This window comes from Rana temporaria, chromosome 5 (genome assembly GCF_905171775.1).
Source record: "Rana temporaria chromosome 5, aRanTem1.1, whole genome shotgun sequence".
In the NCBI taxonomy this organism is placed as follows: Eukaryota; Metazoa; Chordata; class Amphibia; order Anura; family Ranidae; genus Rana; species Rana temporaria.
Window position 1 is genome coordinate 425597428 of NC_053493.1, and position 216247 is coordinate 425813674.

The 216247-nt window shown below is 46.9% G+C and overlaps 1 protein-coding gene and 3 long non-coding RNA genes across 10 annotated transcripts; 3 read left to right on the plus strand and 1 right to left on the minus strand.

The window, feature by feature from the left end:
- Positions 1 to 1600: 1600 nt before the first annotated feature.
- On the minus strand, positions 1601 to 5240 carry LOC120941735. The gene is made up of 3 exons (XR_005749583.1): positions 5017 to 5240; positions 3735 to 3797; positions 1601 to 2046 (listed from the first exon to the last, which is right to left on the minus strand). It is a non-coding gene; the product is annotated as an uncharacterized LOC120941735 (long non-coding RNA).
- Positions 5241 to 49971: 44731 nt separating this feature from the next.
- LOC120941737 lies at positions 49972 to 56346 on the plus strand. Its single transcript, XR_005749585.1, has 2 exons — positions 49972 to 50478; positions 55018 to 56346. It is a non-coding gene; the product is annotated as an uncharacterized LOC120941737 (long non-coding RNA).
- A 2944-nt stretch (positions 56347 to 59290) lies between these two features.
- On the plus strand, positions 59291 to 198094 carry LOC120941731 (zonadhesin-like). 7 transcript variants are annotated; one of them, XM_040355356.1, is made up of 12 exons: positions 59291 to 59482; positions 60848 to 60949; positions 74954 to 75016; positions 98286 to 98414; positions 115515 to 115574; positions 117553 to 117669; positions 131158 to 131217; positions 132858 to 132974; positions 137616 to 137675; positions 139136 to 139252; positions 153915 to 153977; positions 197932 to 198094. In XM_040355356.1, the coding sequence occupies exons 1-12, from the start codon at positions 59387 to 59389 to the stop codon at positions 197944 to 197946; spliced, it is 999 nt and encodes a 332-aa protein (XP_040211290.1). In that variant the 5' UTR covers positions 59291 to 59386; the 3' UTR covers positions 197947 to 198094. The 7 variants fall into 7 exon arrangements, with proteins under 7 accessions (XP_040211290.1, XP_040211289.1, XP_040211291.1 ...); XM_040355355.1 differs by having other exon boundaries at positions 59298 to 59482; positions 60845 to 60949; XM_040355357.1 differs by lacking the exon at positions 197932 to 198094 and adding an exon at positions 156164 to 156316 and having other exon boundaries at positions 59298 to 59482; positions 60845 to 60949.
- LOC120941734 lies at positions 185315 to 195769 on the plus strand. The gene is made up of 3 exons (XR_005749582.1): positions 185315 to 185501; positions 192808 to 192880; positions 195756 to 195769. It is a non-coding gene; the product is annotated as an uncharacterized LOC120941734 (long non-coding RNA).
- Positions 198095 to 216247: the final 18153 nt, after the last annotated feature.

Here is a 216247-nt window from a genome sequence, read left to right on the forward strand (position 1 = left end):
CATCTGTACATAGCAACCAATCAGCTTCTAGCTTTCACTTTCACTATTGTGGCGAGTGTGTCTATGGCAGTGTTTCTCAATTCCAGTCCTCAGGCCCCCCCAACAGGTCAGGTTTTCAGGATTTCCCTCAGATGAAAAGGCTGTGGTGATTGCTAAGGCAGTGAAACTGATGAAATCACCTGTGCAAAATAATGGAAATCCTGAAAACCTGACCTGTTGGGGGGGCCTGAGGACTGGAATTGTGAAACACTGGTCTATGGGAATGTTTGACTATTCTTTTTTTTCCTGCTGGTAATTTTTGGTAAATACAGGATTTGGACATCATGGACGGTTTGGAGGGCGTGTCCTACGACAACTGCATATTCCCGGCATCCTGTGACTTCCTGTTGTGGATCTGGGACAGGAAGTGAAGAGAAATCTCCTGCCAGGGGTCACAGGTTGTACAGGAAGTAGTAGGTAGGGATGTATAAAGGGGTCAGTCTACTAGACAATGAGGGGGAGGGGCAGAATTTCCTGATGTCCCCACCCCAATTACCTGATCATTATCAGTGATGTGATTGGATGGAGGCCCAACAAATGAACCTGATACCGGACAGCGCTGTGGAGAGAGAAGAGATGATCGGTATTAGTAAAGTGACGGACGTGTCAGAAGATGGCGGCAGACGACCCCACAGACATGACGGGTCTATTTATAGAAAATGTGTACAGATATTCCTCCAGCAAAATCTCGTGTACATTCGTTCTGGGCAAGTTAACCACTTGTTGTGAGAATGGGGCAAATCAGGAAACTTCCCAGCCCCTCTGGTGGCCAGGGCACCCATCAATGTCTGTGAATGGAGCCGTCCTCAGACACGGTGTACAGAGCCCATCTGACAGGAGCTGTACCTTGGGATCACTGAGGTTGGTCATGAAGAGACTCTGCTACCTCCTCCGGCTTCCTTCACCACCATTGACAGGAAGGAAGATGTCATACACAGTACAGTGATAGGGGAATACATGATGATCCGGTCCCTCCAGATGGGTAAGAGATTGGGGCGTTCAGATAAATGTCTAGACAAGCAAAGTTCTGTCTGAACCAACCAATGTTCACACCAAAGACCAAGCTCATCCCTCGCAATCATCATCACCAGTCTATGGGATCTTCATCATCATCACCACTCTATGGGATCTTCATCATCATCACCAATCTATGGGATATTCATCATCATCACCAGTCTATGGGATCATCATCATCATCACCAGTCTATGGGATCATCATCATCATCACCAGTCTATGGGATCATCATCATCACCAGTCTATGGGATCATCATCACCAGTCTATGGGATCATCATCATCACCAGTCTATGGGATCATCATCACCAGTCTATGGGATCATCATCATCACCAGTCTATGGGATCATCATCACCAGTCTATGGGATCATCATCATCACCAGTCTATAGGATCTTCATCATCATCACCAGTCTATGGGATCTTCATCATCATCATCATCATCATCATCACCAGTCTATGGGATCCTCATTATCATCACCAGTCTATGGATTCATCATCACCATCACCAGTCTATGGGATCATCATCATCACCAGTCTATGGGATCATCATCATCATCACCAGTCCGGAGATTATTATTTCCAGCACTTCTGTGGCTCATCTACTAGTAATACGTTGTTATCAGTGCTGACTATTCATAATCTATTAGTCCTCATTCCATCCTCAGGTGAGGGGCGGCGCCCGCTGATTTATATCATTTATATTCATAAGAACATTCGTCCCAAAGAGAAAACTCCTGAAGAACATTCGATGTTTCCCGATCCTCACCCCCGCTGGATCCCTCGTACAGAAGGAATGTACATGGAGTAGTGCTGGATGAATAGTTATGGAGATTCTTTTATAAATAGACCCCAAAGTGTCACCTCCATTCTCTTACCCTGCAAGGCTCCCTTCTCGGCCATCGGCAGCACAGGAGTTGTGCGGTGGTCTTCTTTATGGTCCTCTTGCTGGGTCTTGTTGGAGTTGTCAGATCTCCGGAATCCATCGACTTCTTCTACAGAATAAAACACAGATTTATCATTCGGTGATGACAAGGACCAGGCAGGACCGGCTTTTCTTCTACAATGGGAATCGCCATACCGATCCCTCCATCCCCTCCCCCCTCCACAGATATATCATTATCTTATATCCAATGATGTTCCTGTCACCTGGTGGCACGGTGATCACCGCACACACATGGGAGGGTCTGATGACAGGACGGGAGGGGCTCGGGGTCATTGGGAGTAATGACCGATACGCCAAGACCCTGCCTCCAGTATGGCTCCTGTACCCGCCTCCAGGGGGCGCAATGGACACATTGAGGGGAGTTTACTAAGACTGGAGCAGCAAAAATCTGGAGCAGCTGTGCATGGCAACCAATCAGCTTCTAGCTTTCACTTTCACTATTGTGGGGAACCAGATGTAATTTGGACAGGAATCGCACCGCATTCCCCCGCAGTGCGATTTGAGCCCATTCCTTTCGTATGGGTCTCGAACCGCAGCGTACCCGCAGGAAAGGTGCAGACACTTTCATTTTTTTTTCGCACTGGAATCGGATCGCTTGGGTGTGTGATCCGATTCAACCAATAGCACTGCGTTTTCCCATGCCATTTTTTGGGGGTGTCGTTAACTGAACACCCGCTAGGTTCGCATGAATGGAATGCGATTGTGATGCGGTGCGGCAAAGGCACAGGAACTGATGCGAATCCCGCACTGCACATGCCCCTCCCCCCGTCGGGTTGGAATAGATTGGTCGGTGCACTTATCTCATCCATGACGGGCGCCTCCCCGACTCTCCTCCACGGGCATCACCTTATTTCATAGTGGGCATCACGAGTAGCTTCTCCTTCCCCTGCTTGGTGGCTTCCATCTCCTCCCTCCTTCTCAACAGTCAATCAGAACGCTTCTCCTTTCGGCCAATCGGGAAACGGGTCTCAGCCCCGCGCTTCCTGATTGGCAGATAGGCGATTCAGTGTAAGAATAGGGAATATTCATTCGCTATTCCTGCACACATGGGTGGACTCTGAGCGCATTCTCAGTGCCCCTGAGGCCTCGTACACACGACAGAGTTTCTCGGCAGAATTCGGCGAGAAACTCGGTCAGAGCCGGATTCTGCCGAGAAACTCTGTCGTGTGTACACTTTCGGCCCGATGGAGCCGCCGAGGAACTCGTCGAGAAAATAGAGAACATGTTCTCTATTTTCTCGTTGTTCTATGGGAGCTCTCGGCCCGCCGAGCTCCTCGGCGGCTTCAGGGCTGAACTGGCCGAGGAACTCGATGTGTTTGGCACGTCGAGTTCCTCGGTCGTGTGTACGAGGCCTGAGCCCACCCTATTTAGAAGCCTATTAGAGCCTCCGGGTCTAATCAGGTGCTTCCTATAAAACCCCCCTCCCACCCATTGGGATCCATGAATCCAGCATCCTGAAAGGGGCCGGACGCATGGATATGGGGGGTGGGGACGATGGATAGGGAAGGCATGCCCCTTACACCCTTAATGGATGGGCAGCCGCTGCAACTTTAGATCTAAAAAGTGCCCCTTATATATTGGATATAAAGTCACCCAGACACCGCTCCTGAGGAAGTCATATTCTGGGGGAATGTGTTGGGGGAGGGGCATTTTTACTAGACAATGAAATATCACTCTGAGGGGAGAGAATTTCCTGATGTCCCCCCCCCCAGGAATAACACATAGAATCCCGATTACCTGATCATCGTCGGTGATGTGATTGGATGGAGGCCCGACAAATGGACCGGATCCCGGACAGCGCTGTGGAGAGAGAAGAGATGATCGGTATTAGTAAAGTGACGGACGTGTCAGAAGATGGCGGCAGACGACCCCACAGACATGACGGGTCTATTTATAGAAAATGTGTAAAGATCTTTGTCTACAACTATGGCGGCCAGGTCACCCATCAATGTCTGTGAATGGAGCCGTCCTCAGAAACGGTGTACAGAGCCCATCTGACAGGAGCTGTACCTTGGGATCACTGAGGTTGGTCATAGAGAGACTCTGCTACCTCCTCCGGCTTCCTTCACCAGCATTGACAGGAAGGAAGATGTCATACACAGTACAGTGATAGGGGAATACATGACGCTCCAGTCCCACCAGACGGGTAAGAGATTGTGGCGTTCAGATGAATGTCTGGGCAACAAAGTTCTGTCTGAACCAACCAATGTTCACACCAAAGACCAAGCTCATCCCTCGCAACCGTCATCACCAGTCTATAGGATCTTCATCATCATCACCAGTCTATGGGATCATTATCATCACCAGTCTATGGGATCTTCATCATCATCACCATCATCACCAGTCTATGGGATCTTCATCATCATCACCAGTCTATGGGATCATCATCACCAGTCTATAGGATCTTCATCATCATCATCATCACCAGTCTATGGGATCATCATCATCATCATCACCAGTCTATGGGATCACCATCATCATCATCACCAGTCTATGGGATCATCATCACAATCACCAGTCTATGGGATCATCATCACCAGTCTATGGGATCATCATCATCATCATCAGTCTATGGGATCTTCATCATCATCATCACCATCACCAGTCTATGGGATCATCATCATCCTCACCAGTCTATGGGATCATCATCATCATCACCAGTCTATGGGATCTTCATCATCACCAGTCTATGGGATCATCATCATCATCACCAGTCTATGGGGAATTATTATTTCCAGCACTCCTGTGGCTCATCTACTAGTATTACGTTGTTATCAGTGACTATTCATAATCTATTAGTCCCGATTCCATCCTCAGGTGAGGGGCGGCGCCCGCTGATTTATATAATTTATATTCATAAGAACATTCGTCCCAAAGAGAAAACACCTGAAGAACATTCGATGTTTCCCCATCCTCACCCCCGCTGGATCCCTCGTACAGAAGGAATGTACATGGAGTAGTGCTGCAGTTTTTTTGAGCACCAGCCGCCACTGCATACAGCCCCCCCCTGGGAACTCACCTCTCCTCCTCCATCCTGCTGCTTCTTTCCAGGCTTTGCCTTCTAATCACCATCAGATGGGGTCACCAGCAGCACACAGACGAGACCCCCCAAAATCAGCAGAGACCTCATAACTGATCCTCACCCCGATCCTCACTACAGCAACAAGACAGAAAGACGTACAATGTGTGACCCTCACCCTCCGTATACCTCACAGCAGTTCTTATATACACCACCTTTACCCTCCCCCCCTTCCCTCTTCCTGGGACTTTCCGGCTACGGGATCCAAACCTACAGATGAGTCAGAATCCTTCCCTGTTCTACTGTTACATCGTCTTTTGTGTTTTACCGATGATATATGATTATTTCCTGGAAATGTGTCGTAGCTTCCTCCTAGGTAGGTGCTAGGAATTACATAAGTTAGATAGACAGTGCCTTGAAAAAGTATTCATACCCCTTGAAATTTCCCACATTTTCTCATGTTACACCCAAAAACTTAAATGTATTTTATTGGGATTTTATGTGATGGACCAACACATAGGGGCTGATTTACTATGCTCTGTGCGCTGCGCTGGTTCATGCGTTAATTAGTACTCCGGGTGAAGCCTTTATTAGGCGCATGAACCAGCGTAGCAGCCGGCGCATTGAAAGTAATATGTAAAGCCGCGCCGATCTCCCTATAGAAGTCTATGGGAGAAATCAAAAGTGTTCATTTTAAAGGCTAATCTGCAAGTTTTGTCGTAAAAAGTGTTTGGGGACCTCAGTCCTGCCCCAGGGAACATGTATCAATGTTTTTTTTTATTTTTTAAAACGGCCGTTTTTTCGGGAGCAGTGAAATTAATAATTCTTAAAGTGAAACAATAAAAGTGAAATATTCCTTTAAATTTCGTACCTAGGGGGGGTGTAATGTCAGCATGTGAAATAGCGCATTTTTCCCGCACTTAGAACTGCCCCTGCACAAAGTGACATTCAGAAGGAAAAAAAGCCATTTAAAATTCACACGCGGCTATAATGAATTGTCGGCTCTGACAATTCTGACAGGATTAATTCATAAAACAAAAAAAAATGTTTAGGGGTTCCCCCAAATTAAATTACCAGGCCCTTCAGGTCTGATATGTATATCAAGGGGAACCCCGCCGTAAAAAAAAAAAAGACGTGCGGTTCCCGGCAAATTTAAAAAAAAAAATGGCGTGGAGTCCCCCTAAAAATCCACACCAGACCCTTATCCGAGCACGTTAACCTGGCCGGCCGCAGAAAAGAGGGGGGGACAGAGTGTGGCCCCCCCCTCTCCTGAACCGTACCAGGCCACATGCCCTCAACATGGGGAGGATGTCCCCATGTTGATGGGGACAAGGGCCTCATCCCCACAACTAGGGTTGTCCCGATACCGATACTAGTATCGGTATCGGGACCGATTCCGAGTTTTTTCGGCGGTACTCAGACGCCGATACCCCGCCCCGATACATAAATAGAATACTTGCCGCCGACCGCCGCCGCCGCCCGCCGCCGAACGCCGCCAGCCGCCACGAAACGCCGTAATCCGACGCCATTCGCCGCATCCCCGCTGCCGCCGACTCTGTAATACGGGCGGGAACATTACAGCTTTGAATAGCTGTAATGATTCGCACCACGCATAGACACTCCCCCTCGCTCGGGTGAACTGTCCAATCCCGAGCGAGGGGGAGTGTCTATACGCAGCGCGGCGCCAATCATAACAGAGATTCAAAGTTGTAATGTTCCCGCCCGTATTACAGAGTCGGCGGCAGCGGGGATGCAGGTAAGCGTGACATGGCTGGATGGGGGGAGACGCTGGATGGGGGGAGACGCTAGATGGGGGGAGACGCTGGCTGGATGGGGGGACGCTGGCTGGATGGGGGGAGACGCTGGATGGGGGGAGACGCTGGCTGGATGGGGGGACGCTGGCTGGATGGGGGGTGACGCTGGCTGCATGGGGGGTGACGCTGGCTGGATGGGGGGTGACGCTGGCTGGATGGGGGGTGACGCTGGCTGCATGGGGGGTGACGCTGGCTGCATGGGGGGTGACGCTGGCTGCATGGGGGGTGACGCTGGCTGCATGGGGGGTGACGCTGGCTGCATGGGGGGTGACAATGGCTGCATGGGGGGTGACAATGGCTGGGGGAATACATTGCTGGATGGGGGGTGACAATGGCTGGATGGGGGGTGACGCTGGCTGGATGGGGGGTGACGCTGGCTGCATGGGGGGTGACGCTGGCTGGATGGGGGGTGACGCTGGCTGGATGGGGGGTGACGCTGGCTGCATGGGGGGTGACGCTGGCTGCATGGGGGGTGAAAATGGCTGGGGGAATACATTGCTGGATGGGGGGTGACAATGGCTGGATGGGGGGTGACAATGGCTGCATGGGGGGTGACAATGGCTGGGGGAATACATTGCTGGATGGGGGGTGACAATGGCTGGATGGGGGGATACATTGCTGCATGGGGGGAGACAATGGCTGGTTGGGGGGAGACGATGGCTGGATGGGGGGTGACGCTGGCTGGATGGGGGGTGACGCTGGCTGGATGGGGGGTGACGCTGGCTGGATGGGGGGTGACGCTGGCTGGATGGGGGGTGACAATGGCTGCATGGGGGGTGACAATGGCTGGATGGGGGGATACATGGCTGCATCTGTGGGGGGACATCGCTGCATTTGGGGACACATTTTAAAAAAAGTATCGGTATTCGGTATCGGCGACTACTTGAAAAAAAGTATCGGTACTTGTACTCGGTCCTAAAAAAGTGGTATCGGGACAACCCTACCCACAACCCTTGCCCGGTGGTTGTGGGGGTCTGCGGGCGGGGGGCTTATCAGAATCTGGAAGACCCCTTTAACAAAGGGGACCCCTAGATCCTGGCCCCCCCCTATGTGAATTGGTAATGGGGTACATTGTACCTCTACCATTTCACCCCAAAAAAATGTCAAAAGTGTTGAAAATGACAGTAGCCGGTTTCTGACAAATCTTTTATTAAAATCTTCTTTTCTTCTTCCATTCGGGTTTCTTCCGCTGCTTCTTTCTTGGGTCTTCTCGTCCACATCTTGCCCGAGTCCGACGTGTTCTTCTATCTTCTCCGTCCGTCCTTCAGCCTTCTCGTCCACATCTTGCCCGCTGTCTTCTCCCATCTTCTTCTCCGTCCATCCTTCAGCCTTGTCGTCTGCCCGGAGTCTTCTCCTATCTTCTTCTCCTTCCGTCGGCCTCCTCGTCCGCATCTTGTGTCTTCTCCTGTCTTCTTCTCGGTCCGCCAGCCTTCTCGTCCACATCTTTTTCTTCCCCGGACCCAGCGCTTGAATTTGAATTGGCCGCCGTGTTCCGCTCCTGGGACCCGCCCCCCTCTGACACCACAAGTAAACTCCTTAGAAGGTCATGTGCGTCAGAGGGGGGCGGGGTCACAGAGCGTCACACGGCGGGGGAATTCAATTTCAATCGCACCGTCCGGAGAAGAAGCCGCCGCAGCTTCCAATTGAAGTTCCCGCCGTGTCACACTCATGTGACCCCGCCCCCCTCTGACGCACATATGCCACACGCGGACTTGCTGATGAGTTAACCTGTGGCGTCAGAGGGGGGCGGGTCCCAGGAGCGGGAACACGGCGGGATCTACAATTTCAAGCGCAGCGCCCAGAAGATGAAGAAGATGCAGGCCGAGAAGGTCGACGGACAGAGAAGAAGATAGGAGAAGACGGCAAGACGGCAAGATGTGGATGAGGAGACCCAAGAAAGAAGCAGAGGAAGAAACCCGAATGAAAGAAGAAGAAGGACCCGCGGAAAGAAGATTTTATTAAAGGAATTGTCAAAAACCGGCTACTGTCATTTTTCACACTTTTGTCACTTTTTTTTTGTAAAATGGTAGGGGTACAATGTACCCCATTACCATTTCACACAGGGGGAAGCAGGATCTGGGGGTCCCCTTTGTTAAAGGGGTCTTCCAGATTCCGATAAGCCCCCCGCCCGCAGACCCCCACAACCACCGGGCAAGGGTTGTGGGGATGAGGCCCTTGTCCCCATCAATATGGGGACATCCTCCCCATGTTGAGGGCATGTGGCCTGGTACGGTTCAGGAGAGGGGGGGGCCGCACTCTGTCCCCCCCTCTTTTCTGCGGCCGGCCAGGTTAACATGCTCGGATAACGGGTCTGGTGTGGATTTTTAGGGGGACTCCACGCCATTTTTGTTTTTAAATTTGGGGTGGAGTTCCCCTTAAAATCCACACCAGACCTGAAGGGCTGGTATGGATATTTGGGGGGACCCCACGCCATTTTTTTTTTTTTTTTTTACGGCGGGGTTCCCCTTAATATCCATTCCAGACCTGAAGGGCCTGGTAATTTAATTTGGGGGGACCCCCATACATTTTTTTTTTTTTTGTTTTTTAGTTTTAATGAGCAACGCCTGTATTCTTTATAGCCATGAGTACTTTAAACTTACTTTTTTTTCACTTCAGAAATGACATCTTGTACAGGGACAGTTCTAAGCACGGGAAACATGCGTGTACCCCCTCCCCCCCTGTATGAAATTTAAAGGAATATTTCACTTTTATTATTTCACTTTAACCACTTCCATACCGCGCCTATTCTGGCACTTCTCTCCTTCATGTAAAAATTATATTTTGTTCCTGGGAAATTACTCAGGACCCCCAAACATTATATATATTTTTTTAGCAGACACCCTAGGGAATAAAGTGGCGGACATTTTTTATTTGATTTCCAACGGCATTTGCGCAATAATTATTCTAACGCCTTTTTTTTGGCCCAAAAAAAAAACACGGTTCATGAATTAAAAAAAAAAAAAACAGTAAAGTTAGCCCAATTTTTATGGATAATGTTAAAGATGATGTTACACCGAGTAAATAGATACCTAACTTGTCACGCTTTAATATTGTACACACTCATGGAATGGCGCCAAACTTCGGGACATAAAAATATCCATAGGCGATGCTTGATTTTTTTTTTACAGGTGACCAGTTCAGAGTTACAGAGGAGGTCTAGGGCTAGAATTATTGCTCTCGCTCTAACGCACGCGTCAATACCTCACATGTGTGGTTTGAATGGTGTTTACATATGTGGGCGGGACTTACATGCATATTTGCTTCTGAGTGCGAGCTTCTAGGGACAGGGCCGTTTATTTTTTTGTGTTTTTTAGCTCATATTTTTCTTCTTTCACTTTTTTGTGACTTTTTTTGATTTCGGATCACTTTTCTTCCTATTACAAGGAATGTAAATATCCTTTGTAATAGGACTAGTGTGTGACAGGTCCTCTTTATGGAGAGAGGCGGGGTCAATAAGGCTGGAAAGCATGGTATTGGAAATACAAAAAAGATCTCATGCTTTCAGCTGCAATCATGTTCGTTCAGCACAGTGGTGTAGTGTATAGCACTTTGACCTAGCAGCAAAAGGGTCGCTGGTTCGAATCCCGCCCGTGACACCATCTGCATGGAGTTTGCATGTTCTCCCTGTGCCTGCGTGGGTTTCCTCCCACAATATAAAAACATGCTGTACATCGGATCCGGTCTAAATAAGCCCTAATATGCAGTAGTATATTTTGGTTGTGTGCTGCCCTAGGCCTGACTACATTTCTGCACCTCCTAATAGAAAAATGACCCACCCCTTCCTGTCAAAGCCACACCCTGTTTTTGTATGACCCGCCCAGGAATTTTCAGGGCACACACACACACTAGTTCTGGGGGGGGGGGGAGTTACTGGACTCCCTTAATCCCTGGACTCCCTTAATTTGCAAAGTTTTTCTCTCACTTCCTGTTTGGCTATGGGGCAGGAAGTGAAGGCAAATCTCCCCAATTGGACACAGATAATATAAAATAAACTGACAGGGTCTATAACCCTCTCTCACTCTATCCAAAATTAAAGAAAATAAAAAGTGTTGATTATAGTTCTAGTTTAAGCACAAATTTCAGAGAGTTTTATTGAGAGCCCTAAGAAAATATAACCATGCCAATAGGCCAGGATACAGCGTTGCTAATATGTAGGAATGTGTGTGTTAGGACCACCCACAAACACCACCCAATGTTAACTAAAAAATTAGTAATTTGCAAATAAGTATTATCTGCTCATTTTTTGGGGGGATGTCTGCACCCCTGATAGTGACAACATTTGTGAGGTGTCTTCACCCTTTCTAATTCAAATTCATTCACTTCCTGTCACATAGCCAAACAGGAAGTGAGGGTAAAACCTTACTAATATCTTTTCTTGGGGACACAGAGATCAATCTAAATAGTTTCCCATTATGTAAATTGCACTCTAGCATTTTGCGGTGTACACCCCAAATTATTAGGGATCTTGGACTTTGGGGTCCATTGACTAAAGGCAAATCCACTTTGCACTACAAGTGCAAAGCAAGGAAGAAAACAAAACAACTTTGCTTCTACAGGATTGGATGTTAAAACCATCAGTGCTTCCTCTCTGATTTTCAGCAACTACGCTTGTACTGCAGAGTGGCTTTGCCTTTACTAAACCCCAAACTAAATAATCATTTGGGGCAGGGATCCCCAAACTACGGCCCTCCAGCTGTTGTAGAACTACACATCCCATGAGGCCTTGTAATGCACTGACATTCACAGACATGACTAGGCATGATGGGAATTGTAGTTCCTGAACAACTGGAAGGCCGTAGTTTGAAGACCCATGATTTGGGGTGTACACAGCAGTGCTGGAGTGCAATTTGCTTAATGGGGACACTAGTTAGATTGACCTGTGTCCCCAAGAAATGACACTGGTAGGGTTTTAACCTCACTTCCTGTTCAGCTGTGTGACAGGAAGTGAAGCCAATTTTAAGAAAAGGGACACAAAGCTCAACCAAAAAAAAAAAACACAAGCAGGGGTTCTAACACTCACTTGGCTTCCCTCAAACACCCACAATTAGAATAGGATTGCCTTGCGCTAGATTTAAGCACAGTGCTGTAAATCAGCACGTCAAGCCTGTCCACCAATAGCAACCCCCCCCCCCCCAACAGGCCATGTTTGCAGGTTTTCCTTCATCTTGCACATGTGCTTTAAAAGACAGTCTGGACAGCTATTCTTGATAAGAGAAATCCACAAAACATGTCCTGTCGGGGGTACTTGAGGGCTGAGGACCACTGCAGAAAAAAGAAAATACTTACCACTTTGTCTTTAATTTCCTCGAGATTAAACATGGCAAACATTTCATGATTACACACCAGGAAAGAAGCTTAGACAAAAATCACACATAATTTGTTAGGCCCAAACCTATTTCAGCTGCAGCTGTCAAAATATGTAGCATGAAAAAGTAAGGCCCCTTTCAGACTGGGGCGGGAGCTGCGGTGGCGGTATAACGGCGCTAAAAATAGCGGCGCTATACCGCCGGAATTGCCGCGGGTATCAGCCGCTAGCGGTGCGGTATTAACCCCCGCTAGCGGCTGATAAAGAGTTAATACCGCCCGCAATGCGCCTCTATAGAGGCGCATTGCGGGCGGTATTGCCGCGGTTTCCCATTGTTTTCAATGGGAAGGAGCGGTGAAGGAGCGGTATACATGCCGCTCTTCTCACCGCTCCAAAGATGCTGCTGACAGGAGATTTTTTTGTCTCCCGCCAGCGCATCGCCTCAGTGTGAAAGCCCTCGGGCTTTCACATTGAGTCTGCAGTGAAGGAGTTTTTCAGGCGCGATAGCAGCGCTATTTTTAGCGCTGTACCGCCTGAAAAACTCCTCAATGTGAAAGGGGCCTAACAAAAAACAAAACTTTAAAGTAATTTTTATTGGTCAACAAAACAAGGAAAGCAAAAAAAGACAAACAAACACACAAACAAAAATACATTTCAAAAATCAAAATAAACATAGGTTTAACGTCGCAACATCTTCACAAATTTTTTTCAAAATAAGGCCGCAGAGACAAATACATCAAAGTGAACATCATTTAAAAATAAACAAAAACCATTGGCAAAATAAAATTAAACATGCAAAAAAACACATTTCTGTTTAGCAACAGCATGCCTGCCTGCCCCTATGTGGGCAGCTGAGGACTGACCGATCCACGCTTTTTATAACATGTGCTAGTAATGAAGCAATTGAAATCACATGAACAAATTTCAGTCTCTAGTTTGGGTGACCTGGTATTAACCCAACCAAGCTTCTATGAGCATCCAAGTGATTTTCACCTTTTAAAAAGAAAGGAAATTTTTTTCTAAGTGTCTGAGCAGACTCATTTCATCACACATGTAGGAACAAAGCTGCAATGGCATGAGACTTGCGTAAGTCCCGCCCACATATGTAAACACCGTTCAAACCACACATGTGAGGTATTGACGAGTGCGTTAGAGCGAGAGTAATACTTTTAGCACTAGACTTTCTCTGTAGCTATAAACTGGTAACCTGAAAAAAAAAAAGGTCGCCTATGGGGATTTTAAAGTACTGAATTTTGACCCCATTTCATGAGTTTTTTCAATAGTAAAGCGTGACATGTAAGGTATCTATTTACTCGGTGTAACATCATCTTTCATATTATCACCAAAAATTGGGCTAACTTTACTGTTTTGTTATTTTTTAATTCATGGACCGTGTTTTTTTTTGGGCCAAAAATTATTGCGCAGTCGTGCGTTGTGGCTCCCAAACAAAATTGGCAACCTTTTTTTTTCCCACAAAGAGAGCTTTATTTTGGTGGTATTTGATCACCTCTGCGGTTTTTTCTTTTTTAGAGCTATAACCAAAAATAGAGCGACAATTTAAAAAAATTTTTTTTTTGACTTTTTGCTATAATAAATATCCCCAAAAATATATATTCTAAAAAATAAAAAATCCCTCAGTTTAGGCCGATACATATTCTACATCTTTTTGGTTCCAAAAAATCGCAAATAGCATTTATTAATTGGTTTTGGCAAAAGTTATAGCGTCTACAAAATATGGCATTTTTGTTAATTTTTATTTTTAACTAGTTATTGCGGCGATCAGCGATTTTTTTATCGGTACTGCGACATTATGGCGGACACATCGGACACTTTTCTGGAACCATTGGCATTTTTCTAGCGATCAGTGCTATCAAATTGCATTGCTTACTATAAAAATGCCACTGGCAGGGAAGGGGTTAACACTAGGTGCGAGGGAGGGGTTAAATATGTTCCCTGGGTGTGTTCTAACTGAAGGGGGGGTGGGACTGACATGGGGAAATGACAGATCGCTGTGCATGAAGGAGAGCTCCAGACCAAACCGGTGCTGAGAGCTCCTGGAGATCCCAGAGGCTATGGAGGCTTCAAGCCCAGGGGATGGCTCAAATCCCCAGTCAATGTCTCAGGTTTTGCCGGTGGAGAGTGGGCCTGGAGGCCCACATAAGATCTCAGTATTGTTGGAAGGACTAAAGCCAAGTAGAGTTGAAGTAATCTATCTGCATTCCCAGGAGAAAGTCTGTTGGCTTGCAGCACAGCCGGGGGAAGATGTCAGCAAGAGAGACCTCAGGATTCAAGCCATGTATTGCCTTATGGAGAAAGTGGTGGTGTATCTGGAGGCTGTATCTGCTGAGCTGGCCCGACTGAGGAGTGCTAGAGACTCTGTTAATAAGAACCGCAGGAAAGGCTTTCGGCCGAACATCCAAACCCTGAGGGATGTTTCAGTTGAGTACACTGCCCTACTAAATGGACTTGTCAAGTCTGCAGGTACTGTCACTCCTGAGATAATTGACTTCAATCAGCGGATTGTGGTTGCCCATGGAAACGGCAGTCAGGCCGTTAGACGGGGTTCCCGGGCCGGGACCTCCGTTGCGTCTCGGCCGCTAGGTGGCGCTGTTCCCGCGAGTGCCGCGAGTGAGTCTAACCAGGAAGTGTTTGTGATGGACGGAGGTGCTGCTGCTGCTGCTGCGTGTATGGAGGTCGGAGGTGCCGCGATGGAGGACGAGAGAGCTGAGGGAGCCGAGATGGAGGTCATGGCGGGAGGTGAGAGACCCGATCCGGCGGTGGTTACAGTGGTGGAGGTCCCGCATGGACTGTCTGGTGCAGCGGCTGCTGTGTCCCCAAAAACGGAACTTACACAGCCAGGTGCTGTCCCCCCAGTGGAGTTGCTCCCTGTGTCCCCCTCCCCTGTTGTTCCCCTAGTGGAGTTGCCCCCTGTGTCCCCACCCTCCCCAGCCTTGATGTGTTCGGCTGCGGCAGTGACCCCTCTGCCCAGTGAGTGGGGTGAGTGCGAGCAGGGTGTATCACCAAGCTCAAGTCTTGCCATCAATTATATCAGGCAGATAGAGGGTGAGCCGTGTAAAGTGGTTCAGGGTGTGGATGTTGTCATCATGGACAATTTGTCATCTGATGTTCCAGTGGTCCCCTCTGGGGTTAACCAACAAAATGGACAAGTTCAATCTCAGGGGGTTGGTGTTGGGGCACCTTTGGTGGCTGGGGGTAGTACTGGTATGTCCAGTGTTCCTGCGGCTCCCGTGGGTGACCAGAGCAATATGGACAATGTCATGATAAATGCTGATAATGTTTTGGTGGATAATGGTGCCCCTCATGTTGTTCTCCCTGTTGTGCCCCCTGCTGTCTCTCCCGTTCCTGCTGCCCTCCCTGCCCCCCCTGTTCCTTTTGTTTCCCCTACCCCACCTCCCCCCCCAGATTAGTGGGTCTCAAGAGGCCCAAGTGGTGTCGGCTTTAAGAACTGGTATGTCATTTGCAGATGTTGCTGGGGATAGGGTGCAGCTTGGGCGATTTTATGCCCAGCATGGCACTATGGCTTTCACGGGCACTGTGCCGGCTGCTGCCCGTGCTGCGGCGGTAGAGAGGAGGCGCCGCAATGTGGTGCAGCTGCGTTGGCAGGGTGGTTTATGTATTTCAGATCGTGCTTCGGGGAGGAGTGCGGTGGTGGATATGGTGCTTGCCCTGGGTTTCAGGGTGGCAGATATATTTGCCGTTATTCACCCCGCGGGCTCCCCGGAGTATGATATCAGTTTTTGTACAGCAACTCTGATGGAGAGCTTCCTTACTAAATTGGAAGTAGTTAAAAATCGTCCTGCCTGGAAGCCTTTTAAGGCAACCCCCTTGTCCCGCCAGGATGACGTTAAAAAAGTTACAGTCATGGTCCGCAATGAATCCGTGCCCGCGGAAGACATTACAACATGGCTGGGGAGGTTTGGGCAGGTTATGGCCCCCCAAAGAAGGAGTTGGGTTCTAAGGGGATTTGGACGGGGGCATGGTTTGTCCCTGTCAAACTCCGAAGAATCGGGTCAACTGTCACCCATGTCCCAGCCTCTGGGTACATTGGGAGTGATAGGCTGGTGGCTTTCTATCTGGGGCAACCGAAGCTATGCTTCAAATGTGGCAGCCCTTTGCACTTTAGTGCGGAGTGTGCTGCCACACGTTGCTCTAGGTGTGATGAGGTGGGGCACAGGGTGGAGGGGTGTACCCGGATTCGATGCAATTTGTGCGGAGTCTTGGGGCACCCCTTCAGTCGTTGCTCTGCGGCTTTTAGGTCACCCGAGGAAAAGATCGATTCTCCTGTAGGCCCAGTGCTGTTAGTTCCATCTCAACCAGCTGCTGGTCAGAGTGACTCTCCTGTAGGCCCAGTGCTGACAGTTCTACCTCAACCAGCTGCTGGTCAGTTGCGGTCAGAGGAGTCCAGTTCTGGGATACCAGGGGAGGGGCAGCTTGTTAAAGAGGTACCTCAGGGGGTTTTCAAGGTACCTACACCCCAAGTTTTGAGTTCTGTTGAGCCTGTTAAGCATCATAAAAAGGTAAAGCGTGTGCCTGTGGTGGTGCTCCATCCTTTGGATGGTGGTTCACAGCTCATTCCTACTTGGACTCCATCCCCTGCCCCATCTCCTGTTCCATCCTCTGCCCCATCCTCCATTTCATCCCCTGGTCCATCTCCTGCACCTTCAGAGTATGAGGATGAGGATTTTTCCTTTGATGGTGGTCGCAATCTTTTTTCTGAGTCAAATTCGGATGTGTACAACAATACAACAATAGATTCCGATTCCTCTGATTCCTCTGATCTCTCTGATGCTCCTGGGGAATCTCGGGGGGAAAAGAGGAGGAGGGATAAGAGTCGAGAGGTTGAGTGGGAATCTGTCAAGGGGAAGGGCAAGAAAAAACAGACTTCAGTGTCTGGTGCTGGTTGTGGTCCTGGTCCCCCTCCTCCTAACCCAGTGTCCATGCACAATAAATTTCTTGTGTTGGACACTGCAGTTGCGGGTCCCTCAGATGGAGACCCCAACATGGAGGTTGAGTAAAGTTTGGTGTATTAAGGGTAAATAACATTTATATATATATATATATATATATATATATATATATATATATATATATATATATATATATATATATATATATATATATATATATATATATATAAAGAAAGGAAAAAGAGAAAAAGAAAAAAAGAAAAAAAAAATGTATGAAGTAATTAAAAGTGTTGATGTTTCTAGAGTATTTGGTAATATTGGGTAATTGTTAATATTGTGATTTTAATGAGTTGGAGTTTTTTGTTGTGAAGACTTTGTTTTCTTTTATAGAGTAAGTAAGTTTGTGGGGTGTTGATGTATTAATGTTGTAATGACATAATTATGTTACTCCGTTTGTAGCCAATTGGGGCTTGGCTTTTAATGTCGTGTCTTTAAATAAAAAAATCTCCAGACCAAACCGCGGTAATTCCGTTGGTGTGAGGACCTGCTGCTGGAGCTCCTGGAGATCCAGGAAGCAATGGAGGCTTCAAGCCCAGGGGATGGCTCCTATCCCCAGGCCGTGGTTAAGTCTTTGCCGGTGGAGAGTGGGCCTGGAGGCCCGCACAAGATTTCAGTGTTGTTGGATGACCTAAAGCCGAGCAAGATTGAAGTAATGTACCTGCAGACCCAAGAGAAATTTTGTTGGCTTGCAAACATGTCGGGGGAAGATGCAAATGAAAGGGATCTTAGGATCCAGGCTGTGTATGGCTTAATGGAGAAGGTGGTGATCTATCTGGAGGCAGTGCATGCTGACCTGGCCCGGCTGAGGAGCACCAGAGACTCAGTCAACAAAAACCGGAGGAAAGGATTTCGGTCAAGTATCCAAATCCTAAGGGGTATTACTGTTGAGTACACCACCTTACTGAATGGACTTGGCAAGTCTGCTGGTGTTGCAACTCCTGAGATGGTTGAGTTTAACAGGCGGATCATGGTTGCCCATGACAACGGCAGCCAGGCCGTCAGACGGGGCTCCCAGGCCGGGACCTCCGTCATGTCTCAGCCGCTAGGTGGCACTGTTCCCGTTCGCGGGAGTCCCGCGAGTGCCGCGAGTATTCCCAACCAGGAAGTGTCTGCAGCGTGTGTGATGGACGGAGGTGCTGCTGCTGCTACAGCGTGTATGGAGGACGGAGGTGCCGTGATGGAGGATGAGGGAGCCGCGATGGAGGTCACAGCGGGAGGTGAGAGACCCGATCCGGCGGTGGTTGCAGTTGTGGAGGTTCCACATGAACTGTCTGGTGTAGTGGCTGCGGTGACAGCAAGATCCCCAGAAATGGAACTTACACAGCCAGGTGCTGTCCCCCCAGTGAAGTTGCCCCCTGTGTCCCCCCCCCTGTGTCCCCCCCCTGTGTGTCCCCACCCCGTGAGTCCCAGCTTTGACATGTTCAGCTGCGGCGATGACCCCCCAGCTTGGTGAGTGGGGTGAGTATGAGCAGGGTGTATCACCAGGCTCAAGTCTTGCCGTCAATTACATCAGACAGCTGGAGGGTGAGCCGCCTAAAGTGGACCAGGGTGTTGGTGGTGTGTCCATGGACAGTTTGACATCTCATGTTGCAGCGGTCCCCTCCGGGGTTAACCAACAAAATGGACTGGATCAATCCCAGGGGGGTTCAGTGGGCAGTGCGGGGGCGCCTTTGGTGGCCTGGGGTACTCCTGGCTCTGGTGCACCTGATATGCCTGCTGCTCCCGGGGGTGACCAGGGTATGGACAATAATGTATTAGGTGGTGATGTAAATAGTGTAAATAATGTTTTGATGAATGAAGGTACCCCACCTGTTATACTCCCTGTTGTGCCCCCAGTTGTCTCTCCCGTTCCTGCTGCCCTCCCTGCCCCCCCTGTCCCCTTTGCTTCCCCTACCCCCCCTCCCCGCCAGATTAGTGGGTCTCAAGAGGCCCAAGTTGTGTCTGCCTTGAAAACAGGCATGTCTTTTGCAGATGTCGCTGGTGACAGAGTGCAGCTTAGGCGGTTTTATGCCCAGCATGGTACCATGGCCTTTACGGGCACGGTGCCAGCTGCCACTCGCGCTGCGGCTGTAGAGAGAAAACGCAGCAATGTGGTGCAGCTGCGCTGGCAGGGTGGTCTATGTGTCCAAGATCGTGCTCCGGGGAGGGATGCGGTGGTGGATATGGTGCTGGCCCTGGGTTTTGGGGTGGCAGACATTTTTGCCATTATTCACCCCGCGGGCTCCCCGGAGTATGACATAAGTTTTTCAACTGCCACCCTGATGGAGAGCTTCCTCTCTAAGTTGGAGGTAGTGAAAAATCGTCCGGCCTGGAAGCCTTTTAAGGCAACCCCCTTGTCCCGTCAGGATGACGTTAAGAAAATAACGGTTATGGTCCGCAATGAGTCTGTGCCAGCGGAGGATATAACAACATGGTTGGGGAGGTATGGGCAGGTCATGGCCCCCCCAAAAAAGGAGTTGGATTCCAAGGGGATCTGGACGGGGGCATGGTTTGTCCCTGTCAAACTCAGGAGGGTAGGTTCAACTGTTACCCATGTTCCAGCCTCCGGATACATTGGGCGGGATAGACTGGTGGCTTTTTATTTGGGGCAACCGAAGCTGTGCTTCAAATGTGGTAGCCCTTTGCACTTTAGTGCGGAGTGTACTGCCACACGTTGCTCTAAATGTAATGAGGTTGGGCATAGGGCGGAGGGGTGCACCCGGATTCAATGTAATCTGTGCGGGGTCATGGGGCACCCCTTCAGCCGTTGCCCTGCAGCTTTTAGGGCACCTGAGGAGGGGGTCACTTCTCCTGTGGGCCCAGTGCCCTCAGTGGGGGTGACAGTCCCACCGCTGCCGGCTGCTGGCCAAAGTGCTCAACACCAGGGGTTTGTGGTTGGTTCTGGGGTCCCGGGACCATCCACAAGTTGTGGGCCGGCTTCAGGAACCAGGGACCCCAAGAGTTCTGCTCCTAGGTTGAGGAGAGAAAGAAACAAAAATCCTCCCTTGGGGTTAGAGGCACTAGGTCCTGGGGTGCCAGGGGAGAAACAGCCTGTCACAGAGGTACCTCAGGAGGTATTCAAGGTACCTGCACCCCAAGTTATAAGTTCTGTTGAGCCTGTTAAACAAATTCAGGGTGGTATGGATCTAAGTGGGCAAGTAAAGAAACCCAAAATGGTACGTGTACCTGTGGTGGTGCTCCACCCATTAGATGGTGGTTCGCGGCCCATTCCTACCTGGACCCCATCCCCTGCCCCATCCCCTGCCCCATCCCCTGCCCCATCCCCTGCCCCATCCTCTGCCCCATCCCTTGCCTCCTCACAATGTGGGGATGAAGAGTTCTATCTGGATGAGGAATTCTGTATGGATGGTATGGATGAAGGGGTATCTCTGGGTGCTTGTCCCATTTCAGATTCAGACTCGGATCTCTGTGCTGGTCTGGGACCTGGTCCCCCTCCTTCTAACCCTGTGTCCTTGCACAATACATTTTTAGTGCTGGACACAGTGGTTGTGGGTCCTTCAGATGAAGACCCCAACATGGAGGTAAATGCTGAATAAATTTAATATACTAAAGTAATCATTTTGTTGTAAGCCTGTTTTGATGTATTAAGTTTAAGTTGTAAGTACTGTTTATTGTTTGGTAAAGTATAACCTATGTATTGTCTTTCTGTATATAATGTCGTAGTCTCTAAAATAAAAAACCTCCAGACCAAAAAGCTTCCAGCTCCTCCCACTTTGGTCATTCCACTTCCTGCTGGAGTAGAGAGAAGACCTGTCTTCCAGAGCTCCTGTGTTCCAGAGGATCCAGCCACCTAGGACCAGCCTCCAGCCCCAGCCCCCAGCCCCTGGTCCCGGAAGAGGGGAGGGATGGCCTCCCTCAGCCCAGGTGAAGGACCAGCATCCGGCCTTCGGAGTAACCAGCAGCACCTGCCCTCCTCCAGCCAGACGAAGATCAGCAGGGATGACCGCCTCTTCCTGGGCACCCAGGAGGGTCTCTCGGACTGGACCGCCATTCTACCAGGTGAGACTGAGGCCAAAGCCAGGAAGAGGTGTGATAAGATCAAGTCCCTGCTGGTTAAGATAGCCCAGGCCTGCGTGGAAAAAATGTCAGCTCTCGCAGGCCTGAGGGACAAGAGGGACAGGTGCTCTAGCAGTAAGAGGTCGGAGTACAGGGAGGCCATTAACACCCTCCGGCTGCAGGTGAAAGAGATTTGGGACTACCTTGGGGGATTTTGTGAACGTGGGGCTGGAGAAGTTGCTTTCCTTGAGGAGCTCAGGAAGACCCTCCAGCAGGCCAGCCAGGAAGGAACTCAGGCGGCAAGGAGGAGCAGCGGGCGGTCGGGGTCCCAAACCTCCAAGCAGCCGGGGAAGTCAGGAGAGCCTGGGTGTAGTGGGGGGGTGGAAGCTCTGGTGGTGCAGGGCCCAGTAAGGCCATAAAACCTGGGGAGGGCTCCCGAGAGCCGATCCCTCGGTCCGTGAAAAAAGGGGCTGGGGGGTTGGCTATGACAGGGGAGCCCAGTGATCCAGGAGGCCGCAGGGCCCAGGCGCCGCCGAAGGTACCCCCCCGGTGTCTTCGGGTCAGCATGCCCAGGCTCCCTCAGGATGGTCACGCTGCCACAGCTGGGGCCCACCATGTTCCGGCCTCCATGACCCCTCAGCGTGCAGTAGAGCGGGATGATCTGGCAGTGAAAGTGTCAGGGACTGCTCCTGCAGCTGCTATGTCACCGAGAGAGGGGCAGGTGCATGGTGGAGGTATAATAACAAAGTCAGCTTCAGGCAAACAGCTGGTGTGTAGTGTGACCAAGATGGCGCCGGCTGCTGGGGGAGGAGCAGCTGAGGCCACATTCCCCAGTGGGAACCAATCCCTTTTCAGGGAAGGGGGATGTGGCCAGCTCCCATCCAGTGCTCGGCACCCGGAAGTGACCGCCCGCGAACCATTAATGTCGCAAGTATTCGTTCTGCAGGAGCTCGTTTTATGGCCTTTGATTTTCTCAGCCGTGTTGAAGCTGACATTTTGTTTTTGCAGGAGACCTAGCTGACATCTGTGGCAGAGATGCATCTAGCAAAGAGGGAGTGGAGATGTGGGCCCTCCCTCTGGTCTCTTGCGGCCGAGCCCTGCAGTGGTGTTGCGGTCCTTTTTAAGACTGGTTCGGTGGCTTGCCGGCGAGTGATTGAAGTGGAGATTGGTAGATGTCTGGTGGTGGACGCTGTCGTGAGGGGGCGGTTCCTCCGGCTCATTAATTTTTATGGGCCTCAAACCAAGAGGGAGAGGAAGAGCCTCCTTACGGCGGTTAAGCCTTATCTTTTTACATCCCAGCAGGTGATCTTTGGTGGTGACTTCAATATGATCACTAGGCCCAAAGACCGGGCAGGTGCCGCCAACCCTCTGGGATATGATAGTACTTTTTTGAATAGCGTAGTGAGGGAGGCCGGGTTGGTGGATGTGCACGTTCATCACCTCCCCAACCTCACTGGTTTCACATTTTCCCGAGGTAGTTCTAAGAGTAGATTAGATTTTTTTAAAGGGGGGACTCTGCTTGCTCGGCTCCAGAGCTGCAGTCGGTGGAGTTCTCTGATCACTGTATGGTATCTGTGGCCCTGAATGTCGCCGACGCTCCTCAGAAAGGGAGGGGTTTGTGGCGCCTGAATGGGTCGCTACTGGAGGATCCTGAGGTTAGGGAAGCCTATGAGGTTTTCTTCCTGGACCAGACCTCGCTCCTTGAGGGCAACTGCTCCCGCCTTGAGTGGTGGGAAGTAGTTAAAAAGAGGTCTGGCGACTTTTTCCGGGAAATCTCTGGGTACAGGGCAGCTTCCAGGTACCAGGCCTACCAGAGACTACGCAGGCAGCTTGACCGCCTGGTGTCCTCTGGGGGCTCTCGGGAACAGATATCCGGTCTGAAGGCGCAGATGAAGGAGTGTCAGTATGACCGTCTCGCCTCCCTGGTTTTTGAGAGGGATTATGGGAAGTTTATCTCTCCTGATCCCTACAGGAGCTGTGGTGAGGCGGCGAGTTCGAAGGTCGTACATGGCCTGAAGGATGCCTCGGGATCTCTGGTCCGGTCCAGATCGGGGATCCTGGGTGTCGTCAGAGACCACTTTTCGGACCTCCTGAAGAAGCGTCCTCTAGACATGGAGAAAGTCAGGGTATTCCTTGATGAGACCCCGCTGGAAGTGGGGTCTGACCTTCCTGACTCTCTGACAGAAGAGATCTCGGTAGCTGAAGTCGAGCAGGCTATCAGCTCTTTAGCTGTCCCAGCAGGGGCTGTCCCCGACGGGAATGTGGAGGGACATTGGAGACCATGGACCATTTTCTGGTCCAATGTCCCTTCAACATGGAGGTTCTTACGGGGGTAGGGGGTGCCATTGGCTACCCCCGCCTTCCGGCCCTGACCTATGCTGAGCGGGTGTATGGTGACTTCGGGGTCCGCAGGGGTTTTCAGTTATCGTCACTTTATTTAGTCAGCGTAGTTGTGCTTTACTACACTTGGCACGCTCGGTGTTTGGTGTCCACTAGGGACAAAATCCTGTCTGTGCATGACGTGGTGGGCGATATCTTTCGGGAGTTGGTGAAGGTGCGGGATCTGGAAAGGAGCAGGGTCGGGCCTGAGAGGTGTGCCCATTTATGGAGGGGGTTCCTCTTCCAGCCCCCTTAGGCCATGACCCTGCCCCTCTCCATGGGTAGGGGCAACTTTCCTTTCATACCCCCCTTAGATTTTGTTTATAGTTTATTTTTGAAATAAGGCTACAGACATGTCTGATTATCATGTTCTCGCTCATACGTGGGTTGTAGGTATTTGTTGTTATGGTGGTGGGGTGTGTTGTGGGTTGGCGATGATCTGGACAGTAGTGTTTTTTATGGACTTTAATATTTCCCTACTGTACCAGTGAGCCGTTTTTAAGTTGGTTTTGTTATTTTTGTTGGCAATGATCTGGACAAGCTTTTATGATGGACTATAAAGACTTTTTCTTGTACCAGTGAGCCTGTTGTAAATACCCGTTCTAATGTTATTTTTCTTTCTTTGCAGTTATTTTCTTGGAGGGTGGAGGTCGGTGGTAATAGTTTGTGGTGGTATTGTGATTGTCGTTTGTTTTATGTTATTTTGTTTATATGTTAAATTTTGTCGTAGTTTTTAAAATAAAAATCTCCAGACCAAATAAAAAAAAAAATGTGGGTTCCCCTCCAGGTGCATACCAGGCTCTTAGACTTGGTCTGGAACATAAGAGGTTAAACCCGCGCCGAAAACCAGCGTGGGGTCCCCCCCCAAGATCCAGACCAAGCCCTTATCCCAGGCACGCAGTCTGACCGGACAGGAATGGGGGCGGGGACGAGCGAGCGCCCCCCCCCTCCTGAGCCGTACCAGACCGCATGCCCTCAACATGGGGGAGTGTGTGCTGTGGGGGAGGGGGGCACTGCCCCCCCACCCCAAAGCACTCTTGTCCCCATGTCGATAGGGACAAGAGCCTCTTCCAGACAACCCTGGCCGTTGGTTGTCGGGGTATGTGGGCGGGGGGCTTATCAGAATCTGAGAGGCCCCTTTAATAAGATGGCCCTCAGATTCCGGCCCCCACCCTATGTGAATGAGTATGGGGTACATTGTACCCCTACCCATTCACATGGGGGGAAAAAAATTTAAATAAATAAAACACCACACACACATTAATTTATTAGTCAGCTGGGGGTCTTCTGCCGGGGCCCCCCACCACCACCCCATTAGGCCCCGGGCTTCGCCGTCTTCCGCCGGGACCCCCTTCGCCATGAGGCTCCTTGCCTATGTGGGAGGGCTCCGGGCTTCGTAGTTTTCTGCCGGGGGGTGCTGCTGTAGCCCCCCCGGGGTGTTTTCTGCCGGAGCCCCCTTCGCCATGAGGCTCCTTGCCTATGTGGGAGGGCTCCGGGCTTCTACGGTGTTTTCCGCCGGGGGGCGACACCCGCGGGCTTCTGCGGTGCCTTCCGCTTCTGCCTGTCTCCTCCGCGGAGCACAGGGCTTTCTTCCGCCGGAGGGCGCCACCCTCCGGGCTTCTGCGGTGCCTTCCGCTTCTGCCTGTCTCCTCCGCGGAGCACAGGGCTTTCTTCCGCCGGAGGGCGCCACCCTCCGGGCTTCTGCGGTGCCTTCCGCTTCTGCCTGTCTCCTCCGGGAGCTCAGGGCTTGTCTCTGCTGTCTTCTCCCTTCTCTTCCATTCGATATTGACACGACGAGGTTCCGCGCTGGAATGCCGTGTGAGCGATGGGCATTGACTTATATAGGGCAATGCCACCATGTGACCTCAACCCATGTGACATCACATTCCCATCATGCCCAGGGAATATGATGTCACATGGGTTGAGGTCACATGGTGGCATTGCCCTATATAAGTCGATGCCCGCCGCTCACACGGCATGTCAGCGCGGAACCTCGTCGTGTCAACATCCAATGGGAGAGAAGGGAGAAGACAGCGGAAAGAAAGCGCTGAGCTCCCGGAGGAGACAGGCAGAAGAGGGAACAGAGAAGAAAGAAGCGGAAAGAAAGCCCTGGCTCCGCAGGGGAGCCAAGCAGAAGAGGGAGCAGAGAAAAGACCAGGGAGTTGGCGCACCCCCGGCAGAAGACGAACAAGACCGGAACCCTGGCGGAAGGCACCGGAAAGACCGGGGGATAGGCGCCATCCCCTGGCAGAACTCGCCGAAGTCCGGATGCCCCCCCCTAATGTAAAAGAGCTTAAATGGGGTGGGGGCCCCCGGCGGAAGGCTCCGGAGAGGACCGAGGGATGGCGCCCTCCCCCGGCAGAAATCACCGAAGCCCAGGGTCCCGGCGGAAGATCGGGAAAGAAGAAACCCCCCCTTGTGAAAGAGCTAAAGAAGAAAGGGGGGGATCCGGAGCTGATTAATAAATAATTTTATTCTGTGTGGTGTTTTTTTTTTACTCTAAATTTTCCCCCCAGGTGAATGGGTAGAGGTACGATGTACCCCATACTCATTCACATAGGGTGGGGGGCCGGCATCTGGGGGCCCCCTTATTAAAGGGGGCTCGCAGATTCCGATTAGCCCCCGCCCGCATACCCCGACAACCAATGGCAAGGGTTGTCGGGAAGAGGCTCTTGTCCCTATCGACATGGGGACAAGAGTGCTGTGGGGTGGGGGGGCAGTGCCCCCCTCCCCCACAGCACACACTCCCCCATGTTGAGGGCATGCGGTCTGGTACGGCTCAGGAGGGGGGGGCGCTCGCTCGTCCCCACCCCCATTCCTGTCCGGGCCAGACTGCGTGCCTGGGATGAGGGCTTGGTTTGGATCTGAGGGGGAACCATCGGCGCGGGTTTAACCCCTCACGTTCCAGACCAAGCCTAAGAGCCTAATGTACCCCTGGAGGGGGACCCGCGCCGGTTTCAAGTTTGAAATTTGGTGCGGAGTTCCCCTTCATGGTCAGCGCAGGCTGAAAACAGGTCGGAGATTCCCGTGCGCCGCGTCACGCAGCGCAATCACGGGTACACCGCTTGGTATTTACCAAGATTTTCTCGGCGTACTGATAAGGCGCACGGGAATCCCTGAAATTTCCCTGTACGCATGCCCAGTATGCAAATGAACCTCCCGAGGTTCAAGCGCACTGTGCAAGCGTACGGGGATCTGTTTTCAAAAAACACTTTCCCTTTCAATTCGGCCCGCCAAACACTTTCAAACACATGTCACTTCACTTCCCCTGCATCCCCCCACCTCCCCCCTAATAAACTCCCGCCCGAACCCCCGATATTTACATTTCAATGTGCCGTGCACCAGGTTATAGTGGAGCACAATGCACCCTCTCCTGGGCGCACGGAGCACATTAGTAACTAGGGAAATACACTGCACTAGCAGCGTATTTCTTTAGTAAATGGCAAAACGGCTGCTACTCCTGCTTTTACTCCATGAGTCATGGAGTAAAGGCTTGGTAAATCAGCCCCTTTGTGTTGGTCCATCAATAAAATACATTTACGTTTTTGGTTGTAACATGAGAACATGTGGGGAATTTCAAGGGGTATGAATACTTTTTCAAGGCACTGTCTAACTTATGCAATTCCTAGCACCTACCTAGGAGGAAGCTACAATACATTTCCAGGAAATAATTAAATATCATCATTAAAAGACAAAAAAAGATGTGACAGTAGAATAGGGAATGTTTCTGACTCACCTGTAGGTTTGGATCCCACGGCCGGAAAGTCCCAGAAAGGAGGGGGAGGGTAAAGGTGGTGTATATAAGAACTGCTCTCAGCACTGTGAGGTATACGGAGGGTGGGGGTCACACATATTGTACGTCTTTCTGTCTTGTTGCTGTAGTGAGGATCGGGGTGAGGATCAGTTATGAGGACTCTGCTGATCTTGGGGGGTCTCGTGGTCTGTGTGCTGCTGGTGACCCCATCTGATGGTGATGAGAAGGCAAAGCCTGGAAAGAAGCAGCAGGATGGAGGAAAGGTGAGTCCCTGGGGGGGGGGGGTTGTATTCAGTGCCGGCTGGTTCTCCATTTTTTTGGGGGGCGCAAACAAAAGCCCAACCAACCCCCCCCACCAACTAGGGTGCCCAAGTGTCCCGGATTGCCCGGGACTGTCCCGCAATTGACATGTCTGTCCCTGGTCCCGGACTCCTTCATTCCGGGACAATACAGTGTCCCGGAATGAAGTAGAGGACACAGCCACCCCCTACTAACTAATAACTACATTTCCGGGACTGGTTGCTAGAGGCCGGCGCTGCCTGGTGTCTTGCAACCAGTGACAATTTACTCTCAGACAGTGAGACCGGGAGCGAGGCCTGCGCCTAGTGCAGCACTGCTGTCCCCACCCACCTCGGCACCTCCTCCTTCTCCGGGACCCAGCGGCAAGCAGCAGGGACTGGTGTGATCTTCATTCTCCAGATAGTGACGCCGCTCCTTTCCTGTAATGCACGGGGCTCATGCAGAGGGAGTGACAGAAGCACTGCATCTGGTGGCAGGCTATGGGTGGCAAGCGGCACTGCATCTGATTGCAAGTGGCACATTCAGCTGACAAGTAACCCATCAACCCCCGAGACTACATTTCCCCCATCCCCCCCTCATCTTTTTTTGGGGAAGGTGAGGGGGATGGGGTGTCCCTCAATGGCAGTTTGGAAATGTGGTCACCGTACCGCCAACGTCACTCGCAGACAATGGGACCTGCAGACAGACAGAGGGATTGGATGGGACAGAGACAGATACATAGATAGATTATTAGATAGATAGATAGATAGATAGATAGATAGATAGATAGATAGATAGATAGATAGATAGATAGATAGATAGATAGATAGAGAGAGAGAGGGGGGGACAGACAGATAGAGACAGACAGAGATAAGAGATCTGTAAATCATGACTGTAGGTCGCAGTGCTGGGAGCCCCTCAGTCACACATACAGGAGATGTGTATTGAAGGCTCCAGCAGATTTTTGGGTGAAGCACGGCACCCTCCCCCACCTTGTGCCCATCAAATGCCTCCAATTGTGCCCATCAAATGCAGCCACTTGTGCCCATCAAATGCAGCCACTGAAGATACTGCACTTAAAGGACCTTTACCACATTCACCTGACAAACAACCCTGCCGCCAAATTCCCCATCAACCCCCGAGACCACATTTCCCCCCTGCCCTCATCTTTTTTTGGGGAAGGTGAGAGAGGGGTGTGTCCCTGAATGGCAGTTTGGAAATGTGGTCACCCTACCCCCTGGCAGGAGATGTCCCTTCACTTCCTGTCCCAGATCCACAACAGGAAGTCACAGGACGCCCTCCAAACCGTTCAGTGATGTCCAAATTCCTGTATTTACCAAAAATTACCAGCAGGAAAAAAAGAATAGTCAAACATTCCCATAGACACACTCCCCACAATAGTGAAAGTGAAAGCTAGAAGCTGATTGGTTGCTATGTACAGATGCTCCAGATTTTGGCTTCCCTAGTTTTAGTAAATTTCCCTCAATGTGTCCATTGCGCCCCCTGGAGGCGGGTACAGGAGCCATACTAGAGGCGGGGTCTTGGCATACTGGTCATTACTCCCAATGACCCCTCCCGTCCTGTCATCAGACCCGCCCATGTGTGTGCGGTGATCACCGTGCCGCCCGGTGACAGGAACATCATTGGATATAAGATAATGATATATCTGTGGAGGGGGGAGGGGATGGAGGGATCGGTATGGTGATTCCCATTGTAGAAGAAAAGCCGGTCCTGCCCGATCCTTGTCATCACCGAATGATAAATCTGTGTTTTATTCTGTAGAAGAAGTCGATGGATTCCGGAGATCTGACAACTCCAACAAGACCCAGCAAGAGGACCATAAAGAAGACCACCGCACAACTCCCGTGCTGCCGAGTTACAAGAAAGAAGCCTTGCAAGGTAGGAGAATGGAGGTGACACGTTGGGGTCTATTTATAAAAGAATCTCCATAACTATTCATCCAGCACTACTCCATGTACATTCCTTCTGTACGAGGGATCCAGTAGGGGTGAGGATCGGGAAGCATTGAATGTTCTTCAGGTGTTTTCTCTTTGGGACGAATGTTCTTGAAAATAAATGATATAAATCAGCGGGCGCCGCCCCTCACCTGAGGATGGAATGAGGACTACGGGGCCATACACACTATCAATTTTCCTGCTGGTTTTCTCTTCAGGTTTACCAAAACCATGTAGTACAAGGACCTGCCTGATTGCATTCAAATTGAAACGCTTAAGGTTTGACCTCATATTAGATGGTTTTGGTAAACCTGAAGAGAAAACCATCAGGAAAACTGATAGTGTGTATGGGGCTTAATAGATTATGAAATGGATATAAAAGTATGACCCGTGACACCCAAAGACTTTTGAAGGATGGGGGGTACTCCTGTGCCAGCGTCACTAATGACTCTTGGGTCACTCTGTGCCCCTTTTGGGCATAGGGTGACTGAGAAATATTAATTATAAATTACATGAGATGGGACATTACTGATGAATGAATGAAAAAAAAAATGAATGAAAAAACTTAAAATAATAATTCATGTATTTCAGGAGATCTGGACATATTACAGATGATTTCATGCTGACCCCCAACCGGTCAATAAGAGTGTCTCCTTCAATGCTTAAAGCGGGAGTTCACCCATTTAAAAAAAAAAAAAAATCTCCCCTTAGCTTCCTGCTCGTTCGGTCTAGGGGAATCGGCTATTTATATTAAAATATGAGCTGTACTTACCCGTTTTCGAGCTGCATCTTCTTCCGTCGCTTCCGGGTATGGGTCTTCGGGAGCGGGCGTTCCTTCTTGATTGACATTCTTCCGAGAGGCTTCCGACGGTCGCATCCATCGCGTCACTCGTAGCCGAAAGAAGCCGAACGTCGGTGCGGCTCTATACTGCGCCTGCGCACCGACGTTCGGCTTCTTTCGGAAAATCGTGACGCGATGGATGCGACCGTCGGAAGCCTCTCGGAAACCTGTCAATCAAGAAGGAACGCCCATTCCCGAAGCCCATACCCGGAAGCGACGGAGAGGATGCGTCTCGTAAACGGGTAAGTACTGCACATATTTTTAAATAAATAGCCGATTCCCCTAGTAATAACGAGCAGGAATCTAAGGGGGAAAAGTGCCCTCTAAGGGTGAACCCCCGCTTTAACCTAGGCTGTTGAGATGCTAACTAAGTACATCTGCTCCTAAGACCTTTCATTGTGTGAAGATGCTATTGATGATAGATATGTGTTGTACAGGAACAGATGCAGTGCAGCTGCAATTTGATTTGTGAACCAGGACTGACTCTAATATAATTATCTCCTTCAGATCAGCAGGAACCTTGCCCTAAACTGGTGTAGATTTCTGAAGCAGAATAGTCCTATCTAAATCTCTCCCTCAGATCAACAGCAGCCTTTCCCTACCCTAGCTAAAGCAGAGTGACGAGATGTGCTGTGTGCCTCTAGCTTATATAGAGGCTGGGTCACATGCTGGGTCACATGCTGCACTGGCCAATCACAGCCATGCCATTAGTAGGCATGGCTGTGATGGCTTCTAGGTAAAACAAGTAAAACAAATGGTGATTGGCTGCCCTGCAGCGCACCATTACATTGCCGAACACCGGACCCGAACCCGAACTTTCAGCAAAATGTCCGGGTTCGGGTATAAAAAAAAAAAAAAGTCCGTACCGAACCCGAATTTTACAGTTCGGGTTCGCTCAACCCTAGTGATGATGATGATGATCCCATAGACTGGTGATAATGATGATGATCCCATAGACTGGTGATGATGATGATGATCCCATAGACTGGTGATGGTGATGATCCCATAGACTGGTGATGATGATGATCCCATAGACTGGTGATGATGATGATCCCATAGACTGGTGATGGTGATGATGATCCCATAGACTGGTGATGATGATGATCCCATAGACTGGTGACGATGATGATGATCCCATAGACTGGTGATGATGATGAAGATCCCATAGACTGGTGATGATGATGATGATGATGATGAAGATCCCATAGACTGGTGATGGTGATGAAGATCCCATAGACTGGTGATGATGATGATCCCATAGATTGGGGATGATGGTTGCGAGGGATGAGCTCGGTCTTTGGTGTGAACATTGGTTGGATCAGACAGAACTTTGCTTGTCTAGACATTCATCTGAACGCCCAATCTCTTACCCGTCTGGAGGGACCGGATCATCATGTATCCCCCATCACTGTACTGTGTATGACATCTTCCTTCCTGTCATGATTAAGCACTAGCTGAGTGCGAAACGCGTCGGCTATCTACCTGTTCCTTTGTTGCACCTTGTGAAGTGATGTACTTGCTGTGTTTTTTTGAATAAAAGACAACCGTTTGGTCATTGGAGTTGCGGCTATCCATCCTCTTTCTTCGTATCTTATGCATGGTCAGTGCATCGCCAGCACCCACGGTATCCTGAGTCAGTCCATCTCTACATAGTGACCCACCTGGAGAGGTGATCCCTTCTCTTCCTGTCAATGGTGGTGAAGGAAGCCGGAGGAGGTAGCAAAGTCTCTCCATGACCAACCTCAGTGATCCAAAGGTACAGCTCCTGTCAGATGGGCTCTGTACACCGTGTCTGAGGACGGCTCCATTCACAGACATTGATGGGTGACCTGGCCACCAGAGGGGCTGAGAAATTACCTGATTTGCGCCATTTTCACAACAAGTGATTAACTCGCCCAGAAGGAATGTACATGAAGTTTCTCGGGAGGAATATCTGTACACATTTTCTATAAATAGACCCGTCATGTCTGTGGGGTCGTCTGCCGCCATCTTCTGACACGTCCGTCACTTTACTAATACCGATTATCTCTTCTCTCTCCACAGCGCTGTCCGGTATCGGGTTCATTTGTCGGGCCTCCATCCAATCACATCACCGATAATGATCAGGTAATCGGGGTTCTATGTGTTATTTTCAGGGGGGGGGGGACATCAGGAAATTCTGCCCCCTCCCCCTCATTGTCTAGTAGACTGACCCTTTTATACATCCCTACCTACTACTTCCTGTACAACACTGTTGTTTTTTCAGGAGCAGTGATTTTAATGAATAATACTGTAAAAAACTAAAAATATCTTTAACTATAGTGCCTGGGGAGTCTCTTAAGTCTGCCTGTAAAGTGGCACATCTCTACCATGTATAGAACCTGCTGCAGCAAAACTCACATTTCTAAAGAAAAATTAAATTACATTTAAATTGACTCGTGGTTGCAAGAAAATACAAAAAAAAAAAAAAAAAACGGCGTGGGGGTCCCCCTCCCCAGCCCATACCAGGCCCTTTTGGTATGGTGTGGATTTTAAGGGGAACCCCATGCCAAAATAAAAAAAATGGCATGGGGCCCCCCTAAAATCCATTCCAAACCCTTATCCGAGCATGTAGGTCAGGAAAGGGAGGGAATAAGCGCCCCCCGAACCATACAAAGTTTGCTTTCACGCTAAAACTGCGCTAAAGCGCCTGTCATTTTTCCTGTGCTTTAGCAGCGCTTTTTGGGCACTAGTGGGCAGATTTTTTTAGGTCCCGTGACTCAGCTTGTAGCTTCAGCTTGTTCAGTTTAGCTTTAAAAATGAAAGTTAGAAGTTGATTGGTTGTTCCAGATTTTGGCTGCTCCACTTTTGGTAAATTTCCCTCAATGTGTCCACTACGCCCCCTGGAGGCGGGAACATGAGTCACACTGGAGGCGGGGTCTTGGCATACTGGTCATTACTCCCAATGACCCCGAGCCCTCCCGTCCTGTCATCAGACCCTCCCATGAGTGTGCGATGATCTCTGGACAGATCATTGGATATAAGATAACGATCGTCTATCTGTTTCCCTGTAGGGGGGAGGGGGATGAAGGTTTTGCTCTGTAATAAAATGCAGTTTCGTTTTAGAAGTGTTGATTCCCATTGTAGAAGAAAAGACGGTCCTGCCCGGTCCTTGTCATCACCGAATGATAAATTCGTGTTTTATTCTGTAGAAGAAGTCGATGGATTCCGGAGATCTGACAACTCCAACAAGACCCAGCAAGATCCCCATAGAGGAGAACCCCGCACCACTCCTGTGCTGCGACTGGCCAATAATGGACTCTTGCAAGGTAAGAGAATGGAGGGGACACTTTGGGGTCTATTTATAAAAGAATCTCCATAACTATTGGTCCAGCACTACTCCATGTACATTCCTTCTGTACGAGGGATCCAGCGGGGGTGAGGATGGGGAAAGATCGAATGTTCTTCAGGTGTTTTCTCTTTGGGACGAATGTTTTTCTGAATATAAATTACATAAATCAGCGGGCGCCGCCCCTCACCTGAGGATGGAATGAGGACTAATAGATTATGAAATGTACCGTATTTATCGGCGTATAACGCGCACCGGCGTATAACGCGCACCCTAATTTTAGGAGGGAAGTTTTAGGAAAAAAACTTTCAACAGCCCCTTTTATATTCCAAAGCCCCCTGCACATTACATACAGATCCCAGCACATTACACATAGATCACATCCCAGCACATTACATATAGATCACATCCCAGCACATTACATATAGATCACATCCCAGCACATTACATATAGATCACATCCCAGCACTTAGATCACATCCCAGCACATTACATATAGCCCCCAATCCTGTGGGAAAAAAAGATTTTTTGTTGTTTTGTACTTACAGTTTTGATGTCTTGCGCGGCGTCCATCTGCGGCCTCGTCGGGTCCGGCGTCCTTCTGCGGCCTCGTCGGGTGTCCTCTTCGGCGGGTCCGGCGTCCGTCTTCGGCGGGTCGGGCGTCCATCTTCGGCGGGTCCGGTGTCCATCTTCGGCGGGTCCGGCGTCCATCTTCGGCGGGTCCGGCGTCCATCTTCGGCGGCATCCTCCCGCTCGTTTCCCGCCACGACTTTGAATACTGCGCCCGCATATAGCGAGCGCAGTACACTCGTGAATCTTCAGGCAGGCTCGGGCGCCTCTCGCACTGACGTCCTGTACGCTAAGGACGTCAGGACGTCAGTACGAGAGGCGCCGAGACTGGCCGAAGATTCACGTGTACTGCGCTCGCTATATGCGGGCGCAGTATTCAAACTCATGGCGGGAAAGCGGGTATCGGCGTATACTGCGCACCCACGATTTTGCCCTGATTTTCAGGGCAAAATAGTGCGCGGTATACGCCGATAAATACGGTATATAAAAGTATTATACATGAAATAAAAGAGAATTCAGAGAAGAAACACTTTGTGATGATCCAGAAGCAGCAGAAAGAGTGAGAACTCTGGAGCTCCTCCCACTTTTATTCCATAAAGTATTTTTGTGGGTGGAGGAATCTTTTTAATCAGCCGGTTGGCCGAACAAAAAACACGACTCGTCTTTGGCCATCTTTATTGGATTACAAATAGATGAGCCACAAGATAATAATCCCATAGACTGGTGATGATGAGGATCCCATAGACTGGTGATGATGATGATGTTCCCATAGACTGGTGATGATGATGAAGATCCCATAGACTGGTGATAATGATGAAGATCCCATAGACTGGTGATAATGATGAAGATCCCATAGACTGGTGATGGTGATAATGATCCTATAGACTGGTGATGATGATGATCCCATAGACTGGTGATGATGATGATGATCCCATAGACTGGTGATGGTGATGATGATGATCCCATAGACTGGTGATGATGAGGATCCCATAGACTGGTGATGATGATGATCCCATAGACTGGTGATGGTGATGATGATGATCCCATAGACTGGTGATGGTGATGATGATCCCATAGACTGGTGATGATAATCCCATAGACTGGTGATGATGATGATGATCCCATAGACTGGTGATTAGGGATGAGCCGAACACCCACCCGTTCGGTTCGCATCAGAACCTTCTAACGGACCAAACATTCGCGCAAACTTTAGAACCCCATTGAAGTCTATGGGACTCGAATGTTCGAAATCAAAAGTGCTCATTTTAAAGGTTAATATACAAGTTATTGTCCTAAAATGGGTTTGGGGACCCGGGTCCTGCCCCAGGGGACATGTATCAATTGAAAAAAAGTTTTAAAAACTGTCTTTTTCGGGAGCAGCGATTTTAACCACTTCAATACCGGGCTTTAAAACCCACCTCCATACCGCGCCTATTCTGGCACTTCTCTCCTACATGTACAAATCATCATTCTTTTGCTAGAAAATTACTCAGAACCCCCAAACTTTATATATGTTTTTTTAGCAGACACCCTAGGGAATAAAATGGCGGTCATTGCAACTTGTTATCTTGCACGGTATTTGCGCAATAATTTTTCAAACGCCTTTTTTTTGTAAAAAAAATGGTTTCATGAATTAAAAAATAACAAAACAGTAAAGTTAGCCCAATTTTTTTGTAAAATATGAAAGATGATGTTACGCCGAGTAAATAGATACCTAACATGTCACGCTTTAAAATTACGCACACTCATGGAATGGCGCCAAACTTCGTTACTTAAAAATCTCCATAGGCGACACTTTAAATTTTTTACAGGTTACCAGTTCAGAGTTACAGAGGAGGTCTAGTGCTAGAATTTTTGCACACGCTCTAACGCACGCGGCGACACCTCACATGTGTGGTTTGAACGACGTTTACATACGTGGGCAGGACTTACGTGTGCGTTCGCTTCTGAGCGCAAGCTACCGGGGACAGGGGCGCTTTAATTTTTTTTATTTATTTATTTTTTATTTTACTTATTTATTTTTTACACTTTTTTTTGTATTTTCATTTTTTTCGATCGCTTTTATTCCTCTTACAAGGAATGTAAACATCCCTTGTAATAGGAATAGTGTGTAACAGATCCTCTTTATGGAGAGAGGCGGGGTCAATAAGACCTTCCCCTCCCCCCACATCTCTCCTCCAGGCCTGAAAGCATGAGAGTGTGAAAAAAAATTCACAGATCTCATTCTTACTAGCCGCAATTGTGGTTTGTTTACTTACGGGTACCCGGGCGCGACGTCATCACATCGTGCCCTGGCCTCGGACGGTCATAGAGATGACTGGTGACCATCTGGTCACCAGTCATCTCTAAGCCTCCCTTCCGGCGCACGGCGATCATCTCTCCGGGTCCCCGATGGCACGGGAGAGCCCGGAGAAGCACCGGATGGCGGCGGGAGGGGGGATGTCCCCTCCCGCTGCCTATAAGAACGATCAAGCAGTGTAACCGCCGCTATGATCGTTCTTATGGTGCGCAGGATCGCCGCCGGAACAAAATGATATCTGAATGATGCCTCTAGGTGCCCCCATCATTCAGATATCACCGCACAAAGTACAGGACGTCATATGACGTCCACCCGGGATAAGAGATCCCCTTTTTGGACGTCATATGACGGCGTGCGGTTTTGAAGTGTTTAACCACTTAAGGACCGGACCAATATGCTGCTAAATGACCCAAGGGGTTTTTACAATTCGGCACTGCGTCGCTTTAACAGACAATTGCGCGGTCGTGCGACGTGGCTCCCAAACAAAATTGGCGTCCTTTTTTCCCCACAAATAGAGCTTTCTTTTGGTGGTATTTGATCACCTCTGCGGCTTTTATTTTTTGCGCTATAAACAAAAATAGAGCGACAATTTTGAAAAAATTCAATATTTTTTACTTTTTGCTATTATAAATATCCCCCAAAAATATATAAAAAAATATTTTTTTTCCTCAGTTTAGGCCGGTACGTATTCTTCTACATATTTTTGGTAAAAAAAATGCAATAAGCGTTTATCAATTGGTTTGCGCAAAATTTATAGCGTTTACAAAATAGGGGATAGTTTTATTGCATTTTTATAATTTTTTTTTTTTACTACTAATGGCGGTGATCAGCGATTTTTTTCATGACTGCGACATTATGGCGGACACTTCGGACAATTTTGACACATTTTTGGGACCATTGTCATTTTCACAGCAAAAAATGCATTTAAATTGCGAAAATGACAGTTGCAGTTTGGGAGTTAACCACAGGGGGCGCTGTAGGAGTTAGGGTTCACCTAGTGTGTGTTTACAACTGTAGGGGGGTGTGGCTGTAGGTCTGACGTCATCGATCGAGTCTCCCTATATAAGGGATGACACGATCGATGCAGCCGCCACAGTGAAGAACGAGGAAGCCGTGTTTACACACGGCTCTCCCTGTTCTTCAGCTTTGGGGACCGATCGCCGCACTGCAGCGGCGATCGGGTCCGCGGGACCCGCAGTCCCTGTCCCGGAGCATCGGACCGGGTTGCGGGAGCGTCCCGCGGGCGCGCGCCCGCGACCCACGGCTGGGTACTAGTACAGGACGAAAATGCATTTAAATTGCGAAAATGACAGTTGCAGTTTGGGAGTTAACCACAGGGGGCGCTGTAGGAGTTAGGGTTCACCTAGTGTGTGTTTACAACTGTAGGGGGGTGTGGCTGTAGGTCTGACGTCATCGATCGAGTCTCCCTATATAAGGGATGACACGATCGATGCAGCCGCCACAGTGAAGAACGAGGAAGCCGTGTTTACACACGGCTCTCCCTGTTCTTCAGCTTTGGGGACCGATCGCCGCACTGCAGCGGCGATCGGGTCCGCGGGACCCGCAGTCCCTGTCCCGGAGCATCGGACCGGGTTGCGGGAGCGTCCCGCGGGCGCGCGCCCGCGACCCACGGCTGGGTACTAGTACAGGACGTACCTGTACGTACATGTGCCCAGCCGTGCCATTCTGCCGACGTATATGTGCAGGAGGCGGTCCTTAAGTGGTTAATAATGCTTAAAGTGAAAAAATAAAAGTGAAATATTCCTTTAAATTTCATACCTGGGGGGTGTCTATAGTATGCCTGTAAAGTGGTGCATGTTTCCCGTGTTTAGAACTGTCCCTGCGCAAAATGTCATTTCTGAAGGAAAAAAAGTCATTAAAAACTGCTTGCGGCTTTAAAGCGGGGGTTCACCCTAAAAAACAACTTTGTACCTTGCGTACATTTCGTTTCAGACTCCCTGCGTGGAAAGGCGTTCCTATGCAGAGGGGAACATGATTGACGGCCGGCTATGGCGCGTCACGCGTTCCTGAAAATAGCCGGAGTAGGACTCGGCTCTTCACGGCGCTATACGGCGCCGTGAAGAGCCGAGTCCTACTCCGGCTATTTTCGGGAAGCGTGACGCGCCATAGCCGGCCGTCAATCATGTTCCCCTCTTCATAGGAACGCCCATTCCCCGCGGGGAGTCTGAAACTAAACTAATGGATTAAACTGTGAGTACAGCGCAAAAAAATAAAAAATAAAGGCATACTGTAGCTGACGCTAGTATGCTGGATGGCATTAATGAACCCCCGCTTTACTGTAATGTAATGTTTGGTCCCTGCAATATGGATGAAAATCACTGAGAAAAAAGGCATTTGGGTCCCTTCCCCTCCCCCCAGGTCATTACCAGCCCCTTTGGGTCTTGTATGGATATTAAGGTGAACCCCGCACCCAAATTAAAAAGAGGAAAAGCGTGGGGCCCCCAGGCCCTATATACACTGAACAGCAGTATACAGGCGGTGCAAACAAGACAGGGGGGCAGATTCAGATAGAGATACGACGGCGTATCTCTGAGATCCGACGGTCGTATCTATGCGCCTGATTCATAGAATCAGGTTACGCATAGATCTCCCTAAGATCCGACAGGTGCAAGTGACTTACACCGTCGGATCTTAGGCTGCAATCTCCCGACGGCCGCTAGGTGGCGCTTCCATTTGTATACGCAACGAATATGCAAATGAGGAGATCCGCCGATTCAGAAACGAACGCCCGCCCGTCGTTTTTTTTTTTACGTCGTTTGCGTTCGGCTTTTTCCAGGCAGATAGTTACCCCTGCTATATGCGGCGTATCCTATCCTATGTTAAGTATGGCCGTCGTTCCCGCGCCAAGTTTTGAATTTTTACGTTGTTTGCGTAAGTCGGTCACGAATACGGATGGACGTAGTTTACGTTCACGACGAAACCAATGACGTCCTAGGGACGTCATTTGGAGCAATGCACGGCGGGAAAATTCGCGGACGGCGCATGCGCAGTTAAATCGGCGCGGGGACGCGCCTGATTTAAATACTACACTCCCCCTAGCCGCGGGAATTTGAATTCCGCCGGGGGATTTATGATCCGCCGGCGCAAGTTTCGAGGTAAGTGCTTTCTGAATACTGCACTAGCCTCTCAAACTTGCGCCGGCGGATCGTAAATCAGAGTTTATCCAGTTCCCGACCCCCGCATGTACATATACGTCCACAATATGGCACGTACAGGCACATGGGCGTACACGTACGTCCTCGCCTATTAGCGGGTGGGGGGTCCGATCGGGACCCCCCCCGCTACATGCGGAGGTCGTGTCCGCTCGGGGAGCGATCCGGGACCACGGCGCAGCTATTTGTTTATAGCCGCTCCGTCGCGATCGCTCCCCGGAGCTGAAGAACGGGGAGAGCCGTGTGTAAACACTATGGCGGCGCATCGATCGCGTCATTCCCTTTATAGGGAAGACACGATCGATGACGTCATTCCTACAGCCACACCCCCAAACAGTTGTAAACACATACTAGGTGCACCCTAACTCCTACAGCGCCCCCTGTGGTTAACTCCCAAACTGCAACTGTCATTTTCACAATAAAGAATGCAATTTAAATGCATTTTTTGCTGTGAAAATGACAATGGTCCCAAAAATGTGTCAAAATTGTCCGAAGTGTCCGCCATAATGTCGCAGTCACGAAAAAAATTGCTGATCGCCGCCATTAGTAGTAAAAAAAAAAAAAAATAATAAAAATGCAATAAAACTATCCCCTATTTTGTAAACACTATAAATTTTGCGCAAACCAATCGATAAACGCTTATTGCGATTTTTTTTACTAAAAATAGGTAGAAGAATACGTATCGGCCTAAACTGAGGAAAAAAATATTTTTTATATGTTTTTGGGGGATATTTATTACAGCGAAAAGTAAAAAATATTGCTTTTTTTTCAAAATTGTCGCTCTATTTTTGTTTATAGCGCAAAAACTAAAAACCGCAGATGTGATCAAATACCACCAAAAGAAAGCTCTATTTGTGGGGAAAAAAGGACGCCAATTTTGTTTGGGAGCCACGTCGCACGACCGCGCAATTGTCTGTTAAAGCGACGCAGTCCCGAACTGTAAAAACACCTTGGGTCTTTAGGCTGCATATTGGTCCGGGGCTTAAGTGGTTATTCAAAAAAGATAGGGCTAGATTCACAAAGACTTACGACGGCGTATCAGTAGATACGCCGTCGTAGGTCCGAATGCGGCGCCGTCGTATCTATAAGCGTATGCCCAAACTGAGATACGCTTATCTGTTGCTAAGATACGACCGGCGTAAGTCTTCTAGATTGTAAGCTCTAATGAGCCGGGCCCTCTGATTCCTCCTGTATTGTCTAGTGACTGTACTGTCTTCCCCGATGTTGTAAAGTGCTGCACAAACTGTTGGCGCTATATAAATCCTGTATAATAATAATAATCTCCTCCCTCTCCTCAGACCTGTCCGGATTTGGATACATTTTTGGGACCTTCATTCAATGACATCAGCCGATGATCAGGTAATCGGGGTTCTATGTGTTATTCCGGGGGGGGGGGACACCCCCACATGTGTGCAGATGAGACGCATGTCTCCGCCTGGGTCCAGAAGCCCCGCGGCACATCTGCGCATGCATGGAAGGCAGAAGGAGCAGAAGTAATAAATATTTAAGAAAACATTTTTTTTTAAATATAATTGTGGGAGGGGGAGGAGCCAGGTGCAAATAACTTCTCCTATTGGGTGAAGGTCCGCTGTAGGTAACCTTCTTCTTTCTTTTCCATCAAGGAGTTGAATCCGTGACTCCGCCCTCCCCAGGCCGCTACCATCCTCTGATTGGCTCTTCATAGATCTGCAAAGCTCTTCAGGGGCCGACCTCCGGAAATGACGAGTCGGCGCTTTTCTTTTCTCACATAATAAAATTTGTATCTGATGAACACAGATCGGCATTCATTGTGTCTTTTCTCTCTCCCCGGAGATCAGAATGTTATTGGAAATAAAATGTGAAATGTTTGCATGCTGATTATACAAAGAAAAGGAAATAATAGCACAAGGGACAGAATGGAGTGAAGGTGATCACATATCATCACATGAAGAATACATAAATCCACAGGGGGGGGGGGGGGAGATCTCCCGCTATTGTGCAGGTTGTACATCATCCACAGAGATATGAGGGAACTCTCTGGGCCAACGTCTCAAGCATTGGCACGGCTGCCACGAATAATTCCCTGTAATTTGCTCCCTCTAGTGGCCATGAGGCGGTATTTTCCTGATTAGCATATTTTAAGGAAAATACCGCAATATGGCCACTAGATGGAGCTGATGATCACAGTAGACTTTGATTTTAGGTAAATAACCGAGATGTCAGCTTTTTTTTTTAGGCCGATAAAATTCTTAGGAGATAAAAATGTTTGTAAGGTGAGATAAATCTTTTGTTAAAATATCACATTCGGTATCAGGAGTCAAATAATTTGCCATGCAATCATCTCAGCGTTCGCACAGCCGTCATAAGCAATTCCTATAGTGTGTCTAATATGTGTATAGCTTATGATTGTCAGCTCCATCTAGTGGTCATAATGTGGTAGTTTCCTGACTGGGGTGTTTCAGGAAGATATCGCAACATGGTCACTAGATGGAGCTGCTGATCATAGGAAATAAACATATCAGGTACATTATAGATAGACCCCGTAGTCTGTATGTGGCCCTTATGTACCACCAAGGGAAAAGGAACGGTCTGGATGCTGCCTCTTTATATGACGCACCTCCATTCCTAATTACATATAGAACAACAAGCTTAGCCTGTGGGACTTTAAATGAGGTCATAACAAGTAAATCTCAGGATTTATTAAAAATCATCATAAATGAGCATAAAAACAACACGAAGCATAAAGCTTACAACCATAAACATGTTCGGTACAATGCTGGAAACACAAAACTTGCATATACACCTGTAAGACCAACGCGTTTCGTTAGCTCTGCTCGCTTCCTCAGGAGTTGATGCATGATGTGCAAGGTATCTATAAAATAAATATCAGTAAGATAAAGCATTCAATGATGGTTATGGTTAGAGGAGAAGCAGGGGGCCTGTATAGGGGACCCCCCCATACTTACATTGTGGTCGATTGGTCCCAAGGACTGATCTCCAATGATAATGAATAGGGTTGAGCCGGACATACCCACGTTCGGTTCGCACCAGAACGTTCGAACAGACCGCGGGTTCGCGCGAACATTTAGAACCCCATTGAAGTCTATGGGACTCGAACGTTCGAATTCAAAAACGCTCATTTTAAAGACCAATATTCAATTTAATGTTGGAAAACGTCTTTCAGAACCCGGGTCTTGCCCCAGGGAACATGTATCAATGGAAAACGGCCGTTTTTTTCCGGAGCAGCGATTTTAACCACTTAAGCCCCGGACCAATATGCAGCCTAAAGACCCAAGGTGTTTTTACAGTTCGGGACTGCGTCGCTTTAACAGACAATTGCGCGGTCATGCGACGTGGCCCCCAAACAAAATTGGCGTCCTTTTTTCCCCCACAAATAGAGCTTTCTTTTGGTGGTATTTGATCACCTCTGCGGTTTTTATTTTTTGCGCTATAAACAAAAATAAAGCGACAATTTTGAAAAAAATGCAATATTTTTTACTTTTTGTTATAATAAATATCCCCCAAAAACATATATAAAAACATTTTTTTCCCTCAGTTTAGGCCGATACGTATTCTTCGACCTATTTTTAGTAAAAAAAATCGCAATAAGCATTTATTTATAGCGTTTACAAAATAGGGGATAGTTTTATTGCATTTTTATGAATTATTTTTTTGTTACTACTAATGGCGGTGATCAGCGATTTTTTTCGTGACTGCGACATTATGGCGGACACTTCGGACAATTTTGACACATTTTTGGGACCATTGTCATTTTCACAGCAAAAAATGCATTTAAATTGCATTCTTTATTGTGAAAATGACAGTTGCAGTTTGGGAGTTAACCACAGGGGGCGCTGTAGGAGTTAGGGTGCACCTAGTGTGTGTTTACAACTGTAGGGGGGTGTGGCTGTAGGACTGACGTCATCGATCGAGTCTCCCTATATAACGGATCACTCGATCGATGCGCCGCCACAGTGAAGCACGGGGAAGCCGTGTTTACACACGGCTCTCCCCGTTCTTCAGCTCCGGGGAGCGATCGCGACGGAGCGGCTATAAACAAATAGCCGCTCCGTCGTCCCGGATCGCTCCCCGAGCGGACCCGACCGCCGCATGTAGCGGGGGGGGGGTCCCGATCGGACCCCCCACCCGCTAGAAGGCAAGGACGTACATGTACGCCCATGTGCCTGTACGTGCCATATTGTGGACGTACATTTACATGCGGGGGTCGGGAACTGGTTAATGATGCTTAAAGTGAAAAAAAAAAATGAAAAATTCCTTCAAATATCACACCTGCTGTGTGTCTCTAGTAGTGGCACGTGTTTAGAAATGTTCCTGCACAACATGAAATTATTATAAGAAAAAAGTCATTTAATACTGCTTGCGCACGTGCTGTGTGGCAACAATATCTCGATTATTTTAGGGGTGGTGGGGGGGCCATTATTTTTTTGTGAAAGTAAAATTGTAGAAAAAAGGGCACCCCTCAAACATACTGTAATTGGAGCGCAACAAAGAGCCACGTGCAAAGTATTGCATCAAAAATTGGTATTAGGCGCCCCTGTTAAACAGGGGCAGAAAAATTGTGCCTTAGGCACAACACAACACTGCAACCCCTCCCAATATCTGTAATTGGAGCGCAACAAGGAGCCATGTGCAAAGTATTGCATCAAAAATTGTTATCAGACGCCCCTGTTAAACAGGGGCAGAAAAATTAGGCCTTAGGCACTGGTGGCGGAGCCCAGAAACACAACATTTCTTACTAGCTATCAGCAAGAAAAGTGAAGAGGAGAGGGATATTCCATCAGCAGCATAACAGGACAGTCACTCAGCATCAGCAGTCTCAAAGGGATCTGATATTTCAACAAAACATTATTATTCAGTAACATCAGCATCAGGTGCTTGGTAGCTGGTGTTGATCCAAGCCTGATTCATTTTGATGAAGGTGAGTCGATCAACAGAGTCGGTGGAGAGGCGCACCCCGTGATCGGTCACAAAGCCTCCAGCAGCACTGAATGTGAGTTCTGAAAGAACACTGGATGCAGGGCAAGCCAGTAGCTCAATTGCATACTGTGCAAGCTCTGGCCAGTGATCCATCCTCAAGACCCAGTAAGCCAGAGGATTTCGGTGGGGAAGGTGTCCAAGTCGGATCTTGCCCCTAGGTATTCCCGTACCATGTAAACCAGACGCTGGCGATGGTTGCTGGAACCGGTCATACCTTGGGGCTGGGGACTAAAAAATTGTCTGAACGCATCGGTCAGACGGCCACCTTCTCCACCGCTCCTTCTGTGACTCACCGAAGCCTCAGGTGCTATTAAACAGCAAACGTGCAGTCAGACCAACTACGTTTAGGTGTTATAAAACAGCAAACGTGCAGTCACACCAACTGCGTTTAGGTGCTATTTAACAGCAAACGTGCAGTCACACCAACTGCGTTTAGGTGCTATTAAACAGCAAACGTGCAGTCAGACCAACTGCGTTTAGGTGCTATTAAACAGCAAACGTGCAGTCAGACCAACTACGTTTAGGTGCTATAAAACAGAAAACGTGCAGTCACACCAACTGCGTTCAGGTGCTATTTAACAGCAAACGTGCAGTCACACCAACTGCGTTTAGGTGCTATTAAACAGCAAACGTGCAGTCAGACCAACTGCGTTTAGGTGCTATTAAACAGCAAATGTGCAGTCAGACCAACTGCGTTTAGGTGCTATTAAACAGCAAACGTGCAGTCAGACCAACTACGTTTAGGTGCTATAAAACAGAAAACGTGCAGTCACACCAACTGCGTTCAGGTGCTATTTAACAGCAAACGTGCAGTCACACCAACTGCGTTTAGGTGCTATTAAACAGCAAACGTGCAGTCAGACCAACTGCGTTTAGGTGCTATTAAACAGCAAACGTGCAGTCAGACCAACTGCGTTTAGGTGCTATTTAACAGCAAACGTGCAGTCAGACCAACTGCGTTTAGGTGCTATTTAACAGCAAACGTGCAGTCAAACCAACTGCGTTTAGGTGCTATTAAACAGCACACGCGCAGCTACAGCAAATGCGTTTGGTTGCTATTAAACAGCACACGCGCAGTAAGAGCGACTGCGTTTATGTGCAATTAAATAGCACACGTGCATTAACAGCGACTGCGTTTCTGTGCAAAAAAATAGCACACGTGCAGTAACAGCTAATGCGTGTATGTGCAATTAAATAGCACACGTCCACTAACACTGAGTACTATGTTTAGGTACTATGTTTAAACTAAAGACTATGCAGGCAATACAACACGTTAGAGCACTGCATCAAGCACAATCTCCTGCCTGACAAATACTAATAGCAGATCTAGCTAAGCTATACAGTTTATAAATATATGTACAACTCCTAAGGATGTGAATATATTCTCTACAAACTGTAAATTTAACTATACCGACTAGCCTTCCTGCTCTATCTATCTATCTATCTATCTATCTATCTATCTATCTGGTAGAAAAGACACTGGGATTCAGGTACAATTGCGGTCGTGTAACGTAACCCGTTTACGTTACACCACCGCAAGTTTTCAGTGTTAGTGCCTGATCCTCAAAGCACTTACCTGGAAACTTGCGGCGGTGTATCGTAAAGTCGTCCGGCGCAAGCCCGCCCTATTCAAATGGGGCGGGCACCATTTAAATTAGGCGCGTTCCCGCGCCGGACGTTCTGCGCATGCTCCGTTCGCAATTTTCCCAACGTGCTTTGCGCGAAATTACGGCGGCGCGACGTGTTTGTGAATCGCGACGTGCCTAAGGTACTTACGCCGAAAGAAGAAAAATTGCAAAAGCGACGAGGGAACGACGTCCATACTTTAACATGGTGGAGTAATTTTACACCATGTTAATAACACCCCTAACTTTGCGACGGGAAACTAAGACTTGCGCCGACGTAACGACGGGAAAAACCTTTGTGGATCGCCGTAAATCCTCATTTGCATACCCGACGCTGGAATACGACGGGAACTCCCCCCAGCGGCGGCCGAAGTATTGCATCCTAAGATCCGACGGTGTAAGTCAATTACACCTGTCGGATCTTAGGGCTATCTATGCGTAACTGATTCTATGACTCAGTCGCATAGATACTCTGAGAGATATGATGGAGTATCAGAGATACGCCGTCGTATCTCTTCTGTGAATCTGGCCCACTGTGTCTCTATCTATCTCTCTCTCTCTAAGGCCTTGTACACAAGACCGGATCTGTCCGCTGGGATTTATCCGCAGATCAGTTCCAGCAGACAAATCCGGTCGTGTGTAGGGCCTAGCGGACATTTTTCGGCGGACATTTGTCCAGCCGACGGTTTTCCAGCGAATAAAAATTTCTTAGCATGCTAAAAAATCTATCCTCTGGAAACCTGTCCCTCAGGCTTATCCGGTCGTCTGTACAGACTCACCGGATAAGTCCGACCGACCCCCATTCCTCGCATGCGTCAAAGTGATTTGACGCATGCGTGGTGAAAGTATTTACCTTCCTGGGTCGTGCACGTCGCCGCGTCTTCATCGCGGCGACGGCGCAGACACGTCGCGACACGTGACCGCGGATGTTTTCCGCAGGGATTTTGATCTGATGGTGTGTACAAGCCATCACTGTCTGACTGATCTTCTCTTTAACAAAGCCGGAACACACTACACGAGGCCGCCTTGCAGGCTGCCTTTTATAGTGTGGGGCGTGTACTAAACCCCCCTGAGCCATAATTGGCCAAAGCCACTCTGGCTTTGGCCAATTACGGCTCTTCGTTTTTTGCGCGCTGTGATTGGCCAAGCATGTGGGACATACAGCATGCTTGGCCAATCACCAACGCTCAGCGCCGCAGTGAATTATGGGACGTTTTGCGTCACTCGAATTTGCCGCTAACGACCCATTTTGTTCGAGTTTCGTCGAACGATCGAACGACCGATGATCGAGTCGAACATACGTTCGTATCGAACGCGAAGCTCATCCCTAATAATGAACGAAGAATGCTCCAACTGGGAGCTGAAGGAGCGTGACCCGTGAGCAGCCAACCAGAGGCCGGGTGGAGGGCGGCAACGGGCCCCTTAGAGGTCAGGGGGCTTTGGGTGCTGACTGGAAAAACAAAACAAAAAAAAGGCCCCTTAGAGGTTGGGGGGGATTTGGGTGCTGACGAAAAAAAGGGGCGTGCCATCTGGGGCCCTGGGGACCACCGGGCCCTTTAGAGGTCGGGGGGGCTTTGGGTTCTGACAAAAAAATTTAAAAATAAAGCCCTGTACACACGATCATTCCATCCGATGAGGACGGACTGAAGGACCGTTTCATCGGTTCACCGATAAGGCTGACTGATGGACTGATGTGCCTACACACCATAGGTTAAAGAAGCATTCGGTTCAGAACGCGGTGACGTAAAACACAACGATGTGCTCAAAAAAAAGAAGTTCAATGCTTCCAAGCATGCGTCGACTCGACTCCGAGCACGCGTGGACCTTTAACCGATGCTTTTGCATACTAACCATTGGTTTTGACCGATCGGTTAGGTGTCCATCGGTTCAATTTTAAAGCAAGTTCTAAATTTTTGGACCCAAGGATAACTGACCGATGAGGCCCACACATGACCGATGAAAAGGTCCTTCAGTCCGTTTTCATCAGTTTTGACCGACGGTGTGTACACGGCCTAAGGGGGATACCACAGGGCCCCTTAGAGGTCGGGGGGCTTTGGGTACTGGTGAAAATAAAAAGGTGCGTGCCATCTGGGGCCCTGGGGACCACCGGGCCCCTTAGAGGTCGGGGGGCTTTGGGTGCTGACAAAAAAAATAAAAAAATAAGGGGGTTGCCATCCAGGGCCCTGGGGACCACAGGCCCCTTAGAGGTCGGGGGGGCTTTGGGTGCTGGCGAAAAAAAAAGGGGGATGCCATCCGGGCCCCTTACAGGTGTACTGCCTGTACCCCCCTGATGGCGGCCCTGATGTGCCCCATTGGTCATCTATGTCATGACAACTGTAACAGAAATATATATGTATCTAAGTCCCCCGACAGTAACCACAATAATAACCTCAAGGGGTCTTTGGGGGGGTCAGTCATGACATGGTTACAAAAGTGTGGGGCCCATCTGAGGTATGGCGCTTCCACTTGGTTATCGGTGGTTCTCCCAGGAGCGCGATCTCCTGGGGGGAGGTGAATATGGGATTATGTGTGATGTCGGAACGTCTTCGAGCCGGTTGGGGGGCAGCTGAGGACATGGACAATTCCAGTTAAAATTGTGCCTTAAGGACGCCCAAAGACCTCTTGTTGTTGGGCATTACATTGTTGGATTTGTACTTATTGGTAGGTGTTAATGTTATATTATATTATTCTTTGGCTAATAAAATTGGCCTTATAAAACCCATGTCACTCAGTCCTTGTCTTTATTCTAAATTTGTTTGTCCTCCCCAGGGAGGTGAACAGCATACAGAAACATGTTCAATTGTAGGAAGCGAAGCTCCATGTGGCGCAACAGCCGTAGAACAGGTTGTGACGACGCTGAGATGCGGTAAATGACTTTGAACCGCTCCCATGTTGTCGCAATTCAACAGAATTTTCAAGTTTCGAAACGACTTGCCCCAGATTTCCATGACTGGAAAAACCTCCACCCGCGCCATGTTTCCGAGAAGACCCGCATCTAACCAGGAACGCAGACAAGGTGCCGCACTCCAATGACCTTGGTAGAAGGTCCCATAACCTGATGACTCTGCAGTAGAGGTCGACCGATATGGGTTTTTCTCTGGCCGATGCCAAAATTTAGAAATCTGGGCGGTCGATGGCCGATATATGATGCTGATTTTTGCGGCCGATATTTTAGGCCGATTTTTTTTGGTGGCACTGGCTCGTGCCACTGGATGGCACTACTTGGCACTGGAAGATGGCCCTAGCAGAAGGCACTTATTGGCACTGACAGGTTGCACTGGATGGCACTGAAAGATGGTACTAGCAGATGGCACTGATTGGCAGGTGGCACTTATTGGCACTGGCAGGTGGCACTAATTGACACTGGCAGGGGGCGCTGATTGGCAGATGGCACTGGTTTTCACTGGCAGATGGCACGTGGCACAAACAGGTGACACTGGCAAGTGGCACTGGTCCCCTCTACCTGGCAGGTGGCACTAATTGGCACTGGCAGGTGGCACTGGGTGGCAATAGTTAGCACTGATTGGCATTGGCAGGTGGCACTGATGGCTTTAGTTGGCACTGGTAGGTGGCACTGGATGGAAAGTGGCACTAATTGGCACTGGATGGTGGCACTGGTATTGGCACTGGCAGGTGGCATTGGCAGATGGCACTGGATGGAAGGTGGCACTAATTGGCACTGGATGGTGTTAAGAACATAGCATGACCATCTCCATTTTATATTCAGGTTGCCATGTTATAGTTTAAAGGAAAGGTATAAAAAAGCTTCACATGAAGGATAGATGGTTATCTATAGATACCTTCCACCTAGATATGTATGAATGGAATTTCACCTCTGCTAATGTTTGTTTAAGATCTTAGGTCACATCCATATATTAACTGAACTTATACAACATATACTATCTAATAGGAAATGATTAACCTGAATGTATTATTGTAATTACACTATGCCCTTGAGAAACTCCTCCTTTGTCCTTCTAAATCTGTATATATATGAGGGGCTAACTCAAGTAAAACAGATGTCATTTGAACACAACGCATGCTAGTTTTTCTTGTGTCAATTGATGTCTCCGGGCTCGTGGGCTGATGAAATCTATCTCCGTCATTTGAACCTAACAACCTACCTGGGTGGTCTTATACAAGTGATTCGCCTAACAGCAATGGGGGCTTCGTCCGAGATAAAAGCTGAAATCAACTGAGGTAAGAGTCTTTTTTTTGTCTTTATTGACTGAATATTCTTGCCTCAGCTCTGATTAAAGCTTTTTTAGAGCCATAAAATTAGTAGGGGATAAGAACCACGCCAGGAGGTTAATAGAAGGGTTTTTGGTAAACCCACATAGAAGGGTTTTGGGTAAACCCATAAGTAGGGTTTTTGGGAAACCCACAAAAGATAAGCAGTACTGCATAGACATTCCTTTAGGGAAGGAAAATTAAGTGGTTAATGAGGAAAGAGATTCCAACAGCCTAAAAACCTTTGCTTTTTCTTTCTATCGCATAGAAGTATAAGTATTATTAGAAATATAAGAATAATTTGTTGTGTGGATCAGAAGACTGTGTGGTAAGTCAGTCGTCTCCCACTTTCAATATGGGTCAGAAACAAGGTAAAGAAGGTCCTCCCCCTCCACCCAACCCAGGGGAAATATGTAAGGATTTTGTAGCTAGAATTTGTGGTACTAATTATGAACTTATAGACCCATGGGTTTCAAATTAAGCGGGATGGACCACAGCCTTACACAGTGTAGACCCGTTCCCCCAAAAAGGTAGCAATACAGAATTCCACATAGATATGGTCAAAGGATTGTGTTTAGGAGATAAGAAAGCTTTCCCTTGGTACCCCGGGGACCCTCAATGGGATATGGATTATATGGAAAAGGGAGCAGAGAATTGGTTAAAATATGCCCCATATTGGTTCCCAAGGGAAAATATGAAACAGAAAAAGCCCACCAAATGTTTAAGTAAGGAAGATTATGATCAGAAACAGAGAAGAAGCTAATAAAAAGAGAGTTGTCCCTGACCCAGGAGCCCCACCCCTGTCAATAGTCAGTCACCCTCCACCCTCATATGTACATATCTATCCGAGTTTAACAAAGGAAGATATTGATCTTCTGGCTGGACATCATGCAATCAGACAACAGCAGGCCCCCCAGCTCTACAACCACAACAGCAGGCCCCCCCAGGTCTACAACCACAACAGCTGCCCCCCCCTACTCTCCCCCACACTTCACAACAAGATAGACAGCACCTACAGGAGGCACAGACAGGAAGTCAGAGTCGAGGTAGCTGAACCAGAAGAAGACCAGGGAGCTATAGGAGGGGTAGTTTCACCACCTGGCCAAGAGCAGGAGGAAGAACAGGGAGACGCTGGAACAAGTAAAACATTTAGCCCCCCTAAAACAAAGAGTGGAACGGTATATAGTAACACTGACCTTTCATTGCCTTTCATGACGATTGGAAATGAAATTTAAAAAAAAAGTAATAGACATTGAGGACATAGATCGGATAGTGAAACATTGCCCCAGACCCACCGCCTCTGCTGAGAAGGTACTTTAACTTACTTAAAAAAGGCATGTAAGGGTAGAAATTACACACAGGAAGAAATGCGCCTTATCATTGATGGCATTATAGGACACACCAGTTCCTGGAGCTGGGCAAATGTTCCAAGCATAAATACTATTGACACTGGAAATGCGGGAGCATATGGGTTAAACACAGTAGCAGGTATTAATACCATGTGGACAGAATTAGAGGCTGAAATGATGAATGTATTTAAAAATAAAAATTCCCTTCCTACTGCCATAGCATGCAAACAAAAGTCAGAAGAAACTGTAGTTGAGTTCTGGAAAATATTTCATGACAATTGGACAACAGAAGCTGGATTAGCTAAAACGGCTGATGTGGGAGCTTTGTTTATTCAAACCTATATGAATAATCTAAGGCCCCAGTTCGCCTTGTTGGTCAAACAGATGATATCTTAATGGGCAACAAAGACGATTGACCAATTTCAAGAAACTTTAATACAGAAAGAAGCAGCAGGATGTTTTGATGTAATAAGAGAGAAAGCAGTGAGTGCCCATTATCAGGCAGGGTGGCATTTATAGATTTGTTCAAGACCTTCGAGCTGTTAATAACCTGGTGTGCACCTAAAGTGCATGATGTGCCAATCACTATTTTATCTCCATACCACCTGATGCAGAGTATTTTTCTGTGATTGATTTACCAAATGTATTTTTTAACGTCCTTGTGGATGAGGAGACACAGCCAATCCTTGCTTTCTGTTTTTAAAAACATTTTTTTTGCCAGATGACATGGTGTAGAATGTCCCAGGGTTATGTGGACTCCTGTAGTCTACTCAGTTGTGCCCCAGGCCACATTGCGGTCCTGGACTCCCTGCCATTGTTCTGTCCTACTCCATATGTTGATTGATATGTAACCCAAGCCAGGTAGCCTGCAAAGAGGATGGTTTAGATCTGCTACATTGGTTGGCAGATAATGGTCATAAAGTTTCCAAAAAGAAACTTCAATGGTGTCAGGAAACTGTTGTATACTTTGGTTTTGTACTCACAAAAGGTGAAAGGAAAGTCAGTCACGAGCTGCGGCTCTCCGTGGGTCTAGCCCCCCCACAGACCAAGAAGGATATGCTGTCCTTTCTTGGCATGATTGGCATGACTGCTGCCAATGGATACCTGACTGTTCCTACTATGATAACATTTTGAGACAAACCACAGGTACTGACATGCCAGATTGTATGACATGTATAATGCTTTTGTATACCTCAAAACTATGATAACAGCTCCTGGTCTTGGCCTCTGAGTATAGCAAAGGGTTACACCTATTTGCTAGGGACAACTGTACAACCATGACAGGAGTCCTGACGCAAAAACATGGGAGGCAAACTGCGCCCTAACGTTTTTTCCCCCAAGGGTTGTGCCTATGCCAGTGCAGGGCATGCTGGCGTGTCTCAGAGCTCTAGCATCCTGTGCGATGGTGGTGGAAATGGCTACATTATTCACTCTGGGTCATCCCACCACCCTGCATACTACACATAATGTATCAATTTTATTAAAGAATATCCATACCCAACATATGTCAGCACAACGGCTGAGTGGGTATGAGGTTATTCTTTTGTCCAACCCACAGCTTGAAATAAAGTACACCTCTCCTACTTCTGGCCCCGCCCCAATTCTGAATGCTTTGTTAGGGTTAAAAGGAGAACAGGATGAGGTTGTCCCACAGCATAAATGTATAGATCTCATACATCAGGATACATCCCCAAGGCCAGACATGTCTTCTGTGGCTCTTCCAGATGCACAGAATGTCTTTGTGGATGGTTCCTGTTCCAGGCCGAATGACAACACATACCATGCTGGGTATGCTGTTGGGCAATTACCTGATAAAATCCTAGAAGCAAATCCAGTCCCATTCCAGTCAGCCCAGGCTGCTGAACTAATTGCGCTTACCAGAGCTTGTCAGCTTTTTGAAGGGCAAGATGTAAACATTTACACTGACTCAAAATACGCACATGGCGTGACGCACGATTTTGGGGTCATATGGGAAAGGAGGGGCTACATAGCAGCGGATGGTAAATCAGTTTCACATTCCACACTTGTCACAAATCTATTAGAAGCCATACAGTTGCCAAGGTCCATAGCTGTACTACACTGGAGGGCACATACAGGGCAACAAAATGACATAGCCAAATGCAATGCCTTAGCTGACAAAGCAGCTAGAGAAGCAGCATCCACACAGCCAGCAGACATCCAAATGCCATTACTCTCACCTGAAATCCCACTACTAGATCAAACATTGCATGACCTCCAAGCATATGCCACAGACCAAGACATCCAGCAATGGAACAAAATAGGTGTGCAGACAAGCCCAGAAACTTGCCTTGTCTGCCAAGAGGGGAGACCATGTATCCCTGTAGCCAGCGCACCCATTTTTATTTCACAATACCATGGCATAGGTCACAGAGGTTGGAAAGTCACATGTGAACCTTTGGATAGGGATTTTTACATTCCAGGTCTTCCCTCTCTCGTTAAGGCATATGTTTCCAGATGCATCATATGCATTCGGAATAATCCCAGGAACCCTCACAAGGCAAAACATGAACATCTGATATATCCATCCACACCATTCACTCATTTACAAATTGATTTCACACACATGCCCAAACTAGGTAAAAGACAGGAATATTTGCTAGTAATAGTGGACATGTTTTCAAGATGGATAGAAGTGTTTGTAACAACAAAGGAAGATGCATAAACAGTAGTAAGAATTCTCACACAGGAAATCATTCCCAGATGGGGATGCCCATTTCAGATCAACTCAGACAATGGCCCTGCATTTGTGGCCAAAGTTTGTCAAGATCTAGTAAAGACACTGAAAATAGAATGGAAGTTTCATATTCCGTACCATCCCCAGAGCTCAGGTATAGTGGAAAGAATGAACAGAACCCTTGAAGATGGGATCAGGAAGGCCACTGGAGGTACGTATGCAAATTGGAAGAAGGTCCTACCAGCTGTACTAGCCGAGGTAAGAATGACACCCTCTAAAAAGACAGGATACTCTCCTTTTGAAGTCTTAATGGGTAGACCATTCCCCACCCCATGGGCCAGACAGCCACTTATGTTAGAAAGAGGGGACCTAGATCTTAATCAGGAAGAATATGTAAAAAACGTATTGAAACTTTAGATCAAGTTGAAAGGAATGTTGCTCGCACCTCTCCGTTTTTCTTCACAGAAACCAACTCATCCCTTTCAAGTGGGAGATGTCGTAGTGGTCCAGCAACTGAAGTGTACCAAGAAGGAAGAGTATCCATTTGGACCCCCGACTACAGTGATCGCGGTTACCCGAACAGCTATTCTGGTAGAGGGACAACAGGCTTGGATCCATGCCAGTCGTGTGAAGAAGATGAACCAAAGATAAAGGAGGTGAAGAAGATGACGTCGCTTATTTCACCGCAGACTTCTGGGAAAGCCTTGTGCCTCATATTCTGGGCTGCCCTGATCATATTCCTGCCAATTTGGCTGACAACTAACTGTATTTATCATCCTGAAGATTTGGGACACATACAGAGCATTTTTGGAGCCTCTAAACACTCCACAACAGAATAATACACATGACAGACACAAGAGAAATGAAAACTCAGAAAGTTTTACAGATAAAATGTTATTATTGAAGTTTTAGATGGTTATCTAGAGATAGAGTGTTATCAGATTGTCAGATTAGCAGATTCGTATGATGCCAAGATGGGTGATATGAATGAGTAAAAGATATGTATCCACATACACCTTAAGAAGATCTTTGCTCCACATAGATGTGAAGTAGTACTGTGGACCCTTTGGTGTCATACTAGGTAGAGAAGATATGGTAGTGACCATGCAATATGGTACTGATAATGTTGAGATATATATATCTATAAGGAAGTAAGCAAATTACAAGATGAAGCTAGAAATATTGCCAAGACATGGGATCCTTTTGCAAACCTAAGTTCTGAAGTAGGAATACTGACATGGTTAAAAAGTGCTGCCATAACCATCATTATGATCATTCTTTTTGTTTTGTTCCAATATGCTTGTTATAAGCTTATAATGTGCATAATTGTTAAGGCATCCTGAACATCTGATCCTGTGGCTGCGAATAGGATTTATCTGAGTATGTATTATGATAGAAGAAGGATTATATAATTGTGAGACATATTATGTCTCAAAGAGAGGATTTGTTAAGAACATAGCATGACCATCTCCATTTTATATTCAGGTTGCCATGTTATAGTTTAAAGGAAAGGTATAAAAAAGCTTCACATGAAGGATAGATGGTTATCTATAGATACCTTCCACCTAGATATGTATGAATGGAATTTCACCTCTGCTAATGTTTGTTTAAGATCTTAGGTCACATCCATATATTAACTGAACTTATACAACATATACTATCTAATAGGAAATGATTAACCTGAATGTATTATTGTAATTACACTATGCCCTTGAGAAACTCCTCCTTTGTCCTTCTAAATCTGTATATATATGAGGGGCTAACTCAAGTAAAACAGATGTCATTTGAACACAACGCATGCTAGTTTTTCTTGTGTCAATTGATGTCTCCGGGCTCGTGGGCTGATGAAATCTATCTCCGTCATTTGAACCTAACAACCTACCTGGGTGGTCTTATACAAGTGATTCGCCTAACAGATGGTGGCACTGGTATTGCCACTGGCAGATGGCACTGGATGGCAAGTGGCACTAATTGGCACTGGCAGGTGGCACTGGTGCAAAAAAATGGTGTCACCCCCTCTGTACAGACCCCCTCTCCCTCCAGTATAGACACCCCCCCTGCTACAGACACCAGAGAGCGGTGTGTGTCTCACGAGCGCGGGCCCCTCCTCCTCTGTGGGCGTAAACAGAGAGGAGGGCCGCCGCGCTGGGTGTACCAAGATGGCTGCGGTTCCGGAGCTAGGCCGAAGCCGCGGTCTTTCCTGATGCTGTGACCGCGGCGGCAATCCGCGGATGCGCGGATTGCCGCCGCGGTCACAGCATCAGGAAAGGCCGCGGCTTCGGCCTAGCTCCGGATCCATGGCACCGCTAACGGCCATGTAAAATATCGGCCTAATTTGGATAAAAATCAGCCGATGCCGATTTCTCCAAAACGGACAAATATATATATATATCGGTCGACCTCTACTCTGCAGCATCTGTAAAAAGTTGCTCTACGGCCCCGGCATTCAAACCGATCTCCCATTACACTCCATATTCCAAAAAATGTGTGCCACACCCTCAAGTCCTCCCAATGTTCCTGATTAAGACGGATATAGTGTAGGGAACCTAACCCCCCGCCATAGCAGCCGATAGCCGCCTTATCCAACAGGGACTGTAGCTTCCTAAGCTGAATCTTGCGTAGTCCCAATGTCCCACGGATCTCCGCCATGAGGGCCAACAATTTATCCTCCGGAAACCGACACTCCATAGTGTCCAAATCGATCACTATGCCTAAAAAAAACCTAAGCATGGTGGTCGGGCCCTCCGTCTTATCCTCCGCCATGGGAATACCAAATCTGCTCGCAAAGTGCTGTAATGTAGACAAAAGTATCCCACACACCTTAGCAGAAGGCAGTGCCGGCCCAAGACATTGTGTTGCCTGGTACCAAGAATGAAATGCTGCCCCCCAAAAAAAATGACGCCCACCAAAATGCCCCCACATCCATTATTTTATATCATGATAACTAAAGTGGACCTATCATTGCTCTATACACATATATAGGAGTATAAAGAGGACCTGTTATGGTTGTTTACATGTATAGGAGTATAAAAAGGACTTGTTATGGCTCTATTCATGTAATTGGCCCCACAGTGGAGTGGAGAGTGGAACGGGAGGAGCGGTCGGGCGGCAATTAGCCCCACAGTTGAGCGGAGAGCGGAACGGGAGGAGCGGTGGGGCGGCAATTAGCCCCACAGTGGAGAGCGGAGCTGGCGGAATGTGATGGCGGGCGGGCGGCAATTTGCCGCCCCCCTGAAAGTGCCGCCTGGTACAATGGTACCATCGGGTCCCATAGTAGGGCCGGCCCTGGCAGAAGGAGGCCCCACGCAAAGGAAATCATCCAAGTAATGGATGACAGAATTCATCCCTGATACGTCACGGACCACCAATTTCACAAAGGAACTGAACACCTCAAACTAAGCTCAGGAAACTGAGCAGCCCATGGGTAAGCAGCAATATATGTAAAATGGATCCTGCCAGCAGCACCCCAGCAGGCAGAAAACTGTCCGGATGGAAAGGGACCAAACGAAAAGCAGATTTAATGTCAGCTTTCGTCCATCAGCGCCCCTTTTCCGTAGCTGCAAACCCAGCCAACCGCTGCGTCAAAAGAAGTGTACGAAACTCTACATGCCTCCGGATCAATGGCGTCGTTAAGCGAACCTCCTTTGGGGGAAGGATAGGTGATGGTTAAGGCGAAACCTGCGTGGCTCCTTCTTAGGCCACACCCCTAGAGGCAAAAAACACTAAATCTGGCAAAGGCTTCACCGCAAAAGGCCCGCCCATGCGACCCAGCGCTACTTCCTTACCCAGTTTTTCAGAGACCACCCCAGGATGTTGTAAAGCGGAATGCAAATTCTGCGCCATAGGCGGAACCGCACTCAAGGAACAAGGGATCTAAAACCCCCCAAGAACCCATCCCACAGCAACCGCAGTCCGGATACCTATTTAGGAACGGTTGCATCCTTTCCCCCCCTTACCGGCATCTTTCAGACTCACCGGCATGGCCCTTGCATTTTTCAGAACATCGGGACCCAGGATGAGAACCTCCAAACCCGGAGCACTCGTGTTTAAATCGGCAGGAGCTCGCAAACTTGCAAATGCCCTTGTTGTACTGCCAACAGAAAGCCCACTTCTTAGTGGCCGGTGGTCCAGGGGAAGCTGCACCACCGGCCCCTTCTGGAAAAAAATGGTTTGGAGCCCGCGCTGAGGACATGAGGCCGATGTCCATGTGGTCTCACCAAAGGGAAGGACGGATGGCCCTCCGCTGCTGGAACTGTTAATCATACCGCAGCCACTAAGAAGTTGACCACCGGCCACTTCTTAGTGGCCGGTGGTCCAGGGGAAGCTGCACCACCGGCCCCTCCTGGAAAAAAATGGTTTGGAGCCCGCGCTGAGGACATGAGGCCAATGTCCATGTGGTCTCACCGAAGGGAAGGACGGATGGCCCTCCACTTTGTGTTGGTTCATCATATAAAATCCCAATAAAATACATTTACGTTTTTGGTTGCAACATGACAGCATGTGGGGAATTTCAAGGGGTATGAATACTTTTTCAAGGCACTGTATATCTAACTTATGTAATTCCTAGCACCTACCTAGGAGGAAGCTGCACTACATTTCTAGGAAATAATCATATATCATCATTAAAACACAACTGACGACGTGACAGTAGAACAGGGAAGGGTGTGTTGCCTCATCTGTAGGTTTGGATCCTGTAGCCGGCACGTCCCAGCAAGAGGGGAGGGGGAGGGTAAAGGTGGTGTATATAAGAACTGCTCTCAGCACTGTGAGGTATACAGAAGGTGAACGTCTTTCTGTCTTGTTGCTGTAGTGAGGATCGGGGTGAGGATCAGTTATGAGGTCTCTGCTGATCTTGGGGGGTCTCGTGGTCTGTGTGCTGCTGGTGACCCCATCTAATGGTGGCAAGACGGAGTACCGGGATGGAGGAGAGGTGAGTGTGGGTAGCGGGTATTCTAGCCGGGATTTCTTTGTAACACCAGCTGGGTAATGATTTTAATTGGTTAGTTCACCTGTAACCTGATGATGTCACATTAGAGCCGTATATAGGGCAGTGATGGAGAACCTCGGCACCTCGGATGTTTTGGAACTACATTTCCCATGATGCTCAGGCACTCCGCAGTGTAGTGGAGCATCATGGGAAATGTAGTTCCAAAACATCTGGGGTGCCGAGGTTCTCCATCACTGATATAGGTGATTGTGGTGATTGGTTCAAATAGGTAAAGACTAAGCGCCGGTGGCAGTTGGTGCTCAAAATTTTTACCAGACAGTCATATCAAGCAACGTTGTCAAATTAACCCCAAAAAAAAGCTATGTGCATATATACATGGAGATCATATCCCCCCCCTTATGTATTTATACATGGAGATCATATCCCCCCTTATGTATTTATACATGGAGATCATATCCCCCCTTATGTATTTATACATGGAGATCATATCCCCCCTTATGTATTTATACATGGAGATCATATCCTCCCTTATGTATTTATACATGGAGGTCATATCCCCCCTTATGTATTTATACATGGAGGTCATATCCCCCCTTATGTATTTATACATGGAGATCATATCCTCCTTATGTATTTATACATGGTGATCATATCCCCCCCCTTATGTATTTATACATGGAGATCATATCCCCCCCTTATGTATTTATACATAGAGATCATATCCCCCCTTATGTATTTATACATAGAGATCATATCCCCCCTTATGTATTTATACATGGAGATCATATCCTCCCTTATGTATTTATACATGGAGGTCATATCCCCCCTTATGTATTTATACATGGAGATCATATCCTCCTTATGTATATATACATGGAGATCATATCCCCCTTATGTATTTATACATGGAGATCATATCCCTCCTTATGTATTTATACATGGAGATCATACCCCCCCCTTGTGTATTTATACATGGAGATCATATCCCCCCTCATGAGATTTCCCTTAATGTGTCCATTGCGCCCCCTGGAGGCGGGTACAGGGTCATACTGGAGGCGGGGTCCTGGCATACTGGTCATTACTCCCAATGACCCCAATCCCTCCTGTCATCAGACCCGCCCATGTGTCTGCGGTGATCTCTGTGCTGCGCAGGTGACGGGAACATCATTGGATATAAGATAACGATCGACTATCTGTATCCCTGTAGGGGGGAGGGGATGGAGGTCTCGCTCTGTAATAAAATGCAGTTTTGCTTTAAAAGTGTTGATTCCCATTGTCGAAGAAAAGCCGGTCCTGCCCGGTCCTTGTCATCACCGAATGATAAATCTGTGTTTTATTCTGTAGAAGAAGTCGATGGATTCCGGAGAGCCGACAGTCCCAGCAGGACCCAGCGAGAGGGACAGGATAGGACTCCCGTGCTGCGGATGGGGAGAAGAGGACCGTTGCAGGGTAAGGGAATGAAGATGACGATTTGGGGTCTATTTATGAAATAATCTCCATAATTATTCGTCCAGCACTACTCCATGTACATGGGCTAGAACAAAGGAGATATTTGTTCACATAGTAGACCAACAACCAATTATTTTTGAATTTCTGAAATTCTAAATTTTTGAAAATTCAGAAATTTGAAATTTCAAAATTTCGGAAATTCTGAAATTCGAAATAGCAGAAATCTGAAATTTCGGAAATTTGGAAATTTAAAATTCGAAATGAGGAAATCAAAATTTAGAAAATCTGAAATTCCAAAATCTGAAATTCCAAAATGAGAAAATCGGAGATTAGAATAAAAAACAGAGGGGGGTGTGGCCTGCGCATGGCTGAGTGAGGGAGTGAGGTGGTGAGCTCCCGTCCCCCGCCGCGGCTCCAGGAAGTACCTGATGCGGTGATTTGACTAAACGAGTCGGCTTCTTACCCCCTACTATACCTGACTCCACCGCTGTGTGTTCCGGGCCCGTTCTCGGTGGGGAAGTGTTCCCGGATGATCGAATAGTCGGCGGCATTCGTAGCAGTGACGCACCCTGGGAGGGGTGTCGGTGAGGAGCCGCGAATCTGCAACCTGCTCGGAGCTCCGACGTGAACGGGCGTGTGGATAGTGACAGAGAGGAGGAGAGAGGAGAGCACGGCTGACTGGTGGTTCGGGTGGTCAGGTCACAGCAACATATGGAGTGACATACGGACATACAGAGGTGCATTTTACTTTTTATTTTTATTTTACTCTGTTTGGACCTTTCCCCGGGCAGCAAGTTAGCGGTGGGACCCCCCCGACGTGGCCTGGGCCGGGATAAGCGTCATTTAAGGTTATTTAAAGTGCCATTCATAAGTGGCTGGGGTGCTAGTGCGAACCCTGAACGAGCCCTGAGTGTGGTAGCAAGAGATGCACCCGGGCAGACTGAGGGAGAGTCGGACATCCCGCAACGCAGCTGCAACGTCAGCAGTACAAAATTCAACGCCAACTTACACACCCAGACCCGCGGAACAGCAGGAGATTCAGAAGTACTTCCCCGCAAAACAGGGAGGGGGTCGTCTCTCTGAAGGTAAGCGCGGTCTGTCGGATGGGAAGATGCAGGTGAGCGGTGGCTCCAGTGTGTTGTTACCCCAACAAGGGATGATTGTTAGATCTGATGTGGAGGTGTTACAGTCCGCGTTGCAGCCTGCATTACAGCCCGCACCACAAAGTCCCCATTTGTTTGCACCCCCAGGGCGGGAAGCTGGAGAGCTAAAAAGTGAAATGGACATTTTGAAAACCCTAATTCAGGCCCTCCCCACTAGGGCTGACATTACAGAGCTGATCTCTAAAGTAGAAGAGGCACATGCTAAGGACTTTGAGAGGGTTCAGGACGAACTACAGAGCCTAGAGACCCGTACGTCAGCGGGGGAGAGTGGGTTGAAGGCACTGGAAGAGCGGGTGGGGCTATTGGAGAAGGAGAGGAGTATGCAGAGGGACATTTCGGTCTCCCTGCAGTTACAGTTGGAGGAACTCCAGGATAGGAACCGTCGTAACAATATACGTATCCGGGGGGTCCCAGAGCCAGCTGATCAGGAGGTTGTGCAGGACATTGTTAATCATATTCTGCAGGGTTTGATGAAGGAACCGGCCCCGGTGAATTATGTGATGGACAGAATGCATAGAGCCCTGGGTCCCAAATCGAAAGACATCAACCGTCCTAGGGATATCATATGTCGATTACATTACTTTTCACAAAGGGAGGCAATTTTACGGAGGGCATGGGAGGTGGGGACTACTGACTTCCACGGGGCAGCGGTGAAAATTCTGCCGGATTTATCCAACGCTACTCTTCTCCGAAGAGGGCTACTCCGTCCTGTACTTGACCGGGTAAAGGCCGGGGGGGGGTCGTACAGATGGCGGTTTCCCATTTCAGTTCTTATTAAGAAGGGACAGTCCTCATTTTGGTTGCGTTCAAGAGATGACCTTACAGGCCTATTTGCGTTTTTGGAAACGGAACCATTTGAGGTACCCGACTGGGTACAGTTGAACCCTAGAGCAACAGACTTTAAAAGGAGTTAGACTCGGAATTTTTTTTTTTTTTAGGAAATGTTTGTTTCTGGAGGACGCGCCCTTTTTTTTTTTTTTGGGAAACCTTTTTTTGGGGGGGGGGGGAAGGAGCGGACGGGGGAATAACCGTGGACTACCGGCGATGGAAGGATAACGCTTAAAGATAAATAGGGACAAACATGAGTATGGTTCAGTGCTTGAAGGAAGGGACTGGAGAATATGTGTAACCTGGCTATGTTTATATATATATGATGCCTAGCATGAGATTGGTTGTGACACGTTTGATTTTTGGGGGGGGGGGGGTTTTGTTTTTGGGGGGGGGTGGTGGGGCTCCTTTATAGGGGCAGCTTTTTTGGGTTTGATTGATGTGGGTGATAGGGGGGGGGGAGAGGGTAAAGGGGGGGGGTAGAGGGGGGGTACAGAGGGAGCGGGGGGGGGGGTTGGAATTTTTTGTTACGGGTCTAGTGGGCCCCTCCATGGCTTCCTTTTTTTTTAGGGGTATAGAGATATGTCAGAAGAGCGTTATGCTACGCCACCCCCGTTGCTTAATTTTTTTCCATTTTTTTTTTTTTAGGATTAATAGACCAGGTAGTGGGTCTCTAGTGGGTCTCTCCATGAACTGGGTGGTCTCTCCCTTGTTTTTTCCTTTTTTTTTTTAGAGATTTCTGGTTTGGTCCTGGTCCTAGGGGGGGAGGGGAAGAGGGTGGGATAAGGGGTTAATATATAGGGATTTTCTTTTCTCTTTTTCTCGTGTTGTAGGTTTTTTTTTTTTTTTTTTTTTTTTTGGGGGGGGGGGGGATTGGGTATGATGGGTACTATGGGCATCATGGAAGACACAAAGTAGAAGAAGGGATATTTTGCACAATACACAATACACAACACACAATATACATAGGGGGGAGGGAGAGAGAGGGTTTAGAGAAGGATAGGATTCCCTCCCCTTTTTCTTTTTTTTTTTTTTTTTTTTTTCTTTTCTCCCGGTTTAGCCTGATAAACTGGTTATTAATGTATAAGGGGAATTAATTCTAGAGCACAAGGAGAGCACAACGAGAACACAATCACTTTGGGGTCACATTAAAGTGGGGAGTTGCTAGGGGGGGGGGGGGTCCAGGACGATGATGGAGGAGGGAGGAGACCAGGGAGGGAAGGGAAGGTGGGGGAAATATATTGTATATATTGTATAATTGTATATTGTATAATTGTATATTGTATAGACAGATTTGAATCCCCCCTTCATAACATCAACCCGATTGACCCTTGATCATACTAGTAATCTAGCGAGGTAGGGAGTATGGTAATGAGTGGTTTTTACACCTGCTAACGACAGATCCTAAATGTGTTAGTCGAAGGTGATAGGAAGTTGATCGGGAAATGTAAGGTTTGAGTGGGAGGGGGTAGCAAGGGGGGTAGCAAGCCTCAGGACGGAGGGATGGAGGGAACCAAGAGGGGAATGGTGTTTTTTTAATAATCTTTTCGGGGGGAGGGGGTTAGGGGGGGTTATTTGAGAAATATTGCAGGGCAAAGACTGATTTGCGAATACTTTAGGTGCCAGGGGGGAGGAAGGGCCGTGGGCCATTCCTCCTTTGTTTTTTTGTTTTTTAGGGGGAAGGGAAGGGAAGGAAGATGTTTGTTCTCTTTCTTTTTTTTTTTTTCTCTTCCCCTTCCTCCAGGGTCGCTTCCATTTATTTATTTTTTTTCTCTTTTTGGAAGACTTGATCCCTCGGGGAGATTAATTAGTACTCTCTTTCTTCAGTGGTTGGAAGGAGCCGCGGGGGTGAGGGGAGCTCCCTTACCGAGAAATGCGCGGGTGAAGTCCCCCTACTAGGTCAACACTCATAGGGTATAGCGAGTGTAAAAGCAGGGGCTTATAGATATCTCCGGAGGAAGGGGAGGAGGACCTACGATCTCCTCCCCGCCGTCCGTTGATATCAAATAGAGTAGGGTAGGGGTGGGGGTCTATTTTTAGTTTATTCCTTTTTTCTATTTTTTTTTTTGGGGGGTTTTTTTTTTTTTTTTTTTTTTTTTTTTCTCTCTTTCTCTTCTATTTTCTTCTCTCTTTCCTTCTCCTGTCTTCTCCTCGCCCGTCTGGTCCCCCCCGGTGGATCCCCAGGTTGTGACTTGATCCGTTTCCGTGGGCGCCTTATTGACTGGGAGATGGATACCGTGGCAGTAGTATCAATAAATGTTAAGGGCTTAAATATACCCGAAAAAAGGAAGATTTTGGTACAAGACTTGAAAAAAAGGGGAAGTAATATTGCTCTGATACAAGAGACCCATTTTAAAACAGGAGGGCCGTTCTATCTGGCAAGTGGGTCGTTCCCATGGGTGTATCATGCGACGAATCCAGAGGCCAAAAGGGGAGGAGTTTCTATTTTGATCTCAAGAAACACCCCGTGGGTATTTATGGAATCATTGGTGGATCCAGGGGGGCAGTATTTAGTGTTGAAAGGGACTATAGCAGGCATGGTAACTACCTTGGCCACCTTTTATTCCCCCAATATACAACAAGATAGTTTCTTGAAAAAGTTCTTGAATGATCTAGATGGTTTTCAGGAAGGTCAGTTGTTGATGGGAGGAGACCTGAATATGCCATTAGACCCCAAAGTAGATACATCATCGGGGGGATCCTCAGTTATGGGGGGCACTAGGAAACGAATTCAACATATGCTACAACAGGCGAGATTAATAGATGTATGGAGATTGATGCACCCCGGGGAGCGAGACTACTCATATTATTCTATTCCACATAAGAGCTATTCACGTATAGATTACTATTTTATTCCACATAACCAGCTACATTCGGTAAAAGAGGTTGGAATAGGGGAGATTACGTGGACAGATCACGCCCCAATTTCTTTGAGGTATGCGTTAGCAGATTCTCGCTCTTTGGGGCCTGGACCATGGAGATTGAATGAAAGTTTACTGCAGGTGGAGCCTATTTTAGAGGAGATACGGAGGGAAATAAAGTGGTATTTTGAGACTAATGAGACCTTGGATTGTAATTTGGGAGTGGTTTGGGAGGCCCACAAGGCGGTAATAAGGGGGGTTCTGATGAAGCATGGGGCAAGGATCAAGAGGGAAAGGGAATTAAAGGTAACAACTTTAATGACAGAAATTGTAGATCTGGAATCAAGACATAAACAGTACCCCACTCCAGAGTTAGAACGGGATTTACGGGCAGCTCGTAGACAGATCTCAGAAATACTTTTATACAGGGCCAAAAGGGCAATACAAAATGGTAAAAGGCAGAGCTATGAATTTGGGAATAAAAGTGGAAAACAGCTGGCAAGTTTATTGAAGGAACAACAAATTAAGACCTACATTCCAATGATTCAGGGGATAGGTGGAGAGAAAATGGTGCTACCTAGGGAAATTGCAGGGAGTTTCGGAGAATACTATGGTTCCCTATATAACTTACAAACAAATTCACAGGACCGGGTGGGAATGGATAACTATATAACCTCTTCGGGTATCCCGAGCTTAACCCCAGAAATGAGCCAAGAGATGGAAAAACCCATTACACTAGAGGAACTTCAGGAGGCAGTGAAGAAGGGGAAAGGGGGGAAAGCACCCGGGCCGGACGGATATACCATTCAGTATTATAGAGCCTTTTTACCAGAGCTGGGCCCATATATGATAAAAATGTTTAATAATTTAGGGGAATCAGGGACTTTTCACCCCGACTCATTAAAAGCGGTAATAGCGGTTATCCCTAAAGAAGGAAAGGACCCCTCCCAAAGGGGGAGTTACAGACCGATTTCTTTGCTGAACGAAGATCTGAAGCTTTTTGCTAAGATTCTAGCAGGGAGGGTCCAACAGAATATACCAGGACTTGTCCATAAAGACCAGGTGGGATTTGTGCAGAAACGGGAGGCCCGAGATAACACGGTTAAGACTATGAACCTGATCCACCTGGTTAGCGCTTCCCGAACCCCATGTGTCTTTGTAGGGACGGATGCAGAAAAAGCATTCGACCGGATAAATTGGCAATTTATGTTTGCAGTGTTGAGACACATGGGGTTCGGTAGAAAGATGTTGCAATGGATTGCAAGTAGCTACACACATCCAGTGGCGCAGGTTAGAGTGAATGGAGTTTTGTCGTCACCCTTTAAACTCTCTAACGGGACAAGGCAGGGATGTCCCCTCTCGCCGTTATTATTTGCTCTGACAGTGGAGCCCCTTTTGAGTAAAATGCGGTTGAATAACGGTGTTAAAGGGGTGTCTTTGAGAGGTGCAGAGTACAAATGTTCAGCATACGCAGACGACATGATGTTTAGTTTAACTAGCCCAATGGAATCCCTTCCCAAGCTAATACAAGAACTGAGTGAGTATGGAGAGTGGTCAAATTTTAAGATTAACTACGATAAATCGGAGGCAATGGGAGTGGCGATCCCAGGGAGAGATTTAAAGCTATTAAAATTAAAGTACAGATTTAGATGGTCAGACACCTCCCTCACGTATTTGGGCACATCCATCCCGGCGGACCTAACACAAGTTTTTAAACTTAATTATGTGCCTTTACTGTCTAAAATACGGGTCCTCCTGGATGGATGGCAGAGGGGGTTCCATTCTTGGTTTGGGCGAATCAGCATCGTCAAAATGAGTGTGTTGCCCAAGTATCTGTACCTCTTTCAGACACTCCCGGTCGCAATACCGAAATCCTTTTTTAAGCAAACACAGTCCCTTATTAATAGATTTATCTGGGCGAACAAACGTCCAAGAATTAAGGCTCGGGTAATGTCATTAGCCAAACGGGACGGAGGAATAGCGGCCCCAGACATCTATGGATACTACCAGGCGGCGTTACTATGTCGACTTGTTGATTGGAGCAGACACGCAGGGGACAAGCTATGGCCAGGGTTGGAGCAAGATCAGTGCGACTGTATACTGCAGAGGGCAGCATGGTGTTACCAGGGGCTCCCAAATGATGTTAAGAAACATCCGTTGATAGGTCCCACTCTTCGGGTGGCCCATAAATTATTTGCCAGAGGGATACTATCAACGGATGATTCACCACTTTTCCCAATTCTGGGAAACCCACAGTTTAAACCAGGCTGGATGAAAGGACCATTTAGTAAATTAATAGAGCAGGGGTGGTTCCAGGCTTCGCACTTCCTGAAGGAGGGAGCCTGGACTACTCGACAGGAGATGATATCGGGTGAGCTACCCTATCAACTCGACTTTTGGCGGTCTTTACAATTACAACATTATTTTAATACCTTGAAACCCCCAGCTAGTTACGGGCGGACCTTGACAAGGTTTGAGAGGTACTGCAGCGGGGAAGGGACCCTGCGGCACCCTTTATCGAGAATTAGAGAGTTACTGAACACCCCAACAGAGGAGTTTCAGATACCCTTCTTCCATAAATGGGAGCGTGAACTGGGGAGACTTTTTACAGATGAACAAAAGAACAAAATAATTCGGAATATTTTTGAAACTTCTATGTGTGTAAAGACTCAAGAGATGAATTATAAAGTCCTGTCACAGTGGTACCGGACACCGGAGGTATTGAATAAGTGTTATCCAGACATGGTAGATAGATGCTGGAGGTGTGGGAAGAGGGGAGGAACCCTAATGCATATTTTCTGGGCCTGTCCTAAGATTTTAAACTATTGGGGTAGGGTCCGGGAAATAACACAGAGATTTAGTGGGACGCAGCTACCAGACGAATGGTCTTTCTATCTGTTGCAAGATACAGAGATGTCAGCGAGACGATATAAGAGAACAATGACCTGCCACCTTCTAAATGCTGCGCGAGCATGTATACCAGGGACGTGGAAGCAGACATCTCCTCCAACTATAAGAATGTGGCTTAACAGAGTTGAAAATTTGAATAGAATGGAGGATTTGGTTTGGACCTCAAGGCAAAAACGGAAGGTATATTTAGAAACATGGGCAGAGTGGAACACATTCAGATATTCGGAGGAGGGAAAGGCCCTGATGGACGCGGATTAAGGGAGGAGTGGACGGGGGGGGACCTGATGGGGGGAGGTACTATGAGTATTTTTTTTTTTTTTTTTTTTTTTTTTTTATTTCTTTGGTGCTTGTTTTGTTTAGTTGGGGGGGGGGGTATAGGGGAGGTAAGGCAGGAGGAACAGATTAGTAGCCCCAAGCCCGACGGGACACGGATCCCCCGTCGGTCAGGTGGCAAAAGGGAAGGAGGGCAAAGTGGTATTAGGGGGGCGGATCAACAAAGTAGACCTGGGGTAGTATGGAAGGATCAAGTATAGGAAGAGAGATAATGTAACAGATTATGAGCCTCCTTTCTTCCCCCAAAAGAGATCCACTTCCCCTTTACTTTTTTTACTTTTACTAGATGAATTGTTATGAAGATAATACTGTTACTTATGTATTGACTGACTTAAACCAGAGGAATGCCTCCTAGGTCTCTGTATACTCTTGCTTTGCTAAAAACCAATAAAAAGAAGATTAAAAGAAAAAGAATAAAAAACAGAAATTCTAAAAAATCGAAATTTTCGAAATTGTAATATTTTCAAATTTCGGAAATTCGAAAATCCGGAAATTTAAAAATCTGAAATTCGAAAATTTGAAAATTCAAAATCTGAAATTTGAAAATCGGAAAATTTGGATTTTTTTTATTTCCGAATTCGGAATTTTTGAATTTCCCAAAAATTTCAAAAAATCAATATAACGAAAATGAACACATTTTTCATCATGTTCTGCTTTTTTAAACACTTCCAGACCTTAGGTGTTTTTCAGATTCGGTGTTTGCAAGACTAAAACAGTTTTTTCTGCTAGAAAATTACTTAAAACCCCCAAACATTATATATTTTTTTTTCTAACACCCTAGAGAATAAAATAGTGGTCATTCCAATACTTTTTGTCACACCGTATTTGCGCAGCGGTCTTACAAGCGCACTTTTTTTGGAAAAAATTCACTTTTTTGAATTAAAAAATAAGACAACAATAAATTTGGCCCATTTTTTTTATATATTGTGAATGATAATGTTACGCCGAGTAAAATGATGCCCAACATGTCACGCTTAAAAATTGCGCCCGCTCGTGGCATGGCGTCAAACTTTTACCCTTAAAAATCTCGATAGGCGATGTTTAAAAAATTCTAGAGATTGCATTTTTTGAGCTACAGAGTAGCTCTAGGGCTATAATTATTGCTCTCGCTCTAACGATTGCGGCGATACCTCACTTGTGTGATTTGAACACCGTTTTCATATGCGGGCGCTACTCGCGTATGCGTTCGCTTCTGCGCGCGAGCTCGTCGGGACGGGGCGCTTTAAAAAAATTTTTTTTTTGTTTTCGTATTTATTTTTATTTATTTTATTATTTTTTACACTGAAAAAAATAATAATAATTTGATCACTTTTATTCCTATTACAAGGAATGTAAACATCCCTTGTAATAGAAAAAAGCATGACAGGTCCTCTTATATATGAGATCTGGGGTCAAAAAACACCTCAGATCTCATATTTGGGCTTAAATGCAAAAAAAAAAAAAAAATGTCATTTTTCAAATGACCAAAAAAAAAATTTGTCTCTTTAAGAGGCTGGGCGGGACTGACGTTTTGACGTCACTTCCGCCCAGCCGAGCTATGGGGACGAGCGAAGGAGATTTTTCCTTCAGTCTCGTCCCCGCTCACCAGCCGACAGCACCCGATCGCCTCCGCCGCTACCGACGGCTCCGGTAAGCGGCGGAGGGCGCGGGAGAGCGGCCGGAGGGGGGGGGGCCCATCTCCCGCCACCGATAACGGCGATCTCGCGGTGAATCCGCCGCGGAGACCGCCATTATCGGATTCCAGACCGCGCACACTAAAGATTTATACCTCGATTGTGGCAGCAGCTGCTGCCGTTACCGAGATATCAATCTTTAAAAATAGGACGTACATCGTCGTGCGCAGGTCTGGAAGTGGTTAAGGCCATCTTCACCCGCACAGTATTTGTTTTGAATTATTTTTTTAATGAAGATATTTTTGAATACAAATCAATCTATATGCCATAGTCTATAATATGAAATGTATTCACGGAGACGTATGATCATACAAAATAGCTACATTTATTGGTTGACAAAATATGAATATTTACATGAAATTAAAATACCAATTGCGTTACATGAACGACTTGAAGATCAATAAAAAATACCCCCAAAATGGGCATTCACTTGATATTTGTGCCATGATAAATTCTCAATAACTTTGTGTAAATGACAATGAAACAAAGCGTCTATTTCCCATGTCCAACCATTACTATACTGCAGGTAAGTAAGTGGTTAACAATGTGAAATAAATTGGACGTTTGTTTTGTCAATAAGATTGGAACTATGTAAAAAGAAAAATATAATGAAAAATGTACTCTTTAGAGAAAAATCTACCAGTTATTGATTAATGAGAATAAATCATAATTGCAAAATATTCAATACTTCAATATTTTTGAGAACAACATCAATACTTTAATATTTTAGAGAACAACAATAGATTCAAGATAAAATCAAAAATGACCTAATTACCCATTCCAAAATGGCTATTTCCTACTTGCAAGTGACCAGAGTTAAATGGCTGCAGTGACTTTCTATGGATCTTGCTGGGATAAGAATATGTCCTCATGCATGGTGCTAGTGTGCCCCTCCCCGTCAGAGTCAGTCCTGAGTCATCCTTCAGTCCTTGATTCATTGCTCCATTGATCCCCCTCATCTAATTTTCCTCCATTTAAATACCCATCCAGACAATAAGACTATAAAGTTTATACTAAGTTCTGCCCAACCGGTATGTGTCCTTATCTCATAGGTTGGTTGCACATCTGGGAGTTCCTGTGACGAAGTGTCTAGTTTCTATTGGTTGACAACTTAATGAATAACTGTTCTCTGGACTTTGGAATCCTCAAGTAATATCACTTTCAACCACCAGGTGTCTCACCTTTTTTGTGAGATTATCTGTTTACGTTAATATTTATATTATGCTGGGACGACTATGGGCCAGATTCACAGAGATCGGCGTATCTCTGTGCGGGTGTAGCGCATCTCATATGCGCGACGCCGACGTAACATAGAGAGGCAAATACAGTATTCACAAAGCACTCGCTCCCTAAGTTACCAGCAGCATAGCGTAAATGGGCCGGCGTAAGCATGCGTAATTCAAAGTAGGAAGGCAGTGGGCGTGTTGTATTATAATGAAGCGTGACCCCATGTAAATGCATGGCCGGACGAACGGCGCTTGCGCGCGCATGCTCAGAATCACGTCGAATTTACTCCCTAAGATACGCCGGGTCCACTCATGCGACGTGAACGTAACCTACGCCCAGCCCCATTCACGTACGACTTAGGTAAACGACATAAAACTTGACGGCTGTTTCGACATCCATACTTTGCATTGGCTGCGCCTCATATAGCAGGGGTAACTTTATGCCGGACGTAAGCCTAACGTAAACGGCGTAGCGGGCGCAAGTACGTTCGTGAATCGGCGTATCTACCTCATTTGCATATTCTACGCGTAAATCTACGGAAGCGCCCCTTGTGGCCAGCGTAAATATGCACTCAAGATACAACGGCTTAAGAGACTTACGTCAGTCGTATCTTGACAACAGTGAGGCGTATCTGATTCTATGAATCAGGCGCATAGATGCGACGCCTCACATTCGGACTTACGACGGCGTATCAGGAGATACGCCCGTCGTAAGTCCTTTGTGAATCTGTCTCTTACTGAAGACAGGATAATATTGTCCAGCTGTGTACACAAATCCTTCTTAGGGACTCTTCTTGGTCAACACCATCCATTGCTTTTAGGAAAGCTAGAGTCAACATTAGTGTCCACTAAAACTACCATTGGGTATACCTCCTCACTTGAAACCAGTTCAAACATCTTGTTTGGTGAGAAAGCTATTATCATTGTTCTAAACTTTCAACCCAAGCTTGTAAACGTTATAGATAACTAATCCAATTGTTAATGTCTTGGACACTTGGCAAACATGAGCTAAGGTGTGTTTTTTCTTTTCTGAAAGGCTTCCATTTGCAATAGTTCACTTCAATTTTGAGGCCTACTGGACTTTCATATTTCTGCCAGTAAATCTTAAATTATTATTATTATTTTCCTAATAACCCACGACAATCAGTGCACATGTCTACTGGCTATAATACAAAAACACAAAAATTACACGGTGTCCATCCAGACAATGCTGAACGACTATTCCCCACCGACCAAGGCCAGGAGGGAAACTGGTGGCTGAAGTCCCCCCAACACCGGGGCACTTTCAATTAAACTTTGCTGGCCCATATTGAATATGTCCACCCCGATTTCTGATAAGTGTACTAAATCATTCCTGAATATCCCAGGTACAAAACCTTCAAGCTCCATGTGTACGAAATGACAAACCACCTGAAGACACTAGAAAAATTATGTATAGTCCTAATCAGACGTCTCCTAATTCTATCTACATGAAATAAATTCCCTGAAGGAGACAAAAGGAGCCGTGGAATCATTTCGGAGAAAGCCAAAATGGTATTTGGAAACAAAAGCTTAACGGCATGAACATCCCTTTTCATTTGGCATAACAGTTCCCAGGTTCTAATTTTACCAATGCCATTTGCTTCAATGTGCATAACTAGACCATGAGGAGAAGGCCAAATGTTGGATAATTGAATGAAGTGGTCCCATTAGGTCTGGGATGAATATTAAGGGGAATCCCGAAACAAAACAAAAAAAAATGCGTGGGGGTCCCCCCAAATTCCATACCAGGCCCTTCAGGTCTGGTATGGATTTTAAGGGGAACCCCACGCCAAAATAAAAAAAAACATGGCATGGGGTCTCCCCAAAAATCCATACCAGACCCCTATCCAAGCACGCAACCTGGCAGGCAGCAGGAAAAGAGGGGTGTTGAGAGAGCGCCCCCCCCCCCTCCTGAACCGTACCAGGCCACATGCCCTCAACATGGGGAGGATGCTTTGGGGTCTGGACCCCAAAGCACTGTGTCACCATGTTGATGGGGACAAGGGCCTCATCCCCACAACCCTTGCCCAGTAGTTGTGGGGGTCTTATCGGAATTTGGAAGCCCCCTTTAACAAGGGGACCTCCAGATCCCGCCACACCCCCTGAATTGGTAACGGGGTACATTTCACCCAAAAAAGTGTAAGAAAAAACAAGAGCCAGCTTGGGACAAATCCTTTATTAAAAAAGAAAAAAGTCCAGCGATGTAGCTCTGACGATACCGGAAAAAAAAGTCGCTACTGATGCGCCTCCATAGGAGACTCCCATTGAGTGACACTACTCATCACCAGTCTATGGGATTATCATCATCATCACCAGTCTATGGGATCATCATCTTCATCACCAGTCTATGGGATCATCATCATTATCACCAGTCTATGGGATCATCATCATCATCATCACCAGTCTATGGGATCATCATCATTATCACCAGTCTATGGGATCATCATCACCACAAGTCTATGGGGTCGTCATCATCATCACCACCAGTCTATGGAATTATCATCATCACCAGTCTATGGGAGTATCACCATCATCACTAGACTGGTGATGATGATCCCATTGACTGGTGATGATGATGATCACATAGACTGGTGATGGTGATGATCCCATAGACTGGTGATGGTGATGATGATGATTCCATAGACTGGTGATGATGATGATCCCATAGACTGCTAATGATGATGACTCCATTGATTGGTAATGATGATGTCCCCATAAACTGGTAATGATGATGACCTCGTAGACTGGTGGTGATGATGAAGATCCCATAGACTGGTGATGATGATGATGATCCCATAGACTGGTGAAGATGATGATAATCATATGGGATTATTATCACCATCATCAATCCATCACCAGTTGGTTCTCTGGAGGAATATCTGTACACATTTTCTATAAATAGACCCGTCATGTCTGTGGGGTCGTCTGCCGCCATCTTCTGACACACCCGTCACTTTACTAATACCGATCATGTCTTCTCTCTCCACAGGTCTGTCCAGACTCGAATGCACGAGTCCAGCCTCCATCCGATGACATCACAGACGATGATCAGGTAATCGGGGTTCTATGTGTTATTCCCGGGGAAACAACTTCTGCACATTCACAGCAACCTGAGACCCGGGACCTCCACCATGACCCCCTTATGTATTTATACATGGAGATCATATCCTCCTTATATATTTATACATGGAGATCATATCCCCCCCTTATGTATTTATACATGGAGATCATATCCCCCTTATATATTTATACATGGAGATCATATCCCCCCCTTATGTATTTATACATGGAGATCATATCCCCCCTTATGTATTTATACATGGAGATCATATCCCCCTTATGTATTTATACATGGAGATCATATCCCCCCTCATTAGATTTTTCTCCAACTGGAGGCGGGGTCTTGGCATACTAGTAATTACTCCCTATGACCCCGAGCCCTCCATGTGTGTGCGGTGATCTCTGTGCTGCACAGGTGAAGGGAACATCATTTGCTATAAGATAACGATTGACTATCTGTATCCCTGTAAGGGGGGTGGGGATAAAGGTTTTTCTCTATAATAAAATGCAGTTTTGCTTTAAAAGTGGTAATTCCCATTGTAGAAGAAAAGCCGGTCCTGCCCGGTCCTTGTCATCAAAGAATGATAAATCTGTGTTTTATTCTGTAGAAGAAGTCAATGGATTCCGGAGATCCGACAGTCCCAGTAAAACCCATAAAGAGGTACAGGAGAGCACTCCCGTGCTGCGACTGGGGAGTAGAGGAGCGTTGCAGGGTAAGAGAATTAAGATGACAATTTGGGGTCTATTTATGAAATAATCTCCATCAGGGGCGTAACTAGAAATCACAGGGCCCCATAGCAAAATGTTGTATGCCCCCACAGCCACCCTAGTGTCAATGCAGCGTGACCTGTGCCCCATGCAGCGTGACCTGTGCCCCATGCAGCGTGACCTGTGCCCCATACAGCGTGACCTGTGCCCAATGCAGCATGACCTGTGCCCCATACAGCGTGACCTGTGCTCCATGCAGCGTGACTTGTGCCCAATACAGCATGACCTGTGCCCAATACAGCATTGCATGTGATACAGCGTGACCTGTGCCCAATACAGCGTGACTTGTGCCCAATACAGTGTGACCTGTGCCCAATACAGCATGACCTGCGGCCAATGCAGAATGACCTGCGCCCAATGCAGAATGACCTGTGCCCCATACAGCGTGACCTGTGCCCAATACACCCTCACCTGTGCAGAGGAAGAGGCAAGCTGTCCGGATCAGCAGAGAGCGGGATTGCCCACTGTAATAGCTTTCATTAAAATTTCCCGTCTTCCCGGGGCTCATCATCACATAACCCTACCTCTTGGCCCGACGCCTTTGATGACGTCACATGTCCTGCATTGGACCGGCGGTCTGTCTATCAATCGCGCTGGGCCAAGAGGTGGAGCTATGTGACGTGAGCCCCGGGAACACTGGAGGTTTTAATGAAAGCTATTACAGCAGGCAATTCCGCTCTCTGCTGATACGGACAGCTCGTCTCTTCCTCTCCTCTCTTCCCCTGGCTGGGAGACCATGCCAGCGGTGCTCTCATCCTCACCGAGCCCCCCTTATCCTCACTCGGCTGCGGGCCCCATAACGCCCACGTGTCATGCTCGCCCCCTCCCTTGGACTACAGGAGGGTCAGAACACTCTCTATGTTGCAGATAGAAAAAGGAGCTGTGTGTTAGTGGACGTCCTGACTCTCCTGTAGTCCAAGGGAGGGGACGAGCATGACGCTCCACACCAGGGAGAAAGCCTTGCATTACTGTGTGGAGTTACAGACAGAAGAACAGGAAGTGAAGGTTTCTCAGAAGAAATAAGGACATTTAAAAGCAAAATGGAAGGATGAGGTAAGTGAAGGAGGACTGCACTAAGGGAAAGGAATCTATTTAGGGAAAAAATGTACCTTAACAACCCCTTTAAGAAAGAATGAAACACCCGCCAATACCTTACCTAGTGAGGCAGAACTAAGATTTTTTTTTATTAGAAAGGAAACAAATGATAAGGAAACACATATGCATTCACTTCTAAAAACATGCTGGAGCAAAAAGAACTCCATATGGACCAGGCCAGTTTATATTCCAGCCACGTCGTCTGTGATAACGAATTCCTAAGATTAGCAGATATCAATCCCAAATCAAGCCCCAGAGGAAATCCGGGCATGGGGTGCCGCACAGATCTACCGATGGAGCTAATTCCCGGAATCTCTCGAACTGCAAAGGAGATAAAGCGTCAGCTATGTTATTAATAATTCCTGATATGTGTCGTGCTTTCAACCAGATATTGAATCTCATGCAGTGCAACACTAAGAAACGTAAATGTTTAATAACCAGTTCTGACTTAGATGATAGCATATTGATAGGTGTGAGGATGGGGAAAAATCAAATGTTTTCTCTTTGGGACGAATGTTCTTATGATTATTAATAACATAAATCAGCGGGCGCCGCCTCTCACCTGAGGATGGAATGAGGACTAATAGATTATGAAATGTATATAAAAGTATTATACATGAAATAAAAGTACGGGAAATTCAGAGAAGAAACTGAACGGGATTTGTGATGGTGAAGAAACACTTTGTGATGATCCGGAAGCAGCAGGAAAAGTGAGAACTCTGGAGCTCCTCCCACTTTTATTCCATAAAGTATTTTTATGGACGGAGGAATCTGAACAAAAAACACGACCCATCTTTGGCCATCTTTATCGGATTACAATTAGATAGATAATAATCCCATAGACTGGTGATGATGATCCCATAGACTGGTGATGATGATCCCATAGACTGGTGATGATGATTATGATGATGATCCCATAGACTGGTGATGATGATTATGATGATGATCCCATAGACTGGTGATGATGATGATGATGATCCCATAGACTGGTGATGATGATGATCCCATAGACGGGTGATGATGATGATCCCATAGACTGGTGATGATGATTATGATCTCATAGACTGGTGATAATGGTGATCCCATATGATTATTAACATTATCATCATCACCAGTCTATGGGATCATCATCATCATCATCATCACCAGTCTATGGGATCATCATCATCACCAGTCTATGGGATTATCATCATCACCAGTCTATGGGATCATCATCATCACCACCAGTCTATGGGATCATCATCATCATCACCAGTCTATGGGATCATCATCACCAGTCTATGGGATCATCATCATCACCAGTCTATGGGATCATCATCATCATCACCAGTCTATGGGATCATCATCATCATCACCAGTCTATGGGATCATCATCATCATCACCAGTCTATGGGATTATCATCATCACCAGTCTATGGGATTATCATCATCACCAGTCTATGGGATTATCATCATCACCAGTCTATGGGATTATCATCATCACCAGTCTATGGGATCATCATCATCATCACTAGACTGGTGATGATGATGATGATGATTATCCCATATGAATATTATCATTATCATCAAGCTTTGTCTATGGGATTATCATCATCACTGTTCTATGGGATTATCACCATCATCACTAGACTGGTGATGATGGTGATCCCATAAACTGGTGATGATGATGATGATGATGATGATGATGATGATGATGATGATCCCATAAACTGGTGATGATGATGATAATATTCATATGGGATCATCATCATCATCATCATCACCAGTTGGTTTCCTCGCCCAGAAGGAATGTACATGAAGTTTCTCTGGAGGAATATCTGTACACATTTTCTATAAATAGACCCGATCATGTCTGTGGGGTCGTCTGCCGCCATCTTCTGACACGTCCGTCACTTTACTAATACCGATCATCTCTTCTCTCTCCACAGGTCTGTCCGGACAGGAATCCATGAATCCGGCCTCCATCCAATGACATGCACCGCCGACGATCAGGTAATCGGGGTTCGATGTGTTATTCCTGGGGGGGGGAACTTCTGCATTTTCAGAGCAACCGGAGACCCGGGCCCTCCATGCCTGCAATGTCTTTGTGTATGCGTGGGGGACTCCCCCACATGTCTCTGCCGGTGTTCTATCAGAAAGCCGCTACCCATCAGAAAATGCAACCTAAGTGACGTTCCGTTGCGGCCATCTTGGTACACCCCACACTCGCCCCCAGTAAGCCTACAGCCTGAAGTGGCCAAGCCGACATCTTGTTACACCCACTGGAGTCTGTCATTTCAAACTTCTTTTTACCAGTAAGCTGAGCTTCTATAGAGAAATACAGGATTTAGAAATCCCTCGGGCTGTTTTGATGTTGAATTTTTAAAGCAGCGTTGTTCTGTCAGATCAGGAAACCTGTGAGATCAGAAGACTCGCTGATGCTTTTAAAATTCAACACATCAAAACAATCAGACAGAACTCTAAATGCCGTACGTGACGATATATAAGTGGAGCTTACTGGTAAAAAGAAGCGTGAAATGCCAGACTCCGGTGGGTGTACCAAGATGGCTGCGCTGGAAAATCACTTCCGTTACCAATTCTGATGGGTAGTGGGTCTCTGACAGAACACCGGGTCCAGAAGCCCTGTGGCACATCTGCGCATGCATGGAAGGCAGAAGGAGCAGAAGTCAGAAATATTTAAGAAAATGTATCTTTTTAACATAATTGTGGGAGGTGCTAGGTGCAAATAACTTCTCCTATTGGGTGAAGGTCAGCTGTAGGTAACCTTCTTCTTCCTTTTCTACCAGGAGTGGAAGCCGTGACTCCGCCCTCTCCGGGCCACTATCATCCTCTGATTGGCTCTTCATAGATCTGCAAAGCTCTTCAGGGACCGACATCCGGAAATGATGAGTTGGCCGTTTACTAAAATCTCTCTTTTTACATAATAAAATTTGTATCTGATGAACACAGATCGGCATTCATTGTGTCTTTTCTCTCTCCCCGGAGATCAGAATGTTATTGGAAATAAATGTGAAATGTTTCCATGCTGATTATACAAAGAAAAGGAAATAATAGCACAAGGGACAGAATGGAGTGAAGGTGATCACATATCATCATATGAAGAATACATAAATCCACAGGGGGGGGAGGGGGCATCTCCCGCTATTGTGCAGGTTGTACATCATCCACAGAGATATGAGGGAACTCTCTGTGCCAACGTCTCAAGCATTGGCACGGCCGCCACGAATAATTCCCTGTAATTTGCTCCATCTAGTGGCCATAAAGCGGTATTTTCCTGATTGGGATATTTTAAAGAAACTTCTGCAATGTGGCCACTAGATGGAGCTGACAATCACAAAATAAATAAATGTAGACTTTGGTTCAGGGGAATAATTGAGATGTCGGCTTTTTCTGTCCTCTCCCTGCCTGCGAGGAGCTTACAATCTACGGTTCCTACATCTCCTGCATACATACACATACTAGGGCCACATTAGAGAGGAGTCAGGCCCCGTACACACGACCGAGTTTCTCGGCTGAATTCGGCCAGAAACTCGATCGGAGCCGTATTCTGCCGAGAAACCCGACCGTGTGTACACTTTTGGCCGAGGAAACCGACGAGGATCTAGTCGGGCCAAATAGAGAGCATGTTCTCTATTTCCTCGTTAGTCAATGAGGAAACTTGGCTCGCCGAGATCCTCGGCGGCTTCACAAGGAACTCGACGCGCAAAACGATGTGTTTTGCCCGTCGAGTTTCTCGGACGTGTGTATGGGGCCTTAGTTATCCTACCAGCATGTCTATGGAGTGTGGGAGGACAACGGAGTCCCCGGAGGAAACCCATGCAAGCTCAGGGAGAACATGCAAACTCCATGCAGGATCATTGGATGGATCCTTCCCTTCCGCTCTTCTCGGAATCCTGTTCCAGGTATGTGAATTTGCAGATGACATCAGTTCTGGGGAAGTCCAGATTAGTTCGAGAACATTCCAGAATGAGGTCAAAACCGCCATTGGCCAAAGTCTTTCACCTTCATTATGAGATGTTCATAGTTACTTGGGGCCAGATTCACGTAGAATCGCGGCGGCGTAACGTATCCTAGATACGTTACACCGCCGCAATTTTTAATCGCAAGTGCCTGATTCACAAAGCACTTGCGATGAAAACTACGCCGGCGGCCTCCGGCGCAAGGCGGGCCAATTTAAATGGGCGTGTGCCATTTAAATTAGGCGCGCTCCCGCGCCGGACCTACTACGCATGCTCCGTTTCTTAACTCCCGCCGTGCTTTGCGCGCCGTGACGTCATTTTTTTGAACGGCGACGCGCGTAGCGTACTTCCGTATTACGGAAACGACACTAAATTTTTAATTTCGACGCGGGAACGACGGCCATACTTTAGACAGCAATACACTTGCTGACTAAAGTTAGGGCACCAAAAAAAACGACTAACTTTGCGACGGGAAACTAGACTAGCGGCGACGTAGCGAACGCGAAAAACCGTTGTGGATCCGCCGTAACTCCTAATTTGCATACCCGACGCTGGTTTACGACGCAAACTCCCCCCAGCGGCGGCGGCGGTACTGCATCGTAAGATCCGACAGTGTAAAACAATTACACCTGTCGGATCTTAGGGATATCTATGCGTAACTGATTCTATGAATCAGTCGCATAGATAGAAACAGGGATACGATGGCGTATCAGGAGAAACGCCGTCGTATCTCATTTGTGAATCTGGCCCATAGTTACATAGTAGGCGAGGTTTGAAAAAGAAACAAGTCAATCAAGTCCACCCTATGTGTGTAATGAGATGTCAGTATTACATTATATGGGCCATATTCTCAAATACTTTACGCCTGCGTATCAGCAGATACGCCGACGTAAGTCCGATCCTATGTTTAAGTGTATTCTCAAACTGAGATACACTTAAACATGCCTAAGATACGACGGCCTGCGCCGTTGTATCTTAGGCTGCAATATTTACGCTAGAATATGCAAATGACTAGTCACGCCGATTCTCTAACGTACGCTTGCCCGCCGTAGTGTTTTAACGTCGTTTCCGTAAGCGATACGCGGCGTAAAGATAAACACGCCCCCTAGGTGGCGTACTCAATGTTAAGTATGGCCGTCGATCCCGCGTCGAAATTTGAAAATTTAACGTCGTTTGCGTAAGTCGTCCGTGAATGGCGCTGGACGCCATTTACGTTACAGTCAAAACAAATGACGTCCGTGAGACGTCATTTAGCGCAATGCACGTCGGGTAATTTACCCGACGGAGCATGCGCATTACGATCGGCGCGGGAGCGCGCCTAATTTAAATGATCCACGCCCCCTACCAGGATCATTTGAATTAGGAGGGCTTGCGCGGGTGGACTTTACGCGACGCCGCCGCAAGTTTACAGGTAAGTGGTTTGGGAATCAGGCACTTGCCACTTAAACTTGCGGCGGCGTAACGTAAAGGACATACGTTCCGCCGCCTCAGATCTATAGGAATATGCCCCTATAACTCTGTATGTTGTGGTCCTTCAGGTGATTATCTAAAAGTTTCTTGAAACCATCGATGCCCCTCCCCCGCTGAGACCACCGCCTGTGGAAGGGAATTCCACATCCTTGCCGCTCTTACAGTAAAGAACCCTCTACATAGTTTAAGGTTAAACCTCTTTTCTTCAAATTATAATGAGTGGCCATGTGTCTTGTTAAATTCCCTTCTGCGAAAAAGTTTTCTCCCTATTGTGGGGTCACCAGTCCGGTATTTGTAGATTTAAATCATCTCCCCTCTCATGGTCTCTTCTCCAGAGAGAATAAGTTCAGAGCTCCCAACCTTTCCTCATCACTAATATCCTCCACACCCTTTATTAGCTTTGTTGTCCTTCTTTGTACTCTCTCTATTTCCAGTACATCCTTCCTGAGGACTGGTGCCCAGAACTGGACGGCATACTCCAGGTGCGGCCGGACCAGTCTTGTAGAGCGGGAGAATTATCCTTTTATCTCTGGAGTTAATCCCCTTTTTAATGCCAATATTCTGTTTGCTTGGCATTGCATGTCATTGCTGAGCCTATCATTTACTAGGACCCCCCAGGTCCTTTTCCATCCCAGATCCCCCCAGAGGTTCTCCCCCAGTGTATAGATTGCATTCATACATTTGCCACCCACATGCCACCCAAATGCATTATTTTACATTTTTCTACATTGAACATCATTTGCCATGTAGTTGCCCCACCCATTAATTTGTTCAGATTTTCTTGTAAAGTTATTGCCCTGCTTAGCTTAGTATCGTCCCTGTAACGGAACGTCCCACACTCCGATTGAGTGCTTCCGTCATATACCGCTTCCTATCAGTCTGGATATAGATATCAGCTGCCCTCAGCACACAACGACACAAGACTTGTTTGTGTGCTAAACATGGAGTGTTTAATAGCACCAAGAATACAACCTTATATACAGTTTAAAGAGGTAACCAGAACATAAATTAACATGAGCTAATTAACTAATCATTTACCCAGACGAGGTGACTCCGAGATATGACCTTTCAAGAAAGACATCCCGTCTCCTCTCACATTGCTATACAATACACATTATCATAAGTGTAAACACAGGACATGTTCACACAATAGCAGGGTCAATTAGCACAGAGAACAGAGATGGCTGGAGACAAGGACATTAGCATCTATGAATGAGTCACTCTTACAAATAACCCTTTGAGTTCAGAATCAACAGCCAGCAAATAGTTCTCACAGATATCCTGGAATATATTGTGGATAATAATTAAATAATAATCCCCTCTTAGGTTGTCCAAGATATAATTTCTCAGTCATCCTATGCCCCTAGTGGACATAGGATGATTTTAGACATAAGAGGGTTTGAGTCTGTCACATTTCTCCCCCATCAAAAGTCGACTAACAAGGTCCCAGACCCCCACCTGGTCTGGCCATGCGTTAGTCGGACAAAGTGAACTCACATAGTCTGTCCGCATGACCTCCAATCTTGGCTGCAAGGAGTAGTTGACACCAGTAGGTGTGGGGCAGAGGTCGTTGACTCTGTCCGGCTGCCAGCGCTTCAGCTGGGTGGTTTTTAACATTCCGGGACTTGGTCTGCTGCTGGGCAGAGGGGCCGACCGCCCCAGCTTCCTGACACTGTATGTGCTAGGCAGGGGCCAGCGGCGCTCTGCCCTTTTGCCAGCACTTCTGCTGGGGACTCCACATCATCCGCTCCAGCTAACCGTTGGGGAAGGAGGCTGGATTCCTCCACACCCAAACTGTGTAGCTGCCATTGGGGAGGTGAGCTGGCTGCTTCCTTTTCCGTTCCCTCATCTGGCTGCTGGGACAACATGTCTGTGGTACTGTCTCCCAGATGCACGGATCTTTGCTGGGGAGGAAAGACCACGTTCTCCGCCCTGGCCAACTGTTGGGGAGGGACGATGAACACCTTATCTCCCTTCTCCCCCTGTATCTGCTGCTGGGGAGTGATCGCCACCTTCTCACCCTGAGCCTCCGGAACTGCCACAGGGGTGGGGCAGAGGTCTTGAACCCTCTGTCTGGTGACCAGCGCTTCAGCTGGGGAAGTTCCTTGCAACTCCACAGATACTGCTGTTGGTGATGGGCAGAGCACAGTGAAGTGTGGCCCCGATACCAGCTCTTCTGCTGGAGGCTCCTCAGGTTGTTCTTCCTCAGCAGAAAAGTCTATCAAATCCCATGTCTCTGCAACTGGTGTCTGGGGGTAGAGGCTCACCATCTCCTGTGCGTGGAACCCAGAAGATGCTATCGGTGCTGGGCAGAGGTTAGCAGCTCTCTGCCCTGCCGTCAGCACTTCATCTTTGGGAATGGCAATATCCAGATTTTCCATGTTGGAGGAGAAGGCCTGGCTCGCAGTCTCTGCTCTAAATCATTCCAAAGGAGTTCTATTGGGTTGAGGTCAGGACTCTGTGCAGGCCAGTCACGTTCCTCCACCCCAAACTTGCTCATCCATGTCTTTGCTGGAGACTGGAGATACAAGGAAGGGGGGAACCAGAACTGGAATCAGAAACAAGGGGGACAGGTACAAGGCGGGGTCAGAAATACAACTTACAATGAATCGGCAAGCAAGTCTCTGGCTAGCAGTCAAAACACTGAAGGGTAAAGGAACAGTAAAAGAGGAACTAAATACCCTCCCACCTGCTGGTGGACACTGGCACAACAACCCTCCACCCAGGGAGCCGCAGTGCCACCACTAGGTAATCCAGTTCCTGAAATGTCTGACCATTCTTCCAGAAGTGCATTTGTGAGGTCAGGCACTGATGTTGGATGAGAAGGCCTGGTTCGCAGTCTCCACTCTAGCTCATCCCAAAGGTGTTCTATCAGGTTAAGGTTAGGACTCTGTGCAGGCCAGTCAAGTTTCTACACCCCGAACTCGCTCACCCGTGTCTTTATGGACCTTTAATAGTGCACTGGTGGGCAGTCATGTTGGAACAGGAAGGGGCCGTCCCCAAACTCCTCCCACAAAGTTGGGAGCATGAAATTGTCCAAAATATCTTTGTATGCTGACGCCTCAAGAGGTTCCCTTCACTGGAACCAAGGGGCCAAACAAACCCCTGAAAAGCAACCCTCCCACACCATAATCCCCCCTCCACCAAATGGTTTGGACCAGTGCAGGCCAGTCAAGTTCCTCCACCACAAACTCGCTCATCCACGTCTTTAGGGACCTTGTTTTTCAGGGGTTGGGCTTGGCCCCTCAGGGATTGGGCTTGGCCACTTAGTTCCAGTGAAGGGAACATCTTGAGGCATCAGAATAACAAGACAGTTTGGACAATTTCATGCTCCCAACTTTGTGGGAACAGTTTGGGGACGGCCCCTTCCTGTTCCAACATGACTGCACACCAGTGCACAAAGCAAGATCCATAAAGACATGGATGAGTGAGTTTTGGGGTGGAGGAACTTGACTGGTCTGCACAGAGTCCTGACCTCAACTCTGCTTGAATTCAGCACAAAGGTTTTCTATCGGGTTGAGACCAGTCAAGTTCCTCCACCCCCCAAACTCGCTCATCCATGTCTTTATGGACCTTGCTTTGTGCACTGGTCCAAATCATTTGGTGGAGGGGGGATTATGGTGTGGGGTTATTTTTCCGAGGTTGGGCTTCCAATGAACTAAGACACACCAAGGCATTTTGGACAATTTCATGCTCCCAACTTTGTGGGAGGAGTTTGGGGACGGCCCCTTCCTGTTCCAACATGACTGCACACCGGAGTACAAAGCAAGGTCTGAGGTCTGGAAAATGAAGGAATTAAATAAAATGTTTTATTTGTTTTCACAAACAAGTTATTTCTCACACACGGCATACTTGCAATTACACCCCCAAAACACACCTCCTGCCCCTCCCGAATAAGGGGACACCAAAGGTGTGAGACTTTTTCACAGCCTAGATGCATGGAGAGGTCCAATATCCAAGGAGCACCTTTGGGCTTTTTAACCACTTCCATACACCTTCCTGCCCAGACCAATTTTCAGCTTTCAGCGCTGTTGCACTTTGAATGACAATTGCGCGGTCATGTGACACTGTACCCAAACTACATTTTTATCATTTTGTTCCCACAAATAGAGATTTCTTTTGATGGTATTTGATCACCTCAACGATTTTTATTTTATGCTAAAAACAAAAACAAAAAAAGACTGAAACATTTGAAGAAAAAAACAAGTTTTTTTTGTTTCAGTTACAAAACGTTGTAAATCAGTACGTTTTCTCCTTCACTGATGGGCACTGATAAGGTGGCACTGATGGGCACCGATTAGGTGGCACCAATGAGGTGGCACTGATGGGGTGGCATTGATGGGCACTGATGATGGGTACTAATATGCGGCACTGATAGGTGGCACTGATATGCAGCACGGATGGGAACAGATGGGTGGCATGGATGGGCACAGATGGGCAGCATGGATGGGCGGCACAGATAGGCGGCATGGATGCGCACGTATAGCCGACATGGATAGGCGGCACGGATGGGCACTGATAGGCGGCATGGATGGGCACTGATAGGTGGCACAGATGGGAATGGATGGGCACTTATAGGTGGCACTGATGTACTGTAATGTGTTGTACTAATGGATGCCAATCAATGCCAAACAATAATGCCTGCCAATCAGTGATGCTTACTGTGGGCACTGATTGGCATCCATTAGGCATCCATTATGCATTTCTGATTGGCATCCCTGATGGTCTAGGGTGGCATACCTGGTGGTGGGCATCCCTGGTGGTCTGGTGGCATCCCTGGTGGTCCAGTGTGGGCATCCTCAGGGGGGCTGTGCTGATAATCGATCAGCACAAACCCCCCCCCCTGTCAGAGGAGCAGCCGATCGTCTCTCCTCTACTCGCGCCTGACAGACTCGAGTGAGGAAAAGCAGATTACCGTATTTATCGGCGTATACCGCGCACTATTTTGCCCTGAAAATCAGGGCAAAATCGTGGGTACGCGATATACGCCGATACCCGCTTTCCCGCCACGAGTTTGAATACTGCGCCGGCATATACCGAGCGCAGTACACTCGTGAATCTTCTGGCAGTCTCTGCGCCTCTTGCACTGACGTCCTGAGCGTACAGGACGTCAGCGCGACAGTTGCCCAGCCTCCCCGAAGATTCACGAGTGTACTGCGCTCGGTATATGCCGACGCAGTATTCAAACTCGTAGCGGGAAACGAGCGGGGAGGACGCGAGGACGTCGCAGAAGGACGCCGGACCCGCCGAAGAGGACACCCGACCCGCCGAAGAGGACACCCGACCCGCCGAAGAGGACACCCGACCCGCCGAAGACGGATGCCGGACCCGCCGAAGAGGACACCTGAAGCCGCAGAAGGACGCCGGACCCGACGAGGCCGCCGATGGACGCCGCGCAAGACACCAAAACTAAGTACAAACGTTTTTTCCACAGGATTGGGGGCCACTTTAGGGGTGCGCGGTATACGCGGGAGCGCGTTATACCGCGATAAATACGGTACCTGTTTTTCCTGTTTACATCGTGATCAGCCGTGATTGGACACGGCTGATCCGTCAGAGACTCTTTACCTAGATCGGTGTTGCAGGGTGTCAGACTGACACCCTGCAACGATGATCGACGCTATGCGTGCCCACGGAGGGGCGCGCAGCAGCTCAATATCCTGAAGACGTCATATGACGTCCAGTCAGGATATTGAAACCACTTTTCCGCCGTCATTTTGCTATATGGCGGGCAGCAAGTGGTTAAGGAGCAAAAATTACACATCTAATTTCCTGACTACCTGTCACGTTTTTGGAGGCCCCCGGAGCACCAGGACAATGAAAACACACCCACAAAATGAACCCATTTTGGAAAGGAAACACTCCAAGGTATTTTCTTTCAGGCATAACGAGTATTTTGAACGTGTTATTTTTTTGCCACAAGTTTTTGGAAAATGTGGAAAGAAAATTAAAACGTAATTCTTTTTTTACAAAAAGTTGTGACTTTATAAGATATTTCGAACACACGGCACGTACACACCAAGAATGACACCCCAAAATACATTCTGCTCCCCCTCCTGAGAATAACGATACCACATGTGTGAGATTCTTTTCACAGCCTGACCACATAAAGAGGACCAAAATGCAAGGAGCACCTTCGGGTATAAATGACACATCTAAATTTTCTGACTGCCTATCACGTTTTTGGAGGCCCTAGAGACGCCAGGAGGCTGCATCGGCAGTTGTGCCATACGCTTTCTGTTTTCTGATGAACGCTCTCCTTGCCCGGCCCGGTCAGTTTAGGTGGACGGCCATGTCTTGGTAGGTTTGCGGTTGTGCCATACTCTTTCCATTTTCCGATGATGGATTGAACAGAAGCTCCGTGAGATCTTCAAAGCTTGGGAGATTTTTTTTATAACCTAACCCTGCTTTATACTTCTCCACAACTTTATCCCTGACCTGTCTGGTGTGTTCCTCGGCCTTCATGATGCTGTTTGTTCACTAAGGTTCTCTAAAAAAAAACTCTGAGGGCTTCACAGAACAGCTGTATTTTTACTGAGATTAAGCACTTCAATACCGGGCTTTAAAACCCACCTCCATACCGGGCCCATTCTGGCACTTCTCTCCTACATGTACAAATCATCATTTTTTTGCTAGAAAATTACTCAGAACCCCCAAACATTATATATGTTTTTTTTAGCAGACACCCTAGGGAATAAAATGGCGGTCATTGCAACTTTTTATCTTGCACGGTATTTGCGCAATCATTTTTCAAACGCATTTTTTTTGTAAAAAAAATAGTTTCATGAATTAAAAAAATAACAAAACCGTAAAGTTAGTCCACTTTTTTTTTAAATATGAAAGATGATGTTACGCCAAGTAAATAGATACCTAACATGTCAGGCTTTAAAATTGCGCACACTCGTGGAATGGCGCCAAACTTCGTTACTTAAAAATCTCCATAGGCGACGCTTTAAAATGATTGCAGGATACAAGTTTAGAGTTACAGATGAGTTCCAGGGCTAGAATTGTTGCACACGCTCTAACGCACGCGGCGACACCTAACATGTGTGGTTTGAACAATGTTTACATACGTGGGCGGGACTTACGTATGCGTTTGCTTCTGAACACGAGCTACCGGGGACAGGGGCGTTTTAATTTTTTTTATTTATTTATTATTTTACTTATTTATTTATTTTTTACACTTTTTTTTCGATCGCTTTTATTCCTATTACAAGAAATGTAAACATCCCTTGTAATATGAATAGTGTGTGACAGGTCCTCTTTAAGGAGAGAGGCGGGGTCAATAAGAACCTCCCCCTCCCCCCACATCTCTCCTCCAGGCTGGAAAGAATTAGATCGTGAAAAAAAATTCACAGATCTCATTCTTCTTACTAGCCGCAATTGCGGTTTGTTTACTTACGGGTACCCGGGCGTGACGTCATCACATTGCGCCCGGGCCTCCGACGGTCATCTCTATGCTGCACATCCGGTGGACGGCGATCAACTCTCTGGGCCCCCGATGGCACGGGAGAGCCCGGAGAAGCACCGGATGGTGGTGGGAGGGGGGGGGGGCGTCCCCTCCCGCCGCCTATAAGAACGATCAAGCGGCGGAACCGCCGCTATGATCGTTCTTACGGTTCGCAGGATCGCCGCCTGAAGAAAATGATATCGGAATGATGCCTCTAGCTGCACCCATCATTCAGATATCACCGCACAAAGTCCAGGACCTCATATGACGTCCCGCAGTGGCGGCTGGTGCTGAAAATCTTGGAAGAAACTGAAGACATCTGGGAAAAAAACATCAACTGCAGCCTCACTGTGCTCATCAAATGCACCACTTAACGACCGCCACGCGACGATATACGTCGGCAGAATGGCACGGCTGGGCATATGGGCGTACAGGTACGTCCCCTTTAAGATCCCAGCCGCGGGTCACGCATGCGCCATAGCCGGCGCGCTCGTGACTAGGTTGTGAGCTCCGTGCCGGTGGGACCCGCGGATCTGATCGCTGCCGGGTGTCTGGTGGAGCACAATTCCCACCCCCGGCTTGTGATTGGAGAAATCATAAATCCCGCTTCTTGTATCCAATCACTGAGCTGTGATTCGTTATTACAGCACAAGCTGATTTTTGGGAAGGAGGGGTGTCCCTGAATGGTAAGTTTGGAATTGTGGTTGTAACGGGAGTCACTATAGGGGCACAGGGCGAATGAGAACCCCACTATGGTCTGTGCTAGTCACATTTAATGCGGTATAGATATTGTATACCATGGGGTAGATTCAGGTAGCAATTGCGTCTGCGTAACCATAGTTTCGCAGCGCAATTTCTTACTTGCGCCTGCGTTTCGAATGCTCCTGATTCAGGAACCTCGTTACGCCGACTGCAGCCTAAGATATGACTGGTATAAGGCTCTTATGCCAGTCATATCGTAGGCTGCATTCTTACGATGACCGCTAGGGGGCGTTCCCGTTGTGGTCAGCCTAGAGTATGCAAATTGCATACTAACGCCGATTCACAACCCTACGCGAGCCCTGCGTACGCAGTTTACGTCGTTTGCGTACGTCGGTTTTTGCGTAAGGCTGCCCCTGCTAATAGCAGGGGCAGCCAATGCTACGTATACCCGTCGTTCCCGTCGCGTTTTTGAAAATTTATGTCGTTTGCGTAAGTGAATCGTGAATGGCGCTGGACGCCATTCACGTTCACTTTGAAGCAAATGACGTCCTTGCGACGTCATTTACCGCAATGCACGTCGGGAAAGTTTCCCGAAGGAGCATGCGCACTACGTTAGGCGCGGGAACGCGGCTAGTTTAAATGATCCACGCCCCCCATGGGATCATTTAAATTGCGCGCTCTTACGCCGGGCATTTTTCAGGAGCGCCCACGCAATTTACGGAGCTACTGCTCTGTGAATCAAGCGTAGCGCAGGTAATTTACGGAGGCGCAGCGGCAAAACTGTGCGCTGCGCCTCCGTAAGAACTGCGCAAATGTACCTGAATCTACCCCATTGTATATATATTGTGTGTTGGCTGATGTGTACTATTAAGCTTGCTGTGATGAGGTGGGGCATTCTATTGTCTATTGTGCTAATTAAGTCTGCTACTGTGGTGATGTGGATTGGAGCTTGGTAGACAGTCTGGCTCAGGGGCGGACTGACAACTCATGGGGCCCCCAGGCAATAGGAGATTTTGGGGCCCCCGGGCAATAGGAGAATATGGGGCCCCCAGGCAATAGATTATGGGGCCACTAAGTATACAAGCACACAGAAACAGTATACACACACAGTATACATACACACAGAATACACACAGACACACAATATACACACACAGTATACATACACACAGAATACACATACACACACTGAAAAGGTACTGGAGAGGCGGGGCAGATAAAATCTTCTATTTTTTTTTTAAACATTGATTTTTATATACTGTCCCTGGTTTTACTGAGGCAGGAAACCCTGATGGGGCCCCCTAGTGGCATGGGGCCCTCGAATGGTCAGTCCGCCCCTGGTTCTGGCTCCCAAGATATTTCATTGTGCTATGCTAATTGACACTGTATTGTGTGAAAGTCTATTGATGCTAATATGTGTTGTGATTTAGCACACTCTAAAGATCAGACGTCTGACTTATGATCACTAAAGGAATGTGTATTGTGTAGCAGGTGAGAATAGTTTATCGCGGAGTCACAATGTCTGTCTAAGATGTGGATTGAGGGGGACTCGTTAGTACCCATTGTATGATGTTGTGGGTGGAGTGTGTCATTGTCCCTTTGATTACTGCAGCATGCTTTTTGGTTGCTAACTGTATAAAAAGCCTGAGATTTACCATTAAAAGATCTATCTGTTTGGAACCAGAGAACAGAGCTGTGTGTCTCGTTATTCTGGGGGAAATCCAATGTGTCCCGTCTGCTGGATTGTGGAGGGTCGGAAGCTGTCGTGGGTTGGTGGAATGGAATATCGTAACGGCGTTAACCCCTGACCGTTACAGTGGTCACCCTAGTCCTCTGTGGTCCCCGCTGTCTCCTGGGACCTGTGTGTTTCTTAGAAGACAGCGGGGGGGGGGTGGAGTGACACCCGTGGCAGTCAAATTCCGGAAGTGGGTGCAAATACCTGTATAATACAGGTATCTGCACCCCCTCTCCCCTGAAAGGTGCCAAATGTGACACCGGAGGGGGGAGGGGGGGTTCCGAAAAGCGGCAGTTTTTGTGCGGACCTCCGCTTTAAGTGATTATATATCATCACTTCTTAGATTTATTTCTATCTCATATAATAGTTTCAACTTTTAAAGGGGAGTTCCACCATGATTTTTTTTCCTCCCAAAAATAAAAATAAAAATAAAAAAAAATGTGAAAAAAAAAATGTGGAAAAAATGTGAAAAAAAAAATGTGAAAAAAAAATGTGAAAAAAAAATGTGGAAAAAAAATGTGGAAAAAAAATGTGGAAAAAAAATCAAAACATTTATACTCACCAGAAAGGGTGGTTGCTATGCGGAAGTAGCTCTTCTGCCTCTTCCTCCACCGCGGTTGTCTTCTTCCTCATCCTCAATCACGGTGTCTTCTGGTGAATGGGGCGCGCTGCCTTCTGGGAACTGTGGGCCAGATTCTCAAAGGCGTTACGACGGTGCAACGCCATTTGCGCCGTCGTAAGTCCTAATCTGGCCCCGGGTATCTATGCGACTGATTCTTAGAATCAGTTACGCATAGATACCTATTAGATCTGACAGGAGTAAGGCTCTTACGCTGTCAGATCTTAAATGCAATTTTTTTCCCGCCGCTAGGTGTCGCATCGTCGTTTTCCCCGTCGTCTATGCAAATTAGCTAGTTACGCGAGATTCCCGAACGTACGCGCAGACGACGCAGTGATTTTACGACGTTTCCGTAAGTGTAAACTTGCCCCTGCTATAATGAGGGGCAAGTTTACGTAGGTCCGTCGTATGCAATGTTAAGTATGGCGTCGGGTCAGCGTCGTTTTTTTTCGTCGTTTACGTAAGTCGTTCGCGAATACAACTTTACGTCAATGACGCTCACGTCGCGTCATTGACGTTTTCCGTCGTGAGCTGGAGCATGCGCACTGGGCTATTTTTCCGCCCGGCGCATGCGCAGTTCGATCGGCCCGGGGGCACGCTTAATTTAAATACAAGCCGCCCCCTTTGAATTACGCGGCCTTACGCCGGGCCAATTACACTACGCCGACGCAAATTACGGAGCAAGTGCTTGGAGAATACGGCACTTGCTCCAGTAATTTGCGGCGGCGTAGTGTAAATGGCTTACGCTACGCCACCGCAGATTCTACAAGAATCTGGCCCTGTGTGTATCTGCCCCATTCACAAAGCGCCGTGCGAGTCGCGCATGCGCAGTAGGAAAAGGGCAGGGAAGCCACGAAGGCTCCACTGCCTGTTTCCCTTAGTCAGGATGGAGGCGGCGCCGGGACCGAGCGATCGCCGGCAGGGGGCCCATCATCGCGGGCGCCTAGGACAGGTAAGTGTCCTTATTAAAAGTCACCAGTTGCAGTGTTTGTAGCTTCTGACTTTAAAAAAAAATAATAATCGCGGGTGGAATCTCCGCTTTCAGTTGCATTTGTGAACTTTCGCACGATATTCCAATATTTCCAGTTTCCCCCGAATTATATCATCAGATAAAGACAAAAGACGAAGATGTGACAGGAGAACAGGGAAGGGTTCTGACTCATCTGTAGGTTTGGATCCCACAGCCGGCAAGTCCCAGCAAGAGGGGAGGGGGAGGGGAAAGGTGGTGTATATAAGATCTGCTATGAGGTATACGGAGGGTGGGGGCCACACATTGTACGTCTTTCTGTCTTGTTGCTGTAGTGAGGATCGGGGTGAGGATCAGTGATGAGGTCTCTGCTGATCTTGGGGGGTCTCGTGGTCTGCGTGCTGCTGGTGACCCCATCTGATGGTGACCAGACGGAGTACCGGGATGGAGGAAAGGTGAGTCCCCGGGGGGGGGGGGGTGTACGGTGTGGGGGCTCCTCACATCCAGGAACATTCCATCCCCATCACAAGACCTTCTATAGACACAACTAGAAATGTCCATAGAGATCAATTCCTAGTTATCACCGAGCAATGTTCTGCAGATCTATAATAAGGACAATGTATCAATACGTATCTGTCATGTATGTATAATAATTACAATGTATCAATACGTATCTGTCATGTGTGTATAATATTTACCATGTTCTGCAGATCTCCAGAGAAGTCTTCACAATGTATCAATATGTATCTGTCATGTATAGTCTGGTTATAAAATATCCATCCAGTTTAACCAGAAGGAAGGAAAACAAATGATACAAAACTACACCTACAGATGATCCAGAGGAAAGCAACCCCCCCCCCCCCCAGGCAAAGTATGATCCAATTTTCTCCATCAGGGGAAAATATTCCCTCCTGATCCTCCAATCAGATATTCTCTGGATCAACTTCACCTACATGGGCTTTGTTTCTGAGAGGACAGGTGCAGGAACTCGCCCCCCTTCCCTAGGTGACAGCCATAGGTGTGCACACAGGGTGTGCTGGGTGTGCCTAGGCACACCCTAATCCTGAGGATTAATCCCCTGCAGCAGCTGAAAGTCGGCTTCCACTCCCCTTCTCCCTCCCGATGGGATTCAGCTGCCACAGGAGGAAGATGTAACAGTAAATGCCGCCCCTCCTGTTCCTCTTGTATCTGGTGTCCCGACCCCATGTGTGCTTCCCTGGTTCCCCAGACAGTCCCACATCCAACAAAGAGACGTCCCCCATATCCAGCAAAGAGACATCCCCCATATCCAGCAAGAGACATCCCCCATATCCAGCAAAGAGACATCCCTATTATCCAGCAAAGAGACATCCCCCATATCCAGCAAAGAGACATCCCCCATATCCAACAAAGAGACATCCCCCACATCCAACAAAGAGACATCCCCATATCCAGCAAAGAGACATCCCCCATATCCAGCAAGAGACATCCCCCATATCCAGCAAAGAGACATCCCCCATATCCAGCAAAGAGACATCCCCCATATCCAGCAAAGAGACATCCCCCATATCCAGCAAGAGACATCCCCCATATCCAGCAAAGAGACATCCCCCATATCCAGCAAAGAGACATCCCCCATATCCAGCAAAAAAAAATCCCCCATATGCAGCAAAGAGAAATCCCCCATATCCAGCAAGAGACATCCCCCATATCCAGCAAAGAGACATCCCCCATATCCAGCAAAAAGACACCCCCCATATCCAGCAAAGAGACATCCCCCATATCCAGCAAAGAGACATCCCCCATATCCAGCAAGAGACATCCCCCATATCCAGCAAAGAGACATCCCCCATATCCAGCAAAGAGACATCCCCCATATCCAGCAAAAAAAATCCCCCATATCCAGCAAAGAGAAATCCCCCATATCCAGCAAGAGACATCCCTATTATCCAGAAAAGAGACATCCCCCATATCCAGAAAAGAGACATCCACAAGCCCACATCCAAGCTGCATTACCAAACACAGCCATATCAATCAACATTGTCAATTTAACCCCAAAAACATATTTATACATGGAGATCATATCCCCCCTTATGTATTTATACATGGAGATCATATCCCCCCCTTATGTATTTATACATGGAGATCATATCCCCCTTATGTATTTATACATGGAGATCATATCCCCCCCTTATGTATTTATACATGGAGATCATATCCCCCCTTATGTATTTATACATGGAGATCATATCCCCCTTATGTATTTATACATGGAGATCATATCCCCCCCTTATGTAATTATACATGGAGATCATATCCCCCCTTATGTAATTATACATGGAGATCATATCCCCCTTATGTATTTATACATGGAGATCATATCCCCCCCTTATGTAATTATACATGGAGATCATATCCCCCCTTATGTATTTATACATGGAGGTCATATCCCCCCTTATGTATTTATACATGGAGATCATATCCCCCCTTATGTATTTATACATGGAGATCATATCCCCCCCTTATGTATTTATACATGGAGATCATATCCCCCCCTTATGTATTTATACATGGAGATCATATCCCCCCTTATGTATTTATACATGGAGATCATATCCCCCCCTTATGTATTTATACATGGAGATCATATCCCCCCCCCCTTATGTATTTATACATGGAGATCATATCCCCTCTTATGTATTTATACATGGAGATCATATCCCCCCCTTATGTATTTATACATGGAGATCATATCCCCCCCTTATGTATTATACATGGAGATCATATCCCCCCTTATGTATTTATACATGGAGATCATATCCCCCCCTTATGTATTTATACATGGAGATCATATCCCCCCCCCCTTATGTATTTATACATGGAGATCATATCCCCCCTTATGTATTTATACATGGAGATCATATCCCCCCCTTATGTATTTATACATGGAGATCATATCCCCCCCTTATGTATTTATACATGGAGATCATACCCCCCCTTATGTATTTATACATGGAGATCCTATCCCCCCTTATGTATTTATACATGGAGATCATATCCCCCCCTTATGTATTTATACATGGAGATCATATCCCCCCTTATGTATTTATACATGGAGATCATATCCCCCCCTTATGTAGTTATACATGGAGATCATATCCCCCCCCTTATGTATTTATACATGGAGATCATATCCCCCCTTATGTATTTATACATGGAGATCATATCCCCCCTCCTTATGTATTTATACATGGAGATCATATCCCCCCCTTATGTATTTATACATGGAGATCATATCCCCCCTTATGTATTTATACATGGAGATCATATCCCCCCTTATGTATTTATACATGGAGATCATATCCCCTCCTTATGTATTTATACATGGAGATCATATCCCCCCTTATGTATTTATACATGGAGATCATATCCCCCCTTATGTATTTATACATGGAGATCATATCCCCCCTTATGTATTTATACATGGAGATCATATCCCCCCCTTATGTATTTATACATGGAGATCATATCCCCCCCTTATGTATATATACATGGAGATCATATCCCCCCCCCCTTATGTATTTATACATGGAGATCATATCCCCCCCTTATGTATTTATACATGGAGATCATATCCCCCCTTATGTATTTATACATGGAGATCATATCCCCCCTTATGTATTTATACATGGAGATCATATCCCCCCTTATGTATTTATACATGGAGGTCATATCCCCCCTTATGTATTTATACATGGAGATCATATCCCCCCCTTATGTATTTATACATGGAGATCATATCCCCCCCTTATGTATTTATACATGGAGATCATATCCCCCCTTATGTATTTATACATGGAGATCATATCCCCCCCTTATGTATTTATACATGGAGATCATATCCCCCCCCCCCCTTATGTATTTATACATGGAGATCATATCCCCTCCTTATGTATTTATACATGGAGATCATATCCCCCCTTATGTATTTATACATGGAGATCATATCCCCCCCCTTATGTATTTATACATGGAGATCATATCCCCCCCTTATGTATTTATACATGGAGATCATATCCCCCCTTATGTATTTATACATGGAGATCATATCCCCCCTTATGTATTTATACATGGAGATCATATCCCCCATATGTATTTATACATGGTGATCATATCCCCCCTTATGTATTTATACATGGAGATCATATCCCCCCTTATGTATTTATACATGGAGATCATATCCCCCACCTTATGTATATATACATGGAGATCATATCCCCCCCCTTATGTATTTATACATGGAGATCATATCCCCCTCATGAGATTCCCCTCAATGTGTCCATTGTGTCCCCTGGAGGCGGGTACAGGAGTCATACTGGAGGCGGGGTCTTGGCATACTGGTCATTACTCCCTATGACCCTGAGCCCCTCCCATTCTGTCATCAGACCCGCCCATGTTTGTGCCGTGATCCCGGTCCTTGTCATCACCGAATGATAAATCTGTGTTTTATTCTGTAGAAGTCGATGGATTCCGGAGATCCGACAGTCCCAGCAGAACCCAGCGAGATCCCCATAGAGGAGATCCCCATAGAGGAGAAACCCGCACAACTCCCGTGCTGCCGATGGCCATTGAGGAAGCCTTGCAAGGTAAGAGAATGGAGGTGACACTTTGGGGTCTATTTATAAAAGAATCTCCATAACTATTGGTCCAGCACTACTCCATGTACATTCCTTCTGTACGAGGGATCCAGCGGGGGTGAGGATGGGGAAACATCGAATGTTCTTCAGGTGTTTTCTCTTTGGGACGAATGTTCTTCTGAATATAAATAATATAAATCAGCGGGCGCCGGATGGAATGAGGACTAATAGATTATGAAATGGATATAAAAGTATTATACATGAAATAAAAGTGTGGAGAATTCAGAGAAGAAACACTTTGTGATGATCCAGAAGCAGTAGAAAAAGTGAGAACTCTGGAGCTCCTCCCACTTTTATTCCATAAAGTATTTTTGTGGGCGGAGGAATCTGTTCCTTCCTTTTTTTAATCAGCCGGTTGGCCGAACAAAAAAACACGGCTCGTCTTTGGTCATCTTTATTGGATTACAATTAGATAGATGAGCCACAAGATAATAATCCCATAGACTGGTGATGATGACTGTGCAGCGTCCCACTCAGGACATGTGGGAACTGCAAAAGTATTACTTCTTTGTCATTGCTATATTGCATGTCATTTTGCATTGTATACCTGTGGTATCCCTGTTCATAGGCTGGTCAGGTGTGCTTCATACTTCCCACCACAAGATGGGGATAGCACCACTCTGGGATATCTATCCCAGCTCAGGCTTATCTGTGGTCAGTTGTTCAGTACAGGAAGCAGTGTGCAGAGGGAAAGGGGAATGTGAAGGTGAGAGAAGGTCAGTCCAGAGAAGGGACAAATTGGAACTGCTCAAATCAAAGGATAAAAGCCAGTAATCGGCAGCAAAGACCTTTGAGTATAAAGGTGAAGGATTTATTAGCCTCCGGCAACCTCACCCATGTCACTGGATTCAAAAGAGACCAGGAACAAGTAAGCATTATACTGAACCACAGCCTGAGATCCAGGCCTACTAAAGCCTATCAGCAGTGGATCAGCAGAACTCCTCTATTTACCCAGAGACTGTATTCTAACTGGATGTTTGTACTGTAACCAAAACCACACAGTAAAAGTTGTGAGTTGTATTCTACCACTGTCTACCTCATTCTTCAACATTGCTACTACAACTGGTTGTACCACCATTAACGGTACTGGCGTCACGACAAATATCATCAAGGGACCCAGCCGCCACAAGCACTCTAAACACCCCTGTCATCACGGGCACCTCAACCACCATCTTGGCTGGCGTTTCCCTATCGCAGAGCGTGCCCCGGAGGATTTCGTGCTATCTTCCCTTTTCACTGTGCGACCGGCCCAGGGAGGCTTTCTGCTAACCGTGAGTAAACCGATGAACTGTATTATTGCTGTCTCTCATCGGCCCACCGTGCACCTCACGTGTTCCCCTGCGGTTCTGGCTCGTCGCATAAAAATTTGGCGTCACGAACAGGATTATTACCCCTGCGCCTTATCTAAAAGACTGTCGCATCAGAATAAGCCTCTTTGCTTTATTGAGAGACTATTTACTTATTGCATGCTGTGTGGGGCCACAGAACCGTTTAAATGGTTTAAAAGTTGCATGGAAGTGTTATCCCAGTTATCAGCATAAAAATCGCAGCATTCAAAGTGAGAAAATCGGACGTTTGTGTGTTAACAAAACCGCTTGCGGTATTTGAATTGACTGTTTCCATTCACTTAAAATGGCTGCCGGAGACCTTCTTGTTGAACAATTCCTGCGCCATCACTGTGGATAAGTTAGTGACACCCCCTGAAGAGCGGGAAAGTTTGGTGCCACCCATTTATGCAAAATTGTCCGGCCAGCCCGCCTTACCTTTGCTGTGTCAATCCTGGGAGGAGAGCGTGACAAACGCACGCCCCAGAAGTCGCGAGACTTCGCATGCGAGCAAAAGAAGAGAAAATAATCGCATTGCTTGCCGTCCGAGCAGTAATCGCAGCCTGTCAGGTGCCTCTACTAACTATAAGGAGCACTGATAGCTGGAACTCTGCCAGAGACCCAAAATCAACATTGCTGCAGCATTGTATTCAGCTGGCATTAAATTCTTAAAGGGCCATACACCCGCAAGACAGCGGTTGCCCATAGCAACACCGCACAAAAAGTGTCTAAAAACGCATTTGACTTACCTAACTAGAACTCACCTGCTGTTACCATGTCTGTGCAGGAAGATGATGTGCAGCCTGACCTCAGCGGACCCCCTGCATCAGCCGCAGTCAGTCCCAATGCAATACCAACCGCTGCAGCACCAAGCTTAATGCCTTTAATCATGCCTTATTATTTTTGGGCCCCCTGGTTCCCACGATATTCTGGGGAAATTTATACTTTAGGGGACTTTAAAGAAAAAATTCTGGCTATGTTCAGATTGTACCCTGTATCCTCAGAGCAACAGATGGAGATTCTTTTTGCGCAATTGGAAGGAGCTGCGCTCAGAGAAGTGAAATCTTGGCCGAGCTCAGAGAGAAAGACCATGGAGCAGATTTTTGAACGTCTCTACACCACCTTTGAACCCAGAACCGTGTCAGAGGTCAAGATGAGGTTCTTCAGCAAGAGACAGCAATCTGGTGAGTCACTCAGAGACTTTGCATTATCTTTGCAGGAAGCCCTTAGAGCTGTTGTCCAAGTAGACCCCCGTGAGGCAGAAAATCAGGACAAAACCCTGAAAGAACAATTTATTGAAGGCGTCGATACAGACAATCTAAAGAGCCAACTAAGAATGTTAGCCGCCCAACATCCAAGCGCTACCTTCTTAGATTTTAAAGAACTAGCTATCAGCATACTGGGAAAAAGCCCACCAACAGAACCTGTTAGATCTGTTGACGTGCCTGTATCACAGCTGGTTACCCCTGTAAAGTCTTTACCTATAGTCAGTCAGGCAACCCAAGCTCCAGTTCCTGACGCAGTTGCTGCCTTGACGGAGCAAGTCCGTTTTCTGACTAAAAGTCTGGAGAAAGTCCACCAAAAATTGGAACAATGGGAGAAACCATTAATGCTAGAGGATGAGAAACCTGTGTCCAGAAGACTCTTCCCCTCTAATTCTAGAGAGACTTATTCCAGAAATTCTGGCGGACGCCCCCCTGACCACACTAGTACCCCTAAGCGGCCTATCTGCACGTACTGTCACAAACCAGGCCATACAGAAGCATCCTGCTGGCAGTTAAAACGGGAAGCCCCCGAGGCCAAGGACCACCCCTCGGGAGGTAAACCAATAGGTCCAGAAGATCCCCACTGGATGCCAAGATACGTTGGATCCCGTCCTGAAGTGGCACTTCAAATAAATGGAGTTCCTTTTGTTGCCCTAGTTGACACCGGATCCCAAGTCACCACCATCCAACAAGCAGCCTTTGAAAAATACTGGGATCAAAATCAGCTTACCCAGCCTCCAGAATCCTGGCTGAGTCTCATAGCCAGTAACGGCAAACCCATACCAGTCCATGGTTATTGGGAACCTACCATTCAAGTAGGAGGAACTACACTACCTCGACAAGGCCTTATTGTGGTACGAGTCAGAGACAATAACCCTAACCCTCCAATAGTCCTAGGAATGAATGTCCTCAGGAACTGTTATGTTGAGATGCTAGAAGCCTTGCACCAGTTAGTGCCTACTGCCTCTCCTGATTCTAAGAAGGTGATCCAACAAACCATCCGTGTACTAAATGCGCAACAGAGATTCACCAATGAAAAAGGAGAAATTTGCTGTGCCCGCATCCGGGATAAGCAATCTGTGATCCTCAAACCCAACACCGAAACTCTCTTGTGGTGCCGAGCTGTAGTCGGAATCCAAGGTCAAGACTACCAAGCCCTGGTAGAGCCTGTTGTTTTGGAAGACTATCCTCTAGTTAGAGCTGCAAGTAGTAACAGTCTCTGAAGGTAAAGTGCCTATACGACTCCTAAACTTGAGTGATAGCAGTGTAACACTAACAAAACACCGTCCTATTGCACAGCTAATCCAAGTCACTTTTCAAGATGTCATCAGTGTGGCTACAGCTACCACAGAGCAAATTACCAAGAGACAGAACCCACAGGACCAAAATGTAAACACATCCTGGTGGAAAGAACTTCATGTGGGAGATGCTTCCACACCAGCAAACCAAATAGAGGGAGTGCTAAAAATTGTGAAGGAGCTTCACCATGCCTTCAGTAAGCATCCCACAGACTATGGAGAAGTGGATATTATCAAGCACTCCATTCCTACAGGTTCACACCCACCGATCAAGGAGAGATATCGGCCTATACCACCAACTATGTACCAATCCGTAAAGCAAATGATCCAAGAGATGAAGGACTCCAATGTCATTACATAGTTACATAGTTACATAGTTACATAGTTAGTCAGGTTGAAAAAAGACACAAGTCCATCCAGTTCAACCTCAAAAAAATAAACAAACAAAATAAAAAACACAATACAATCCCATACACCCAACTCCATACCCACAGTTGATCCAGAGGAAGGCAAAAAACCCCAGCAGAGCATGATCCAATTTGCTACAGCAGGGGAAAAAATTCCTTCCTGATCCCCCGAGAGGCAATCGGATTTACCCTGGATCAACTTTACCTACAAATCTTAGTACTCAGTTATTTTATGTACATTTAGGAAAGAATCCAGGCCTTTCTTAAAGCAATCTACTGAGCTGGCCAGAACCACCTCTGGAGGGAGTCTGTTCCACATTTTCACAGCTCTTACTGTGAAAAAACCTTTCCGTATTTGGAGGTGAAATCTCTTTTCCTCTAGACGTAAAGAGTGCCCCCTTGTCCTCAGTGTTGACCGTAAAGTGAATAACTCAACACCAAGTACACTGTATGGACCTCTTATATATTTGTACATGTTGATCATATCCCCCCTAATTCTCCTCTTCTCAAGAGTGAATAGATTTAGTTCTTCTAATCTTTCCTCATAGCTGAGCTCCTCCATGCCTCTTATCAGTTTGGTTGCTCTTCTCTGCACTTTCTCCAGTTCTCCGATATCCTTTTTGAGAACTGGTGCCCAAAACTGAACTGCATATTCCAGATGAGGTCTTACTAATGATTTGTACAGGGTCATTAGAGACAGCCATAGTCCATGGGCTGCACCTCTAGTCCTTGTCCGTAAAAAGGATGGTAACATCAGATTCTGTGTGGATTACAGAAAAATTAACCAAATCACCCACAAGGATGCTTACCTTTACCACGCATAGAGGAATCTTTGACAGCTTTAGGATCTTCAGCCTACTTCTCTACCCTTGATTTAACCAGTGGATACTGGCAAGTACCCATGGCACCTGAAGATCGTGAGAAGACTGCATTTACCACCCCGATGGGCCTATTTGAGTTCAACCGCATGCCTTTTGGACTTTGCAATGCGCCCGGAACCTTTCAAAGATTAATGGAGCATTTTTTAGGACACAAAAATTTTGAAACCGTCCTGTTATACTTAGATGATGTCATCATCTACTCCAAATCTTATGAAGATCACTTGAAACATTTGGCCGAAGTTTTTCAAATCCTCATTAAACATGGACTCAAAGTCAAACCATCTAAGTGCTATCTACTGAAGACAGAAGTCAAATACTTAGGGCATATTGTAAGTTCTGAAGGTGTTAAACCGGATCCAGAGAAGATAGCCGCAGTCCGGAATTGGCCTACTCCTACTACAGTGAAAGAAGTGAGGAGCTTTCTCAGTTTCGCAGGATACTACAGACGCTTTATTCCTCATTTTGCCCAAATTGCGGGGCCAATATTAGAACTTCTGAGAGGACATCCTAAGAGGTACCAAAAGTCTCCAATACCAGTTGAATGGAACACAGAAAGAGAAATTGCCTTCCAGCTCCTAAAGAAGAAGTTAACAGAACCACCAATCCTATGCTATCCAGATTACCAGCAGCCATTTAATCTTTACACAGATGCTAGTAAGAAAGGTCTGGGAGCTGTCCTGTCGCAGGTACAGGAAGGAAAAGAAAGAGTTATTTCCTACGCTAGTAGATCTCTTAAAGGTACTGAAAGAAACGACCAAAACTATAGTTCCTTCAAATTGGAATTCCTTGCACTCATGTGGGCTGTTACAGAAAAATTTAAAGATTACCTTGCCGCAACACCATTTGTGGCCTTCACAGATAACAACCCGCTAGCACATCTTAATACCGCCAAGTTGGGAGCATTGGAACAAAGATGGGCCTCACGCCTAGCTAACTACGATTTCACCATAAAATACAGAACAGGAAAAGCAAATGAAAATGCGGATGCATTATCCCGTCTGCCTACCCAAGAAGACCCTACTACACAGGAAGATGTTTGGGAAGAGGTAGAAATGCCAGCTTTTTACCAAAATTTTGCCCAACAAGACATTATCACCATCAAAGGAAGAAAAGTCCTTAACCTTCAACAACAAGTGGATCCAAGATCCCAAGTGGACAAAGAAAGGTGGATCAAGCTGCAAAATGAAAGCAGAGTGTTGGGAGAGCTGCAAGATTTCTTCACCAGCGGAAGAACACCTGAAAGAATTCGCAGAAGAAATGCTGATCCAGAATTGTCAAAACTTTGGAGACACAGAAAACATCTCTTCCTACAGAAGGGCCTACTATTAAGAAGAACTTTAGACCCAATTACCTCGGATTGTCTATACCAAATCTTAATACCACGCCGAGATGCAAGAATCATTCTTGAGATGTATCATGATCAATCAGGACACTTTGGCGTGCAGAAGACAGAAGCCACCATCCGTAGAAGATTCTACTGGATTGGGATGAGAGGAGACATTGAAAAGTGGTGTCGAGAATGTTCCACCTGTGCTGTTGGAAGAAATGAAAAACATGACCAAAAAGCACCCTTACATCCCATTGTAAGCCGAACACCGCTAGAAATAGTTGCAATTGACCATGTGAAGCTGGAACCAAGTCGCTCAGGTTACACATGCGCCATGACCATCATTGATCATTATACCAAATTTGTTGTAGCCGTACCTGTCAAGGACCTGACCGCTAAAACAACTGCAGATGCCTTCTGGAAACATTTCCTATTGCCATATGGATGCCCAGAAAGAATCCTTACAGATCAGGGATCTGCCTTTGAGTCGCAACTCTTCAAAGAACTGTGTACACTTCACAATTGCCAGAAAATCAGGACCACAGCCTACCACCCCCAAGGCAATGGACTCTCCGAAAAAATGAACCAAACTTTAATAGAGATGTTAAGAGCAGTACCACCTGCTACAAGAAGTGATTGGCCTACTCTATTGCCTCAATTGATGTACACCTACAATAACACCATTCACTGTTCTACTGGGTATACACCTTACTATCTCATGTTTGGCCGACAAGGTAAACTACCTGCTGACCATACTTTGGGCGTACAAGTGCCTGATGCAATCAACCCTCTACCAAAGACTGATTGGGTGAGTGAGCACCAAAGACGTCTAATTGATGCACAAGAAATTGTTCAACATCGCATGGAACGTGCTCATGAAAAGCAACAAAGAGATTATAACCAATCTGCCAAAGCAGAACCTCTCAAAATTGGTGACCATGTATGGTTAAAAAACAACCATCGCACCAGCAAGTTAGATAGCAAATGGGAGAGAGAACCTTACACCATTACAGCTATTCTCAATCCAGAGACTGATACTTATGAGATCACTAAAGAAAACAAATCGCGTGTAGTACATCGCAATCGCCTTAAGTTATGTCTCAAGGAAAATACTCAAGAAGAAACTCTTCAAGAAGAAGCTGTCCAAGAGGAAACACAATCCATAGAACCAGAGCCTACAAAATCATCTGATTCAGAGAATCCACTACAGTCTTTTGGAAAAGCATTATTAGACTCTGATCCTTTACAATGGTTCCTTACACCATGGCTCAATATCTTAGTGCCTGCCAAGACCAATACAACCGCACTTCAACCAGAGGAGCTATCTCAAGAAGTGTCTACTACAGCTCAAGAGACACCAAGTTCCCTTGAAACAAGGCCTGTAGAAACTCAGCCGCTAAGAAGATCTGACAGGACTACAAGAGGACGACCACCTGACCGTTTTAAGGATTTCCTGCACCAGCAGCCGGGAAGACAACTACCAACCCTGCCATCTCATCATTGAGTGCATCCTTACGTCGTCTGGAGTTCCAGAGTGAGAAGAAGACTTACTTGGGATATCATGTTTATTTCCTTTAAAGGACTTTTTAAAAGGACTACTTACCTACTGTTTTGCAACGTTCAAGCCTGCACCCGGAGATAGACTTTCACGTACCTGAGCCTCCGTGATATTCGTCTGTTGACATTTTCCTGTACCCAGGGAATGGACTCATACCCTGTGAGCCTCCTGAGATGTTATTTTTGCTTTGTTTTCCTTTTTCCATCTCATCGTGGACTATTCTGGTTTTGCCATACATACCAGTCTTCAGAGAAAAAACTACACCCCTTTTTGTCACCTTTTGTCACATTTCGTTGTTGCCTGAGATATGTTTGCCTAACCCATTTTACTTGCAGATACAAGAAGTACAAGAATGGGGTTATATTGTTATTTCCTATGCATGCATGCTTTTCCCTTTCTCTTATATCTTACAGGAAGACACAACATCGAGTCAAAAGTGTGTCGAGGTCGACACACGTTTTACCATGGGGGTATGCAGCGTCCCACTCAGGACATGTGGGAACTGCAAAAGTATTACTTCTTTGTCATTGCTATATTGCATGTCATTTTGCATTGCTATACCTGTGGTATCCCTGTTCATAGGCTGGTCAGGTGTGCTTCATACTTCCCACCACAAGATGGGGATAGCACCACTCTGGGAGATCTATCCCAGCTCAGGCTTATCTGTGGTCAGTTGTTCAGTACAGGAAGCAGTGTGCAGAGAGAAAGCAGAATGTGAAGGTGAGAGAGAAGGTCAGTCCAGAGAAGGGACAAATTGGAACTGCTCAAATCAAAGGATAAAAGCCAGTAATCGGCAGCAAAGACCTTTGAGTATAAAGGTGAAGGATTTATTAGCCTCCGGCAACCTCACCCATGTCACTGGATTCAAAAGAGACCAGGAACAAGTAAGCATTATACTGAACCACAGCCTGAGATCCAGGCCTACTAAAGCCTATCAGCAGTGGATCAGCAGAACTCCTCTATTTACCCAGAGACTGTATTCTAACTGGATGTTTGTACTGCAACCAAAACCACACAGTAAAAGTTGTGAGTTGTATTCTACCACTGTCTATCTCATTCTTCAACATTGCTACTACAACTGGTTGTACCACCATTAACGGTACTGGCGTCACGACAAATATCATCAAGGGACCCAGCCGCCACAAGCACTCTAAACACCCCTGTCATCACGGGCACCTCAACCACCATCTTGGCTGGCGTTTCCCTATCGCAGAGCGTGCCCCGGAGGATTTCGAGCTGTCTTCCCTTTCACTGTGCGACCGGCCCAGGGAGGCTTTCTGCTAACCGTGAGTAAACCGATGAACTGTATTATTGCTGTCTCTCATCGGCCCACCGTGCACCTCACGTGTTCCCCTGCGGTTCTGGCTCGTCGCAACTGTAACGGCTAGCCACTGGTAGTGAGGGGTATCGGCCGTTGGAGACGTCCTTTTTGCTGACAAGTTATGATATGCAGGTACCGCCGGTATATCCCATCGAACGCCCTTCCAAGAAACGAGACGAGCTACGTTTGCAGAGTCAAGCAGACAGACCTTTAATGTCACATTTTTCTTCCTTATATCTGGTTACACTGTACAGAAACAAATGACACCCCCCCCCCCCCCCCCGGGGGCCTTCAATACACACACTTTGAAAGAATGACCTTCCCTTGAGCCAATCAGCTGCTAGACGTTTCGGCTCCTCAACTTAACTTGATCAGACAATAGAATTCAATTAACCTTTAAAACAATTATCACTCACACATAATCCCCATCAGCATACACCTCACAGGAAGCTGTTACCTCCACAAAAGAGTTCATTAGCTATGCGAAGGGTACATTAGCATTCAGCAATGAAAGAGACTTGTCCAGTTAACCCTTTGAGCTCAGAATACAATGTGGTACATCCAATTGTGACAAGCCATGCAGTTCCTTGTAGTCCTCCCTGCATGAAGATTATCGATGTCCCGGCAGCAGGCATATGTCCGTTACAGTACTCCCCTTTTGTGGAACACTCCGGCAGACCCGGATTGATCTTTTTCGGATCAACTTGGGGATGTCCGGTCTGCTGTTAGGGTAAAAGTTCAATTTGCCTGGACAGTCCGTCGGCATTCCCATTGAATCTGCCAGGGCGGTATTGGATAGAAAAATTGTAGGGTTGTAGGGCCAAGCTCCACCTTAGCAGGCACCCATTATCTCCGGCTACCCGGTTCAGCCATACTAGGGGGTTATGGTCCGTGATCAGGGTGAATTCCTGACCATACAGGTAGGGTGTGAGCTTCTTTAAAGCCAAAACCAGGGCTAAACATTCCTTTTCCACGGCCGCGTAGCTCACTTCCCTGGGTAACAATTTTCTACTCAGGTACGCAACAGGGTGTTCTCCATCCTCCCCGATCTGGCTTAGAACTGCCCCCAGTCCGTACATAGACGCATCTGTATGAACGACAAATCTTTTGTTAGGGACGGGGGCAGATAGAACAGGTGCGTTGATCAATGCTTGTTTCAAGGTTTGGAATGCTGTTTCACAGGCGGGAGACCACAGGACTACTCTAGGCAAATTCTTTTTGGTCAAATCCGTCAGGGGTTTGGCAATGGTACTGTAGTCAGGGACAAATTTTCTGTAATACCCCGCTGTCCCTAGAAATGCCAGTACCTGGGTCTTAGTGTGGGGAGTTGGCCAATTGGCTACAGCCTCAACCTTAGCGGGTTCGGGTCGTTGTTTCCCACACCCCACTCTGTGTCCCAAGTACTGGACTTCTGCCATCCCGAAATTACATTTTTCTGGCTTCAGGGTTAGGCCCGCGGCCCTAATCTGATCCAGTACAGCCTCAACATGCCTCAAGTGTTCCCCCCAAGTCTCACTATAGATTGCAATGTCATCCAGGTACGCGCAAGCGAAATCCTGGAAGCCATCAAGGAGGCGGTCCACTAAGCGATGAAATGTGGCTGGGGCGTTCTTCATCCCAAATGGCATGACCTTGAACTGGAATAAGCCAAATGGGGTGACAAATGCCGACTTAGGGATAGCCTCTTTGGCCAGGGGAATCTGCCAATACAATTTGCACAGATCGATTGTGGTCAGGTAACGTCCCCTGGCAATACGATCTAATAGCTCGTCTACTCAGGGCATGGGGTAGGCATCTGTCACGGTTCTGTCACTGAGGCATCGGTAATCGACACAGAATCGGGTTGTTCCGTCCTTTTTGGGTACTAGGACAACGGGCGAGGCCCAGGGGCTGTCAGATGGTTCTATGATCCCCAGTCTTAACATTTCTTGTATTTCCTTCCTCCTCTCCTCTTTTACTGCCTCAGGGATTCTGTAGGGAGTCTGTCTGAGAGGGTTTTGTCCTGGGGTCTCTACGTAGTGAGTCGCTAAGAGAGTGTACCCGGGCTCCTGGGAAAATGTCAGTCCTTTCTCAGTTATCAATTGTCGCATCTGTCCCTTTTCTGCGGGAGGTAACCGCTCCCCTAGCTGTATCGTATTGAGCAGAGTCTTAGGTTCCGAATCTGCTAATAGATCTGGGATGGGTAAGCTGTCGGGGTCTTCAGTGGCTGGGATACATATGGCTGCTACATCCTCTGGTCTTTCCTGATACTCTTTTAATAAGTTTACATGAAAGGATTTCTGGACCCTTTCATCTTGGCTGCTGGCATATACTACATATGTAGTATCGCAGACTTGCGCTACCACTTTGTAAGGGCCCTGCCATGAGGTCTGGAGCTTATTCCCTTTGACAGGCCTAAGCACTAGCACCTTCTGGCCCACTTGAAACGTTCTCTGACGGGCGCCCCGGTTGTACCAGTGTTTCTGTCGTCCCTGGGCCGTTTGGAGATGGTCCCGTGCCATCCGAGCTAACTGTTCCATGCGGTTCCGCATTTCCAGCACATATGGCACAATGGGGACACCTTCATGTTCTGTCTCGCCCTCCCAGTGCTCCCGGATGAGGTCGAGGGGGCCTCGCACTCTCCGTCCATAGAGCAGCTCGAATGGGGAGAACCCTGTGGATTCCTGCGGTACCTCTCGATAGGCAAACAAGAGGTGCGGCAAAAATCGCTCCCAGTCTCTGTATTCCGCCGTAAAGGTCCGCAGCAATTGCTTGAGGGTACCATTAAAGCGTTCACAGAGACCGTTGGTCTGAGGGTGGTACGGTGAACTAAGCAGGGTCTTAATACCGCAGACCTTCCATAACTGTTGGGTTAGGTCTGCAGTAAACTGGGTCCCTCGGTCGGACAGGATTTCCTGAGGGAACCCCACTCGGGTGAATATCCCGACGAGCGCACTGGCAACAGTGTCCGCCTGAATATTCGTCAGAGCGACGGCCTCCGGGTAGCGGGTAGCATAGTCTACTACGGTAAGAATGTATTTCTTACCTGAGGGACTGGGGTTAGGTAGAGGTCCCACTAGGTCGACTGCTACCCTGCTAAACGGTTCCTCGATCACGGGCATAGGTGACAGTCGAGCCTTAGGGTGGTCCCCTCTTTTTCCTACCCGTTGGCATACGTCACAGGTGCTGCAGTAACGTCGCACATCCCTCGAGATCCCCGGCCAAAAGAAAGTCTGGGTGATCCTGTAGGTGGTGCGGTTACCCCCTAGGTGCCCTGCCAACGGAATGTCATGGCCGATTCGTAGAAGTTCCAACCGGTACTTTCTGGGTACCACTAGTTGGCGCTTTTGCGAAGGGACACCGCCTCTCTTTCTGCCTTCAGTCAATCTGTATAACCTGTCACCATCCCATACAAAACGTTCCCGCTCATCCCCTCTACTGTCTGCTAATTCTCGATACTTTTGAAGGGTGGAGTCCTCCCTAGTTTCCCTCCCAAATTCCTCTGGGGTGTCCCAAGCTATGGGTCTCTCTACCGTAGTGGGGTTACATGTCGGTTCTTGGCTTACCTGGGTCTCCTGGCCTGTTGTAGGATCATCTGTGATACGGGTCTGTGAGCGGGTGGTCACGGGGCAAGCTGCATCAGGTGTAGGTAGATACGCCGAAGTCAGAGGGCCAATGTCGTTGCCCAGCACAACCTCGGCCGGTAGGTTGTCCATGATACCGACTGTGGTCTTTCCTGACCCGACTCCCCAGTCTAAGTGCACCCGGGCGGTGGGTAAGCGGAATACAGCGCCCCCTGCGACCCGGACGGCAACTGTACGAGTGGACACGTTCTCTGGCTTTACCAGATGTTTTTGAACCAGAGTGATAGTGGCCCCGGTATCTCTCAAGCCTTGTGCTACTTGTCCATTCACCCGTACCTCCTGACGGTGATGCTGACGGTTATCTGGAGAGGCGGCTTGTATTGGGTCTGCCTCATACAAAATTCCCAGACATTCCTCCGGGCCCCCCTCGGTCTCCAGGCAGTGGGCCGCAGAGGGACGTGATGGAGTGACCTCTGTGTTGGGTGTTGTACGTCTCCAGTTGTTATTTGTAGCTCTTAGAGGGCAATAACGAGCAATATGTCCCGTGTTGCTGCAGTGATGGCACGTCACCCTAGATGAATCCCGGGGGTGATGATGATGATCCCATAGACTGGTGATGATGATGATCCTGTAGACTGGTGATGATGATGATGATCCCATAGACTGGTGATGATGATGATGATCCCATAGACTGGTGATGATGATGATGATCCCATAGACTGGTGATGATGATGATGATGATCCCATAGACTGGTGATGATGATCCCATAGACTGGTGATGATGATGATAATCCCATAGACTGGTGATGGTGATGATGATCCCATAGACTGGTGATGGTGATCCCATAGACTGGTGATGATGATCCCATAGACTGGTGATGATGATCCCATAGACTGGTGATGATGATCCCATAGACTGGTGATGGTGATGATGATGATCCCATAAACTGGTGATGATGATCCCATAGACTGGTGATGATGATCCCATAGACTGGTGATGATGATGATGATGATGATGATGATGATGATGATCCCATAGACTGTTGATGATGATGATGATCCCAAAGACTGGTGATGATGATCCCATAGACATGGTGATGATGATGATCCCATAGACTGATGATGATGATGATGATGATCCCATAGACTGGTGATGATGATGATGATCCCATAGACTGGTGATGGTGATGATGATCCCATAGACTGGTGATGATGATGAAGATCCCATAGATTGGTGGTGATGATGATGATGATGATTCCATAGACTGGTGATGATGATGATGATGATCCCATAGACTGGTGATGGTGATGATGATCCCATAAACTGGTGATGGTGATGATGATCCCATAGACTGGTGATGATGATGATGATGATGATCCCATAGACTGGGTCCCCAAACACTTTTTATCACAATAACTTGCATATTAACCTTTAAAATGAGCACTTTTGATTTTTTATGTTCCTATTCCATAGACTTTAACAGGGTTCACACAAATATTTTGTCTGTTTGTAAGTTCTGGTGCAAACCAAACCAGGGGGGTGTTCGGATCATCCCATATGATTATTATCATCCTCATCACCATCACCAGTCTATGGGATCATCATCATCATCACCAGTCTATGGGATCATCATCACCACCAGTCTATGGGATCATCATCATCATCATCACCAGTCTATGGGATCATCATCATCATCATCACCAGTCTATGGGATCATCATCATCATCACCAGTCTATGGGATCATCATCACCATCACCAGTCTATGGGATCATCATCACCGGTCTATGGGATCATCATCACCAGTCTATGGGATCATCATCATCACCAGTCTATGGGATCATCATCATCACCAGTCTATGGGATCATCATCATCATCACCAGTCTATGGGATCATCATCATCATCACCAGTCTATGGGATCATCATCATCATCACCAGTCTATGGGATCATCATCATCATCATCACCAGTCTATGGAATCATCATCATCATCACCAGTCTATGGGATCATCATCACCATTAGGGATGAGCCGAACACCCCCCTGTTCGGTTCGCACCAGAACCTGGGAACACACCAAATGTTCGTGTGAACTTTAGAACCCTATTAAAGTCTATGGGACTCGAACATTTGAAATCTAAAGTGCTAATTTTAAAGGCTAATGTGCAAATTATTGTCCTAAAAAGTGTTTGGGGACCCGGGTCCTGTCCCAGGAAACATGTATCAATGCAAAAAAAAGTTTTAAAAATGGACGTTTTTTCGGGAGCAGTGAATTTAATAATGCTAAAAGTGAAACAATAAAAGTGTAATATTACTTTAAATTTCGTACCTAGGGGGGGGGGTGTAAAGTCAGCATGTGAAATAGCGCACGTTTCCCATACATAGAACTGTCCCTGCACAAAGTGTCATTTCTGAAAGAAAAAAAGGCATTTAAAACCGGACTTGCGACTATAATAAATTGTCGGCTCTGGCAATTCAGAGAGAATTCATTCATAAAAAATAAAAAAAAGCGTGGGGGTCCCCACAAAATCCCTTCAGGTCTGGTATGGATATTAAGGGGAACCCCACCGTCAATTTAAAAAAACAAATGACGTGGGATTCCCCCCAAATATCCATACCAGACCCTTCAGGTCCGCCCCGCCTCCCCTATATAAGAAATGTCAAAGCTCCACCCGCGTCATTCTGCTGGGCTGTGTCCAGCGGAGAGAGGAGGTCGGCGTGGCTGCGCTCTGGATGGATGGATCTTCTCATCACTGGACCGGAGAGGAGATCACCTGTCCTTTTATACAGACAACGTTGGAGCAGGGAGCCGGGACCGAGTGGATTACCACCGCTGGATTTTTTTTCGTTTTTTTTATTAATAAAGGACTTTTTTCTACGGTGTGTGTGTGTGTGTTTTTCCAACTATTTACATTTCCTTTGTGAAATGGTAGAGGTACAATGTTCCAAATCTTCCAGATTTTGATAAGCATCCCACCCGCAGACCCCCACGACCACCGGGCAAGGGTTGTGGGGATGAGTCCCTTGTCCCCATCAACATGGGGACATCCTCCCCATGTTGAGGGCATGTGGCCTGGTATGGTTCAGGAGAGGGGGGCGCACTCTGTCCCCCCCTCTTTTCTGCAGCGGGCCGGGTTAACATGCTCGGATAAGGGTCTGGTGTGGATTTTTGGAGGAACTCCACGCCATTTTTTTTTAAATTTGGGGTGGAGTTCCCCTTAAAATCCACACCAGACCTGAAGGGTCTGGAATAGATATTTGGGGGGAACCCCACGTCATTTTTTTTTTAAATTGACGGCGGGGTTTCCCTTAATATCCATTCCAGACCTGAAGGGCCTGGTCATGGAATTTGGGGGGACCCCCACGCTTTTTTTTTTAATGAATGAATTCGCTCTGAATTGCCAGAGCCGACAATTCATTAGAGCCGCAAGTCCGGAAATGACACTTTGTGCAGGGACAGTTCTATGTACGGGAAACATGCGCTATTTCACATGCATACTTTACACCCCCCCCCCAGGTACGAAATTTAAAGGAATATTTCACTTTTATTGTTTCACTTTTAGCATTATTAAATTCACTGCTCCCGAAAAAACAGCCGTTTGTAAAACTTTTTTTGCATTGATACATGTCCCCCGAGATAGGACCCGGGTCCCCAAACCCTTTTTAGGACAATAAATTGCATATTAGCCTTTAAAATTAGCACTTTAGATTTCTCCCATAGACTTTAACAGGGTGTTCCGCGGCTTTTCGAATTTGCCCCGAACACCCCTAATTGTTTGTTGTTCGCCAAACAGGAGTTCGACTCGAACTCGAAGCTCATCCCTAATCACCATCACCAGTCTATGAGATCATCATCATCACCAGTCTATGGGATCATCATCATCACCAGTCTATGGGATCATCATCACCATCATCACCAGTCTATGGGATCATTATCATCACCAGTTGGTTTCCTCGCCCAGAAGGAATGTACATGAAGTTTCTCTGGAGGAATATCTGTACACATTTTCTATAAATAGAACCGTCATGTCTGTGGGGTCGTCTGCCGCCATCTTCTGACACGTCCGTCACTTTACTAATACCGATCATCTCTTCTCTCTCCACAGAAGTGTTCAGGATGGGGTTCATCAGTGGAATCCATAGAGATCACAGACAATGATGATCAGGTAATCAGGGCTCTGTGTGTTATTCCAGGGGGGGGGGGACAACATCAGCGCATTGAAAGCAACCCGGGACCTCCATACCTGCAGTGTCTTAGTGCATGCGCTGGGGGGCACCCCCACATGTGTGCATGTCTCTGCCCGGTCTAGAAGCCCCGTGGCACATAATGCTGCTCTGGTACTTGCTTTAGATACTCACTGTGGCCCCTGGTAATAGGGTGGATGGTCCATTAGTGGTGACAGCTTCCCCTCTACCTCTGACCACGACAGCTTCCCCTCTACCTCCGACCACAACAGCTTCCCCTTTACCTCCGACCACGACAGCTTCCCCTCTACCTCTGACTACGACAGCTTCCCCTCTACCTCCGACCACGACAGCTTCCCCTCTACCTCCGACCATGACAGCTTCCCCTCTACCTCTGACTACGACAGCTTCCCCTCTACCTCCGACCACGACAGCTTCCCCTCTACCTCCGACCATGACAGATTCCCCTCTACCTCCCACCACAACAGCTTCCCCTCTACCTCCGACCACGACAGCTTCCCCTCTACCTCCGACCACGACAGCTTCTCCTCTACCTCCGACCATGACAGATTCCCCTCTACCTCCCACCACAACAGCTTCCCCTCTACCTCCGACCACGACAGCTTCCCCTCTACCTCCGACCACGACAGCTTCTCCTCTACCTCCGACCACGACAGATTCCCCTCTACCTCCAACCACGACAGCTTCCCCTCTACCTCCGACCACGACAGCCTCCCCTCTACCTCCAACCACGACAGCTTCCCCTCCACCTCCGACCACCACAGGTTCCCCTCTACCTCCGACCACGACAGCTTCTCCTCTGCCTCCGACCACGACAGATTCCCCTCTACCTTCGACCACGACAGATTCCCCTCTACCTCCGACCACGACAGCTTCCCCTCTACCTCCAACCATGACAGCTTCCCCTCTACCTCCGACCACGACAGCTTCCCCTCTACTTCCGACCACGACAGCTTCCCCTCCACCTCCGACCACCACAGGTTCCCCTCTACCTCCGACCACGACAGCTTCCCCATCAGAGACCCCCCTAACATCAGGGTCCCATCAGAGTCTCCCTTACATCAGGGTCCCCATCAGAGACCCCCCTTACATCAGGATCCCCATCAGAGACCCCTCTTACATCAGGGTCCCCATCAGAGACCCCTCTTACATCAGGATCCCCATCAGAGACCCCCCTTACATCAGGGTCCCCATCAGAGTCCCCCCTAACATCAGGGTCCGCATCAGAGACCCCCTTACATCAGGGTCCCATCAGAGTCCCCCCTTACATCAGGGTCCCCATCAGAGACCCCCTTACATCAGGGTCCCCATTAGAGTCCCCCCTTACATCAGGGTCCCCATCAGAGACTCCTTTACATCAGGGTCCCCATCAGAGACCCCCCTTACATCAGGGTCCCCATCAGAGACCCCCTTACATCAGGGTCCCATCAGAGTTCCCCCTTACATCAGGGTCCCCATCAGATACCCCCCTTACATCAGGGTCCCCATCAAAGTCCCCCCTTACATCAGGGTCCCCATAAAATACCCCCCTTACATCGGGTGTCCCCATGAGAGTCCGTTTAGCTTTAAAAATGAAAGCTAGAAGTTGATTGGTTGTTCCAGATTTTGGCTGCTCAACTCTTAGTAGATTTCCCTCAATGTGTCTATTGCGCCCCCTGGAGGCGGGTTTAGGAGTCATACTGGAGGCGGAGTCTTGGCAATCAACCAATACTTCCTATGACCCCAAGCCCCTCCCATCCTGTCAATAGATCCGCCCATATGTGTGCGGTGATTTCCGGACAGGAACATCATTGGATATAAGATAATGATCGACTATCTGTATCCCGGGAGGGGGGAGGGGATGGAGGGATCGGTATGGTGATTCCCATTGTAGAAGAAAAGCCGGTCCTGCCCGGTCCTTGTCATCACCGAATGATAAATCTGTGTTTTATTCTGTAGAAGAACTCGATGGATTCTGAAGATCTGACAGTCCCAGCAGAACCCAGCGAGATCCCCATAGAGAAGACCACCGCACAACTCCCGTGCTGCCGATGGCCGAGAAGGGAGCCTTGCATGGTAAGAGAATGGAGGTGACACTTTGGGGTCTATTTATAAAAGAATCTCCATAACTATTCATCCAGCACTACTCCATGTACATTCCTTCTGTACGAGGGATCCAGCGGGGGTGAGGATCGGGAAAGATCGAATGTTCTTCAGGTGTTTTCTCTTTGGGACGAATGTTCTTATGAATATAAATGATATAAATCAGCGGGTGCCGCCCCTCACCTGAGGATGGAATGAGGACTAATAGATTATGAAATGGATATAAAAGTATTATACATAAAAAAAAAGTGCGGAGAATTCAGAGAAGAAACACTTTGTGATGATCCAGAAGCAGCAGAAAGAGTGAGAACTCTGGAGCTCCTCCCACGTTTTTTCCATAAAGTATTTTTGTGGGCGAAGAAATCTGTTCCTTCCTTTTTTTAATCAGCCGGTTGGCCGAACAAAAAAACACGACTCGTCTTTGGTCATCTTTATTGGATTACAAATAGATAGATGAGCCACAAGATAATAATCCCATAGACTGGTGATGATGATGAGAAAGGAAACAATATCTAAACGAATGGACATTGATGGTCAGACTTTAAGGCCAAGGAAGTAGGTTAAAAAAAGTTTAATTGATAGCATATAAATACAAAAACAAATACAAAAATAATACAAAAAATTGTTATAATTATTAGCCACTGTATATTCCTCAGAAGTCGCCAACGCACGTTTCGCCGTGGGGCTTCTTCAGGACGAAGACGAGGAATGCATGTTTAGCAGAAAAACAGATTTGTGTATGTAATGATACAGTTTAAAGGGTTAATAACATATATATAGAAAAGAAAAAATAAAAAGAATGAATATCTAAGTGTATAATTACATGACATAAGGTCCTCAGTGGAAGTGTCCATAGGGCATATATGATGCATAGTAAACGACAGCATTCGTCGAAAGTGCAGTTTTGGCAGGAGTTTTCAAGCGTAACACCAGGAATCTGATTTAGCATAAAAAAGATTATTATGTATATATGCTAAATGGATGATAATCAAAATCCACAATGTAAGCACACTCATGGAAGAGAAAAAGAGACATATAATAGAGATTGAGATATAGCCAAAGTATGTATAGATACAAAAATAGAAAAAAATATATATATGAAACAATAAAAATGTCTTTGATACTAGAGGTATGGCGTATTTAATGTAGCAACGCAGCAAATCACCTTTGATGGGCCAATAAAGGTCAGAAGCAAAGGGTCCGTGGGTTGCAGGGCTAGAAAATCCCCAACAAGCTGCACAGCTCACAAAAGACTGTGGTTACAGAGAAGGAGAAAAACAATGCATGAATGAGAGTAAAAAACTAAATAAATAAAAAGCCTCATGCTTAGCAACCCAAATTTAGTTAAATAATAACCAGTATTGAAAGCAAAAGGAAGAGCCTTGATTTACCTAATTGAAATGGTCTCAGGCTTGCTGGGACAACAGATAGTAGTCAGCATGTACAACATGTGAATCCAAATGTTCAGACCGGTAACGCCACTGGTGAACATACACTGCAATTAAAACAGGGGGTCTATAAATAAGAGGAGATATAATTGGAGGTGTATCAGATAACACTCTCAGGAAGCATCGAGGGACGTCCGGTGGCGCAAAAGCATAGGTGCTTACCATAAAGCAGCGTAGATAACGGGTATCTGTGTCCCAGGGTGTACACGAGGCAACACAAGGCAAGTGCGTTTGTTGCTCCCTTAAATAGGGCACATCCCTGCGTCAACGTCCGACGTGTGACGTCATTAGCGTGCGCCCACTCAATACGGCGGCGCATAAACGGGTCGCAATTATCGATGTGACAGCGGAACGAATATGATAGCATAGCCGTGAATTACGGCCAAGCAAAGGCTATTGAAAAGGCGCACGTCGGAGGATTGGGCCACTAATAAAGAGGGACCGTAAATAATAAAGAAAGAAAGGATTGTAGAAAAAAACGAACTCACATAGTAAAACTAGGAAAAAAGGGAAAACTTATATTTAAATATCAAAAATCGTGAATACTTTAGCGATCTCAAGCTTGCCATCATGTGGACAAATAGGGACAAGACATCCTATAATAATAGGCAGATATTGGGCTTTGAAAGAAAGAGGGGTAGTAGGGTAGACACAATATAGATTGAAAAGAATAATTTAGAAGAGTGTGTGTATACATAGAGGATAATGATTATGTCCTAAAATAAGGAAATAAATACAGCCAATATTAGTCAGTTCCAGGTGAGCCGATGTGAGGCCAAAACATAAAAAATAATAATAAAAATGGTAGATTGCAGCAACCGAATCCGAAAATGCTGACAGTGAGTCAAAGACTTAATACGTCTGCCCCCGGTACAACCATAGAGGACCAGGCGATCAAGCAATCAACAGAGAGATATCCAAACATCTAAAAAATACTAATCCATAGATTATATAAAAATATATGATTGCACATTACTTCCTGAGATTTGGTATGGTAGTTCCATTATCCTTATGTTGAAAAATAGCACATAACATATATTCTAATATTGTTTATGAGACAAAAAATAACTGGTAAAACATATATTTTTTTCTTATTTTGGATTTCTCCAAATATCGTTTATACTGTATTTATAGAGGACATCCACCTACATATAATCTAAAATCCAATGCATAAACCATCTCAGTTGGAAAACATGGGAGAGGTTAAGATATTGCAGGTTAAACAGGGGTGATAATGACAGGCCTACAACAACACAAAAAAATGAAGGGTAAGTGACAGAGACCTTGTTTAGAGATAATTAGACATATAGAAATGACTTGAAGCTCATTGAGTCATTCAACCCTGGCCATACATTTGCCTTAAGGCGATAGATCCATTGAGTTTCCCGCTGTAGAACTCTCTGATCAAAGTTGCCCCCTCTGGGGTCCTCGGCTATGCAGTCCAATACCGAAAATTGTATTCGGGGGGTTACATAGCCGTGTGTGAAAGCAACATGGTATCCCATGGTCTTATTTAATAGACCATTGGTAATGTAATACATATGATCCTTAACCCGTTTCCATAAGGGTCGAATAGTTTTGCCCACATAGAAGCATCCACAGGTACAGAAAATTATATATATAACTCCTTGAGTTTGACACGTGACATGCTTGTGTAATTTATGTGTTTCCCCATTGGGGAGGTCAACAGTCTGACCCTCTCTAATTAGGTGACAAAATTTGCAATGCCCACATTTGTAGAGGCCCGGTATTTCTGACAGGCCTATTAGGGGCTTGCAGTAAGTACTTTTAACTAATCGATCTCTTACCGATGTGGATCGTCTAAATGTAATATTGGGGTTCTTTGCCACATATTTAGAGAGAGTGGCATCTGCCGTGATGAGGTGCCAGTGTCTCTGGATGAGCTGCCGAATTTGGACATGCTGGTCTGAAAAGGTCGTGATGAAACGCATCACCACATTGTCAGACTTTTTTTTGGTGGGGTTACTTTTAAGCAGAGTACTGGCTCTATTTTTTTCAGCTGCTCGATTGAATGCCCTCTTTAAGCAGGATCTGCTATATCCTCTCGTATTAAGTCTGGTGTAGAGTTTATCCGCTTCGCTTTTGAATTTCGTGTTATCAGAGCAATTTCGACGTAGTCGAAGGTACTGGCTGTACGGTATGCTCTTTAGTAATGGTGCCGGGTGGGCACTAGCTGCATGTAGCAGAGTGTTGCCCGCGGTGGGTTTGCGGTATAAGGATGTTTGTATGCCATTGACCTCATCGACATAAATCATTATGTCAAGGAAGGCAATGGCAGAGTCACTATGATTCATAGTGAACTTTAAATTAAATTCATTGCAATTCAGGAAACTCATAAAAGCAAGCAGATCCTTTACTGTACCCGTCCAGAACATCAGCACATCATCGATGTATCGAAACCAGCTTAGTACAAATGATAAAAAAATAGGTATTAGAATCAGAAGAAAACAGTTTTCGTTCCCACCCCCCCAGGTACAGGTTCGCGTAGCTTGGGGCACATGAAGTGCCCATAGCGACTCCCTGTACCTGGAGGAGGTGGGACCCATCAAAAGAAAACACATTCTTCGTAAGGATGTGGGAGAGAGATTTAAGCACAAAACCATTTAATTTGTCCATTTTTGGTCCCTTTTCGGCAAGAAAATTGGAAATAATTTGGAGGCCTTTATCATGTGGAATTGATGAATACAGGGCCTCCACATCTATTGAGACCAAAAGGCAACCATCAGGCACCGTTAGTCCATCAATTGTTCTGAGTAAGTCGGGCGTGTCTTGAATGTAGGAGGGTAAAGAGGTCACGTGTGGCCTGAGGTATTGGTCAATGAATACACTTGCTCTTTCAGTTTTAGAGCCGACTCCTGATATAATTGGGCGGCCTGGTGGATGTTGTAAGTTTTTGTGCGTTTTGGGTAACGCATAAAAGGTGGGGATTCTAGGATGTGGGACCTGAATACCATCAAAGATGGCTTTGGTAATAGATCCATCAAAAAGTGCCAATTGTAATAGGTCATCGAATTGCTGATTGAATTTTGTAATAATTTCTTTGTTAATTGGTAGGTACCATGTGCGGTTTTTCAAGATATCCCAGCACATGTTCCTATATTGTAAATCATTCATCACCACGATATTGCCGCCCTTATCGGATGGTTTTATGATTATTTCTGAATTTTTACTCAGTGCATCCAGGGCTTGGGTGTGTATGGACGAAAATTTAGGGTTAGTGTGTTTGACAAGGGAAAGTGATTCTACCTCCTTTATTGTTTGAATAAGGAAGGCCCAAACATTTGAGTTAGTTTGGAGTGGAGGAAAATTTAAAGACTTATTTTTTACTGCTTTTTCAAGTGTTTCTAGATCTTGTCTGTATATAGATAGTTGTACCCTTTCTCCTTTTGACTCATAGGATTCAGGTGTAGTGTCTTGTGTTGGACAGCTATCATTTTCATCTAATAATGAAATTAATGTTTTTAAAGCACGAAAATCAGCAACTGTGAAACTTTTCCAAATTTCTTGGTCGACGACTTCAGCTTGTTTTTCTTTCCTTTTCCTGTCATACATGAATTTTAGTGTTAATTTTCGAGCGAACAAGTACAAATCTTTAATCCTTTTCTTTCCCCTTTTTCGTTCTTTTTCTCCTTCTTGCCCCCCATCTATTCCCTTCCTTCTTTAACTTAAATGGTGATGATGATGATCCCATAGACTGGTGATGGTGATGATGATCCCATAGACTGGTGATGATGATGATCCCATAGACTGGTGATGATGATGATCCCATAGACTGGTGATGATGATGATCCCATAGACTGGTGATGATGAAGATCCCATAGACTGGTGATGATGATGATGGTCCCATAGACTGGTGATGGTGATGATCCCATAGACTGGTGATGGTGATGATGATCTCATAGACTGGTGATGATGAAGATCCCATAGACTGGTGATGATGATGATCCCATAGACTGGTGATGATGATGATCCCATAGACTGGTGATGATGATGATCCCATAGACTGGTGATGATGATGATGATGATGATCCCATAGACTGGTGATGATGATGATGATGATGATCCCATAGACTGGTGATGATGATGATCCCATAGACCTCAAATATATAAGAGGTCCACAAATATATAAGAGGTCCATACAGTGTACTTGGTGTTGAGTTATTCACTTTACGGTCATCACTGAGGACAAGGGGGCACTCTTTACGTCTAGAGGAAAAGAGATTTCACCTCCAAATACGGAAAGGTTTTTTCACAGTAAGAGCTGTGAAAATGTGGAACAGACTCCCTCCAGAGGTGGTTCTGGCCAGCTCAGTAGATTGCTTGGATTCTTTCCTAAATGTACATAAAATAACTGAGTACTAAGATTTGTAGGTAAAGTTGATCCATGGTAAATCCGATTGCCTCTCGGGGATCAGGAGGGAATTTTTTCCCCTGCTGTAGCAAATTGGATCATGCTCTGCTGGGGTTTTTTGTCTTCCTCTGGATCAACTGTGGGTATGGAGTTGGGTGTATGGGATTGTATTGTGTTTTTTATTTTGTTTGTTTATTTTTTTGTGGATGGACTTGTGTCTTTTTTCAACCCGACTAACTATGTAACTATGTAACTATGATGATGATCCCATAGACTGGTGATGATGATGATCCCATAGACTGGTGATGATGATCCCATAGACTGGTGATGGTGATGATCCCATAGACTGGTGATGGTGATGATCTCATAGACTGGTGATGATGATCCCATAGACTGGTGATGATGATGATGATGATGATCCCATAGACTGGTGATGATGATGATCCCATAGACTGATGATGATGATGATGATCCCATAGACTGGTGATGATGATGAAGATCCCATAGACTGGTGATGATGATGATGATCCCATAGACTGGTGATGATGATGATGATGATCCCATAGACTGGTGATGATGATGATGATCCCATAGACTGGTGATGATGATGATGATGATCCCATAGACTGGTCCCCAAACACTTTTTATCACAATAACTTGCATATTAACCTTTAAAATGAACACTTGATTTTTTATGTTCCTATTCCATAGACTTTAACAGGGTTCACACAAATATTTTGTCTGTTTGTAAGTTCTGGTGCAAACCAAACCAGGGGGGTGTTCGGATCATCCCATATGATTATTATCATCCTCATCACCATCACCAGTCTATGGGATCATCATCATCATCACCAGTCTATGGGATCATCGTCATCATCATCACCAGTCTATGGGATCATCATCACCAGTCTATGGGATCATCATCATCATCATCACCAGTCTATGGGATCATCATCATCATCATCATCACCAGTCTATGGGATCATCATCATCACCAGTCTATGGGATCATCATCATCATCATCATCATCACCAGTCTATGGAATCATCATCATCATCACCAGTCTATGGGATCATCATCATCATCACCAGTCTATGGGATCATCATCACCATTAGGGATGAGCCGAACACCCCCCTATTCGGATCGCACCAGAACTTGCGAACACACCAAATGTTCGTGTGAACTTTAGAACCCTATTAAAGTCTATGGGACTCGAACATTTGAAATCTAAAGTGCTAATTTTAAAGGCTAATATGCAAGTTATTGTCCTAAAAAGTGTTTGGGGACCCGGGTCCTGCCCCAGGGGAGTGTTTGGGGACCCGGGTCCTGTCCCAGGAAACATGTATCAATGCAAAAAAAAGTTTTAAAAACTGAAGTTTTTTCAGAAGCAGTGAATTTAATAATGCTAAAAGTGAAACAATAAAAGTGAAATATTCCTTTAAATTTCGTACCTAGGGGGGGTGTAAAGTTAGCACGTGAAATAGCGCATGTTTCCCGTACATAGAACTGTCCCTGCACAAAGTGTCATTTCTGAAAGGAAAAAAGTCTTTTAAAACCGGATTGCGGCTATAATAAATTGTGGGCTCTGGCAATTCAGAGAGAATTCATTCATAAAAAAAAAAAAAGCGTGGGGGTCCCCCCAAATTCCATTACCAGACCCTTCAGGTCTGGTGTGGATATTAAGGGGAACCCCACCGTCAATTAAAAAAAAATTACGTGGGATACCCCCCAAATATCCATTCCAGACCCTTCGGGTCTGGTGTGGATTTTAAGGGGAACTCCACCCCCCCAAAAAAAAAATGGCGTGGAGTTCCCCCAAAAATCCACACCAGACCCCTTATCCGAGCACGTTAACCTGGCCAGCCGCAGAAAATAGGGGGGGACAGAGTGCGGCCCCCCCTCTCCTGAACCGTACCAGGCTACATGCCCTCAACATGGGGAGGATGTCCCCATGTTGATGGGGACAAGGGCCTCATCCCCACAACCCTTGCCCGGTGGTTGTGGGGGTCTGCGGGAGGGGGGCTTATCAGAATCTGGAAGACTCCTTTAACAAAGGGGACCCCCAGATCCTGCCCCCCCATGTGAATTGGTAATGGGGTACATTGTACCCCTACCATTTCACAAAGGAAGTGTAAATAGTGGAAAAAACACACACACACACACACCGTAGAAAAAAGTCCTTTATTAATAAAAAAAAATTAAAAAAATCCAGCGGGGTTAATCTACTCGGTCCCGGCTCCCCGCTCCAACGTTGTCTGTATCCAGCGACGGGTGATCCCCGGTCCAGCGATGAGAAGATCCATCCATCCAGAGCACCATCGCCGGCCTCCTCTCCCTGCTGGATACAGCCCAGCAAATGACGCGCTGGAACTTTGACATTTCTTACATAGGGGATGCGGGGCCACCTGTCACGTGACCTCGCCCCCTCTGACGCAAGGGGGAAGACTGGGCTTCCCCAGTGACGTAGCAGAGGGTGCGTCAGAGGGGGCGGGGTCATGTGACTGGTGGCCCCGCCTCCCCTATATAAGAAATGTCAAAGCTTCACCCGCGTCATTCCTCTGGGCTGTGTCCAGCGGTGAGAGGAGGTCGGCGATGCTGCGCTCTGTATGGATGGATCTTCTCATCGCTGAACCGGAGATCATCCATCGCTGGATACAGACAACGTTGGAGCAGGGAGCCGGGACCGAGTGGATTACCACGGCTGGATTTTTTTTTGTTTTTTTTATTAATAAAGGACTTTTTTCTACGGTGTGTGTGTGTGTTTTTCCAACAATTTACACTTCCTTCGTGAAATGGTAGAGGTACAATGTACCCCATTACCAATTCACATAGGGGGGGGGGCAGAATCTGGGGGTCCCCTTTGTTAAAGGGGTCTTCCAGATTTTGATAAGCCCCCCACCCGCAGACCCCCACAGCCACCGGGCAAGGGTTGTGGGGATGAGGCCCTTGTCCCCATCAACATGGGGACATCCTCCCCATGCTGAGGGCATGTGGCCTGGTACGGTTCAGGAGAGGGGGGCCACACTCTGTCCCCCCCTCTTTTCTGCGGCGGGCCGGGTTAACGTGCTCGGATAAGGGGTCTGGTGTGAATTTTTGGGGGAACTCCACGCCATTTTTTTTTACATTTGGGGTGGAGTTCCCCTTAAAATCCACACCAGACCTGAAGGGTCTGGAATGGATATTTGGGGGGAACCCCACGTCATTTTTTTTAAATTGACTGCGGGGTTCCCCTTAATATCCATTCCAGACCTGAAGGGCCTGGTAATTGAATTTGGGGGGACCCCCACGCTATTTTTTTTTTTATGAATGAATTTGCTCTGAATTGCCGGAGCCGACAATTCATTATAGCCGCAAGTCCGGTTTTAAATGCCTTTTTTTCTTTCAGAAATGACACTTTGTGCAGGGACAGTTCTATGTACGGGAAACATGCGCTATTTCACGTGCTAACTTTACACCCCCCCCTAGGTACGAAATTTAAAGGAATATTTCACTTTTATTGTTTCACTTTTAGCATTATTAAATTCACTGCTCCCGGAAAAACAGACGTTTTTAAAACTTTTTTTTGCATTGATACATGTCCCCTGGGACAGGACCCGGGTCCCCAAACACTTTTTAGGACAATAACTTGCATATTAGCCTTTAAAATTAGCACTTTAGATTTCTCCCATAGACTTTAACAGGGTGTTCCGCGGCTTTTCGAATTTGCCGCGAACACCCCTAATTGTTTGTTGTTCGCCGAACAGGCAATGCTCGAGTCGAACTCGAAGCTCATCCCTAATCACCATCACCAATCTATGGGATCATCATCATCATCATCATCACCAGTCTATGGGATCATCATCATCATCATCATCACCAGTCTATGGGATCATCATCATCATCATCACCAGTCTATGGGATCATCATCATCATCACCAGTCTATGGGATCATCATCATCATCATCATCACCAGTCTATGGGATCATCAACATCATCACCAGTCTATGGGATCATCATCATCATCATCATCACCAGTCTATGGGATCATCATCATCACCAGTCTATGGGATCATCATCATCATCACCAGTCTATGGGATCATCATCATCACCAGTCTATGGGATCATCATCACCAGTCTATGGGATCATCATCATCATCATCATCACCAGTCTATGGGATCATCATCATCACCAGTCTATGGGATCATCATCATCATCACCAGTCTATGGGATCATCATTGTAACGGATTATGGACTATTCTGCCTGGACATTGATAATAATTGCAGGATCTTGAGAGACTACAAGATGTTGGTTAATTGTGACCCCAACCAGTCAATATTCTATGACTCAGTCTAGTGACATGCTAATTGCGTCAGGGCCTGGGAGACAGTCCATTGTCCTTGTATAAAGGGGTTGTAATGGACAGGTGTTAATCCCAGGTCTGCTCTCAGAACTATAATTATGCATGCTAAAAACTGTTTATGTGTGATAACACTGTCTCTGTATGCGGAGACGAAACGTCTGCCTAGGAGACGGAGTGGGTGAAGGTTTTGTTGTTATTAATTAAAGAATGTTTAGTAATTAGCCTTAGTGTGTGATGAGGGGGGGAGTGTCATTTGTTTCTGTACAGTTGTAACCAGATATAAGGAGGAAAAAGGTGGAAAATAAAGTCAGTCTGCTTGACCCTTCAAACGTAGCACGTCTCGTTTCTTGGAAGGGCGTTCGATGGGATATACCGGCGGTACCTGCATATCGCAGCTTGCCAGGGAAAAGGACGTCTCCAACGGCTGAGACCCTCACACCAGTGGGTAGCCGTTACATTGGTGGCAGCGGTGGGATGGTCCTTTTATCCAAAGAGCAAGTGCTGAATGGAGTCGCAGTACGCCAGGCTGAAAAGATCCACACTAAAAGATCTATTGGAGAGTCGTGGTAGGAGCGCCAGCAACAGACCACGGAGGGAGCTGATAGCTGAACTGCTGGAGCTGGACGAAATGGATGGATCCATGGAAGGAACGGAGCCCCTTGCACCTGTCAGCAAAGAAGATGTAATTACTGGGATTGTACAGCGGAGATTATCCTTGTATCCAGAAACGTCCGTGGAACTAATAAACCAGCTGTTCCGGGAAGCAAGGGAGGAGATACAAACGAAGAGGGGACAAGAACTGGAACTGGTAAGAGCGAGACAGCCCATTACACCTGCAGTTCCTACCCCCCCACCTGCTGCTACAGGAAAGAAAATACCGTTCACTGCATTTAAAGCTTTTGTAGAAAGTGAGGAGGAAATCGATGGATATTTGGCGGACTTTGAGAGGCAGTGCTCACTACACCAGGTACCACCAGACCAATGGGTCACTATTTTGTCGGGGAAATTGTCGGGCAAAGCCAATGAAGCCTTTCGGGCTCTTGCTCCAGAGGATATTTTACAATACCAGCAAGTTAAAAAGGCGCTGCTAACCCGATACGCCGTAACGCCAGAAGCCTACCGCCGGCGCTTCCGGGAGTCCAAGAAGATGGCTGTGGACTCCCACATGGAATGGGCCAACCAGTTACAAAGGGTGGCATCCCTTTGGGTTCAAGGGTGCAAGGCCAACACCGGGGAGGAAGTATTGCAGCTGTTCCTAATGGAACATTTCTTTCAAGACCTGGCCGCAGACATACAAGACTGGGTACGAGATCGCCGGCCCGCTAACTTAAACGAGGCGGCTCGGCTAGCAGATGAGTACGCGGAGACAAGGAAAGTAAGCCAGGGTACTACACGGCTGGCTCAGAAGGTAGAACCGCGTACTCCAACCGTCACCCCATGCCCAGAGTTTCGGGCTCCAGTCCCACCACGTCCTCAGGGGCCTAGCAACTACCCCCGGGATTCGCCTAGGGTGACGTGCCATCACTGCAGCGACACTGGACATATTGCTCGTTATTGCCCTTTGAGAGCTACAAATAACAATTGGAGACGCACAACACCCAACACAGAGGTCACTCCATCACGTCCCTCTGCGGACCACTGCCTGGAGACCGAAGGGGGCCCTGAGGAATGTCTGGGAATTTGGTATGAGGCAGACCCAATACAAGCGGCCTCTCCGGATAACCGTCAGCATCACCGTCAGGAGGTACGAGTGAATGGACAAGTAGCACAAGGTCTAAGAGATTCCGGGACTACTATCACTCTGATTCAAAAACATCTGGTAAAGCCAGAGAACGTGTCCACTCGCACAGTTGCCGTCCGGGTCTCAGGGGGTGCTGTATTTCGCGTACCCACCACCCGGGTGCACTTAGACTGGGGAGCCGGGTCAGGAAAGACCACAGTTGGTATCATGGACAACCTACCTGCCGAGGTGGTGCTGGGCAACGACATTGGCCCTCTGACTTCGGCTTATTTACCTACACCTGCTGCTGCTTGTGCCGTGACCACCCGCGTTGCTGGAATCAACCCACTTGCTGCTGAGAACCGGGTAAGACTACCTTCCCCGACATGTACTGTAGATCCGGCACAATATCACAGTCTAAAATGGGAATGTGACAAGTTGGCCAGTGAGAAATCAGAGATGCAACGACACTATGTCACGTATTATGAGATGTCCCGTGGCTTGAACATTGAAATGCACAAACAGGCGGAAATTGTCAAAAGATTAAATGGGATTTGCATCCAGGTGGTGCCGTATCTGTCCCAAGAGCATCAGCAACAGGTTTTGGGAGCCATTGAGAGAGCAAAGCAAGTGACTGTTCCAGAATTGAATTCTATTATTCACCGTCACCATCAGCTACCGACCTGGTAAGCCAATGGGAAGGCCGACGGACTGTCCAGGCAAACGGAACTTTTACCCTAACAGCAGACCGGACATCCCCAAGTTGATCCGAAAAGGATCAATCCGGGTCTGCCGGAGTGTTCCACAAAAGGGGGGCAGTGTAACGGATTATGGACTATTCTGCCTGGACATTGATAATAATTGCAGGATCTTGAGAGACTACAAGATGTTGGTTAATTGTGACCCCAACCAGTCAATATTCTATGACTCAGTCTAGTGACATGCTAATTGCGTCAGGGCCTGGGAGGCAGTCCATTGTCCTTGTATAAAGGTGTTGTAATGGACAGGTGTTAATCCCAGGTCTGCTCTCAGAACTATAATTATGCATGCTAAAAACTGTTTATGTGTGATAACACTGTCTCTGTATGCGGAGATGAAACGTCTGCCTAGGAGACGGAGTGGGTGAAGGTTTTGTTGTTATTAATTAAAGAATGTTTAGTAATTAGCCTTAGTGTGTGATGAGGGGGGGAGTGTCATTTGTTTCTGTACAGTTGTAACCAGATATAAGGAGGAAAAAGGTGGAAAATAAAGTCAGTCTGCTTGACCCTTCAAACGTAGCACGTCTCGTTTCTTGGAAGGGCGTTCGATGGGATATACCGGCGGTACCTGCATATCGCAGCTTGCCAGGGAAAAGGACGTCTCCAACGGCTGAGACCCTCACACCAGTGGGTAGCCGTTACAATCATCATCACCAGTTGGTTTCCTCGCCCAGAAGGAATGTACATGAAGTTTCTCTGGAGGAATATCTGTACACATTTTCTATAAATAGACCCGTCATGTCTGTGGGGTCGTCGGCCGCCATCTTCTGACACATCCGTCACTTTACTAATACCGATCATCTCTTCTCTCTCTCCACAGAAGTGTTCAGGATGGGGTTCATCAGTGGAATCCCTAGAGATCACAGACAATGATGATCAGGTAATCAGGGCTCTGTGTGTTATTCCAGGGGGGGGACAACATCAGCACATTGAAAGCAACCCGGGACCTCCATACCTGCAGTGTCTTTGTGCATGCGCTGGGGGGCACCCCCACATGTGTGCATGTCTCTGCCCGGTCTAGAAGCCCCGTGGCACATAATGCTGCTCTGGTACTTGCTTTAGCTACTCACTGTGGCCCCTGGTAATAAGGTGGATGGTCCATTAGCGGCGACAGCTTCCCCTCTACCTCTGACCACAACAGCTTCTCCTCTACCTCCGACCAGGACAGATTCCCCTCTACCTCCCACCACGACAGCTTCCCCTCTACCTCCGACCACGACAACTTCCCCTCTACCTCCGACCACGACAGCTTCCCCTCTACCTCCGACCACGACAGATTCCCCTCTACTTCCGACCACGACAGCTTCCCCTCTACCTCCGACCATGAAAGATTCCCCTCTACCTCCCACCACAACAGCTTCCCATCTACCTCCGACCACGACAGCTTCTCCTCTACCTCCGACCATGACAGATTCCCCTCTACCTCCCACCACAACAGCTTCCCCTCTATCTCCGACCACGACAGCTTCCCCTCTACCTCCGACCACGACAGCTTCTCCTCTACCTCCGACCACGACAGATTCCCCTCTACCTCCGACCACGACAGCTTCCCCTCTACCTCCGACCACGACAGCTTCCCCTCTACCTCCAACCATGACAGCTTCCCCTCTACCTCCGACCACGACAGCCTCCCCTCTACCTCCAACCACGACAGCTTCCCCTCCACCTCCGACCACCACAGGTTCCCCTCTACCTCCGACCACCACAGGTTCCCCTCTACCTCCGACCACGACAGCTTCCCAATCAGAGACCCCCCTAACAACAGGGTCCCATCAGAGTCTCCCTTACTTCACGGTCCCCATCAGAAACCCCCCTTACATCAGGGTCCCCATCAGAGACCCCCCTTACATCAGGGTCCCCATCAGAGACCCCCCTTACATCAGGGTCCTCATCAGAGACCCCCTTACATCAGGGTCCCATCAGAGTCCCCCCTTACATCAGGGTCCCCATCAGATACCCCCCTTACATCAGGGTCCACCTCAGAGTGCCCCCTTACATCAGGGTCCCCATCAGAGTCCCCTCTTACATCTCGGTTTCCATCAGTGTCCCCCCTTACATCAGGGTCCCCATCAGAGTCCCCCCTTATATCAGGGTCCCCATAAAATACCCCCCTTACATCGGGTGTCCCCATGAGAGTCCGTTTAGCTTTAAAAATGAAAGCTAGAAGTTGATTGGTTGTTCCAGATTTTGGCTGCTCAACTCTTAGTAGATTTCCCTCAATGTGTCTATTGCGCCCCCTGGAGGCGGGTTTAGGAGTCATACTGGAGGCGGGGTCTTGGCAATCAACCATTACTTCCTATGTCCCCGAGCCCCTCCCGTCCTGTCAATAGACCCGCCCATATGTGTGCGGTGATTTCTGGACAGGAACATCATTAGATATAAGATAACGATCGACTATCTGTATCCCGGGAGGGGGGAGGGGATGGAGGGATCGGTATGGTGATTCCCATTGTAGAAGGAAAGCCGGTCCTGCCCGGTTCTTGTCATCACCGAATGATAAATCTGTGATTTATTCTGTAGAAGAACTCGATGGATTCCAGAGATCTGACAGTCCCAGCAGGACCCAGCGAGATCCCCATAGAGGAGAAACCCGCACAACTCCCGTGCTGTCGATGGCCATTGAGGAAGCCTTGCAAGGTAAGAGAATGGAGGTGACACTTTGGGGTCTATTTATAAAAGAATCTCCATAACTATTGGTCCAGCACTACTCCATGTACATTCCTTCTGTACGAGGGATCCAGCGGGGGTGAGGATCGGGAAAGATCGAATGTTCTTCAGGTGTTTTCTCTTTGGGACGAATGTTCTTATGAATATAAATAATATAAATCAGCGGGCGCCGCCCCTCACCTGAGGATGGAATGAGGACTAATAGATTATGAAATGGATATAAAAGTATTATACATAAAATAAAAGTGCGGAGAATTCAGAGAAGAAACACTTTGTGATGATCCAGAAGCAGCAGAAAGAGTGAGAACTCTGGAGCTCCTCCCACTTTTATTCCATAAAGTATTTTTGTGGGCGGAGAAATCTGTTCCTTCCTTTTTTTAATCAGCCGGTTGGTCGAACAAAAAAACACGACTCGTCTTTGGTCATCTTTATTGGATTACAAATAGATAGATGAGCCACAAGATAATAATCCCATAGACTGGTGATGATGATGATCCCATAGACTGGTGATGATGATGATCCCATAGACTGGTGATGATGGTGATGATCCCATAGACTGGTGATGATGATGATGATCCCATAGACTGGTGATGATGATGATGATCCCATAGACTGGTGATGATGGTGATGATCCCATAGACTGGTAATGATGATGATGATCCCATAGACTGGTAATGATGATGATGATCCCATAGACTGGTGATGATGATGAAGATCCCATAGACTGGTGATGATGATCCCATAGACTGGTGGTGATGATGATGATGATCCCATAAACTGGTGATGATGATCCCATAGACTGGTGATGATGATGATCCCATAGACTGGTGATGATGATGATGATCCCATAGACTGGTGATGATGAAGATGATCCCATAGACTGGTCATGATGATGAAGATCCCATAGACTGGTGATGATGATCCCATAGACTGGTGGTGATGATGATGAGGATCCCATAGACTGGTGATGGTGATCCCATAGACTGGTGATGATGATGATGATGATCCCATAGACTGGTGATGACGGTGAAGATCCCATAGACTGGTGATGATGATGATCCCATAGACTGGTGATGGTGATCCCATAGACTGGTGATGATGATGATCCCATAGACTGGTGATGGTGATCCCATAGACTGGTGATGATGATCCCATAGACTGGTAATGATGATGATGATCCCATAGACAGGTAATGATGAAGATGATCCCATAGACTGGTGATGATGATGAAGATCCCATAGACTGGTGATGATGATCCCATAGACTGGTGGTGATGATGATGATGATCCCATAGACTGGTGATGATGATGATGATCCCATAGACTGGTGATGATGATGATGATGATGATCCCATAGACTGGTGATGATGATGATGATGATGATCCCATAGACTGGTGATGATGATGATGATGATGATCCCATAGACTGGTGATGATGATGATGATGATGATGATGATCCCATAGACTGGTGATGATGATGATGATCCCATAGACTGGTGATGATGATGATGATGATGATCCCATAGACTGGTGATGATGATGATGATTCCATAGACTGGTGATGATGATGATGATCCCATAGACTTGTGATGATGATGATGATGATCCCATAGACTGATGATGATGATGATGATCCCACATTTGAACATTTGAAATCTAAAGTGCTAATTTTAAAGGCTAATATGCAAGTTATTGTCCTAAAAAGTGTTTGGGGACCCGGGTCCTGTCCCAGGGGACATGTATCAATGCAAAAAAAGTTTTAAAAACGACAGTTTTTTTCGGGAGCAGTGAATTTAATAATGCTAAAAGTGAAACAATAAAAATGAAATATTCCTTTAAATTTCATACCTAGGGGGGGTGTAAAGTTAGCATGTGAAATAGCGCATGTTTCCTGTACATAGAACTGTCCCTGCACAAAGTGTCATTTCTGAAAGGAAAAAAAAGTATTTTTAAACCGGACTTGCGGCTATAATGATTTGTCGGCTCTGGCAATTCAGAGAGAATTCATTCATAAAAAATAAAAAAAATCGTGGGGGTCCCCACAAAATCCATTATCAGGCCCTTCAGGTCTGGAATGGATATTAAGGGAAACCCCACCGTCAATTTAAAAAAACAAATGACGTGGGATTCCCCCCAAATATCCATAACAGACCCTTCAGGTCTGGTATGGATTTTAAGGGGAACTCCACCCCAAATTAAAAAAAATGGCGTGGAGTTCCCCCAGAAATTCACACCAGACCCCTTATCCGAGCACGTTAACCTGGCCCGCCGCAGAAAATAGGGGGGGGGACAGAGTGCGACCCCCCCCTCTCCTGAACCGTACCAGGCTACATGCCCTCAACATGGGGAGGATGTCCCCATGTTGATGGGGACAAGGGCCTCATCCCCACAACCCTTGCCCGGTGGTTGTGGGGGTCTGCGGGCGGGGGGCTTATCAGAATCTGGAAGACCCCTTTAACAAAGGGGACCCCCAGATCCTGCCCCCCCTATGTGAATTGGTAATGGGGTACATTGTACCCCTACCATTTCACGAAGGAAGTGTAAATAGTTTTTTTTATTAATAAAGGACTTTTTTCTACGGTGTGTGTGTGTGTTTTTCCAACTATTTACACTTCCTTCATGAAATGGTAGAGGTACAATGTACCCCATTACCAATTCACATAGGGGGGGGCAGGATCTGGGGGTCCCCTTTGTTAAAGGGGTCTTCCAGATTTTGATAAGCCCCCCACCCGCAGACCCCCACAGCCACCGGGCGAGGGTTGTGGGAATGAGGCCCTTGTCCCCATCAACATGGCACATCCTCCCCATGTTGAGGGCATGTGGCCTGGTACCGTTCAGGAGAGGGGGGCCACACTCTGTCCCCCCCTCTTTTCTGCGGCGGGCCGGGTTAACGTGCTCGGATAAGGGGTCTGGTGTGAATTTTTGGGGGAACTCCACGCCATTTTTTTTTTAATTTGGGGTGGAGTTCCCCTTAAAATCCACACCAGACCTGAAGGGTCTGGAATGGATATTTGGGGGGAACCCCACGTCATTTTTTTTTAAATTGACTGCGGGGTTCCCCTTAATATCCATTCCAGACCTGAAGGGCCTGGTAATTGAATTTGGGGGGACCCCCACGCTATTTGTTTTTATGAATGAATTTGCTCTGAATTGCCGGAGCCGACAATTCATTAGAGCCGCAAGTCCGGTTTTAAATGCCTTTTTTTCTTTCAGAAATGACACTTTGTGCAGGGACAGTTCTATGTACGGGAAACATGCGCTATTTCACGTGCTAACTTTACACCCCCCCTAGGTACGAAATTTAAAGGAATATTTCACTTTTATTGTTTCACTTTTAGCATTATTAAATTCACTGCTCCCGAAAAAACAGCCGTTTTTAAAACTTTTTTTTGCATTGATACATGTCCCCTGGGACAGGACCCGGGTCCCCAAACACTCCCCTGGGACAGGACCCGGGTCCCCAAACACTCCCCTGGGACAGGACCCGGGTCCCCAAACACTCCCCTGGGACAGGACCCAGGTCCCCAAACACTCCCCTGGGACAGGACCCGGGTCCCCAAACACTTTTTAGGACAATAACTTGCATATTAGCCTTTAAAATTAGCACTTTAGATTTCTCCCATAGACTTTAACAGTGTGTACCGCGGCTTTTCGAATTTGCCGCGAACACCCCTAATTGTTTGTTGTTCGCCGAACAGGCAATGTTCGAGTCGAACTCGAAGCTCATCCCTAATCACCATCACCAATCTATGGGATCATCATCATCATCATCACCAGTCTATGGGATCATCATCATCATCATCATCACCAGTCTATGGGATCATCATCATCATCATCACCAGTCTATGGGATCATCATCATCATCATCATCATCATCACCAGTCTATGGGATCATCATCATCATCACCAGTCTATGGGATCATCATCATCATCATCATCACCAGTCTATGGGATCATCATCATCATCACCAGTCTATGGGATCATCATCATCATCACCAATCTATGGGATCATCATCATCACCAGTCTATGGGATCATCATCACCATCACCAGTCTATGGGATCATCATCACCAGTCTATGGGATCATCATCATCACCAGTCTATGGGATCATCATCATCGTCATCATCATCACCAGTCTATGGGATCATCATCATCACCAGTCTATGGGATCATCATCATCGTCATCATCATCACCAGTCTATGGGATCATCATCATCACCAGTCTATGGGATCATCATCATCACCAGTCTATGGGATCATCATCATCATCACCAGTCTATGGGATCATCATCATCATCACCAATCTATGGGATCATCATCATCACCAGTCTATGGGATCATCATCATCATCATCACCAGTCTATGGGATCATCATCATCGTCATCATCATCACCAGTCTATGGGATCATCATCATCACCAGTCTATGGGATCATCATCATCACCAGTTGGTTTCTTTGCCCAGAAGGAATGTACATGAAGTTTCTCTGGAGGAATATCTGTACACATTTTCTATAAATAGACCCGTCATGTCTGTGGGGTCGTCTGCCGCCATCTTCTGACACATCCGTCACTTTACTAATACCGATCATCTCTTCTCTCTCTCCACAGAAGTGTTCAGGATGGGGTTCATCAGTGGAATCCCTAGAGATCACTGACAATGATGATCAGGTAATCAGGGCTCTGTGTGTTATTCCAGGGGGGGGGGACAACATCAGCACAATGAAAGCAACCCGGGACCTCCATACCTGCAGTGTCTTTGTGCATGCGCTGGGGGGCACCCCCACATGTGTGCATGTCTCTGCCCGGTCTAGAAGCCCCGTGGCACATAATGCTGCTCTGGTACTTGCTTTAGCTACTCACTGTGGCCCCTGGTAATAAGGTGGATGGTCCATTAGTGGCGACAGCTTCCCCTCTACCTCTGACCACAACAGCTTCTCCTCTACCTCCGACCACGACAGATTCCCCTCTACCTCTGACCACGACAGATTCCCCTCTACCTCCGACCACGACAGCTTCCCCTCTACCTCCGACCATGAAAGATTCCCCTCTACCTCCCACCACAACAGCTTCCCCTCTACCTCCGACCACGACAGCTTCTCCTCTACCTCCGACCACGACAGATTCCCCTCTACCTCCCACCACAACAGCTTCCCCTCTATCTCCGACCACGACAGCTTCCCCTCTACCTCCGACCACGACAGCTTCTCCTCTACCTCCGACCACGACAGATTCCCCTCTACCTCCGACCACGACAGCTTCCCCTCTACCTCCGACCACGACAGCTTCCCCTCTACCTCCAACCATGACAGCTTCCCCTCTACCTCCGACCACGACAGCTTTCCCTCTACCTCCGACCACGACAGCTTCCCCTCTACCTCCAACCACGGCAGCTTCCCCTCTACCTCCGACCACGACAGCCTCCCCTCTACCTCCAACCACGACAGCTTCCCCTCCACCTCCGACCACCACAGGTTCCCCTCTACCTCCGACCACGACAGCTTCCCCATCAGAGACCCCCCTAACAACAGGGTCCCATCAGAGTCTCCCTTACTTCACGGTTCCCATCAGAAACCCCCCTTACATCAGGGTCCCCATCAGAGACCCCCCTTACATCAGGGTCCCCATCAGAGACCCCTCTTACATCAGGGTCCACATCAGAGACCCCCCTTACATCAGGGTCCCCATCAGAGACCCCCCTTACATCAGGATCCCCATCAGAGTCCCCCCTTACATTGGGGTCCCCATAAAATACCCCCCTTACATCGGGTGTCCCCATGAGAGTCCGTTTAGCTTTAAAAATGAAAGCTAGAAGTTGATTGGTTGTTCCAGATTTTGGCTGCTCAACTCTTAGTAGATTTCCCTCAATGTGTCTATTGCGCCCCCTGGAGGCGGGTTTAGGAGTCATACTGGAGGCGGGGTCTTGGCAATCAACCATTACTTCCTATGACCCCGAGCCCCTCCCGTCCTGTCAATAGACAGGAACATCATTGGATATAAGATAATGATCGACTATCTGTATCCCGGGAGGGGATGGAGGGATCGGTATGGTGATTCCCATTGTAGAAGAAAGGCCGGTCCTGCCTGGTCCTTGTCATCACCGAATGATAAATCTGTGTTTTATTCTGTAGAAGAACTCGATGGATTCTGAAGATCTGACAGTCCCAGCAGAACCCAGCGAGATCCCCATAGAGGAGAAACCCGCACAACTCCCGTGCTGCCGATGGCCGAGAAGGGAGCCTTGCAGGGTAAGAGAATGGAGGGGACACTTTGGGGTCTATTTATAAAAGAATCTCCATAACTATTCATCCAGCACTACTCCATGTACATTCCTTCTGTACGAGGGATCCAGCGGGGGTGAGGATCGGGAAAGATCGAATGTTCTTCAGGTGTTTTCTCTTTGGGACGAATGTTCTTATGAATATAAATGATATAAATCAGCGGGCGCCGCCCCTCACCTGAGGATGGAATGAGGACTAATAGATTATAAAATGGATATAAAAGTATTATACATGAAATAAAAGTGCGGAGAATTCAGAGAAGAAACACTTTGTGATGATCCAGAAGCAGCAGAAAGAGTGAGAACTCTGGAGCTCCTCCCACTTTTATTCCAGAAAGTATTTTTATGGACGGAAGAATCTGTTCCTTTTTTTTTTTGTTATCAAAAAAACACAAATCATCTTTGGCCATCTTTATTGGATTACATATAGATGAGCCACAGGATAATAATCCCATAGACTGGTGATGATTAGGGATGAGCTTTATGTTCGGGTCGCCTGTTCGCCGAATAGCGAACAATTTGGGGTGTTCGCGGCAAATTCAAAAAGACGCAGAACACCCTTTAAAAGTCTAAAGACTAATATAAGTTATTGTCATAAAAAGTGTTTGGGGACCCGGGTCCTGTCCCAGGGGAGTGTTTGGGGACCCGGGTCCTGCCCCAGGGGAGTGTTTGGGGACCTGGGTCCTGCCCCAGGGGAGTGTTTGGGGACCCAGGTCCTGCCCCAGGGAATTGTTTGGGGACCCGGGTCCTGCCCCAGGGGAGTGTTTGGGGACCCGGGTCCTGCCCCAGGGGAGTGTTTGGGGACCCGGGTCCTGCCCCAGGGGAGTGTTTGGGGACCCGGGTCCTGCCCCAGGGGAGTGTTTGGAGACCCGGGTCCTGCCCCAGGGGAGTGTTTGGAGACCCGGGTCCTGCCCCAGGGGAGTGTTTGGGGACCCGGATCCTGCCCCAGGGGACATGTAATAATGCAAAAGAAAGTTTTAAAAACAGGCGTTATTTCGGGAGCAGTGATTTTAATAATGCTAAAAGTGAAAAAAAAAAAGTGAAAAATTCCTTTAAATGTCGTACCTGGGGGTGTCTATAGTATGCCTGTAAAGTGGCACAAGTTTCCCGTGTTTAGAACTGTCTCTGTTCAAAATGTCATTTCGAAAGGAAAAAAAGTCATTTAAAAATCACTCGCGGCTATTCATGAATTGTCAGGTCCCGGCACTACAGAGAAAAGTCATTGAAAAAAACGGCCATTTTTAAAACATTTTGTTTGGATTGATACTTCATTAACCACTTCCCTACCGGCCCATAGTAAAATGACGTCCACAAAGAACCTCTGCCGTTCAGAGTGGACGTCATATGACGTCCTGGGCTTTGTGGGGGGGATATCTGAATGATGCCTGCAGCTAGAGGCATCATTCAGATATCCTTCTCTTGTGCCGGCGATTCTGCACAACGTAAGAATGATCATAGCGGCAGTTCCGCCGCTAGATCGTTCTTACAGGCGGCGGGAGGGGACATCCCCCCCCTCCCGCCGCCATCCGGTGCTTCTCCGGGCTCTCCCGTGCCATCGGGGGCCCGGAGAACGAATCGTCCGGCGCTCGCAGGAAGCATAGAGATGACTGGTGACCAGATGGTCACCAGTCATCTCTATGACCATCGGAGGACCCGGGCGGGTTGTGATGACGTCACGCCCGGGTCCCCGTAAGTAAACAAAGCCGCGATTGCGGCTGCTAAGCAACAGTAAACATGAGATCGGTGAATTTTTTTTCACCGATTTCATGCTTTCAGGCCTGGAGGAGAGATGTGGGGGGAGGGGGAGGTCTTATTGACTCCGCATCTCTCCATAAAGAGGACCTGTCACGATAGATTCCTATTACAAGGGATGTTTACATTCCTTGTAATAGGAATAAAAGTGATAATAAAAAATAAAAAATAAAGAAGTGTAAAAAAAGAAATAAATATGTAAAAAAAAAAAAAAGAAATACATTTTTTTTTTTAACGCCCCTGTCCCCAGTAGTTCGCACGCAGAAGCGAACGCACACGCAAGTCCCGCCGACATATGTAAACGCCGTTTAAACCACATATGTGAGGTATCGCCGCGTGCGCTAGAGTGCCAGCAACAATTCTAGCACTAGATCTCCTCTGTAAATCTAAACTGGTAACCTGTAAAAATTTTCAAAGCGTTGCCTATGGAGATTTTTAAGTACCGAAGTTTGGCGCCATTCCATGAGTGTGCGCAATTTTAAAGCGTGATATGTTGGGTATCTATTTACTCGGTGTAACATCATCTTCCATATTTTACAAAAAAATTGGGATAACTTTACTGTTTTGTTATTTTTTTAATTCATAAAACAATTTTTTTTCCAAAAAAAAGGCGTTTGAAAAATTATTGCGCAAATACCGTGCAAGATAAAAGGTTTCAATGACCGTCGTTTTATTCCCTAGGGTGTCTGCTAAAAAAACATATATAATGTTTGGGGGTTCTGCGTAATTTTCTAGCAAAAAATTTATGATTTGTACATGTAGGAGAGAAGTGCCAGAATAGGCGCGGTATGGAGGTGGGTATAAAAGCCCGGTATGGAACAGGTTAATTTCCCCTGGGGCAGGACCCGGGTCCCAAAACACTCCCCCTGGGGCAGGACCCAGGTCCCCAAACACTCCCCCTGGAGCAGGACCCCGGTTCCCAAAACACTCCCCCTGGGGCAGGACCCGGGTCCCCAAACACTCCCCTGGGGCAGGACCCGGGTCCCCAAACACGCCCCCTGGGGCAGGACCCGGGTCCCCAAACACTCCCCCTGGGGCAGGCCCCGGTTCCCAAAACACTCCCCCTGGGGCAGGACCCGGGTCCCCAAACACACCCCCTGGGGCAGGCCCCCGGTTCCCAAAACACTCCCCCTGGGGCAGGACCCGGGTCCCCAAACCCCAAACATTCCCCAGGGGCAGGACCCGGGTCCCCAAACACTCCCCTGGGACAGGACCCAGGTCCCCAAACATTCCCCAAGGGCAGGACCCCGGTCCCCAAACACTTCCCTGGGGCAGGACCCGGGTCCCCAAACCCCAAACATTCCCCAGGGGCAGGACCCCGGTCCCCAAACACTCCCCTGGGACAGGACCCAGGTCCCCAAACATTCCCCTGGGGCAGGACCCGGGTCCCCAAACCCCCCCTGGGGCAGGACTCGGGTCCCCAAACACTCCCCTGCGGCAGGACCCGGGTCCCCAAACATAAACTGGTGATGATCCCATAGGATTATTGTCAAAACAAAAAGGATTCGCCCCGGGACTTTAAATGAAGTGGGCAACGTTTCCGCCAGTAAAAATAACAGTAATTGTATAGTATACAATTTATTCAAGTAAAATTGTTTACATGCGTAGAGTAAAAATGTTACATACATAACACCAACAATTGCCAATTGAAACATAGACAGTAAATATTAATGTAACGGCTACCCAGGCTAGTGAGAGGGTCTCAGCCGTTGGAGAAGTCCTTTTCCCTGGCAAGCTGCGATATGCAGGTACCGCCGGTATATCCCATCGAACGCTCTTCCAAGAAACGAGACGGGCTACGTTTGCAGAGTCAAGCAGGACTGATTTTTAATGGTTCACTCTGAGATTTTATACAGTATTCAAGGCACATGAACAATCAAACTGTCCCCACCCACACATCACACTGTGGGGAAGCTTCAATCACCTTCTTTGAGCTAATTATAAACATTTCTTCATTACCAGAACTCAAACACAATGATCTCCTTGAATCAATCAGTCTCTAGACGTTCCGGCACCGAGATCTACTTAACATGACCTGGCCGGGCACATTCCTTTCTCAATAGAATTCAATTAACCTTTAGAACAATATACACTCACAGATCATCACGTTAGCATACACCTGACAGGAGGCTGTTACTACACAAAGGAGAGTCCATTAGCTATGTAAAGGGAATATTAGCATTCAGCAGTGAAAAAGTCCCTTGTATAATTAACCCTTTGAGCTCAGAATACAATGTGGTAAATCCAATTGTAACGAGCCATGCAGTTCTTTGTAGACCTCACTGTAGGAGTATTATAGGATGTCCCGGCAGAATAGTTCATACGTCCGTTACAATTAATACACAAGTATAGTAGTGGACACGGGCATCGTACTACCCGACTAGCCTAGTTTCGCAAGATCCAGCTCGCTCTTCAGGGGTGTGTAACACTGTACCTAGGATGAAAAAGTACATGTTTGGCAATCTGGCATAGTATTCGTTGTAAAGGCACAGGGCAGGAGGGGTTGCAAGTCCCCATACTCACCACTGAGCTTGACCATGGCTACAAATATGCGGCCCCAAGACGGCAGCAGCAGGTGCCTCACCCGGGAGCTGAGGGGGCGGAGTCAAAACAGGGACCCCTCCAGGGGCCAAACGGAGAGCAGGCATGGCAAAGATATAGTGATGTATCCATAGAGACCTCATAGTCTATACAAAGTATAGGCTGTGAACATAAGCATGTTTTTACCAGATATCTAAAGTAATCAAGTAGTATCAATCAGAATTAGTATAGAATTATGTCTGACTGCAAGGCCTAGGCCAAAAACGGTAGCGAGATGGTAAGAAACATGAGATATCAGGGGGATACTAGCAGATGACAGGATAGAAGAGAGAGGTGAACTGTGAGTGTATAGTGATGTGTTGCTAGAAACCGTTGTTAGTCCATACAAGAGTATAGGCCAGGGCTCGACAAATCCCGGTCGCCAGGTCACCATGGCGACTAGAAATAGCGTCCTGGCGCCATCTGGTGGTGAGCCGTTGGTATTACAAGTTAAGCATTACAAGTTATTACCACCAGATGTGTGAGCTGGCGCCATCTGGTGGTGAGCCGTTGGTATTACAAGTTAAGCATTACAAGTTAAACAGCAATTCTAATGTCATTTTTCACCATTTTCACTGCCATCTTCTTCCCTCTAATTAGAACCCCCAAACATTAGATATATTTTTTTATCCTAACACCCTAGAGAATAAAATGGCGATCGTTGCAATACTTTCTGTCACGCCGTATTTGCGCAGCGGTCTTACAAGCGCACTTTTTTGGGAAAAAATTACAAAAAAAAGAAATATTAAAAAAATAAAATAAGACAACAGTAAAGTTATCCCCATTTTTTTTAATTTTATGAAAGATAATGTTACGCCGAGTAAATTGATACCCAACATGTCACGCTTCAAAATTGCGTCCGCTCGTGGAATGCCGACAAACTTTTACCCTTTAAAATCTCCATAGGCGACGTTTAAAAAAAAATCTACAGGTTGCATGTTTTGAGTTACAGAGGAGGTCTGGGGCTAGAATTATTGCTCTCGCTCTAACGATCGCGGCGATACCTCACATGTGTGGTTTGAACACCGTTTACATATGCGGGCGCTGCTCACGTATGCGCTCGCTTCTGCGCGCGAGCTCGGCGGGACGGGGTGCGTTTTCTGGCTCCTAACTTTTTTAGCTGGCTCCGGGATTCCAAGCAAATTTGTCAAACCCTGTTATAGGCTATAAATGTTTGTCAGATATCTTAAATAGTAAAGTAAAACTAATGAATATTGGCATAAGGATGTATATGTCTCAGTAAAGGGCCTGGGTCCAGGATGGTGGGGACCTAGGTCTAGGATGGTGGGGACCTGGGTCCAGGATGGTGGAGACCTAGGTCTAGGATGGTGGGGACCTAGGTCTAGGATGGTGGGGACCTAGGTCTAGGATGGTGGGGATCTGGGTCCAGGATGGTGGGGACCTGGGTCCAGGATGGTGGGGATCTGGGTCCAGGATGGTGAGGACCTAGGTCTAGGATGGTGGGGTCCTGGGTCCAGGATGGTGGGGACCTAGGTCTAGGATGGTGGGGACCTGGGTCCAGGATGGTGGGGGACCTGGGTCCAGGATGGTGTGGACCTAGGTCTAGGATGGTGGGGACCTGGGTCCAGGATGGTGGGGACCTAGGTCTAGGATGGTGGGGATCTGGGTCCAGGATGGTGGGGACCTAGGTCTAGGATGGTGGGGATCTAGGTCTAGGATGGTGGGGACCTAGGTCTAGGATGGTGGGGACCTGGGTCCAGGATGGTGGAGACCTGGGTCCAGGATGGTGGAGACCTGGGCCCAGGATGGTGGAGACCTGGGTCCAGGATGGTGGAGACCTGGAAATGATGAAAAACATAGGATAACAAAAGGGTAATAGCAAGTGATAAGATGAGAGAGAGGGAGGAAGAGAGAAGAAAGGGGTGAACTTAGTGTGGAGGAATCCAAGATATCAAAAAGTAAAACAAACCAAAAAGAGAAAAATAATAAATAAGTTCAAGGAATGAGCTGTGTGTATGAGATGCAAGTGTGCCTAAATATAATGAAGTGGATATAGCAAGTACCTGAGTATGGTGAATATACCAAGTATAAAAAGTAAGACACAGCAGGCAATCTCCACTGTGTGTGTGAGCCTGACCTCCAATTTAACCCCGGAAGGGTCCAGAGGGCTCCGCCCCCAACACCATGTGTGGATGTCTGATATGTGAGGCGCCCAACATCAAGGGAAGGCACACATACATGAATGCACCCCCATGCCATCAGATGGTAAAGTGCGCTTAAACATACTGGGCCAGATTCATCAATAGACACGCCGGCGGATCTCCTGATCCGCCGTCGTATCTGTGAGACCCGACGGTCGGATCTGTGAGATCCCACCGTCGGAGCTATGCGACTGATTCATAAGAATCAGTTCCGCATAGATCTCCCTTAGATCCGACTGGTGTAAGTGACTTACACCGTCGGATCTTAGGCTGCAATCTCCCGCCGGCCGCTAGGTGTCGTCGTTTCTTTTTTACCCGTCGCATATGCAAATGAGGAAAACCGCCGATTCACGTCCGTACGCCCGCCCGTCGCTCGTTTTCTACGTCGTTTGCGTTCGGCTTTTTCCGGCGGACAGCTACCCCTGCTTCTATGAGGGGTAGCTAATGTTAAGTATGGCCGACGTTCCCGCGCCGAGTTTAAAAAATTTTACGTCGTTTGCGTAACGCGATCGGGAATACCGATGGCCGCAATCGACGTACCCGCCGCAAACAATGACGTCCTAGCGACGTCATTTGGAGCATGCGCACTGGGCTTTTTCGCGGCGGCGCATGTGCAGTTAAATCGGCGCGGGAACGCGCCTGATTTAAATTGTACACTCCCCCTAGCCGCGGAATTTGCATTCCGCCGGGGGGAGTTACGATCCAACGGTGCAGTTTGCGAGGTAAGTGCTTTATGAATCATGCACTTGCCTCGCTAAATTGCACCGGCGGATCGTAAACCAGGTAGATCTAGCGGATCTAAAGATCCGCAGAGCTACATGAATCCGGCCCACTGTTATTTTTACTGGCGGAGACGTTGCCCACTTCATTTAAAGTCCCGGGGCGAATCCTTTTGTTTTGACTTTTTTTTTTTTTTTTTTTTATTTCTTTTCTTTTTTTTTTTCTTTCACGTCAGACTCTGCTCACGTATGGCCGCGAGACTAGCTCACGGTTCGACCGCCCTTCGCGTCTCTCTTGTGGCTTCGCATCATCCGTGGAGTTTATTTTTCTATTTCTTTTTTTTTTTTTTTTTTTTTTTTTTTTTTTTTTTTTTTATATTAATTTGTTTATTTAGGTTCCTTTTCTATTATACTATTACAGATTTGGTATTTTTAAACCATTCATTATTCTTTTACTGATTAATAAGTCTGACTGCGTTGCTTACTATTATACCATAACTCGCCCCCCCCTTTTTTTTTTTTTTTTTTTTTTTTCCTCCCCCTTATCCACCCCCCCTTCCCCCCCCCTCCCCGGATCTGTGTGCCATGCAATCTTCTATTTGGTTTCTCACCTATCTGCTTCTACCATTCCCCGGACAAACTTTTCTGTTGTTTTAAACACTTTCCATTTTTCCCAGACCGCCCTATATTTATCCTCTCCTCCTGTCTCTCCACGGGCTAGGTACTCCATCTCTTCTATATATTCCACCCTTTCTATCCACTCTTTAATCGATGGCCTCTTTGGGTGTAGCCAATTTTTTGGGATCAGAGCCTTTGCTGCATTTAGCAACAATGGGACCAGAGTTGTTCCATATTGTTTTTTTTTTTTTTCAGTTCCGTGAAACAAACAGATCAGCGGGCTGCAGGGAGTCCTCTCCCCTGTTATTTCTACAATATATTCCAAGATTTCTTTCCAGTATTCTTGTATTCTCGGGCAGTCCCACCATATATGCATAGTTGTTCCTTTTTGCTTACAGTTTCTCCAACATAATTCTGAGTTGTTTGGGTGGATCTTACTCATTCTCACTGGAGTCAGGTGCCATCTAACCATACATTTGTAGTTTGCTTCTATGGTGGTAATGTCCGAAGCATAGTTGTATACTGCACCTATCGTTTGTGTTTTATCAATCTTTTTACCCAAGTCGTTTTCCCACTTTTCTAAGAAGGGAAGTGTGTCCTGGGTCTCGAGCTCCGTTAATATCCCGTATGCCTTTGATATACCATGTTTCAGGGGCTTGTCTATATTACATATTTTTTCTATTGGGTGTAATGTCTTGTCTTCCCTGATCGGTTGTGGTAGTGTGCTCACAAAGTGTTTTAACTGCAAATACTCCCATTCACTCATCCTTTGTTCCCCTTCTCCTATCTTTATGTCTAGTCTTGATTTAATTTTTCCCCGTGTGACAATATCTTTTAATTTTTTCTCCCCCAATAACTTTCCAAAACGTGTTCCATTACCTGGTGGAAAAAAATTTGTGCCTTCTAATGGGATTAATGGAGAGTTATACTCCCATTTTTCCCGTCTAAATATTGTATCCCATATTCTAAATACGTTCCTTGTTATACTATGTGTATTTGTGCCCAATTCCCTCATTTTTGGTGGTATCCATACATTTCTATTTAATTGTGTGCTGCTTAATATTTCTTCCATTTGTACCCATTTTTTTTTTGTGTGTGTATTTGACCATTCTATCAACCTAGCTAAGTTAACGGCAAAATAATATCTTTTTATGTCAGGGAGCCCCAACCCCCCTCCTTTTTTTTTCGTGCTCAACAATGAGTAGCTTAGTCTTGCCTTTTTACCTGCCCATATATATTTCAAGATTACTGTTTTAATTACTTTAAAGAAACTTTGCGGTATTTTTATTGGGAGCATTTGAAGTTTGTATGTAATCTTCGGTAATATCATCATTTTAAACGCATTGATCTTACCTATCCAAGAAATACGTTTTTTTGCAAGATTTTTCAGGTCTTGATTAATGTCGTTAATTAAGGGGACAAAATTAACCGAGTAAAGTTTTTCAAGTGTTGATGTTATTTTTATTCCTAAGTACGTTATAGCTTCTTTTTCCCATGTAAATGGAAACTCTTTCTGTAGTTCTTCTGCTTCTTTTTTGTCTATCCCCAAATTCAAAATTACTGTTTTAATCGGATTTATTTTAAAATTTGAGAGTTCACCGTATCTTTTTATTTCCTTTATGATATTAGGGAGGGAGACCCTGGGGCTGGTTAGGTATAGGAGTATGTCGTCTGCGTACGCCGCCACCTTGTGTTCTTCATCTCCCACTCTCACCCCCCCTATATCCGGGTTTTCCCGGATTTTTGCTAACAATGGTTCCAGAGCTATTACATATAGGAGAGGTGAGAGCGGGCACCCCTGTCTGGTTCCATTTTTCATTTCGAACACTGACGACATACTCCCATTGACCTTCACCCTTGCCGTCGGGTGACTATATAAATTCTTTACCCATTTCATGAACCTTGGTCCCAGGCCTATATTTTGTAGAGTTTCCATCATAAACCCCCAGTCGACTCTGTCAAATGCTTTTTCGGCATCTAAAGACATGAGTACGACTGGAGGTTTCTTTTTTGGATCATGTTGTAACACCAACAAGGTCCTTATGCTATTATCTCTCCCTTCCCTGCCTGTTACAAAGCCTGCCTGATCTGCATTTATTAAGTGCGGCATTAAACTCTTTATCCTAGTTGCTAATATTTTCGCGTATACCTTCAGGTCAGCATTTAGCAATGCTATTGGTCGATAGTTTGAGCACAGAGTTCCATCTTTTCCTGTTTTGGGGATAATAGAAATATTTGCCATTAGGGATTCTTTTCTCATTTCCTCCTCCTCTCCTATTTTATTAAAATAGTTACACATCTCTGGGACCAGGAGTTCTTTAAATTTTTTGTAATATATAATCGGCAGGCCATCAGGGCCTGGGCTCTTACCGCACGGTGTTTCCTGTAAAGCTCTGTATATCTCATCTTGAGTTATTGGAACTTCTAAGGATTCAATGTCATTTTGAGGAATTTTAGGTAATTTCACTTCTTTTAGGTATTCCCTAATTTTCTCTTTTCTGATTTTTTCCTGCTCTAGAGTTTCATTGAGTCTTATTGAATATAACGAGCTGTAAAAAGTCCGAAAAGATTCCGCAATTTCAGACGTCTTATATTTCACAAGGCCGTCTTGATTTTTTATTTTTTCTATATAGTTTTTTTTTTTTTTTTTCCCTGGATATTTTAGCTAAATATTTCCCTGGTTTGTTCCCCCATTTATACCTCTCTTTTCTAACGTTTTTGAATATGTCCCTTGTTTCGACCTTCATCAAGTCTCTAAGCTGGGCCCTCTTTACTACAATTTCTTGATATTTTTCACTTTCTCCTAGCTCTTTATGCGTTTGCTCCAGTTCAAATAGCTCATTTGTTAAATTTTTCATATTTAATTCTCTTATCTTTTTTTTCCCTGCTCCTATCGAAATTAGTTTCCCTCTGATGTATGCCTTGTGGGCCTCCCATATCGTGGCTACCCTTACTTCAGGTGTGTTATTTAGAGTAAAATATTGATCCAGGTCAGTTCTCACGATGTTATCTACCTCGCTGTCCTCTATAAGTTCTTCATTTAAATTCCATGATCCTTTTCTTTGCTCTATCTCTTTGAATCTAATTTTCACTATTACCGGGGCGTGGTCTGAGATTGTAGTTACTCCAATTGAAGTTTTAATTACATCTTCTAGTAGCTCGTGGTCTACCATTATATAGTCCAGTCTTGAGTATGTTCCATGCACTGAAGAAAAATAAGTGTAGTCCCTTTTATTTGGATATGTAATTCTCCAAGGGTCTATTAAACAGCAACTGTGCATTTTTTTTCCTAATATTCTTAGCTGTTTAATATTTCGCCTCTGTGCCCCGGACGTACTATCCAGTTGACAGTCCATTGAAAGGTTGAAGTCTCCTGATAGTATTACATGTCCAATTTTAAAATCCATTAAAGCGTTCAAAATTCCCCTCAGGTATTTATGTGGTTGGCTGTTTGGGCAGTATATGTTTGCTAACGTGTATTTTTTTCCTTGGAGTACTCCTTTTAAAAACAAATAACGGCCTTCAGGGTCCACCTTCCTATCTTCTACTGTGAAAGAGATGTTCTTCCCTATTCCTATGGCGACCCCCTTGGCTCTCTTCTTTGGGGAATCCCCATAGTACCAGGTGGGAACTGCCCGAGAATACAGTCTAACACTAGAATCCAATGTTATGTGGGTCTCTTGTAAAAAAACTATTTCAGCTGAATACCTTTCAACCTCTCTTAATACCATATGCCTTTTTTCCCGGCAGTTGAGACCTCTTACATTATATGTTAAGAAATTTATATTTGTCATATCTTTCTTTTTTTTTTTCCCCCTATCTTTCTCCAGTGCTTTTGTTCCTGTCGCATGACACACAGATCTACGTCCCCTTTCCCACTCCTCCCCTCCCCCCTCCCACTCGAACCCCTTCTCCCTCCCTTCCCTCCCCTCCTCCCCTCTTCATCTCCCCACCACTCGTGCCTTGCCCCTATGATCTTCGTATGGGGCTTTCTCATCCCCTCCCTCTCCCCCCCTTCCTTCTGATCTATCTTTGACCCTTTGGTCATTTGGAGCTTTTCTTGTTTGGCGCTCCAGGCGCTCTTTTGCTCCTCCAGCTAAGGTGGAATTCTATTTGGCCCGGTCTCCTATCCCCCAATAATGGGAACACTGGGGAAGGAGTACTCTCCAGGACTCCCCCCCTCCCCCGCCCCGCTCCCGTTGTTTACTATCTTTTAATCCGGCCCACTGTTATTTTTACTGGCGGAGACGTTGCCCACTTCATTTAAAGTCCCGGGGCGAATCCTTTTGTTTTGACTTTATGTAACAGGGATGGAAGTGGGTCACTGGGGACACCAGACCTTTCCTCTTTCTTCGTCCATAGGATTATTGTCGTCGTCATAGGTGTGCGCAGCCTATGGCATTAGGGTGTGCACCCCAAAGCTTCAAACATATTTGCATGTGTATATACAGTATACTGATGGTGTCAGCAGAGCGGTGGACGGTGCCAGTATGGCAGAGGACAGTGTCAGTATTTTTTTTAGGAGCCCCATTAGGGAGCTTTGGTGTAATGTAGGAGGTATATTTCTGTGCATTACTGCATGTTTAACGCACTATATTCCAGTTTGTTACTGCACGTTTAATGCAGCATATTTCTGTGCATTAGTGCACGTTTAAAGTAGTATATTTTGATGTGTTATGTGCCGTTTAATGCTGTATTTTTCTGTGTGTTAGTGCCAGTTTAATGTAGTATTTTTTCTGTGTGTTAGTGCCAGTTTAATGCTGTATTTTTCTGTGTTAGTGCCAGTTTAATGTAGTATTTTTCTGTGTGTTAGTGCCAGTTTAATGTAGTATTTTTCTGTGCGTTAGTGCCAGTTTAATGCTGTATTTTTCTGTGTGTTAGTGCCAGTTTAATGCTGTATTTTTCTGTGTGTTAGTGCCAGTTTAATGCTGTATTTTTCTGTGTGTTAGTGCCAGTTTAATGTAGTATTTTTCTGTGTTAGTGCCAGTTTAATGCTGTATTTTTCTGTGCGTTAGTGTCAGTTTAATGCTGTATTTTTCTGTGCGTTAGTGCCAGTTTAATGCTGTATTTTTCTGTGTGTTAGTGCCAGTTTAATGCTGTATTTTTCTGTGTGTTAGTGCCAGTTTAATGCTGTATTTTTCTGTGTTAGTGCCAGTTTAATGCTGTATTTTTCTGTGTGTTAGTGCCAGTTTAATGCTGTATTTTTCTGTGTGTTAGTGCCAGTTTAATGCTGTATTTTTCTGTGTGTTAGTGCCAGTTTAATGCTGTATTTTTCTGTGTTAGTGCCAGTTTAATTTAGTATTTTTCTGTGCGTTAGTGCCAGTTTAATGCTGTATTTTTCTGTGTGTTAGTGCCAGTTTAATGCTGTATTTTTCTGTGTGTTAGTGCCGTTTAATGCTGTATTTTTCTGTGTGTTAGTGCCAGTTTAATGCTGTATTTTTCTGTGTGTTAGTGCCGTTTAATGCTGTATTTTTCTGTGTGTTAGTGCCGTTTAATGCTGTATTTTTCTGTGTGTTAGTGCCAGTTTAATGCTGTATTTTTCTGTGCGTTAGTGCCAGTTTAATGCTGTATTTTTCTGTGTGTTAGTGCCAGTTTAATGCTGTATTTTTCTGTGTGTTAGTGCCAGTTTAATGCTGTATTTTTCTGTGTTAGTGCCAGTTTAATGCTGTATTTTTCTGTGTGTTAGTGCCAGTTTAATGCTGTATTTTTCTGTGTTAGTGCCAGTTTAATGCTGTATTTTTCTGTGTTAGTGCCAGTTTAATGCTGTATTTTTCTGTGCGTTAGTGCCAGTTTAATGCTGTATTTTTCTGTGTGTTAGTGCCAGTTTAATGTGGTATTTTTCTGTGTGTTAGTGCCAGTTTAATGCTGTATTTTTCTGTGTGTTAGTGCCAGTTTAATGCTGTATTTTTCTGTGTGTTAGTGCCAGTTTAATGCTGTATTTTTCTGTGTGTTAGTGCCAGTTTAATGTAGTATTTTTCTGTGTTAGTGCCAGTTTAATGCTGTATTTTTCTGTGCGTTAGTGTCAGTTTAATGCTGTATTTTTCTGTGCGTTAGTGCCAGTTTAATGCTGTATTTTCTGTGTGTTAGTGCCAGTTTAATGCTGTATTTTTCTGTGTGTTAGTGCCAGTTTAATGCTGTATTTTTCTGTGTTAGTGCCAGTTTAATGTAGTATTTTTCTGTGCGTTAGTGCCAGTTTAATGCTGTATTTTTCTGTGTTAGTGCCAGTTTAATGCTGTATTTTTCTGTGTGTTAGTGCCAGTTTAATGCTGTATTTTTCTCTGTTAGTGCCAGTTTAATGTAGTATTTTTCTGTGCGTTAGTGCCAGTTTAATGCTGTATTTTACTGTGTTAGTGCCAGTTTAATGCTGTATTTTTCTGTGTTAGTGCCAGTTTAATGCTGTATTTTTCTGTGTTAGTGCCAGTTTAATGCTGTATTTTTCTGTGTGTTAGTGCAAGTTTAATGCTGTATTTTTCTGTGTTAGTGCCAGTTTAATGCTGTATTTTTCTGTGTGTTAGTGCCAGTTTAATGTGGTATTTTTCGGTACAATGTGCACCACACAGGGTGATTTGGGTGTGCCCAGGCACACCTGGCACACCCTGTGAGCACGCCTATGGTCGTCGTCATCAATCCATCACCAGTTGGTTTCCTCGCCCAGAAGAAATGTACATGAAGTTTCTCTGGAGGAATATCTGTACACATTTTCTATAAATAGACCCGTCATGTCTGTGGGGTCGTCTGCCGCCATCTTCTGACACGTCCGTCACTTTACTAATACCGATCATCTCTTCTCTCTCCACAGAGCTGTAATGGATGGGGTTCATTTTTCTGGCCTCCATCCGATCGCATCCCTGCCTATGATCAGGTAATCGGGGTTCTATGTGTTATTCCTGGGGGGGGGGGGGACACATCATGCCCCTCATTGTCTAGTAGACTGACCCCTTTATACATCCCTACCTACTACTTCCTGTACAACACTGAGGGGGGGTGTGACCCCTGGCAGGAGATTTCTCTTCACTTCCTGTCCCAGATCCACAACAGGAAGTCACAGGATGCTGGGAATATGAGGTTGGTGTAGGACACGCCCTCCAAACCGTTCAGTGACCTCCAGGTTCTGTATTTCCCAAAAATTACAAAAAAATCCAGTTTTAGAGGTGAATCAAATAAAATGAACCACTTCAAGTAATAACATTTTAAAAGCCTCCATCACACCAGAGTCCTCAACAGAGTCCACCCCTACATCAATGACCCCATCAGAGTCCCCCTTATATCATAGTCCACATCAGAGTCCCCCTTATATCATAGTCCACATCAGAGTCCCCCCATTACATCAGATTCCCCATCATTTAACCATTCCTCTTAGAGTCCCCCTTATATCATAGTCCACATCAGACTCCTCCTTACATCAGAGTCCCCATCATAGCCCCCCTTACTTCAAGTTCCCCCTTACATCAGTGTCTCTGTCATATAAGTCCCCCTTATATCATAGTCCACATCAGTGTCCCCCCCTTACATCTGAGTCCCACTTACACCTGAGTCCCTCCTTACATTAGAGTTCCCATCATATAAGTTCCCCCCTTATAGCCCCCCTATATCAAAGCCCACAACAGAGTTCCCCTACATATGGATCCCCATCAGAGTCCCTCTTACATCAAAGTTGCCATCAGAGTTCCCCTCTTACTTCAGAGTCCCCTCGTATAAATCTCCCCTCTTATAGTCTCCCTTACATCATAGTCAGAGTCCTCCCCTACATCTGAGTGTTTATCAGACTCGCCCTTACATCAGAGTCCCAGACAGAGCCCCCCCCCACATCAGAGTTCCCCCCTTACATCAGAGTTCCCCCCTGACATCGGAGTTCCCCCCTTACATTGGAGTTCCCCCCTTACATTGGAGTTCCCCCCTTACATTGGAGTTCCCCCCTAACATTGGGGTTGCCACCCTTACATTGGAGTTGCCCCCCTTACATTGGAGTTGCCCCCCTTACATCAGAGTTGCCCCCCCTTACATCGGAGTTGCCCCCCCTTACATCGGAGTTGCCCCCCTTACATCAGAGTTGCCCCCCCTTACATTGGAGTTGCCACCCTTACATCGGAGTTGCCCCCCTTACATCGGAGTTGCCCCCCCTTACATTGGGGTTGCCACCCTTACATTGGAGTTGCCGCCCTTACATTGGAGTTGCCCCCCTTACATTGGAGTTGCCCCCCTTACATTGGAGTTGCCCCCTTAAATTGGAGTTGCCCCCCTTACATTGGAGTTCCCCCCTTACATCAGAGTTGCCCCCCTTACATCGGAGTTGCCCCCCCTTACATTGGAGTTGCCCCCCCTTACATTGGAGTTGCCCCCCCTTACATTGGAGTTGCCCCCCTTACATTGGAGTTGCCCCCCTTACATTGGAGTTGCCCCCCTTACATCGGAGTCCCCCCCTTACATCAGAGTCTCCCCTTACAGAAATCTTCTATATATCTTACAATCAGACTATCGATTCTTTATTTTGTGTAATAAATTGATACGTCACCCATCATCACCCCAACACTTTCCTCTGAGTCGGGACTCTCTCTCTCTCCCTCTCCCTCTCTCTCCCTCTCCCTCTCTCTCCCTCTCTCTCTCTCTCTCTCTCTCTCTCTCTCTCTTTCATATTATTATTGTACATTGAGATGACGAAAAATGAACTCCATTCCCCGTAATGCTGGCCCCGCCCCTCCTCTCTGATGCCGCCATCTTTAAATATCTGAGGCACGTGCAGACGTGTCACAAGGGCTTCAGGACCCGGCAGAGATCTCCACCCAGCAACCCGAGACCCGGGACCTCCATACCTGCGGTGTCTGTGCATGCGCGGGGGGGGGGCCACACCCACATGTGTGCAGATGAGACGCATGTCTGTACCGGGTCCAGAAGCCCCGCGGCACATCTGCGCATGCATGGAAGGCAGAAATATTTAAGAAAATATATATTTTTAACATAATTGTGGGAGGGGGAGGAGCCAGGTGCAAATAACTTCTCCGATTGGGTGAAGGTCCGCTGTAGGTAACATTCTTCTTCTTTTCCTACCAGAAGTGAAAGCCGTGACTCCGCCCTCTCCTGGACGCTACCATCCTCTGATTGGCTCTTCATAGATCTGCAAAGCTCTTCAGGGGCCGACCTCCGGAAATGACGAGTCGGCGCTTTTCTTTTATCACATAATAAAATTTGTATCTGATGAACACAGATCGGCATTCATTGTGTCTTTTCTCTCTCCCCGGAGATCAGAATGTTATTGGAAATAAATGTGAAATGTTTCCATGCTGATTATACAAAGAAAAGGAAATAATAGCACAAGGGACAGAATGGAGTGAAGGTGATCACATATCATCACATGAAGAATACATAAATACACAGGGGGGAGGGGGGGGGGATCTCCCGCTATTCTGCAGGTTGTACATCATCCACAGAGATATGAGGGAACTCTCTGTGCCAACGTCTCAAGCATTGGCACGGCTGTCACAAATAATTCCCTGTAGTGGACTCACACCTAGTGGCCATGAGGCGGTATTTTCCTGATTGGGGTATTTTAAGAAAAAATACCGCAATATGGCCACTAGATGGAGCTGATGATCACAGAAAATAAATGTAGACTTTGATTTAGGGGAATAGTTGAGATGTCAGCATTTTTTTAGGAGTATTTTTAATATATTTTTTTATATATTTTTATATATCCTTTTGATATTTTATTTTTTGATTTTGATTTTCGATATTTTTTGATTATATATATATTTTTTTACATGGAGGGAACACCCCACATTAGAGGGTGCCGGGGGCCGGCGGTTGGGCGCCCCTGCTTTATTATCTCCTGTGTTATTGGCCGGCAACGGGAAAGTTCGATCGATTCCACCAATCACCTCCGTCCCAGGTCAATGATTTCCTTCTCTTCTTCCTTCACTATAAAGACACAGAAAGACTGCAGGGCCTGTTTATAAAATGTATTGTGTCTGACATGTTTATTTCCTATGATCAGCAGCTCCACCTAGTGACCACATTGCAGTATTTTCCTAAAATTCCAGAGTCAGGAAAATAGGAAAATTTATTCTTACCTGAAATTTTCTTTTCCTGTAGTCCGTAGGCGGCACACAATGGGTTAAGCTTTCCATCTAACCCCTAAAGGAAGAAAACTTAAACAAGCAGTGAGACAAGTTAAATCAATTAAACAATTAATCAAGCACAGCAAGTCCACCTGTCCTGAAGCTATAAACCTCCCCCAAGAACACACACAGACGTATCTTATGCAGCAATAGAGTAATTTTAATGGGAGGGTAAACTTGTGCCGCCTACGGACTACAGGAAAAGAAAATTTCAGGTAAGAATAAATTTTCCTATTCCTGGTCGTCCTACGGCGGCACACAATGGGATTTGCAAAGCAGTGCAAGAAAGAAAGGGAGGGACATCAATGGTTTATGGCACCCTGAAGCACTCTCGAGCCAAAGGCCGATCCCTCGGACGATACTACATCGATTCTGTAGTGTTTTATGAATGTGTTCGGTAAAGCCCACGTAGCTGCCTTACAGATCTGGTCCATTGGAACATGATACTTCTCAGCCCAGGACGTAGCTGTAGACCTTGTGGAGTGAGCTCTTAAGAGAAGAGGGGATTCTTTGTCTTCTAGAAAATAACAGTGCTTGATGGTATCCCTTATCCATCTTGCTAGCGATGACTTACTTGCTTTTTTCCCTTTGTTTGGCCCTTGGAACTGTAGGAACAGGGCCTCGGACTGTCTGAACCCCGAGGTTCTCTGTAAGTAGGTAGAGATGGTTCTTTTTACGTCCAAGAGGTGTAGGTCATCCTCAGAAACATCTTCAAACACAGGCAACACAATTTCCTGATTAATATTCGTGGACGTGGAGACTTTGGGAAGGAAACCCGGCATAGGGCCATATTCTTAAACAAGTTACGTAGGCGTATCAACAGATACGCCTACGTAAGTCCCTTTCCTATGTTTAAGTGTATTCTCAAACTGAGATACACTTAAACATGCCTAAGATACACCAGCCTGCGCCGTTGTATCTTAGGCTGCAATATTTACGCTGACCGCTAGGTGGTGGTCAGCGTAGAATATGCAAATGACTACTCACGCCGATTCTCGAACGTACGCTTGCCCGCCGTAGTGTTTTAACGTCGTTTCCGTAAGCGATACGCGGCGTAACGATAAAGATGCCCCCTAGGTGGCGTACTCAATGTTAAGTATGGCCGTCGATCCCGCGTCGAAATTTCAAAATTGAACGTCGTTTACGTAAGTCGTCCGTGAATGGCGCTGGACGCCATTTACGTTACAGTCAAAACAAATGACGTCCGTGAGACGTCATTTAGCGCAATGCAAGTCGGGTAATTTACCCGACGGAGCATGCGCATTACGATCGGCGCGGGAGCGCGCCTAATTTAAATGATCCACGCCCCCTGCCTGGATCATTTGAATTAGGATGGCTTACACGGGTGGACTTTACGCGATGCCGCCGCAAGTTCACAGGTAAGTGGTTTGGGAATCCGGCACTTGCCACTTAAACTTGCGGCGGCGTAACGTAAAGTACATACGTTCCGCCGCCTGAAATGTATCAGAATATGGCCCATAGTCCTTAGAATAACTGCATCCGATAGAAACCTGAGATAGGGTTCTTTGGATGAGAGGGCCTGAAGCTCACTCATTCTTCTGGCGTATGTAATTGCTACCAGAAAGATACATTTGAAAGTGAGGAACCGTAAGGATGAATGCTCCAGAGGCTCGAAGGGAGGTGATGTTAGCCTTTTTAGCACTAAAGATAAGCTCCAAGCTGGTAATGGCTTATGGAAGGATGGTCGTAACTTAATAATTGCTCTGAAAAACCTGCTGACGAGAGGTGTTTTTGAAAATATTCCGTTCAGGCAGGAGTTAATGGCGGTCAACTGGACCCTCAGAGTGTTCGGCTTCAGACCCTTTTGGAAGCCCTCTTGTAAGAACTGCAAGAGAGATGCCACTTGCTTAGGAGAAGATGAATTCCTGGCGCACCAGGCCGAGTAGAGGGTCCACACTCTACTGTAGACTTTTAAGGTAGCAGGCTTCCTAAAGGCTAGAAGGGCAGCAATAACCTCCTGAGATAGGCCTTGAGCCGTCCAGGCTTTGAGTTCAAATTCCATGCCGCCAGCTGGAGTTTCTCGAGGTCTGGGTGGAGCATCTCCGATTGGAGAAGAAGGTCCTTCTGGATGCGTAACTTCCAGACCTGATTCTTTGCCATATTCAAGGCTAGCGGGAACCATGCCCTCCTGGGCCAAAATGGCAGGATTGCTATTGCTCTCACCTCCTCGTCCCGAATTTTCTGCAGCACTTTGGGGATCAGTGGAATCGGGGGAAAGATATAGACAAAAAACTTCCTCCAGCTTATCGACAGAGCGTCTATCGCTAGCGGATTCCCCATTCTGGATAGGGAGCAGAACTGGGGAAGCTTCCTGTTCTGAGAGTTGGCCATCGCATCCAAATCTGGCAGACCCCACCTGGAGGTGATCTTCTTGAAGACCAGAGGGTTCAGCTCCCAGTCTCCCGGGCCGATCGAATTCCTGCTGAGCCAATCCGCTCTCACATTGCCCACTCCTCTGATGTGGATGGCCGTTAGAGAAAGGAGGTTTTCCTCCGCCCAGAGCATGATGCGGGCACACTCCTTCTGCATGGAGGGGCTTCGTGTTCCCCCCTGTTTGTTCAGGTAGAATACTGCAGGTAAGTTGTCTGATTGTACCTGAACCGCCTTGTGGAGAATTCTGGACTTGAAATGGACAAGCGCTTTCCTGATTGCGTGAGCTCTTTCAAGTTCGAAGACATTAGAAGCTCCCTTTGCGACCAGGCTTTTTGTACCCAATGATCCTCCACATGGGCACCACAGGCTAAGCCTGAGGCATCCGAGGTGAGGACCGTCTGAGTCGGAGCCTTGAGGGATCTGCCCTGCAGGAAACGTTGTGGGTGCATCCACCAACGGAGATCCTGCTTCACTGCCAGAGAAATGTTTATAGTTCTCTGCAAAGAGTCTGGGCTCTTGTCCCATTGGGTCAAAATGCAGTCCTGTAGCACTCTGAAATGAGCCCTGGCCCAAGGAACAGCTTCCAAGGATGATGTCATCATTCCCAGTACTCTCATTGCCTTCCTCACTGAGCAGTGATCGATTTGCAAGAGATCTTGTACCGCCTGTTGAAGATTGGTAGCCCTCTGATCTGAAAGGAACAACTTCATTTGAAGGGTGTCTATTGTGAACCCGAGGTAGGGAATGACTGGAGTAGGGTTCAGAGAAGACTTTTTTACGTTTACTATGAAACCGTGGGCGTCCAGCATTTGTAGAGTCTTGTGAAGATGTTGTTTCAACATAGCCTCTGAGGGAGCTCTGAATAGCGAGTCATCTAGACAGGGTGTCACACATATCCCCTGTAGACGCAGGGCTGCAGTCAGGACCACCACCACTTTCGTAAAAACTTGAGGTGCCGAGGTAATGCCAAATGGCAGGCATGTGAACTGAAAATGGAGAATCTGGAGATTGAAGAGGAGAGCGACCCGTAGATATTTCCTGTGTGCCCTGAGAATAGGGACGTGCAGGTATGCGTCCTGAAGGTCGACTGACGCTAGGAAGTCTCCTTCTTCTATGTTCGCAATGGCAGACCGAATTGATTCCATTCTGAATTTGCGTTTGACAAAAAACTGATTTAGGTAAGACAGGTCTATTACTAGCCTCCATCCTCCTGAGGCTTTGGGTACTGGAAATATCGGGGAGTAGAGACCTTGGAATCTTTCTTGATCTGGAACCTTTTCTAGAGCGTGCTATCTTATGAAATCTTCCACCAACTCTAGAACTACTGGGTTGGAGGGCTTGTTGAGCATGAACCTCTGTGGTGGAAAAGACCCCAGCTCTAGAGAGAACCCTCTTGAGACGATGTCCGTTACCCAGGAGTCCGATGACATCTTTTGCCAGATCTGAGAAAAAAACCTCAGCCTGCCTCCCACTGGAGGAGAGGCGCTGATGGCGTCAGGCTTCTTTGGGCTTATTGAAAGGCTGCTTCTTGGCTGTCGCTGAATCTTGCCTTTTTTTTACAGTAGGACCTTCTGCCCCAAAAGGAATAGTTCCTTTTTGGGGAGTATCTGGATCTCCCGTAGAACGGTTTACTCGCCCTTTTCTTCTCTAAGGGAAAGGCAGCATCTTTCTCCTCATTGTAAGATTTGAGAATATCTTTCAGATGAGGGCCAAACATGGATGAAGGATGGAAAGGCATGTTAACAAAACTGACTTTGATGATATGTCACCCGACCATTGTCTTATCCAAAGCGCCCTCCTGGTCGCATTGGACAAGGCGAGAGATCTGGAAGAAAATTTTAGAACATCCACAGGAGCATCACATAAAAACTCTGCGGCCGACTTCATCATGTCAACTCCTTTCAACAAAGAGTCTCTAGACACCCCTTCTTCTATATCTAGAGATAATTGACTCAGCCAGATCCTTAGGGCTCTGGCTACCGGAACTGAGGAAGCCGCAATTTTTGAGGTGGAAGCCGCCGCTAGGTAATTCTTTCGCCAGATCCAGCTTAGGTGGATTTTCCCAATCAGATGAAAATTTGGAGTCCAGCCCATAAGAGGATTTAAAGCGGGCCCCCGCATCAGATTTTCTGTCAGGATTGGCCCAGTTCTTTTTGAACCAGTCACTCAGAATGGGATGAGAAGGGAATCTCATATCTGGGATCTGAGGAAAATAATATAGCTGAACCTTCTTTAGTCTAGCCAATACATCTTTGGAAGATTCTATAGTGTCCTTTACCACAGACAGTAACTTGGGAATCTTATCTTTGGGTAACAAGTACAAGTCGTCATCCAAATCATCAGAAACTATTTCCGGATTGGATGAGGAGGCACTACGTTCCCCAGATGAGGAGTTAGATGCAGCAGGGGATATATCTCTGGTACTTCCTTTTTGGGCACCAGAGAGTCTTTAATTTCTTTGAATGTGTTACACATTTCTCCCTTAAACCATGACAGGAAAGAACTAGCATTATCAGATTGATTCAAAAAAGATGCGCAGGTGTCACTTGTATATGATTCTGGCAGTGGTTGTTCACATTTGTTGCATAAGTTGCCACTTAAATAATATGCTGCTGCAGATTTTAAGTATAAAATAAGTAAAAAATAAGGACCATGCCTCCTACCTCTAGGCTGAGTGCAGCCATTTGCAGATCCCGCCGGTCAGAAATAAGCCAGGGACCCAGACCGGAAGTGACGCGGCAGAGCACTGGGATCTCCGGACCCCAGCCGCCTATACTGTACACCATATTCATGCAAGCTGCCGGTCAGCAATTGCTATCCAAAAACGAGTACTTAATTCGCCATCGGCGCTTACCGTTTCCTCCGGTCCTAGACGCGAATTCCGGAACTCCCGGAAGTGCGTCATAAGTCTGCACGGTCCTCTGCGGCGACTTCCGGCCTATGGAGCGCAAACATCCCCGGTATCCATTCAGCCGCTGAACGGGGAATACATGGCGGCCTCCTCAGGAAAACAACATCCTTTATTGCCGGACAAGGGGATGTGGGGGTGCAGGCCGAGGGACCGAGGATAGCACCCGGTATACAGCCGCCCCTAAGCTCAGAACCCAGATGCACCGGGTGTGAGCACTTGCCTCACGTCTTCTTCATCTGTAGTAAGAAGAAAGAAAAAAATACGTCTGTGTGTGTTCTTGGGGGAGGTTTATAGCTTCAGGACAGGTGGACTTGCTGTGCTTGATTAATTGATTAATTGATTTAACTTGTCTCACTGCTAGTTTAAGTTTTCTTCCTTTAGGGGTTAGATGGAAAGCTTAACCTATTGTGTGCCGCCGTAGGACGCCCAGGAATACCTCATTATGGCCACTAGGGATGAGCTTTGAGTTCGAGTCGAACTCATGTTCGACTCGAACATAGCCTGTTCGCCTGTTTGGCGATCAACGAACAATTTCAGGTGTTCGCGGCAAATTCGAAAAGCCACGGAACACCCTGTTAAAGTCTATGGGAGAAATCAAAAGTGCTAATTTTAAAGGCTAATATGCAAGTTATTGTCCTAAAAAGTGTTTGGGGACCCGGGTCCTGCCCCAGGGGACATCTATCAATGCAAAAAAAAAAGTTTTAAAAACGGCAGTTTTTTCGGGAGCAGTGAATTTAATAATGCTAAAAGTGAAACAATAAAAGTGTAATATTCCTTTAAATTTCGTACCTAGTCAGCATGTGAAATATCGCATGTTTCCCGTACATAGAACTGTCCCTGCACAAAGTGTAATTTCTGAAAGGAAAAAGTCATTTAAAACTGGACTTGCAGCTATAATGAATTGTCGGCTCCGGCAATTCAGAGCAAATTCATTCATTAAAAAAATAGCGTGGGGGTCCCCCCAAATTCAATTAACAGGCCATTCAGGTCTGGAATGGATATTAAGAGGAACCCCGCCGTCAATTTAAAAAAAAAATGACGTGGCGTTCCCCCCAAATATCCATTCCAGACCCTTCAGGTCTGGTGTGGATTTTAAGGGGAACTCCACCCCAGATTTAAAAAAAAATGGCGTAGAGTTCCCCCAAAAATCCACACCAGACTCCTTATCCGAGCATGTTAACCTGGCCGGCCGCAGAAAAGAGGGGGGGACAGAGTGCAGCCCCCCCTCTCCTGAACCGTACCAGGCCACATGCCCTCAACAAGGGGAGGATGTCCCCTTGTTGATGGGGACAAGGGCCTCATCCCCACAACCCTTGCCCAGTGGTTGTGGGGGTCTGCGGGCGGGTGGCTTATCTGAATCTAGAAGACCCCCAGATCCTGGCCCCCCCCATGTGAATTGGTAATGGGGTACATTGTACCTCTACCATTTCACAAAGGAAGTGTAAATAGTTGGAAAAAACACACACACACCGTAGAAAAAAGTCCTTTATTAATAAAATAAAAATAAAAAAAATCCAGCGGTGGTAATCCACTCGTTCCCGGCTCCCCGCTCCAACGTTGTCTGTATCCAGCGACGGATGATCTCCGGTCCAGCGATGAGAAGATCCATCCATCCAGAGCGCAGCCACGCTGACCTCCTCTCTCCGCTGGACACAGCCCAGCGGAATGACGCGGCTGAAGCTGTGACATTTCTTATATAGGGGAGGCGGGGCCACCCGTCACGTGACCCCGCCCCCTCTGACGCACCCTCTGCTACGTCACTGGGGAAGCCCAGTATTCCCCCTTGCGTCTCACCTGTAGAAAAAAAAAAATAAGACTTACAAGGCTTACGAGGCTGATGGGCCAGCTATCTGGACAGAATGTTTTCAAGATATCGTGCAAAATCCAGCGGTGACTTTCTGGTTATGGAGAAAAATCGTAAACGTTTACGTACGTGAAGAACTGCCAAGAAGATTCTAAAAGGTGAGAATGTCTCACAGAAGAAGTGTTGTATTAGGATCTAAAGCTTCACGTTATTTTTTAAAGGCTACCATTGTAGTTACACCAGGCAGATGGGTGAGCTAAAATGAAAGTCGGATTTTTGATGTTTTGGACAAGTCCAAGAATACACCATATATTATACATTCCTTTTGCATACACAAAAAGGAGAAAGACATTTATACGCACGCATCTTTACATTTGTTTACATTTGTAGGCTATTTACCGCTTACCTAAACATTACATTTAGGCCCCATACACACGATAGAATCCATCCGCAGATAAATCCCAACAAATGGGTTTCTGCGGATAGATCCTATGGTGTGTACACGCCAGCGGATCTGTTTCCGCGGAGAAATCTCCTCTGGGATGGATTTCAGCAGATCGAATATATGCTGTGCTGCACAACATATCCATCTGCTGAAATCCATTCCAACGGATGGATCCGCTCGTCTGTACAGACTTACCGGATCCATCCGTCCAAAGGGATTCCCCGCACGCGTCGTAATGATTTGACGCATGCGTGGAATTCCTTTTATGACAGCGTCGCGCCCGTCGCCGCGTCATAATAGCGGCGACGGCGCGACACGTCATCGCCAGAGGATTTCAGCGCGGATTTCAATGCGATGGTGTGTACACGCCATCGCAGAGAAATCCTCTGAAATCCTCGAGAGGATTTATCCGCGGATACGGTCCGCTGGACCGTATCTGCGGATAAATCCTCTCGTGTGTATGGGGCCTTACACAAGCCAAAAGAAGAAGGCGAGCCAGAGAACAAGAACTACTAGAAAATTATTCTTCCAAGAAAAAGCAACAAACGAAGACAAAGCAACAAGAAAAAAGCACCAAAGACAAAGTAACGAACAAAAGAAACCAACAGACAAAGTTTAAAGGACATTGTTTATCTCTTGTTTTTTTTAAGTGTACACAGGAAAATCATTCTAAACAAGGGGTAAATATCTTTTTTATATAAGTGGATTAACATTGGATGGTTAAAAATCTCATGGGGCCAGATTCAGAAAGAGATACGATGGCGTATCTCCTGATACGCCGTCATATCTCTGAGTGCGCTCGGTCGTATCTATGCGCCTGATTCATAGAATCAGTTACGCATAGATATCCCTAAGATCCGACAGGTGTAAGTGTCTTTTCAGGCTGGCCGCTAGGTGGCACTTCCGTTTGTTTACGCGAGGAATATGCAAATTACTATTTATGTCGATACAGAAACTCAACAAATACACAGGCGCTGAAACAGGGATAGCTAAGTTCCTAATGAAAGTATTACTTGGTTAGTTCATCAATAAGGTGTGGGAAAGAGGAGCCAGAGCTGCGAAAAAATAAAAATAAAGGCACCCGGAAGTACCAACACAACAAAAACACTCCAAAAATCGCGCTAATGGCACTCTAAAGTTCATAAAGACAAGGATATGAAATGGTTATATGTAATCACATGGTCCATTTATTGTAAGAAAAACTCCAAATATGTCTAAAACAGTCTGTAGATAAAGTTAAAAATATATAGGCTCCACACCTTCTCTAATAAAGTTCCAGAGGACAGTTCCTCTAGTAAAAAGTGGCTGTTACAATACCTTGGGAGGCAGATGGTGAAGTAGCCGTGACGAGGAGAGGGCGGTGGGATCCTCAGGTGGAACCTATGTCCAGGCGTTCCACACAGCTGTTGGATTCCCTGAAGGAGGGGGGTATCTGGGTCATCCAAAGAATGACCCGATCGGGGCCACAGCCCGGCTGGAACCGAAGGGAGGCGTCTTGCTGCTCGTTTCGTCCGTCGGGGGATGGCGTCGTGCGTCACCGTCGGGTCTGGATGGAGGCGTACAACCGCTCGTTCCGTCCGTCGGAGATGGCGTGATGCGTCACCGCTGGATCTGGAGGGAGACGTATGGCCGATTGATTCGATCCGTCGGAGGTGGCGTCACACGTCTAAGGCCCCGTACACACGACCAAACATGTATGCTGAAACTGGTCCGCGGACCAGTTTCAGCATACATGTTCGGTCGTGTGTAGGCGCGAGCGGGCAGATTTCCAGCAAACATTTGCCCGCCGGGCCTTTTCCCAGCAGACAAATATTCCTGGACGTGTTTTAAAACCGTCCGCTGGAATCCTGCCCGCTCGGACATGTACGGTCGTCAGTACAGACCTACCGTACATGTCCGAGCGCCCGCCGTCCCTCGCATGCGTCGAATGACTTCGACGCATGCGTGGAAGCCTTTAAATGGCAGGCCCGCCCACGTCGCCGCGTCATCGCCGCGTCATCGTCGCGGCGACGACGCGGACACGCCCCGCGTATTGTTTACGCGCGGACTTCTGTACGATGGTTAGTACAACCATCGTACAGAAGCCCTCTGGCAGGCATGTACGGTGAAAACGGTCCGACGGACCGGTTTCACCGTACATGTTTGCTCGTGAGTACCCGGCCTAAGGCTCCGATCTCCTATCGAATCAGAACACAAGCTGGGGCTGACAGTGTGATAATACACCGTCAGAGTACATACGGAGTTGTTGCTGCCCTCTGGTGGGGAGGACCTTAGGTCCCGAGCTCAAAAGAAAAAATGGTGAAGTCAAAAATAGGAGGGCCCCCCACGATATAATTTTCCCTCCTTTTTAGCTTATTTAAACTTCCCCAGGAGCCACTCTCACTTGACTTTGAAAAAGCGCTCTGAAGCGGGAAACGCGTCGTCAAGGCTACCTACCTACATAATAATTTTTAATATTTGTTTCATCCATCTATATCAAGATCTAATCCTTTACATTTGTACATCGTTTGCATTTGGCTTTTTCCGGCTTAAAGTTACCCCTGCTATATGAGGGGTATGTGCGGCGTATCTTATGTTAAGTATGGCCGTCGTTCCCGCGCCGAGTTTTGAAAATTTGGCGTCGTTTTGCGTAAGTCGTTCGCGAATACGGCTGGACGTAATTTACGTTCACGTCGAAAGCAATGACGTTTTGCGGCGGATTTTCGAGCATGCGCACTGTGATGTTTTCACGAACGGCGCACGCGCCGTTCAAAAAAATATTAAAATACGCAGGGTCAAGCCAAATTTAGATAAAACACGCCCCCAACATCCCCATTTGAATTAAGCGGGCTTACGCCGGCCCACATATGCTACGCCGCCGTAACTTAGGGCTCAAGTTTTTTCTGAATACGGAAGTTGCGTTTAATGCTGCTTGTATATGTTTGGGAATATTTTAGCCCTAAACAACAGAAATGTGTTATTGCATGTCATTCAAAGCACAAACAGGGGCAAAACAGAAGTTAAAGGAAAAACTATTGATTAAGATTATGTAAAGAACTGTATAAAATTCAGTTAATAGAAAACAACAAGGGGGTAGATTCAGGTAGGGGTGCGCACTGATACGGCGGCGCAGCGTATCGTTTTTACGAAGCATTTGCTCCGTAATTTGCGGCGGCGTTTCGTAAAAGGGGCCGGCGTAAGCGCGCGTAATTTAAATGATCCCGTAGGGGGCGTGGATCATTTAAATTAGGCGCGTTCCCGCGCCGAACGTACTGCGCATGCTCCATCGGGAAAATTTCCCGACGTGCATTGCGGTAAATGACATCGCAAGGACATCATTGGCTTCGACGTGAACGTAAATGGCGTCCAGCGCCATTCACGAACGAGTTACGCAAACGACGCAAATTTTATAAATCGCGATGCGGGAACAACGTTCATACTTACCATTGGCTGCGCCTTCTAATAGCAGGAGCAGCCTTACGGCGAAAACGACGTAAAAAACGAGCGCCGGCCGTGCGTACGTTTGTGAATCGGCGTTACATACTCTGACAACTACGGGTGCGCCACCTAGCGGCCAGCGTCAGAATGACTTATGCCAGTCATGCCAGAGACTTATGCCAGTCATATCTTAGGCTACAGTCGGCGTATCTAGCTTTCTGAATACAGAAAGTAGATACGCCGGCACTACTTAGCAATTACGCTGCGTATCTATGGATACTATATATGTAAGGAATACAGCGCAGGTCCGTAAATATAATTTATAATGACGTGATATCAAAATATATTAGTGAATGTGGCTGCTGCAGCAAAAAAAATGTTAGATAAACAAATAATGTAGAATGTAAAAGGAATAAATGCTGCGCTGCTAGTATGGTGTGTGTGTGTAAGTCAATACCAGCATGATATGGTAAACATTATACACACTGCAATAAACAAAGTGCTTAAATGTGCAACAAATACAAAAGTGAAATGGTGCAAGGAATAAATAATAGTCCATATAGCTGTGGTCAGCTAAGAAGTAGTTGGACGTTATAAAATCTTCATGAAAGCACCCAAGTTGTGTTGGAAAGAAAATCCACAGCAAGTGTAAGACAGCTGATTGAAGCACCTCCACCTCAAGTAAATATTCTGCTTACCGAACACCAAATAATAAATCGCATGTAGCACTATATCTGATAGATAACCTCCGTTCCCCAGCTAGGTTCCTCCACACCAGATGGAAAAAATGGGTAATCCTTAGCCAGAACGCACTCATGCGTTGAACCCAGGAGTGAAGACAAGAAGGGCAAACATAGAGTAGTACTGCTAACAAAACGATTTATTGGTAAAACAAAATTATGCACTCACATGTCCAAAGTAGTACATTGGCGTGTGTTAAAAATGGAAAGCCGGCCGGCTTGTATAATCCGCTCGTTCCTTCCGGATAGTCGCGGGCAAACAGTGATGACGTCAGCACGCCGTTCCTCCCTACGCCGTTTCGTCAATAAGATGACATCTTCCAGGGGCACTGGAACCCCTGGAAGATGTCATCTTATTGACAAACGTTGCGCCGATCGAAACAAGACTAATTTCTGGCGGACCTGGTTCTGTGGGTACGGCGCACCGATACGACGGCGCATCTGTTCAATTGCGCCGCGCATATCAAGGTGCCCCGGCGTAACGCCTTTGAGAATCTGGGCCTTTGTTTATTGCAGTGTGTATAATGTTTACCATATCATGCTGGTATTGACTTACACACACACACCATACTAGCAGCGCAGTATCTATGGATACGCAGGCGTAATTGCTTGCTGAATCTACCCCAAGGTATTTTGGGCCAGATTCACGTAGAATCGCGGCGGCGTAACGTATCGTAGATACGTTACACCGCCGCAAGTTTTCATCGCAAGTGCCTGATTCACAAAGCACTTGCAATGAAAACTCCGGCGCAAGGCGGGCCAATTCAAATGGGCGTGTGCCATTTAAATTAGGCGCGCTCCCGCGCCGGACCTACTGCGCATGCTCCGTTTCCTAACTCCGCCGTGCTTTGCGCGCCATGACGTCATTTTTTCGAACAGCGACGTGCGTATCGTACTTCCGTATTCCCAGATGTGTTACGCAAACGACGTTCATTTTAAAATTTAGACGCGGGAACGACACCCATACTTTAGACAGCAATACGTTTGCTGACTAAAGTTAGGGCACCTAAAACGACGACTAACTTTGCGACGGGAAACTAGACTAGCGGCGACGTAGCGAATGCGAAAATCCGTCGGGGATCGCCGTAACTGCTAATTTGCATACCCTAACGCTGGTTTACGACGCAAACTCCACCCAGCGGCGGCCGCAGTACTGCATCCTAAGATCCGACAGTGTAAAACAATTACACCTGTCGGATCTTATGGATATCTATGCGTAACTGATTCTATGAATCAGTCGCATAGATAGAAACTGAGATACGACGGCGTATAGGGAGAAACGTCGTCATATCTCTTTGGTGAATCTGGCCCTAAGGGCCAAATCCACAAAGACCCGGCGTAACGGCAAAATTCTAATTTAAGTTACACTGCCTTAAAATTTCTACCTAAGTGCCTGATCCACAAAGCACTTACCTAGAAATTTCTGGCCGTGTAACTTAAATTCCGCCGGCGCAAGGCGTTCCTCATTTCATGGGGGCGATTGCCATTTAAATGAGGCGCGCTCCCGCGCCGGCCGTACTGCGCATGCTCGTGACGTCATTTTCCCGACGCGCATAGCGCGAAATTACGTTACGCCGGGCTTTGTGGATTGCAAAAGGGAAAAAATGAAGCAGAAAAGCTTTGTGGATCTCCGTAAGTGCTAATTTGCATACCCGAGGCGGCATTTCGACACGAAATGCCCCCAGCGGCGGATGCGGTACTGCATCCTAAGATCCGGCAGTGTAATTCAATTACACATGCCGGATCTTCTCCCTAACTATGGAAAACTGATTCTGTGGATCAGTTCCATAGTTAGGACCAGGGATACGACGGCGTAACAGCAGTTACTCCGTCGTATCTCTTTTGAGGATTTGGCCCATTACTTTTACAAAATTTAATTAGTCACAGAATAAAGATGGGGGACGATGAAAATGTTGTCTCAGTACAGACTGATAATGAAGATAAAATTCATTGTAAAGATAATTGATTCCAATAATAATGGATAGAATTATTTTTAAATGAAAATATTTATTTTTGCATATCCAGGTACCTGACAGATTGACTGACAAATTGATTAATTCATTTTTTGTTTAACCACTTAACGCCCGCCGCACGACTATATACGTCCGCACAATGGCACGGACAGGCAGATGGGCGTATATATACGTCCTTGCCTTCTAGCGGGTGGGGGGTCCGATCGGGTCCCCCCCCCCCCCGCTGCGTGCGGCGGGCGGATTCCCACGGGGAGCGATCCGGGACGACGGCGTGGCTATTCGTTTATAGCCGCTCCGTCGCGATCGCTCCCCAGAGCTGAAGAACGGGGAGAGCCGTATGTAAACACGGCTTCCCCGTGCTTCACTGTGTCGGCGCATCGATCGCGTCATCCCCTTTATAGGGGAGACACAATCGATGACGTCAGACCTACAGCCACACCCCCCTACTGTTGTAAACACACACTAGGTGAAGCCTAACACGTCCAGCGCCCCCTGTGGTTAACTCCCAAACTGCAACTGTCATTTTCACAATAAAGAATGCAATTTAAATGCATTTTTTGCTGTGAAAATGACAATGGTCCCAAAAAAAGTGTCAAAATTGTGCGAAGTGTCCGCCATAATGTCGCAGTCACGAAAAAAATCGCTGATCGCCGCCATTAGTAGTAAAAAATAAATAATAATAAAAATGCAATAAAAATATCCCCTATTTTGTAAACGCTATAAATTTTGCGCAAACCAATCGATAAACGCTTATTGCGATTTTTTTTACCAAAAATAGGTAGAAGAATACGTATCGGACTAAACTGAGGAAAAAAATGTTATATATATGTTTTTTGGGATATTTATTACAGCAATTTGTTTTTTGTTTATAGCGCAAAAAATAAAAACCGCAGAGGTGATCAAATACCACCAAAAGAAAGCTCTATTTGTGGGGGAAAAAGGACGCCAATTTTGTTTGGGAGCACGACCGCGCAATTGTCTGTTAAAGCGACGCAGTGCCGAATTGTAAAAGCGCCTTTGGGCATTTAGCAGCATATTGGTCCGGGGCTTAAGTGGTTAAGCTAATGAAAGAAATTTTGAACTACTCATTATTAGAGCATTTTGTCATCAAACTTCTGAATATTGTTTTATTTGTATATATTTTTAATGAAAGCTAAGTTGTGAACTTTGTCATATTCCATTGGGGTTGGATTTCAAACCATGGAATCAGATAATGATTTTTTTTCATTTTTATAGGACAGGTGATGAAGGACATGTATGCAATTTTTGTTATTTGATAAAGTTTTTTTGTTTCTTATTATCTTTAGTACCCAGATATAATAGAACACTACAATACTATTTAAAAAAAAAAGTCTAAATAGGGTAAGATGATTCAAGAAAAGGTAAATACTAGGAGCCAGATTCACAGAAGAAGTACGCCGGAGTATCTACTGATACTCCGGCGTACTTTCAAATTTGCCGCGCCGTATCTTTAGAGATACAACGGCTTTTGGCTTCGATCCGACAGGCGTACGGATTCGTACGCCTTCGGATCGTAGGTGTAATACTTCGGCGCCCGCTGGGTGGAGTTTGCGTCGTTTTCCGCGTCGGGTATGCTAATTAGCTTTTTACGGCGATTCACGAAGGTACGCGCGGCCGTCGCGTTCTCTTACGTCGTCGCTAGTCGGCTTTTCCCGGCGTATAGTTAAAGCTGCTATTTCTTGGCCTATCTTTAGACTTGCCATGTTAAAGTATGGCCTTCATTCCCGCGTCGAATTTTAATTTTTTTTTTTGCGTAAGTCGTCCGTGAATAGGAAAGGACGTAACTCACGTCGACTTTCAAAAAATCACGTCGGTGCGACGTCATTTTGCGCAAAGCACGGCGGGAAATTTAAAAACGGAGCATGCGCAGTCGGTTCAGCGCGGGAACGCGCCTAATTTAAATGATCCACGCCCCATTTGAATTAGGCGGGCTTGCGCCAGAGGGATTTACGCTACGCCGCAACTTTACAGGCAAGTGCTTTGTGAATCAAGCACTTGCCCGTAAAACTTGCGGCGGTGTAACGTAAATGCGATACGTTACGCCGCCGCTATTGTACCTGAATCTGGCCCTAGGTGACTTATTTACCTGTTATATTTTTTAGTTTAAAAAAACTCTTCTAAACTAAGGCCCAGATTCTCAAAGGTGATACAACGGCGTATCTCCAGATACGCCGTCGTATCTCTGAGTCTGAGCCGGTCGTATCTATGCGCCTGATTCTTAGAATCAGTTACGCATAGATTTGTATTAGATCTGACCGGCGTAAGTCTCTTACGCCGTCGGATCTTAACTGCATATTTACGCTGGCCGCTAGGGGCGTGTACGCTGATTTACGCCTAGAAATATGTAAATCAGCTAGATACGCGAATTCGCGAACGTACACCCGGCCGACGCAGTACAGATATTTACGCTACGCCGCCGCAACTTACAGAGCAAGTGCTTTGAGAATAATGCACTTGCCCGTCTAAGTTGCGGAGGCATAACGTAAATAGGATACGTTACGCCCGCTCAAAGATGCGCCGATCTACGTGAATCTGGGCCTAAGCGTTTGTTAAATTTTTTGAGTTAATGACAGGATGAAGAATGTCTGTTCTTCGATGTCTTTTTGAGTCTAGCATACATAGTTATTTGCAATCTGTTGCATAGGACAAAGTACAGGTATAGGAATATCAGAAGTTTGTTCACAAAACATGGCTGGGCCTTTGCTAAATTCAAATAGAAATTATGTTTTGAATAAGATTTCTACTTCTTATGAGTATGTTTCATAATTTATTCCAGTAGCTAAAGTTATGGTTAGGAATTATAGATCTGAAGGTACCAAGGATGTCAATAGAAATGCCAACTGAAATATCATTTGACATTTTAATTGGGAAGGTTATTTTATTTTTTGGATTATTCCATGACCATGAAACAAGCACAACTAAAATTCTATTTTGTTATTACTTCTAGTTTAAAAAAAAAAAAAAATTTGATTATGTTATCAAGGATTATCCTTTTTGGATGAACTTCAATGATTTATTCATATGGACTTACATCAAAAGTGACATATTGATTGGTCGATCATTATGTAAGGGGGAGTTGGAATGTAATTCTAATATAGGAATTTTAAATAGATTGATATCACAATGATAACCAATAGTAATGATACTAGCTTAGGGCCAGATCCACAGCCAGCCGCCGTAACTTAAATATTGCCATTTAAGTTACACTGCCGGAAAATTTCTACCTAAGTGCCCGATCCACAAAGCACTTACCTAGAAATTTTCGGCTGTGTAACTTAAATCCGGCCGGCGCAAGGCGTTCCTATTCAAATGGGGCGAGTCCCATTTAAATTAGGCGCGCTCCCGCGCCGGCCGTACTGCGCATGCTCACGACGTCATTTTCCCGACGTGCTTTGCGCGGTTTTACGTTGCGCCGGGTTTTGAGAATCGCGACGGGCGTAAAAAAAAAAAATACGAGTTGCGGCGGGAAAAATTTTTATTTAAAAAAAAAAGACGGCGACGCGGGATAGAAGGGTCTACTTTTACAAGGCCTAAACAGTTTAGGCCTTGTAAAAGCAGCCCTAATTTTACGATTGCAAACTAATACTTACGGAGAAAAAACGAAGCTTCGTGGATCTCCGTAAGTGCTAATTTGCATACCCGAAGCGGCATTTCGACTCGAAATGCCCCCAGCGGCGGATGCGGTACTGCATCCTAAGATCCGACAGTGTAAGTCCATTACACATGTCGGATCTTCTGCCTATCTATTGGAAACTGATTCTGTGGATCAGTTCCAAAGATAGAAACAGGGATACGACGGCGTATCCCTTTTGTGGATCTGGCCCATAGTTTACATAATAGTTGCTATATTTTGGTTTCTAAGGGCCAGATCCACAGCCAGCGGGCTTAACTTAAATGTTCCTATTTAACCAGTTAGCAACCGCCCTATAGACGAAATACGTCTACAAGGCGGTTGCTTAACTCTGGGAGGGCGTCAATGTACGTCCTCCCAGAATCGCGTTCCCGCGCGCCCTGTGGGAGTCCTCCGGACCCGGCTGATCACGGATCACGGTAAATCGCCGCTGATAGCGGCGATTTACCACGTGATCGCTCCGTCCAATGACAGAGCGATCACTAGTAAAGAAACCGGCGTCATGTGATGACGCCGGTTCCTCCCTCTCCTCTCTGTACCGAACGGTACAGTGTGAGAGAGGAGAGGGGAGAGAGCGCATGCAGCAGCAGCTGCTGTGGGATGGATCTGTGACACATGCAGTCACAGATCCAGCCATCCCTCCCTGTGCAATACTCTGCAATGCCCCCATACTCTGCAATGCCCCCATACTCTGCAATGCCCCCATACTCTGCAATTATGCCCCCATACTCTGCAATTATGCCCCCATACTGTGCAATTATGCCCCCATACTCTGCAATGCCCCAAAATACTCTGCAATGCCCCAAAATACTCCGCAATGCCCCGCAATACTCCGCAATGCCCCGCAATACTCCGCAATGCCCCGCAATACCCCGCAATACTCCGCAATACTCCGCAATACCCCACAATACCCCGCAATACTCCGCAATACCCCACAATACCCCGCAATACTCCGCAATACCCCACAATACCCCACAATACCCCGCAATACTCCGCAATACCCTGCAATACCACACAATACTCTACAATACCCCACAATACTCTACAATACCCCACAATACTCTGCAATACCCCACAATACTCCACAATACCCTGCAACGTCGTCTATGGGGATTTTTAAGTAGCAAAGTTTGGCGCCATTCCACAAGCGTGTGCAATTTTGAAGGGTGACATGTTGGGTATCTATTTACTCGGCGTAACTTCATCTTTCACATTTAAGCAAAAGAATGAAGAAAAAATACTAAATTTGCCAAATTTTATAACAGAAACAAAGAAAAATTATTATTTTTTACAGAATTTTCAGTCTTTTTTCTCTTATAGCGCAAAAAATAAAAAACCCAACGGTGATTAAATACCACCAAAAGAAAGCTCTATTTGTGTGAAAAAAAGGACGAAAATTTCATTTGGGTACAGTGTTGTTTGACTGAGTAATTGTCATTCAAATTGTGAGAGCACCGAAAGCTGAAAATTGGTCTGGTTATTAAGGGGGTTTACGTGCCCAGTGGTCAAGTGGTTAAGTTACACTGCCGCAAAATCTCTACCTAAGTGCCCGATCCACAAAGCACTTACCTAGAAATTTGCAGCTGTGTAACTTAAATCCGTCCGGCGCAAGGCGTGCCCAATCTAATGGGGCGAGTCCCATTTAAATTAGGCGCGCTCCCGCGCCGGACGTACTGCGCATGCTCCCGACGCTATTTTCCCGACGTGCTTTGCGCGGTTTTTACGTTGCGCCGAGTTTTGAGAATCGCGACGGGTGTAAAAGAAAAAAAAAGAGTTGCGGCGGGAAAAAAAATTTTAAAAAAAATTTGACAGCGTAGCGGGAAAGAAGGGTCTACTTTTACATGGTGTACTAAGTTTACACTTTGTAAAAGCAGCCCTAATTTTGCGACGGCAAACTAACACTTACGGAAAAAAAACGAAGGGAAAAAGCTTTGTGGATCTCCGTAAGTGCTAATTTGCATACCCGACGCGGAATTTCGACGAGAAATGCCCCCAGCGGCGGCCGAGGTACTGCATCCTAAGATACGACAGTGTAAAACTATTACACCTGCCGGATCTTAGGAATATCTATGCGTAACTGATTCTACGACTCAGCCGCATAGATAGAAACAGGGATACGACGGCGTATCAGTAGTTGTGGATCTGGCCAACGGATTGATCCGCTGGTCTGTACAGACTCACCGGATCAATCCGTCCGAATCCATCCCCCGCATGCGTCGTAATGATTCGACGCATGTGTGGAATTCCTTATATGACAGCGTCGCGCACGTCGCCGCGTCATCATCGCGGCGACGGCGCGACACGTCACCGCGGACAGAATTTCGCGGGGATTTTGATCTCATTGTTAGTACAACCATGAGATCAAAATCCGCCAGAGGATTTATCCGCGGAAACGGTCCCCCGGACCGTTTCCGCGGATAAATCCTCTCGTGTGTACCCGGCCTTAGGATGCAGTACCGCGGCCGCCGCAGGGGGCAGTTTGCGTCGTAAACCAGCGTCGGGTATGCAAATTAGGAGTTACGGCGATTCACGACGGATTTTCGCGTTCGCTACGTCGCCGCTAGTCTAGTTTCCCGTCGCAAAGTTAGTCGTCGTTTTTGGTGCCTTAACTTTACGCAGCAAACGTATTGCTGTATAAAGTATGGCCATCGTTTCCGCGTCGAAATTTAAAAAATAATGTAATTTGCGTAAGCCGTCCGGGAATACGGAAATACGGCGTCGCCGTTGGAAAAAATGACGTCACGGAGCGCAAAGCACGGCGGGAGTTACGAAACGGAGCATGCGCAGTAGGTCCGGCGTGGGAGCGCGCCTAATTTAAATGGCACACGCCCATTCTGCGTAACGTACCGGCGTAGTTTTCATCGCAAGTGCTTTGTGAATCAGGCACTTGCGATGAAAACTTGCGGCGGTGTAACGTATCTACCATACGTTGCGCCGCCGCACTTCTACCAGAATCTGGCCCAAAGTTTGTACTATTTGGAAGAAAACCTAAGTCTTGTATATTGGGAACGAAGCGCCTGGAAGAAGGAGACTTTTGACATATCACATGACACGTGTTAAAAATGTCCCCTCTCTCCCACATTCTACAGTGACCACGCTGTTCCCCCAACATGGATTATAACTAACTGTATATATCACCCAGAAGATTTAGGTGTCATAAAAGACATCTGTGGAAAAGGAACTAACTCTAGCCATGCTGAAATTCATGCTAGAATGAAAAGAGAAAATTAAGTGAGTTTTACCGACAAAATTTTGTTGTTAAAGTTTAAGTGTAAATATGCTTATGCTAGGAAATCAGGATATGACACACATGTTAGATATGTAGTAAATTCCACCCGGGTACCACTAGAATCCCTTTAAAGCGGATCTCCACTCTAAAGTGGAGTCCCGCTGATCGGCACCCTCCCCCCCTCCGGTGTCACATTTGACACCTTTCAGGGGGGAGGGGGGTGCAGATACCTGTCTACAGACAGGTATCTGCACCCACTTCCGGCCCTACGATACGGGCAAAGGACGGGTTTTTTCTCCGCTTCCCGTCCGTCCCCCGTTGTATGCTGGGAACACTCGGCTCCCAGCACACAGCGGGAGCCAATCGGCGGGCGCAGCGTGACTCGCGCATGCGCCGTAGGGAACCGGGCAGTGAAGCCGGAGCGCTTCACTTCCTGGTTCCCTCACCGTGGATGGAGGGGGAAGCAGCAGGGTGACGAGCGATCGGCTCGTCATCTGCTGCGATCACCGCTGGACTCCAGGACAGGTAAGTGTCCTTATATTAAAAGTCAGCAGCTGCAGTATTTGTAGCTGCTGGCTTTTAATATATTTGTTTAGTGGCACATCCGCTTTAAGGCTTCACTCCTCTTCTAAAAGGGTACCCCACTTGTTTGTCTTACTGATGTCACAAGAACATTTTCAGACAACACTTTTGTGTTCCAAGCCATGGGTAGAAGCCACTCCCCAGATTTGTGCTTTAAGTTAGGTAATTCCAATAGGTGCCAACAGTGCAAAACGGCTGATCACCACCCAATAGGTAAGTGGTTGCCTAAAGATATGTCACAACGGAACATGCATATATCAAAACATAGATGAGTCAGTTACAATATAACAGTGAAAAAAGTCCATAGGAAGTGCATGAGAAATATTAGTGCTCAGATTTCTTCTGTTCGTGTTGAACAGGTAAAGAAATGGTTTCCACCTTCATCAATTAAGGTACACCACAATTGTGCTAATAAGGATGGCACCTTACCAGATGTCGTTGACCTTATTCGTTAGAAAAAAGGTCAAATTAAGCTTTGTTGTCACTGCATCTCAGAGTGAGCTGACAGATTCCATATGATTGCAGATATGGCATTTAACCTTGTGTTTCCTTTTCCTTTTTGAAACCTGGTTTTCATTACCTGATCCAATACTGTGGATATTTTACAACTCTTTCAGTGCTAAGATTGAGGCACAATCACCTGACAGACAGTTCCTGCCCCCACCTAGCATCTGGAATAAGAAATAACCAGACACTGAGGACACTGAACCTGTCTAGGAACAGTCTGGAGGGTCCTCATTTCAGGGATCTGATGGAAGCTCTGACAACAAGCCGGATAGAGAAATTACAACGTCCTAAGCCAAGCTGCAGTCAAGGAACAAAGGGATTACTTGCCATAGTTTGTCCTTTAGTGACAACAAAGCTTAATTTGACCTTTTTTCTAACGAATAAGGTCAACGACATCTGGTAAGGTGCCATCCTTATTAGCACAATTGTGGTGTACCTTAATTGGTGAAGGTGGAAACCATTTCTTTACCTGTTCAACACGAATAGAAGAAATCTGAGCACTAATATTTCTCATGCACTTCCTATGGACTTTTTTCACTGTTATATTGTAACGGGCTCATCTATTTTTTGATATATGCATGTTCCGTTGTGACATATCTTTAGGCAACTACTTACCTATTGGGTGGTGATCAGCCGTTTTGCACTGTTGGCACTTATTATATATTTATTATCACTGTTCAGTATTTATGTTATGCATTTATAGTTAGTTTAGCGCCCCCTGTCTTGCTATTTTGTAACTATCCCCAGTTCACTGGAAATTTTGGGGAGCAGCTTTTTTGAATAATATAATTGATTTACTTAGTCACATTTAATTCTAATTTTATTTGGTGCAAGATCCTTTTCCTTAATTCCAATAGGTGCTACCGCTTGCCAACATGCTGCCACTTAAATTTCCAGCAGCATCACGGTATAGCTCCTTCTTCCGTACCCCAGACCCTTTATTCCTAAACGCCAACGCACCTCTACAGTAGGACAATTGTTGTCAATTATAACATTCTCCGGTCTCTTTTATGAGCTAAGGAGAGTTTTTCAAAGGTTGCCTTTAGCCCTTGCTTATACATACATCTGTTGCAAGGATGTTATCCCCGGATCCCTTTAGAATCCCAGGGATGGTGTTATTTAGCGGCCCTGGTCCCAGTAAATAGGGATATTAGGTGATAGTAAGAGAGGACACGTTCTTAAAGCTAGTTTATACCCCAGGTATCCTCTCAAACATATTAATAATATGAATAAAAGGTGATGAGCGCAAACTGAAAATCTAACAGTGAATAACAAGACAGTCCATAGGGACTGATAACAATCTATTTATAAACCAAATCAATGGGCTGTGTATTAAAGTGAAAAAACACCCAAATAAAAAACTAGATTCAATAATAAAGTCCAAAATATAAGTGAATGAAAGTGCTATGTCAATGATGGAAAAGTCTTCTGTCCTTGGATCATCAATGTGAAAAAACTGGATACACTTCGCTAAGCCTGGGCTCACAGAGCGCTTACCTCCAGTCACTGGGTAGTGTGCATCCACGAAATCCTCCAAGGCCTGGGGTAGGATCCAAACAGTGGGTAACTCGTATTCCACAGAGTCTTCCAAGTGCTGTGGTGGAATCCAGAAACGTTCTCTGTGTCTACTGCCAGTCCAGGTCCAGGTAAAAGCAAAGTCAACTCAGCAGGATAGCCACACCATATATCAGGAGCAAATATGGAAATAAAAAGCTCTCATAGTTAAGTATTTAAGCACTTGTAGGTTTAATAAAGGTAAAAATGTGCTTACATCAAGAAAAACAGGTAAAAAACGCCAAACAGCAGTACTTCCGGTGGACGGTCAAGGTATCGCGTCACTTCCGGTCACGTCTAACCTTACGCGTTACGTCACGTCGCGTAGAAAAGTTACGTCGGTCGGAAGAAGCCGATTTTCAGGCGTATCTAGTTCTGTGGATACGGCGCATAGTTACGCCGGCGTATATATACACTTACGCCGCGCATCTCGAGATACGCCAGCGTAAGTGCTTTGTGGATCTGGCCCTTAGTGTTGTATGTGCATAGTGGAAAGGGCCCAGCGCCCCCCTTAGGGATATACTGCCTTACGAAATGTATCTGGAAGCTTATAAACATACTCAAATGGGTTTCTAAACACTCCAAGTGAGTAACTTGTATAGCGCTGCAAATGCGAACAAAATTGGCTCAAGGCGCTGTATCCAATGTCGTCATCTAGCCATGCTTCACATTAGATGTGTCTTAGGTTTTTTCTGAAGGCCCGATGGTTCACTTCCATCCGAATGTCTGTGGGTAGAGCGTTCCATAGCCGCGGTCCTTGGACTGCGAGTCTTCGTTCTCCTTTAGACTTGTAGCGGGACCTGGGGCTTATAGTTATTAGAAATCACATATAAGAGGGGCTGTAACTCTCTGTGTTGCTAGGTGCATTACCCCATATGTATATGTAAGCTAGGTCACCATATAATCTGTAGGAATTCATTTTTATGAATTAAGAGGGGACTGAAGGAATATGAACCATTGTGACTCCATCTTAGAATAAGTATCCATCTTAGGGATAATTGCTCAAGTCATATTTCTGCTGCATATTCTTTCTCGCTCACACATATCTCAGTAAAACATTTTGTTTGGGAACAAGTCTTGTGCCCTAATTTCTTGTTATTGACGTTTGCTTATCTTTCTACTTCTATAAGGTTATCTTGTTGTTTTGTAGTTTGTAGACAGGGGGCCAGATCCTCAAAAGGGATGCGCCGGCGTTTCTACTGATACGCCGTCGTATCCCTGTTTCTATCCTTGGAACTGATCCACAGAATCAGTTTCCAAAAGATAGGCAGAAGATCCGACATGTGTAAGGGACTTACACTGCCGGATCTTAGGATGCAGTACCGCATCCGCCACTGGGGGCATTTCGAGTCGAAATGCCGCTTCGTGTATGCAAATGAGCACTTACGGAGATCCACGAAGCGGTTTCGCTTCGTGAAATCTCCGTAAATACTTACGTGGCAATCGTAAAATTAGGGCTGCTTTTACAAAGTGTAAACTGTTTACACCTTGTAAAAGTAGACCCTTCTTACCCGCGACGCTGTTTTTTTTTTTTTTTTTGCCGTATCTTTTTTTTTCCCCGACACAACTTTTTTTACCCGGCGCGATTCTCAAAACTTGGCGTAACGTAAAACCGCGCTATGCACGTCGGGAAAATGATGTCGTGAGCATGCGCAGTACGTCCGGCGCGGGAGCACGCCTAATTTAAATGGGACTCGCCCCATGAAAATAGGAACGCCTTGCGCCGGACGGATTTAAGTTACACAGCCAAAAATTTCTAGGTAAGTGCTTTGTGGATCGGGCACTTAGGTAGAAATTTTGCGGCAGTGTAACTTAAATCAGAATATTTGAGTTATGGCGGCTCTTTGTGGATCTGGCCCAGGATTCTTTCCTAGAGTCTTTTGTTCATGTATCATTAGTGTATTATTATGAGAACATGTCTGCATATAACCTTGTTCTTTTTATACTGACATATTAACGCTTGCAACTACTGTTTTATGCTTTATAATGCTTGTAAAATCTTACATGATTAAATAAATAAGATTTAGATCACTCTAAATCTATGTCTCCGTGTGCATTAATGGTTCAGAGGGATTCTCCGGTGCCGTACTGAGATCGAACGAAAAACTGGGTCATATCTTGGTCATTCTGAGCCCCTTCCTTTCACTGACGAAAAAAATCAAATTAAAAAAAGGGGGATTCCATCCGGGGCCCTGGGGACCACCGGGCCCCTTAGAAGTCAGGGGGGCTTTGGGTGCTGATGAAAAAAAGGGGCGTGCCATCTGGGGCCCTGGGGACCACTGGGCCCCTTAGAGGTCGGGGGGGCTTTGGGTGCTGACAAAAAAAAGGGGGATGCCATCCGGGCCACTTACAGGTGTACTGCCTGTACCCCCCTGATGGCGGCCCTGATGTGTCCCCTGACAGTAACCACAATAATAACCTCAAGGGGTCAAGGGGTTTTTGGGGGGTCAGTAATTACATGGTTACAAAAGTGTGGGGCCCATCTAAGGAATGGCGCTTCCACTTGGTTAGCGGTGGTCCTCCTAGGAGTGATATCTCCTGGGGGGAGGGGAATATGGAATTATGTGTGATGTCGGAACGTCTTCGAGCCGGTTGGGGGGGCGGCTGAGGACATGGACAATTCCAGTTAAAATTGTGCCTTAAGGACGCCCAAAGACCTCTTGTTGTTGGGCATTAAATTGTTGAATTTGTACTTATTGGTATGTTTTAATATTATATTATTTTATTCTTTGGTTAATAAAATTGGCCGTATAAAACCCATGTCACTCAGTCCGTGTCTCTATTCTAAATTTGTAAGGACATAGGTTCTTTAGCCATGTCCACCCCAGGGAGGCGAACAGCATACAGAAAAATGTTCAATTGTAGAAAGCGAAGCTCCATGTGGCGCAACAGCCGTAGAACAGGTTGTGACGATGCTGAGACACGGTTAATGGCTTGAACATTGACTACTCCTATGTTGTCGCAATTCAACAGAATTTTCAAGTTTTGAAGCGACTCGCCCCAGATTTCCATGACCGGAAAAAACCTCCACCCGTGCCATGTTTCCGAGAAAACCCACGTCTAACCAGGAACGCAGCCAAGGTGCTGCACTCCAATGACCCTGGTAGCAGGTCCCATAACCTGATGACTCTGGAACATCTGTAAAAAGTCGAAGTTGCTCACCGGCATCCAATCCATCCTCCCAATGTTCCCGACTAAGACGGATATAGGGGTTAGGTTCCCTACGAACCTAACCCACGCCGTAGCAGCCAATAGCCGTCTTATCCAACAGGGATTGTAGCTTCCTAAGCTGGATCTTGCGCAATCCCAATGTCCCACAGATCTCCGCCTTGAGGGCCAACAATTTATCCTCTGGAAATCGGCACTCCATAGTGTCCAAATTGATCAATATGCCTAAAAAAACGAAGCATGGCAGTCGGGCCTACCAAATCTGCCTGCAAAGTGCTGTAATGTAGACAAAAGTATCCCACACACCTCAGCAGAAGGAGACCCCATGCAAAGGAAACCCAGCCAACCGCCGCGTCAAAGAAGTGTACGAAACTCTACATGCCTCTAGATCAATGGCGCCGTTGACCGAACCTCCTTTGGGGGAAGGATAGGTGATGGTCAAGGCGAAACCTGTGTGGCTCCTTCTTAGGCACCACCCCTAGAGGCAAAAAACACTTAATCTGGCAAATGCTTCACCGTGAAAAGCCCACCCATGCGACCCAGCGCTACTTCCTTACCCAGTTTTTCAGAGACCACCCCAGGATGTTGTAAAGTTGAATGCAAATTCTGCGCCATAGGCGGAACCGCACTCAAGGAACAAAGGAAAACCCTCCAAGAACCCCTTTCACAGCAATCACGCAGCCTCGCGGTCCGGATACCTATATAGGAAAGGTTGCATCCTTTCCCCCCCCCCTCACCGGCATCTTCCAGACTCACCGGCACGGCCCTTGCATTTTTTACAACATCGGGACCAGGGATAAGAACCTCCAAACCCGAAGCATTCGTGTTTAAAAAACTTGCAAATGCCCTTGTTGTACTGCCAACAGAAAGCCCACTTCTTAGTGGCCGGTGGTCCAGGGGAAGCTGCACCACCCGCCCCTACTGGAAAAAAATGGTTTAGAGCCCGCGTTGAGGACATGAGCCGCATTCCAGAGGCTGATGTCCTTGTGGTCTCACCAAAGGGAAGGACGGACGGCCCTCCGCTGACGAAACTGTTCATCGAACCGCAGCCAAGCAGATTCCCCGTATTCTCTATGGGCCTCCCTGACAACATCCATATAACTGAAGAGCTCTGGGTTCTTCTCCCCTATGACACTCGCCATAATGGCAAATGCTTGTAGTCAATTGGCGAAAGTCCTCTCTGTACCGCCGCCTTTCCTCATCCTCCTTCCAATCATCGTGCTTAACCCTATCCAGGTCAAACTTCTCAAGAGGGTAGCAGGGAGTAGATCTTCACGTACTCACCCTGGCAAATCTTATACCGGACATCCTGCTTTAAGTCTACAGTATTGACTCCGGGGTGCGCCATACAAATTCCCCCCCTCCCCCCCCACACTTTTCACATATTTATTTGTATCATTTATCATTTTCCTTCCACTTCACAACTATGTGACAGTTTGTTTTGGTTCATCACATAAAATCCCAATAAAACACAATTTCAAGGGGTATGAATACTTTTTCAAGGCACTGTATATCTAACTTATGTAATTCCTAGCACCTACCTAGGAGGAAGCTACACTACATTTCTAGGAAATAATCATATGTCATCGGTAAAACACAAAAGACGATGTGACAGAAGAACAGGGAAGGGTTCTGACTCATCTGTAGGTTTGGATCCCGTAGCCGGCAAGTCCCAGCAAGAGGGGAGGGGGAGGGGAAAGGTGGTGTATATAAGAACTGCTCTCAGCACTGTGAGGTATACGGAGGGTGAACGTCTTTCTGTCTTGTTGCTGTAGTGAGGATCGGGGTGAGGATTAGTGATGAGGACTCTACTGATCTTGGGGGGTCTCGTGGTCTGCGTGCTGCTGGTGACCCCATCTGATGGTGGCAAGACGGAGGACCAGGATGGAGGAGGAGAGGTGAGTGTGGGTAGCGGGTATTCTAGCCGGGATTTCTTTGTAACACCAGCTGGGTAATGATTTTAATTGGTTAGTTCACCTGTAACCTGATGATGTCACATTAGAGCCGTATATAGGGCAGTGATGGAGAACCTCGGCACCTCGGATGTTTTGGAACTACATTTCCCATGATGCTCAGGCACTCCGCAGTGTAGTGGAGCATCATGGGAAATGTAATTCCAAAACATCCGAGGTGCCGAGGTTCTCCATCACTGATATAGGTGATTTATACATGGAGATCATATCCCCCCTTATGTATTTATACATGGAGATCATATCCCCCTTATGTATTTATACATGGAGATCATATCCCCCCTTATGTATTTATACATGGAGATCATATCCCCCTTATGTATTTATACATGGAGATCATATCCCCCCTTATGTATTTATACATGGAGATCATATCCCCCCCTTATGTATTTATACATGGAGATCATATCCCCCCTTATGTATTTATACATGGAGATCATATCCCCCTTATGTATTTATACATGGAGATCATATCCCCCCCTTATGTATTTATACATGGAGATCATATCCCCCCTTATGTATTTATACATGGAGATCATATCCCCCTTATGTATTTATACATGGAGATCATATCCCCCCTTATGTATTTATACATGGAGATCATATCCCCCCTTATGTATTTATACATGGAGATCATATCCCCCCTTATGTATTTATACATGGAGATCATATCCCCCCTTATGTATTTATACATGGAGATCATATCCCCCCTTATGTATTTATACATGGAGGTCATATCCCCCCTTATGTATTTATACATGGAGATCATATCCCCCCTTATGTATTTATACATGGAGATCATATCCCCCCCTTATGTATTATACATGGAGATCATATCCCCCCTTATGTATTTATACATGGAGATCATACCCCCCCCCTTATGTATTTATACATGGAGATCATATCCCCCCCTTATGTATTTATACATGGAGATCATATCCCCCCCTTATGTATTTATACATGGAGATCATATCCCCCCCTTATGTATTTATACATGGAGATCATATCCCCCCCTTATGTATTTATACATGGAGATCATATCCCCCTTATGTATTTATACATGGAGATCATATCCTCCTCATGAGATTCCCTTCAATGTGCCCATTGCACCTCCTGGAGGCGGGTACAGGGGTCATACTGGAGGCGGGGTCTTGGCATACTGGTCATTACTCCCAATGACCCCGAGCCCCTCCCGTCCTGTCATCAGACCCGCCCATGTGTGTGCGGTGATCTCTGTGCTGCGCAGGGGACAGGATCATCATTGGATATAAGATAACAATTGTGACGGTATCGGTATGATATCCCCGTCAAAGATTCCCTTCTTCCATAAGAACATCACCCAATATTCCACTAGGAGGAATATTCCTGAGATCGCCCATTAAGCCACACATTAGTCCAGGCTTACTGCTAGAACAAGACAGACTTTAATGTTATATCACACAGCTTATATGTCATTTCCAAAACTGTTACAATGACAAATCTCCGCCCCCCTCACACTGGGGCTTCCATACAGATGATTAGGCAGACACGACGGAGCGGATGCTGAAAACACATTTTCTTTAGACAATGACATCAATGACGCTGATTACTAGTTGTACTGAATACATTAACTAGACCGCTCGACCCCGCATATAGAGAGATAATTACCACACTGGAGCAATCAGAATAATTAACACAAGCCACTTAAACACAGATCTCCTTCACACAACACAATAGATCAATTAACCTTTAGAAATAGTGAGGGGACATTAGCACGTCAATAACCTGTTAGCCGAGGACAGAATCACACAGGGCAAGCAGGGAGAATTAGACTGAGACATATAGGCAAATGCATCACAATGGCCCCCCTTTTTCTCCCTGCTACGGCAAACCCGGTTGGACCTTCCCTGGTCCAGTAGGGTTGACGGGTTTAGAGCTTTTAGTCCGAGGTTAACTCCGGTTGGCGTGACTGACCTCCCTTGGCAACTGCTTCAGACTCAGGTATGCCACCGGGTCGTCAGATCACACGCCGGTCAGTCCCCAAGTCTTTGTGCGATCTGCAAAGTCACCAGAAGTCAGTGTGAAGACGGCGAATGGGTCTGTGCGCCGCTATCTAGGTGTCCCGCTATGGGAGGGGCAGGTTATGGCTCTGAAGTGACAGTCACAGGAGATTCATAAAAAGAAAAAGTTATATTTGTTGAAATGCTGTAGCACTGGTGCTCAGAGTTCGGGGGGGGGGGGGGAATCAGGGCCCCATAGGGTCAGCCACCCTCTGCTCCCTCCGCAGCCGCCGGTTCTCCTCTTTGAGCTTCTCCAGCTCCATCTCCAGTTCATGGAGCCTGGGGGGGTCAGCCTGCTGTGACCTCAGGTGGTTGTTCTCCTCCTCCATGCGGCTTATGCACTCCTCCAGCTCTATGTACTCACGGATCAGCTCCTGCTTGCTCATGTCCTGCAGGCTCTCCACGTGGTCCTTCATCATCAGGAACTGGGTGGTGGTGTAAGGGGCCACCGGTGGGCCCTTGGCGAACATCTCGGCCCGCATCTGGGACGCCCGCTGCGACTCCCTCTCCTCCAGTCGCTTCTTCTCCTCCCAGGTCAGCTTGTTATACGGCTTCCAGGACCTCTTCTTCTTGGGGGGTAGCCGGCGGTGCCTCTTTCTGCCCCGCTCCCTCCAGGGCCCCTCCGGCTCAGGGCTGTCGCCCATGACCAGCTGACAATGGTGTTCCCTGTTGTCCGTAATACCAGATTGTACCGTGAGGACTTCGTAAATGGTGTCCGATGGTTCTTCCGGACCCAGCTCCTGGAGATCCCAAGCCGAGTCTACACAATGGGCTGCTACTGGTGGGCGGTACCCAGGTTGAGACCAATTTGACCTGGTGTTGTCGTTCATGGGGCAATTCTGCTTGAAGTGACCCAGCTGTTTGCACCGGAAGCAGCGTTGTTCGTTGTCCTCCTGGCGTGGATAGCGAGGGCTAGATGTCATTGGTCTGTTAGGTGGTTGGTATCTAGCGGCTGGTGGGTGTGAGGGCGCCGTTGGTCGTGGAGGTTGTACCCGTGGTGTGACCTGGTTTGTCTTGCGAGTATCCGCATATTCATCTGCCAACTTCGCGGCCTCTGGTAGGGTCATGGGCCTGCGATCTCTCACCCAGTCTTTGACATCCGTCTGGATGTGATTGTAAAATTGCTCCAGGAGCATTAGTTGCAAAATGTCCTCTGCGGTGGTGGCCTGGCTGCTGTTAACCCAGTTAGAGGCCGACAGGGACAACTGGCATGCCCATTCCGCGTAAGAGTCTTTCGTGGTTTTGCGTGAGTCCCTGAACTTCTGTCGGTGGGACTCTGGGGTTACTGCATAACGAGCCAGGAGCGCTTCTTTAACCCGGGCGTAGCTATGGATATCCTGATCTGGCACGGTCCGGAAAGCATCAGAAGCTTTGCCTGACAGTTTGCCTGACAATATTGCGACCCACTCTCCTCTCGCTATTCGGTGCAGGTTACATTGTCGCTCAAAATCTGCCAGGTAGTTATCAATCTCACAGTCCTTTTCATCAAAAGCTTTAAAAGCGCTAAACGGGATCTTCCTTGTGTCTGCTGTGCTGTACTCACTGTTTGGAGGATGTGCGGCTGCTTGTTGGACTGCTGCCAGTTTTAACTGTAGCTCTGCGTCTCTTATTTGTTTAGCCTCCTGTAGTTCTGCGTCTCTTATTTGTTTGTCTCTTATTTGTTTAGCCTCCTTCGCTAACAGGTCCATCACTTTCAGCACCACATCCGGCGTTGGGTTCGGGCCGAACCATGCTAGCTTCTCTCTCATTAGCTTGTTGGCTGGCGATTCCTCCTCCTGAATCACTGGTGTCTCCATCTCTTGTACTGCTGGCGTTGCTGCAATCCCGTCCTCCTGGTCTATCTCCATTGATTCTGCTATGATGACCCGCTTGGTTTTGTTGCTAGCAATCCTTCCACGAACTTCCAGTAGTTCTTCCAGTGTCTGCTTGGAATCCGGGTGTGAAGGGGAATAGAAGGGAAAATCCCACTGCTACCAACCAATTGTGACGGTATCGGTATGATATCCCGTCAAAGATTCCCTTCTTCCATAAGAACATCACCCAATATTCCACTAGGAGGAATATTCCTGAGATCGCCCATTAAGCCACACATTAGTCCAGGCTTACTGCTAGAACAAGACAGACTTTAATGTTATATCACACAGCTTATATGTCATTTCCAAAACTGTTACAATGACAAATCTCCGCCCCCCTCACACTGGGGCTTCCATACAGATGATTAGGCAGACATGACGGAGCCGATGCTGAAAACACATTTTCTTTAGACAATGACATCAATGACGCTGATTACTAGTTGTACTGAATACATTAACTAGACCGCTCTACCCCGCATATAGAGAGATAATTACCACAATGAAGCAATCAGAATAATTAACACAAGCCACTTAAACACAGATCTCCTTCACACAACACAATAGATCAATTAACCTTTAGAAATAGTGAGGGGACATTAGCACGTCAATAACCTGTTAGCCGAGGACAGAATTGCATAGGGCAAGCAGGGAGAATTAGACTGAGACATATAGGCAAATGCATCACAACGATCAACTATCTGTATCCCGGGAGGGGGGAGGGGATGGAGGGATCGGTATGGGGATTCCCTTTGTAGAAGAAAAGCCGGTCCTGCCCAGTCCTTGTCATCACGAATGATAAATCTGTGTTTTATTCTGTAGAAGTCGACGGATTCTGAAGATCCGACAGTCCCAGCAGAACCCAGCGAGATCCCCGTAGAGGAGAAACCTAGACAACTCCCGTGCTGCCGATGGCCAAAAAAGGAGCCTTGCAGGGTAAGAGAATGGAGGTGACACTTTGGGGTCTATTTATAAAAGAATCTCCATAACTATTCATCCAGCACTACTCCATGTACATTCCTTCTGTACGAGGGATCCAGCGGGGGTGAGGATGGGGAAAGATCGAATGTTCTTCAGGTGTTTTCTCTTTGGGACGAATGTTCTTCTGAATATAAATGATATAAATCAGCGGGCGCCGCCCCTCACCTGAGGATGGAATGAGGACTAATAGATTATGAGATGGATATAAACGTATTATACATGAAATAAAAGTGCAGAGAATTCAGAGAAGAAACACTTTGTGATGATCCAGAAGCAGCAGAAAGAGTGAGAACTCTGGAGCTCCTCCCACTTTTATTCCAGAAAGTATTTTTGTGGGCGGAGGAATCTGTTCCTTTTTTATTTTAATCAGCCGGTTGGCCGATCAAAAAAACACGACTTGTCTTTGGCCATCTTTATTGGATTACAATTAGATAGATGAGCCACAGGATGATGATCCCATAGACTGGTGATGATGATGATCCTATAGGGATCATCATCATCACCAGTCTATGGGATCATCATCATCACCATCACCAGTCTATAGGATCATCATCATCACCAGTCTATGGGATCATCATCATCACCAGTCTATGGGATCATCATCATCATCACCAGTCTATGGGATCATCATCATCATCACCAGTCTATGGGATCATCATCATCATCACCAGTCTATGGGATCTTCATCATCATCACCAGTCTATGGGATCATCATCACCAGTCTATGGGATCATCATCATCATCACCAGTCTATGGGATCATCATCATCACCAGTCTATGGGATCATCATCATCACCAGTTGGTTTCCTCGCCCAGAAGGAATGTACATGAAGTTTCTCTGGAGGAATATCTGTACACATTTTCTATAAATAGACCCGTCATGTCTGTGGGGTCGTCTGCCGCCATCTTCTGACACGTCCGTCACTTTACTAATTCCGATCATCTCTTCTCTCTCCACAGAAGTGTCCAGGACAGGGTTCATCATTGGAATCTATAGAGATCACCGATGATGATGATGACGATCAGGTAATCAGGGCTCTGTGTGTTATTCCAGGGGGGGAGGGGGACAACATCAGCACATTGAAAGCAACCCGGGACCTCCATACCCGACCACGACAGCTTCCCCTCTACATCCTACCACGACAGCTTCCCCTCTACCTCCGACCACAACAGCTTCCCCTCTACCTCCGACCACGACAGCTTCCCCTCTACCTCCGACCACGACAGGTTCCCCTCTACCTCCGACCACGAAAGCTTCCCCTCTACCTCTGACCATGACAGATTCTCCTCTACCTCCGACCACGACAGCTTCCCCTCTACCTCCGACCACGACAGCTTCCCCTCTACCTCCGACCATGACAGCTTCCCCTCTACCTCTGACCATGACAGATTCTCCTCTTCCACAGACCATGACAGGTTCCCCTCTACCTCCGACCACGACAGCTTCCCCTCTACCTCCGACCACGACAGCTTCCCCTCTACCTCCGACCACGACAGCTTCCCCTCTACCTCCGACCACGACAGCTTCCCCTCTACCTCCGACCACGACAGCTTCCCCTCTACCTCCGACCACGACAGCTTCGCTTCTACCTCCGACCACGACAGCTTCTCCTCTACCCCTGACCACGACAGCTTCCCTTCTACCTCCGACCACGACAGCTTCTCCTCTACCCCTGACCACGACAGCTTCCCTTCTACCTCTGACCACGACAGATTCCCCTCTACCTCCGACCACGACCACGACAGCTTACATCAGGGTCCCCATCAGAGACCCCTCTTACATCAGGGTCCCCATCAGTGTCCCCTCTTACATCAGGGCCCTCATCAGAGTCCCCCCTTACATCAGGGTCCCCATCAGTGTCCCCTCTTACATCAGGGTCCCCATCAGAGACCCCCCTTACATCAGGGTCCCCATCAGTGTCCCCTCTTACATCAGGGTCCCCATCAGTGTCCCCCCTTACATCAGGGCCCCCATCAGAGTCCCTTCTTACATCAGGGTTCCCATCAGTGTCCCCCCTTACATCAGGGTCCCATCAGAGTCCCCCCTTACACCAGGTGTCCCCATGAGAGTCCGTTTAGCTTTAAAAATGAAAGCTAGAAGTTGATTGGTAGTTCCAGATTTTGGCTGCTCAACCCTTAGTAGATTTCCCTCAATGTGTCTATTGCCCCTCCCGTCCTGTCAATAGATCCGCCCATATGTGTGCGGTGATCTCTGGACAGGAACATCATTGGATATAAGATAACGATCGACTATCTGTATCCCGGGAGGGGGGAGGGGATGGAGGGATCGGCATTGTAGAAGAAAAGCCGGTCCTGCCCGGTCCTTGTCATCACCGAATGATAAATCTGTGTTTTATTCTGCAGGAGAACTCGACGGATTCTGAAGAGCCGACAGTCCCAGCAGAATCCAGTTACCCCCAAAGAAGTGACAAAAATGGTAAAAAACACACACACACAGCGCTGTAATCCTTTTACGACCCGCCGCCACCAAGGACATGCGTGCTCGGATAAAGGTCTGGTGTGGATTTTTGGGGGGAACCCCACGCCATTTTTATTTTTATTTTGGTGCAGGGTTCCCCTTCAAATCCATACCAGACCTGAAGGGCCTGGTAAAGGAATTTGGGGGGGTCCCAAACAACCCTAACAATTCATGAAGAGCCGCGAGTCGTTTTAAATGACTTTTTTCCTTTAGAAATGACACTTTGTGCAGGGACAGTTCTAAACACGGGAAACATGCGCTACTTTACAGGCATACTATAGACACCCCCCAGGTGCGAAACTTAAAGGAATATTTCACTTTTATTGTTTCACTTTTAGCATTATTAATATCACTGCCCCTGATAAAACTTCAGTTTTTAAAACTTTTTTTGCATTGATACATGTCCCCTGGGGAAGGACCCGGGTCCCCAAACACTCCCCTGGGGCAGGACCCGGGTCCCCAAATGCTCCCCTGGGGCAGGACCCGGGTCCCCAAACACTCCTCTTGGGCAGGACTCGGGTCCCCAAACACTCCCCTGGGGGAGGACCCAGGTCCCCAAACACTCCCCTGGGGCAGGACCCGGGTCCCCAAACACTCCTCCAGGGGCAGGAAACGGGTCCCCAAACACTCCCCTGGGGCAGGACCCGGGTCCCCAAACACTCCCCTGGGACAGGACCCAGGTCCCCCAACATTCCCCCGGGGCAGGACCCAGGTCCCCAAACACCCCCCTGGGGCAGGACCCAGGTCCCCAAACATTCCCCCGGGGCAGGACCCAGGTCCCCAAACACTCCCTCCTGGGGCAGGACCCGGGTCCCCAAACACTCCCCTGGGGCAGGACCCGGGCCCCCAAACATTCCTCCTGGGGCAGGACTCGGGTCCCCAAACACTCCTCCTGGGGCAGGACCCGGGTCCCCAAACACTCCCCCTGGGGCAGGACCCGGGTCCCCAAACACTCCCCTGGAGCAGGACCCGGGTCCCCAAACATTCCCCTGGGACAGGACCCGGGTCCCCAAACACTCCCCCTGGGGCAGGACCCGGGTCCCCAAACACTCCCCTGGGGCAGGACCCGGGTCCCCAAACGCTCCCCTGGGGCAGGACCCGGGTCCCCAAACATTCCCCCGGGCCAAACACTCCCCTGGGGCAGGACCCGGGTCCCCAAACACTCCCCCTGGGGCAGGACCCGGGTCCCCAAACACTCCCCTGGGGCAGGACCCGGGTCCCCAAACGCTCCCCTGGGGCAGGACCCGGGTCCCCAAACATTCCCCTGGGAAAGGACCCGGTCCCCAAACATTCCCCTGGGGCAGGACCCGGGTCCCCAAACATTCCCCTGGGACAGGACCCGGGTCCCCAAACATTCCCCTGGGAAAGGACCCGGTCCCCAAACATTCCCCTGGGGCAGGACCCGGGTCCCCAAACATTCCCCTGGGACAGGACCCGGGTCCCCAAACACTCCTCCTGGGGCAGGACCCGGGTCCTCAAACACTCCCCTGGGGCAGGACCCGGGCCCCAAACACTCCTCCTGGGGCAGGACCCGGGTCCTCAAACACTCCCCTGGGGCAGGACCCGAGTCCCCAAACACTCCTCCTGGGGCAGGACCCGGGTCCTCAAACACTCCCCTGGGGCAGGACCCGGGTCCCCAAACATTCCCCTGGGACAGGACCCGGGTCCCCAAACACTCCCCCTGGGGCAGGACCTGGGTCCCCAAACACTCCCCTGGGGCAGGACCCGGGTCCCCAAACACTCCCCCTGGGGCAGGACCCGGGTCCCCAAACACTCCCCTGGGGCAGGACCCGGGTCCCCAAACGCTCCCCTGGGGCAGGACCCGGGTCCCCAAACATTCCCCTGGGAAAGGACCCGGTCCCCAAACATTCCCCTGGGGCAGGACCCGGGTCCCCAAACATTCCCCTGGGACAGGACCCGGGTCCCCAAACACTCCCCTGGGACAGGACCCGGGTCCCCAAACATTCCCCTGGGACAGGACCCGGGTCCCCAAACACTCCTCCTGGGGCAGGACCCGGGTCCTCAAACACTCCCCTGGGGCAGGACCCGGGCCCCAAACACTCCTCCTGGGGCAGGACTCGAGTCCCCAAACACTCCTCCTGGGGCAGGACCCGGGTCCTCAAACACTCCTCCTGGGGCAGGACTCGAGTCCCCAAACACTCCTCCTGGGGCAGGACCCGGGTCCCCAAACACTCCTCCTGGGGCAGGACCCGGGTCCTCAAACACTCCCCTGGGGCAGGACCCGGGCCCCAAACACTCCTCCTGGGGCAGGACTCGAGTCCCCAAACACTCCTCCTGGGACAGGACCCGGGTCCCCAAACATTCCCCTGGGACAGGACCCGGGTCCCCAAACACTCCTCTGGGGCAGGACCCGGGTCCTCAAACACTCCCCTGGGGCAGGACTCGAGTCCCCAAACACTCCTCCTGGGGCAGGACCCGGGTCCTCAAACACTCCCCTGGGGCAGGACCCGGGTCCCCAAACACTCCTCCTGGGGCAGGACACGGGTCCCCAAACACTCCCCTGGGGCAGGACCCGGGTCCCCAAACAGTCCCCTGGGGCAGGACCCGGGTCCCCAAACACTTTTTATGACAATAACTTGCATATTAACCTTTAAGAATAACACTTTTGATTTTTCATGTTCGTGTCCCATAGACTTTAATGGTGTGCGAACAAATTTTTTGCCTGTTCCCATGTTCTGCTGCGAACCGAACCGGGGTGGGGGGGGGGTGTTCAGCTCATCCCTGGACCCGTCATGTCTGTGGGGTCGTCTGCCGCCATCTTCTGACACGTCCGTCACTTTACTAATACCGATCATCTCTTCTCTCTCCACAGAGCTGTAATGTCAGGCCTTCATCCGATCGTATCCCTGACGATGATCAGGTAATTGGGGTTCTATGTGTTATTCCCGGGGGGGACGTTAGGAAATTCCACCCTCCCCCTCATTGTCTAGTAGACTGACCCCTTTATACATCCCTACCTACTACTTCCTGTACAACACCGAGGGGAGTGTGACCCCTGGCAGGAGATTTCCCTTCACTTCCTGTCCCAGATCCACAACAGGAAGTCACAGGATGCCGGGAATATGCGGTTGTCGTAGGACACGCCCTCCAAACCCTTCAGTGACCTCCAAATCCTGTATTTACCAAAAATTACAATAGGTGAATCAAAATTGTTTTTTTTAAATAAATTAATGGATAAACCACTTTAATTAATAACATAGTAGAAGCCTCCATCACACCAGAGTCCCCCCTTACATGAGAGTCCCCCCTTACATGAGAGTCCCCCCTTACATCAGTGTCCCCATCATTTAAGTGTCCCCCTTATACAATAGTCCACATCAGAGTCCCCCCCTTACATCAGAGTCCCCGTTACATGAGAGTCCCCGTTACATGAGAGTCCCCCCTTACATGAGTGTCCCGCCTTACTTGAGAGTCCCCCCTTACATGAGAGTCCCCCGTTACATGAGAGCCACCCCTTACATCAGAGTCCCCATCATTTAAGTGTCCCCCTTATACCATAGTCCACATCAGAATCCTCTCTTACATGAGAGTCCCCCCTTACATGAGAGTCCCCCCTTACATGAGAATCCCCCCTTACATGAGAGTCCCCCCTTACATCAGGGCCCCCCCCCTTACATCAGAGCCCCCCCTTACATCAGAGTCCCCCCCCTTACATCAGAGCCCCCCCTTACATCAGAGTCCCCCCCCTTACATCAGAGCCCCCCCTTACATCAGAGTCCCCCTTACAGAAGTCTTCTATATATCTCACAATCAGACAATCGGTTCTTTATTTTGTGAAATAAATTGATACGTCACCCATCATCACCCCAACACTTTCCTCTGAGTCGGGACTCTCTCTCTCTCTCTCTCTCTTGTCATTTTGTATCTTTCATATTATTATTGTACATTGAGATGACGAAAAAGGAACTCCATTCCCCGTAATGCTGGCCCCGCCCCTCCTCTCGGATGCCGCCATCTTGAAATATCTGAGGCGCGTGCAGACGTGTCACAATGAGCTTCAGGACCCGGCAGAGATCTCCACCCAGCAACCCGAGACCCGGGACCTCCATACCTGCGGCGTCTGTGCATGCGCGGGGGGGGGGGGCCACACCCACATGTGTGCAGATGAGACGCATGTCTCTGCCGGGTCCAGAAGCCCCGCGGCACATCTGCGCATGCATGGAAGGCAGAAATATTTAAGATAATATTAGGTAGATTCAAGTACATCTGCCTAAACTTGCGGCGGCGTAGCTTAGCGTGTTTAGGCTACGCCGCCATAAATTAGCTAGGCTAGTAATGATTCTCAATATACTTGCCTGCTAATATACGGCGGCGTAGCCTAAAGCGGGCGGGCGTAAGGGCGCCAAATTCAAATGTGTTGGAGGGGGGCGTGTTTGATGGTAATGAGGCTTGACCTCACGTTTTTTATGTTTTTTTTTTTTAACTGCGCATGTGCCGGGCGCCTACATTCCCCAGTGTGCATTGCGGCTACGTACGCCGCACGGGCCTATTGATTTCGACGTGGACGTAAACGGTGTAAATCCCGATTCATGGACGACTTACGCAAACGACGTAAAAAATTCGAATCTCGCGGCGGGAACGGCGGCCATATTTTAACATTGTTATTCCACCTAATAGGTGGAATAACTTTAGGCCTGCTAATGCCTTACGTAAACGGCGTAAATCGACTGCGGCGGCCGGGCGTACGTTCGTGAATCGGCGTATCCCCTCATTTACATAGTCTACGCCGACCGCAATGGAAGCGCCACCTAGCGGCCATCCAAAATATTGCAATCTAAGATAGGACGGCGCAATACACTTACACATACGTCGGCGTAGATTCCGAGTTAGGTCGGCTTATCTACTGATAAGCCGACCTAACTCTACCTGAATCTACCTAATTATATATTTTTAACATAATTGTGTAAGGGGGAGAAGTCAGGTGCAAATAACTTCTCCTATTTGGTGAAGGTCCGCTGTAGGTAACCTTCTTCTTCCTTTCCTACCAGGAGTGGAAGCCGTGACTCCGCCCTCTCCGGGCCGCTACCATCCTCTGATTGGCTCTTCATAGATCTGCAAAGCTCTTCAGGGACCGACATCCAGAAATGACGAGTCGGCGCTTTTCTAAAATGTATTTATTTTATATAATAAAATATTTTATTGATGAACACAGATCGGCATTCATTGTGTCTTTTCTCTCTCCCCGGAGATCAGAATGTTATTGGAAATAAATGTGAAATGTTTCCATGCTGATTATACAAAGAAAAGGAAATAATAGCACAAGGGACAGAATGGAGTGAAGGTGATCACATATCATCACATGAAGAATACATAAATCCACATCTAGTGGCCATGAGGCGGTATTTTCCTGATTGGGGTATTTTAAGAAAAAATACCGCAATATGGCCACTAGATGGAGCTGATGATCACAGAAAATAAATGTAGACTTTGATTTAGGGGAATAATTGAGATGTCAGAATTTTTTTTAGGAGTGACAATATTTTTTTTTTATATTTTTTTATATATCTTTTTGATATTTTATTTTTTGATTTTTTTTTATATATATATTTTATATGTTATTTTAACATATTTTTTTATATATTTTTATATATCCTTTTGATATTTTATTTTTTGATTTTTTTTATATATATATTTTATATGTTATTTTAACATATTTTTTTATATTTTTTTTATATATTTCTATATATCCTTTTGATATTTTATTTTTTTATTTAGATTTTCGATATTTTTTATATATTTTTTTTATATTTTGTATATTTTTCGATTTTTTTTAATGTTTTTTATTTTTTTATATATATATTTTGATATTTTTTTTATCGATTTTTTTTAATATATTTTTTTATATTTTGTATATTTTTTATATATTTTTTTATTTTTTTATGTTTTTTTATTTTTTTTATATATGTAGCGCTCACCCCCGAAGGAGCCGCTCTTTTAATTTGGGATCGGCGTATTAAGTTGCCAAATTCTTCTGTCTAGGGGGTAATACTTGTGAGTGTGAATAAAAGAGCTAGGCCCAGATTCACATAGATAGGCGTAAATATAAGCGGGCGTAGCGTATCGTAGTTACGCCACGCCGCCGCAACTTAGAGAGGCAAGTGCTGTATTCACAAAGCACTTTGGTCTAAAGTTACGGCGGCGTAGCGTAAATGTGCCGGCGTAAGCTCGACTAAATCAAATGAGGAACAGGGGGGCGTGTTTTATGTAAACTAAGCATGACCCCACGTAAATGGCGCTTTTTTTGAACGGCGCATGCACGCGCATGCTCAGTATCACGTCGAATTTTCATATTAAATTGCGCCCGCTCAATGCCTAGACAACGTGAACGTAACTTACGCAAAGCCCTATTCGCGAATGTTTTACGCAAACAACGGAAAATTCGACGCTGTCCCGACGTCCATACTTAACATTGCGTACGCCTCACTATAGCAGGGGTAACTTTACGCCGGTCCGACGCCTTACGCAAACGACGCATATAGATACGCCGGGCGCACCTACGTTAGTGAATCGGCGTATCTACCAAATTTGCATATTCTAGGGCAGGTGCGTCTTATGGTCAGGTGCGTCTTATGGTCAGGTGCGTCTTATGGTCAGGTACGTCTTATGGTCAGGTACGTCTTATAGTCAGGTGCGTCTTATGGTCAGGTGCGTCTTATGGTCAGGTGCGTCTTATGGTCAGGTGCGTCTTATGGTCAGGTGCGTCTTATGGTCAGGTACGTCTTATGGTCAGGTGCGTCTTATGGTCAGGTGCGTCTTATGGTCAGGTACGTCTTATGGTCAGGTGCGTCTTATGGTCAGGTACGTCTTATAGTCAGGTGCGTCTTATGGTCAGGCGCGTCTTATGGTCAGGCGCGTCTTATGGTCCGGTGCGTCTTATGGTCAGGTGCGTCTTATGGTCAGGCGCGTCTTATGGTCCGGTGCGTCTTATGGTCAGGTGCGTCTTATGGTCAGGTGCGTCTTATGGGCAGGTGCGTCTTATGGTCAGGTGCGTCTTATGGTCAGGTGCGTCTTATGGTCAGGCACGTCTTATGGTCAGGTGCGTCTTTTTTTTTTTTTTATACACTTCAGACTCCGACCTCATAGAGTATGCGTATATACGCTCATGTTCTGTTTGCCAGCCCTTAGCGTCTCTAATTTTGGTTTCGCATCATTAGTGTAACTCTTTACCATTTATTTGCTTTATTTTTTTTTTATTTTTTTTTCCAATATTTATATTATTATTATTATTATTATTATTTTTTTTTTTTTTCCTTTTTAATAATATGAAATTTGAGAGTTACATTTGTATCCTCTTCCCCACCCCTCCCCCCCCTTCCCTATCCCCTCCCTTCCTCCCCCTATCTCACCAAAATTAATCTCGAATTAATCTCTGATGCCACCGAAGTTTCTCTCTTTTTTTTTTTTTGAAGTGTTATCTTAGCTCTCCTCCCTTAATTTTTCAGCATAGCTCCAAGATTTCATAAAAATCCGCCAGGTATCCCATTTCTTATCTTGTGCTATGTTATTGCCTTCCAATCCCTCTCTCAGTTCTTCCATTCTATATGTTTCTTCCACTGAGTCAATCCATTCCCACATAGAAGGGCAGTCCACCTCCTGCCATTTTCTTGGTATTAGCCTCTTGGCTGCATTCAGTAGGTGTGGCTCCAAGCTTTTTCTGTATTTTTTAATTCCTTCCTCTCCCCCGTGGAACAGTACCACCCAGGGGTCCATCTTAATTTTCACCTTTGTGATTTCTTCTATGCACCCCAGAATTTTTTCCCAGTATTCCACAACTTTTGGGCACTTCCACCATAGGTGGGCCATGTTTCCCGGTTGACCACATCCCCTCCAACAGTCTCCCGTTTGTCCAACTCTAAATTTAGATAGTTTGTCTGGTGTCATATACCACCCAGTGATGCATTTATAACTCATCTCCGCGGTACGACTGTCTACCGCCGAGGAGTGTACCAAAGTCAACATTTTATCTATTGTGACCCTATCTCTTTGTGACCCAAGTTCCCTCTCCCATTTTTCAACGAATGGAGGAATCATTCGCCCGTCCACTTTCAGCAAGATCTTATATAGTTTTGATATAGATCCCTTAACCCTCTCCGTTGTACATATTTTTTCTAGTTCGGTCAGTTGTTCCCCTGACCTTATTGGGTGTGGCAGGGTGTGAATAAAATGGTCTAGCTGCTGATACCTCCACTCGTTAATTTCTATATCATTTTTTCTCTTTTTTAATTCTTGAAGTGACATTAGGTGCCCATCTTTAATTACATCTCTTAATTGCATAGTATCCTTTTTTATCCAGTTTCCTCCAATCTGTGTTTTGCCCGGTCCAAAATAATTTATTTTTTAATGCTAATAAGGGTGAGTTATATTCCTTTTCTAATTTTTTATATAATGTGTCCCAAATTTTTAGTGCGTTTTTTGTTATCTCATGTGTATTCTTATCAAGTGCCCTAAATTGGGGCGGGTTCCAAATGATCTTGTCCAACCTTGTTTTTGACAATTCGTTTTCAATTTTGACCCACCTTTTTTCTTTACTGGCTCTGGCCCACTCCACCACCCTCGCCATCATCACTGCGTCGTAATAAGTTTTAATATCTGGTACCGCTAGTCCCCCTTTTTTTTTGGGTTGTCTTAGGGTCTGGAGAGAAATTCTATGTTTCCTGTCTTTCCAAATAAAATTCATAATCTGTTTCTTTAAAGCTGAGAGAAGTATTCCAGGCAAACTTATAGGTATCATCTGAAACCTGTAAGTAATTTTTGGAAGTATAACCATTTTACAATAGTTAATTCGCCCTATCCAAGATAATGGTCTATTTTTCACCTTCCCTATTTCTTTCTTAATTTCATTTAACAGGGGGATAAAGTTTATCTCGTAAATTTTTTTAGTTGATTTTGCTAAATAAATACCCAGATACTTAAGTTCTTTTACCCACGAAAATCGGTGCTTCATTCTGAGGTCCTTCTCTTCCCGCCTGTTTATATTTATGTTCAGGATTTCGGTTTTGGCTTCGTTGATTTTAAAATTTGATATTTCTCCATACTGCGTACATAAGTCTAGTAGCTTTGGGATTGAAATTTTGGGGTTTGTCAGATAGAAGAGGACGTCATCTGCGAACGCAGAGAGTTTGTATTCGTCCTCTCCTATTTGGACTCCTACGATATCGGGGCAGTTACGCACCCTGGCCAACAGAGGTTCTAAGGAGAGCACGAACAGAAGTGGCGATAGGGGACACCCCTGCCTTGTTCCATTTTTCATTTTTAATGCTTGGGAGAGACTGCCATTTATTCTTATTTTTGCCCAAGGTTCCTGATATAGCGTCGCAATCCATCCCCTCATCCTTTGGCCGAATCCCATTTCCTCCAGGGTGCGTAACATGAGTCCCCAGTCTACTCTGTCAAATGCCTTTTCTGCATCTATAGACAAGAGTAGACCTGGGGACCCCGTCGCTTTCATTTTCTGAATTGTCAGTAATGCTCTCACGCCATTATCCCTCCCCTCTCTTCCTTGGATAAAGCCTGTCTGATCTGGGTGTATCAGGTTTGTCATTTCCCGTTTGACTCTCTCGGCCAGGACCTTTGCGAACAATTTAATATCGTTGTTCAACAAGGATATTGGTCGATACCCTGCGCAGTCCCTCCTGTCCTTCCCCTCCTTATGGATAACCGTAATGGTTGCCTCTGAGGCCCCTCTACTTAGGTTCAAATCTTTACCCAGTCCATTAAAATATTGACATAATTTTGGAATAAGAATCTTCTTACATTTTTTGTAATATAAAATGGTAAAGCCATCGGGGCCAGGGCTTTTACCTGAGGCTGAGCCTGCAAGTGCCAGCTCAATCTCCTTTTCCGTTATTGGCCTATCCATTATAGATGCATCACTTTCACTTATTTTTGATAGCGCTGCTTCCTTCAGGAATTTTGTAATTTTGTTTATTTTTTCCCCTGTCTGTCCGTCCTTTTGTTCCACCGCGTACAGTTTTTCGTAATATACTCTGAAGGTTTCTGCTATATCTTTTGTTGTATGCATCTCCTCTCCCTTGCCATTTTTAATTTTATCTATGTAATTTTTTGATTTCTTTTTCTGCACCATCCGTGCTAAGTGTTTATTTGTTTTATTCCCCCACAGGTATCTTTCCCTAGCTATTAAATTGAAGTCTCTTCTAGTTTCTTGGTCTAATAGTTCTTTTAGTTCGTTGCGTTTATTAACCAAGTCCATATACACTTCTCGTTGCTTTGCCATTTTCTTATGTTTTTGTTCAAGCACGCAGATCTCTTCTATCAAATTTTCTTTTTTACGACTTTTTTCTTTCTTTTTCCTTGCCCCCTCTGAGATCAGGACCCCTCTTATCACAACTTTGTGTGCATCCCACACAGTTGCTACTGAAACTTCCTCTGATTCGTTTAGCCTGAAATACTCCTCCAGCTCCTTTTGGACCCTTGTTAGACTGGTCTCATCTACCAACAGATGTTCGTTCAATCTCCAATTTTGGGATAGCCCCTGATTTCCTGGGATCTCTATTGAGATGCTAACTGGGGCGTGGTCAGATATCGTCATGGTCTCTATTTTTGTCTCGACCACTATTTCTAACGTTCTATGATCTACCAATATGTGGTCGATCCTTGAATAGGTTCCATGCACCGGGGAATAGAATGTATAGTCAGGTTGATCTGGATTAAAGACCCTCCACACATCTATCAGTTGACTCCTGTATAGAGTGTCTTTTAACTTTCTTAACTGAGCACTCTGTGCACCCGGTGTCTGGGACATCTTATCTATTTTTGGGTTCATACATACATTGAAGTCACCTCCCATGATTATTCTCCCCCTCCCAAAATCTGTTAGCTTCCCTAGTATTCCCAGGAGAAATTTTATTGGTAGAGAATTTGGGGCGTATATGTTTACTATGGTACACTCCATTTCTTCCAGTTTTCCCCTTAAGAAGAGGAATCTCCCCTCAGGGTCAGTCAGTCTCTCCGTTAATACGAACCGTGTCCTTTTTGAGATACCAATTGCAATTCCTCTAGCTCTTTTGGAGATGGTATCTCCATAGTACCAGGTCGGGAAGTCTAGGGAGTATAGTCTAACATTTGATCCTAAAGTAATGTGGGTTTCCTGTAAAAAGGCGATATCTACTTTATATCTTTTCAGTTCCTTAAGGACCTTGTGTCTCTTAATTGGGCTGTTAAGACCTTTCACATTGTACGATAAACATTTAATTGGTGGCATCTTTGATTTTTCTCTTTCTTTCTTTTCTGATTATTTTGGTGAGATAGTCCCCGTCTCCTCCCCCCCCCCTTCCACCTCCCCCCCAACCTCCCCTTTAGGCCAATTAATGACCTCTATGTCTGGCCCAGTTCCCTCTAGGTGGGGTCCTGGGATTGCCCCCCCCCGATCTGATCGTAAGGCGGGGGGGTGGGATGAGTATATCCTCTACCACCGCTAATCTCAAAAGAAGGAGAAAAAAAGAAAAAAACAAGAAACAAAGCAAAATTGGGGAATAAGCTATTATAGTTTAACTCATCATTTTCCTCCCTTATCCTTTACTCCTCTATCCCCATCCTGGTAGATCAGGTAACTGAATATCTAGCTTTTTACAGAACTCTTCCAGGTCCTCCGGAAATCTCAGTGTTGCTGATCTTCCGTCTTTTGTGCCGACCAGACATGCCGGAAAACCCCAGGTATATTTGATGTTTAAATCTATCATCCGCTTTAGGAGTGGTTTTAACAGTCGTCTCCTTGCCAGGGTCTCAAGTGATAAGTCAGAGAATATCTGTAACTCTATCCCTTCGAAGACTATCGGGGATTGTCCTCTTAGTTTCTTCCACACTATTTCTTTGTCCTCATAGAGTCGGAATCTAATTATAACGTCTCTTGTTCGCTCCGAACTCGCTCTCTGTGGGTTTCCAACTCTATGGACCCTTTCGATCCTTATCGGGTCCTCTATTGGTTTTTCCAGCAGTGGGTTAAATATCTTCTGCATTATTTGCCTGAGGTCTTCTCCCCTCTCTTCTGGGATTGACCTTATCCTCAGGTTTTGTCTCCGACTTCTGTTTTCCTGATCTTCTATCTTATATAGGATAAGTCTCTGTTGTAGTTGTGTTTGACCTATTTGGTCCTTTAGTGTTTTTACTTCTTGTTCCTGCTTCTCTGTTCGATCTTCGATTGTTTCTATTCTACCGAGCAGGTGACCCAGGTCTGTTCGCAAGTTCTGTATTTCACCTTTAATTCCACTCTTGATCGCTATTTCCAATTTTTGCAACATCTCTGCCAATACTCCTTTTGATACGGTCTGCGAATCTGTATGTTGTTCCTCAGTCCTACTACTTTCAGGTCCCTGCTCTATAATTCCTTCTTCTCTTGACTCCATAGATGTCTCACTGATGTTTCCCCCATGGGGTTTTCCAGTTTCCAGCTTCTTGTCTTTGTTTGCTTGTTGTTGCTTTGTTGTTCCCTGGGTACCCTGAGTTCGTGGGCTTTCCCCTTTAGTCATAAATGGTCTAATTGAGCTAGTTGTAGTTGTATTACTTGGGGTTGTCGGGTGTCCCCCCTTTGTGGACCTGCTTGTCATTCTGCTCATGTTATTGTCCCTTCTTCTGATTCTCTTCCCCAGGTTGACCTTCTTCTGTCTCCTCTGCCGTTACCGTTGCCACAATAGTTACCTGACTCCCCCTCTCTGGGTTTTGCCCCAGTTGTCCCCTCCTTCCGTGGTATTGGGCTATCTGAAGTAGGGTACTCTTCCCTTCCTTCCCCCCCTTTCTTCCTTCCCCTGGTTTGAACACGGTGGGTACGTTTTCCTTCCTTTTCTTTTTCTTTTTCTCAGAAAAGGGCCACATAGGGTTTACCAGACAATCCTTCAGGGTTCCGTGCACTCTGAGTCTATATCCTCGCCTGGGCCTTTGTCATTTTTGCCTATGCCAGGGGAGTAATCCCCTCTATTTTTCTTCCTGTAGAGGTATATTACTACCCTCTCTCTACTGAGGGAAAGGGGCCCCTGAAAGGCCAGGAACGTGCCCGCCGTATTTCCTGTGCTTATCCAGTTTCTGAGGGTCGCTTGACTGTAATGTCCTGGAATGGGGGTTTTTATCTGTTAAGGGGGGGGTGCCACTCTCCCATGCGCTCTTTATACCATATTTGCCTATATCTCAGTACCTCAGCCCCTCTGGATAAGGCGGACGGATGTGCAATCCCACGTACAGTCCTATATACTCAGGTTCAGATTTTATCAGATGGCACATTCGGTACCGAGTGGGGAATTAGTATAGGAGGTTTCAAAATTATCCAAACAAATCTGTAAGCATTGTGATTACTAGTCAGAAGGGACTAGAGGTTTGATGCTTATAATCTCTTTATACAATGCTTGCTAGCAAAGATTGAGCACTTCTGGGAAATTGATCCGTTTTTTAAAGGTGGCTTAGGGTACTCACAGGTTTGAGGAAAAAAAAATGACTTTGCGTGTGTGCTGCTATGAGATGTGTAGCGATAAAAGTAATAATAAATCTGATCCGACCTTATCACATGCGGTGGTGGGTGCTGGTAGATGTCATCCTCTCTTACACTCCCGCCGGTTTTAGCCTCCCTTCAAGCGTTCCACTTCTTACCTCTTCTCCCTTCCATCTTAGCTTCCTTACCCGCTATGGGTCCTGGTGCAGGCACCTAGCTCAGCGTGATGGGAGGTGTAATGAGGAGCAGATTTAGCCCCTCTGTGAGAGCCGTTACCGTCCTCCACGCTACCGCGCTACACCAGTCTCTGGGGCTAGCTTCCGGACGGCGGCGTGCAGTGAGTGGCGTGCGGCGAATGGGCAGCGGTGTCCAGCGTCTCTCATCGGCGGGCGTGGAGCGTCCTCATCCCCGGCAGCTTCCCAGGTCTACACTCCACCTACGAGCGCGCCTCCTCCTCATCTGCGCGCGCACACCATGACGATGTGGTCAGGTGCGTCTTATGGTCTGGTGCGTCTTATGGTCAGGTACCTCTTATGGTCAGGAGCGTCTTATGGTCAGGTACGTCTTATGGTCAGGTACGTCTTATGGTCAGGTGCGTCTTATGGGCAGGTGCGTCTTATGGTCAGGTGCGTCTTATGGTCAGGTACGTCTTATGGGCAGGTGCGTCTTATGGTCAGGTACGTCTTATGGTCAGGTGCGTCTTATGGTCAGGTGCGTCTTATGGTCAGGTGCATCTTATGGTCAGGTGCATCTTATGGTCAGGTGCATCTTATGGTCAGGCGCGTCTTGTGGTCAGGCGTGTCTTATGGTCAGGTGCGTCTTATGGTCAGGTGTGTCTTATGGTCAGGTACGTCTTATGGTCAGGTGCGTCTTATGGTCAGGTACGTCTTATGGTCAGGTGTGTCTTATGGTCAGGTACGTCTTATGGTCAGGTGCGTCTTATGGTCAGGTGCGTCTTATGGTCAGGTACGTCTTATGGGCAGGTGCGTCTTATGGTCAGGTACGTCTTATGGTCAGGTGCGTCTTATGGTCAGGTGCGTCTTATGGTCAGGTGCGTCTTATGGTCAGGTGCATCTTATGGTCAGGTGCATCTTATGGTCAGGCGCGTCTTGTGGTCAGGCGTGTCTTATGGTCAGGTGCGTCTTATGGTCAGGTGTGTCTTATGGTCAGGTACGTCTTATGGTCAGGTGCGTCTTATGGTCAGGTACGTCTTATGGTCAGGTGTGTCTTATGGTCAGGTACGTCTTATGGTCAGGTGCGTCTTATGGTCAGGTGCGTCTTATGGTCAGGTACGTCTTATGGGCAGGTGCGTCTTATGGTCAGGTACGTCTTATGGTCAGGTGCGTCTTATGGTCAGGTGCGTCTTATGGTCAGGTGCGTCTTATGGTCAGGTGCGTCTTATGGTCAGGTGCGTCTTATGGTCAGGTGCATCTTATGGTCAGGTGCATCTTATGGTCAGGCGCGTCTTGTGGTCAGGCGTGTCTTATGGTCAGGTGCGTCTTATGGTCAGGTGCGTCTTATGGTCAGGTGCGTCTTATGGTCAGGCGCGTCTTGTGGTCAGGCGTGTCTTATGGTCAGGCGTGTCTTATGGTCAGGTGCGTCTTATGGTCAGGTGCGTCTTATGGTCAGGTGCGTCTTATGGTCAGGTACGTCTTATGGTCGAAAAAGAAAAACAAGAAAGAAAAAAATAAATAAAAAATAAAATATTTTTTTTATTTTTATAAAAAATAAAAAAAAAGGGGTATTGCCATCCGGGGCCCTGGGGACTTCTGGGCCCTTTAATAATAAAAATATATATATAAAATAAATATTTTTTTTAATTTAAAAAAAGGGGGGTTGCCATTCGGGGTCCTGGGCGACCTCCAGGCCCCTGGAGACCTCTGGGCCCTTTAATAAAAAGAAAAAAGAAAAGAATATATATATATATATATATATATATATATATATATATATATATATACAAAAAAAAGGGGGTTGCCATCCGGGCCCCTGGGGACCTCCGGGCCCCTTACAGGTTTACTGCCTGTACCCCCCTGATGGCGGCCCTGTTCGTGCCAATACAACCGCAAAGCAAACGCAATTCTAACATTATAATATCGCACTACCCTAATTTGTCCACTAGATGTCATGTTACACTAAAACAATTCCAGCAATATCCTAAAAAAAAAAAAAAAAAAAAAATTTATTGATATTATACAGGATTTATATTGCACAATTTGCGTAGTGCTTTAGAACATACAGTTACCGTACAATTCATTACAGGAGGAATCCCCTCCCAGGCCCCTCTCAGCCCGGAGCCCCCTCCTTCTCTTTCTTCTTCTCCTGCTTTTCTTCTCCTTTTCTTTTCCTTCTTTTCTTCTCCTTCTTTGTCTCCCTCTTGTTTTATCTTTCTCCTCCTTCTTCTCCCTCTTTTTTTATCTTTCTTCTCCTTCTTTTCTTCTCCTTCTTCTCCCTCTTTTTTTTATCTTTCTTCTCCTTCTTTTCTTCTCCTTCTTCTTCTCCCTCTTTTTTATCTTTCTTCTCCTTCTTCTCCCTCTTTTTTTATCTTTCTTCTGCTTCTTCTCCCTCTTTTTTTATCTTTCTTCTCCTTCTTCTCCTTTGTAACGGTCACCACCGTTTACGATTGTAACGGATTATGGACTATTCTGCCTGGACATTGATAATAACTGCAGGACTTGTTACAGTTGGATCTACCACATTGTATTCTGAGCTCAAAGGGTTAATTGGACAAGTCTCTTTTCATTGCTGAATGCTAATGTTCCCTTCGCATAGATAATGAACTCTCTCTTGTGTGTAGGTAAACAGCCCCCCTGTGAGGTGTATGCTGATGGGGATTATGTGTGAGTGATAATTGTTTTAAAGGTTAATTGAATTCTATTGAGAAAGGAATGTGCCTGGCCAGGAAATGTTAAGTGGGGTGCGGTGCCGAAGCGGCTAGAAACTGGCCAAGTGATTAATTCAAGGAGATGTCATTGTTCTTGTAACAGTTGTAAGCAGATATAAGCAGGTGAAATATGCCAAATAAAGTCAGTCTGCTTGACCCTTCAAACGTAGCACGTCACGTTTCTTGGAAGGGCATGCTGATGGGATATACCGGCGGTACCTGCATATCGCAGCTTGCCAGGGAAAAGGACGTCTCCAACGGCTGAGACCCTCACACTACATGGGTAGCCGTTACATTGGTTGGCAGCAGTGGGATGGTCCTTTTATCCAAAGAGCAAGTTCTGAATGGAGTCGCAGTACGCCAGGCTGAAAAGATCCACACTGAAAGATTTATTAGAGAGTCGTGGTAGGAGCGCCAGCAACAGACCACGGAGGGAGCTGATAGCTGAACTGCTGGAGCTGGACGAAATGGATGGATCCATGGAAGGAACGGAGCCCCTTGCACCGGTCAGCGAAGAAGATGTAATTACTGGGATTGTACAGCGGAGATTATCCTTGTATCCAGAAACGTCCGTGGAACTAATCAACCAGCTGTTCCGGGAAGCAAGGGAAGAGATACAAACGAAGAGGGGACAAGAACTGGAACTGGTAAGAGCGAGACAGCCCATTACACCTGCAGTTCCTACCCCCCCACCTGCTGCTACAGGAAAGAAAATACCGTTCACTGCATTTAAAGCTTTTGTAGAAAGTGAGGAGGAAATCGATGGATATTTGGCAGATTTTGAGAGGCAGTGCTCACTACACCAGGTACCACCAGACCAATGGGTCACTATTTTGTCGGGGAAATTGTCGGGCAAAGCCAATGAAGCCTTTCGGGCTCTCGCTCCAGAGGATATTTTACAATATCAGCAAGTTAAAAAGGCGCTGCTAACCCGATACGCTGTAACTCCAGAAGCCTACCGCCGTCGCTTCCGGGAGTCCAAGAAGAAGGCTGTGGACTCCCACATGGAATGGGCCAACCAGTTACAAAGGGTGGCATCCCTTTGGGTCCAAGGGTGCAAGGCCAACACCGGGGAGGAAGTATTGCAGCTGTTCCTAATGGAACATTTCTTCCAAGACCTGGCCGCAGACATACAAGACTGGCTACGAGATCGCCGTCCTGCTAACTTAAACGAGGCGGCTCGGCTAGCAGATGAGTATGCGGAGACAAGGAAAGTAAGCCAGGGTACTATGCGGCTGGCTCAGAAGATAGAACCGCGTACTCCAACCGTCACCCCACGCCCAGAGTTTCGGGCTCCAGTCCCACCACGTCCTCAGGGGCCAAGCAACTACCCCCGGGATTCGCCTAGGGTGACGTGCCATCACTGCAGCGACACGGGACATATTGCTCGTTATTGCCCTTTGAGAGCTACAAATAACAATTGGAGACGCACAACACCCAACACAGAGGTCACTCCATCACGTCCCTCTGCGGCCCACTGCCTGGAGACCGAGGGGGGCCCTGAGGAATGTCTGGGAATTTGGTATGAGGCAGACCCAATACAAGCTACCTCTCCGGATAACCGTCAGCATCACCGTCAGGAGGTACGGGTGAATGGACAAGTAGCACAAGGCCTAAGAGATTCCGGGACTACTATCACTCTGATTCAAAAACATCTGGTAAAGCCAGAGAACGTGTCCACTCGCACAGTTGCCGTCCGGGTCGCAGGGGGTGCTGTATTTCGCGTACCCACCACCCGGGTGCACTTAGACTGGGGAGCTGGGTCAGGAAAGACCACAGTTGGTATCATGGACAACCTACCTGCCGAGGTGGTGCTGGGCAACGACATTGGCCCTCTGACTTCGGCTTATTTACCTACACCTGCTGCGGCTTGTCCCGTGACCACCCGTGTTGCTGGAATCAACCCGCTTGCTGCTGAGAACCGGGTAAGACTACCTTCCCCGACATGTACTGTAGATCCGGCACAATATCACAGTCTAAAATGGGAATGTGACAAGTTGGCCAGTGAGAAATCAGAGATGCAACGACACTACGCCATGTATTATGAGATGTCCCGTGGCTTGAACATTGAAATACACAAACAGGCGGAAATTGTCAAAAGATTAAATGGGATTTGCATCCAGGTGGTGCCGTATCTGTCCCAAGAGCATTAGCAACAGGTTTTGGGAGCCATTGAGAGAGCAAGGCAAGTGACTGTTCCAGAACTGAATTCCATTATTCACCTTCACCATCAGCTACCGACCTGGTAAGCCAATGGGAAGGCCGACGGACTGTCCAGGCAAACGGAACTTTTACCCTAACAGCAGACCGGACATCCCCAAGTTGATCCGAAAAGGATCAATCCGGGTCTGCCGGAGTGTTCCACAAAAGGGGGGGCAGTGTAACGGATTATGGACTATTCTGCCTGGACATTGATAATAACTGCAGGACTTGTTACAGTTGGATCTACCACATTGTATTCTGAGCTCAAAGGGTTAATTGGACAAGTCTCTTTTCATTGCTGAATGCTAATGTTCCCTTCGCATAGATAATGAACTCTCTCTTGTGTGCAGGTAAACAGCCCCCCTGTGAGGTGTATGCTGATGGGGATTATGTGTGAGTGATAATTGTTTTAAAGGTTAATTGAATTCTATTGAGAAAGGAATGTGCCTGGCCAGGAAATGTTAAGTGGGGTGCGGTGCCGAAGCGGCTAGAAACTGGCCAAGTGATTAATTCAAGGAGATGTCATTGTTCTTGTAACAGTTGTAAGCAGATATAAGCAGGTGAAATATGCCAAATAAAGTCTGTCTGTTTGACCCTTCAAACGTAGCACGTCTCGTTTCTTGGAAGGGCGTTCGATGGGATATACCGGCGGTACCTGCATATCGCAGCTTGCCAGGGAAAAGGACGTCTCCAACGGCTGAGACCCTCACACCAGTGGGTAGCCGTTACAACGATATTCCCATCCCATCGCCCTACGACAGCTTATCCGACAGTCCGACAGACATCAGACACGATCCATTCCATTTCCCAGAATAACGAGACTGACAAGCTCTGTTACTGGTTTCAAAATGTATGAATGAATCTTTAATGGTACACTCTCAACTTTTTATGCAGTTACAGGCATGTTACAGTTAATCACAGGGACAAAGACACACTCCACCCACACATCACACAATGGGGGGGGGTCTAACGAGTCTCCAATACACATCCCTCAGACTTTTCGGCACCGGTCTGACATAATTAACATGACCTAATTACTACACCTAAAAAGTCAGACGTTATGACTCTCACCTGCTATTCACAAAACACATTCCTTTACTTCTTCAATATTCCTTTACTAAACATAATTGACATGCCAATTCCCTCCCCTGAAAGGAGACATCTGACCTTTCATACTTAATCAGTACAATAGACACAACACAGTATTAGCATCACACAATGGACAATGGAATGTCTTTCAGGAGCCTATTGACCTGTTGGGGGTCAGCATGAAATCACCTGTAATATGTCCAGATCTCCTGCAATACATGAATTATCAGTTATCAGTCACCCTATGCCCAAAAGGGGCACAGGGTGACCCTAGACCCAAGAGTCATTAGTGACGCTGGCACAGGAGTACCCCCCATCCTTCAAAAGTCTCTGGGTGTCCCGGGTCATTCCGTTACATCCTTCTTCTTCTTCTTTTCTTCTCCTTCTTCTTCTACTTCTTATCCTTCATTTCTTCTCTTCCTTCTTTTCATCTCCTTTTTCTTCCTGTATCTATGGTGGTTCTGTGGTGGACATGGACTCCTCTGTTGTAGACTCATCCCTCCTTCCGGACACACACAACCCGTCTTCCCCTCCCCCTCACCTGAGGCTCGGCATTCTCTCGCCGAGACCCAGAAGTCTGATTTTCTTCTCTCTCCAACTCCACTCTGTCTTTAGGTCTATGGCTTGGCAATGATCCACCACAGCCACTTCACTTCCTAGGATTTCTTAGGATTAGTGGTGAGCGAAACGCACCCGGGTTCAGTCCAAGCCGGGTTCAGACCAAGCCGGTTCAGTCCAAGCCGAGTTCAGTCCAAGCCGGGTTCAGTCCAAGCCGGGTTCAGTCCAAGCCGGGTTCAGACCAAGCCGGGTTCAATCCAAGCCGGGTTCAGTCCAAGCCGGGTTCAGTCCAAGCCGGGTTCAGTCCAAGCCGGGTTCGGTCTAAGCCGGGTTCAGTCCAAGCCGGGTTCAGTCTAAGCCGGGTTCAGTCCAAGACGGGTTCAGTCCAAGCCGGGTTCAGTCCAAGCCGAGTTCAGTCCAAGCCGGGTTCAGTCCAAGCCAGGTTCAGTCCAAGCTGAGTTCAGTCCAAGCTGGGTTCAGTCCAAGCTGAGTTCAGTCCAAGCTGGGTTCAGTCCAAGCCGGGTTCAGTCCAAGCCGGGTTCAGTCCAAGCCGGGTTCAGTCCAAGCCGGGTTCAGTCCAAGCCGGGTTCAGTCCAAGCCCGGTTCAGTCCAAGCCGGGTTCAGTCCAAGCCGGGTTCAGTCCAAGCCGGGTTCAGTCCAAGCCGGGTTCAGTCCAAGCCGGGTTCAGTCCAAGCCGGGTTCAGTCCAAGCCGGGTTCAGTCCAAGCCCGGTTCAGTCCAAGCCCAGTTCAGTCCAAGCCGGGTTCAGTCCAAGTCCAGTTCAGTCCAAGCCGGGTTCAGTCCAAGCCGGGTTCAGTCCAAGATAGGTTCAGTCCAACCTGGGTTCAGTGAACATTGGGTTCGGGTGCCGAAATCAAACCCCATTGGTGTCTGGATCTATATTGGAACAGCACCCAGAGTCCACATTTCCAATACCGAAGTGTCAAGGTCTATGTGGGAAGTGGATATGTGGAATCCTGAGCTGAGTCTCCAGCCCATTGTTGAGGAGTCCATTGATCACCTGTACAGATAAGATGACCGATCGACACACTGACCAGGTTTTGATAGAACAATTGTAAGCATCAAATATTACTGACCTATATCTCAGTAAAAGATAATCCACTTTTCCTCCATTAATATTCCATTTACTTTGTATGCAATGTACTAAAATATATGTTGGGAGTTGCTTCCCTCTAGTTTCTGGATTGGTTGATGGGCAACTGGCTGCATTTGATTGGGCAAACTGGTGGCATTTGATGGGGCAAACTGGTGGCATTTGATGGGGAAAACTGGTGGCATTTGATGGGGCAAACTGGTGCCATTTGATGGGGCAAACTGGTGGCAATTGATTGGGCAAACTGGTGGCATTTGATGGGGCAAACTGGTGGCATTTGATTGGGAAAACTGGTGGCAATTGATGGGGCAAAATGGTGGCATTTGATGGGCAACTGGCTGCATTTGATGGGGCAAACTGGTGGCAATTGATGGGGCAAACTGGTGGCAATTGATGGGACAAACTGGTGGCAATTGATGGGGCAAACGGGTGGCATTTGATTGGGCAAACTGGTGGCATTTGATTGGGCAAACTAGTGGCATTTGATGGGGCAAACTGGTGGCAATTGATAGGGCAAACTGGCTGCATTTTATGGGGCAAACTGGTGGCATTTGATTGGGCAAACTAGTGGCATTTGATGGGGCAAACTGGTGGCAATTGATGGGGCAAACTGGTGGCAATTGATGGGGCAAAATGGTGGCAATTGATGGGGCAAACTGGTGGCAATTGATGGGGCAAACTGGTGGCATTTGATTGGGCAAACTGGTGGCAATTGATGGGAAAAACTGGTGGCATTTGATTGGGCAAACTGGTGGCAATTGATGGGGCAAACTGGTGGCAATTGATGGGAAAAACTGGTGGCAATTGATGGGGCAAACTGGTGGCAATTGATGAGAAAAACTGGCTGCACTTTATGGGGCAAACTGGCTGCATTTTATGGGGCAAACTGGTGGCAATTGATGGGGCAAACTGGTGGCAATTGATGGGAAAAACTGGCTGCACTTTATGGGGCAAACTGGTGGCAATTGATGGGGCAAACTGGTGGCAATTGATGGGAACAGTGGCTGGGTTTGATGGGCACAGTGGCTGCAATTGATGGGCACAGTGGATGCGTTTGATGGGGGTTTGTTTGCGCCCCCCAAAAATGTTGAGCACCAGCCGCCATTGGTATAAACTCAAATAACCTCCCCCTAAGGAGTGCTACATAAACTCCTAAATATGTCCCGCCTCCAGAGCCGATCCGCCCTATTGGCTCACTATGCAAGCCGCTTAGGGCACCTGCAAAGCTGCGGAGGGCCCCCAACCAAAATTACTGGAGACCCCGCCTGGTGAGAAGTAATTTTCGGCCCCTCACCCCGGTTCTCAACTCGCTGGCTGCATGGGAGAAGAGGGAAGAAGTCAGCACCCCCCAGCTTTCTCACTTTAATGTAAGATGTCATTTCCGAAAGCAGAACACCCCCTCCCCCCGCTTCTCAACTTTAAAGCGGATCTCCACTCTAAAGTGGAGTCCCGCTGATCGGAACCCTCCCCCCCTCCGGTGTCACATTTGACACCTTTCAGGGGGGAGGGGGGTGCAGATACCTGTCTACAGACAGGTGTCTGCACCCACTTCCGGCCCTACGATACGGGCAAAGGACGGGTTTTTTCCTTCCTTCCCGTCCGTCCCCCCGTTGTATGCTGGGAACACTCGGCTCCCAGCACACAGCGGGAGCCAATCGGCGGGCGCAGCGCGACTCGCGCATGCGCCGTAGGGAACCGGGCAGTGAAGCCGGAGCGCTTCACTTCCTGGTTCCCTCACCGAGGATGGAGGGGGGAGCAGCAGGGTGACGAGCGATCGGCTCGTCATCTGCTGCGATCACCGCTGGACTCCAGGACAGGTAAGTGTCCTAATATTAAAAGTCAGCAGCTGCAGTATTTGTAGCTGCTGGCTTTTAATATATTTTTCCCGTGGCACATCCGCTTTAATCTTTAATGTGACATGTCACTATCGGCAGCGCCCCCCCGCTTCTCAACTTTAATGTGACATGTAATTTTGCTTAGGGCCCCAGGGAGGTCAGGATCGGCACTGCCCGCCTCTACCATC

What these genes read in the sequence shown, in the direction of transcription:
- LOC120941731 (XM_040355355.1), top strand. Translation starts at nt 59,387, where the DNA reads ATGAGGTCTCTGCTGATCTTGGGGGGTCTCGTGGTCTGTGTGCTGCTG. An exon ending in CATTGAGGAAGCCTTGCAAG is followed by an intron (nt 98,415 to 115,514) that starts GTAAGAGAATGG and finishes CTCTCTCCACAG; the next exon opens with AAGTGTTCAGGATGGGGTTC. An exon ending in TCACAGACAATGATGATCAG is followed by an intron (nt 131,218 to 132,857) that starts GTAATCAGGGCT and finishes TTTATTCTGTAG; the next exon opens with AAGAACTCGATGGATTCCAG.